We start from the raw sequence: 231,540 nt of genomic DNA, 5'->3' as shown, positions 1-231,540 counted from the left end.
GCAGGTGCGCCTCAGGGTGTGTCTGAACCCTGTGAGAGTGGCACCAACGCTGTGGAATGCTCTGCCTGCAAGGTTTTCTGATTCAATAGTGTCATTTGTATCTGATTTGCTGTCATGCTGTTATATTTATACGTTACCAGGATATGAAGAAATGAGTAAATTCAGGTTTCATTTTGTTTTACGGCCTCTTCTGGGAGAGTTTATCCATAATTTTGACTTTCTCCTCTATACTTTTATTAGTTATTGAGCCATTATTGATCATTTATTTGTTATTTATTTGTTTTATTGTGTTTTTTTAACTGTACCATCTTCTACTGTGTATTGTACTTTGCTCTTTTAAGCTTTGAAATGTTTTTGACCCTGTTATTGTCAAAAATTAAAAATGGTATTACAGTACTGCACTTTGTGACCCTTTGTCTGTGATACGTACAATATAAATACACTGTACTTACTTACTTACTTATACTTACAACTAGAAATAAGTTGTTTTCTTGAGTGCGGCATGGATACATCTCCTGTTGCGTCAGGAGGAGTCACGCACCAGCTTTGTGTGTCTGTCAAGTTCTGCACCTCCTTTACAGGACTCTGAAAGGGGAGGGGCTTGTCTGTCACGCAGCACCAACACTGAACACACACACACACAAACACGCACACACACATTTATTTATTCATGCAATTGTTCTTCCGCACTAGTTGTCTCTTCCAATTATATTTAACAAGGCAAACACTACATTTAATAGAGTTACACCCTGTCGAGAGGACACACACACACTTACAGGGGAAGGTGAGTCCGGGACAGAGGACTGGGTAGCGATTAAGTGCACAGTCATAGGAAAATATTGTTATACAACAGATCATTTTTTAAGAAGCAACATGTTCAACCTGTTTTAGGTTAAATACAACATGGATTTGTGTCATAAATGGAAACACAGGAGGTCAAGGGTCAAACTAACAGTGGGAGGGCTCAATAATTAAATAAAGTATAGAGAATAAAGTAAAATTCAGGATAAACTATCCCAGCAGAGGCCGTAAAACAAAAGGGAACCTACACTTTATAATTTCTTCATTTATAACAATTATTTGATCTATAAAGCGTTATTGTGTATTCACATTAAAATAGCAGTGGCAACACTTGGAAGTACATCATATTTTATAGTAATAGCAAACATATGTAATGCTGTACCCGCATGAGTTCCCAGTTAAGTAGATAAAGTAAGAAACAGAACAATAGGATAGGTGTAGTTCTCTATATGTACACTAGGGGGAAGCAGAAGGACAACAATAACCACTTGCCAGGTTTTCATATTTGTTGGAGGGTTGAAACCGTGATGGCAGAGCACACCCAAACAGCTTCCTCCTCCTTCTTATTCTTGTTCTTTTTATTCTAATTCTTGTCCTTCTTATTCTTCTTGTTCTAGTTCTCCTCCTCCTTCTTCTTATCATTCTTGTCCTTCTACTTGTTCTCCTTCTTCGTCTCCCTTTTTTCCTTCTCCTTGTTCTTCTTCCTTTCTTGTTCTCCTTCTCGTCCTTCTTCTTCTTGTTCCAATTCTCCTTCTTCTTATCATTCTTCTTGTCCTACTTGTTTTCCTTCTTCTTCTACCTTTCGACTCCGTCTTCCTTCTTCTCCTCCTCTTCTTCTTCCGTCGCCCTGTCTTTGGTGGCTGTATTCCTGTGACTCGTCTCATGTTGTTGTGTCTAACCTTAATTCTCTCGTGTCAGATGGGTTTTCTACTCCGTCTGGAAGAAGTAAAAACCGCCGCTCCGCTCGAATCCCCGGCGACGGGAACCTGAACGCTGCTGTTGCCTTCAGGGTGTGTTCAGAGGAGGAAAAACAAATTAGAGGCAACACAAAGTTTAGATTCATGTATTGTGTGTGACTTTTTTTGAAATAGTGGATAAAGAATCGATCTGGAGAAATAAAGCAAAACTAAAGTGGCGTTGTCCCACACACTCGTTAGAGCGCGGCGCCCGGCCGCGGCTCACATCTGGACACCGATTGGCTGTTTTTTGGATTTCAAAAAACACTCCAGCGGTCCACGTTACTGTGAATAAATCAAGATGGAAAAATTTACTTTTGCATTCAGTCTGAGCACATCTCAAAGAACATGACGGCAGTTTCCGTTATTAGTTGAACCCCGTTCTACGCCCTACCCTCATCTGACTTCTCGCTCTTCCTGGTTTATTTGGGTGCTGGTTGTATTTTTGCTTTAATTTTGACTTGGATACATTTGCATGTACTCTGAAGAAACTGGATGTGTAAACAGTAATTTGATACACTGGTGAAGTGGTGTAGCTCCTCTTGCAGCAAGGTGTGTGCGCTTTACTTTTCTTTTTCTTTTTTTTCAAGGTTATTCTTGAGTTCTGAGGTTGCGTCGTGCGAGTAGACCGATGGAAAGTCTCGGCGCCGCTGAACTCCGTCGCGGTTTTTTTAAGTTTCCGTTTCTTCCTCTCTGAGGCGATCGCGACCGAACGAGACGGAAGTGTCGAAGTGTTTTAAAAAATAAAGGGAAAAGGAGATTCCACCACCTTATTCCACGTCTGTGCTCGTGCTGTTTTTATGTCGTGTTTTATTTGCGCCCTCTATTCTTTTTCCCCAGTATATTTGAAGTTATGTAAGCGTTGGGTGCATGAGGAGGACGGTGAATGTAGCCGCGGATACAGTCCACAGCACGTTGATGCGTGGGCAGCCCTGTGGGACTCAGTTACATTTATTTATTCTATATAATTTCACCAAATGCTGTTCTGTCCTACTGGAGAAACTTTCTGTGACCTACAATTAAAAGTGTTTTTTTGGGGGGAACATGTCTCGACTCCTGTTTTTGCTTCTCCAAAACATTTAATTGATGTTCTATCAGACGCCCATGGATCATTTTAGGAAACCATGTTAAAATTATATTCTTTGATCAAATGATAATGGAATTCCAAACTAGCAATTTAAATTCCCCAAATGTTTTTTTTGAGAAATTCAAAAAGAGAAAATTCAATAATTGCATTTTCATATTCTCGTATAATATTTCTGAAGTTGTTTTCATTACATGGGTTACCATAAAGGTCAGTGTATGTCACGAACAATGTTTTAGAAATTATATAAATAAAATGCCATAACAATTTTATTAGTTTCTTACCGCTCTAGAGAGCTTGTAGTACATTGTTACCCCTCTAGAGAGCTTGTCGTACCATATTACCCCACTAGAGAGCTTGTAGTACCATATTACCCCACTAGAGAGCTTGTAGTACCATATTACTCCACTAGAGAGTTTGTAGTACCCTACTAGAGAGCCCAGAGGCTCATGCCATAGTGGTTACTACCAACGTGACCCGGTGACATACTGGAGCCAGAGACTACTGTACCAAAAATATATGTTTTATTGACAGTAAACTAAATGTTTTAATACATAAATGAAAAGTGCACAGATGAGAAATAAATCACGTGGAGCTAAAATACACCATCAGGAAGGTCAGTGTAGAGTTAAATAAAAAGTCACAAAATATGCAGGTAATTTAGGAGTATCAAATCTAATGTACCTTTTCAGAGCAACACCACAAGCTAGAATACAACTTCAAAGGACTCATGCATTTGGCTATTTTAAAAAGCACTAACATGTAATCGGCCTCATAGGGAAATGGTGGTTGCTCTTATAATGTTGCTCTAATGGATTGTGCTCAAAGTACAAATAAATGGACAATTAGTTTTGGCTTGTCTATTTGTTGACAATTGATAAATATCTGTATATAGTCTGCAACGTGCTTGAAATATGACTCGTAGATAACATCGCTGTACAAAGAAATAAAGTAAATACAATTACGTGTGCAGAGGAAAGGGCGTAAACATCAAGTTCCATGACTAATGTAGGATTTACATTGTCATAGAATACATGTGACATGCAGATGGATGGGACACACACTATTTTATATGAACATATACAAGTTTTTCAAAATAAGAGCTAATAAATATGAACAATACGTGGGTCGATTTACTTTTTGGGGTCTCAAAAAGGTATTAATTGCAATTGATTAAAAAAGAATAACCCACGGCTCACAATGGGGTTTGAGTAAATTAAAATACATTTATTCTCCATGGCATGGTATGTAAAATGACTAACGCGTCCTATTTATTGTGTTACACTAATCAGTAGACTGAGGCAAGCTGCAAGCCCATTGGTCCAAAGCTAGAAAGACACGCAACGACATGGAGAGGATAAAAAAAGGGAGGGATGGTGAACTGGAAGGAAGTGAAGAAAAGAGGGGAAAGAGTAAATGATTAAAACAATGTGACTTTACGACTATACCCTGGTCCACAATTGTTTCTGTTCATGCCCACATACAATTGAAATAAGCTTAACCTTCAATAACACCCAAATAAATACTGTTTTTGTTATTATGCTATTCTGATATTATTGCTGAGGTGATATTCCAGATGTCTCTGCTCTTAAAGGTGTGCACGCTCCTGCTGATGAAGACCTGCATACAGGTTGCAACGCTTGCCCTTTAAGTAAAAAAATGTGGCCACGAATAATAAAGGCATTTTAATTTCACACAAACCCCACGGTGTGCCTCGGATTGTTTTTATGAAGGAGACTTGCAATGTATTTTCTTTTTTGAGACCGTAACAGAATGAACAGCAGCTGTATGTGTTGTCTCCTCCATCACATGAGCCCGCAGGCCTTCTCCTCCACCGTCTCCCCATCAGACGGTTCTGTCCCGTGTGGGTCAGGCCGCCCGTTGGTTCCTGTACTGGCTGTTGATCTCGTTGAGGACCACGTCCGCACTCTGGTTTTCATCTGCTGTGATCGCTCTGTCATCGATTGGGTTAACTGCAACACAGCGCGACGTCATTATTTCTATAACATAATAGACACCTGTATATATAACAGGAGGGGAATTCAAACTAGTAATAAAGACAACATATGTTAAAAAAATACATTTAACTTCTACTTCTTGGCCCTCGTTATTGCCAAATTGCTTTAATTAACTACTGTGATAAGTCAAATGTGATATTACCCCACTATAGAGCTTGTAGTACCATATATTACCCACTAGAGAGCTTGTAGTACCTTTTTGCCCCACTAGAGAGATTGTCGTACCATATTGCCCCACAAGAGCGCTTGTAGTACCATATTGCCCCACTAGAGAGCTTGTAGTACCATATATTACCCACTAGAGAGCTTGTAGTACCTTTTTGCCCCACTAGAGAGATTGTCGTACCATGTTACCCCACTAGAGAGCTTGTAGTACCATATATTACCCACTAGAGAGCTTGTAGTACCATATTGCCCCACTAGAGAGCTTGTAGTACCATATTACCCCTCTAGAGAGCTTGTAGTACCATATTACCCCACTAGAGAGCTTGTCGTACCATGTTACCCCACTAGAGAGCTTGTCGTACCATATTGCCCCACTAGAGAGCTTGTCGTACCATGTTACCCCACTAGAGAGCTTGTAGTACCATATTACCCCACTAGAGAGCTTGTCGTACCATGTTACCCCACTAGAGAGCTTGTAGTACCATATTACCCCTCTAGAGAGCTTGTAGTACCATATTACCCCACTAGAGAGCTTGTAGTACCATGTTACCCCACTAGAGAGCTTGTAGTACCATGTTACCCCACTAGAGAGCTTGTAGTACCATGTTACCCCTCTAGAGAGCTTGTAGTACCATATTACCCCACTAGAGAGCTTGTAGTACCATATTACCCCACTAGAGAGCTTGTCGTACCATGTTACCCCACTAGAGAGCTTGTAGTACCATATTACCCCACTAGAGAGCTTGTGACCATATTGCCCCACTAGAGAGCTTGTAGTACCATATTTACCCCACTAGAGAGCTTGTACCATGTTACCCCACTAGAGAGCTTGTAGTACCATGTTACCCCACTAGAGAGCTTGTAGTACCATGTTACCCTCTAGAGAGCTTGTCGTACCATATTGCCCCACTATAATACGATAGATAAAACCTGTTTTTAACGTTGTTAGGCAAGTTGAATAAACCCTGCTCCTGAGAATTACCGACAGCTTATGTTTGAGTAAATGAATCACAATCTGAGGTCACCACCGCCCCGTTGACCTGCTCCGTTGAGTCGCTGGCGAGGAAAGACGAGGACGAGTTGTTGGATATCACTCTGGACTCCGGCGACCTCGCCTGGTCCTCTGTTACAAATGCGGCTCCATTCTGTGGGAAGAAATCAAGATGAAAAGAAAAAGAAACGTAACATGATCACTGACATGCAATTGATTAGGAACAAGGAATTAGGAATTAGGAATAAGAAAAGGAACCTGAGTTCTCTGCTAGTCTCATGCGGCCACAGCAAAGGTAAGTCCTCCACTGCTTCCTCACGTTTTCTTTTACCGCACAGTAGAACAAAAAGATGAAGAAACCTACAAGACGGAAACAGAATATTTATGTATGTAAGATCATCACCAACGGGTTCTGGCTCCTCATTGGTGGAAAGAGCTCCCACTGACAGCAGGAAGTCTCGCCTTCACTGGAGGTATTACTTGTGGTATTACTTGTGGTATTACTCGTGGTATTACTGATGGTACTTCTGGTCTTACTTGTAGTATTACTGATGGCATTACTTGTGGTATTACTTGTGGTATAACTCATGGTAATACTGATGGTATTAACTTTGGTATTACTGATGGTACTTGTGGTATTACTGGTGGTATTACTGATGGTTCTTGTGGTATTACGATGTTATTACTTATGGTATTACCGATGGTACTTGTGGTATTACTTGTGGTATTACTGATGGTACTTCTGGTATTACTTGTGGTATTACTGATGGTACTTCTGGTATTACTTGTGGTATTACTTGTGGCATTACTTGTGGTATTACTTGTGGTATTACCATGGTAATACTGATAATTGTGGTATTACTGATGGTACTTCTGGTATTACTTGTGGTATTACTGATGGTACTTGTGGTATTACTTGTGGTATTACTTGTGGTATTACTGATGGTACTTCTGCACTGGTACTTGTGGTATTACTCAGGCATTAATGGTATTACTGATGGTACTTGTGGTATTACTTGTGGTATTACTTGTGGTATTACTGATGGTACTAGTGGTATTACTTGTGGCATTACTACTGGTATTACTTGTGGTATTACTGATGGTACTTGTGGTATTACTTGGCATTACTGATGGTACTTCTGGTATTACTTGTGGTATTACTTGTGGTATTACTGATGGTACTTCTGGTATTACTTGTGGTATTACTGATGGTACTTGTGGTATTACTGGTGGTATTATAATCACTTTTTAGGGGTCTGTGAGATGTCAATTTTCTTTTTATAATCAAAGCACTGAATCTTTTGGTTGTTTTCTATGTTAATAAAATCTCACATAATTTATATGATGATTTATATGATTTATATGAAGTTCACCCAAGACTATAAATAAGCCAACTCACCTTGTAAGGAGTTAAAGATGGCAAAGAGGTACATGAACGGCAGGTTGAGGGGACCCCAGGCGAAGAAGGCGAAGCCCCAGGTGAGGCCCAGGAGGATCATGATGCCCGCCACGCTGCGCACGTCCTGCAGCGTGGTGCGGTGCTGCATGTTGTGAGGGTTCTGCCTCTTCAGCCGACACAGCTGCACCAGCACCACGATGAACATGGCGATGTTGAAAACGAAAATCACGCAGAAATACGCCACCACCGCCACGTAGAACGCAATGTCGTTCTTCAGCCAGCAGCTGAGGAAATAGACGGAAGGGAATTAAAAGTTTTAGTTTTTTTAATCTACCGTTCTAAAGTTTGGGGTCACCCACCCAGGCAATTTCGTGTTTTCCATTCAAACTCACACTTTTAATTCTCAAATTAATTGCAAAATGAATATAAAATATAGTCAAGACATTGACAAGGTTATAAATAATGATTTTTATTTGAATATTATTTTTGTTTTTCAAACTTGTGTCTCAAAGGAAGGCCAGTTTTCTAGTTTTCTCCAGCATAACTGCTGTTTTCATGGTTAATAAAAAATTTTTAATTTTTATGTGTTTTAAAAAAAATGAAATTTAAATGGGGAAGGGTTTCACCCAAGACTTATTTAAAAAAGGAAAAATCATTTAAATTAAAATGGAAAGAGGTACTGAAATTTAAGGGACCCCAGGGAAAAGGCCCAAGCCCCAGGTGACCCCCAAGGAGGGAATCCCCGGAAAAAAACCCCCACGCTTTCCCCAAAACCCCCCGAGGGAGCCCTGGTTTTCCTTTTCGATGGGAGGGTTTGCCCTTTACCGGGGGCCCCCGCCCACCAGCACCCCTTAACATTGGCGAAAGTTGGAAAGAAAATTTTACCGGGGGGAAATTACGGCCCCACCCCAGGGGAAGGTGCCCAGGAAAAGTGGGGGAAAAGGCGGGGGAAAAAAAGGGGGTTTTTGAACCACCGTTTTAAAGGGGGTTTACCCACCCCGGCAATTTCGGTTTTATTAAAACCCTTTTAATTCCCCAAATTAATTGCAAAAGGAATAAAAATTGTTTAAAAATTGAAAAGGGGAAAATAATTTTATTTTTTTTTTAATTTATTTTTGGTTTTTCCCAAACGTTCTCAAAAAGGCCAAGTTTTCCCAGGTTTTCCTTACATTTTTAAAATGTTTTGCGCGCTACAAAAAGGAATTTTTAAGGGGTTTTCTTCCCCCCGGCAAATCCTAGGGGGGGATTAACCCCCAAGCCATTTTAAAAAACCCGGGAATGGGCCCCTCTATAAAAATTGTTTTTTGGGGACTTCCCTTTAAAAAGAGAAAACTCTTTAAAAAAATTTAACTTGTAAAAGGGATTTTTGATTAATTTAAGGTTTATTTCATTTTGGAAAAAAAAACTTTTGAAATAAGCACTTTTTAGGTCCCCAAATTTTGAAATAGTGGAAAGGAAAAAGAAAAATTTAAAAATCCCTTCGGGTGGGGAAAGTAAACAAAAAAGGGGTTGTCCTTTTGGGTCGACTGCTTTTTACCAAAAGACCGGGACCGCCCCCCACCAGGAGCTTCAAAAATGTAACGGATAAATTGGGTATTAAAACTTTAAAAGGGTGGTTTCATTTACGGGCCCATCCCCCCAATAATACCCCCAAAAGGAAGTAGGGGGAGGAAAGGGGTGGAAGGAAGGATGGCCGGGAGACCCAGCCAGTAAGGAAGAAGGTTGAGGAGGGGCCGGGACAGCTGGGTCAATTTTGGGGGTTCCTTTCCCAATCCTGGGAGGGAAAAAAAAAAAGGCAATTTAAAAATGTTTCCAAAAAATTTTAAAAGTATATATCTTTAAAATTTTAAATTTCATTCTTTATAAAGTTTTTTATTAAAATTACAATCATTTAAAAAACATATTATTTACCTATAAAATAAATTTCATTAAAATTTATACATCAAAAGGGAGTAAAAGGAAAAATTAAAGGTTTTTAAGTTCTTTCCCCAAAAAATATAAGGGGGAAATTAAAAATATTAAAACACCTTTCTTTTAAAATGAAAAACAGTCATTTTAAAAAATATTTATTAGTTTTGTGTTTTTAAATTTTTCACCCGAAAATGGCGAAGCTTTTTAAAAAGGGTTCCCAACCTCTCATTTTTCCCGAAGAACAAAATTCGGATTCCAAAGGTTGTTTGCGGGAAAACAACAACCAACACTTTTTTTTAAATTTTTAATTTTGAAGCAAAGGTTTGAAAAATTTCCAAAATGGAAAGAAAAAAAAAAAATACCCCAAAAAAAACCTGAAATTTTGGGGAAAAGACAAAAAGAAAAATTAATGTTTTCAATTTTAATTTCAGGAAATTTTTTTCCAACAGAACACCCAGCTTTTTCTCCCCGCTGTATTTTTTCCCTTTTTATTTTTGTTTCCCCAAAGGTAAAATGTTTACCCTTTTAAGTTGGTGGTTTATTTTTCTTTTTCCTTTTTTCCCCAAAACTACCCAAAGGGCCCAATAAAAGGGAGGGTGGTATGGGCCCAAAATGGCGGAGATTCCAAAAAACCGGGTGTTTGATTGTGAGGTTTTTGGCCTCCACGCTTTTCCTTGGTTTTTTGCCCAAATCCCTGGGGGGAAAAAAAATTAAAGAAGGGGAAAAGGGGGAAAAGGTTTTAAAACAATTTTAAAATATGAAATAATATTCATTTCTGAAAAGTAAAATTAATTAAAAAAATTAAACTTATTTTTTATTTTAATAAATAACTCAAATGGAACCCCCCCCCCCCCGGGCCCGAGGGGGGGGTTTTCCTTCCCCCCGGGGGGGGGGGAAAATTTTTTTTGACGTCGTCCTTTTGCCCCGTTTCCCGTGAGTTTGGGGGAAAAAGGTTTTTGGAAAAAAACACCTTCCGCTCCCGAAAAAAGGAATTTTTTTCCCAAAATTTGTTTGGAAAAGTTTTCCCCTTTCCCCCCTTCCCAGAGACCTTTTTTCCTGCCCCAATTTTTTGGCCATTTTTTAGGGAGAAAAACCCACAAAAAATGGTAAATAATTTAAAAGGTGTTAAAAAAAATTAACGCTAAGAAAATTAAACCTTCGGGCCCCCCTTTTGAAAATTTGGCCGGGGGAAGGGGTTATTTGGTTATGTTTTGATCGCCGTGTATTTATTTATTTATTTATTTATTTGTATGCGTGTTATTCGCAAAACTCAAAAAGTATTGAACCGAATCGCATGAAATTTGGTGGGATGATTGTTTATTAGCCGGGGACCAGTTGATGAGATTTTGGGATCGATCGGGTCAAAGGTCATGAACAGGTCAAAATCTTTCGTAGAACTCAAAAAGTATTGAACCGAATCGCATGAAATTTGGTGGGATGATTGTTTATTATCCGGGGACCAGTTGATTAGATTTTGGGATCGATCGGGTCAAAGGTCAAGGTCAAAGGTCATGAACAGGTCAAAATCTTTCGCAGAACTCAAAAAGTATTGAACCGAATCGCATGAAATTTGGTGGGATGATTGTTTATTATCCGGGGACCAGTTGATTAGATTTTGGGATCGATCGGGTCAAAGGTCAAGGTCAAAGGTCATGAACAGGTCAAAATGTTCTTGAATCGCATGAAATTTGGTGGGATGATTGGTTATTATCCGGGGACCATTTGATTAGATTTTGGGATCAATCGGGTCAAAGGTCAAGGTCAAGGTCATGGAAAGGTCAAACTCTTTTTTACCATAGCACGATACATTTTTGTCCAATTGGCATGCAACTAATGCCAAAATGTTCATAATTCAATGCCCGATCTTGTGAAATGCGAAGGTATGCGCTACAGTGCCCATTCTAGTTTAAAATGTGGTCCTGCAGTTTCCCTCAGAACATTAAATCAGGATTTAGTTAACAGACAATAAATGTAACACATTTCTATTGTATAGTATTTAAAATCCCAGTCTCTCTCACTTTCTGCATATATTGCTTGTGTGTTACTATTACTTACTTTTAATGGGTTTTTTAAACTTACTTTTATTAGTATGTATTACTTACTTTTAATGTGCTGTACTGTAGCTTAGCATTGTGTGTGTTGTGTGTTCTTCTTACAACATATACTGTTGAAGTGTGTCTCTTCCTGTCCTGTTTGTTACTGTTTTCTGTTTGTTATTGTTTTCTGTTTGTTATTGTTTTACGTTTGTTATTGTTTTATGTTTATTATGGTCTGTCCAGGGACTACTGATGCAAATTAGCTGTGTAGCTACAATCTGGTACAGAGCATCACATGGTGACATTTATGTTTTAACTGTACATGGTCCCTTTTAAATAAAATAAAATAATAAAATAAAATAATAAAATAATACATAAATAAAAATATTATTATTAATAATAACTGTGAGGACCTGGTACACGGTGCTCTCCTGGTAGAAGTTGAACTGGACTCTGGTGGCCAGTTGCTGCTGCTCTCCAGTCAGGTCCTGGGTGAGAGATGGAGGCAGCCTGATGGAGCCCTGGGGGGCGGTGGAGTCTGCTCTCAGGCTCCGCCCCCGCCTGGGATCCCCACGCACCTGGACCACACATGGGAAAAGGAAGAAGACACAAGTCTATTCATATTTTGGGTATTTTCTCGGTTATATATCCACTATCCTGATCGGCGGCCATGTAAACAACACCCGTTGTCACGGACTATTGGAGAGGGAGACACACCAACCTACAAAACACTGTTGAGGGGGAAATGCCTTTGAAAAGTAAGAACATGTATCTGGGATATTTACCGAAAACAAATATGTAATAAATGTACTTCTGGTGGCAAACAGACTCTCACCAGGAAATGGTTATCACAAGAAAGTCCTCCTCTGAGTACGTGATGGATGTTTACAACATGGAGGAGATAATCTGTCGACTACAAACTGGAACAGTTTTTGGCATGTTGGAAAAAATGAGTTACACCTCATAGAGCTGATTTTATTTTCATAAATTAATGAATGTACACTAGAGAATAGATCATTCCCTATTTATACATCGTTTTCTTTTTGTTTCATTCCGTCTCTTTTTTGTTGTCTATCCTATGTTTTACACTTCTTGTTCTAAATATGTGTATAACTAAAATGAGCATCATCTAAAAATCTGCACATGCAATGTACATTTTCTGTAAATGTCTAATTGATGCCTACTTTCAATCCCCCCCCAAAAAGAAGAGTAAACAACACTTTATAGATATATAATAAACTATATAATCCATACCTGCACATTACTGGGGTCTGAGATGGAGAAGATGGTTTCCTGAAAGTTGGTGCCATCTGCTGGTTTCACAGACAGAGCCACAGACGGGGACAGGAGGGTCTCGGCCTCTCCCCCGAGGACCAGCTTCAAGCCCACCGTGTCAACAATCCCTATAATACTGATGTAGAAAAACACTAAACATTAGAATATAGATAATTAATTTACACTGGAGGTTCCCCAACCCCTGACTTGTGGACTATATATATTTTTTAAATAGATTGAAAGTGTTGGAGGAAGCTTTATCTAGTTGTAGATGTTTTTTTTGACTGAGGTGTGTGCATCTGAACTGGGATGTGATGACTTGAGTCTTAGTTTTGATTTTAATCATTTTGTGATCTAAAAAAATGTTTTTATATTTTTCGATCGTCTGTCACTGTTTTATGTTGTATCTTTGTTTAATGTGCTACTGTTCGTCTCTTTAAAGGAGATTTTAAATCTCAATTAGGCTTTTCCTGGTTAAATACATTTAAATAAATAAGTAACGAGGCCTCGGTGGAAAAAAAAGCGGAATAATTATCTTCAAAACAGGCTATTGAAGGTTTGTCGTCGTGGTAATTACATGTGTCACATCAATCAACAAAATACATGAAAAAACAACAACATTTAAGCATTAAACAGTACAGGAAATGTAATTACTATTAACTCTGTAACAGTCCAATAGTCTCACTCTAAGTATCAGCTTGTTTCAACTTAATTCCACATGTCACTTCAACACACACTTATAGCACCTTGTCTACAGCACCGTTATCCATTAGTGCACTTTATTTTATACCATTATAAATGTAATGTTTAAATTCTTGCACTATGTTGACTGTTAATTGTTGATGTTTTGTTTGTCTGTCTAATGTACACACCGGCCGCCAAGTCAAATTCTTCGTGTGTCTAACACATTTAGCAAATAAATGTTCCTGACTCTGATTTTAAAGTATAGAAACACACAATACATCACAGGTGTCAAACAAAAGGCCCGCAGGATGAATTGCCCACGCATCATTTTATGTGGCCCTGACGTTGAAAGACACGTGATCCCCTTTTCTTAAAGAAATTGAAGAACATGTTTTCTTGCTTTTATTTTGAAGGGTTCAAATGAAATGGATTCATGTTGTAATATTAGAGACATTTTCTTACGTACAATATTTCTACACTCAAATAAACAATAATCAAATGCAAAAAGAGTTATATAACAATATGTTCGAGGAGTTTATGTGTTTCCGGCCCTTTAAGAGGGCGGCCATGTTGCTGATGTGGCCCACGGTGAACGTGAGTTTGACACCCCTGCAATACATGATGCTCAAGTAAGTGAGGCGTGTCGTGTGTCACCTGTCGGAGGAGTCAGACAGCACCTCGGCGGAGGCGCCCAGCAGATTGCTGACGATGTGCACGGAGGTGTTGCCCAGCCCCATGCTGACGCTGGGGCCCGACAGGAGGCCCTCCAGCTGAGACACCAGCTGGGCCACCTGGCTGGAGTTCAGCTGGGACACGTCCGCCGTCAGCGCCAGCAGCGCGTTGGCTTGGTTCTCGGCAGACGTGGCGTTGTCTGGTCGCGGGTCGACGACACACTGCTCCCCCAGCTGCACGACCACGGGTGTTCCACTTGGACTGGGAAATACATGTGTTTGATCAACTACAATACAAATGGGCTCTGGAAATATTGTGTTAAGTTAATATGGGGTCAGATCAGGATAAATAAGTGCAGATGCACACAGAGAGACTCACAAATACAAACAAAGATTCACACATGCACACAGAGACTCACAAATACAAACAAAGATTCACACATGCACACAGAGACTCACAAATACAAACAAAGATTCACACATGCACACAGAGACTCACAAATACAAACAAAGATTTACACATACGCAGGAAGAGACTCACAAATACAAACAAAGATTTACACATACGCAGGAAGAGACTCACAAATACAAACAAAGATTCACAAATACGCAGGAAGAGACTCACAAATACAAACAAAGATTCACAAATACACAGGAAGAGACTCACAAATACAAACAAAGATTCACAAATACGCACACAGAGACTCACAAATACAAATAAAGATTCACAAATACACAGGAAGAGACTCACAAATACAAATAAAGATTCACAAATACGCAGGAAGAGACTCACAAATACAAACAAAGATTCACACATACGCAGGAAGAGACTCACAAATACAAACAAAGATTCACAAATATGCACACAGAGACTCACAAATACAAACAAAGATCCACAAATACACAGGAAGAGACTCACAAATACAAACAAAGATTCACAAATACGCAGGAATAGACTCACAAATACAAACAAAGATTCACAACACGCAGGAAGAGACTCACAAATACAAACAAAGATTCACATACACGGGAAGAGACTCACAAATACAAACAAAGATTCACAAATACGCACAGAGACTCACAAATACAAACAAAGATTCACAAATCGCTGAGAGACTCACAAATACAAACAAAGATTCACAAATGCACATGGAGAGACTCACAAAGCGCACACACAAAGATTCAAAGATTGTGGGTCGCTACACATGCATTGTGTTTTTGAGACTCCCCTGCCGGGGCTGCGATTAACATAGGCGTACCCAATCAGATGTCGCCTCATTTCAAACCAATCGCATGAGTTGTTCGTGCGCATTTGTGAATCTGTGTTTTCTTTTGTGAATCTGTGTATTTGCATTTGTGAATCTTTGTGTTTGCATTTGTGAATCTTTGTGTTTGCTTTTGTGAATCTGTGTGTTTGCATTTGTGAATCTTTGTGTTTGCATTTGTGAATCTTTGTGATTGCATTGGTGAATCTGTGTGTTTGCATTTGTGAATCTTTGTGTTTGCATTTGTGAATCTTTGTGTTTGCATTTCTGAATCTTTGTGTTTGCATTTGTGCATCTTTGTTTGCATTTGTGAATCTTTATGTTTGCATTTGTGAATCTTTGTGTTTGCATCTGTGAATCTGTGTGTTTGCATTTGTGAATCTGTGTGTTTGCATTTGTGAATCTGTGTTTGATTACAAATGCTAGAGGTTAAACTTTTGTTTAACCTCTAGCAATTACGCTATTCTTATACCATTTCAGGTTTATTCACTTGAACTGCTTATATTCAAATAAAACTGGAAAAATGGGGTGTTCTAAAACTTTTAACCGTTAATATATATACAGTATATATATATATATTTATATATATATATTTATATAATTCATACACACATATATATATATATACATATATCCACACATATATATATATATATACACACATACATATATATATATATATATACAGTATATACACACATACATACACAGACACATATATACACACATACACACACATATATACTGTATATATATGTTCACATATATATCCACATATATATATACAGGACTGTCTCAGAAAATTAGAATATTGTGATAAAGTTCTTTATTTTCTGTAATGCAATTAAAAAGTATTAAATATTAAAAGAATAAAAGGCTTGCAATATTTCAGTTGATTTGTAATGAATCCAGAATGCATGACATTTTGTTTTTGTTTTTAATTGCATTACAGAAAATAAAGAACTTTATCACAATATTCTAATTTTCTGAGATAGTCCTATATATATACATATATATACACATTTATATTAGGGCTGTGAAACGATTAAAATTTTAATCGGGTTAATCACAGGTTTTGTGGATTAATCATGATTAATCACATATTACCGATATTCTCGGTATATTTTGTGAGAACATAGAGATTTATGACAAAAGACGGATATATACATTTATACATTCTTCTATACAATGGTGCTGCAACTCAGCAGTTATTTAGCAGTTTTCTTCCATATGGAACATTAATACATCTTCATCCTAAACAGAATGTTTAACCCTCCTGTTACCTTTCGGGTCAATTTGACCCCATTCAATGTTTAATGTCGGTGTTCTTTGGGGTCAATTTGACCCCAGGCTTTTTCACTGTGTCAAACTTATAAGAAATATCAACTTTTTTATTTATTTAAAGGGCTATTTAGGTAGTCAACAAACAAACATAAAGTACCTCACACTTAAACTTGGGAAGCAATATTAATTCTAATAATTTTCTGGAGGTTTTAATTGCTGGGGTCAAATTGACTCCGAGGGTAAAATATGTTAGTAAATGTAAAGGAGGGTTAACCTCTTCCACTCCACTGAGGATGCCGGCGTCCTTAAGACCCTCCCTTCCCTTTAAACGGCTTGCTCACGCAGACCACGTCAATAAACATGGGCATGTTTGGTATCCCAGCATTCAACATATCCTCATCTTTGCAAAGAACATATACATTTTCTTTTATTTCGTAATAATTTTTCACAAGAGGAGCCCTAACACACAATGTCTAAAGTCGCGATCAATGCAGCAAGTCGGGTCTTGCAACATTTCGACGGAGAAAACGTACAGAATACACTTTCTAAGTAGATGTATTAGCGGAGGTATTAGCGGAAGTACTAGCGGAAGTTAGCAAAGAGCTAGCGGAATCAGAAAAGGTAAAAAGTTTTACAAATTTTTTTTTTTTTGGTGCGCTGTGTCTTCCCTGACAGTAACGTGTTGAAGCCAGGAGACCGCGCTGTCTTTGCCTGGGCCATGAACACGGTGATTTGCTCCGTTTTTGTTTGACTACATTTTATGAGTAACAGTTATGGTGCGTTCACACCGGACGCGTCGAAAAAATTCTCTACGCGTCTGACGCAGCAGTCTTGACGCAAGTCGAAAAAAGGGTGTTCACACCAGACGCGTCGGACGCGTCGGGGGCGGAGTCATAAATGAGTCGAGGAACCACAGGACCGCAGCGTACTTCCACTTTTTAGTGGACTGAGCTGCACTCCCACTGCGCTTCTCGCTGCTCTCTCTCTTCTTTCTTTGATACGTGTCTCTGAGACTTTTCCACCTACGGCGGCAGATCTCCTCTGCCATGAAACACATATGCCGGCGGTTGGTTGATAGTAAAGTACAACAAATAGCGAATAAAAGCAAATACATACATTCAAAACGTACCAGGTAGTCCCACGGCTTCTCCGACCTTGTTCCACGCTTTATCTTTATAGCTCCGGTTCGAAGCATAAAGAGTTGTATCGTAAAGTTCGGGGTGCCCACAGACGGCGACAATAATCTTTTCCTCCATTTTTTTCGACCGGCAGGACGATGACGAGCGGAGCTGCTCAACGCTGATTGGCTGACGCAACTATGACTCACGCGTCTTTGCTGCCGGAGTTGGGAAATTTGAACTCGCGCGTCAACGAGCTGCGTCTGTTCGCGCTGTTCGCTGAGTTCGCCCCGCGACAAACCCTCTGTTCGTGCTGCTTCAAACGCGTCTGACGCGCTGCTCGCTGGAAAATACGCAGCTTCGACGCAGCTTTGCATTGACTTAACATGTAATCTCGACGCGCGTCAAAATTTTGACGCGTCCGGTGTGAACACACCATTAGGGGGGTGCTAGTGACTTTTCATGCGCGAAGACCGGCATCTGAACTCTGCGGCAACCGCGATCGACATATTGAGCACCCCTGCATTAAAACATTGGTGCAAGTGACTTTTTTTCGTCCCGATGTGCGCACACACGCCGGCATCCGGCGAGACAGGGATCGGAGTCGTGTTAACGTGACACGTAGAGACAGAATGACATGCTGCTGGTTCGAGACGACCAACAACAGACGGATTGGAAGCTCATTCTGCGCATGCGTTCAATGCGTTAAAAAAAATAACGAAGTTAAACCTGTAATTTAATTAACTGAGTTAACGCGTTATTTTTCACAGCACTAATTTATATACATATATATATACATACATATATAAATATATATATAAACATATATACATATATATATATAAATTAGGGCTGTCAGCGTTAACGCGTTAATCTATGCGATTAATTTGGCCGCCTTAACACACTAAAAATTTTTTTTTTGTTGAATATACTTTATTAATCCACAAGGGGAAATTAGTTCTCTGCATTTAACCCATCCTTAGTTATTAAGGAGCAGTGGGCTGCAGTGATGCGCCCGGGAAGCAACTGGGGGTTCAGTGCCTTGCTCAAGGACACTTCGACTTGCTTCCGGTGTTCATTGAAGTTGTTACACTCCTCTGAGTGTCAAACCGCGGCAGTACGGTTTGACACTGTTTCCGTTTTTAAAACAATTATTTCTCCACAAAAATAAGGAGCAGAAATCAGTTTAACTCGTGGATGAATCAGTCGGGTTTCCTCCTGCTCCTCCTTCCTTCCGTCTCCCCCTCTGATACACAGAGGAACGGAGGGCGATGTGTCGGGTGACGCGGCGCGGAAAGAACTCGTCACATGAAACCTTCAACGTGATTGGTCAATCCGTTTGTCTGTCAACATTTTGCGAAAAAAACAACCAATGATCACTCAGTAAATCACAAGGACCTCCCACCACACATGTGAGGCTCTATAGCAGCCTGTCAGTCAGAGAAGCAGTTTTGTCTTTGCTTTAAAAAGAAGGAACACACTTTCAATTGCGATTAATCGCGATTAATCACGATTAAAAGTTTGTAATTAATCGCAATTTCACAATGTGCGATTAATTAGTTAATTTTTTTTAATCGATTGACAGCCCTAATATAAATACATACATAAATAGGGAAAACGCTAACATTGTAAATCCCATCTCACCATGATGCTTCAGGTCCTCCAGTAAACGTGCAGCCGTTCAGCTCTTGTATGGCGCTGTCACACTCATTTTCCAGTGTGACTGTTCAATGACACAGAGGGTTTGATTTCCTTATGCACACTTAATAAGCTCAGTGATTATGTATTTCAGAGCGTGCGACACTCACTATTTGCATCTGCTGGTTTCCCCACCGTGCGGATGTCAGAGGACTCTCTGCTGGCTGCACAGAGCCTCCGAAGGATGCAGCAGGAGGAGATCCTCTGGTGCAGCTGCAGCGTCACCAGGCAGCGGGTTTCTCTGAGGCAAGAGGGCGAGTGTCAGCGGAGAGATGCTTAACACTTGGCCATTTAAAAAACTGTTTTATTTCATTCACCTTATTGCCGTCTTCTTGATGCATGTAACGTTAATTCCCTGTAAAATATAAATAAACGTGAGAATCAAGTTGTATTCACACACTGTATGTAACCCCCCAGATATATCTTACTGACTTACTTTAAATAGGCCAAAGATTTGGTTTGTTCTGGAAAGAAAACAAATTGAGATAAGATTGAAGTGTCAAAAAAAGTTTTGAAAGAAGAGAAATCGCAGTTTTCCTCTTATAAATAAATACATTTAATTCATAACCAAAAAACAACAACATTTTCTTGGATCTAATACACCCAGAGGTTCTACAGATGTAGTTGGTCTGGTATGAACGGTAGCTTATTGTGGCTAACGTTAGCACATGTAGAAACTATACATATTGACAAATATCTTCTTTTGCTCCTGCTAGTCTACATTTGATCACATCAAAGATAAACATTGAAATGGATTTATTAAAACAAGCATTGTGAGGTTCAATGTACCCCTGAGACAAAGGAACCGGCTCCTTACAAATAATTAATGTTAAATTAAAGTTATTTTGGAGGTCTATAAACAAAACACTCCTATTCACAGTGTAGAAACATTATAATTTGTGTACTAAATCAATAAAAATGTCAACAAATATTTTTGAGATACCGTGACTGTCTATACTGTCAACATGTTCGGACCCTTTCATTCATTTAAGAAATAGTTCCCCATACCTGACTTGGGTCCCATGGTTACGAATATCCCGACGGAGGCGGCCATTATTATTATTATTACCATTATTGCCCTGTTGAGGTCTTGTCCTGACAATCCTAGTAGTTGGTGTTGTTGTTGCAGGTGTAGGTGTGGTGATTGTTGGTAACACTGTTGTTGCGCTGTTGCTTAACGCCGTTGTTGCAGCTGTTGTTGCAGGTGTAGTTACAGCTGTTGTTGCTTTGATTTCTTTGGATGGTTGGATTCTTGCAGGTGTAGTTGCAGTTGCTGTTGTTGCAGGTGTAGTCGTGATGGCGCTCGGTAACGTTGTTGCTGCAGGTGTAGTCGTGATGGCGCTCGGTAACGTTGTTGCTGCAGGTGTAGTCGTGATGGCGCTCGGTAACGTTGTTGCTGCAGGTGTAGTCGTGATGGCGCTCTGTAACGTTGTAGTTGCTGCAGGTGTAGTCGTGGTGGCGCTCGGTAACGTTGTTGCTGCAGGTGTAGTCGTGATGGCGCTCAGTAACGTTGTAGTTGCTGCAGGTGTAGTCGTGATGGCGCTCTGTAACGTTGTAGTTGCTGCAGGTGTAGTCGTGATGGCGCTCAGTAACGTTGTAGTTGCTGCAGGTGTAGTCGTGATGGCGCTCTGTAACGTTGTAGTTGCTGCAGGTGTAGTCGTGGTGGCGCTCTGTAACATAGTTGCTGCAGGTGTAGTCGTGGTGGCGCTCGGTAACGTTGCTGTTGTTGCAGGTGTAGTCGTGGTGGCGCTCGGTAACGTTGTAGTTGCTGCAGGTGTAGTCGTGATGGCGCTCGGTAACGTTGTAGTTGCTGCAGGTGTAGTCGTGATGGCGCTCGGTAACGTTGTAGTTGCTGCAGGTGTAGTCGTGATGGTGCTCGGTAACGTTGTAGTTGCTGCAGGTGTAGTCGTGTTGGCGCTCGGTAACGTTGTAGTTGCTGCAGGTGTAGTGGTGTTGAAGCTTTGCATTGTTGTTGTGACTGTCGTCATGAGCGTGGTCTCGTATGTCGTCTGTGGAGACGTAGTTGTGGCTCTTAGAGACACGCAGCTCTGCAGCTTGCTTGTGAACACGTCGCTGAGCTGAGAAAATCAACAGAATAACCATTTTATTTAACCACATATATACATTATATATCCATTGTTTCCATTGTTTATATTGTTTCCATTGTTTCTATTGTTTCCCTACATACCCAGTCACTGATTTGTGATTCGTTCTTCGGTTCATTGGCAGTCACAACGAGATCAATAAAGTAGTACACTGTCGTAAGAAGGAAAGACACAACTTAGTTGAGGAGACTATTTAAACGGAGCATGCAGCAGTGAGGCAGATATCTTAATAAATGTCTTGAGTTAATCCAGATTATATTTTGCACATCTCAACATTTATTTTACAGCTGTTTTCACATGTTGGGATAATTATTTCACATTTATTTTTCAAACTTTTACCAGTTACAATGCACTTTTACAGAGATGTATACACGTTGAAAATGGCCAGAAATACAGACGGTTACATACGAGCACGTCAGTACTGTTTATAAATGTTTAAACATGATACTGTTCCACGTTTTCAAACAGTCCGCGACCAGGAGCGAGTGTCAGTGAGTTTGTCGGAGGCTGATCTGACTGATTGGGAGGAAGTACCTTTACTCACATACTTTTCTTACAAGTTACATTTAAGTTACATTTGTACTCTAAAAACCTACATTTTTGGTTATTTTATACTCCTGCTCCACTTTTTCTCACGCATATATTATTTCACTGTTCTACATTCATTCAACAGCTATGCTTAGTTACTTTACATGTTTTAAAGTATGCATCAGCAATATACAATCATGTTTAAATCATCACTATTCTGCTGACAGAGTGTAAAATGATGAGCTTTTGTTTACCTGACGTCTCGCTATCTGGGGAAAGAGTAGCAGGAATGTCATCACTGGACGCATGTGCTGTTGGTGGGAAATAAAGACAAAGATGAAATTAAAATGAATACAACTTCAGTTTATGGTAATTATTGTGGCGTACAGCTATAAGGGAGACACTCACATCAGTATAGTAATGTTTTTGTTATATATACTTGCACTATAAATAAGTAAGTCTATGTTTTTAAATGAATACATAAGAAAGCTATGATAATTAATAAGGGATATTATGAAGAATATTTTGAGGAATTTATTAGGAAAACATAGAAGGTCACTGTATATGATTATTGTATGAGTATTCTTCTTCTAACTGTAATACTGATTGGAAGATGTGTTAGGGTTATCCTAACTATAGGATGACTCAGGTATGAATCAAATTAATTGATTTTGGGACCTAGGTTTCATTTAAGAGATCGCGAAGCAGCTATTTACATGCGGAAGAAGCTTTTATTTTGAAAACCGGAAGTGAGAAACCGCTGTATTCAGGACTCTTCTTTCAAGCTACAACATCTAATGGGGTTGACGTATACGTGTATAGGTTTGCTGGAGATGTTAAACACTGAGACTATTCATTCATATTTGATAGGTAAAGAATAAAGAGAAAATATAAAATACATCAATTTTTTATTTTTATTATATCGCATATTTTTTGGAAAAAAAAGTTCAGGTATATTTTGCAGTTATACTAGAATGTCCTCCATAAAGAAGTTAATACATGTTGAAGTTGTGCGTGATGAGGAATCAGACCGGAACGGGTTCCAGTGTAAATTATTATTATTATATGCACACGCCTGTCATGTTTAATAATAGAGGCGCAGAGTTGTCAGTCCAGATGAGAGCTCCATTGTCTGCAACAACTGCTGATGACGTCATACCTGATGTCATATCTGCCAACAGGAGGAGCATCACAAGTGTCTGCAGCCAGTGGAGATGTCTGACACGGGAGACCGGCGTCTTCGCTCTGTAATAAAACAAAAACAATAATTAAAAATGTTGACATGAACTGAAAACGTATAATCGTCACTCTCTCGATACCAACCGTGGAAGTTCAAAAGGGTGAAAGAGTGAGGCATACAACAAAAACTTCCCACCACGCCTATGTGAATGAACGCCGTGTAGGCTTATCCTGTAATTATGTTGTCAAGGCTTTCTTCTGTTCTTCTTTGCTTCTGATTATTAAGTCAATTACAACTCTCTAAATAAATGGATAATAATGCCAAATCAAACATCGAACACATTCCTGTTCAGAGCCTCCGTCGGCTATAATCAGGAGGAACACATTACCTTTATCGCAGCGGGGGGGAAGTGCATGAAGAGAGAAGTGTTGGACTCTTTTAGACACACACGGGGATGTTTGCTCAGACCGCAGCTTCTCACGGGTGTTTACATTAAAGAAAAGTTCACTTCTCACTTTAAACTCTCGTACCTGCCGAAAAGAATGTACTATATGTATTATTATCAGATGTAGTGACACACACAAGTCAAAGTAAGGTGTGTGTGTGTGTGTGTGTCTGTGTGTGTGTGTGTGTGTACTGCGAGATTACGTGAGTGAGTTAAAGACAAGTTCACTTCCTTTCTCACTTTAAACTCTGGTACCTGCTGAAAAGATTGTAATATATGTAATATTATCAGATGTAGTGACCCAAACAAGTCAACGTTATATATGTGTGTGTGTGTGTGTGTGTTTGTGCGTGTGTGTACTGCGAGATTACATGAGTGAATTAAAAAAAGGTAATTTCCTTTCTAACTTTAAACTCTGGTATCTGCTGAAAAGATTGTAATATATGTAATATTATCAGATGTAGTGACACACACAACCGTCAAACTAAGGTGTGCGTGTGTGTGTGTGTGTACTGCGAGTGAATTTAAAAAAGTTCATTTCATTTCTAATTCTGGTACCTGCTTTTATTATTAACAGCTAAACAACATGTGAAAGAATGTAACGTATATAATCAAATGTAGTGACAGCTGTGTGTGTGTGTGTACTCCTGAGAGACGACATGAGTGAATGCATGTAGCAGGTTTCACACAAATGAAGCAGGAAGCACATGAATACAAAAATTTGAATGTTTTCCAGCCCTGAGGAAGGAAAAAGATGAATACAACTCACTGACCTGTATCTTTCATGGGTTATAATAATATAATCTGAGCATCATTGAACCTCTACAGTGTTGCCTGGTGCGCACCAGGAGCACCGGGTTACACTCTTAAAGAATATTATCAGTATAACTTCACTTCATACTCTAAGGGTTAAAAATTAAATAAACATTAAAAAAATATTCACAAAAATGTAAACATAAAGTACGATGACATTACAGAGAGGAAAATAAACGGTAAAAGTACAAATTAAAAACGATGAGGTTCGGGGTTTAAATAAAGAAATAAAGTGATTGATTGAGTTATATCTGTAAATAGACAACACTCCAGCAGTGTGAGTATTTATGAGATGATTCCTAATCCACCGACACTGTACCTGACAAAGGAGGCGAAGGTGTTCCCAGGTGAAGATCCATCAGAAGCGTCCATGATTTCTTCGTCATTTTCTTCAAACATGGCTCCCTTTAAAAACTTGAAAACGAAGCCGAACCATAAACTTCAGGTGTGCACTTCCCTCTCCGGAATCGCTGTCGTGTGTGAGTCCCCGTGCTGTTTTCCCACACAGGTGATGCGGCACATAGCTGAACACATGTGGCACGCCCTTCAAACGTCAACAGGTGGATGTCGCATACTTCCACTTTACCTTTGTCTCGCAAACACTATTGTCTAGGAACAGGAAAAGGATTTTATGTTTAGATCAGAAAAGCAAACTGAGCTCGTTCTGTCATACGAAACGACGACTTCACACAACCAGTGTCCCCGTAGGACTCGAGGGGAAACAGATTAATTTAGTTTTTTCTATTTCTTCGGCGGTGCAGGTGCGCCTCAGGGTGTGTCTGAACCCTGTGAGAGTGGCACCAACGCTGTGGAATGCTCTGCCTGCAAGGTTTTCTGATTCAATAGTGTCATTTGTATCTGATTTGCTGTCATGCTGTTATATTTATACGTTACCAGGATATGAAGAAATGAGTAAATTCAGGTTTCATTTTGTTTTACGGCCTCTTCTGGGAGAGTTTATCCATAATTTTGACTTTCTCCTCTATACTTTTATTAGTTATTGAGCCATTATTGATCATTTATTTGTTATTTATTTGTTTTATTGTGTTTTTTTAACTGTACCATCTTCTACTGTGTATTGTACTTTGCTCTTTTAAGCTTTGAAATGTTTTTGACCCTGTTATTGTCAAAAATTAAAAATGGTATTACAGTACTGCACTTTGTGACCCTTTGTCTGTGATACGTACAATATAAATACACTGTACTTACTTACTTACTTATACTTACAACTAGAAATAAGTTGTTTTCTTGAGTGCGGCATGGATACATCTCCTGTTGCGTCAGGAGGAGTCACGCACCAGCTTTGTGTGTCTGTCAAGTTCTGCACCTCCTTTACAGGACTCTGAAAGGGGAGGGGCTTGTCTGTCACGCAGCACCAACACTGAACACACACACACACAAACACGCACACACACATTTATTTATTCATGCAATTGTTCTTCCGCACTAGTTGTCTCTTCCAATTATATTTAACAAGGCAAACACTACATTTAATAGAGTTACACCCTGTCGAGAGGACACACACACACACTTACAGGGGAAGGTGAGTCCGGGACAGAGGACTGGGTAGCGATTAAGTGCACAGTCATAGGAAAATATTGTTATACAACAGATCATTTTTTAAGAAGCAACATGTTCAACCTGTTTTAGGTTAAATACAACATGGATTTGTGTCATAAATGGAAACACAGGAGGTCAAGGGTCAAACTAACAGTGGGAGGGCTCAATAATTAAATAAAGTATAGAGAATAAAGTAAAATTCAGGATAAACTATCCCAGCAGAGGCCGTAAAACAAAAGGGAACCTACACTTTATAATTTCTTCATTTATAACAATTATTTGATCTATAAAGCGTTATTGTGTATTCACATTAAAATAGCAGTGGCAACACTTGGAAGTACATCATATTTTATAGTAATAGCAAACATATGTAATGCTGTACCCGCATGAGTTCCCAGTTAAGTAGATAAAGTAAGAAACAGAACAATAGGATAGGTGTAGTTCTCTATATGTACACTAGGGGGAAGCAGAAGGACAACAATAACCACTTGCCAGGTTTTCATATTTGTTGGAGGGTTGAAACCGTGATGGCAGAGCACACCCAAACAGCTTCCTCCTCCTTCTTATTCTTGTTCTTTTTATTCTAATTCTTGTCCTTCTTATTCTTCTTGTTCTAGTTCTCCTCCTCCTTCTTCTTATCATTCTTGTCCTTCTACTTGTTCTCCTTCTTCGTCTCCCTTTTTCCTTCTCCTTGTTCTTCTTCCTTTCTTGTTCTCCTTCTCGTCCTTCTTCTTCTTGTTCCAATTCTCCTTCTTCTTATCATTCTTCTTGTCCTACTTGTTTTCCTTCTTCTTCTACCTTTCGACTCCGTCTTCTCCTTCTTCTCCTCCTCTTTCTTCTTCCGTCGCCCTGTCTTTGGTGGCTGTATTCCTGTGACTCGTCTCATGTTGTTGTGTCTAACCTTAATTCTCTCGTGTCAGATGGGTTTTCTACTCCGTCTGGAAGAAGTAAAAACCGCCGCTCCGCTCGAATCCCCGGCGACGGGAACCTGAACGCTGCTGTTGCCTTCAGGGTGTGTTCAGAGGAGGAAAAACAAATTAGAGGCAACACAAAGTTTAGATTCATGTATTGTGTGTGACTTTTTTTGAAATAGTGGATAAAGAATCGATCTGGAGAAATAAAGCAAAACTAAAGTGGCGTTGTCCCACACACTCGTTAGAGCGCGGCGCCCGGCCGCGGCTCACATCTGGACACCGATTGGCTGTTTTTTGGATTTCAAAAAACACTCCAGCGGTCCACGTTACTGTGAATAAATCAAGATGGAAAAATTTACTTTTGCATTCAGTCTGAGCACATCTCAAAGAACATGACGGCAGTTTCCGTTATTAGTTGAACCCCGTTCTACGCCCTACCCTCATCTGACTTCTCGCTCTTCCTGGTTTATTTGGGTGCTGGTTGTATTTTTGCTTTAATTTTGACTTGGATACATTTGCATGTACTCTGAAGAAACTGGATGTGTAAACAGTAATTTGATACACTGGTGAAGTGGTGTAGCTCCTCTTGCAGCAAGGTGTGTGCGCTTTACTTTTCTTTTTCTTTTTTTTCAAGGTTATTCTTGAGTTCTGAGGTTGCGTCGTGCGAGTAGACCGATGGAAAGTCTCGGCGCCGCTGAACTCCGTCGCGGTTTTTTAAAGTTTCCGTTTCTTCCTCTCTGAGGCGATCGCGACCGAACGAGACGGAAGTGTTGAAGTGTTTTAAAAAATAAAGGGAAAACGAGATTCCACCACCTTATTCCACGTCTGTGCTCGTGCTGTTTTTATGTCGTGTTTTATTTGCGCCCTCTATTCTTTTTCCCCAGTATATTTGAAGTTATTTAAGCGTTGGGTGCATGAGGAGGACGGTGAATGTAGCCGCGGATACAGTCCACAGCACGTTGACGCGTGGGCAGCCCTGTGGGACTCAGTTACATTTATTTATTCTATATAATTTCACCAAATGCTGTTCTGTCCTATTGGAGAAACTTTCTGTGACCTCTACAATTAAAAGTGTTTTTTTGGGGGGAACATGTCTCGACTCCTGTTGTTTTTGCTTCTCCAAAACAAATTTAATTGATGGACTATCAGACGCCCATGGATCATTTTAGGAAACCATGTTAAAATTATATTCTCTGATAAAATGATAATGGAATTCCAAACTAGCAATTTAAATTCCCCAAATGTTTTTTTTGAGAAATTCAAAAAGAAAATTCAATAATTGCATTTTCATATACTTGTATAATATTTCTGAAAAGTTATATGTTTTCATTTCATGGGTTACCATAAAAGTCATAGTGTAGTATGTCACGAACAATGTTTTAGAAATTATATATATAAATAAAATGCCATAACAATTTTATTAAAGTTTCTTACCCCTCTAGAGAGCTTGTAGTACCATGTTACCCCACTAGAGAGCTTGTAGTACATTGTTTCCCCTCTAGAGAGCTTGTAGTACCATATTACCCACTAGAGAGCTTGTAGTACCATATGACCCCTCTAGAGAGCTTGTAGTACCATATTGCCCCACTAGAGAGCTTGTAGTACCATATTACCCCACTAGAGAGCTTGTAGTACCATATTACCCACTAGAGAGCTTGTAGTACCATATTACCCCACTAGAGAGCTTGTAGTACCATTTATTTTTTGGGGTCTCAAAAAGGTATTAATTGCAATTCTGATTCAAAAAGAATAACCCACGGCTCACAATGGGGTTTGAGTAAATTAAAATACATTTATTCTCCATGGCATGGTATGTAAAATGACTAACGCGTCCTATTTATTGTGTTACACTAATCAGTAGACTGAGGCAAGCTGCAAGCCCATTGGTCCAAAGCTAGAAAGACACGCAACGACATGGAGAGGATAAAAAAAGGGAGGGATGGTGAACTGGAAGGAAGTGAAGAAAAGAGAGGAAAGAGTAAATGATTAAAACAATGTGACTTTACGACTATACCCTGGTCCACAATTGTTTCTGTTCATGCCCACATACAATTGCAATGAGCTTAACCTTCAATAACACCCAAATAAATACTGTTTTTGTTATTATGCTATTCTGATATTATTGCTGAGGTGATATTCCAGATGTCTCTGCTCTTAAAGGTGTGCACGCTCCTGCTGATGAAGACCTGCGTACAGGTTGCAACGCGTTGGCCCTTTAAGTTAAAAAAAATGTGGCCACGAATAATAAAGGCATTTAAATTTCACACAAACCCCACGGTGTGCCTCGGATTGTTTTTATGAAGGAGACTTGCAGTGTATTTTCTTTTTTGAGACCGTAACAGAATGAACAGCAGCTGTATGTGTTGTCTCCTCCATCACATGAGCCCGCAGGCCTTCTCCTCCACCGTCTCCCCATCAGACGGTTCTGTCCCGTGTGGGTCAGGCCGCCCGTTGGTTCCTGTACTGGCTGTTGATCTCGTTGAGGACCACGTCCGCACTCTGGTTTTCATCTGCTGTGATCGCTCTGTCATCGATTGGGTTAACTGCAACACAGCGCGACGTCATTATTTCTATAACATAATAGACACCTGTATATATAACGGGAGGGGAATTCAAACTAGTAATAAAGACAAAATATGTTTAAAAAATACATTTAACTTCTACTTTTTGGCCCTCGTTATTGCCAAATTGCTTTAATTAACTACTGTGATAAGTCAAATGTGATATTATCCCACTATAGAGCTTGTAGTACCATATATTACCCACTAGAGAGCTTGTAGTACCTTTTCAAGATTCAAGATTCAAGATGTTTTATTTGTCACATACACACACAGGGTGTGCAGTGAAATGAAAGTGGCATGCTCAGCAGGAATGTGCAAGGGCAACAAGTACACGCTATTTACAAATAAAAAACAACACAATATTTACAGTAAGTGTGTGTGTGTGTGTGTGTGTGTGTGTGCCTAAGAGGGGCAGTTGTGTGGGTCTATGTGGGGGTCCTGGTGAGGTCGGAGTTCACAATCCTGATGGCCTGAGGAAAGAAACTCCGTCTCAGTCTCTCTGTTCTTGCAGCGTGACTACGGAGACGCCTGCCTGACCGCAGCAGCTGAAACAGTCTGTTGTTGGGGTGGTGAGGATCCTTCATGATCCTGCCGGCTCTGGTTCTGCACCTCCTGGTGTACAAGTCCTGCAGGGTGGGGAGTGTAGTTCCAATAGTGCGCTCAGCCGAACGCACTACTCTCTGCAGAGCCTTCCTGTCCTGAGCGGAGCAGTTGCCAAACCAGGCTGTGATGCTTCCTGTCAGGACGCTCTCTACAGCTCCAGAGTAGAAGGACTGAAGGATCCTCTGGGAAACTTTAAATTTCCTCAGCTGCCTGAGGTGGTAGAGGCGCTGCCTTGCCTTTCTCACCAGAGTGTCTGTGTTTGTTGACCATGTCAGATCCTCGGTGATGTGGACTCCCAGGTATTTATACCCGCTCACCCTCTCCACAGTAGTCCCGTTAATCCCCAGTGGTGAGTACGTCCTCTGTTGTTGTACCCTCCTAAAGTCCACAATCAGCTCCTTAGTTTTGGTGACATTCATGATGAGGCTGTTGTCCTGGCACCAGAGTGACAGATCAGCAACTTCCTCCAGGTAGGCCTTCTCGTCGTTGTCGGAGATCAGGCCCACCACCACTGTGTCATCCGCAAACTTGATGATGGTGTTGGAGCTGAACCTGGCCACACAGTCATGTGTGTACAGGGAGTACAGTAGGGGGCTGAGGATGCAACCCTGGGGGGATCCTGTGTTCAGGGTGAGGGATTTGGAGGTGTGTCTGCCCACCCTGACCACCTGTGGCCTGGCGGTCAGGAAGTCCAGGATCCAAGCACACAGGGGTGTTCAGTCCCAGCTCAATCAGCTTGCCGGCCAGTCTGGAGGGGACTATGGTGTTGAAAGCTGAACTATAATCAATGAACAGCAGTCTGACATAGCCCCCCCTCTGGCTGTCCAGATGAGAGAGTGTGGTGTGCAGTACCTGGGAGACAGCATCATCCGTGGATCTGTTTGGGCGATAAGCAAACTGCAGCGGGTCCATGGAGGAAGGGAGGAAGGCGCAGATGTAGTCCTTTATCAGCCTCTCAAAGCATTTCATGACCACCGAGGTGAGGGCCACCGGTCGGTAGTCATTCATACATGCTGGAGAAGCATTCTTGGGCACAGGGACAATAGTGGATCTCTTGAAGCAGGCGGGGACCACGGACTCAGCCAGGAGAGGTTGAATATTGTGGTGAACACTGGAGCTAGCTGGTTAGCACAGGTCTTCAGTACTCGCCCAGATATGCCATCTGGACCTGCAGCTTTCCTGGTGTTCACCCTCAACAGAGCCCTCCTCACACTGTGCTCGGTCACAGAGAGTGTGTGTTCATCCCCAGCGGTAGTACTCACCTCGGCTACGCTAACGGTGTTGTTGTTAGCCGGCGAGCTAGCGCTGTTGTTGCTAGCCTCAAACCGTGCATAAAATGAGTTCAGGTCGTCCGCTAGGGATGCGTCGGCACTCACCATTGCGCGGGGTCTGCTCTGGTAGTTTGTGATAGTCCGTAGCCCCTGCCATAGGCGCCTGGTGTCGCGCTGCTCCATCTGTGATTCCACTCTGTCTCGGTACCTCCTTTTGGCGTCCTTCACCGCCCTCCTCAGTCCATAGACCGCTGCCTTGTACTCGTCCATGTTGCCGGATACAAGACCGGAGTTATAGGCAGCAGTACGGGCGTTCACAGCTTCACGGATGGATCTATCAACCCACGGCTTTTGGTTAGGAAAGACCCTAACTTTTACCGTGGAGACGATGGTGTCCGTTAAGCGTTGCTATGAGGCTCATTGCTACTTCCATAAACTTCGCTGGCGTCACTGGAACTGGATTGGATCATGTCCCAGTCGACGATACGTGAGCGTCCTGTAGCTCAGCCTCTGATTGGTCAGACCACCGCATTCGTTCCTCGTCACTACCGCTTCCGCGCGATCCTTTGTTTATACTCCGGAAGCAGAAAAATGGCGGCATGGTCTGATTTCCTAACGGAGGAGAGAGACAGCCTTGTAGCCTCTCTTGAATGGCGTATAGCAGTGGTCCAACGTTCTTTCCTCTGGTAGCACACGTAATGTGCTGGTGAAAGTTCGGCATGACTTTTTAGGTTTGCCTTGTTAAAGTCCCCAGCCACCACCACAGCCGCGTGGGATACTTGTTCTGATGCCGACATAACACATCATGTAGGTCCGATAGTGCTACGTCGGTGTCCGCTTGTGGTGGAATGTAGACGGCTGTGGTGATGACCGAGCTGAACTCCCGGGAAGGTAGAATGGACGGCATGAGATCGTCAGATGTTCCAGGTTCGTGAGCAGGAACGAAAGAGTCTTAATGTTCTTGGGGTCACACCACATGTTGTTTGTCATGAAGCAAACCCCTCCACCCTTAGATTTACCAGACTCTTCCGTTCTGTCTGCACGGAAAACAGAGAAGGACTCGGTTGGGCATATGACTCGATCCGGCACCAGCGGGGTCAGCCAAGTTTCCGTCAGACAAAAGATGTTACAATCCCGCATGTCCCGTTGGAATCTGATCCTTGCCCTAAAATCATCCATCTTATTTTCCAGAGACTGGACGTTAGCAAGAAGGATGCTGGGCAAAGGTGGACGGTGGGCTTGAACTCTCAGTCTGTTCCGAATTCCGCTCCGTTTCCCTCGATGTTTTCGTCGTCTCCCCGTAGTAGCGGCTCCACTGTTGTTGTGGTTCGCTCGTACAATCTCTGCCGGCCACGCTGGATCGATGGAAAAAGTGGACAAAAACCCTTGTTTTGCGCAAAAGTTTATGTCCAAAAGTGTGCTGCGGTCGTATGTTGTTAGTGCCGATGTGTTTGTGGCAAAGAAAATATTAAAAATAAACACAAAAACTAAAAGAGCGCACAATCTCCGCGGAGCTGCCGCGACGGCGACTGGACACAGCCGCGCCATCTTCAGCCCCACTAGAGAAATTGTCGTACCATATTGCTCCATTAGAGCGCTTGTAGTACCTTTTTGCCCCACTAGAGAGCTTGTAGTACCATATATTACCCACTAAAGAGCTTGTAGTACCATATTTCCCCAACAAGAGCGCTTGTATTACCCCACTCGAGCTTGTAGTACCATATTGCCCCACTAAAGAGCTTGTAGTACCATATTGCCCCACTAGAGAGCTTGTAGTACCATATTACCCCACTAGAGAGCTTGTAGTACCATGTTACCCCTCTAGAGAGCTTGTAGTACCATATTGCCCCACTAGAGCGCTTGTAGTACCATATTGCCCCACTAGAGAGCTTGTAGTACCATATTACCCCACTAGAGAGCTTGTAGTACCATATTACCCCACTAGAGCGCTTGTAGTACCATATTGCCCCACTAGAGAGCTTGTAGTACCATATTACCCCACTAGAGAGCTTGTAGTAACATATTGCCCCACTAGACTAAATAAACGTAACTTTAATATATTTTGAGAGCTGTAATATCCACAACGCAGTTCAAAGTCTTACTTGTTTACAATTTGAATCCCGTAAAGACTCGGAGCAAACACGTCATATCAAGAAACACGATAGATAAAACCTGTTTTTAACGTTGTTAGGCAAGTTGAATAAGCCCTGCTCCTGAGACTTACTCCTACATCTTATGTTTGAGTAAATGAATCACAATCTGAGGTCACTCACCGACGCCGTTGACCTGCTCCGTTGAGTCGCTGGCGAGGAAAGACGAGGACGAGTTGTTGGATATCACTCTGGACTCCGGCGACCTCGTCGTGGTCCTCTGTGTCGCGGTGCGGCTCCATTCTGTGGGAAGAAATCAAGATGAAAAGAAAAAGAAACGTAACATGATCACTGACATGCAATTGATTAGGAACAAGGAATTAGGAATTAGGAATAAGAAAAGGGAACCTGAGTTCTCTGCTAGTCTCATGCGGCCACAGCAAAGGTAAGTCCTCCACTGCTTCCTCACGTTTTCTTTTACCGCACAGTAGAACAAAAAGATGAAGAAACCTACAAGACGGAAACAGAATATTTATGTATGTAAGATCATCACTCAACGGCGGTTCTGGCTCCTCATTGGTGGAAAGAGCTCCCCACTGACAGCAGGAAGTCTCTACGTCTTCACTGGAGGTATTACTTGTGGTATTATTTGTGGTATTACTCGTGGTATTACTGATGGTACTTCTGGTCTTACTTGTAGTATTACTGATGGCATTACTTGTGGTATTACTTGTGGTATAACTCATGGTAATACTGATGGTATTAACTTTGGTATTACTGATGGTACTTGTGGTATTACTGGTGGTATTACTGATGGTTCTTGTGGTATTACTTGTGGTATTACGTATGTTATTACTTATGGTATTACCGATGGTACTTGTGGTATTACTTGTGGTATTACTGATGGTACTTCTGGTATTACTTGTGGTATTACTGATGGTACTTCTGGTATTACTTGTGGTATTACTTGTAGTATTACTGATGGTACTTCTGGTATTACTTGTGGTATTACTTGTGGTATTACTGATGGTACGAGTGGTATTACTTGTGGTATTACTTGTGGTATTACTGATGGTACTTCTGGTATTACTTGAGGTATTACTTGTGGTATTACTGATGGTACTAGTGGTATTACTTGTGGTATTACTTGTGGTATTACTGATGGTACTTGAGGTATTACTTGTGGTATTACTTGTGGTATTACTGATGGTACTTCTGGTATTACTTGTGGTATTACTGATGGTACTTCTGGTATTACTTGTGGCATTACTGATGGTACTTGTGGTATTACTTGTGGTATTACTGATGGTACTTGTGGTATTACTGATGGTACTTGTGATATTACTTGTGGTATTACTGATGGTACTTCTGGTATTACTTGTGGTATTACTGATGGTACTTGTGGTATTACTGGTGGTATTATAATCACTTTTTAGGGGTCTGTGGGATGTCAATTTTCTTTTTATAATCAAAGCGCTGAATCTTTTGGTTGTTTTCTATGTTAATAAAATCTCACATAATTTATATGATGATTTATATGATTTATATGAAGTTCACCCAAGACTAAAAATAAGCCAACTCACCTTGGAAGGAGTTAAAGATGGCAAAGAGGTACATGAACGGCAGGTTGAGGGGGCCCCAGGCGAAGAAGGCGAAGCCCCAGGTGAGGCCCAGGAGGATCATGATGCCCGCCACGCTGCGCACGTCCTGCAGCGTGGTGCGGTGCTGCATGTTGTGAGGGTTCTGCCTCTTCAGCCGACACAGCTGCACCAGCACCACGATGAACATGGCGATGTTGAAAACGAAAATCACGCAGAAATACGCCACCACCGCCACGTAGAACGCGATGTCGTTCTTCAGCCAGCAGCTGAGGAAATAGACGGAAGGGAATTAAAAGTTTTAGTTTTTTTAATCTACCGTTCTAAAGTTTGGGGTCACCCACCCAGGCAATTTCGTGTTTTCCATTAAAACTCACACTTTTAATTCTCAAATTAATTGCAAAATGAATATAAAATATAGTCAAGACATTGACGAGGTTATAAATAAAGATTTTTATTTGAATATTATTTTTGTTTTTCAAACTTGTGGCTCAAAGGAAGGCCAGTTTTCTAGTTTTCCTCTCCAGCATAACTGTTTTCAGCTGCGCTCACATAAAAAGGATTTTAAAGGGTTTTCTACCCCTCCGCTAGTCTTCTAAGGCGATAACACAATGTACCATTTGAACACTGGAGATGGGCCTCTATACACCTCTGTAGAGACTTCATTAAACACCAGAGAATAGTCATTTACACATTAACTATGTAGAGAGGGTATTTCTGATTAATTTTATGTTATCTTCATTGGGAAAAAAAATGCTTTTCGTTAAAAAATAAGCACATTTCTAGGTGACTCCAAACTTTTGAAGGGTAGTGGAACCGTCCGACAGAGAAAGACTCACAATCCATCGCTAGTGCCGTCGGAGAACCCCCCGTAGGAGACGAGACCGTAGTTGTCCTTGTCGATGGCGATGACGATGATGACCACGATCATCGGGACGCCCCAGCCCACCAGCGACAGCTTCAGCATGTAGCACGATATGTGGCTGTTGAAGACTTTCACCAGGGCCTGGTACATGTGCACGGCCTCCAGTCCCATCCAGGTGAAGGTGACCAGCAGGAAGTAGTGGAGGAACCAGGCGGTGGAGATGCAGAGGCCCACTGCGTCCGGGTAGAGCGCCAGCCACGCGTCCACCAGGAAGACCAGGTTCAGCAGCAGCAGGGCCAGGCACAGCTGGATCAAGATTTTGGATGGGATGTCCTTGCGCAACTTCCTGCAGCGATCGAATAGACAAACAGCGCAATAAACAATGTGTTCACTGTGAAAAGTGAAATATATCTTGCATTTCATTACATGTCATTTAGCTGACGCTTTTATCCAAAGCGACTTACAATCATGTTACCACCAAGGCATTTGGTTCTCGCCTTAAACGCCATCTCACTTCATTTTGAAAGTTATTAATATTGATATACAGCCTGGCGGCACAGTACAATAGAGGAAAGATATTTAAAATAAAATGTATATACATAATTTGATGTTCGTGATATTATTATTTTTTCCTAAGTTATCAGTAGTTCACATTTGCCTTTTTTTATTATTTTTACTATGTCTCTTTCTTTTTCGTTTTCCTGTTCTTGTTGTTGTTGTTGTTGCTTGTACGACATTTTGTGTTTTGATCCATATGTGTGTGTACTGTCTGTGTGCCTGTAGTAGTTGGGAGGGGGGGGGGGGTTAAAGGGTTAGGGGAGGGGCCGTCCAACTCCTCATCTCAGAGGAGCCTACAGACCTCGGTCTTTGGACGGTCCTCCATTCGTACATGTTTTTCTGTTGTTAATGTCTGTCAGTATGTACACACTATGTATGTACCTATGGAAAATAAATTACTTACTTACATTTATACATCGTAGACACAGCTACAGGAAGCAATTCAAGGTTAAGTGTCTTGCTCAAGGACAACATCGGCTAGGGCGGGGATTGAACCACCAACCCCCTGATTGAAAGACGGAGCTGCTGCCCACTGACCCACAGTCGATATAACGATATTTAGTTAGTTTTGTGTGCAGCTTTTCACATTTGAAAATGTTACGATGACTCTTTAACTAAAATGTTCAACTCTGCATCACAACAGAAGATTCAAGATTCAGGATTCAAGGTTGTATTTGACATTTGTGCCGCTAGACCAGGGGTGTCAAACTTATTTTCACCGTGGGCCACATCAGCATCATGGCCGCCCTCAAAGGGCTGTAACTGAAAACATATAAATGTATAAACTACTCCCAAACATATTGTTAAATAACTCTCTTCGCATTTTATTATTGTTTATTTGAGTGTTGACATATTGTACATGAGATCATTTCGCTAATATAATAACATAAATCCATTTCATTTGAAAACTTCAAAATAAAAGCACAGGATATTTTTCTGAAATTTCTTGAAGAAAAGGTGATCTTGTGTTTGACACCTGTGCTGTAGAACAACAGTCCAGACACATTTGAAATCTATAGCAGGGCTCTGAGAGTCAACGGTTTAGAAATAATACGAAAATAGGAAGGAAAGAAAAAAGAAAATATCAAAGAAATCACTCAATAGAAGGTGGTGGTAATATGTACAACAAGAAAGGTGCTAATGTACAGTTTTGGATACAGAACTGTCTTTAATACCAACAGAGCCGAGACCAGCTCCCTTCATCACGCGTGTATGGCTGTCAATTGTGATTTTTTTTTAAACTAAAGGATCAAAATGCTACTATTAAATAGTTCATTTAAAAATGTTGGATGAGTTGTCATTTATCTTTTGCCTTATCTCAATACTCACCCAAAGGCCAAGTAGGTGAGGATGGTGATGGACAGGAAGATGGCGGAGATTCCACAGCCGATGTATGTGATGAAGGTGAGGATGGTGGCCTGCACACGACTGATCACATTGTCTCTGCCCAGGTCCTGGGAGGAAAAAGAATTAATGAAGGCAATTTGTGGGAAAATGTTTACCAAACAAAAAAAATGTAAGTATATATACTGAATATAATTTATATTACATATATATAACGTATATAATACATATATATAATAAATATTACATATCTATATATATATCTATATATAATATATATTACATATATATATTACATACATATATATATAAGTTTCAGTAACATTTATATATATATATATACATACAAGTTGCAGTAACGTACAAAATAAATGTTTTTTTTATGTTACTGCAACTTATATATATATATAAGTTGAATTATATATATAAATAAATATATATATATATACACATTGCATTATATACAGGACTGTCTCAGAAAATTAGAATATTGTGATAAAGTTCTTTATTTTCTGTAATGCAATTAAAAAAACAAAAATGTCATGCATTCTGGATTCATTACAAATCAACTGAAATATTGCAAGCCTTTTATTCTTTTAATATTGCTGATTATGGCTTACAGCTTAAGAAAACTCTAAAATCCTATCTCATAAAATTAGAATATTTCCTCAGACCAAGTTAAAAAAAAGATTTATAACAGCAAAACAAAATCAAACATTTGAAAATGTCCATTAATGCACTCAGTACTTGGTTGGGAATCCTTTTGCACGGATTACTGCATCAATGCGGCGTGGCATGGAGGCAATCAGCCTGTGGCATTGCTGAGGGTTTATGGATGCCCAGGATGCTTCAATAGCGGCCTTTAGCTCATTTGCATTGTTGGGTCTGGTGTCTTTCAGCTTCTTCTTCATAATACCCCACAAATTCTCTATGGGGTTCAGGTCAGGGGAATTGGCAGGCCAATCGAGGACAGTAATGCCATGGTCAGTACACCAGTTACTGGTGGTTTTGGCACTGTGGGCAGGTGCCAGATCATGCTGGAAAATGAAATCCTCATCTCCATAGAGCTTTTCAGCAGACGGAAGCATGTAGTGCTCTAAAATCTCTTGGTACACAGCTGCATTTACTCTGGACTTGATGAAACACAGTGGACCAACACCAGCAGCTGACATGGCTCCCCAAACCATCACTGACTGTGGGAACTTCACACTGGATTTCAAGCAACTTGGATTTTGCGCCTCTCTTTTTGTGTCTTACCCTCCTGATGGAGGGTGTCAATGATGGTCCTCTGGACAGCAGTCAGATCAGCAGTCTTCCCATACTTGTGATTTAGTTTACTGAACCAAGCTGAGTGTTTTTCAAGGCTCAGGAAACCCTTGCAGGTGTTTCGAGTTAATTAGACGATTCAAGTGATTTGTTTAATACCCTACTAGTATACTTTTTCATGATATTCTAATATTTAGAGATAGGATATTTGAGTTTTCTTAAGCTGTAAGCCATAATCAGCAATATTAAAAGAATAAAAGGCTTGCAATATTTCAGTTGATTTGTAATGAATCCAGAATGCATGACATTTTTGTTTTTTTAATTGCATTACAGAAAATAAAGAACTTTATCACAATATTCTAATTTTCTGAGACAGTCCTGTATACTGTATATAAAATGCAGTAACATAAAATAATTTTTTAATATATATATATATATATGTATAAATATAGTGTCTGTATAATTTTCTCACCAGCAGTATGGCGAAGCTGGTTAAATGGTTGCAGCCGCAGACCGTCTCAGTGTCTGTGCTGTTTCGGACAGAACAGCCTCTCGGATTCCAGCCGCCTGTGTGGTCTGCCGGAAAGAAAACACGGACGAACCATATTTTCACTTTTGTTTTACATTCATTCTTAATTCTGAGAGACAAAGTTGAACAACTTACTATTTAATGTAAAGTCCCAGTAAACACATATAGCCACAAAATTAGCCTGTAGTTTGGGGAAAAGACACAAGAGATTACATCAGTTTACAATCTTTAATGTACATTGTGACTTATTTTTCTAACTATTTTGTAACTACTCTTGCAGCATGTTTTTACTCCAGCTGTATTTAGAAATATCCAGTTTATATTTTTTGTTTCCTGCATTTTTAGGTAGGAAGGATGTTTGACAACAGGTTTTAAGTTGTGCGTTAATATTACATTTGCATTTTAACACTCATACTACCACACATTTAGCACAGTATACACCAGGGAAAAAAGATGTAGTATGATCCAATATATAGTGTCAAATGCAGCATGCCAACAAATACCAGGATGTCCTCCTGCATCCTGTCGCATGTTGTACTCGGCAAGCTCGCACGCTTTTCTGGTTCTTATGACCCACAATCCTCTCTGAGTTGCAGGTATATGAGCGAGAGGGTCAAAGGTCAAAGATGCAATGTTCTGACAACATAGTGAAATGAATAGTCCATGCAACAGTACAACACTGTGAGGGCAGCTGCCTGAAAGCAAAATTAAAGGCATGTATTTTGGTGTATTTTAATAAATGAACTCACTGGAACGGGCTCCGAGTTCCTCAGGTGAATTATGACGTCGTCCTGCAGTTCCGTGAGTGACAGGTTGGACACACTCGCTCCGAGGATCCCACTGTTGAGTTTTCTTTCCCCCTTCAGAGACCTGTCCTGCATGGCCATTTTAGAGACAACACAAAAAATGTGTTATAAGTGTTATAATAACGTGTGATTTAAAATGTGGTCCAGCAGTTTCCCTCAGAACATTAAATCAGGGATTTAGTTAACAGACAATAAATGTAACACATTTCTCTTGTATAGTATTTAAAATCCCAGTCTCTCTCACTTTCTGCATATATTGCTTGTGTGTTACTCACTTTTATTAGTATGTATTACTTACTTTTAATGTGCTGTACTGTAGCTTAGCATTGTGTGTATTGTGTGTTCTTCTTACAACATATACTGTTGAAGTGTGTCTCTTCCTGACCTGTTTGTTATTGTTTTATGTTTGTTACTGTTTTATGTTTGTTATTGTTTTCTGTTTGTTATTGTTTTACGTTTGTTATTGTTTTATGTTTATTATGGTCTGTCCAGGGACTACTGATGCAAATTAGCTGTGTAGCTACAATCTGGTACAGAGCATCACATGGTGACATTTATGTTTTAACTGTACATGGTCCCTTTTAAATAAAATAAAAAAATAAAATACATAAATAAAAATATTATTATTAATAATAACTGTGAGGACCTGGTACACGGTGCTCTCCTGGTAGAAGTTGAACTGGACTCTGGTGGCCAGCTGCTGCTGCTCTCCAGTCAGGTCCTGGGTGAGAGATGGAGGCAGCCTGATGGAGCCCTGAGGGGCGGTGGAGTCTGCTCTCAGGCTCCGCCCCCGCCTGGGATCCCCACGGACCTGGACCACACATGGGAAAAGGAAGAAGACACAAGTCTATTCATATTTTGGGTATTTTCTCGGTTATATATCCACTATCCTAATCCCGAGCGGCCATGTAAACAACACCCCGTTGTCACGGACTATTGTAGAGGGAGACACACCAACCTACGAAACACTGTTGAGGGGGAAATACCTTTGAAAAGTAAGAACATGTATCTGGGATATTTACCGAAAACAAATATGTAATAAATGTACTTCTGGTGGCAAACAGACTCTCACCAGGAAATGGTTTTCACAAGAAAGTCCTCCTCTGAGTACGTGATGGATGTTTACAACATGGAGGAGATAATCTGTCGACTACAAACTGGAACAGTTTTTGGCATGTTGGAAAAAATGAGTTACACCTCATAGAGCTGATTATGTTTTCAAAAATTTATGAATGTACAATAGAGAATAGATCACTCCCTATTTATACATCGTTTTCTTTTTGTTTCATTCTATCTCTTTTTTGTTGTCTATCTTATGTTTTACACTTCTTGTTCTAAATATGTGTATAACTAAAATGAGCATCATCTAAAAATCTGCACATGCAATGTAAATTTTCTGTAAATGTCTAATTGATGCCTACTTTCAATCCCCCCCCCCCCCCAAAAGAAGAGTAAACAACACTTTATAGATATATAATAAAACTATATAATCCATACCTGCACATTACTGGGGTCTGAGATGGAGAAGATGGTTTCCTGAAAGTTGGTGCCATCTGCTGGTTTCACAGACAGAGCCACAGACGGGGACAGGAGGGTCTCGGCCTCTCCCCCGAGGACCAGCTTCAAGCCCACCGTGTCAACAATCCCTATAATACTGATGTAGAAAAACACTAAACATTAGAATATAGATAATTAATTTACACTGGAGGTTCCCCAACCCCTGACTTGTGGACTATATATTTTTTTTAAATAGATTTAAAGTGTTGGAGGAAGCTTTATCTAGTTGTAGATGTTTTTTTTGACTGAGGTGTGTGCATCTTAACTGGGATGTGATGACGTGAGTCTTAGTTTTTATTTTAATCATTTTGTGATCTAAAAAAAGTTTTTATATTTTTCGATCGTCTGTCACTGTTTTATGTTGTATCTTTGTTTAATGTGCTACTGTTCGTCTCTTTAAAGGAGATTTTAAATCTCAATTAGGCTTTTCCTGGTCAAAATCTTCTTTTTACCATAGCACGGTCAATTTTTATCCAATTGGCATGCAACTAATGCCAAAATGTTCATAATTCAATGCCCAATCTTGTGATATGCGAAGGTATGCGCTCTACTGAGTGCCCATTCTAGTTGTTGTTGTTTTGTTTGTCTGTCTAATGTACACACCGGCCGCCAAGTCAAATTCTTCGTGTGTCTAACACATTTAGCAAATTAATTTTCCTGACTGATTTTGAAGTATAGAAACACACAATTTCCCCTTGGGGATTAATAAAGTATATATCTATCTATCTATCTATCAATACATCACAGGTGTCAAACAAAAGGCCCGCGGGCCGAAATCGGCCCGCCGCATCATTTTATGTGGCCCCTGACGGCTTGAAAGACACGTGATCCCCTTTTCTTAAAGAAATTGAAGAAAATTTTTTCTTGCTTTTATATTGAAGGGTTCAAATGAAATGGATTCATGTTGTAATATTAGAGACATTTTCTTACGTACAATATTTCTACACTCAAATAAACAAGAATCAAATGCAAAAAGAGTTATATCACAATATGTTCGAGGAGTTTATAAAGTGTTTCCGGCCCTTTAAGAGGGCGGCCATGTTGCTGATGTGGCCCACGGTGAACGTGAGTTTGACACCCCTGCAATACATGATGCTCAAGTAAGTGAGGCGTGTCGTGTGTCACCTGTCGGAGGAGTCAGACAGCACCTCGGCGGAGGCGCCCAGCAGATTGCTGACGATGTGCACGGAGGTGTTGCCCAGCCCCATGCTGACGCTGGGGCCCGACAGGAGGCCCTCCAGCTGAGACACCAGCTGGGCCACCTGGCTGGAGTTCAGCTGGGACACGTCCGCCGTCAGCGCCAGCAGCGCGTTGGCTTGGCTCTCGGCGTTGTCTGGTCGCGGGTCGACGACACACTGCTCCCCCAGCTGCACGACCACGGGTGTTCCACTTGGACTGGGAAATACATGTGTTTGATCAACTACAATACAAATGGGCTCTGGAAATATTGTGTTAAGTTAATATGGGGTCAGATCAGGATAAATAAGTGCAGATGCACACAGAGAGACTCACAAATACAAACACAGATTTACACATACGCAGGAAGAGACTCACAAATACAAACAAAGATTCACAAATACGCACACAGAGACTCACAAATACAAATAAAGATTCACAAATACGCAGGAAGAGACTCACAAATACAAACAAAGATTCACACATACGCAGGAAGAGACTCACAAATACAAACAAAGATTCACAAATATGCACACAGAGACTCACAAATACAAACAAAGATCCACAAATACACAGGAAGAGACTCACAAATACAAACAAAGATTCACAAATACGCAGGAATAGACTCACAAATACAAACAAAGATTCACAAATACGCAGGAAGAGACTCACAAATACAAACAAAGATTCATACATACGCAGGAAGAGACTCACAAATACAAACAAAGATTCACAAATACGCACAGAGAGACTCACAAATACAAACAAAGATTCACAAATATGCACAGAGAGACTCACAAATACAAACAAAGATTCACAAATACGCACACAGAGACTCACAAATACAAACAAAGATTCACAAATGCACATGGAGAGACTCACAAAAGCGCACACAAAGATTCAAAGATTGTGGGTCGCTACACATGCATTTGTGTTTTTTGAGACTCCCCTGCCGGGGCTCGATTCGCAAATGCGGTTTTTTTTACCAACATAGACGTACCTGTAGCCAATCAGATGTCGCCCTCATTTCAAACCAATCGCATGAGTTGTTCGGTGCGCATTTGTGAATCTGTGTTTTCTTTTGTGAATCTGTGTGTTTGCATTTGTGAATCTTTGTGTTTGCATTTGTGAATCTTTGTGATTGCATTGGTGAATCTGTGTGTTTGCATTTGTGAATCTTTGTGTTTGCATTTGTGAATCTTTGTGTTTGCATTTCTGAATCTTTGTGTTTGCTTTTGTGAATCTGTGTGTTTGCATTTGTGAATCTTTGTGTTTGCATTTGTGAATCTGTGTGTTTTCTTTTGTGAATCTGTGTGTTTGCATTTGTGAATCTGTGTGATTGCATTTGTGAATCTGTGCGTTTGCTTTTGTGAATCTGTGTGTTTGCGAGTCTCTGTGTGCTTTTGCAAGTATTGCCACTGATCTGACCCCGTAAGTTGATGAAGAAGTTGAGGCGGGTAAAGAAGATCATACACACCAGGTGAGGTTGTAAGATTCTTTCAATGCCGGACAGAAGGAAATGGGCTTTATGTCAAAATCAATCAGCAAGAAGCTGGTCGGTCCTGGACCTGCGTTAAAAATTGAATCTCCACAAATGGCTGTGTGACAAAGAAAAAACACAAATGTTATATTATAGTTTCTTCGACTGTATTAAATTATGAATCGACTTGTTTCCCCATACTTAACACACACGCACACACACACAGTCACACACACACCTGCTCGAGTCACTTGACCATTGAAACTGATTTCCTTCTGAGACCGAAACACGTCGCCCACGGCTGACGACACGTTGCAGATGGGAACCTCGCGGGAGAAGCTTAAAATCACCAAGCATCTTAAAAAGATGAGAATACAACAACAAAATTAGGTGTACACAGATTTCAGTCGCTGTTAAAATATATTTTGGGTATCTTTGAAGGAAAATGTTACTGTATTAATAACACAAGTAGACTCACTTTTTTGTGGATTCACATTTCAATGTGGCATTCTGAGAAGAAACGGTAATTTAATCACACGTTCGCATTTAATTACGTTCAAGTAACATATTCAAATAAGTTATGTATGCTTAGAATACAAACATGTACTTCTGTGCATTGAAAAAATAAAGAATAATATCTAAAATATTCATAGCTTCGCATTTTAATGAAGAAACAGTCACAAAAAAAGAAAAGTGACAAAATTGTAATTGAAAATTTCCTCAATGAAATTCACAACTCAGTAAATAAATATTACACTACATTTTTCAATTGGATTTCTTTTTTAATTAGCTGGTTTGCTCTTAATGAAACTGGTATTAAATAATGTCATTGCATTGCAAATTACAGAAAAAAAAATACATTACATTCAAAGCAGTTCCAAAATTCATGTTAATGAATCCTTTGTTTATATCTAATATAGCAAAATCACATTGTTATTAACTTTGCCAAAAGTGTCACGTAGGCAATATGAAAACAGCTGATTACCTTGAATTCTGATGCAATGATGGACGGCGGACATGAACCACTGTGAAGGAACACAACACGTATTGAGATTTACTTTTCTATTTAATTAAAGGGTATTTTCTCCATGTCAAATTTAATTTTCACACGCAAGGGCAGGGCAAAACTCACTCTACTCTTGAAGAACAGTTTGTGTGTTTTTTCAGCTTAGAACTCTGCAAAGATCCAAGAGATCAGAGTTACACAAATTAATAGATGCAAAATGGTCTATTAAAGACAATAAAATACACAAACACACGCGTACACACACGTATGCACCACTTACCAAGGAAACTGAGACGTCGGTCACGTTTATCTGGGAACCGTTTGTTGACAATGTAAAGGTGTAGAAAGCATCTGAAAGCAGAGAAACAATATTAAAATGTAATCTCATTTAGGTGAAAAAATCGAAAGGGTTCGGATTGTGTGGTAAATTAAAAACACTCACCGGTTCCATTGCAATAAGCGGAGCAGCGGCACATTTTGTTCGGTTTACCTGAAAAATCATGTATTTTAAAATGTCAGCGTTGAACCCTAAATATGACTATACTGACTGACTGTAATGTAAATGTGTGAGTTGCATGAAAATTTGATTTCACTTCAAAAAAAGGTTTAAAAAAACTAATATACAACATGTTAATAAGTCAACTTCACTGGCAGTGGAGCTATAGGCTAATATTTACCATCAGAGTGGGTGTTGATATTCTCATTAAACTCTCAGCAAGAAAGAAAGACAAATGATGTTTCTTAAAATCTTGAACTATATTCCTTTGTCATAATATATCCTTGTCCAAGTTCAAGTGATAATGTGTTTGGACTTCATGTGACGTCATCTAAATGTCCCCAATGTCCACTTTTGAGCACGCGCTTTACTCACCGCAGTGAGTCGAGTTGGGCTTGGACACAAATGCATCTCCTTCACTGTTGAAAGATAGACACAATTAAAACAAGATCACACTGTGTACAACAAATCACCAGATTTAATTAATAAATACTGCTCTTGAAAAAATTGCTTTAAAAAAATATAATGATACATATATATATATATATACATAGCTCAATTTCTCTAAAATAAAGATATACACTTTTAAGGGTTATAATGATCTGTCTGTCTTCCTTTGTTAATTTTCTTTTTCTTGCCATTATAAGAGCAATAAGCTACTTCCTGCAGTAAAATCCTGTCCACATAATGCCTCAGAGGGTGTAGTAACAGTCTGTCACCACACGGCTTTATACACACAGTAATCAACACAAGTTGAGACACCTGGGGGAATTATTACCATCAACTTTCAAAGCTTGATTTACTTCCAGAACTTGCAGACTTGCAGAACAGCTGGGAGTCGTTAACCCTTGATTACAAATTGCTAGAGGTTAAACTTTTGTTTAACCTCTAGCAATTTGCCGCTGACCTTTATACCATTTCAGGTTTATTCACTTGAACTGCTTATATTCAAATAAAAACTGGAAAAATGGGGGTGTCCTAAAACTTTTAACCGTTAATATATATATACAGTATATATATATATATATATTTATATGTATATTTATATAATACATACACATATATATATATATATATATACATATACACATATATATATACACACACATACATATATACAGTACATACACATATATACACACATATACACATATATACTGTATATATATGTTCACATATATATACACATTTATATACATATATATATACATACATATATAAATATATATATATATAAACATATATACATATATATATATAAATACATACATAAATAGGGAAACGCTAACATTGTAAATCCCATCTCACCATGATGCTTCAGGTCCTCCAGTAAACGTGCAGCCGTTCAGCTCTTGTATGGCGCTGTCACACTCGTTTTCCAGTGGGACTGTTCAATGACACAGAGGGTTTGATTTCCTTATGCACACTTAATAAGCTCGGTGATTATGTATTTCAGAGCGTGCGACACTCACTATGTGCATCTGCTGATTTCCCCACCGTGCGGATGTCAGAGGACTCTCTGCTGGCTGCACAGAGCGTCCGAAGGATGCAGCAGGAGGAGATCCTCTGGTGCAGCTGCAGCGTCACCAGGCAGCGGGTTTCTCTGAGGCAAGAGGGCGAGTGTCAGCGGAGAGATGCTTAACACTTGGCCATTTAAAAAACTGTTTTATTTCATTCACCTTTTTGCCGTCTTCTTGATGCATGTAATGTCAATTCCCTGTAAAATATAAATAAACGTGAGAATCAAGTTGTATTCACACACTGTATGTAACCCCCCAGATATATCTTACTAACTTACTTTAAATAGGCCAAAGATTTGGTTTGTTCTGGAAAGAAAACAAATTGAGATAAGATTGAAGTGTCAAAAAAAGTTTTGAAAGAAGAGAAATCGCAGTTTTCCTCTTACAAATAAATACATTTAATTCATAACCAAAAAACAACAACATTTACTTGGATCTAATACACCCAGAGGTTCTACAGATGTAGTTGGTCTGGTATGAACGGTAGCTTATTGTGGCTAACGTTAGCACAAGTAGAAACTATACATATTGACAAATATCTTCTTTTGCTCCTGCTAGTCTACATTTGATCACATCAAAGATAAACATTGAAATGGATTTATTAAAACAAGCATTGTGAGGTTCAATGTACCCCTGAGACAAAGGAACCGGCTCCTTACAAATAATGAATGTTAAGTTCAAGTTATTTTGGAGGTCTATAAACAAAACACTCCTATTCACAGTGTAGAAACATTAATGTACTAAATCAATAAAAATGTCAACAAATATTTTTGAGATACCGTGACTGTCTATACTGTCAACATGTTCGGACCTTTTCATTCATTTAAGAAATAGTTCCCCATACCTGACTTGGGTCCCATGGTTACGAATATCCCGACGGGGGCGGCCATTATTATTATTATTACCATTATTGCCCTGTTGAGGTCTTGTCCTGACAATCCTAGTAGTTGGTGTTGTTGTTGCAGGTGTAGGTGTGATGGCGCTCGGTAACGTTGTAGTTGCTGCAGGTGTAGTCGTGATGCCGCTCGGTAACGTTGTAGTTGCTGCAGGTGTAGTCGTGTTGGCGCTCGGTAACGTTGTAGTTGCTACAGGTGTAGTGGTGTTGGCGCTCGGTAACGTTGTTGCTGCAGGTGTAGTGGTGTTGGCGCTCGGTAACTTTGTAGTTGCTGCAGGTGTAGTGGTGTTGAAGCTCGGTAACGTTGTAGTTGCTGCAGGTGTAGTGGTGTTGAAGCTCGGTAACGTTGTAGTTGCTGCAGGTGTAGTGGTGTTGAAGCTCGGTAACGTTGTAGTTGCTGCAGGTGTAGTGGTGTTGAAGCTCGGTAACGTTGTAGTTGCTGCAGGTGTAGTGGTGTTGAAGCTCGGTAACGTTGTAGTTGCTGCAGGTGTAGTCGTGTTGGCGCTCGGTAACATTGTAGTTGCTGCAGGTGTAGTGGTGTTGAAGCTCGGTAACGTTGTAGTTGCTGCAGGTGTAGTCGTGTTGGCGCTCGGTAACATTGTAGTTGCTGCAGGTGTAGTGGTGTTGAAGCTTTGCATTGTTGTTGTGACTGTCATCATGAGCGTGGTCTCGTATGTCGTCTGTGGAGACGTAGTTGTGGCTCTTAGAGACACGCAGCTCTGCAGCTTGCTTGTGAACACGTCGCTGAGCTGAGAAAATCAACAGAATAACCATTTTATTTAACCACATATATACATTATATATCCATTGTTTCCATTGTTTATATTGTTTCCATTGTTTCTATTGTTTCCCTACATACCCAGTAACTGATTTGTGATTCGTTCTTCGGTTCATTGGCAGTCACAACGAGATCAATAAAGTAGTACACTGTCGGAAGAAGGAAAGACACAACTTAGTTGAGGAGACTATTTAAACGGAGCATGCAGCAGTGAGGCAGATATCTTAATAAATGTCTTGAGTTAATCCAGATTATATTTTGCACATCTCAACATTTATTTTACAGCTGTTTTCACATGTTGGGATAATTATTTCACATTTATTTTTCAAACTTTTACCAGTTACAATGCACTTTTACAGAGATGTATACACGTTGAAAATGGCCAGAAATACAGACGGTTACATACGAGCACGTCAGTACTGTTTATAAATGTTTAAACATGATACTGTTCCACGTTATCAAACAGTCCGCGACCAGGAGCGAGTGTCAGAGAGTTTGTCGGAGGCTGATCTGACTGATTGGGAGGAAGTACCTTTACTCACATACTTTTCTTACAAGTTACATTTAAGTTACATTTTTACTCTAAAAACCTACATTTTTGGTTATTTTATACTCCTGCTCCACTTTTTCTCACGCATATATTATTTCACTGTTCTACATTCATTCAACAGCTATGCTTAGTTACTTTACATGTTTTAAAGTATGCATCAGCAATATACAATCATGTTTAAATCATCACTATTCTGCTGACAGAGTGTAAAATGATGAGCTTTTGTTTACCTGACGTCTCGCTATCTGGGGAAAGAGTAGCAGGAATGTCATCACTGGACGCCTGTGCTGTTGGTGGGAAATAAAGACAAAGATGAAATTAAAATGAATACAACTTCAGTTTATGGTAATTATTGTGGCGTACAGCTATAAGGGAGACACTCACATCAGTATAGTAATGTTTTTGTTATATATACTTGCACTATAAATAAGTAAGTCTATGTTTTTAAATGAATACATAAGAAAGCTATGATAATTAATAAGGGATATTATGAAGAATATTTTGAGGAATTTATTAGGAAAACATAGAAGGTCACTGTATATGATTATTGTATGAGTATTCTTCTTCTAACTGTAATACTGATTGGAAGATGTGTTAGGGTTATCCTAACTATAGGATGACTCAGGTATGAATCAAATTTATTGATTTTGGGACCTAGGTTTCATTTAAGAGATCGCGAAGCAGCTATTTGCAGGCGGAAGAAGCTTTTATTTTGAAAACCGGAAGTGAGAAACCGCTGTATTCAGGACTCTTCTTTCAAGCTACAACATCTAATGGGGTTGACGTATACGTGTATAGGTTTGATGGAGATGTTAAACACTGAGACTATTCATTCATATTTGATAGGTAAAGAATAAAGAGAAAATATAAAATACATCCATAAAAAAAAAAGTGCATTAATTATATCGCATATAAAAATAAAAATAAATGCAGGTATATTTTGCAGTTATACTAGAATGTCCTCTATAAAGAAGTTAATACATGTTGAAGTTGTGCGTGATGAGGAATCAGACCGGAGCGGGTTCCAGTGTAAATTATTATTATTATATGCACACGCCTGTCATGTTTAATAATAGAGGCGCAGAGTTGTCAGTCCAGATGAGAGCTCCATTGTCTGCAACAACTGCTGATGACGTCATACCTGCCAACAGGAGGAGCATCACAAGTGTCTGCAGCCAGTGGAGATGTCTGACACGGGAGCCCTGCGTCTTCGCTCTGTAATAAAACAAAAACAAGAATTAAAAATGTTGACATGAACTGAAAACGTATAAGCGTCACTCTCTCGATACCAACCGTGGAAGTTCAAAAGGGTGAAAGAGTGAGGCATACAATAACAACTTCCCACCACGCCTATGTGAATGAACGCCGTGTTGTTAGGATCTCTGTCTCCCCTGCAGTTTCCCTCCTCCGAACTCCGCCCACTGTCACGCCTTCCTCCAGAAGAGCCAGCTGGGGCTCATCTCACCTGATCATCTCCAGCTGGCTTAAATACCCCGGCCCTGCTCTTGCTCACTGTCAGGTCGTTGGTTTACCAACCTGAGGCCAGTCCGTACGTCCACTCGCCCTGTGAGTTCATCTTCTCGTCGTTACTCTGTAGACCGGTACTTTGTTTTGTTTTTCGCTCAGTGTAGAGACACGGTCGTCACCTGAGTGAGGAGCCCACTTTGACTATTCTTTCCTTTTTGTTGAGTGTTCGGTCGAGCTTCCCTCCCGACCTCGGAGCAAGAGACTTTGGTCTGAGACCCCTGCCTTTTTGTTATATCTGTTTTGCCTTGTTTTTGGAATAAAGAGCACTGATTCTATTCAAGCTGGTGTCCGTCTGCGTTTGGGTTCAATCTCCACACCAACACATAACAGAACGACCTGACCAACAATGGACCCAGCAGCGGCAGCAGCTTCCTCTGCAGAACATCTGCAGAGGGCGGTTTTCAACCAAGGTAACCTCCTGGGAGATCACCATAATCAGCTGCAGGACTTAAGGGAGTCTCAGCAAGCGATCGGGACACAAGTGACAGACATTGGGGACAGAATGCAGGAGCTAGCGCAGCGTCCCTCGCCTCCCCAGCAACCTGTTCATGAGGATACAGCTCGCAACCGTGAGTGTTTTGTTCCCTCACCAGACCCCTATAACGGAGCATCGGGGGGCTGTCGTGGGTTCCTGCTCCAGTGCAGATTTGTTTTTAATCAGCAGCCCCGTACTTATGCTTCGGACTACGCTAAGGTGGCTTACCAGCCTCATGTGGGAGTGGACGACGCCATCATCTACCTGCTGCAATGAGCTCAGTCGCACCTGGATGGAACCGGTGTCTCTGTGAGAGTCACTTTCTTTGACTTCTCCAGTGCATTTAACACCATCCAGCCACTGCTGCTGAGTGAGAAGCTGCGGGTGGCCGGTGTGGACGCGTCCACCATCTCCTGGATCACTGACTACCTCACAGGCAGACCACAGTTTGTCAGAATGGGGCGTGTGCTGTCTGGAACGGTGGTCAGTGATGTTAGGAGCCCACAGGAACTGTTCTGTCTCCCTTCCTCTTCACCCTGTACACCAGTGACTTCCAGTACAACACGGAGTCATGCCATCTGCAGAAGTACTCTGATGATTCTGCAGTGGTCGGGTGTATTAGGGATGGACGGGAGGAGTACAGGGCAGTGGTGAGTGACTTTGTAAAGTGGGCGATGAGAACCACCTGCGGCTGAACGTGGCCAAGACCAGAGAGATGGTGGTGGACTTCAGGAGGAAGGCGACAGCTCCTACACCTCTGAGTGTCCTGGGAGTGGACGTGGACATGGTGGAGGAGTACAAGTACCTGGGCGTCTCCATCGACAGCCGACTGAACTGGAAGGCCAACATCAACGCTGTGTACAAGAAGGGGATGAGTCGACTCTTTTTCCTGAGAAAGCTTGATCCTTCAACGTGTGCAGCAAGATGCTGGAGTTATTCTACCAGTCGGTTGTGGCCAGTGTGCTGCACTTTGCCATTGTCTGCTGGGGAGCAGCATCGAGCCGGTGACACCAGCCGTCTTAACAAACTGGTTGGGAAGGCTGGCTCCATCATCGGCTGCCAGCTGGAGCTCCTGGAACAGGTGGTGGAGAGGAGGACGTTGAAGAAACTGGTGTCCATATTGGACAACCCGGACCACCCTCTCCACCACCTCCTACAGGGACAGAGGAGTACTTTCTCCAGACGTCTCCTCACGCTCCGCTGCCACAAGGACAGATACAGGAGAACATTCCTGCCGACGGCTATGAGGCTCTACAACAGTTCACCTCTTGCCAGATCACCCTAACCCTTCTTATATTTTGTGTTTTTTTTTTTATTCTTGTGTGTTGCTGCTACTGGCTCGACAAATTTCCCCTTGGGGATTAATAAAGTATATATCTATCTATCTATCTATCTTATACGGTGGGATTGCTGCGCGGAAGAGCTCTAGTCTGGGCCGAGGCATGGCTCGACCGTCGTTGTTCAGAGCAGATCATCTACGAGTGGTTTATTGGAGAGTTTAAGAAGGTTTTTGACCACCCGGTTCACGCTCAAGATGCAGTTCAACGTTTGCTCCAGGTCCGCCAGGGAACTACCAGCGCCGCTGATTTCGCTGTGGACTTCCGGATTCTGGCCGCCGAGTCCGGTTGGGACGAGTTGCCACTACGAGGGATTTTTCGGAACAGTCTTTCAGACCGCCTGAAGGACGAACTCGCGGTACGCGATGAACCCGAGTCTCTGGATGAACTCATTTCGCTTTCTGTACGCCTGACACCCGACCGAGCGCCATCGGGAGAGGTCCTACAGGTATCACAATCCTGTGCGCCCGACGGTCTCCACTCCCAGTTTCCGGTTCCCAGACTCACCTCACCGCAACAGCACCGGTTACCCCCGCCCACCACAGCCGGTGGCGCCACCTATGGATCTGGAGGAGCCGATGCAGCTAGGGCGGACTCGCCTCTCCCAGGAGGAGAGAGATCGACCCCTCCGCGCAGGAGTCTGCCTTTATTGTGGTGAACTGGGACACGCGTTCCAGAGTGCCCGTCCGCCCAAAAGAGAGGGCTCGCCAATAAGACTGGGGATATTGGCGAGCGACTCTAAGCGAGTTCCCCACCCCAAGTCTCAGTCCCTGTTCCCAGCTACTCTGCACCTACCGTCCGGCCCTATGCACCTGTCTGTGCTCATCGATTCGGGGGCGGAACAGAACCTTTTGGACTCCACTCTTGTTGAGAGAGAAGGGATTCCAGTGGAGACCCTGGACCGTGCCCTGCTGGTGAACGCGTTAGATGGCAGCCCGCTGGCCAGGATTACACACCAGACCCGGCCCTTATCGCTCCTCGTGTCAGGTAATCACCGCCAGGACATCCGATTCTACGTGTTTCCTACGCCACAAGCGCCTCTGATTTTGGGACACCCGTGGCTCAGAGACCACAACCCCCAAATCAACTGGGTTGAGAGCAAGATTACTGGTTGGAGTCCCACCTGTCTCTCCCGCTGTCTCAGATCAGCAGTTCCCGTCGGACCCTCAGCTCAACCCACGGACACCGAGCCTACGCCTCCTCCGTCCCCTGTGAGTATCTGGACCTAAAGGAAGTTTTCAACAAGAAGCGGGCCCTTTCACTACCTTCCCATCGTCCCTACGACTGCGCAATTGACCTGCTCCCCGGCGCACCACTCCCTACTAGCCGTCTGTATAACCTTTCTAGACCTGAACGCGAGTCGATGGAGACATACATTACCGACTCTCTCGCTGCAGGGATTATACGGCCCTCTTCCTCCCCTCTGGGGGCGGGCTTCTTCTTCGTCACCAAGAAGGATCGGAGCCTTCGTCCCTGCATCGACTTCAGAGGTTTGAACCAAATAACCATTAAGAACAAGTACCCATTACCACTTATCACCTCTGTCTTTGAATCCCTAGCCAGCGCCAAGATCTTCACTAAACTGGACCTCCGCAACGCCTATCAACTTGTGCGGATACGGGAGGGGGACGAATGGAAGACCGCATTCAACACACCCTTGGGCCACTTTGTATCTGGTAATGCCTTTTGGGTTACCCAATGCCCCCGCCGTGTTCCAAGCCTTGGTTAATGATGTCCTCCGTGACTTCCTAAACCGTTTTGTGTTCGTATACCTGGATGACATCCTCATTTTCTCCTCAGACCCACAAGAGCACAGCTGCCATGTCCGTCAGGTTTTACAACGCCTGCTGGAGAACCAACTCTTTGTAAAGGCCGAGAAGTGCGAGTTTCACGTGTCCTCTGTGCAGTTCCTGGGCTTTATCATCGAGGAGGGCCAGCTCAGAAAGGACCCCGAGAAGGTAAAAGCAGTAACGGAGTGGCCGGTACCCTCGTCGCGACGACAGCTCCAGCAGTTCCTGGGGTTCGCCAACTTCTACCGGCGCTTCATTCGGGACTACAGCCGCATAGCCAACCCCCTGACTCAACTCACCTCCCCTAAGGTGGAGTATACCTGGACTCCTGAGGCCGACAGGGCTTTCCAAACCCTTAAGGAGCGGTTTGCCTCAGCCCCTATCCTGGTCCACCCCGACGAGACCCGTCAGTTTGTCGTCGAGGTGGATGCCTCTGACACCGGAGTCGGAGCCATCCTATCCCAACGGTCCGGGTCCGACTCTAAGCTCCACCCCTGTGCGTTCTTCTCGCGTAAACTCTCCTATGCGCAGAAGAACTACGATGTTGGCAACCGGGAGTTGCTGGCTATTAAACTGGCTTTGGAGGAGTGGAGGCATTGGTTGGAGGGCGGTACACCCCTTCATCATTTGGACTGACCATAGAAACTTGGAATATATCCACTCAGCCAGACGCCTCAACTCTCGCCAGGCTCGCTGGGCCTTATTCTTCGCCAGATTCAATTTTGTAATCACTTACCGCCCAGGCCACAAGAACACTAAGCCAGACGCTCTCTCCCGTCAGTTTACCCATGCCAATGGAACCCCCACTCCGGATACGATCCTGCCAGCTTCATCCGTGCTCGGAGCCGTCACCTGGGAGATCGAGACGGCAGTTCGTGAAGCCCAGCTCACCGAACCTGGTCCCGGAGGGGGACCTCCAGACCGCCTGTTTGTCCCCCCGCCTGTCCGTTCCCGGGTTCTGCGATGGGCTCACGACTCCCGACTCTCCGGCCACCCCGGTATACGGCGTACAATAAATTGGCTGCGCCGTGCCTTCTGGTGGCCTTCCCTCGAAAGGGACACCCGGGCGTATGTCCAGGCCTGTACCACGTGCGCTCGCAGCAAGACCTCACACCGGCCTCCCTCAGGCTTGCTAAGACCACTCCCCGTTCCCCAACGGCCGTGGTCCCACATTGCAGTGGATTTTGTCACTGGCCTTCCCCCCTCTAATGGTCACACTGTGATTTTAACCGTGGTGGACCGGTTTTCCAAGGCTGCACACTTCATCCCACTGCCCAAGCTCCCGTCTGCCCGAGAGACCACGGATCTCCTCACCCTGCACGTCTTCCGGCTCCATGGCATCCCTGCGGACATCGTCTCAGACCGTGGTCCGCAGTTCTCCTCCCAGGTCTGGAAGGCGTTCTTCCGGACCCTCGACACCACGGTCAGCCTCTCCTCCGGGTTCCACCCACAAACTAATGGCCAAACGGAGAGGCTGAACCAGGAACTAGAGGCCATGCTCAGGTGCGTGACTGCTGCCAACCCCTCCTCCTGGAGCCAGCACCTATCATGGGTGGAATATGCCCACAATGCCCACACCTCTACGGCCACCGGACTGTCCCCATTTGAGGCCTCATTAGGCTACCAACCATTGGAGGAGGCCCGGCCTATACGGTGAGCCGCCTCCTGGAGGTTCGTCGACGTGGCAGAGGGTTTCAATACCTTGTCGATTGGGAGGGGTATGGTCCCGAGGAGCGCTGCTGGGTGCCTCGGTCTCGGATCCTGGATCCGGCATTGATCCGTGATTATCATCACCAGAACCCCGGCAGACCGGGCGGTTCGCCAAGAGGCTCCCATTGAGGGGGGGGTACTGTTAGGATCTCTGTCTCCCCTGCAGTTTCCCTCCTCCGAACTCCGCCCACTGTCACGCCTTCCTCCAGAAGAGCCAGCTGGGGCTCATCTCACCTGATCATCTCCAGCTGGCTTAAATACCCCAGGCCTGCTCTTGCTCACTGTCAGGTCGTTGGTTTACCAACCTGAGGCCAGTCCGTACGTCCACTCGCCCTGTGAGTTCATCTTCTCGTCGTTACTCTGTAGACCGGTACTTTGTTTTGTTTTTCGCTCAGTGTAGAGACACGGTCGTCACCTGAGTGAGGAGCCCACTTTGACTATTCTTTCCTTTTTGTTGAGTGTTCGGTCGAGCTTCCCTCCCGACCTCGGAGCAAGAGACTTTGGTCTGAGACCCCTGCCTTTTTGTTATTTCTGTTTTGCCTTGTTTTTGGAATAAAGAGCACTGATTCTATTCAAGCTGGTGTCCGTCTGCGTTTGGGTTCAATCTCCACACCAACACATAACACGTGTAGGCTTATCCTGTAATTATGTTGTCAAGGCTTTCTTCTGTTCTTCTTTGGTTCTGATTATTAAGTCAATTACAACTCTCTAAATAAATGGATAATAATGCCAAATCAAACATCGAACACATTCCTGTTCAGAGCCTCCGTCGGCTATAATCAGGACGAACACATTACCTTTATCGCAGCAGGGGAAAAGTGCATGAAGAGAGAAGTGTTGCACTCTTTTAGACACACACGGGGATGTTTGCTCAGACCGCAGCTTCTCACCGGTGTTTACATTCAAGAAAAGTTCACTTCTCACTTTAAACTCTCGTACCTGCCGAAAATATTGTACTATATGTAGTATTATCAGATGTAGTGACACACACAAGTCAAAGTAAGGTGTGTGTGTACTGCGAGATTACGTGAGTGAGTTAAAGACAAGTTCACTTCCTTTCTCACTTTAAACTCTGGTACCTGCTGAAAAGATTGTAATATATGTAATATTATCAGATGTAGTGACCCAAACAAGTCAACGTAATATGTGTGTTTGTGCGTGTGTGTACTGCGAGATTACATGAGTGAATTAAAAAAAGGTAATTTCCTTTCTAACTTTAAACTCTGGTATCTGCTGAAAAGATTGTAATATATGTAATATTATCAGATGTAGTGACACACACAACCGTCAAACTAAGGCGTGTGTGCGTGTGTGTGTGTGTTTGTGTGCGTGTGTGTGTACTGCGAGATTACATGAGTGAATTAAAAAAGTTTCTTTCATTACTAACTTTTATTTCTGGTACCTGGTGAAAAGAATGTTATATATGGAATATAATCAGATGTAGTGACACACACAACAGTCATACTAAGGTGTGTGTGTGTGTACTGCGAGTGAATTAAAAAAAAGTTCATTTCATTTCTAACTTTAAACTCTGGTACCTGCTTTTATTATTTACAGCTAAACAACATGTGAAAGAATGTAACGTATATTATCAGATGTAGTGACACACACAGTGTGAGAGAGAGGTGTGTGTGTGTGTGTGTACTCCTGAGAGACGACATGAGTGAATGCATGTAGCAGGTTTCACACAAATGAAGCAGGAAACACATAAATACAAAAATGTGAACGTTTTCCAGCCCTGAGGAAGGAAAAAGATGAATAAAACTCACTGACCTGTATCTTTCATGGGTTATAATAATATAATCTGAGCATCATTGAACCTCTACAGTGTTGCCTGGTGCGCACCAGGAGCACCGGGTTACACTCTTAAAGAATATTATCAGTATAACTTCACTTCATACTCTAAGGGTTAAAAATTAAATAAACATTACAAAAATATTCACAAAAACGTAAACATAAAGTACGATGACATTACAGAGAGGAAAATAAACGGTAAAAGTACAAATTAAAAACGATGAGGTTCGGGGTTTAAATAAAGAAATAAAGTGATTGATTGAGTTATATCTGAAAATAGACAACACTCCAGCAGTGTGAGTATTTATGAGATGATTCCTAATCCACCGACACTGTACCTGACAAAGGAGGCGAAGGTGTTCCCAGGTGAAGATCCATCAGAAGCGTCCATGATTTCTTCGTCATTTTCTTCAAACATGGCTCCCTTTAAAAACTTGAAAACGAAGCCGAACCATAAACTTCAGGTGTGCACTTCCCTCTCCGGAAACGCTGCCGTGTGTGAGTCCCCGTGCTGTTTTCCCACACAGGTGATGCGGCACATAGCTGAACACATGTGGCACGCCCTTCAAACGTCAACAGGTGGATGTCGCATACTTCCACTTTACCTTTGTCTCGCAAACACTATTGTCTAGGAACAGGAACAGGATTTTATGTTAAGATCAGAAAAGCAAACTGAGCTCGTTCTGTCATACGAAACGACGACTTCACACAACCAGTGTCCCCGTAGGACTCGAGGGGAAACAGATTTATTTTGTTTTTTCTATTTCTTCGGCGGTGCAGGTGCGCCTCAGGGTGTGTCTGAACCCTGTGAGAGTGGCACCAACGCTGTGGAATGCTCTGCCTGCAAGGTTTTCTGATTCAATAGTGTCATTTGTATCTGATTTGCTGTCATGCTGTTATATTTTATACGTTACCAGGATATGAAGAAATGAGTAAATTCAGGTTTCATTTTGTTTTACGGCCTCTTCTGGGATAGTTTATCCATAATTTTGACTTTCTCCTCTATACTTTTATTAGTTATTGAGCCATTATTTATCATTTATTTGTTATTTATTTGTTTTATTGTGTTTTTTTAACTGCACCATCTTCTACTGTGTATTGTACTTTGCTCTTTTAAGCTTTGAAATGTTTTTGACCCTGTTATTGTCAACAAATTTGTTTAAATGGTATTACAGTACTGCACTTTGTGACCCTTTGTCTGTGATACGTACAATATAAATACACTGTACTTACTGACTTATACTTACAACTAGAAAGAAGTTGTTTCCTTGAGTGCGGCATGGATACATCTCCTGTTGCGTCAGGAGGAGTCACGCACCAGCTTTGTGTGTCTGTCAAGTTCTGCACCTGCTTTACAGGACTCTGAAAGGGGAGGGGCTTGTCTGTCACGCAGCACCAACACTGAACGCACACACACATTTATTTATTCATGCAATTGTTCTTCCGCACTAGTTGTCTCTTCCAATTATATTTAACAAGGCAAACACTACATTTAATATAGTTACACCCTGTCGAGAGGACACACACACACTTATAGGGGAAGTTGAGTCCGGGACAGAGGACTGGGTAGCGATTAAGTGTTACGATCTCAGACACTTAGGAAGTAGGACCCAATTGCACGACCCGGGAGACAGAGATAAAGTATTTGTAAGTACTTTATTTTTCGGTTCTGCCGTGAACAAAATGAAAGCGCTCACGTAGTGAGGGATCAAAAACTTTTCAAGAGCACAACATAACCCGACCTGATCATGGCAAAAGACCAGACGAACTGACAAGGAACACTGGGAGACAGGGGAATTTAAGCACATGGTAACAAGACACAGGTGGGACCAATCAGGGCGGGGCTGACACTGATGAGCATAGGAGACAGGTGTGATGACAGGTGAAAACAATCAGGAAGCCTGGAATGAGAGAAAGCGAACATAAATGTCATGAACCTCTCTAGCATATCTGTCGGTGCACAACAGTACCCCTCTAGGGCCAACTCCTGATGGCCCAGGCTGATTGTAAAAGTCGTGGATAAGAGTCTTGTCTACGATAAATGAAGCAGCTATCCAGCTTCTAGCCTCAGGACCGTAACCCTTCCAGTCTACCAGGAATTGCTTGCCCTCCCCTATTACGGACCTCCAGTAGCTTACGGACCTTGTAAACGTCACCCCTTCAAAGAACTGGGGCGGTGGAGGGGCTTGAGGCGGGAACAAGTGTGCTCACACACCGCTTGATTTTACTAACGTGAAACGTTGGGTGCACTCTCAAGGTCCTGGGAGTTGCAAGCGCATCGACGCCGGGTTGATGACTCTGGACACTGGAAACGGACCCACAAATCTCGGAGCCAGTTTCTTTGAGGCGACATGGAGTGGTAAGTCTTTGGTAGAGAGCCAAACCTTTGGCCTGGACTGTAGGAGGGAGCGACCCTGCGATGAACGTCCGCAACAGCCTTCATCCGAGCTGAACTGGAGAAGAGACTGGCGAGCACCAGCCCAAACTCTGCGACAACGTCTGATCATGGCATGTGCCGATGGAACCATCACCTCTTCCTCGTTGTTAGGGAAAAGTGGAGGCTGGAAACCATTGACACAATGGAATGGAGAGAGACCTGTGGCCGCCGTAGGAAGGGTATTGTGGGCAACCTCGACCCATGTGAGGTGGTCACCCAGGTGGTCTGGTTCGGGAGACGAGACAACGAGCGTAGTCTCTAGTTCTTGGTTCGACTGTCCATTTGACTGAGGGTGATATCCTGATGACAGGCTGACGGTGGCACCTATGAGTCGACAAAACTCTTTCCAGAAGGCGGAAATGAATTGTGGACCCCTGTCGGAAACAATGTCATTAGGGAATCCATGGATCCTGAATACGTGATTCATCATGACCTCTGCGGTGACTTTGGCAGAGGGAAGCTTGGTCAATGGGATGAAGTGAGCCATTTTTGAAAATCGATCAACCACTGTTAGAACCGTAGTCTTGCCTCTGGATGAGGGAAATCCTGTCACAAAATCCATCGAAATGTGTGACCAAGGACGATGGGGAATCGGCAGCGGCTGGAGCAAGCCCATCTTAACTTGAGATGAGGTCTTATTACACGCACACACCGGACAAGCCGCTACATACTCGGCCACATTTTTCTTCATGGATGGCCACCAGAAACGTTGTTGAATCCTGAACATTGTTCTTGCTACTCCCGGATGGCACGAAAGCACAGATGAGTGAGCCCAGTGGATGACCTTGGAGTGAAGAGCCTCAGGAACAAACAGCAGATTGTTGGGACACTCGCTAGGCGCTGGATTCATGACATTTGCCTCTTTAACGCCTGACTCCACTTGCCAGGAAAAGGCTCCGATCACCCGGTTAAGTGGAAGGATGGTCTTGGGCTCTACCGCAAGTGGTTCGGGATCGTAAAGACGAGACAAAGCATCGGGTTTTTGATTCTGAGACCCGGGACGAAAAGAGAGTGTGAAGTTGAATCTACTAAAGAAAAGTGTCCACCTGGCCTGACGGGAGTTGAGACGCTTAGCCTTTCTTATATATTCTAGATTCTTGTGATCTGTCCAGACTAAACACGGTTGCTCTGCACCCTCCAGCCAGTGTCTCCATTCCTCGAGGGCAGCTTTTACAGCTAACAATTCCTTGTTTCCCACGTCATAATTCCGCTCTGCCGTTGTCAACTTCCGCGACAGGTAAGCACATGGATGCATCTTGTTGTCTTCTGCAGAACGTTGAGACAGTACTCCTCCAATTCCCTCATTGGAAGCATCCACCTCGACCATAAACTGGCGCTGGGGATCTGGAATGGTGAGTATGGGAGCTGATGTGAATCTATCTCTGAGAAGTTTGAAAGCAAGATCCGCCTGGGGTCCACTTGAAGGAACCTTAGGAGAAGTCAGAACATGCAGAGGAGCAGCAACAGAACTGAAATTCCTAATAAACTTCCTATAGAAGTTAGCAAATCCTAGGAACTGCTGAACCTTTTTCCTGGAGTCTGGTGTGGGCCACTGGGATACTGCACTGACTTTCGCAGGATCCATTTGGATATGATTAGGTGAGACTATGTATCCTAAGAAAGACACCTCTTCTGTGTGGAACTCGCACTTCTCTGCCTTGACATATAGCTGATTATCCAGTAGTTTCTGCAAAACTTGGCGGACATGGTTAACATGAGATTTAGCGTCTGGGGAGAAAATCAGTATGTCATCCAGATACACAAACACTGAAATATTCAAGAATTCCGCAAAACCTCATTCACAAAAGCTTGAAAACAGCCGGTGCATTGCACAGTCCAAAAGGCATTACCAAGTACTCATAGTGACCATTCTGAGTGTTGAATCCAGTCTTCCACTCATCCCTTGTTTTATTCTAACCAAGTGATATGCATTTCTTAAATCCAACTTGGTGAATATCTTGGCCGCTTGAAGCAGTTCAAAAGCAGATGACATGAGTGGCAGAGGATAGCGGTTCTTCACCGTAATGTCATTTAGTGGACTGTAGTCTATGCAAGGTCTCAGAGACCCGTCTTTCTTTCCCACAAAGAATCCCGCTCCGGCTGGAGACGATGAAGGACGGATAATCCCTGATTTGAGTGAAGAGGAGATGTATTCATCCATTGCTGTTCTCTCAGGTCTCGAAATCGAGTAAAGTCTCCCTTGGGAATGGGGGCTCCGGTAAGAGATCAATGGGACAGTCAAAATCTCGGTGAGGAGGTAGCGACAAGGCTTTAGACTTGTTAAACGCTTCTTTAAATCATGGTAACAGGAAGGTACCTTGTGTAGATCAGGATAGTCAGGGTGATCTATAATGATCCTACTAGAGTCTGTTGGTGCATTAACAGGTTGCGAAAGTTTACACCTGCCCTTACAATCCTCTCCCCATTCCTTAACTTTCCTGAAGGCCAGTCTATGTGAGGATTGTGGATCTTCAGCCAAGGAAACCCCAAAATAATCGGGTGCTGAGTCGACTCAAAAATATGAAATTGCATGCTCTCGGTATGGTCCTTATTTATAGTAATCCGTATGGGCTCAGTGCAATGGGTAACTGTGAACAACAAGCGGCCGTCTAAGGCACTGGCACTAACAGGATGAGATAGCGGACAGTTTTTATTTTTAGCTGTTTGACTAGGCCCCAGTCTATAAGGCTTTCGTCAGCCCCTGAGTCTATTAACACACCCTGGTCAATGGTCTGATTGTTAATACAAATGTCTACCTGAGTAACAGGTCGAGGAGGGAAGTCTGCGGAAAACTTGCTCACCAGCGCCTCCTTTGACTGGTGAGCACGATCTTTCCCGGCACGGCGAGTTGATGACCCGGCTGGCCGCAGTAGAAACAGCAACCTCCCAGACGGCGCTGCCTCTCCTCCAGAGAAAGCCTGGTTCTTCCAAGCTGCATGGGTTCACCGGAGTCATTCGGAAGTGTAGTCCTCTGATGGTCCGGTAACATGAGCTGGAAATCCTCCGCTGGCGGCGCGACCCTCCGAGGCGAATTCTGGAAGCTGGGAATAACATCTCGGTTGCGTCGACGCTCCTCTCTTTCGAAGACGGTTATCGATCCGGATGGCCACAGCGATGAGGGATTCCAGATCCCGGGTGTCTCCAGTGGAGCCAGCTGGTCCTTTATCGGTTCCGAAAGTCCTGTCATGAAGGCGTCACGAAGAGCCGGAACATTCCATCCGCTGTCCGCTGCTGCTGTACGAAACTCGATGGCATAATCAACCACCTGACGGTTGAGCTGACGATTTGAAACAGTCTTCTGCTGGCCTCCGTAGCAGGCGATGAGTGGTCAAAATGCGCCTCATAGTCTCTATGAAATCGGCCAATGAGTAACATAGTTCGGTGTCTCTAGACCATTCTGCAGTAGCCCAGGCTGCAGCTCTTCCCGTTAAATGAGACACAATAAACGCCACTTTACCATGCTCAGATGAAAAGCTGCTGGGTTGTGTTGAAAATGCAGATCACACTGTACCAGAAAGGCTCTGCAATTGAAGAGTCTCCGGAAAATCTCTCCGGAAGAGCCAGCCGTAACGGGAGGAAACAGCCTGACCTGGGTCGTCAGCTGGAGTATTGACAGGCAAATTCTCAGCTGTGGATGACGTCACCGGAGGAGCAGTCTGTTGATGAGTGAAAAATTATTCATTTGGGCAACCAGTTGTTGCATCTGTGTAGATAATTCTTCCTGAACCCCGCCTGGCGTCCTCTCAGCGCTTGTATTTCCCGGCTGACTTTGTCCAGTTTTTCCTCGTGATGAAAAATCGTCACGCCTGTACCGACAGAGCGGCGTGAAGCGTTCTTGGGTCGGCTGGGTCCATAATGTGGTCAGTTCGTTCTGTTACGATCTCAGACACTTAGGAAGTAGGACCCAATTGCACGACCGGGAGACAGAGATAAAGTATTTGTAAGTACTTTATTTTTCGGTTCTGCCGTGAACAAATGAAAGCGCCACGTAGTGAGGATCAAAACTTTCAAGAGCACAACATAACCCGACCTGATCATGGCAAAAGACCAGACGAACTGACAAGGAACACTGGGAGACAGGGGAATTTAAGCACATGGTAACAAGACACAGGTGGGACCAATCAGGGGCGGGGCTGACACTGATGAGCATAGGAGACAGGTGTGATGACAGGTGAACACAATCAGGAAGCCTGGAATGAGAGAAAGCGAACATAAATGTCATGAACCTCTCTAGCATATCTGTCGGTGCACAACATTAAGTGCACAGTCATAGGAAAATATTGTTACACAACAGATCATTTTTTAAGAAGCAACATGTTCAACCTGTTTTAGGTTAAATACAACATGGATTTGTGTCATAAATGGAAACACAGGAGGTCAAGGGTCAAACTAACAGTGGGAGGGCTCAATAATTAAATAAAGTATAGAGAATAAAGTAACATTCAGGATAAACTATCCCAGCAGAGGTCAGAAACAAAAGGGAACCTACACTTTATAATTTCTTCATTTATAACAATTATTTGATCTATAAAGCGTGATTGTGTATTCACATTAAAATAGTAGTGGCAACACTTGGAAGTACATCATATTTTATAGTAATAGCAAACATATGTAATGCTGTAACCGCATGAGTTCCCAGTTAAGTAGATAAAGAAACAGAACAATAGGATAGGTGTAGTTCTCTATATGTACACTAGGGGGAAGCAGAAGGACAACAATAACCACTTGCCAGGTTTTCATATCTGTTGGAGGGTTGAAACCGTGATGGCAGAGCACACCCAAACAGCTTCCCGAACAGCCTTTGACCAGCTTCATGATAAAAATGTATATGAAATTTAAAAATAGTTTAATAGCTTTTTTCCACTTCGGCTGCCTATCATTGTGCAGGATGTGAGGGCCCATCACTTTACATTACATTAAAGAAACTACTTTTTTTTCCTCCACATGACACCATGAACGAATATGTACTTTTAATCAAAAAGGAATCAAACCAAATGCAATCTACATTTAAATGTGTAATGAAAATGTAAATACACTACCACTAAAAATCTTAAAGCTACTGTAACTACAATGGGCACTCGGTAGAGCGCATACCTTCGCATATCACAAGATTGGGCATCGAATTTTGAAAATGTTGGCATTAGTTGCATGCCAATTGGATATAAATTGACCGCGCTATGGTAAAAAGAAGATGTTGACCTTTTCGTGACCTTGACCTTTGACCCGATCGATCCCAAAATCTAATCAAATGGGCCCCGGATAATAACCAATCATCCCACCAAATTTCATGCGATTCGGTTTAATACTTTTTGACTTATGCAAGTAACACGCATACAAATAAATAAATAAATACACAGCGATCAAAACATTACCTTCCGCATTTTCAATGCAAAGGTAATAAGAGTATCAAAATATGCCCACCATATTCTTACAGTACACTCACCCGTTAGTGAGCCAGGCATTTCCCATCATGCCCTGGGGTCATGCAGGCGGGTCAAGTGGGAAACGAATATAAACGGCGTGCATTGTGGACTCCGTGGAGCCTATCGTCAAATCGTTGAGCGTTTGACGGCTTTCTGGCAGACATTTTGACTCCTTTAATAATCCGTTTCCCCTAAATCAGCATTAGATGCAAACTTTGCCCAAGAGAATTACCCACAACCCACGGGGGTTACCAGTGGATGAAAAAAAAAAGGTAAACAAAGATGACGGCACACAGGTGTTCAGCCTGGCAGATTACATTTACTCAGAAACATTAAGGATTAAAGTTGGAACATAAAAACACATACAAATATTATACTACACAGATTTATTCATCCCGTCACAATTTAGTCGACGACGACAAACGAGAATAAAAGTATAATTTTAATCGACCTCTCGTCTCCTGAGGGAAATCAGGGAGTAAAAAATACAACGTGAATTGTACATTATATTTGTTGACGTTGTCATGCCAACGTGACCTGGCTGGTGCTGCCCCATTTGTATTTACACCGTTTCAAGCCCTCGCCGTCGCTCACACTCAACTGTTTACCAGGTGACTTCAGTAAGTCCCTGAGGATTCAGGGTTTAAAGCCTTGGGGGGGGGGGGGGGGCATTGGGATTGGGCCTTTGATCTTTTTATAAACCCTTTCCACATTAGATGCAGACTTTGCCCAAGGGAATTACCCACACTTCATTGCAATGTGACGTTAACCACGGGGTGACGACTGTAAGTATGGAGACGTAAAAAACTAAAAGAAGGTAAACATAAGACTGAGATGGTGACACGTTAAATATGAATGCTCACTTATTAGGGTTCGGACTATTCGGGGTGCAGCCTGTCGGGGCCTTTAAAAGATGGGTACCCAAACAACACGCCCCTTCAACAGGCCAAGCTCACACCTCAAACAGAACTGAGGCCTCAGAAATCTTCAGAAGTTTAACGTTAATGTCGCCGCTGAAGTACAACAGGCTAACATTGACAAGCTAGCGTGTGCGCTAGCGTTAGCTGTAATGGAAACTAGCTGCTAGCTTCTTCAGCTGACCGTACAACTGATTCACTCGACTAAATTTAAGTCAAACGCTCCTTTCTGCATGATCCAAAGCCAACTAAATTATAATTACAATACTATTACTTACCCAGTTCAAACGGTCTGAGACACAGACGTCTTGTTTGCTTTTGCTTGCTAGCCCACTAGCGCTACTTCTCCTCCAGTCACCTGACAGACCTTAATACGTACCGCTGCATGCAGCATGCACTCAATTGCTTTGCTCACTGCTTACTCAGAACCTTCCACCTTGAACTTGAACCCTCTTGCACATGAAACCACTGGGCAGAGGATTGTGGGCCATTAATAGCTAAAAAAAAGCATGCTAGTTTGCACAGGCCCAATCCCCAATTTTCAGGCTGAACACCTATTTATTCCACCGCTAACCGTGTGTTTATTGTCGTAACGCTATGAGATGTGGGTCATTCCCTTAAGCAAAGTCTGCAGAAATGCAGACTTACGGGAAGTGTTCATAAAGGGCTCAACATGTCTGCGGGAGAGCCAACAAACACTCAAAAAAAGTGTTAAATCCTAAATCCTCAGATTTTGAGGCACGCTTAAAAATACAAATAATTTTAATAAGCGTGGGACATATTGAAGAGCATCCATTTATTTTGCAAGACAATTTAAGTAATTATACAATTTTATGTTTTGTGTCTAATCAAGAAATTAAATATATTTGTGAGAATAAAACGTTTTCTCTTTATAAAACAGGCATGTCGAAAAACACACAAACATCTGCAAAAACAACAGCCGTTCAATGTAACAGCCGATCTTGCGTTTTTATCCAAGTTACAACTGAACGCCCCTTGAGTAAAAGATACCGTGCAGATAGAGATCTATACGCCCATCGGCAGACACTGTGGTTGTATCCCATAACAGATTAACAGATTATTATGAATCAGCTCATTGCAGCCTGTTGGTGTTACAATGTATAACCAAATGGTGAAAATAGTCAAAGATTAATACTGTTTGTATTCTGCTGCATGGGTTATGTACTATGCATACAAACTCCAGTAAATGATGTTGAAGAGCAGGTAAACCAGGGGGAATATGACTCTGGAGTAGGAGTCGATCATGTAGCTGTTGCTCATGATGAAGCTGAGGTGTTGCTTCACGGGGTGCTCGCGGCGTAGCCCGGTGCCTTCTGTTGGTCCGGAGACGGTAGAGTTTCGAGACTGGGTGTTCCTCTCTGTGTTCGGGGTGCTGGAGACATCTGGGAAAGGGGTCAGGTCCATGTCATTGTCGTGGAAACAGCCGTCGAACGCCATAGCCTGGCTGGCATCGAAGGAGTTGGGGTTCTGCAGAGGAGGCAGAAGAGAAGAGAGTTAGCCTGGAAGTTATTATCCCATTCAAGATTATTTTCTTGGCAAAACAAAAACAAAAAAATGGAATGAGAGTGACCTTTGCCCTCTTGAGCTTCTTCATCTCCTCCACCGTGGTGAAATAGTTGACGGCGGCATACTCGATGACAGACAGGAAGACAAACAAGAAGCTTGCCCACAGGTAGATGTCTACAGCTTTGACGTAAGACACCTGTGGCATAGAGGCTGAGACACCAGTGATGATGGTGGACATGGTCAGAACCGTGGTGATGCCTGGATACACAACACATCGTGAGTATTAAAATGTTACCTCACAAATAACCGCAATTGTGTTGGATTGATAAAGCTTTTATACGCTGAATGCAACAGGCATAATAAAACACCCAAAATGGATGGTAGAAATTCTCATATATTTGGTGTATCAGCAGTTTTTAAATACTTCAATCACCAAGAAATATTAAGGATTAATTTAACATTTTGGAGGAAAAAAAGAAGCTTTTTCCCTTTCGTGCTGAGAATTATGAAAATAGTTTAAATAATAAGCTTTCACGAAATGTCAAAGTAATCCTCTAAATAAAACAGAAAACTAGGCTAAGTGATGCTTTTGTACAGTTTCTGGCTAAAAATATCTGCCACATAGTATTTTTTTTAAATAAATCTGTCAACATGTGTTCAAGACAACACGGTCACGTGGTCTCAGTACCCAGAGAGACACGGGCAGGTACGGCCCTCCTGTCTATCCAAAAAGACACCCAGGACAGCATCACCATCAGCATGGTGGGGAAGTACGTCTGAAGCATGAAGAAGAAGATGTGCCTCCTGAGAATGAAGTTAATGTAGAGCCGATTGTACCAACCTGAAACAGAGATACATGCACAGGAAGTGGAGACGGCGAGCAAGACTATCACTCCAGAACATGCAAAAGAACCTGCATAGTGTTGTGTAAATTGGGACTCTAAGAAGATGGACCAACAGGAAGAACCTCAAACTCGGATGAGACGGCGATTATTATCTGGGGCAGATCTCCCCGCTCACACAACTCCAAAATGCTTAAATATTAAAGCTTATATACCACGGGAGAAATTCAAAATGATATTTGAATACTGTAAATAAAAAGGCTTGTGCTGTCTTACATTGTGATATTTAAATAAATGTAGCCATGCAATCTTTAATACAGGGCTTGAAATGCTGAGGTTATTTTGGTAATGTCTATTATGCTAAGCTAGGCTAACCATCTGCCAGCGGGAGCTTTATATTGAGACATGCATACAGTACATATATACTGGGGGGGGGGGGGGGGGGGTCTGAAAGTCAGGGAAGGATCCTTCAATGGTTGAATTTCAAGGTTGCTATTGAATCCTTGAAGACTGTTTCAATGTTAAAGACATTATTGTTCTCCCTGTTTGCTGGAGCTACCATGGGAATCAAATATAAAGCATCTTAAACTTTCCCTTTTTATAAAAGCAGACATTCTCTGTGTTAAGCTCAAAGAAGGAGCTCTCTGGTCGTTCCCAAACCGGGGAACGACTCAGAGGGGCCCTAACCTCACATACCAGTGCTGCTGTAGAAGGCAAGCCCAAAGGAAGGCCGGAAGTCTTCAATAAAAAACTGAGAGAGCACGATCTCGTCAGTCCTCAATGAATCGTTCCCGTTCTTCCAGTAGAGCATTAGATCGTTCTCATTGTACGCGTCTTCGAGAGAGAGAGAGAGAGAGAGAGAGAAAACATTTCCCACAGATAATCTAATCCCAACTATCGCCAGTTATGACCACATTTAAATTCAGAGCAGAATGAAAAACACAATCCCCAGTAAATCATTTATTATGGTCAGAGATTTTAGTTGATTAGGGATTATGATTTATTTAATCTTTGCAAAAAAAGAATATGGCAAGGAAGGGTTCTTCACCTTTTTCCCTGTGAAAGCTTTTTTTTTCTATTTCTTGGGAGTTTTTCCTGATCCGATGTGAGGTCAAAGGTCAGGGATGTCGTATGTGTACAGACTGTAAAGCCCTTTGAGGCAAACTCATAATTTGTGCAATTGGGCTATATATAAAAGCAATTGAATTGAATTGAAGATGGCGATGGTTACTGTGTTTTTGAAGTATTGGTAATGCACTTAATGTGCGGTGTGTGCTCCTACAGGATAACTATCAAAGATATCCAATGGTGTGTTTTTTTTAAGCAACAAAATAATCCTACTTTAAAAAAAGAAAGAAACATCCCGACTGTGGTACTCACAGCTCTCCAGCTCCAGAGAGCAACTCTGTGTGTCCAGAGGGAAACTACTGAAGTCCATGGAGCACAGTGCCGTCACAGTGATCCTACAACACGGATTACAGTGAAAGAAACAGCCACAAACATCAAGCAATTCAAGAAATATGTCAAAAAGGCTACAAAAATAAGTGCTGGACTTTTTATAAACAGTTATGACGCTGATGCATAATAATAATAATACTTTTGATTTATATGGCGCTTTTCACAAGACTCGAAAAACTTTTACAAACGTTTTTAAAACTGCACAACAGAGCTATACCACAGCCAAAGAGCTATACCACAGCCAAAGACATACCACAGCCAAAGACACTGAAGCGAAGAGAAAGATTGTCGACCCCCCCCCCCCCTGACACTCCCTGTTCGAGTCCGACCTCCCGCCACACCTTTTTTTTTTCCGGGACGGTCGTCTCATCACGGACCCGGGACTGACTGACCCTCTCCTTCCTCCTTTCCGCCTTCCTCCCTCCTCTCCCTCCCTCCTCTCCTCCTCCCTCCTTGCGTTGATTGTTGTTTGTCATGTCATACAAACACAGAGCACGTAAGCACACGTTAAAAGCCGCTCTGAAGAGGCGGGTTTTGATTAGAGGTCTGAAAATGGAAAGGTCAGAGGTCATTTGGTCGTGCGCTGACCGTGGCCGTGCCGATCAGGCCGCAGCAAGCTGTCGGGGATACGACGCCATATTGTCGACATCTGCTGCTGAAATAAAAACGATGAATGCAGTCCGATGGCGTCTCATACGCCGTTCAGGCTGTGCGTGCTAAACCTTGCATTAATAGTAGATACATCTTGCATTAATGGTGGATAAACCTTACATTAATAGGGGATTAATAGTATCTTGGTTGACATTCTTTTCAAATCATCCAGACTCACTTAACCCTTGTGTTGCCTTCGGGTCATTTTGACCCGAATCAATATTACACCCTCCCCCCGCCTTTGGGTCATTTTGACCCGATTCAATGTTTCACCCTCCTGTTACCTTTATATTTACTAACATATTTTACCCTTTGGGTTCAATTTGACGCCAGCAATTAAAACCTCCAGAAAATTATTAGAATTAATATTGTTTTTTAAGTTTAAGTGTGAGGTACTTTATGTTTGTTTGTTGACTACCGAAAGAACACCGACATTAAACATTGAATGGGGTCAAATTAATCCAAAGGCGGGGGGAGGGTGTAATATTGATTCGGGTCAAAATGACCCGAAGGCAACACAAGGGTTAAGTATATTTACATACAATGGTAAGGTTAAAGATATGCACCTTTTTAAAGAGGAAAAGACTACTTATAGGGATTTTCAAGCATGGAAATTAAAACTGTCAACAGCAGCAACATTTCTGGTTGTTGCATATTCGGTTGTCAAAAAAAAGAAAGATATTTCAACGGAGGACTCGGCAGGATTACGACCATTTCATGAATGATCCAAATAACATGGTGCCTTTTAGAAGAATGCATCCAAAAAAAGATTGAAGTAGAAAATGAGTATGTATTTAAAATAGTGCTGTGAAAAATAACGCGTTAACTCAGTTAATCCAATTACAGGTTTAACTAGTTTTTTTTTATAAACGCATTTAACGCATGCGCAGAATGAGCTTCCAATCCGTCTGTTGTTGGTCGTTGGGACGAAAAAAAAGTCACTTGCAAAATGAGCTTCCAATACACCACTTCAATCTGAACTCTGTCCGCTCTCATGCAGACGGTCTGTTCATCGGTAATGATCCTTCCGCAGGTTCACCTACGGAAACCTTGTTACGACTTTTACTTCCTGTAGATCAGGGTCTCAACACGTCGATCGCGACCTGCCAGTCGATCGCGGCGTAGTGTCGGTAGATCGCATGACATTAAAAAGATTGGCCCGCCCCCTGGGTTCTCTATAGCACGTCTTTGTTCTTTTATTAAACTAAACGTCTGTTGTTGATCGTATCTCCACAGCAGCATGTCATCTCTGTCTCTACGCGTTGCGTTAACACTTATCGATCTCCGTCTGGCGCGCCACAGAGCTCCGTGCGCGCGCATCGGGACCGAGCAAAAAAAAAAGTCACTTGTCAATCTGTCCACCTTTAGATTGTGTCATGGTGGAGTTAATGGTTGACAAACAAGAGAAAATGCTCTGTTTAACCCTCCTGTTACCTTTACATTTACTAACATATTTTACCCTCGGGGTCAATTTGACCCCAGCAATTAAAACCTCCAGAAAATTATTAGAATTAATATTGTTTCCCAAGTTTAAGTGTGAGGTACTTTATGTTTGTTTGTTGACTACCTAAATAGCCCTTTAAATAAATAAAAAGTTGATATTTCTGATATGTTTGACACAGTGAAAAACAGCCTGGGGTCAAATTGACCCCAAAGAACACCGACATTAAACATTGAATGGGGTCAAATTGACCCGAAAGGTAACAGGAGGGTTAAACATTCTGTTTAGGATGAAGATGTATTAATGTTCCATATGGAAGAAAACTGCTAAATAACTGCTGAGTTGCAGCACCATTGTATAGAAGAATGTATAAATGTATATATCCGTCTTTTGTCATAAATCTCTATGTTCTCACAAAATATACCGAGAATATCGGTAATATGTGATTAATCATGATTAATCCACAAAAACCTGTGATTAACCCGATTAAAAATTGTAATCGTTTCACAGCCCTAATTTAAAATTGATTGAAGGCGACATATTCTGTTTTTTAAATGTTGCTACTTCTGTTAAAGGCTCTAAATTAACAATGGGTTTGCTACTTGTACTTCGTCTGGATTGACCAGTAACTTGTGGTTGGGGTCATTGAACTTCAATGAACATGAATAATTACATTTTGCTTAATTTCTTGCTCTTTTCTACCTATTTTCTAACATTTAAACATAATTTTACCTTCAACATGACATAAATAAATGAAGAAATACGTGTGGACACATATATAGAGACATAAATAAATACAGAAATGTAGAAATATAATTATTTAACGATGTCCTGTTTCGGTATAACTTATATTTATTTATTCCTGTATTTATTTATACATTTATTTAAGCATTTATTTATTTATTCCTATATTTATTCATGCATTTATTTATTTATACGTAAGACATTTTAAGTTCTCCATAGTTCTAGGCACAAATGGCAAATACAAACTTGAATCTTGAATCTTTAAATTCAATGTGCCATGAACCTGCAATTACCATTTATCACCACAGAGGGCACTGTTCAGCAGAAACGAGGCTAAAGCCGTTTAGTCTCGTTTTCAAATCATTCTCTTTTTTTACCGGACGCTGTAGAGGATATTGCCGTCGGGAAAAACCCTCAGCATGATGTTCTCCATGGTCGTGTCGTGTATGAAGGAACGCTTCGAGTGGACGAAGAACACGTCGGGAACCCAAATCTTTTTCACCAGACGCGCATCGAAGGTACGACTCTTGTTGTTGCTGGAGGGGAAGGCCAGCCGGTCGTCCTGCCAGTAATGCCTCAGGTACAAAGTCATGGTGAAGTCCTGAGAAACAAAAGCAACCACAGCAGCTCAAGACCTAGCAGAGAAAAGGGGGACCCCGTATAATGGTCTAGACCACAGACAACAATAATCAAATGCAAAGACAGTTATTTAACAATTTGCTCGGGAGTATTACAATTTTAAATTATATATATATATATATAATAATAATAATAATAAATGAATATATAAATATATATATACATATATATAATAATAAAAAATATATACAGTATATAATATATATATATATAATATAATGATAATATATCAATACAAAATAATATATATAGAGAAATATATATATATATTTATATATATATAATAATAATAATAATAATAAATGAATATATAAATATAAATATATATATACATATATATTATAATAATGAATATATATATATAAAATATATATATATAATATAATGATAATAAATATATATATAAATACAAAATTATATATATATTATACAGTGTTAAAGTAACAACCGCCCTTTTTACGGGCAGCCATGATGCTGATGTGGCTCCTGGTCTAGACTATAGCTGCAGAAGCTCCCAGAGGCACACACCATGTTCACTTCAGATATGCTGTCGATGCTCTCCACCTGGACGTCGATGCCCACAGGAATAGCCGAACCTGCAAAAAAGGTCACACGTTGTAATGAATCCGCTTCGAGCAGCAGTCGGATTACATTCATCATATATGACATAAACGACATCGTAGGGATGAAAGCTAAGCCCCTGACATCGTGCTGCTTCTTAAGCGTGACTCATTTGGAGTTTCCTGTCATCTTCTAATACAAACTGCCCAGCTTCAGCATCACTCTGCCAGCTACACACAGCTGGCGGTTCACGCGTAACGACTTTGGTGAGGCAATAATCCTCTTCGTCGTGGTGCTGCTCACATTGAGGAAGCACAGATATGAAAACACTCGATGGGTTTATAGATATCCTTAAACGTGTTATCAGCTTTTCATTTATTCTGGATAAGCTTTAAGTAATTAACCAAACAGTATTATGATGTATTTGATTCTTTCAAATAACTACACATATAGTATTTATTGAGAAGATAGCTAACTTCATCATATTATGGCCAAGCATTGTGAAATGTGTGTGTTTGGTATTGTATTGTTGTTATTGCTCGTTTAAAAAAAAGTGCTTTGTCGATAACCTTCATCAACCTCGACTAGCTTGCAATCCATTTTTTAAGGTTCTTTGAGACACCTTAATAGGTTCTATTGAGAACTATTTAAGGAAATGGTTCTTTGAAGAACCCTGGTTTAAAAAGGTTCTTCGTGGAACCAGAAATCGTGCATTAAAGAACCATGTTTTAAAGGTTCTTTGAGACACCTTTCGAGGCTATTCGAAGAACTAATTTAGAAAAGTGTTCTTTGAAGAACCCTGGTTTGAAAGGTTCTTTAAAGAACCCTGGTTTGAAAGGTTCATCGTGGAACCAAAAATGGTGCCTTAAAGAACCATGTTTTGAAGGTTCTTTGAGACACCTTTAGAGGTTATTTGAATAACTATTTAAGGAAATGGTTCTTTAAAGAACCTTGGTTTGAAAGGTTCATCGTGGAACCAAAAATGGTGCCTTAAAGAACCATGTTTTGAAGGTTCTTTGAGACACCTTTAGAGGTTATTTGAATAACTATTTAAGGAAATGGTTCTTTAAAGAACCCTGGTATAAAAAGGTTCTTCGTGGAACCAGAAATCGTGCATTGAACCATGTTTTGAAGGTTCTTTGAGACACCTTCATAGGTTATTTGAATAACTATTTAAGGAAATGGTTCTTTAAAGAACCTTGGTTTGAAAGGTTCATCGTGGAACCAAAAATGGTTCTTCTATGGCGTCACTCTGAAGAACCCTTGTTGGTTCTATACGGCACCTTCATTCCTCTGTGTGTATGTTGTGTATCTGGTTGTTTAATCACAAAGCGTCAGAATACTGTAAACCGCGTGACGCGTACTAAACATCCCGTTCTCTCGGCGCCATTATCTAATGAAGGGAAGCGCTCGGAAGCCTCCAAATTACAGTCGAGTCGTGAAACGGGAGGATTATAACAGGCAGGCCCGCTCGTTGTTTTTACAAGCGCGACACGCTCCGTAACCGACAGAGTAACGGCAGCGAAAGGTCAAAAGATTATAAACGTAAACTTGGCATCTCCCAAACAACCATTTTGATTCTGTGACAGGAAGTCGACTCTTCCGCTCCAATAACGGTCGTTTTAAACAAAACGTCACGTCTGATGAGCGGATTTTAAAAAGGATTTTTAACAGGGCAAATTATTGGCAGCAGGTGTATTTACTGATGTCCATCTGAGAGGAGCTCATGGAGTTCATACACCTGCAATAAGAAAACCATACGGGACACCCACTGCATGCATTAAAGCAGGTTGTGTGAAGACATTGATGGTTCTACAAAGGAAACATGTTGACGGACAGGAAGTCTGGAGATGGTTTATGTCATGTGCTTTTTGTACAACAATGCAGATTTGATTTTTTAGGTTCAACTGCTTCTACAGTAACTCAACGGCAGGTGGGGAGGAGTCCTTGAGGTTTAACCTCTGAGGAGGATATTATATTATTACCTTCGCATTGAAAATGCGGAAGGTTATGTTTTGATCGCCGTGTATTTATTTATTTATTTGTATGCGTGTTATTAGCATAACACAAAAAGTATTAAACCGAATCGCATGAAATTCGGTGGGATGATTGGTTATTATCCGGGGACCATTTGATTAGATTTTGGGATCAATCGGGTCAAAGGTCAAGGTCATGAAAAGGTCAAAATCTTCTTTTTACCATAGCACGGTCAATTTGTATCCAATTGGCATGCAACTAATGCCAACATGTTCATAATTCAATGCCCAATCTTGTGATATGCGAAGGTATGCGCTCTACCGAGTGCCCGTTCTACTTTATTTATTTATTTATTTGTATGCGTGTTATTCGCAAAACTCAAAAAGTATTTAACCGAATCGCATGAAATTTGGTGGGATGATTGGTTATTATCGGGGGACCAGTTGATTAGATTTTGGGATCGATCGGGTCAAAGTTCAAGGTCAAAGATCATGAACAGGTCAAAATCTTCTTGAATCGCATGAAATTTGGTGGGATGATTGGTTATTATCCGGGGACCATTTGATTTGATTTTGGGATCAATCGGGTCAAAGGTCAAGGTCAAGGTCATGGAAAGGTCAACATCTTTTTTTTTACCATAGCACGATACATTTTTGTCCAATTGGCATGCAACTAATGCCAAAATGTTCATAATTCAATGCCCAATCTTGTGATATGCAAAGGTATGCACTCTACCGAGTGCCCATTCTAGTTACCTTCGCATTGAAAATGCGGAAGGTTATGTTTTGATCGCCGTGTAATTATTTATTTGTATGCGTGTTACTCGCATAACTCAAAAAATATTAAACCGACTCGCATGACATTTGGTGGGATGATTGGTCATTATCCGGGGACCATTTGATTAGATTTTTGGATTGATCGGGTCAAAGGTCAAGGTCATGACAAGGTCAACATCTTATTTTTACCAGAGCGCGATAAATTGTTATCCAATTGGCATGCAACTAATGCCAAAATGTTCATAATTCAATGCCCAATCTTGTGATATGCGAAGGTATGCGCTCTACCGAGTGCCCGTTCTAGTTGTTAATATGTTATTCAGAGCGACTGCTGCCTTCACGTGTTTCAAGAATGACGTAACCTCTGACGAGAGAAAAGCAACCGTTGCATTTAAATCATAGTAAAATTGTTAAAAAAAGGGAAGTACTGGTAAATATGATTGGAATTCAGGTTATTTAAATATTTCTGTTACACCATTTACTTGAATTAATAGCAAAAATAAAATAGAGATATGTGCTTTGAAGCTATGTATTTAAATATATACATATTGTACAGTCTAAGATAACAAGTAATCATTCTAGTTTTAGTGTTTATTGGAATGAAGGTTATTTAAATATCTCTGTTATATAAGATAAAATAAGATATTCCTTTATTAGTCCCACAGTGGCGAAATTTCAGGATCACAGCAGCGGGTGCACATCAGAGCATTTATAGAAAATAATAATAAAACACAAAACACAATAACAATACTAAATACTAATACTAAAACACTAAATATACAGCGGAAAAATAAAGTGCTGAGTTTGCCAAGATCTCCAGCGATCTACTGCAGTTACACCATTTACTTGAATTAATAGCAATAATAAAATAGAGATATGTGCTTTGAGGCTATGTATGTAACTATATACATATTGTACAATTAATCATTCTATTTTTAGTGTTTTGAATTCCCAGAATTAAATACGCAGTTCAGATTATTTCATCTGTACTCCTGTCTGCAGCTCGCACGCCAGACGATCTGGGTCACTGAGGTTTTTATTTTGGGAGGCATCGCACCAAATGACAGTAACCCACTTCACTTTACTACATTACCAGGACATCACATTTGAATTGAATAGATGTACTCGATACAGAGGGATTATATTTGTGTTTTTACCTCCAAATCCAGGCCGCATTGCAAAGTCATGGTCTTCAATCCGAAGCAGCTGCTCGGATTTAATTAGCAGAGACTTGGTGCTGTCCAGCTTTTTCATCTTGAGATCCACCCGCCTGAGAACCACAGAGAACAAATGAAAGCTTAACGTGGAAACTCTCTCTCTCTCTCTCTTTCTCTCTCCTTCTCTGTGTTTTCATGCTTCTCTTCTAGGAACACAGACGCACTTGAAGCAGAACTGACGGTCCGGGGAGTTAGCGATGCTTAATTGGACTTGAGGCACTATGATTACGAGCTAAGGCCAACGACCCCTTTGGAAGGTTATTCCACTGATAAAACATGTAACTGGGTCACGGATATTGATCCTGGCTCTAAAAGTCCCATCGGTATTCACCGAATTCCTAGAAAACCTAAAAAATAAAATGTCTCTGATGTACATTTTTCACCGTCCAATTAAAAACCACTGTCTATTTTAATGATAGGACACGGTAAATCATTATATATATATATATATATATATATAATATAATTAACATCGTTCATCCTCACATGTTACATCACCTGCTCTTACTTTTTTCATTTCCAATTGTCATTTCCATATTCATAATAACCATATTTTATGACATTGTAAAGTAGACATAGAGATTCCTGGGGTTGAAAAGCAACGTATGAATCATTATGAATATAATTGGGACTTTAACAGAATCAAACGAACATTGTTCATCCTCACATGTTACATCACCTGCTCTTATTTTTTCCATGTTCACAACTATATATTTGATGAAATTGTAAAGAAGCATCTGGACATAAGCCATACACACACACAGAGATCCCTGGGCTTAAAAATCAACAGCAGAAGCAGCTCCACAATCACAAAACCAACGTGTCATATACGAAAAAAGAGATTCATCATAAAGAGAGAGAAAAGTGAATCCTGAATTCCTAGAAAACCTAAAAAATTTATATCTTTAATGTACATTTGTCAGTGTCCAATTAAAAAGCACTGTGCATTCTAAAGGACACGATGAATCATTATGAATATAATGTGACTGTAACAGAATCCGCAGAACATCGTTCATCCTCATATGTTACATCACCTGCTTTTATTTTTCCCATATTCATAACCATATATTTGATGACGTTGTAAAGTAGCATCTGGAGATAAGCCATACACACACACAGAGATTCCCGGGGTTAAAAAGCAACAGATGAATCGTTATGAATATAATTTGACAGAATCACCAGCACGTCGTTCATCCTCACATGTTACATCACCTGCTCTTACTTTTTCCATTTCCAATTTTCCATATATTTGATGGCATCTGGAGATAAGCCATACACACACATAGAGATTCCTGGGGTTGAAAATCAACAGCAGAAGCAGCTCCACAATCACAAAACCAACGTGTCATACGAAAAAGAGATTTCAATGGGATTCACCTGGTTGAATAAAAAAATTTAATTATATTTTTAAAATTAAATCCCACATCGACTCACCCTCCGTGCTTTTGTTGCGCGTTGTCTCCGCGCTGCTCCTTGTGTCTCCTGCTGGTCGGGAAGTGGCTGCCGACGGGCCACAGCCAGGCCAGGCACACCAGTCTGAAGGCCAGGAGGGCCCTCGCTCTCATGGTTGAGCTGGGGGGGGTCTCTGGAAGGACCCAGAGGAACCAGAACGTTCCTCCCACTGCGTCGGGGATATTGCCACAGCTGTCCCCGTCCTCTACCGGCACGTCCATGTCCCAGCAGCACTCATTGTGCAGCGCCGCGCACGCAGCCAGCTACTTGTGCATCGTCCTGCTGCTTCATGCCGGTGCTCAGCTCCAGTGTACATGCATCCTCTCCCGGTTGAAGTTTTTTTTCTCTGTGTCACATCCCTCCTTGCTTGTTGCTCCCCACCCTCTGATTTACGTATTTAAAAAAAACCAAATATCAATTTATTCCTATAATGACAAAGGAATACCGTTAATTCCTCTCTAATCTTCTTATCTTTGGTTGGTGGAAATCTTTCAGTAACCTACAAACTGGAGGCAACAGAGGGGCGGGGAGAGGGATAATACGACCGGCAGTTTCATCATCGTGCTGACCAGATAAAAAAAAGAAAAGAAAAGCCTATAGCCTACTTTATTACATTGCAGGATTTTCCCCCTCGAATTGCACACAGTTGTGGTGGGAGGGCTGGAGGCCGTCAGACAGACGCAAACATCTGTCTGGGGGAACATCTGCAAATGTTGCACTTGTGATCATTCACGACAGATGATATCTAAAAAAAAAACTGAAGCTTTGAACTGTTTCCCCCCTTTGTCTAAATATTAGGGGGGACATGATTAGGAGTTGTGGGTGTTGGTGCAGATGATACTTTGATCCAATGCAAAACAACGTAAATCACAATGTGTCGTCAGCCCATCTGACTCAGACATGAAAGGTTTTGAAAAAATGTGTATTGACATGGAAATATTCACAAAGCTCAACCACAGGCTGCACCCTCGGCAGTGTGGTTGAGCTCTGGTTTAAACACCAGGACCATCAAGCCAACAAAATAATATAATATGAAAAATATATGCAGTGGAAACAATTCCCTTCGGAAACAAAATGTGAGCATTGTGACGTCTAAAAAGAAGCATATAGATCTATTTGAATGGATAATATAGTTGTTATTTTTCTTAAATCCATCATGTCGGATCGGTCTGTGCCAAATATAGTCATTCCATTTATTTTTATTTTTTTATTAACAACATTTGTTTACAGGATATTTGTAGTGAAATAGCCATTATTTACAGTTTGTTATGCTGAAAATATTATTTTACAAAAATAAAATAACCTTGTGGAAAACACCACACAAGGATGATGTTGTTTTTTAACATAAGATGAAAACAAGGAGAAAAAAAGAAGAAGAAAAAAAGACGAAACAAAACAAAAACATTACACAAACTTTCATTAGTCATTCCATTTATAGAGATATTTATTTTAATGGACTCATGAGTCCAGGGCTCTCAAGTTTTGAAGACAGGCAAGCGTGAGATTTCCATCAGCACCCGATACAGCTGACCGTTGCGCGCGCCGGCATCGAGCCGAAAAGAGTTAGTGACTATTTTTTTGCTCCATCCCAATGCGCGCAGACCGGCGTCGGAGCTCTGCAGCGGAACAATCGATCGGCGTATTGAGCACCCCTGCATTCAAGCATTAAATAGCCGAGAGGTTTTTTCAGCGTGAGGAATTCGATGTGTGGCGGGAGTGCGTGAGATAAGACCGAAATGCGTGAGTCTCACGCTCAATGCGTGAGACTTGAGAGCCCTGTGAGTCCATAAAGGAACAAATACAACATAAATATATACAAGACAATTCGAGGACACGGGTACAATCACTGCAGTTAAAAAGTCACTCGTGGTTAAAAAACATAGACACGTTTTCCAATGTATATCCCTCTGTGTTGGCTCAGTTAATAAGGCTTTTATTATTTAAAAAAGTCCAATGTCCAAGGAAAGAAACTCCAGAAACAACGATGACGTCAACACACAGACTGCATGACGCGTCCGTGGTGCCGCGGTTCCTTTGATCTAGGGATTACAGTCGATTGAGGGCAGACATGAGCGATGCCATTTTAAGGAATGCTGCACGTGGACCCGGGCTCTCTTGTGCACGTGACGCTGCAGCTGCTGGAACAGCTGGTCGGTTCACATGCGGAAGTGAAACATCTCATCTGTGCCCACTAGAGGGCGCCCTCTGTCAACATGTGTAAACAACCCGTGAGGCGCGTTCATGAACAGCCACATGTTGTTTATGCCCACAACAAAAAATAACAACATTATCATAGAATAAACAAGTAATGAAGGAAGTAAGGAAGTATGTAAATAAATAGGTAAGTAAGTAAATAAGTAAGTAAACAAGTAAATAAATAAGTAAATAAGTAAGTAAATAAGAAAGTAAGTAAGTAAATAAATAAGTAAATAAGTAAGTAAGTCAGTAAAGTAAGTAAATAAATAAGTAAGTAAGTAAATAAGAAAGTAAGTAAGTAAATAAGTAAGTAAATAAGTAAGTAAGTAAGTAAATAAGTAAATACGTAAGTAAAGTAAGTAAGTAAATAAATAAGTAAGTAAGTAAGTAAATAAGTAAATAAGTAAGTAAATAAATAAGTAAGTAAAAATAAGTAAGTAAATAAATAAGTAAGTAAGTAATTAAAAAGTAAATAAGTAAGTAAATAAGTAACTAAGTAAGTAAATAAATAAGTAAATAATTAAGGCAGTAAATCAATAAATAAGTAAGTAAGTGAGTAAATAAATAAGTAAACAAACACATCGTAATTTATTTATATGTGCATTGGAATATATTTGTGAATCGTTCTTCGTGCATTTGTGAGTCTAATTTATTTGTAAATCCTTCTGTGTGCATTTGTAATTCGAATATATTTGTGAATTGTTCTGTGTGCATTTGTGAATCTTTGCGTTTGCATTTGTGAGTCTCTCTGTGTGCATTTGCAATTATTGGGACTGATCTGACCCCACATTACACTGTGTGTACCTGTGTGTGTACATGTGTGTGTGTGTTTTGGAATCATTTGAGTCGAGGCGTTGTGTAACGAAGCGATTTCCATGCAGCAGGCTGGTTAAACTTTTACCCGCCTGGTTAATTAGTCATTCTTTCATTGGTGTTAGGAACACACCATGATGCAGCTTTCTTTCCCACACATGTACACACAGTCACCGGACCAACAACATCAGGCCGGCAGACATGGCAGAGACGCAAACACTCCTCGTCCTGTTGCTCGTGCTCCTGGAGAAACGGCTGCTGACGCATTCAAAAGGTATCGTAATACTTCACCTGGCTCATCTTATTCTGCAATTCCTGGAAATGAAAAGAGGCTTTGAAGAAGCTATTGCTGCTGTCTAATAATGTTTTGAAGAATGTTAGAAATTGCACCAAAAAAAGTGTTGGCCTGAGTTTTGATTTATGTTGATTTTGTTCCCATCGGTCAGACTTTAGATGGCAAAAGATAAGAATAAGATGATAAAGGAGACATTCCTTCACAGACAAGCTGATGGTGGAATGAGGTTTTGTAACATTGAAAATGTAGTTTCTAGTAAATAAGATCCTTATTTTTGTCATACCTTATAAGAGTTCAAATTAAACTATCATACCTCTCATGCACTGATGTTTTTAATGTATATACTTATTAATGTAAGGTCAAGACAGAGCAAAGAGCACTTTGTGGATGCAGAGTCAATTTAACCAATATGTCAACAAAGATTTTACAGCTCAGAAATGTATGTAATGACAGTTATGTGCTGAAGAATGACAACATTACAGATAACATGAGTGTGCGTTGATGTTTCCACAGCAGCTGCACTGTGTCCTCACAGCGAGTTCTCCAGCTGTGACAACTGCAAACATCTGGAGGACTGAGAATTGTGACTGATATATAGATAAATAAATCTCTATTTTGAATAAAATAAGCTCAGCTGCTCATTAGATATTAAAACACAGAGGGGCCGAGGCTCCTTTGAGGGAATTTTGCGTTTCTCTTTCTAAAAAGTCGAGGATTGCAGCGGCAGATGAGATCAAATTTTAAAAAATTACTGACAGCATGAAGCAGTGCAGCAGCAGTGACCTCATCACACAGACAAAATAAAGTATTTTATTGCTCTTAATCTGGATGTTATATATCGAATATATGTCGGAACAGTTTGTGAACATTGCAAACCCAAAACACCACAGATGTGTCTGGAAATGGTCTGAAAAGAATGTGTAATTATGCAGGAAAACGAGAAAAGTTAGGGTTACTTTTCTTGTTTTGTCAGAGAGAATATAACTTAAGTGTTACAGGAAAACAACTATAACACCGGACAGGTGGTCAGACATACCAATACTTTCAATTCTGATAATTTTTGAAGTCCTATTACCAGATGCCAACGTCACCTGCATCATCCCCGACGACTGCATCCTGCCCTGCAGCTTCAGGCCCACGGGCACCGTGGTGATCCACTGGTACAAGCAGCAGATCCCCGTTCACAGCTACTACTACAACAAGGATCAATTTGGACTGCAGAACAAACACTTCAGTGGAAGGACCTGCTTGTTCAACCTGCACATCCCCCACGGCAACGCCTCGCTGCTCCTCAGGAGGGTCAAGGTTCAAGATAAGGGCCGCTACAAGTGTTACACCAGCACGCGGAAGGGCAGCCAGGAGATCTTTATCAACCTGGAGGTCAAAGGTCAGTGCTGTTTGAAGTGTCCTACATTTTACCGTGCACAAAAAAAGGTGCCATGTGGAACCTGCACTGGTTCTTCAGAGTGATGCAGTAGAAGAACCATTTCTGGTTCCACACAGAACCTTTCAAACCAGGGTTCTCTAAAGAACCATTTCCTTAAAGTGTTCTTCAAAAACCTCTGAAGGGGTCTTGAAGAACCTTCAAAAGTGGTTCTTTAACGCACCATTTCTGGTTCCACAAAGAACCTTTCAAACCAGGGTTCTTTAAAAAAATCCTAAAATAGTTCATAAATAATCCTTAAAGGTGTCTCGAAGAACCTTCAAAAATGGTTCCTTAAGACACCATTTTTGGTTCCACGATGAACCTTTCAAACCAGGGTTCTTTAACCCTCCTGTTACCTTTAGGGTCAATTTGACCCGATTCAATGTTTAATGTCGGTGTTCTTTGGGGTCAATTTGACCCCAGGCTGTTTTTCACTGTGTCAAACATATAAGAAATATCAACTTTTTTATATATTTAAAGGTCTATTTAGGTAGTCAACAAACAAACATAAAGTACCTCACACTTAAACTTGGGAAACAATATTAATTCTAATAATTTTCTGGAGGTTTTAATTGCTGGGGTCAAATTGACCCCACGGGTAAAATATGTCAGTAAATATAAAGGTAACAGGAGGGTTAAACATTGAATGGGGTCAAATTGACCCTAAGGTAACAGGAGGGTTAAAGAACCATTTCCTACTAATGTTTAAAAAAAACATCCACAAAAAATATTTAAGTGTGGAGCAGCTGCAAAAAACAACATCTGAAGATGTTTTTGAAAGAACAGCACTGTAAATAAACTGAGTGTCAACCCTGTCTTCTTTCCCTCCAGCTCTCATCCAGTCGGTCGTCATGGAGATGACTGACGAGCTGGTCACCTGCTCCTCTCACAGCATCTACCCCGCCCCTCAGGTGACGTGGGCCACGGACCCCCCCTCGGCCCGGGAAGCTCTCGACAACGCAACCCTCAAAACCACGGACCACAAGGGTCTGCTCGCCTTGGAAAGCACGCTGAGGATTCTGGGTAATCTCTCCAGCTACACCTACTTCTGCTCTTTCACGGCGGCCGACAAGACCCAGGTGTGGACCGCGTCGCGGAAAAACCAAGGTGGGTGGTTACAATCACGTGGTGTAGCTGTTTCTGACCAATCAAAAGCAAAAAACGATGAATGTGTGATATCTCCTCAGAGGTCATGACCCAGGAGGAGGGTCACGCCCTGTCCATCCCCTGCATCGCTCCGCACAGCCTCCAGAACTTCTCCCTCACCTGGACCTTCGCCGTGTCCTCTGAGCCCGCAGTCATCTTGAGATATGAAACCAAAACCAGACTCACCTTTAACCTGTGGGAGGGCCTGGCGGAACTGGACCAGGACTCGCTTCTTCTGGGCAACGGGTCTCTCCTGCTTCACAAGCCGGGCATCGAGGAGCAGTCCGGGACGTACACGTGCACCCTGTCGGGCCTACAGAGCAGACACGTGGTTCAGACCAGAGTCAACATCACCGTTGCGTCAATGAGTGAGTTTTAAAAGGGTTCTGTTCACGTCAATAAAATAGAAAAAGAAACGAGAAACTCTAAAAGAAATGCGGTGCGTTTGCTGCACAGGTGTGGGCGAGCAGAGCGTGCAGAGGTCGTGGTGGAGCACGGCGGCTTCTGCAGCTTTCTTCTTGTTCACCGTCACCGTCGCTCTCCCTCGATGTGTCCGGATGAGAGGTATGTGAGATATTCACGCCCTATTCCAGACGGTGGGATGGACGGGTGAATGAATGCATGAAGCAATTGTAGCTTAGGCATCATTTAGGGTTCAAAGCTCTGAAAAACTTGAGTAATTTCTGCTTTCATGTATAAAAAGTCCAGGGAGAAATACATTGTTCTAAATACTCCCCAATGCACTACAGTAATAGTTTCTGCGGAGCATGCATTGCAACACATTCACTCAGGCAGTGCAATGATGGGCAAACATCTTTTTTTAACTGAATAAAAGCTACAATATAGTATGGCCCTAGTGCCCTGCCGAGGAAAAAATACTTTTCATATAGGCGACAGATTAACACACATGCATCCCAGAAAATACACACAAGTGAAAAGCTTTCATACCGTTATGCAACAAGTTAACCCGTTAAAAAAGAAAGCCATTTGAACTCAGGGATAATAATAACATTATGAAATAGAAGAAAAAAAACATTCACACAAAACCACCGCCGCTGATACAGACTGAAAAGGTATAGGTAGAAGCAAAAATGCTTATATATTCCTATCCTAAATTATTATTATTAAATAAATCAGAAAACTAATATAAAATAAAGAAAAATAATAAAGAAAATACAAAATATATATATAATTTTGTATTTTCTTAATCATTTTTCTTGACTCATTTTTGGTTTTCAAAAGTATTATTTATAAAACTATTTTTTAGGGTTATAATTGTGATTGAAACGTATGTATATGGAAGATATATATATATATATATACCAAAGTTCAAAGTTTTGGGGTTGTAGAAATGTGTCTAGAAAAAAAAAAGAAAAAAGAAATTTTCATAAAAGATAACATTAATCAAAAATATATTCTTATATGTACATGTGGTAAATGATAAATTGTGGTCGCGTCTGAAACTTCTGAAAAATCTCCCATAGAGGTATAGAGCCCATTTTCATCAACTATCACTCAGTCCAGTGTTCTATCATTGTGTTTGCTAATCGCCTTAGAGACTAATATCTGATTAGAAAACCCTTATTGCATTATGTTATGTTAGCACAAACACAAACAACTATGTATAAATAACAACTATACCTTCCTTTGAGCTTGAAGTTTGAAGAACAAGAACAAAATAAAAACAATTATTATTTCTATTTCTAACCTTGTCTCTCTGACTATATTTTCTATTCAATTTCAATATTCATTTGAAATAAAAGTTGAGTTTCATGGAAGACAATTGAATGGATGACTGAAACTTTTTTTTGAGTGGTGTATATATATATATATATATATATATATAATTTCTTTATTTTATATAGATTTTCTGATTTATTTGATTATAATAATCTATCCTAAATTATTATAATCAAATAAATCAGAAAATTAATATAAAATAAAGAAAAATAATAAAGAAAATACAAAATATATATATATATATATATATATACAGAATATATCCACATACATCTTCCATAGACATATGTTTCAATCACACTTATGACCCTCACAAATAGTTTTATAAATAATGAGTTGACCATTCTTATATCCATTTTAACATTGTTCCATAATTGGACTCCTACAATATAAATACTTCTTTGAATCCCTTTTTTAGCCTTTTGTACAGTAAACTTACAAAATCTCTCAAATCATATTTAAATGCAACTTGTGTTCAAACTGGACAAATGTGATTAAAGTAAAGCGTCCCATGCCACATCTCAGAGCCGTGTTGCTGTTTTCATTTCCTCTCGCAGCGATGGAGGCCAGAAGCGCCTCTCACAGATTGAACGCAGCCGGTTTCGCTGTAGTCGGCCTTCACAAACATCTAAACGCCACGGCGTCGTACGTGATCGGACGCCGTGGGGTCGAGTGCAGCGGGCCGCAGCTCCGGTGGGAAGTGGCGGCGGGCGGCTCGCCGGACGACTCCACCGAGGCTTCCACGATAGAGCGAGGAGGAAATCCAGGAGGACCACCCGGGGAGAGAAACGATGGGCTGCTCTCCAGTAGTTCGGAGAGGGATGGGCTCGGAAACATGGACCCCGGGGATCATATGTCATGAAACTTCAACACAATAAAAGCATCTGGCCATAAATGAACAACAGGCTCTGTAACACACAGACCCATCCAGATCAAAGCAATTCTCAAAACGTATACAGAGTATGTGCATCTCTTCCCCATCTCCTGGTACACTGGGAAAAACTGTTCCACGGAAGTGTGTTTTTTTTCCTGCATATAAAATAAAAATAAAACTTATTGCACGTTTCAGCTAAATTTGCACACATAATTAGTTTGTTGCATTAGTTTGTTTCACTCTGACATCCAATCATTCATGGAAAACATAAGTTCTCTGCACCAATGTGTCTCTTGAGAGTTCCCTCCCACTCACTAAAGTCAGCTGTTATCGTCTGAGTAACAGCTGAACACTGACTCATGTTTTTTACGGTTTCAAGTGAACCTGCGAGCCAATTTCCTAATTAAAGTGAATCACGGAGATAAAGCCTGCAGCAGCTGATAGCTGCGACGTAGCTCGTGTTCCCTAAAGGCCGACGACCTTTCTTCGTGGATATGAACTGTGGATATAGCAAAAAACAAAGCATGTGACTGCATTAAATGTCAGGATGTCGTAGCCAGAGAGAGATCGGACCCAAATGCCAACCATGTTTCCACAGATGATTTATTCCTTTACAGGAAACAAGTCAGACAAGAACTGAACAATAACACCGACACAAAGCAAACTGAGTGGGTCTAAATACACGGGGAAGGTGCAGGTGATTGGACAGCGGGGAACGAGACACAGGTGGACACAATGAGGGCGGAGCTAGCAATCACACAGGAGGAAACAATCAGCAACAGGGCAGCCAATCACAGGGACAGGAAGTGCAAGGAAACAGAGGACACGAGAGACAGGGCCTTCAAAACAAAACACAAAAAGTCCGGATCGTGACATTTAAGGGCTTTTATGCTGGCTCATGTTGCCATATGCTGGTCACAGAAACTCCATCTTCCAATTGAAGCACTTCAGGTGTGCGGAGTTTAAGATGGAGATTCAAAAGTGCAGATTGAAGACATCCAAGATCACAATTTAACCCCAAAACGTGTCTGTTGACTTTAACCGTCTGTGACTCTGACCTTCCGACAATCATCAAAGTTGATGGTCCACACCCACTCTCTCAATCTGACGCTGTTCCCCCTCCTCCCTTCTTTTTCCTCTGTCTTCACTCAACATCACCAGATTCACCCGACACATGGTTTCAGTATCGTTGCATAAACATGCAACAGCAGTTTGAAGTCAGAAGTGGTGTGGTTGCCTTTAATATATATATATATATATATGAAACCTTGTTTGGAGACAGGAAGTGTGGAGTAACATTTCAGATAATTAAATCTTTGTGTTGGCATTACTTTTAAAAAAGGGGTCCCAAGTTTTTGAAATGGACCCTCACAGGATTTATATATTTTCCTGGAGAGAGAGAGAGAGAGAGAGAGAGAGAGAGAGAGGCAGTATGTATGTGTGTTTTTATGACAAAGACCCCGGCACCGCGTCTGGAAGTAATCATCGGGTGGAGGCCGCACGCCGCAGCCCCCTCCCGATGATGTAATTGGACTTTTAGATATTCAGCGGGATTCAGGGGGATTTTTTTTTCTTCCAAAGAAACTTTTTCATTCATTCTAAGTCTCTGAACTCGCTCTCTCATTTTGTAAACCCACTTATGAAACATAAAATGACCGGAGTATTAGTTATGCTCCCTGTGTCTGTGTGGGTCTCTGCCCGGGAGGGGGGGGGGGGGTTGGCTCTGACTCAAACACGGCGGTGGGGCCTCCTGCTGAAACAACAATCTGAGGGTCAACATTGTTTTACACATTTGAGCCTTTTTTCTTTTCTTCTTTCTTTTCTTCTATAGAAGAACACACATTGTTAGAATTACTCCTCTCTGCAGGGAGAACTGAGAGTCAGTGAACAAAGAACATCCAGTAATCCACCTTCTTTATAGTGTACATTGTATTTATTAATTCATGTTTGTCGTACTGTATTGCATCTGTGCTGTTTGCATCACTTGAGAATTGGTTCATAATTATTTTTACCTGGTTAAATAAATAAAGGTCACATATGAATGTTTAAAGAAGGAGGTGAGAGACAATGGAGACGGGTCACGTGACCAGTACACAGAGCAACTCACTCAAACCTGTCGTGTTTCGTGCTGGAATATAATCTATAAAGATAACACGACGCTGTGAGGTCAGAGATGTGCAGAAATGAAAACAATATGCGCTAAAGGGAATTAAACGTACTCAAACATGTGAAGTCGCTTATAATTAAAGTTATGATGGTGATTATGCTTATACACTTCTCCCCTGTTGCCTTTCTACATAAAAGCAATTCTCTATCCGACCAGAGAGGGGCAGCAACAGGGCCTTTTCTCTCCCTCTCTCTCTCTCTCTCTCTCTCTCTCTCTCCCTCCTCTGATCTCAAAGTTGAGGTGGGAGGAGAGGAGGCTCTCCTGTTGTCTGATCCTTTGTCAGGAGGAAGACGTTTTACTCTTTCTTCATACGGGAGGAGAGAGAGAAAAAGAAGAGAGAGAGAGAGAGAGAGAGAAGACTTCAGCAGCAACAGACACGCAAAAAACCCCAATAACAACTCACGCGCAACTATGTGAATTGGACCGAGAGCAAAAGGTCAGTCGCTTTTTCTTTTCTTGTCACCCAGCAGTGGAGGCAGTCTTCTTCTTGCTCCTGGAGGTCCGTGTGATGCAGGCAGTGATGCTGCGGGAGAGTCCCGCCGTGGAGCCAGACTGTAAGGCTCTGCACAGCCGGCTGCACGCGCATGCACGAAATGTGCATCAAATGACGCAAACTAGTGTTAAAAGAAATGTGCACGAACAAAAAAACGGATTTGAGGTGTCACAGTTATCATGGCTGTTGGTGTTTATTACTTCACATTGCAGGGAGGTGACATTTACTGTATACATCCCCTAAGTGTGTGTGTTCGTGTGTGTGATGCCTGATGTTGAGCCGGTTGATTGTGCATTGAGTTTAAGACTAAAAATAATGAGTTGATTAATCGATTAGTCTTCGAAAAAGTTGCATTTACTCCTTTTTTCCCTTTTTTTGTAAACTGAATACTGAGTTGCAGATTAAATCAGATTTTAAAATGTCACTTTGGCTTGTGGGTATTTGGGAAAAAAGGTATTAATCACTATTTCCTTTAGGTCATTATGGATATGATTAAATAAAACAATAATCTAAAAAAAACCACAAATACTTGCCGGCCTAATTTGATTTTCACGCAAACTTCTTTTTGCAAACACAGAGCTGAATGCTTCATCCCTTTATTGTTTAATTTTTTTAATACATCGTATTTGTCTATAAATTAGACTTCGAGCAAAATATCATATTTCTCCATCTGTGTGTCTGTATGATGGCTGTAATCTGGGAGAAGCAGAACAAAAAACTCTTGCTCCATGATGCGAGGAAAGGGGTTTTCTTTTTCCCCCTCTTTTTTCTTCTTCAGGAGGTCTGGAGAATGAACTCATACCGATTGATTGTGTGACTGTGTAAAAGGACACCCTACTTCCTGTAGGCCTCCAGACAGCAGGAGCAGAAAACCTGGGATCAGCCATCTCTGTCTGTGTGTGTGTTCGTGTGTGTGTGTGTGTGTGTGTGTGTGTGTGTGTGTGTGTGTGTGTGTGTGTGTGTGTGTGTGTGTGTGTGTGTGTGTGTGTGTGTGTGTGTGTGTGTGTGTGTGTGTGTGTGTGTGTGTGTGTGTGTGTGTGTGTGTGTGTGTGTGTGTGTGTGGATTCAGGAAACAGCATCTGACTTTTAAAACCCCTCTGTTGTATCCATGGAACTCAACACATAATAGTATTTTCTCTGGGTTATGGCCTGCAGCGTGGGGACCTGAATATGTATTTCTTTTTTTTGGGATTTATATATTGTTGCGCTCCTTTTCTGAGAGAGAGAACAACTTTCTCTTCGTAATGTCGGGCGCTCAATATCCATCTGTTGTCTGTCGGAGGCTGAATTAGTGCTGTTTTCTGTTAATAATGACCAAAATTAATCATATACTCAATACAATGTCATTTATAATGCTATAAAATGGTGAGATTAAGCCAAATCTGAAGCTGTTCAGATATGACGTGCACATGTTTTGGTTTTGTTGTCTGTATTTGGCTGCTGGGTCACGAGCTTCAGGCTGAAAACGTAGATTAACCACTAAATAATGAGCTGCAGAGCACTTTCAGACTTGGCTTTTATTGGTGACACTGAGCCAGGCATTTAAAAAAATCTTTCCTCTGGATCTGTTTTCCTACTTATCGTCTTTCGGAAAGTTATTTTCTCTCTCCTGTTTAAATATGCACATCTGAAATATCTGCTTGAATTGAGGTATTGTTGTAGAGTTGTAAGAGGTTTTGTCGAGGGAACCGAGGCACGCGTCCAACTCCCCGGGATGTTCCTTCAATTCTTTTGTTTTATATTAAAGGCATACTTATATATATATACTACAGAATATTTGTATTTCAATGGGTGAATCAGGTTCCTCACAAGCTCCGCCTCTTTTTGACGATATTAAGAGCAATGAGAAGTTGCTAATTCTTTCACGCGGTGCGGGTCGCATGATGATCCTCTTCCCTCCTCTTCTTGTCAGGTAAACAAAGCACGCAGGGCACCAGCTGACTCCTGCATCCTCAGAGGTCAGAGGTCAACGTGATGAACAGCATGTTTCCTCAAAGGAGCGCCGTGGCCACGCTGGGCTACAGCTCAGGTGAGACAACTTTCTCAAGATACTTTTAATCGGTAATTCGGCAGTTTTGAATCTCACTGTGATGTATACCGCTTTTAGATGAGACAATAAAAGTAACACAAAGTGAATAAGTCAGGGTTAAACTCAGCATCCAGCCGCCCCGAGATGACTCACCCACACACTGTCCACACACTGCATGCTCAGATGTTTGGGCCCTGGGCTGGAAGTGATCTCTCTCTCTCTCTCTCTCTGTCTCTGTTTCTCTCTCGCCGTCGAGACTACGATGCATTCTTGCTTCTCTTGGTCCACCAGCATTTTTCCATTTTTAGAAGAAGCTGAACCACTGATTGAGCCCATGTTTGTGTTGGGCTCAGAACTGTCTGAGCGTACATTCTTCACTGGTCCCCCCCCCCCCCCAATCCCCCCCTTACTCAGCACATGAGTGATAGCCGAGCTGGTGCTTATTAAACGGGCTCCATTAGACTGAAACATAGTCCAAAAAGAGGGTCCGGTTTCATGGTCTGCCGACTCTCTTCTTTTTTTTCTTCTTACAGATTGTGTAAAGAGCGGCGGCGGCGGCGGCTCGGTGGGCGAGTCGTTGCTCAGGGGCTCTCGCTCCAAGGCCGAGCTTCAGGACCTCATGGAGACGCTGCAGCGCAGGAAGAGCGCCCTGGAGGCCAGCTTGAGGGCGGCCGAGTGCAGCCGCAAATACCTCAGCGTGCCGCCGTCACCTGCCGGATCCCAGTCCGCCAGGCCGCTGTCGATCCTCGGCAACGCGGATCGCCCCCCGTCGGCCTCCAGGTCGCTGTCCTACGTGTCCGGCGGCAGCGTGCCTCCGTCGCCCCGCCAAGGGGAACGCCAGCCGAGCTCCAACGGCTTCCTCCGTCACTCCCACGCTCGCCACCTGTCGCAAGACAGCCTGGTCCTCTCCCACGCGGCCGACGGCGGCCCCGTGCTCTCCTACGGGCAGCAGCCCCCGCCTCGCTCTCCCCGGGTCAAAAGCGGCGCGGCCAGCGTGCCGTCCAGCCCTCGCATGAGCCGCAGGCTCTACTCCCAGAGCAAAGCGGGAGGAGACGCCCGGCAGAGGAAGTACTCCACCGGCTCCCTCACCAGCCTGGGGATGCACAGTCGTTCTCTGCCGCGGCTCCACAACGCCGCCGAGCCCCCGGCTCTGTCGCTGCCGTCGCAACGACACTCGGCGGGGTCCCACAGAGGCTCGGCGGGGCAGCGGCGTAGTCTCTCCTCCCTGGAGCAGCCGCCAGATGTGACGGTGCCGGCCAGCATGCCCATCACGCCCAGGAGGTCCAGCCTGATCTCCCTGAGCTCTCTGGGTGTCGAGATGGATGGGACGGGCTTGGATCTGGGCTTCGGAGAGGGGAGGTTGTCCTTCGGGAAGGGAGGTCTGAGTCCAGGTCAGAGAGTGGGCAGCATCAGCTCTCTGAATGGCAAAGAGGAGCTGAGGGATTACCACCTGCACCAGAGAGACGAGCGACTCAGGGAGCAGAAAGTGCAGCGATTGGTGAGTTTATGTTCCGACCCCCGATTCTTCGGAGCAAACAGTAAAAAAAACACGTTGTGAGATGATGACACGCGTGTCACCCGTTGTCTCCAGGAGTGCCAGCGTCTGGAGACCATCTTGAACCTCTGCACCGAGAGAGAGCCGGCGGGCTCGGCGGCGTCCGACCTGCAGAAGATCAACAAGGAGCTGGAGAAGCTGCAGGTGTCGGACGACGAGTCGGTGTTCTCCGACTCGCCCGGCGGCGGCGCCCCGGAGAGCAAAGCCAGAGACTTCCACCGCGCCGAGGAGCAGCAGGCCGGCCAGCGGCCGCAGAGCGTCTACCGGGAGGCCAGGTCCAACTCGCCGGCCGTGAGCCTCAGCAGCAGCGCCGCCTCGCCCTCCAGCCGCCACAGAGCCAAGGTGAGGTCATCCACAGTCACGAACATCAGGTCAGGGTGAGGACATTGGCAAATTATAAGGAGACAGGAATTCATTTTAAATCCCAGTTTTACTGGAAATGTACGAAATGCAGTGACATGTTCCTCAATAAGCATTTAAAGGAATAAAACGGCAACTTTTCCTGCATTTTTATGAACTTAATTGTACATTTAAGCATCGTAACTACTAGATGGGATGATTTTTGTTTTCAAATACTCCATAAGATGATTTAATTGATTAGTATTTCAACTTTGAATACATTTAATGAGTCAAATCAAAAATACAAAGACATGTTATACCACGTATAGCTACAGTAGTACTATATAACAGGCACGTGCACAGACATGTCGGGGGCCAGGTGCTCAAACCCCCCAAAAAAGGGCACCATCACCAAAATGATTTATCTATTGATCACTGTGACTTGAAGTTAGCAACAACTGATACACATTGTGTCGTGAGACACATGAGAGCTGAACAAAATGACATGTTTTCTATTACAATTTATTTTAATGTACAAAATGATAGGCGTGAAAAATGCCATATAATATACGAGCGAGGAGGAGGAGGAGGAGGAGGAGGAGGAGGAGGAGGAGGGAGGAGCGAAATTCTCACAATAACTCAAATAACCGCCCCGTCAGATACCAAAACACATTTGGGGGGAATTGATGACAGAGAGAGTCATTTTTATTCTTAAATACTTATTAATGAAGAAAAAAATGTGTCTCCAGCAGAAAGGGCACTTTTCTCATCCAGGGCAAAAGGGGAGGAGCTTGAGCACCACTAGGGGTCGATCTGTGCACGTGCCTGCTATATAGTGTATATAATACGACATATTGTTCTGCATTTTGTGACAGAATGGCAGATAGAGCTGCATGAATAAAGCTTTACGGTCGGTTCTGCTCATCTCGGTGCAGTTTGTGGAGCTGAAAACAGACGCAGCTAGAAATCGGGTTGACTGACACCGAGCTGAGAATAAACCAGTGAATTCTTGCACCAAAATAACGAGGTGTAAAAACCACCCAGAGGTGTTTGATTCTCAGCAGGTAATTATCACGCGTACGAGATGAAAAGGATAACATCTGATTCCTTCAGCTGCTTCGGGTTGAGGATCCTGGTGTTGGCTTTAGGTTCACACCGTCAAGGCTGACTGGGAACCTGGAACTCAACACACGGGCTCCTCCTACTATGGAAAGTCAACATGTCTGCTTTGAAAAAAACACATTTTAAACCTCCATAAAGTCATGTGACTGTGGAATGCAGTGTATCAGACTGTTTACAGTGTGTTTACCTTTTTAAATGTCAGGCTAAATGCTTTCCATCCCCCCTTTTCCACTGGACACGGCTTCAAAATGTGATGCAGATTGCACAGTTTCCAAATAGACCAAATGAGTGTGTCTGTCTGTGTGTGTGTGTGTGTGTGTGTGTGTGTGTGTGTGTGTGAACACCATTTTATTCAAAACATCCATAATTCTATCGAGAAATATTTTGTTTCTGACTTTGAAGAAACAACCGGCGAGGCTGAAGGAGGCGATGCTGCTTTAAGTTCTTGTGTGGAGGTTTCAGGGCGTCTCTTCCCCGATAATATTCAGCACAATCTCTTTGGGTCGGCACGGACTCCTCAGAAATCATTTGGGCTCGTAGTCTGAAGTGTTCTTCGCTTTACGATGTGCAGTTTGGACATTTCCTGTTTACGTTCGGACACAAACAGGAAAATCAAAGTTGCACAAGACCTCCTGTCGACTATTCGGGACTGCATGGAGGCGAGCTGTGGCGACTGCGGCTCAGTGGGTCGATCAGAGGGTCGGCGGTTCAATCCCCAGCTCTGCTCGTCCATGTCGATGTATCCTCGGGTAAAAAACAACAAATAGCCCAGTGGGTATAGATGGTGAGTTAGAGTCCTGATGGGGAGGTGTGATCTTGCACGGTACCACCCTGCCATCCCTGTATGAATGGGTGTGAATGATGACATGTAGTGTCAACGCGTGTGTAGTTAGAAGACAACACAAATACAGTCCTTTAAAGCTGATTACCAGGTGCTGTGATCATTTTAAATTAACGTAAGTTACTCAAACATAAATGCAGTACCAACTGTTGCCAGCAGAGCCCAGGGTGGGTGGGTGGGTGCTGCTGCAGGTCACGCCAGGGGGGGCTGAAATCAATAGCTATCGGATGTATCAGGCTCCTCCCCCTTCCTGCCCCCCCTCCACTGTACCAGCTCTCGTGCCGCTGAGTTACTGTCTCTGTAAAAGTGGCGTCTCTTCTCCCACTCTGGAGCCCAGTAACGACCTAATGGTTCGGTCTGGTTTTAATGAAGAGGTCCTCGCTTTGTCTTCTGCACTCAGCCTCGAGTGAACAGGAAATGACTTTATCCCCTAGGAGAATTCGTGTGTGCGCACTGGCGTGTGTGTGTGCGTGGGAGTGGAAGAATGCTCGCGTGTGTATGTGCATGGTACAGACGTGCGTTTCTCCAGATGTTTTGAACTTTTTTTTAGCGCCGAGGCTTAAATGGATGCGAGGATCAGAACGCAGTGAACACATCAACACACACGTCACCAACAGATGCTTTGAAAAAAACTATTATATGAAAGATACAACTTTGAAACACACCCTGAGTTTGAGACCATCCCTTCTGCCAAGAGGTTTTACAGACTCCAGATACCCCTTTTCTTCCAGCGCCTGCATTCCTCAGAGCAGGAGGAAAAGAGCGGAGCGTTCACGGGCCGCTGGGGAAACTGTAAATCCCAGAGCTGTAACTATGAACCACAATCGTCTGGAAAAGAAAGATATACCTGATGAGACCGGATCTCTTAAAAGTACGACTGCGAGTATGAATGGATGTTTGTAGGATGTTGGTAGACGGGGAGATACGTGGGGGTGGAGTTCACTGATAGAGATTTCCATTACACCGAGTAGAAAGGAATCCTGAACCCTGGGGTCAGCGATCCGGAGTTGAAAGAGCAGCTGCTGTTGCCTAATTCCCAAAAAAATAACTGATTCTACAGGCTGGCGTATTATTTTACGACCTATTGTACAGGACGGATAAAAATAAAAATAAAGAGTTTCCAAGGTTTTAATCAAAAACTTACGATGGGGATTTTTTTTAAATCACAAAATATGAATTGATTTTGTTGCCTTCCGGATCATCGCTGCAGGCCTTGGAGAGCGTGCAGCTGAAACAGGAAGTAACGCACATCGAGGAGGAGAGGATTCAAGTGGTCAACAACATAGAGGAGCTGGAGCAGAAGATCAAAGACCTGGACAACCAGACGGAGGAGTCAGTCCGAGAGGTGATACACGTCGACGCTTGAAACCGCTTGTTGGCTCTCATAGCGCAAGATCAACTGCTTTCACTCTTTTGTTTGTCTGATTATCTAATTTTATAGTTTAAAAAAATATATTTTTAAGCATCCAATACATTTCTATATGCTGCTGTCTGCAGATGGAGGTGGAGTGTGCTCTGCTGGAGGGGGAGGAGGAGTCGGAGAGGACCCTGATGGAGAGGGAGAAGGAGCTTCTGGACCAACTGAAGAAAAAGATTCATCGCGTCGAGAAGCCGAGGAACTCTGAGAAACCCCAGGTAAAAAAATAAATACACATACATACTACAGCAACAGCTCAAACTCTAAGGGATCAGCTGAGTTCAACCACAGCTTCCTCCAACGGGGGTTCAGTTACAGTTCCTTCTAAAACCAAACAAACGCATCGTGTTTCCAAGAGGAAATGCTTAAAACACCAGATCAAGGTGGTTCATCGCAAGTTGTTTTAAGACTCTCAAAAAACAAGAGTGAACAAAGAGTTTTCTTTTGCATGTAGACCTGTTAGATGACTTCCTAATGCAGCAGTAGTTAGTTTTCTCAACTGGACAAAACATTTCTCTGCATTCCCCAGAATGAGCTCATGTCAGCGGTCAAGACTCACAGAAAAACCCAAATACCTCACATCTCATTTATTGTGGTTTAAGTGTGTTTTTTTTCTTGTTCTTTTATTGTTGTTGTGTAGTTGTGAATTTGTATTCAGTCAATCACTGCAATACAATACAACATTATTATATATAATATACAAAACAGAAAGACTGAAAAGGTAGAGGTAGAAGCAAAACATGTTTATATATTACGATTCTAAATTATTATAATCAAATAAATCAGAACATTAATATAAAATAAAGAAAAATAACAAAGAAAATAAAAAATAATATATGTGTATATATATATATATACACACATATATATATATATGTATTTGCACCTTTTATCATCTGTCTTGTCGTTTGTGAGACCTTTACCTTTACTTCCTATCTCACATTCAAACTTTAGTTTTTTCCCCCTTGGTTTTCTTTACACCCGCAATTGGGAAGGGCCCCTAAATAGTTTCCATGTGTAAAAAAAAAAGATCTGTCGGCGCATCTGACTCCAATTTGGTGTAGAAATAAATCACCTTGAATCCTTAAATGGAAGAAGTGAAATGCTTACATTTTAATTTGCATTAAAAAAAGAGCTAAATACCACCAGAAGTGGTTCCATTTCCACACAGGCATGCACAATGTATCCAGAAGTTATATTGGGCTTCTATGTGTGCGTCTGTGTTGTTTTTCAGGACTCTGGAGAGCAGACCCAAAGTATGGAGCATTTGGAGTTTCAGAAGCTGGAAAGGGAAATTAATCAGGGCGAAGAAAAAGACGATCAGAGCCGAGAGATTCTGAGAGAGATCGCCGAGTGTCAGCGCGTCGCAGTCGCACGCAAGGTACGGGATCGAGAGGACGTCTGTTAGGGGCGCACGTGATGCATGTCCAACGTCCGAGGTAATGCTTTTAAATGTCTAACTTCCAGTAAGGCATATTTATGGTCTAAGAAACGACTGTATTTTGGGGAAATTATGACAGAAAGTAAGTCTTGCTCTCATATTTCAGGCTCAAAGAAATAGCCCTGTTCTCATATAAGAGGTTAATACTCATGGAAAAAAACAAAGTTTCTTATATTATCAGATAAAATGCATTTAATCTGATCTCAATCTGACCAATCATATAAAATAAAAGATCCGTTAAAGCACATTTCAACTCTGGAGAAAAAGTTTTTGTGGTGATCATTTTAAATATTGGCTTTTTTCCACTTTCTTTTTTACTACATTGTGGTTTGTTGTCGTTCATCTTACTCCAGGTTTGTGCATGAAAATAAAGCTCAATGCAGCACAAAGCATGAACTAATTACGAGAAACAGCAACACTGGTAAGCATGAAATACTTTTTGCGTACTAATAAACAAAGAATTTAATTTGTTTAATCAATTCCAAAGAGAGGGGACACAAACAGGGTGAGGGTGTGAAATTAATGTCAAGAAGATGTAGAAATGTTGTATATCCCAAAATTAGAATGCACTCTTGTTCTTTCTGCTGCTGCTTTATAATAAAACGCATGTGCTGCATCTGGTAATGTGAAAACATGACTTGATTTATAACATCGCAGGATATTTATTTATTTTTAAAAATGTATTTAACCTCCTTTCCAAGAGTGTCCTGGTCAAGACAAGCACTAGCACATTAAACAAAGTGTCAGACATACAACAAAAAACATAAAACAAATTAAATATAAATAAATAAATAAATACAAATATATTTTAAAAATATATATGTATATTTTAAAAAGATATATACATATATATATAAATAAATAAATATATAAATATATATATTTTTTAATATGTATATTAAAAAAGATATATATATATTCTAAAAAGCTATATATATATATATAAATATATATATTTCAAAGAAATAAATACATATATATATATACATATATATAAAATGTTTATATATATATATATATATATAAATAAAATACAAATATTGTGTGTTGATATTTTGTATTGACATTGTGTTGTTTTTCTTTGCAGGAAAGACTCGTGACGCTGAAGAAGCAGTCGTCACAGATCAACGTACAGGCTCAACAAGAAAGGGAGAACTTCCAGAGGGAGAAAAACAATTTGCTTATCATGCTCCAGAAGGTAAAAAGAAAAACCCTCTTTGATATATAAACGTTAAAATAACGGAATAAATTTACTTATTGAAGATCTTATCCCTGATGTCTGCAGGAGAGAGAGAAACTGGCGTCTTTGGAAGGAAAGTATGCGGAGCTGTCCGAGGGGACGAGCTTCACCAACAACCCCGTAGCCATGATCGAGGTCAGCTACAGCTATAATGGCACTTTATATTACTATTATTTACATATCTATGAAGGATCAAAGTGTCAATGTCTCTGATTTGTGTCCTCACTGCAGCGCTCTCTGAAGGAAAGGAGAAGAAGCAACAAGGAAAACTCCTGCCACCCGAGCGACAGCCTACCTCACAAGAGGAGCCAGCAGCTCCTCGCCTCTTACGGCCGATCCCTGGGGCGCACGCTTCCTCCCAAGGTGATCGTTGGATGCTTGAAATAACTCCGTATTCATCTTATTTAACGCACCCTGTGATTCTCTGGTCGAGAGGCCCTCGCAGCGACACCCAGAAAGGTGCCTTCAGGCGAGTGCAGATCTTTTCCAGGTGTCCAAACAACCACCGCTGTACTCTGTACGATTGAATGAACACATCCCATAATTGTCTAACCCCCCTCCTTCCCGATTCTTATGGGGTTGTAAGACGTCATAAAACACACGTCAGTCAAACCCCAAAAACAAGAACCAATGCACCCAAAGCAATCGGCTCATCCAATCAAATTGCAGCAAACTTGTCTGCACGAGTAGCAGCGGCCGAGTGTGTATGCGTGTGTGTGTACGTGTGTGTGTGTGTGCTAGTTATGTTAGCTGTTAGCCAAACACAACGTCAGGAAAAAAACATCAAACGTGACCTATTTCGCCCCCAAACTGCGTCTCTTGGCACTGAGCAGCAGCTGCACTCAGCTGTGTTGTCATTAGTGGCCCCTGGGGGGCCGGCTGGGGGCCCGTGAGGAGCAGCGTGGGAGGAGTCAGCAGGCGGTAAATGACAAGTGTGTGAGTCACTGCCACCGCTGGAGGTCCCGGAGCATGTCGCCGTCACTGTTCACTCAACTCATCGTGGAGTTCATCACAATGTGAGATTATCCGTGGACAGACACAGAGATATGACTATATAGATATAAGGGAAAGATAAGATATCATAACTAGTCCTCGTTGTTATTACTTTGCATTGAATGTCCTTTAGCAGACGCTTCGATCCAAAGTGATTTACAATAAGTGAATTAAACCACCAAACTCAGAACAACAAGAATCAAGAAAGTAAAGTTTCTCAAAGAAAGCCAAACTTTAAAAATACCATAAGTACCGTAAGTAATACTATAAGTAATACTATAAGTAATATCATAAGTAATATCATAAGTAATACTATAAGTAATACTGTAAGTAAAACTATAAGTAATACTATGAGTAATATCATAAGTAATATAAGTAATATCATAAGTAATATCATAAGTAATACTATAAGTAATACTATAAGTACTATAAGTAATACTATGAGTAATACCATAAGTAATATAAGTACTATAAGTAGTACCATAAGTAATACTTTAGGTAAAGTAGTACCATAATGATAATCTGTTTTTATTTACGAAACAGTCCGATCTGTGTTTTATTTCCCGGTGGAAGACGTGAGAGACTTCCTGTTGTGTTTCTGCAGTTAAAAGGTTTTTCCACCGCTCCTCATTACTTGTATCCAGAATCATTTCTGTCTCTGGAGAACGATCCACCCAGACCGAACTCTCCATTTCATTCTGGCGTCCGGCTCGCCGGGCGTGAAGGTCGCGGAGGTCGACCCTGACCGTCTCTCTCCTCCTCCAGGCCCACCTGCCTCTGTCCCAGAGCTCCAGCTGTGGCAGCGTCGTCCCACAAGGCTTCAGCTTCTCGCCCCGGGACCTGAGCGCCCGCCGCCCGCCCAAGAGTGAGTCGCTGTGTCCGCCGCGCCGCGTGTCTGCATCACGCCCACGTGGCCGGCTTTAACCCTCCTATGACCTTTGGGGTCAATTTGACCCCATTCAATGTTTGACGTCTCTAAAAAAATTATTGACATAATTTCATTTGCTTCATATTTCATGAATTTCCCTAATTTATTGGGGACAACTGGGAAAACATAAACTTCACATGATATGTTTTCAATGTCCTGAACACAACTTGTACGCATCGGTGTTCTTTGGGGTCAATTTGACCCCAGGCTGTTTTTCACTGTGTAAAACATATAAGAATTAGAACGGGCACTCGGTAGAGCGCATACCTTCGCATATCACAAGATTGGGCATTGAATTATGAACATTTTGGCATTAGTTGCATGCCAATTGGATAGAAATTTGACCGCGCTATGGTAAAAAGAAGATGTTGACCTTTTCATGACCTTGACCTTGACCTTTGACCCGGTCGATCCCAAAATCTAATCAAATGGTCCCCGGATAATAACCAATCATCCCACCAAATTTCATGCGATTCGGTTTAATGCATTTTGAGTTCTGCGAAGGTAAATATCAACTTTTTTATTGATTTAAAAGGCTGTTTAGGTAGTCAACAAACAAACATAACGTACCTGACACTTAAACTTGGGAAACGATATTGTGTAGGTTGTGTACAGGACATTGAAAACATATCATCATGTGAATTTTATGTTTTCTCAGTTGTCCCCAATAAATTAGGGAAATTCATGAAATATGAAGCAAAAAAAATTATGTCAATCCTTTTTTTAGAGACGTCAAACATTGAATGGGGTCAAATTGACCCCAAAGGTAATAGGAGGGTTAAGACCTGGTACTATTGGTAATAAGTTAGACAAAACAGTAAACAGATAAAATGAACATAAAATAACGCGGAGATATAAACATAAACTATCTGGGGTTGCTATAGTGCACATATTCAGCATATGGTGCACGCCGTGTTTATTTCTAACGTTCTTACTGTCATATTCTCATCTCCTGTGAGCAGTCATCAGCCACATGACCGAGGACCGACAGAGAAGAGGGGATTACTGCAGCCGGGTGGTGTCGGAGCCCGGCGTGTTCCTGGACTCCTTCAGCTACCCGGACCACAGCCAGACCTCCGACACCGTCAGCGTGGACAGCTCCGACAGCCTGGAGACCAGCTTCTCCGCCTGCTCCCCCGACAACATCTCCAGGTCAGAACGCGTGAAAGGGTTACATGTGTGTGAGGAAGAAGGAGAAGGAGGAGAAGAAGGAGGAGGAGGAGATGAAGAAGAAGAAGATGAAGAAGAAGAAGACATCTCCAAGTCAGAACGCGTGAAAGGGTTACATGTGTGTGAGGAAGAAGGAGAAGGAGGAGAAGAAGGAGAAGATGAAGAAGGAGGAGGAGGAGAAGAAGATGAAGAAGAAGTCATCTCCAGGTCAGAACGCGTGAAAGGGTTACATGTGTGTGAGGAAGAAGGAGAAGGAGGAGAAGAAGGAGGAGAAGAAGATGAAGAAGAAGAAGAAGAAGAAGAAGAAGAAGACATCTCCAGGTCAGAACGCGTGAAAGGGTTACATGTGTGTGAGGAAGAAGGAGAAGGAGGAGAAGAAGGAGAAGATGAAGGAGGAGGAGGAGAAGAAGAAGAAGAAGAAGGAGAAGATGAAGAAGGAGGAGGAGGAGAAGAAGATGAAGAAGAAGTCATCTCCAGGTCAGAGGACAAAGAGTTACATGTGTGTGAGGAAGAAAGGAGGAGAATGGGAGAAGGAAGAGGAGAGAAGAACAAGAAGGAGAAGAAGAAGGACAATAAGAAGGAGAAGCAGTAGAAGAAGAAGAAGAAGAACAAGAACAAGAAGAAAAGGAGAATGGGAAAGGGAGAAGAAGAAGGACAAGAAGAAGGACAAGAAGGAGAAGATGAAGAAGATGAAGAAGAAGTACAATAAGAAGGAGAAGGAGCATAATAATACTAAGAAGAAGAAGAAGAAAAGGAGAAGATGAAGGAGGAGGAGGAGGAGGAGGGAAGAAGAAGAAGCAGAAGAAGGAGAAGAAGAAGGACAATAAGAAGAGGAGAAGGAAGAAGAAGAATGAGGAGAAGGAGGGAAGAAGAAGAAGAAGGAGAAGATGAAGAAGACAGAAAAGAATGAAAAAGAAGAAACATATGATTATTGTTGTTGTTGTTGTTATTGTTATTGTTGGTTGTCAAGCTGTATGTTATGATGTTTCAGCTCATGACAGTCAGGCGGGATCTCCTCCCCGTGTCTGCGTCTCCTCACCTGAGACCTCGTGTGTTCTCCTTCTCCATCAGCGCCAGCACCTCCAACATGGCGAAGATCGAGGAGATGGAGCGCCTCCTCCGAGAGGCCCAGGTGGAGAAGCAGCGCCTCCTGGAGCATCGGGTAACCCCCACACACCACCTCCTGTCTGAACACACACACACACACATGGGCGTTTACACCGTGTGGCCGTGTGCAGGAGCGCGAGATGGAGATGCGCCGGCACGCTCTGGAGGAGGAGCGGCGGAGGAGGGAGGAGCTGGAGAAACGGCTGCAGGAGGAGACGAGCAGGAGGCAGAAGATGGTGGAGAGAGAAGTGAAGCTGCGGGAGAAGCAGCGGTCGCAGGTATTACATCTGACCCTCAGGAGCATCGCGTGAAGACTCCCTCCATCCCTCCATCCCTCCATCCCTCCATCCCTCCCTCCTCTCTCTCTCTCTCCGTAGTCGCGGCTGACTCGCTACCTCCCCGTGAGGAAGGACGACTTCGATCTCCACGGCCACATCGAGGCGGCCGGACACAGCCCGGACGCCTGCTTCCAGCTGGCCGTCACCGATAAGACGTGCCGGGGCTTCCTGGTCAAGATGGGAGGAAAGATCAAGACCTGGAAGAAGCGCTGGTTCGTCTTCGACCAGAACCGCAGGACGCTCACGTACTACGCAGGTGAGCGGTTGTGTTCGTGGGACTCTGGTCACATGACATCTGGGGATCCTCCTCTGTTGCTCTCCTGAAGGGTTCTTCACTGTGAAAGAGGTTGTTTTTTCTCGATTTCTTGGGAGTTTCCCCTGTGAGGTCAAAGGTCAAGGATGTCGTATGTGAGGCAAATTCGTAATTTGTGGGGGGGGGGGGGGGGTGCAAGTGACTTGTTTTCGTCCTGATGTGCGCGCACATGCCGGCATCCGAGCTCTGCGGCGCGCGAGACGGAGATCGGAGTCGTGTTAACGCGACACGTAGAGACAGAATGACACGCTGCTGGAGAGACGACCAACAACAGACGGATTGGAAGCTCATTCTGCGCATGCGTTAAATGCGTAAAAAAAAAAAAACTAGTTAAACCTGTAATTGAATTAACTGAGTTAACGCGTTATTTTTCACAGCACTAATATATATATGTGTATATATATAGATATATATATAAATATGTATATATATATATATGTATTTATATACATAAATGTAAATATATATGTTTTTATATGTATATATATATGTATATGTACATATACGTATATATATATATGTTTTTATATGTATATATATATATATATATGTACTGTATATACAGTTGCATCAGCATTAGATAATGTTCCTCCCTGTGAAAGAGTTCTTTTCTTTTTTTCTTGGGAGTTTCTCCAGATCCGATGTGAGGTCAAAGGTCAGGGATGTCGTATATGAGGCAAATTCGTAATTTGTGGTATTGGGCTATATATAAAATAAAGTCAATTGAATTGAATTTAAGATGTGAGACGACAGTGATATTATATATATATATATATATGTATATATATGTATATACAGTATATGTATATATATATAATGGGCTATATATAAAATAAAGTCAATTTAATTTAGGATTTGAGACGACAGTGATATTATGTATATATATATGTATATATATAGATATATATATATATAAATATGTATATATATCTGTATTTATATACATATATGTATATATATATATGTTTTTATATGTATATATATACGTATATATATGTTTTTATATGTATATATATATATATATGTACTGTATATACAGTTGCATCAGCATTAGATAATGTTCCTCCCTGTGAAAGAGTTTTATTTTTTATTTCTTGGGAGTTTCTCCAGATCCGATGTGAGGTCAAAGGTCAGGGATGTCGTATGTGAGGCAAATTCGTAATTTGTGGTATTGGGCTATATATAAAATAGTCAATTGAATTGAATTTAAGATGTGAGACGACAGTGATATTATATATATGTATATATATATTTATATATATATATATATTTATATGTATATATATATATATATTTATATATATATATATATTTATATGTATATATATATATTTATATAAATTTAATTTAAGATGTGAGACGACAGTGATATTATATATATATATATGTATATATAAATATGTATATATATGTATATATATATAATGGGCTATATATAAAATAAAGTCAATTTAATTTAGGATTTGAGACGACAGTGATATTATGTATATATATATGTATATATATAGATATAGATATATATATATATAAATATGTATATATATATATGTATTTATATACATATATGTATATGTTTTTATATGTATATATATATATATATATGTACTGTATATACAGTTGCATCAGCATTAGATAATGTTCCTCCCTGTGAAAGAGGGTTTTTTTTCGATTTCTTGGGAGTTTTTCCAGATCCGATGTGAGGTCAAAGGTCAGGGATGTCGTATGTGAGGCAAATTCGTAATTTGTGATCCTGGGCTATATATAAAATAAAGGCAATTTAATTGAATTTAAGATGTGAGACGACAGTGATGTCACTTCTGAAGCTGAGAGCGAGCTGTGATCACCCTGGTGGGGGCGGGGTCTGTTTATTATTCTCCGCCGCAGACAAACACGAGACCAAGGTGAAGGGAGTCATCTACTTCCAGGCCATCGAGGAGGTGTACTACGACCATCTGAAGAACGCACACAAAGTGAGTCTCTTCATGCGTCTGTCATCTTCAGCCCACGCGCCTCATTTTCTTTTCTTTTCCACACGTAAATCGTCTCACCGCTCTTGTTTTTTTTTTTTTTACTTTAAATGTTTCCCTTTCTGCTTTCCCAAGAGCCCGAACCCGTCGCTGACGTTCAGCGTGAAGACCCACGACCGGGTGTACTACATGGTGGCTCCGTCTCCCGAGGCCATGCGGATCTGGATGGACGTGATGGTGATGGGGGCTGAAGGACACATGCACTTCATGGTGTGACACATCGGGGGGCCACGCACCCTAAAATGAACTTCTGTTTACACTTCTTTTATATTTTTTCAGCCTACAACTCGTACTCAAAAGCACACTTTTCAAAAACAAGTGCAACGCAGGTTTCATAATTAAGCTATTTAGTTGTTTTTGTACCAAGAGAACGCCAGAAAATAAAATCTGAATTTATTTAGGAGTTTTTTTTTCATACTCTCCTTTTTATGTTGTGTTTTTTTTCAGTTAAAACTTGATGCCGCTTGTTTATGACAGATGCTGATCAGCTTTTCTATAACCTCGCCTTATGTAATGTACATATATCCGACATGTTCTCTTCCCTTCTTCCCAATCTTTTCCATTTGACAAGATCACGCAATCTGTCTGTTTCAAATATGATTTCTATATTGTAATTAGAGTATTATTTTGCATATTATTTGTCTGCTTTTTCTTTTTTTTTAAAGCATGGATGAATGTCCACCATCTTTATTCCCTTAAAACCACACACATGTCTTTTTGTGTCACTTTTATTGCAGTAAAAGTCCTAATTTGGGCTTTTCTTCACATGTGCATACTTCAGTCATGCAAGACAAACAATTACAGTCACTTTAAAGGTTTTATTGTTATGAATTATTAGTAGTTGTTATGAATAATCTGCCCAAATCCCACTTGTACTGAGCTTCAAGCCTCCCACTGTGCAGTAGACTATAGACGCCGTGCTGTGTTTTCACCACCAGAGGTCCTCAGTGCAGAGTCATTGCACTGAAATGACGTCATGCCCTGGGCACGACAGGCCCATATTCATCAATGATCCATATCATGCTTATATATCTATCAAATATGTACATTTATAAACACATGCGTATCAATGTAATATTTACTTTTAAACAGAAATTCCCTTTCAGAGCACCTTTGAATGTTTTTGTCAAATCCATAATGTTTGATCTTCATGTTCTTCGACTCTTTTCGAGACTGTACTTGAGAATGAAAGGTCACGTGACCGGCTGTTTGTTGATGGCGTTGCAGAGGAGTTGATTCTTATATCCTGGAGGGGAGGAGGTATCTGTCGTGTTGACGTCTCAGCTGCCTTAAAACCAAACACATTACTGCATTTATATATATATATATATATATATAGACATATTAGTATTTGTTATGCATTTCATATAGAATATTTTTGTATATAAACACTTTTAATCGACTCTTTGCTACAGTTATTTTGTTATAATTGACATTTTCTCATGTTTCAATATGAATAAAGAAAAAAATATTGATTATGAATCTTAGTGATTTCTTGACTTTACTTGATGAATTTTCTCTTTTTAGTTCGACTTTGTATATTGAGTACCATAGCTTTATTGTTATACTGTTGCAATGTATCATTGTAATCAAAGGCCTTATTAATGTCTCAGATCTTCTGGGAATGCAATATTACGCCTTTTTTCAATACTTATACATACTTCTCTTTTAGCCTATTTGCATAGGTGAGCAGGATGTGTGTATTCGCTATCACTACATCACAGAATTCAGAATGTGTTATGATTTTATTTCTATAAAACCTGGTTCAGCTCAGGTCATTGCAAAAAAAAAGAAGTTCAGAAACAAATGAGATTATCTTTAAATAATCTCAACATGACAGTGAATCATTGTTATGATGATCTAACGGGCTGCGATTCAATAACTCCACATTAAATGGCGCATGAATAATAATCGTTCCGATATATATTAACATGTGTACTCTCCTCGTGTTTGTTAACCCCTCCTCCTCTCGACACTCGCAGCCTCTCATTGGTTGACCTAGTGGGGTTGGCATGGAAACGCAGAATGAAGCGAGCTAAATTTGGCTCTAAAGAGGCGCATCTATGGTCTCCAGAGGCAGAAGCAGACAAACACATGCAGACCATAGAGAGCCAGGGTGGTCTGAGTGCTCTACGTGTTCTTTATAGAACATCTTTAGGAGGAGGAGGAAGAGGAGGAGGAGGAGGAGGGTGGACTTCAAGACACACAAACCACCTTGCACTCTGAAAACAGCTTCTACAATATTATTCCAACGTGTTCCTTTGTTGTACTTTCCACTCAGGGCTGTTGTCCCTCATACCAGAGTAATGGAAGCATCATGTGGATGGATGTCGACAAAGGGGAGCATTCACTGATTATGTCCGCTTCGGATTTGTTCTCTTTGGAAAAAAAAAAAATACAAGATTCAAACCAGCAGTTTCCTGTAAAATATGGAGAATGATTCCAAGTCGCCGCGCCGCGTCACGATGCGTGAGGCCTCGTCGCCAAACTTCAGGCGTCTCTTTTTTCTCTTGTTTCAGATTTTTTTTTTTTTTTTTTTACCTTTTCATCCCAAATCGCAGGTGTTACCCAGAGAGGAAATGATCCGTGTTGTGTTTGAGCCTGGGGGGGGAAGTGTTCCCTCCCCTGTATGTTCTGGTACCTGATGGGGGGTTAGGGAGGGGGGGGGTCAAATCCTCGTGTTTTTCTCCTTCGAGACGCTCTTTTTGTGTCACCTCTCTAGAAATCCCCCCTTCGTCCTTTTTACGCCTTATAACAGCAGCGCATGACTCCGATCACTCTGTAACCTGAGGTATCACTCCCACCACTCGCATCTGGGAACGTTGTATGTATGCCTTTGTGCAAAAATTATACATATAGTCCTTTTTTCTTTCTTTCTATATAGCCTTTTTTTCTGTTCGAGCAAATATCTGCATGTTGTTCTTGCCTTGCAATGACCTCAAACTGATATTAAACGTCCACATGAGTCACAACGCAGCGCATGCATCACACATTTCACACTAAGAATAGCAGTGGCACACATTCCCTCACCCCCGATAATAAGGCGCATGCATCGGAGCGTGCTTTGCTTGACATTCATGTGCTCGCCTTCCAGGTCAGTGAGCTTTGAGTGTGGATGAGGTTGAAACAATATTTTCTATGAGGACACTCTGAGCGAAGCCGTATACATTTAATGAGCCACGAGCAAAGACATCACATGTTGGTCACATCTCTTTTCGCCGCTCTCCCTCCTCTGTTTAACGATTTAAAGAGACAATGTAAATCCTGTGATGTGTTCTCACATCTACAAACTGCCACAACATGTAAAAATGCAGAATATAATTCACACTATACACAGATCTCATCTTTATTGATTAAATAGGAAACAGAACAACACCGATGAGACTATATATATATATACACAGAGATATTGTTCTCATCTGAGTACAAGTGGGGATGAGGGCGCGCCAGTGTACGAGAGATCTCATCTCAGCATCCTCTCCGTCTCGCTCATCTCGAAGCCCAGCCTCTCCCAGAGTTCACAGTGAGATCTAATCGCGTTACATACGAGCAGGCGGACACGCGGCTCGGAGCCGCACAGTTCAACATCTTGTGCAACAAAAAAATGGATGAACTTCTTTTGTTGTTGTTGCTACATACATCCAAAGATAAGATGTGGAATGTAAATTTGGTTTAAAAAGCTCCTGCTGTCCTTCTCCAGAGATAAATAAAAGGGGGGGGGGGGGGGGAGAGAAGGGACTGGTTGTTTATCAAAGAGACTTTGCTGGAAAAGAAAGACCCGGAACAAAAATAGATTTTGACGGTTCCCGCAAAAAAAAGCGGGATTAACAAAAGTTAAAAGTACCGTAGAAAAAGATTCGGTCCGAGAGAGAGAGAGAGAAAAAAAGCACCGTAAATCAAAAAGGCACTCGGCCATGTTTTTTCTTGCTTATCCTTTCGTCCCCGTGTTCTGGCGTGACCCCGGGACCTTTTCCTGAGTGCATGTCCCGTCTCCTCAGCACCACAGAGCCCCGGCTCGTTGCCTCGGCTCCTCGCGGAGATGTCTTTTGTGCTTGAGTGGTATTCAGCCTCTTTGACTCTTATGGGGGCCGTGAGAACCGAGAAAACCTCGTCACTAAGTTTGAGAGAGAGAAAAAAAAAGTTCCAAAGTCCTAATCAGTCTTGAATGATTGAAGTCCATGTTTTCATTTCCTCATCTGAGCGCTCCCGCCTGCAGCGGCAGGTTTGTTCGCGGCCCTGCGGACGGGGACCTTGGACACGGGGACCTTGGTGCGACAGGGCAGAGGGATGTGGGAGGCGGCCTGAGGCGGGTTCTTCACGGGGATCTTTGAGTCACGCGGGACGCCGCTGAGGACTTTTGGAAGCTGCTGACTCTCCTCCCGGCTGTGTTTCGAGGCCTCGACGCCACAGACTTTATCTTTGCTCCCCGAGTCATGTGACGGGAAGCGGGGGGGCCTCTCTTCTTCTTCGAGCACGGGGGTGGTCGGCGGGGCCCGGCACGCCTCGTCGTCGACGTGGTGACCGTCCCGCGCCGGCGGCTTGACTGCCCTCCCCTCCGACGACAGGTATTTTGCTCAGGCCCGATGCCTTTGCTTGTGGTAACCTTCTCTCTCGCGATTGGCCCTGGAGACTTGTGCGTGACTCTTCCGACAGCGCGGCCCGGCCCCCCGGGGGAAAACACGTGCCGCTCGGACTGATCGGTTGCTCGTCCACCGATGCCTGTCTCGTTTTAGCAGAGGCCGGGGCCTCGCTCCACCAGGGAGGGGAAAGAGGAGAGGTGACGGGGCTAGGGGAAGGGGAAGGGGGCGGGGCTTTAGATTGAGAGAGTGTGATCGAATGTGGAGGGTCTTTAGATGCAGACACTGGGATGGGAACTAGGGCAGGAAGGCCAGTAGAGATACACACTGGGATCTGAGCCGGAGGAGGAGGGGCTTTAGACTGAGGAACTTGCATTTGAGCAAATGGATCTTTAGATACAGAAATTGGAATCTGAGCCGGAGGAGGAGGGGCTTTAGATTGAGGAACTTGCATTTGAGCAAATGGATCTTTAGATACGGAAATTGGGATCTGAGCCGGAGGAGGAGGGGCTTTAGACTGAGGAACTTGCATTTGAGCAAATGGATCTTTAGATACAGAAATTGGGATCTGAGCCGGAGGAGGAGGGGCTTTAGACTGAGGAACTTGCATTTGAGCAAATGGATCTTTAGATACAGAAATTTGGATCTGAGCCGGAGGAGGAGGGGCTTTAGATTGAGGAACTTGCATTTGAGCAAATGGATCTTTAGATACGGAAATTGGGATCTGAGCCGGAGGAGGAGGGGCTTTAGACTGAGGAACTTGCATTTGAGCAAATGGATCTTTAGATACAGAAATTGGGATCTGAGCCAGAGGAGGAGGGGCTTTAGACTGAGGAACTTGCATTTGAGCAAATGGATCTTTAGATACAGAAATTGAGATCTGAGCCGGAGGAGGAGGGGCTTTAGACTGAGGAACTTGCATTTGAGCAAATGGATCTTTAGATACAGAAATTGGAATCTGAGCCGGAGGAGGAGGGGCTTTAGATTGAGGAACTTGCATTTTAACAGGAGCTGGCAGATCATTAGACTCATACATTGGGATTTGAGGGGTGACAGGAGGGGCTTTAGTTTGAGATACTTGCATCTGAGCAGGTGGATCTTTAGATACAGAACTTGTGATATGAGCCGGTGCAGGAGGGGCTTTAGATTGAGAGACTGGGATGTGAGCCGGAGGTGTTGGGCACGCTGTCATAACAGTGGTGGGGGGCGGGGCCGGTGTGGGAACAGGGGCCGTCTTATCTAATGAGGCCGGTGCGGGAATAAGTTTCGTCACGGCAGGAATCCTATCGAATGAAAAGGAAGATGGAGTCGGGACGGACGCAGAGCAGGGCTGGGAGGAGGAAGGGTACTTATCGGGAGCGCTCACGGGGGGGGGCGGGGTCTTGTAGGAGTCCATCGGGCTCGAGGTGAGCGTAGGTTTGGAGAGGGCCGCGGGTCCCGAGCCCGAGGGCGTAGCTGACGCCTTCGAGGGGGGAACCGGTCCGGAAGAGGAAGGTGGCGATGCCGTCACCGGGGGTTGAGAGTCTCCTGCGGCTAAACTCAAGGAAGGTTTGTCGGAAGTGGAAGGTCGCAGGTTCAAATAGTTCGGCGAATCCAATTTAGCAGACGGAGGTTGAGTAAAAGCAACCGGGGCGGGGCCGCTCCGGGTCACCGGTGGAGGTTGAGCCGGTGCCGGGGTTGGAGCGGCGACAGAGACGGTTTTACTCACCGAGGTCAACGCTCGAGGAGGCGCCGCGACCTCTGAAGACGGTTTTCTCGCCGCACAGGTGAGAGTCGAGCTCACGGGGGGAGCCTTGACGGCGGCGGCCGGCGTGTTGGGTGGAGCCGCGGTGGCAGGAGAGATGGAGCTCAGCGAAGGGAGAGATATCACCGGGGCCGAAAGGTCCGCCGAAGTCGAAGGGGCGGTCGAGGGGTTCGTCGCGCCTGCGGTCGATTTGATCGTAACTCCAGACGGAGGCGTGGAGTCTGCGAGCGGAGGAGAGTCCCGGCTCGGGGCAGCGAACGATTGGGTCGAGGCCGTCGCGGGGACGGCGACGGGACGCGGTTTCGTCGCCGTGCCGACGGAGAAAGAGGTCATTGGAGTTGAGATGAAGGGTTTGGAGACGTAAGATGTGGGCAGCGCCGCGAAGTCGCCGTCGCCGCCGCCGCCGCGGACGGGACTGCTGGCTTTCCCCCACTCCGCCTCCACGTCGGCCATGATGTCTCCGCCGCCCGTGATCGAGTCGAAGGTCAGCAGAGAGGAGATGTCGGCCAGCAAGCAGCTCAGGCTGTTCTCCCCGGGCTCCAGCGGCGGCGGACGCTCGTCGCCTCGACGCTCGTCGCCCGCCGCCGCGCCGCTCTCGTCGGGCACCCAGCTCTCGATCTCGAGGCTGTCCAGAGAGCGGGGGCGTGACTTGGGGGTGAGCGGCAGGTCCTCTTTGATGATCTCCACGCTGTTGGCGCGCGAGGACATGAGCAGCGGGCTCGGAGGCGGGGCTTCTTCTTCGCCTTCCTCTTTATCTTTCGATCGGAACTTGACGCTGCCGAAGAGACCCTTCAGGCCGCGGCGGTGGCGGTGGCGCCCCGCGGGCCGGGACGCCGTGCGGACCCGGCGGTCCTCGGCCCCCCTCCGGCCTCCCCTCAGCAACAACAGGAAGCCGAGGGACTTGGCCGAGCCGGCCGAAGAGACGGAGGCGCGAGCGGCGGCGTTGGCGGCCGGCGCGCCGTCTTCCCCCAGCAGCTCGTCCTCGGCCTGCTCCCTCTCTCCCCGACTCACCTCCCGCCCGTTTTCCTTCTCTCGCCGCTGCTCCGAGTCCGGCGGTAATCCATCGGCGCCGTTGCTCCTGATGGCGGGCGACGACGACGACGTGCCGTTGTCGTCCTTTTTGCTTCGCAGGGAAAATATGTTGCCCGGCTTGCGTTTTCCAAACAGCTTGAATCCTTTCCGGATTTTCCCCCTCGACTGGGATTCACAGGGCGGCGGGGGGTCCATGTTATCCGTTTGTACATCCATCTTCTCTCTGGTTCAGCCTCTGTGTCCTCCAGTTTCCCGCTGCAGATCTTCGTCCCCGGCCAGAGGAGAGAGCGTTTAACATCCGGCTCTTATCTCCGCTGCCGCCGTCGTCGTCGTCGTCCGTGAAAACCTTTCGCTTTACCTCCGGTGTTTTTCTTTATCAGCCGTCTGTATCCCTCCCTCTGTCTATCTTTTCCCATCCAGCCCTTTCTCCTCTCCTTCTTCTCCTTTGAAAAGCCCCTCCCCTTCGCCTCGTTTTTTCTTGTTTTTTTGCCTGGCTGCTCTCACCGGTTGCCGTAGCAACTGAGGGGCTAAGCAGCTTTCGTCAGCAATGCGGAGCCAGAGGCCGAAACACAGAGCTTCCCCTTCCTCGCTCTCCTCATCCTCCGTCTGATGACTCTGTTTACATAACGGCGGAGACAAATGCTCCATTAATCGGAGCCGAATTATGAATATGAATGATCTGGCTTTACATAAACATGTCATCCAGATTTATGCGATGTACATCCTATAATAATAATCTGTTCGCGGATCGAGTGAAAACATTTTCAAATGCGGAAAATATTGGAATATTGCAATTTTATAAATAGTTATTACGGTAAACTGCAAGAGATAAAAGTGAGAGATAAACAGCATATTGATCTCTGAACAATACCCAATCACTTAATTAATTACTACTAAATACAAAAAACAGATTTTAACAGATAGTCGAGAACATATAAAAATAAAAAACAAAATGAAGCTCAGCTGTTTCTATTATATAATCAGATACAAGTGATAAATCCTGCTTGACCTTTTAACAACCTTAACAGAGACAACAGCAGAAGACAACCAAGCCTTTGAGAATGATTAGATAATCATGGATAGATTCAAGAAAAACAAATCTATCAATCAGAGGAAAATATGTCATTGATCTGAGTATGACTGTTAATATGTCTGGTTTGCCAATAATATATTTGAGAATTGTTTAGACTACAGCATTCAGTAAAAGCTGCAATCCTCTAGTAGATGCAGTGCTTAATACATTATTTTGTATTTATTTTTTACTTTTTATTTCTTTCTTTATTTTTAGATTCACTGAACAAAAAAGAACGCAACAAAACATTGTAAATGACGAAAAGAAAAATGTTAAATAATATGTTAATAAAAATATGTAAATACAAATAAAGACATTATTTATTTTCACCTTTTGCAGATGTTTGATGTGACAAAACATCAGTAAGAATCTTATTTCTGTCATAAACACCAAATACAGATACAAATAAATTACTTGAGGATTCTAAATTGTTTAATGTTGGTGTAATGTTGGCACACATTACTTTTTCATTACTTTTAAAATAAGAAACTGTAAAACACAAATGTTTTTTTAAGTGGAACTGAAGACAAATAATCAATATGAATCACGAGTTAAGTCATGTGACTTGAGGTGGAACAAGCGCGCCCTCTTGTGGTCGCAAGAGAAACCACGTGGTACAGTTCGGCTGCAGATGAAACGAACACTGAAAATAAAGCTGCTGTCTCATCTGCGTGTGTTTCCGGTCCCAAAGAAGTCTGAGTAAGTGGGTCAGCAGTCTTGGAACACATCTGGTTCAGTCATAGAGAACAAAGAAAGAGGATTAAGTTCAATCAATTTTAGTCAACGTCTGTATTAAAAAACAAAACAACTGAATATATTGCGTCAGTATTTACTGCCCACTTGAGTTCAAAATAATACATCAGATGACAATAGGCTTCACTTCAACATCCACACACACACACACACACACACACACACATAAACAGGTGTTCTTATTTATTGTTCTCGAGGTTAAAGTGTTAAAAATGTTGTTCTTCTGTGCACAAATAAGTTTTGTTCCAGAATGAAATGCATATATATATATATATATATATTTATTTATTTATATATATATATATTAATAATAATTAATATTATTATATATGTGTATATGTATGTGATACATATATTAGTATATATATTATATATATATATATATTATATATATATATATATATATATATATATATATATATATATATATATATATATATATATAAGTATACATTTATTGGTAAGTCTCTGCTCTTCTTCTCCAGTTCCAAAGTCTGTAGTTAATGAAATGTAATTTTTTGAACCAAATCAATACAGATATTGTGCTGCGTGAAAGGTATAAATAACAAAAGGGTTCAAAGTGCTGCTCTCTCCTCTCGAGGTAACAGGCTTCACTCCTCCGTCACTTCTGTCTCAGACGTCGTGCTCCACCAGCGTCGTCTTCAGGGCGACTTCGGCGTCATTCTTGTCGTTGTCCTGAACCTCGGGCGAAAGGTCGTCGTAGGTTCGACGGTACAAATGCTGATTGACCACGGTGATGATGAACATCTCCACGATGAGTATCTGCTGATTCAGCACTGAGGCACAGAGAGAGAGAGGGAGAGAGAGAGAGAGAGAGGGTTGCAGATTATTTCACCTCACACTCGGCCGGCGGACATTTTTCATGGATGTTTTCTTACTGGAGCCTCGGGCCACAGAAGAGAAGGGGGGGGCACAGGCGATGGTCCCATCCATTGCCAGGATGTTAATGATTGACGTCTGCAGCTGACTCAGGACAAGTATGAGCTGAGGAGAAAAAAATAAAAATACTTGATCATGCATGCTGAACATACTACACGCAGTTTCAAGAGGCAAACAACTAATACAACTGCAGCCAATGGGATTGGTCAGAGCTCAGGCCCTGTTGCTCTCTCAGTGGAACACCAGAAGACACTTTGTCCTGATACATGTGTCATCAAAGTTTTCGTAAAGGAAAAATAGTCAATTTTCCATTTGTGGAACACACAGAAGATCGAAAGTATGTTTGTCTCTTGTCCGACATAAAGTGAGTAATAATAATCGTAATAAAGTGATAAAGTAATAAAGTGCAAACAGTTAACAACAACAACAAAGAACATTTAGACAACATATCAGTTGTAAATTAAGAAATATTTTTTTAAAGCTTCACGTCTGTATCGCAGCAGTCAGACATGGAGTTTTAGCAGCATTTGTATTACTATTATTAGCATTATTAAACCTTTATTTAACCAGTTGAAACCCATTGAGATTAAAAATCTTTTTTTCAAGGGTGACCATATACTTTATAAATTAAGAACTATGAAAAAAAAAGCTTTACGTCTGTATAGCAGCAGTCAGACATGGAGTTTCAGAAGCATATTTATTACTATTATTATTATTATTAAACCTTTATTTAACCATATTCAACCCAATGAGATTTTAAAAAATCTGTTTTTCGAGAGTGACCTGGACAAGATATTTTGACATATGAGCCTAATAGCAGAGGAGTGGGTGTCAGGATCCACCCTGGGGGAATGAGACAAACAGGGATTAAATACACAGGAAGGTGCAGGTGATTGGACACAGGGGAACGAGTCACAGGTGGACACAATGAGGGCGGAGCTAGCAATCACACAGGAGGAAACAATCAGGAACAGGGCAGCCAATCACAGCGACAGGAAGTGCAAGGAAACAGAGGACACGAGAGACAGAGGACACGAGAGACAGGGCCTTCAAAATAAGACACAAAACTCTGGATCATGACAGTGGGAGAGAGGGGAGCTGAGTCGTGACGTGTGAGGGGAGCCGAGTCATGACATGTGAGGGGAGCTGAGTCATGATGTGTGAGGGGAGCCGAGTCATGACGTGTGAGGGGAGCTGAGTCATGACTTGATGTCGTAGTGTCCACTCACCTGGTAGAGGGCGTATTTGGGCATGATGTTGAGGTCGCGCAGGAAGCCGTTGGTGTTTATGAAGACGATGGCAACGGGCCAAAGGGAGATGATGGTTAGGACGCCGATGAACGGGTTAATCCAAATGGCCGTGCCCGTGATCTCTAGCTGGAAAACAAACACACACAAAGAAGCAAAGAGACGTCATTTCAATCGTCACGTTAATTCATAGTTTCCAATGCAGTCGGAGAAGCGTTGTTCGTTTTTTAAACTCTTTACGTCGGCGAGATCAAAGTTGCCGTTTGTCCACAACACGATGGAGAGGATGGAGAGGATCGTCTTCAGGATGGCGTACTGGAGAACGCCCAACTTCAGGAAGAACAACCACCGCCTGAAGGAGGAGGAGTGTAATCATAAAACGACGTGCATTCAACGTAGAAAGAGTATATCATGCATGTAAATAAGGATTAAATAGATGTAGAAATGTGCAGTGAATCAGAATCAGAACTTTAACCAGTGTAAGTCAGTTTAAAAGTGACAAGTGTATTTAAAATGAAGAGTTACGTGTATTTAGATGAAGAATTACATGTATTTAAGTGTGTTTAAGTGAATAATTAAATGTATTTCAATGCATTTAAGTGTATTTAAGTGAAGAATGAAATGTATTTAACTGTATTTGAGTCTATTCAAATGAAGAATTAAATGTATTTAAGTGTATTTAAGTGATGAATTAAGTGGTTTGCAGGGGAGTGACTGTAAGGAAATTGGAAAACATGGGCGTCAGGTATTAGAAGCAGAGCGGTGTATTGAAATAAGCAGGTAAAGTACCGTGACATGGGCACTTGGGGTAGACAGAGGCAGCAGCAGCAGCACGGTCCGGTGCGGATGATGAACGGTTTACCTGAAAACCGCCGGAGGAAACCAGCGCTGCCCCCGAACTCTTCGATGAGCAGAACCAAGACCTTATACACCACGACTGCAAAATAACTAGAGGGAGGAGGAGGAGGAGGAGGAGGAGGCCAACACACAGAAACACACTGTTAACCATACTGCACGGTGCACAAATCATAGAGCTCATCAAATGTGGAAAACCCTGATTAAGGGTTAAGAGCTGGTCGGAGATGAATTAATGATTCAATGAGGGGGGGTGGGGTGGGGGGGTTGGCTACCGGTCAGAGCTATTAGATAACAGACTTGAAAGAAAGACCTTGACGGTGAGAAAAGAAAACAAGATAGAAGATTTACTGATAAGAGTGAACATAAAAAATTTACAGATTTATATCGTCACATTTCAGCTTTTCAATCTATATATATGAAAGGAAGACTCTATATACTTTCCCCCTATATATAGTTTTAATGTGTGATTGTGTGCTCTATATTCTTATTGTTTTCATTCACTGTTTTAATTGTAATTTAAAGTTATTTTTATTGTATAGGATGTTTTAACTATGTGACGTAAAGTGTAAAATTAAATGCATTATTATTATTATTATTATGAATGTACATAAAACGTACCAGTTTGACGTCATGTCCGTGAACATCACGGCCCTCGGGATCCACATCCCAAAACAAGACATGGTGGCAATGACCTGCAGCAGAGCACGCACGCACACACACACACACACACACACACACACACACACCATGGGCATGAGTATAGATCTCATATCTGGAGACACTTGTTTCACAAATAAAGCGGTTTGATATCAGATTAATTGTTTAGAATTCGTCCCGAACGCTTACTGGTGCGGCGCCACTGATCCAGATGAGGGTGGTCTTCTTGGGGTAGGACATGTTTTTATAAATATAGACGCACTGGTCCAGGTACAGCAGCAGGGAGACGCAGGACATGAAGGTGAGCACCGAGTACAGGCACCACCCAAACACATCCAGCTCTGGTTGGAACGGAGAGAGGGGACATTATTGCATCCATCTCAGTAGAACTTAAAAAGAAGTATATATATATATATATATATATATATACAAATATATCTATATATATATTAGAAATATATATCTATATATATCTCTCTATATATAGATATATTATATATATATTATATACATATATAATATATATAATATATATATATTATATACATATATAATATATATATATATATATATATATTATATATATATTATATACATATATACCAATATATATATATATTATATACATATATAATATATGTATATATATATTATATACATATATTATACTCGTATTCAGAGACTGAACGAATGCCAATAAGTCCATATAACCATATATATAACCATATATATATTATGATTTTGCTTGGTTTAAATATGATATTGTTATATTTTGAACAATATAATGAAAGAAGAATAACTCAATCCCACACGCTTCGTTATCAAGACCCACAGCTGCACACATGACCCCGTCAGAGCGAGCGGTGAATGCCATGAGCTCCGCCGGGTTAATAAGGAACCATAACGGGGGTCACTTACGCCTTATCACGTCCAGGGCCAGCGGGGGCTCCTGCAAACAGGCCGGATCGATGGTGCCATTGAGGAGCTCCTCCATCGTAAGCTGACGTATATTCCTCGAGATGAATTTCTTGTTTGAAATACAAATGTCTCTGAGCTGAACTCCGTTTACTCTCCTATACTTTACCCAAAGAGCTGAGGAGCGGAGGTGGGACGACTCCTTCCAGGTTTATGAGAACAGCGTGTAATTTACAGCCGCTCATTCATTCACAGACTTAAGTCACATCGTAGTTAAAATGAAAACAAAGGTCAACCTTTTTGTGTAAATGGTGACACATTGAGAGAGTGTGTGTGTGTGTGTGTGTGTGTGTGTGTGTGTGTGTGTGTGTGTGTGTGTGTGTGTGTGTGTGTGTGTGTGTGTGTGTGTGTGGGTACGTGAACTTTGACAGGGTGTGTTGTTTCCTTCCTATAATATGGGACATATAAAGAAAATCAAGGAATTTCCTTCAAACTGTGTGAAACATGTCAATTATAATTATGTTTCAGGTCAAATATACTTCACATTACATTCTTTACATTAGTGTGTTGTTATTTTGTCCTCTCAACAATTATACTACTTACTAAAGCTATAATAAACTATGTAGAATGATGATTATAAATAATGATTATAAATAATGTATGAGAATTATTCAAATTAGTATTACTTTTTTTTTTAAATAGTTGCCTTTTCCATACGAATAATCATTAAATGTTAGTTAGATAGGCGAATAATAATAAATGGTCCTTTAAAAATGTGTGTTTAGTGTCTATTCAAAATCAAAGTGGGACACGAGACTGGACACATTTTTAAAATAGAAGGATTTAGAATTATAATTAGATAAAAAAACATTTGTATAAGGAAGCTACTCCAGGTTGAGACGGTTTACTTATAAAGTGAAACACGAGTGAGAGGTGAACGGCCCTGAGGGCATTCACCCCTCACAGGCGTGAGGTCATCCAGAGCCAGAGGCATGAAGTTATTGAGCTGCAACTATCTCTGGAAAACCACTTTTATAATTCTCCCATGTTTGTTTTCTTATTGATTTATTTTACAAATGTTTGAGGCGATATCCACCAATGACTTCTTTTCCAAAGAAAATGTCACATCCTGAACCAAGCAGTGCTTAATAAACCAGCAGCAGGATTTTAAAGTAAAAAAGAACACAGAAATTATCAAAATACAGATTATAGACAGCAGATCAGGAAACTCATCAAAGAATGTTGCACAGCATTTTTTTTTTTTTACTAGAAATAAAATCATTGATTACAAATATTCATCCTGACAGAGACCTGTGATTTAATAAAGCTCAGTTTAATGCGTTTGATTAAAGCTCTATTTGCCCAATTTATTTGGACAGGCTGACAAGGAAATTTTATAAAAATTTATATTTATAATTTTTTTTCTCGCAGCCTCATCTTCCCTTTTTTTTATAAATCAGGACAGGAATGGAGAAGGCTCGCTTCATGATCCTGGAGAGAAGCAGTGGTGTCAATAGCCTTGTAGACTGGACCCAGCATATATAAATTAAAGCCTCTATCCCGTATATAAAAAGGGTATAAGAATGGATAAAAGGGGCGGGGTCTATCAACACTGGCTCCACAGCTGGAAAGGTCTCGCAGCGTGTTCAATTGAATTAACACACGTGAAGAATGAATTGTTAACTTTAAAATAACTAACGGAGGACGGTTGTGGAGCCGTTATGGTCAGTGAACTCCAGATGTGGGGCGGACGGTGAGGAGGGGGACCTGGGTGGTGGGAAGTAAAAACTCCTTAACCCTGAATGATGAGGATGGAAACTCCTCCTCTTGGCTCTCTTTGGGCATCCAGTGAGGTCCCTGGAAGAGAAATAAGTTAGAGGTAAACAATTTTACACATTAAACTCCATTTGCCTTCAAAAGATGTCTGGGCGTTGATAAAACACTTATATTATGTGCATGACTGAGTATAAATAAAGTTGCAATGCAACCAGCATTCAATCACAAATACTCCCAGCATCATATTTGCATCCCTGATATGATTTCCCATCAGATATATAATCCCAATTTGATGATTAATGTTCAATATTTGGAGGAGTCCACATTTCACAGGAGAAATCAAGTCATATAAAACGCATTTGAACATATTTTCACTACAATAAAAACTGTAAGTCAGTCCTCTGCAGCTGTTTCACTGTAAAGACATTGAAACTCCTGTCATGTTACAAATCCCAGTGTTTAAAATGAAGAATCACATATTTATAGTTTCTTAAATATTTATTGTTATATAGAACAATGACGGTTTTGTCTCAATGAAAAAGAAATGCTCTTTACGGGCCTACAGCTGCGTGAGTTCAGTTAGTAATTAAACTTCATGTGTAACTTCTACACATTATTATTGTTGTCTACAGGTCACTGAACTTAACCCAATAAAGCATGAGCCGTCTATAGAGCACCGTATCTGTGCTTTACAGGCTCAAGGACTCAGGATCAAACATCCTTGAGTTTTATTGGGGTGTCATTTTAAACTTTTCAACCTTCAAATTAATCTATTTAGTTTAGTCAGAATTAATTATTTGCATTAAAACACAAGATTGATTAAGTTAGAATCCAATCTGTGGAAGAGCACAATACACATTAAAACAACTAACTAAATATATGTTTTTAAATAACTCATTACAATAAAAACAACACACTCTAAGACATTTAATTTATAAAAGCTTGAAAAATAAATAAATTACAAATTGTATAGTGCAATGAAAACAGCATTGACTCATGTGTTTTAAATAAGTTTGAAATGCAATAAAAAACATTTTTAATGAAGGTTAACAGAACGTTACATTTTATTATTTAACCACAGTAAAAATATTGAAATGTAAAAAATAATGATAATAAAAATAATAATCTCTTTAAATTGTTAACACAAAGCTTTTAAATATATGTAAACTAACTATATTATACCATTTGATAACTGACTGTTGCTCTTAATAATGGCACGGTGCTTGGAGGTTAAAACTAATACTGTAATACACATCTCACTTTAGTGGTTCCCGCCGCTCTCATTTAGTTATTAATGCTGCATTAATACTGACAACCGGCTGTTTGTCTAGTGGGAATGTATAATGTGATTAATCATGTTTATAAAACACACACAATGCATTGACATGCTCATGATATGAGGAAAGAAAAAGCAGCGCCAGAGTATTTTTCAGATGCAATAATGACAAAACATTATTCGAATGTCTGTGGCAGAAAACTGTGAATCCCCCTCAGACCTGGCGCGGTCTGCGAGGCCGCCGTGCAGCTTGTTGCCGGGACAACAATCGCGTTGTGGCGCCGTTTTTTTAAAGCCGAATGAAGGACGGGTCCGTTTGAAGTACACAGGAAAACGACGTGTCTCTGGGCCGCACTCGTCAGACTCAAAGCGAGGGTGGAGGGACGTCTCCTGTGGAGGTGGCGAAGCTCCCGGGTTTAAGGCGTCGTGGTCTACCGGTGTCCCCGTGCGACCTGCAGCGACAGCCGGAAGGACAAATAAACAACGGGAGGACCGAGCGGCACAACTCTACACATGGCGGTCACATGGCGGTCACATGGCGGTCACATGCCTGCTACGGCTCACGCTCCATCGTCACCGACACGGTCCGGCCTCCGTCTGGAAGTAGAGAGCGAGGACACACGAGATGTTTCAGGAAAGCGACAACAAAACATTTGAAGTAAATACAAAGAACTTTAATGTGTTGATTTTTATGTCTTTGTCTGAAGAAAACCTGTCTGTGGGAATCTGACCAGTTGTCAAGCATTCAGAACTATATACAGGACTGTCTCAGAAAATTAGAATATTGTGATAAAGTTCTTTATTTTCTGTAATGCAATTAATAAAACAAAAATGTCATGCATTCTGGATTCATTACAAATCAACTGAAATATTGCAAGCCTTTTATTCTTTTAATATTGCTGATTATGGCTTACAGCTTAAGAAAACTCTAAAATCCTATCTCATAAAATTTGAATATTTCCTCAGACCAAGTTAAAAAAAGATTTATAACAGCAAAACAAAATCAAACATTTGAAAATGTGTTTCCAGGTGTTTCGAGTTAATTAGACGATTCAAGTGATTTGTTTAATACCCTACTAGTATACTTTTTCATGATATTCTAATATTTAGAAATAGGATATTTGAGTTTTCTTAAGCTGTAAGCCATAATCAGCAATATTAAAAGAATAAAAGGCTTGCAATATTTCAGTTGATTTGTAATGAATCCAGAATGCATGACTTTTTTTTATTTTTTTATTGCATTACAGAAAATAAAGAACTTTATCACAATATTCTAATTTTCTGAGACAGTCCTGTATATATATATATATATGGCACATTCCTTGTATATGTAAATATACATGGCATTAAAAAGGTTCTGATTCTGATAAATAGTATATAAATGTAGCTCATATTGAGGCATCAGCATTACATTGAGACTATTTCATAATCAGTTAAAAGTCCCTTGTATTAACATAAACATATATATAAGAAAACCTCTCTGTGGGGAATCTGACCAGATGTCAAGCATTAAGAATAACTTATATGAGTATATACATTTTGCTCATATCGAGGCACCAGGAATAAATTGAGACTATTTCATAACCAGTTAAAAGTTCCTTGTATTAATGTAAATATTTATATACATATATTATATATGTATATAATATATATTATATATTTATATACATATAATATATATATTGATATATAAATATACATATATGTATATTTATATACATATAATATATATATTGATATATTAATATACATATATATATATATTTCTAATATATATATATTTTTTTATATAAATACTGTATATAGATAGATATATTTTGGCACAGAAAACCTCTCTGTGGGGAATCTGACCAGATGTCAAGCATTTAGAATAACTTTATATATATAGTATATAAATCTAGCTCATATTGAGACGCTAGTATAACATTTAGACTATTTCATACCCAGTTAAAAGTTCCTTGTATTAATGTAAACATATATTTAGGCCATAGTGCAACGAACGAAAACAAAGAACATCAGCCACTAACCGGTGTTCTCTCGGCTGTCGTCTGCCGCGTATTGAGTGTTGTTCCCGAGCGCACAGGCGCCGGCCTTCCCATCGGCAGCGCTGGAATAAAGTTGCGTTACACGGTTAAAACCCAAGAAACAGATTCAGTATTTGAAGACATTTTTTATTTTAAAACTATACTCGCCTTTTGCCATTTTGCTGGAGGATACTGTTTGCTTGTTTCAGATCCATGTGCACCAATCTGGTGCCAAAGGATTGTCCATCTCCTTGACTAATACAGAAATAAAAATGTAAAAAGAGAGAAAAATTGAATTAGTAAACATGGCATTGGAATTGGACTTTTGGGTATTTATACATCACGACTACGCGTCGACATGCATCATTTTACCTGCTGAAGGGATTGAAAGCTGCAGGCCAGTTCAAGACACACTCACCTCGAGTACACAGGAACCATCCAGTACTTCGCCTGGTCTCCAAACACCTCGGCTGCATTCCGGCTGAAGCCCAGAGAAAAGCCGTTCTTGTCTTGACCGCTTGTGAAGAAGGGAGCCCGGAAAGCTTCTACAAAAAAAAATTGGATGTAAAAAATAAATAAAGTCAAGTCGGTGGTGACTTTTAAAATCATGTAATCAAAACAAATGTTACTTAAATGCGCGTCTGCATTCATAGCTCACCTATAGTGGTCCTGTTATTTGCCACGAGCCACATGTGGTAGCTGAGGAGTGACAGGATGCTGATGAAGAACAGGGCGGCCACGAAAAACAGGAACAAGATGTGGAATTTGGACGGCGTGTCGGGCAGCTGTTTCTTTAAAGGGGAGAAAAATAAAAAAAATAAAAAAAATGTTTGTTTTTTCAGTCTGTAAGAATACTTCCTGTTCCCATGTCAAGTCATCTTAGTAAAATACAACATCTAAACTGCATTCTTAGCATCAGCTACGACACAACATACTCCTTCGCCGCTGGACTACATGACATCAGCCATTGTCTCATGACACGCGGGACGCCGAGGAGGATCTCCTGATAAGTGGTCACGTGACACACTTGTGCACCACAATGACAAACAGAGAACAGATCAATATCTCAGGATGCATTCATCCCCATGCCTCAGCACCGCCCGACTGTGCTGGATGTTTTAATTGTGTTTGATAATTACCTTCGCATTGAAAATGCGGAAGGTTATGTTTTGATCGCCGTGTATTTAATTATTTATTTGTATGCGTGTTACTCGCATAACACAAAAAGCATTAAACCGAATCGCATGAAATTTGGTGGGATGATTGGTTATTATCCGGGGACCATTTGATTATATTTTGGGATCAATCGGGTCAAAGGTCAAGGTCATGAAAAGGTCAACATCTTCTTTTTTACCATAGCACGGTCAATTTTTATCCAATTAGCATGCAACTAATGCCAACATGTTCATATTCAATGCCCAATCTTGTGATATGCGAAGGTATGCGCTCTACCGAGTGCCCATTCTAGTTAACAAATGTTGTCATTAAGAAGAATGTAAGTTATTAAAATCATGTAGATGATGCATTATCTATAGGTTATACCAGAAGAGTGTTTCTTCATTGGAAGAAGAGCACAGAGTGACACTGAAGGCCGATCCCCAGGGGAAAGATGTGTTTGCTCTTCCTCTGACTCGCTTCAGAAAAAGTATATATTTTTTTTGTGCCTGCCCTCTTTTCTTTTTTTTATGAACATTTTCCAATGCTGACTAAAAACAAATGGGCTCCAAAAGATCTGACAACCACATTTAATAAAACAGCGACCGCAGCGAGCCAAAGTTTCTGCACTCACTGTCCAGAATTTGATGAAATACTGGATGATTGTGGAACAAATGACGACGCAGTAGAGCGAGGCGTAGGTCAAGAACAGCACAAAGTACTTGTAGTTTGAGAATCCGACACAGTTATTCACCCTGAAAGAAAAAAACATGACGCATAAAGTTAAATATGCTGATTGCTCTACATTTTGCAGACGGATAATGATGGAATAAAAACAGCTTAAATGAGAAGCCTACCAGGGGCAGTGATGGTCCATTTTCAGCACACACCTTAATGAAAGCGGAAAAGGAAAACAGAGATTATATAAATACTACCTGTAAAGAGATGCATAGCGGCCACTATTATGAAAAAATATAGATTTGAATCTGTGTTTATGTTGTATTTTAAAAACAACACATGTGATGTCTCTTTGTAACCAGACGCTTGAATGTTAGCAGCGGACAGAAGTCATATTTTAATGTTTGGGAATATGAAAATCAAAGTGTGAATCAGTTTAAATCTGCCTCTTAGTAGTAGTAGTAGTAGTAGTAGCTTTATTGTCAATTTCTTCACATGTTAAGACATACAAAGGAATCGATAGGACGTTTCCCACTCTCCCACGGTGAAATATATAAAAGTGCACAGGCACAACAGATAAGACAAGACATTTCCTAATACTAAGTAAACATAAAGATTCACGTACAGTTGTTATAAATACTATATATATATATATATATAAATACTATAAATACGTAATACAATTTTAAACGAGTGAATACAAGTGATTAAAGTGCAGAGTTTTGAGTGATTTTTTTTTAGGGGGGGGGGGGATTTTCAGCTTCCTGTCAGCCTGGAGGATATGGCTGGGGGGAGTGAGGGGAGAGAATTTAGCTTCCTGACAGCTTGGTGTATGAAGCCATGACTGAGTCTGGTGGTGCGGCAACGGAGGCTCCTATACCTTCTTCCAGAGGGTAGGAGGCTGAACAGACTGTGTGCAGGGGGGCTGGTGTCATTCACAATCGAGGTCGCTCTCCGGGTGAGGCGGGTGGTGTAAATGTCTTGCAAGGAAGGGAGTGGGGCACCAATGATCTTACCAGCTGTGTTCACTTCAGGGGGAAAAAAAAGCTTGTTTCTAAATTATAAAGTGTGTTTACACTTATAAAACACTCACTTCTCACAGGTGGAGCAGTGGTGGCAGCGGTCAGGTTTGATAATCTGGCAGTGGTCGCAGTATCGGACAGCTGTGCGGAGAGGAGAGAAATCAGAAAAATAATAGTACTGCTGTAACACTATTACTGATATGTGAAAGGCAGTACCATCATGGTGAGGCAGCCGATATTTAAACTCAATATTAGGTGTATTTTCCTACATTCTCTTGTCCCGGCCCTTATAAACTACAAGTTCACTATCTACATCTCCTTAATCCTCTAAGTTGACTAAAGGTTGGTACAGTGCCTTTTCAAATGCAACTGTGAAACGGAGGCGGTGACATCACGGTTGTTGTTAGGAAAGTGGGTGTGGCCTGTAGCGATAACGATCTGCATCGGAGTCACATTAACCCTCCTGATACATGCGGCTCCATAAACACACGACAGACCAGCCTCATCTGCGTCAGCAGGGGAATATCAGAGATTACTTCGGAAGAAAAAAAAAGGGGAAGCGACAATGTGGAAACACCTTTATGCAATTGAATTCAAGGCGATGGTGACATCAGTAAAATGGTTGCAGAACAGAAGTTTTCCCTGGGGGTCTGCTTTGAAGCATCTGATGGGAGTTCAAACAGGAAGCGAACCACTACTCAGGGTTTGCAGCCGAAGTGAAAGCCTCACCTTTTCCTGCCTTGAACGTATAGACGGGTAAATTCTTCGCCACTTTCTGAAGAATCTCTTGTTGCGTCTCGGCTCGCTCCTCTTGCTCGTACAGTTCCTTCTCTGCTCTGGGGAGACTGAACTATCAGGAGAAGACTGGAGTCAGAGAGGGCTCGACAAATAACATGATGACAGTTTTCTGTACAAATCTGAAACATAACAAGAAGTCATGTTGATGGGATTAAAAAATATATGTGTTTTTTTTCTTGGCTTACTACTTTTGAGGGTCCGGCTGGTTTTGACCCGATCGTTTTCCAGTAGGACCATATAAACATGGCGAAGGAAATGTGAAAGAGGATCAAATAGCAGACTGTTGAGAGAAGGAGAAGAGTTATATTTCCATTTACAACAACACCTCTGATACATGATGCTGGGAATGATTGAATGATGATCACGCACCTCGTTCTGCATTATTTGTTATTGTATCTGCATAAAGCAAACAAAAAGTATATATTAGTGAGCAGTAATGAAAGTCCTAAGAGAGTGCATGACTGCACATCCCCCAACTCTCTCTCTCACACACACACACACACACACCACCCCTTTCTCAGCAGCCTGGCACGGCCAGCAGTGACCCACCCGTAACAGAGTGCTTTGTTTAAGCAGCAGGGATGTCCCTGTCCTGACCACAGCCGCTGAGTTACAGACATAACTACAGTACCGCGGATGATGCTGATGATAATGGTATCCTCAGTTCCAGGCCGAGAAAAAGAACTCACAGTAGGGGTCACATCACACCACGCACAACTTATAAACATAAAAGCTTGAATGGTCACATGTGTTCATGAGATCAAATATAATATCCCCTGTTGAATGATGAGTTTTTACAGTTGAATGCATGTCCGATCTCTTCGTCTGAAACAATACATTGTTTTTTGGCTGCATCTACTACTTATTACAAATGTTTAGTTGTCTATTCACTGTCTATCATCCTCGCATAGACAGTGAATAACTTATGATGCATCATTTGGTTAAATTATAGCCAACGCTTTTACAGCGGGCTTCCCAGGTTTACCCATAATCACGAAAACAACCATTTAAAATAATACATTTACCATAATTGTCATTCGTAAAATGTCAATTTCTTGTCAATTGGTATAAATATATATATATTTAAAAAAAATAGACAAATACAAAAGAGTTGCATGCAAATAAGGTTTTATATATATATATATATACACACAAATACAAAATAGATGCATGCAATTAAGGTTTATATTTATATATATAAATAAATATATTATATATATAAATATATATATATATATATATAAACACAAATACTAAATAGATGGATGCAATTAAAGTTTATATAATATTTATATATATATAAAAAACACAAATACAAAATAGATGCATGCTATTAAGGTTTATATTTATATATATAAATATATATATATAAAAAACACAAATACATAATAGATGCATGCAATTAAGGTTTATATTTATATATAAATATATATATAAAAAACACAAATACATAATAGATGCATGCAATTAAGGTTTATATTTATATATATAAATATATATATAAAAACACAAATACAAACTAGATGGATGCAATTAAGGTGGCATGTATAATGAAATATAGGATGAATGCATCGTTTAAATTGGCTTTTCCAACAGAGAGCTAGTCTTTCCATTCATTTACAACACATACATGTATATTTAACCAGCAAGATAAATAAAACATCTAAGAAAGTTATATTGATCTCGTTCCAGTCAACTGACTTTAATATCGAATATCGTTACAGTTATCGTGAGGAAGTTATTTACGATTCATTGGCTTATGACCGTCTTTTTTTATTTTTAACATAACGGAAAAAGTTACGGTCCAGTGACCGTTACGCCGTCAAGAAGAATAGGATGCACGTCAATGGTGGAGCACAGCGACGCGACGTGACATCGCCCCGAGGTTTTAACGCATGGAGACAGTCAGCAGCCCGGTGGGGACTTTAAATCTCACTTTAACTGACGGAGCTTATCAAAGTTGGCGACCCTGAAACCGTCAAGACGAAGCAGGTATCCGCCTCGCAAACGTGACTATACTTTAAAAAAAAAAAAAAGTGATTGTACTTACAGACGCATAGCTCCACAACATACGCGTAGTACGACCAGCCGACGACCAGGTTTATAAACACGACAGGTATCCAGTTCACAGTCCGCTTGCAGCACCTCAGCGCATGAGAGGGCGCCATCTTTAATCCGTGTGTGTTACATTAGCTGGCGGTGACGTCACGGCCATGGATTTTTATACGATCCGAGTCAAAGACGCTGCGAGCGCGAGACACTTGACTTTTAAACCGAAGAGACCGAGGCGCTGCGGAGCATGCGCAGATGCGTTTGTTTTACTCGAGCCTCACGTAGTTTGAATATACTTGTAAAGGTGTGGTGACGCGCTGCGCTCACCTGTACGCTAAGGACACACCTGAGGGATGTTATGAATACTTTAAAACGTACCAACCAATGATGACACACACGCTACACCTCTTGTGTGTATACTAGTAATAATGATTAATTATACTATTAGTATACAATAAAATAGCCTATTTTACACAGTGTTGTGACTTTGTTACTAAGCCGGTACTTCCGCCGGAAACTAAAAACACTTATTTTCCGACTTTACCTTAAATAAGAACAGATCAACACTTCAATGGCACTTATTTATGGTATTTTTGTAGTATTGCTTTCTTGAAGAAACTTTTATACTTTCTTTATTCTTGTTGTTCTGAGTTTGTACTCATGGTTAAATATACTTATTGTACGTAGCTTTTGGATAAAAGCGTCAGCTAAATGACATGTAATCTAATGTAATGGTACTGCGGCATCAAAGGAGGGATTGCAACCACTACTTTACAAACCTGTGGCTCTTGAACTACTGAAGTGCTCTAGTTTGACACTAGATGGAGACATTAGATGTGTATAGTTGTACGTGCTGCATGCATATACTTCAATGTATCTTTATTTAAATTAAAGGCTATGCATATTCTATTATAGAGACAGTATTGGGTCTGATATACGCACACACAACGGGGCTGTGTTATCTCGTGTTACAAAAGAGTTTTAGTAAATTGGTTGTATAGCGGCTGTGAAGGTCTTTGAGGGTTTTTCAAAGAGTCCTTTGTTCATTCCCACAGACAAGACACACAAGGGACCATGAAGCGTAAATAAATACATCAAACATTAAATTATGACAAGTTCCATTCAGTTGCAAGATTAATTTATTATGCTGTGAATACCATGAATACTGTGAATAGTCTCGTGTTATTGTATTTTCTACAGTCAACATTCCAAAACAAATTAATGTAGAGCAACAAAATGCATCTTCAATATAAATGTCTCAATACAATAATTAAATAAATTAAATATTTCAAAATATTTATGGATATTGCCATTAAACGTAAAATGTGTGCTGACATTTTTTTGGGGGGAATTTGAACATGTAAAATACGTTAACACAGTATTTTAAATGACTTTAACATTGTTTGGGTATGTTGCGATTTTATTATTAATTTGGTTTGAACAACATTTGCCCCTTAAATTATCATTAAATAAAGTAATTATTTTTTACAGACGTTATCTGTTGGATTAAACAACTAAATTAACCCTTTAACAGAAAAAATAGGCTACTTGTTAAATTATGTGACTTAAAGTAGATCAACTTAAAGCTTCACTAATTTCATGTTTTGGCCACATGGGGGGGGGGGGGGGGGTCCATAACAAGCTGAAAACTCAACATTTGTTACATTACCACCAGAGTAATGGGCTAACGTCAGCAAATTGAATCACACTGAAATAAAATACAACCCATGGGACAAAGATCCAGGAGAAGAGATCTCCTGATTTTCAGAATCCCTCAGCCTTGTGAGCTGAAAGTCGAGCTCCCATTCATCCTCTTCCAGTCCATCGTCTGGACGAGACATAGTTCTCTTCTTCCTTATCACTCTCTCCATGTGTCGGTCAACCCAACCCCCGTCCACATAAACAACAATCCTCAGGCATACACATTCCTCAGCGCGCCCTCTCATCCTGCCGGTCCTTGATTTACTCACTCTAACTTATTCGGCTCTGTGTTTTCTGGATTCCTTCGTCAATCACCTCCTACATCCCATTTTTGAAACATTTGCATAATACACACAGTGTCAGTCATTTGATATTGCATAATCCATACAGAGTTATTTATTTGTCTTGACCCTCCAACATGTAAACTCATTATAATTAAACATATATATTAAACATTGTTTTCTCACACATTATAATTCATAAGGAATCATACGAACACAACATCGCCACATTGTTCTTTTCCTTTCATTTTAATATGGTGAATATGTCCAGCAGTTATTGAGCAACTTTTCTTTTTTTCTTTCAGTAAATTTGCTGATCAGACGGCAAAAAAATGAGCTGTACAATTTTGTAAAACCAAGAGTTGCTGCTGAGTCAAGTTTATGCCTTTCATAATGTATTCACATTGTAATAAATACAAATAAATGATTCAAAGGATCCCAAAAAGAAGCATTTTTAACTATATAAATTATCTTGAGCCACCTCCCAAACTTGCAAGAAGCGTGTAACCATGAAATACATTAAGTTACAGGGATATTTGTGTTGATTATCACTGTCTGAAATAAATATCACGTATTCTATTACAGACTCCTATGTCATACATATGTATTATCTATTAATGTACGTACTCGACATTTCAAAGAGTAACACATGACAGAAGATTAAGCAAGCAACATTTGAATGTTATTTATTGTGCATTATGATATATTGCACAATAAACCAGAGTATGACTTTTTTATTTGTTGGTTTCGATTAACAGCCTCCTGAGACACAATATCCAGATTAATGAGCGTCAGGCTGTTTGAAGACCAACGAAGAAGAACTGAGCTCACTGCTCATTGTACGCGGAGGCCGCTTTGTGAGAGGCTGGCGTGGCCTTTTTCTTTGAGGAGGGGGAGGAAGGAGGGGAGAGAGAGGAGGGGGATGAAGAGGAAGGCGAGGAGCCGGGAGAAACCGAGCGTCTCCTGGTGGGACTGCTGCTCGGGGAGCCTCGGGGCGACGAGTACGGGGACAGGGCCTGGATCATGCGCCCGCTGCGCTCCTGAATGGTATGCTGGAGAAACAAGGACAGGAGGAAGGGTTGTGAGACTGTTTGGTTTGTGTGCTCACTTTTAATTAAACTTCACAATATATATACAGTATATATATATGTGTATCAATATATATGTATATATGTATAAATATTAGGGCTGTCAGCGTTGCAATTAACGCAAGTTTTTTTTTTTTTTTTTTTTTAAAGCGCGGGTACGACACTGTTTGTTTTTTTAAAAACAATCATTTCTGCGAAAATAAGGAGCAGAAATCAGTTTAAACTCGTGGATGAATCAGTCGGGTTTCCTCCTGCTCCTCCTCCCGTCTCCCCCTCTGATACACAGAGGAACGGAGGGGCGACGTGTCGGGGGACGCGGCGCGGAAAGAACGCGACACACGAAACCTTCAACGTGATTGGTCAATCCGTTTGTCTGTCAACATTTCGGGGGGAAAAAAAACCCAATGAACACTCAGTAAATCACAAAGGACCTCCCACCTCACAGGTTAGGCTCATTTAGCAGCCTGTCAGTCAGAGAACCAGAGGACACGGCGCGAGGACAATGAGCCTTATTTCAGAGCTGAGATTGTTCTGGAATGTTTGATGTATAACACATGGGGGTGTGTCACATGCAATAGACTTTAAACGGTGAATTTAATTTATTTTGTAAAATGTATAAAATGCCCCCAGCCTCCAGAGGGTTAACGTGACATATGTGAATGTCAGTCAGTTACCAAGGCCACTGGTTCTGCTGCTGTTCAGTGTTAAAGATGACAGGACCAATGGGGTCTCAATATACTTTTTTACTGATCTGGCTGTTTCACTGAAGAAACAATTTATCATCAACAATATTAAATACCACTGTATATGTAGGAGCCTCTTTGAAAACACAGCTCTGTGTGAAGTTTTGTCTTTAAAAGAAGAAACACTTTGGTCATTTTTTGGGTCATTTTGAACCGATTCAATGTTTCACCCTCCTGTTACCTTTATATTTACTAACATATTTTACCCTTTGGGTTCAATTTGATGCCAGCAATTAAAACCTCCAGAAAATTATTAGAATTAATATTGTTTTCCAAGTTTAAGTGTGAGGCACTTTATGTTTGTTTGTTGACTACCGAAAGAACACCGACATTAAACATTGAATGGGGTCAAATTAAAATTTAATTTTTTTTGTCAAATGTATAAAATGAGCCCAGCCTCCAGAGGGTTAACGTGACATATTTGAATGTCAGTCAGTTACCAAGGCCACTGGTTCTGCTGTGTTCAATGTTAAAGATGACAGGACCAATGGGGTCTCAATATATATATATTTTTTTACTAATCTGATGTTTCACTGAAGAAACAATTTATCATCCACGATATTAAATACCTCGCTGGCACTGTATATGTAGGAGCCTCTTTGAAAACACAGCTCTGTGTGAAGTTTTGTCTTTAAAAAGAATGAACTTTTAACTTTTAACTTTCAAAATGTGCGATTAATTAGTTACTTTTTTTTAATCGATTGACAGCCCTAATAAATATATATATATATATATATATATATATATACAGGACTGTCTCAGAAAATTAGAATATTGTGATAAAGTTCTTTATTTTCTGTAATGCAATTAAAAAAACAAAAATGTCATGCATTCTGGATTCATTACAAATCAACTGAAATATTGCAAGCCTTTTATTTTTTTAAATATTGCTGATTATGGCTTACAGCTTAAGAAAACTCTAAAATCCTATCTCATAAAATTTTAATATTTCCTCAGACCAAGTAAAAAAAGATTTATAACAGCTGAGTGTTTGTCAAGGCTCAGGAAACCCTTGCAGGTGTTTCGAGTTAATTAGACAATTCAAGTGATTTGTTTAATACCCTACTAGTATACTTTTTCATGATATTCTAATATTTAGAGATAGGATATTTGAGTTTTCTTAAGCTGTAAGCCATAATCAGCAATATTAAAAGAATAAAAGGCTTGCAATATTTCAGTTGATTTGTAATGAATCCAGAATGCATGACATTTTTGTTTTTTTAATTGCATTACAGAAAATAAAGAACTTCATCACAATATTCTAATTTTCTGAGACAGTCCTGTATAATATAATATAATATGTGACATATTATTACTCTGTAATTTAAAACTCTATCCAAAACTGTACATATTAGCAACTTTCTTGTTCTTGTCGACATTAGTGTTTTCTTTTATATTTTGTATTTTTCTTTCTTATTATAGTGTTATTTCTAAACTGTTGACTCGGAGAGCCCTGCACTAGATTTCCAATGAGTCTGGACTGTTGGTCTGGAGACACACGTGGCAAATAAAAAACCGTGAATCCTCCTTAAATCCTTGAATTTAGGGATTTGCAATGGTGATGGAGACACCCATCAGAAATACCACCTCTGTTGCCTGTATTAAAGGACACTGTGTGGCTTCATGGAGGTTAAGTGCAGGACAATGTGTTCTCCAATGGGTGCCTTAAGCACATTATATCACTCTTATTCAAGTATCGATCAAAATACAATAAATGTCTCCAGAAACTACGAACTTAATGTAACGTTAACAAGGATTAATGTAAAAGTGAACGTGCCCAGGCGCCATCCGGTCCGAAAAGCTCCAGGAAGTTTCTGATGAATTCTCTCGACTTTTCCTCCCACTTGTGGATGAGGTCTTGGCTCTTCTCCTCCACCTTGTAGACGAAGTGTTTGGACTTTTCCTCCACCGTACGGACCGTCTCTTTCATCTTGTCCACCTGTTCCTGGAGCAGGTATTTCTTCTCCTGTGAGTAAAAGACAATGCCATGAGGGATCGTCAGTAAACGTGTGAGGTTGTTCTGTATTTGTTTAAAAAATTAAAAAAGTATATTCAGCTTTTTATTCAATTAAATATACACTACCGTTCAAAAGTTTGGGGTCACTTAGAAATAAAAATTAACTACGAAATTTCCATATTTTTCAAAGAAAAGTAAGTTTTTTTCAATGAAGATAACATTAAATTAATCATAAACAACCTCTATACATTGTTAAAGTGGTAAATTACCATTCTCTTGTTTTTAATGAAGTCTCTACAGAGGTGTGTAGAGGCCCATCTCCAGTGTTCTAATGGTACATTGTGTTATCGCCTTAGAAGACTAGCGGAAGGGTAGAAAACCCTTTGTATGTGCTTTTATGTGAGTGCAGCTGAAAACAGTTATGCTGGTCAGAGAAACTATAAAACTGGCCTTCCTTTGAGCCACAAGTTAGAAGAACAACATTAATATTTCAAATAAAAATCATTATTTCTAACCTCGTCAATGTCTTGACTATATTTTATATTCATTTTGCAAATAATTTGATGAATAAAAGTGTGAAAAACACGAAATTGTCTGGGTGACCCCAAACTTTTGAACGGTAGTGTATGTTCACTCGCATTAATGTATCCGACGTTGAGTTCTCGCGCCGTGTAGCCTCTCTGCAGGTTGCGTCGAACGTAGATGTCGTAGTCTCGGACGATACGGGTGATCAGATCGGAGGTGGAGATGCCTTCTGTCCTCTCGGTGGCCACGAACATCCCTCACATGGAAACATACATAATTCCCATTAATTCAAGCGATAAAAGAAACAACGAAACTAAATGAAACATGACATAAATACGTGCGTCTTCACCTGCTTCCTTGATGTGCTTATACACGTCCTGCGATCCAGCCGTGGTATACGGGATGTCATCGTGGGCCACGAAGTCGATCTGTGAGTGTGACATGTGTTCAGATTGATTGAACTCCGGACACCAGGTGTGAGAGGCCGAGTTGCCTCTGTGACTGCGCGTGACCTTTGACCTTGTGCTTCCCGAGGAACTCTGTGGAAAGGGACCAGGGGGCGTCGCGCACCACCTCGTCCACGTAGCGGCAGTGCCTCAGGGCGTCGTAGCGCTCGTCCTCGGTCATCACCGTGTCGCCCTTGAACTTGTGGGTGAGTTCGTCACTGCAGACTAGAGACACACAGACACGGTCTGAGACTATAAGTCTAAAGCTGGGGTGTGAGGATTCATCTTGAATCGACCAGCTGGAGGATTTAACCAAACGGAGCCGTGGGATTTAGATTCTTCTGACGGGCCATCTTGTATTAAGGTTAATCTTCAGCTAATAGACCCAATAGAGCCTTTACTTTACCTCCTACTATCAGGTAGGTGTTTGGGAAAACGTTTTTTGCCTGCATCAGGGCTCGAGCATGCCCAGAATGGAAAAGATCAAAGATACCATCGGCGTAGACTCTCACCGGACGATGAGCTGCAAGTTAAGAAACATGAAAACATAACGTACCGGAGTATTATTGAGGATTACTGATATGGCTCAGGGATCAATCAATCAATCAATCAATCAAACTTGTATTACAGACTCAAGGTCCAGATAGTAGAACACATTAAAATATAATAAAATACATACAAAATCAGTAAAGAACTAGAACGGGCACTCGGTAGAGCGCATACCTTCGCATATCACAAGATTGGGCATTGAATTATGAACATTTTGGCATTAGTTGCATGCCAATTGGAAACAAATTGACCGTGCTATGGTAAAAAGAAGATTTTGACCTTTTCATGACCTTGACCTTTGACCCGATCAATCCCAAAATCGAATCAAATGGTCCCCGGATAATAACCAATCATCCCACCAAATTTCATGCGATTCGGAATAATACTTTTTTAGTTATGCGAGTAACACGCATACAAATAAATAAATAAATACACGGCGATCAAAACATAACCTTCCACATTTTCAATGCGAAGGTAACTACACATGCTTTATAAATAGACAGCTGTTCCAGTGTCTCCACAGCTGGGCCGTGCCATTAAAGATCATAACACTTTTAAATCTATTTAGTGGAACAACAAAATGAAACCAAAGCTAATCAAACGCATAACTAGCAGTAAAAACATAATGCACTGAAGCTTGAATCACTTCTTACAGCTGATGACAACATGTCGAAGCATCTGCAGTCAGTAATTTTCCTGCCAGACTTCCCATTTGAATCGCTGACTGACAGTCCCATGACATTAATTAGCGAAAGGAAGCAGCGACCATTGAGAAGTGTTACCTGGTGTGCCTCTTCGCGCTTGGGCGATGGTCAACTTGTCATGAGGGATCTCTGATTCAAAACCGGTAGACTTGGCAAAAGCGGCCGGCTCCCGCAGAGCCTGAATACAGCAAAAAAAACATGTGAAATTTGATTTATGCTGTATTTTTTTCTGATTCATCCATCAGTTCTACATCAATTATCCGGTTCTACATACCTCATCATGTATTAAAGTGACAGAAAAGGTGCAATCGATACAAGCTGGGATCAAAAGTACACAGCAACAGCCTCAATGCTGCATTAAAAATACAAGAACTTCACTATTAGCTGTGCTGTTGAGGTTTAATTCTCAAGAAAACAATCTATTGATATCATCATTGTCAGATAAGCTTTGATAATGTCTTCCAGAAAGATGTTAATAATCACTCTTTAGTGGCTCCATATGTCGTGGACTTTGTGTTGTGTGTGGATGTATTCGGTATCCTCAGCTTTCTTTATCTGCCGTGTTGTAAGGAACTTTGAACTCTGATTCAAAAGCTGGCGCTTCCCTGTGTTTACCTATACTATTGTTTACTGTACCTGCTTATATTTACCTTTTAAATGATCCTCTGTCATGGTTTGTCATCGTAATAGTTTTAACCCTCCATTATTTGTGTATATTTGTCCCTCAGTCCTTAAATTTAGCCATTTTACTCCATAAAAGTAACATGAACATGCAGGTTGCCACAAACACAACGATATATTAATGTACACCACATGCATTTATATTCTGAGTCATGATATTTGATACATTTTCAGCAATGATTATATTATATGAAATCTGTTTATCATGATATATGACTTTAAGTTAAAGAATTAAAATTATTTCGATTCTTTAAAAAACGAAAAGTGCTTACTTATTATAATTTGAAAATAATCACGTATTGCGGCACCATATTAACGACATAAACATGAGTCATGGGGACATTTCTTATCTATGTATAAAAATAATAATATATATATATATATATTTAAAAACATATATATATATATCTTAAAATATATATATATATATATATATTAATATATATATATATTAATAAAAAACAAAAAAACAACAACAAAAAACAAAAAACTAAATATATATATACTTGTTATTATAATTTGAGAATAATCACGTAAAACCACAAAAAACAACAACAAATGAAATATATATACTTGTTATAATTTGAGAATAATCACGTAAAACTAAAAAAAAAAACAAATGAAATATATATACTTGTTATAATTTGAGAATAATCACGTAAAACTAAAAAACAACAACAAAAAACTAAATATATATATACTTATATATATACTATTTTATATATACTATTTGAGAATAATCACGTGTTGTTGCACTATATTAACGACATAAACATGAGTCATGGGGATATTGTCCCACCCAGCTAATCAGTTAACTCTCCACTCCCAGAACCAAGTCAAATAAGCACACAGGGGAAAGTACGAGTACTTACTACTGTAATATTTAAAGACTGTCACACACAATACAAATCTGACTGATACGTACACTTTGTTCTAATTGTGTCCAAACATTCAACACACACAGAATCTCCTTTACAGGACTTAAACATTGTCATTTGATTATTAAATGAATACTATTGGACTTACCTGGGGAGGCCCTCGTCTCTGCCTCTGCGGGGCCTGTTGATGCTGCACGCCGCCGCCTCGGCCTCGTCTCTTTCCCGCCATCCCGGATGTTCTGCCTTCCTTCCCTCGGCTCCTGACAACAGCACCAGAGCACCCACCTGCCGCTCCTCTCCGCTGGGCCCAACTAGAGTGCACACGGGAGACTTCCAAGCATGCGTCTGTGTGTGTGTGTGTGTGTGTGTGTGTGTAACTTCCTATCGGACTCCCTGATGACGGGAGAATGAGAGGAGCAAAGTTCAAGCCACTCTGGTAAAGTGTGTATCCAGAGAGGCAGATTGCTCTTATAGCGATAGGACTTCAGCATGATAGAGGAAGCAATGTTATTTACACTATTGGTAAAATGTATAAACATTAAATAATATACTGTTCTTCCAGGTTGTGCGACACGTAGAGAATAGAGGCTACAGGTAATGTAACGTTTCCTGCAGATGAAGATATAAGATCAACTATAAGTGTGACTATAGCCCAGAGCTTTAACATCGGCATGTAGGTACATCTTGAACTCAATGACGTGCTACCCTGCCTACTTGTTATTATCCCGTTATTACATAACCACACTAGATGTGAATGAAAACACTTAAAAGTCAGTCGGTTCACTTCTTTAGTTCAGATTCCGCTGGCTTCATTACCTTAATCTCACCTCACAAGAATATTCATATTTATTATATACATTTGACGAACCCTTAACGAGTGCATCATCATCACCGTGTCGAAAATTAAAATGTGTCCAATACTTTATGGGTTTTTATGAGCCTTTGTTCAATTTTAATGCTAATTAACTAAAGTATATTTGACAAAAATGATAAATAAACATCATGCTGACAACATATCAGCATGCTAACATTTTAGTTGTGAACATGTTGAAATTGATAGTTATTTAGTCAGATTTAGTCAACATCAGAGGACAAAGTGACACCATGAATCCCATGAAACTTTCTCTCTATCAATTTGTTTGTTAAGTAAAAAAAAAATACAATATTATAAAACATATGACACACATACAGACACACTTTACCGATACATAATATGCATAGACATATAAATGGACGTGCAACCATTTAAAAAGAAAAGATTGAGCAGGAGAGGCTGGAAGCTAAAATAAAATATTAAAATATTAATATTCTTATAAATAACATATATTATAATAATAATTATTAAGATGTCTAAACCTCTGAAATGTCCACGACACGTTGTGCACAATACATTGTGTACAGTATATTGTGTACAATACTGTGTGCAGTGTATTGTGGGAACATCTGGAGATCGAATTACGGAGCAGGATTTGTTGCGCAACTTCTTTCAACTGTCAGTTGCCAGAGAGTCTGACCGGTAATTTTGGGAGTGAAATATTAAGAACAATTCACACAATATGTTTCACTCTGCCTCAAAATGCCTTGCTCATGAATAAAGACACAATAAACTGGGACTAGATTGTTTTTTTATACAGATTAAAATGATTAAGAGAGACAGAAACCGTCTCATAACCGGTTTTATTTTGGAGCACGCATGCAGAAACCAGGAGTGACTTCCCAGGAATGTTTCACCTGTAAACACAATGACCTCGAGCGAGGGGTGTGGCTATCCTCGTGAGATCATGCGGGGAGGGAGCACTGCTCTACTCACTTCCTGAGGTTCCAACACTGCCCAAATAAGTGGAGGGAGGCACACACACACACACACACACACACAGAGGATGACCTGTAGTGTCCTGGACCTTTAACCAGAACAGGAAATATTATTATCATACGGCAAAAAAAAGGTAAGACGCTGATAAGAATGACAAGTTACGCTTTCTGTTTGTTTAATCTGACACTGAACACTCGTCTGCTGTGATTTCAGCTGATTTCAGTTTAGCTTGCAATCACGATATCATTGGTTGAGATTAATCACTGTAGGTGGGGATAGAAAATCTGATTTTTTTGTTATTTTATGAAACTAACAATATGAAATTACTTGTTTTTTCTTCACACAATCACAGCATTGGGTGTGTGGATGATTAAATAACCTCTTTTCTTCGCTCGGGTCGCATTCAAAGCAAAAATACATCAAACTACAAGTGTGTGGTGAAAGGTAGAAGTTGTCAGAGAGCCCCGTGAAGGGGTTGGACTGCATTCCCCCTGAAGCTGAGCTGCCTGTTGTGTATCGACTGTTCTTCATACTGCGGGCTGTATGGTGTTTGACAAGGTGTTTTATGGTCTGGCTGACAACTGTGTCTACAGATCATTTACACGTGTTGGTGCAAAGCATGTTCCTGTGGCGATACCTGACACTGCTGCTGCCGGTAACTGTTCAAATATGCAAAGGTAATAAGCCCCAGAGGTAACACTTTACAATGTAAATGCATGTGCACAAACACACAAACACACACACACGCACACAGCCGCCTTTGTCAACTTGTGTGTAGAAACTGTACTGCATGAGTAACGCTTGAGGAACTGACATTTCTTAGGTGACCCAACACGTCGGCCTCTCTTGTGGTTTGCAGAGACCAAATATGCAGAAACGTAAACAATGTCTCTCAGCTGAAACACATGCCGACGTGCAGCAGTGATCTGTTGAGTAACAGCGGCTGAGAACAGCTGATTTCCTACATTTCCTAAACATGAAGATTCTTCCATCTCAGTAGAACTTAAAAAGAAAATATATATATATATATATATATATTAATATATATATATGAATATATTAAATATATATATATGAATATATTAAATATATATCTATATATATCTCTATATATAGATATATATTAATATTAAAATATATATATATATATATTAAAAATATATATATATATAAATATATTTATAAATATATATATATACTTGTTCATTTTGGGTGCTGTTTTTTAAATTAAATATTCAAATGTTTAAGAAAAGAAACAAACCTATTGTAAACAGATAACATCCTGTTGTAAACACACTTCATTATTTCATCTACTTATGTTTCTTTTTTTAAATATATTGGCCGTTTTCTTTCTGATTGAAGCAACGCAGTCTTTCCAGCTTTTCGCTATATTTCAGTTTGTTATGAACGTCATTGAGATGCATTTGAGCGCAGTTGATTCTCATCTACAAACCAGCACGCCATCATGTGATTGGTTGTGTGTCGTGACCACATACTGGGTGATCCACTTGATGGGTGGGATGGTCACGGGTCTGTTCCATGCATAACTCCCAGCATTGCCTCCCAGTTGAACTCGTCCATGACGCGTCCGTCTGGGGGGGGGCGAAGCTTCCTCAGAATTCAGTTGCAACCTTAAACACTCCAACACTGAGTCATATACTGGACAATGTCAGGGATACTTTGATTGAAAAGTACCTACAAGCATAAAAGATTCTGGATAAAAGGTCAAAAAGGTCATTTCTCATGTATTCTCTTGTTGTCATCCTCCCCTAATAACAAACTCTCCCTCTTCCTCTGCTCACTTCCAGCTCAAATATGTGAAGAATTTACAGATCTAGATCTCAGACACGCCATCGTGGGAACCAGCCTCCAGGTCAGGTTGCTGCTCTACACCAGGGACAATGGCACCTGCGGCACGCTGCTGTCCCACAGCGACCCGTCCCACGCGCACCCCCACGTGAACTGGTCCAGGCCGACCGCCTTCGTCATCCACGGGTACCGGCCCACCGGATCTCCGCCGGCGTGGCTGCAGAAGATCACGGAGCTGCTGCTGACCAGGGCCGACGGCAACGTCGTCGTGGTGGACTGGAACCGCGGAGCTGCGAATATCAACTACATGAAGGTGGTGGAGAACACGCGCAGGGCGGCCGACAACCTCACGGCCTTCGTGAAAAAGATGCAGGTATTTGACCCCCCCACACACACACATGAGACCGTCTGGTGTGTCGCGTGGTCACGTGACTGATGGGTCTGCGTTGCAGGAGCACGGCGCCCCTCTGAGCTCCATCCACATGATCGGAGTCAGCCTCGGGGCTCATATGTCGGGCTTAGTGGGCGCCAAGCTGAACGGGTCGCTGGGAAGAATCACAGGTGAGGCCGCACTCTGGAAACGGAGATGTTTCTCTCTCACAACAATCCTCAGAGGGAAGAAGGAAAGGGTCAGAGTTCAACATCAAAGGAACTACAGGGATTATAAGAGATCTGGAATTATCTGTGAAATGTCATAATGAGCTGTAAGTAAGTAAGTTAGTAAGTAGGTAGGTAAGTAAGTATGTAAGTAACTAAGTAAGTATAAGTAAATAAGGAAGTAAGTAGATGAATAAGTAAGTAGGTAAGTAAGTAAGTAACTAATTAATTAAGTAAGTAAGTAGGTAAATAAGTAAGTAAGGAAGTAGGTAAATAAGTAAGTAGGTAAATAAGTAAGTAACTAAGTAAGTATAAGTAAATAAGTTAGTAAATAGGTAAATAAGTAAGTAAGTAAATAATTAAGTAGGTAAGTAAGTAACTAATTAATTAAGTAAGTAAGTAGGTAAATAAGTAAGTCAGTAAGTAAGTAAAGTTTATTATTTTTTCACTTATGACAGACAAAGTGTCACAAAGTTCAGTTCAGTAGTAAATTAAAACAAGTTGACAAAAACAGGGACCAAAACATGTCAACAGTTCAAGAGATTTAAAAGATTGGATCTGAAAACCTTATATGTCGCTATTAGGAAGTGATTTGTGTCACAATTAGCCTGTCATGCTTAAAAGTATATAAACAGTATATTTAAGATGCATTGTCTATAAAGAAAGGTCTCTATATCCCATTGAAAAGACTGATTGTGTCTTACATCCATATTTTGACTACTAATTAGACAAATACACTTTCTAAGTGGACGTCTACATCAGTAGAATAAATGCTGCACGTATTTATTTAGTTACATAACTTATTTAAATTATCTCCTGCTACAGGTAATACACATTGTAGTTGTGGGCACCTGGCTGAGGAGCTCGGGTCCATCAGAGATTATCCTCTGCACAGACATCCACGTCAGCACGTCTGGAGTTCACTCATATAACCGTAAACCAGATATGATAACCTCACGTCTGGGATTGAGATTAAACTACAAGTGTGGTGTGATGTTTGCAGCTCTGGATCCAGCTGGGCCTCAGTTCACCGGCACGCCTCCAGGGGACCGCCTGGACCCCACGGACGCCCAGTTCGTAGACGTGCTGCACACGGACATCGACGGTCAGTGAAACTGAAACACTCAATCTGTTCTTTGCAATCGTTTTTTAAATCACAGTCAGACGGTCAGCACTGAGATTACCCTCACAACAATCCTCAAAGCCTCCGATAGAGGGAAGAAGGAAAGGTCATAGGTCATCGTCAAAGGAACAACAGGGATTATAAGAGATCTGGAATTATCTGTGAAATGTCAATATGAGCTGTAAGTAAGTAAGTTAGTAAGTGGGTAAGTTAGTAAGTAAGTAGGTAAGTTAGTAAGTAGGTAAATTAGTAAATTAGTAGGTAGGTAATTAAGTAAGTAGATAATTAAGTAAGTAACTAAGTAGGTAAGTTAGTAAGTAAGTAAGTAGTTAAGTAAGTAAGTAGGTAGGTAAGTAAGTAAGTAACTAAGTAGGTAAATTAGTAAGTAAGTAAGTAGGTAAGTTAGTAAGTAAGTAGTTAAGTAAGCAGGTAGGTAGGTAAGTACGTAAGTAAGTAGGTAAGTTAGTAAGTAGTTAAGTAAGTAAGTAAGTAGGTAAGGTAGTAAGTAAGTAGTTAAGTAAGTAGGTAGGTAGGTAGGTAGGTAAGCAAGTGGGTAAGGTAAGTAGGTAGGTAGGTAGGTAAGTATGTAAGTAAGTAGGTAAGTAATTAAGTAACTAATTAGGTAAGTTATTAACTAAGTAGGTAAGTAAGTAACTACAACTGAAATACTCAGTCATTTCTTTGCATCATGTTTTAAGTTATGACTCTTAATATTGAGGTGACTCACGCAGGCCTGGGCTTCAGAGAACCTCTGGGTCACATCGACTTCTACGCTAACGGAGGAGCGGACCAGCCCGGCTGCCCCACGACCATCTTTTCTGGTAAGGTCTGTAAAGAAAGAAAAAAAGGTTTCATCTGGATTGGTCGCTCAATCAATGGAACAATGCTGTGTGTACCGAACAACTCGGACCCCTCTGCAGGAGGAGCCTATTTTAAATGTGACCACCAGAGGTCAGTGTTGCTCTTCCTGGACTCGTTGAGTCGGACGTGTGCCAGCACGGCCTACCCCTGCTCCTCCTACAAGGCCTTTCTGGATGGAGACTGCTTGAGCTGCGACCTCTTTGGTGCTGCCGGATGTCCTGTGTTTGGTTAGGGAGCTTCCCTTGTCTCTGAAAATAAACACACACTGTTATTTTAATAAATAAAAGAGACATACATGAATGCATCTTCAAGCATAGATGTTTATGGTGCAGGTAGAAAGTGATGTGATGGTCTTTTTAAATGGACGTGCCTCACATCCAGGTTATGATGTCACACAGTGGAGAGATGTCCTGGTGCGCATCGGCCAAACCAAAAGCTTCTTCTCCACCAACACAGCCTCTCCATTTTGCAGTAAGTAACAACACGAATAATCAACATCGCAATGCTGCAACTTTAAAAACTTCCCTTTAGAATATCCACGTATATTATTCATGTTCAAGGGATTCACATTAAGCTGCATAATAAATATGAAAGGGAGCGTCCAGATTTTTTAAAAACAAAGTCAATGAAGAGCAATACAAAAAAATAGTGAATCGATTAACACCTCTTTTTGTTTTCCTGGTGTGGGAATTTTAGTAAATAAAATGTTATAGCTCATACTGGAAAAGCCTCAAATTAGCTTCAGATGATCTCATTAGAAAGGGATCTATTCTTTAAGAGAGTATTACTGTTTCAAATGTGCACGTGGGCCCCTGACACACACACACACACACACACCTCGGTTTTCATCACCTCTGGAAATGCAGCATCAGTTCAGGCATAATCAATATGAAATTTAAACTTTTTTTTTTTTTAAAGGGGCAGGTGGGGCAATTTTTTTAAATTTTTATTTAATGAATCGAAATATGTCTCAATAATAATGGCATTCAACTCTATTTGAAAAGCTGCACCTGCAATAATGAGTATTACAAAATTATTTCTATTTCATCCGACAGTATATTTATGAGCCAAAAAAGGTCATAAATTGTCTGCTATCAAGTATATATATATATATATATATATATATATATATATATATATATATATATATATATATATATATATATATACATTCCACTTTTTGTTTGTACTTTTAATTTATTCATGTGGTTGATAAACAAGTTTATTTATTTTTTGCTCCAGTGTTGGAAGTTTAATCATATATATATAAATATATATTTTGAATCTCTCAGGGACAAACTACCGGGTGGAGGTGATGATTTGGAACGAGGACGTACGTTTCGGGTTCATCACGGTTAAACTTCACGGTGACGGTGAAGAAGCCGTGGCGACCATCAACCAGTAAGTCTTCACTTCATTCAGGAACATAATCCTGCATGACCTCTCTCGGCCATCCTGGTACTGCTTCCTCTTCAGTAACATCCCTCTTTTGTTCCCCTTCTTTCCATCAGTAAAGCGTCAGAGTTCAAGAAGTTCACGGAGACCACGCTGCTGGCCCAGTTTGACAAAGACATTCAGTCAGTGAGAAAAGTGTCTCTCAAATTCTCCACCGGGAACGCGCTGAAGGCCAAATATAAGCTCCGTGTCCTCCGAATCCGTCTCAGACATCTGGAACGCTCGGAGAGGTACGCAACCCAAAGGCGTATTTAAAAAGAATGTGTTATATCTTTCAGAAAATGTCATCTGAAATATGATTTGAAGCATGTTCACTAGTTTCTCTCCGTCCCTCGTAGGCCTCTCTGTCGATACGACATCCTCCTGCGGCAGGACAAGGAGGTCACCTTCAAGCCACTTCTCTGTGAGGAGTCCAACTTCTGACACTGAGTTTCAAAACATGTCAAACTTTGAGACTAAATGTCAAAACACGCCAAACTTTTGCTCGTGCCGGAGGCGACTGGGCCGCCGGTTCGATCCCTCCAGGAATCGGGATGAACTCACCTGGCTGCACTGGGATCTTTTGGGATCCAATGAAATGTGATATACTATATTATGTACATTTGTTTTTAAAGAGAAAATACATGTGTTGTTTGTTTTTTTAAAGAAATATTTTGCCCAAAGAAGTTTATTTATGTGGGGCGAGTTGGATTTATGACTTATGATTTATGATGAGACGTTATACAGTGGGTACGGAAAGTATTTAGACCCCTTTAAAATGTTCACTCTTTGCTTCATTGCAGCCATTTGCTCAAATCAAAAAAGTTCATTTTATTTCTCATTAATGTTCACGCAGCACCCCATCTTGAGAGAAAAATACAGAAATGTAGAAATTGTTGCTAATTTATTAAAAAAAGAAAAACTGAAATATCACATGGTCAAAATAATTCTTATTAAACTTGTTGCATCATTCCCAAGAAGACTCATGGCTGGACTAGATCAAAAGGGTGCTTCTACTCAATACTCAGCGAAGGGTTTTTCTTTTTTAATAAATTGTCATAAATTTCTACATTTCTGTTTTTTTCTGTCAAGACGGGGTGCTGCGTGAACATTAATGAGAAATAAAATTAACTTTTTTGATTTTAGCAAATGGCTGCAATGAAACAAAGAGTGAACATTTAAACTGGTTTGAATACTTTCCGGACCCGCTGTATCTCAGTGACGGACGCTGTGACTGCTAAAGCGACGCTGGTTTTAAAAGAATACATTGCTTAAATAATACTTATTAATGTATGTTATTTTTCTTCTCGACTGCTCCGAGTTTCCAGTAATGCCTTGTTATGATCGCGGTGTAATTTAGTCAAACTGAGAGAAGACAGACATAATTATTGCAGATTATTTTTTGTAGAATCACACATTTCTTTTTCAAGAGTGAAAACTTTAAAGTATGAACATTTATCGCCATAAAACAAAAACGTTGATCCCCGACTTTCTGTCCATAGACTGAACTGCACTAATGTTATAGAGGACGTTTCCTCAATCTCAATAACGCCACTTGTGTAAATGGATGAATTATTGATCATTAATAAAATCGATAACGGGACATTTTTAATGGATTCATAGCAGCTCTGTCAATACATTTGTTTTGTATGATCAAAAAGGCAACTTTATATATATTTAATGAGATGCACCTGAAATAAGAAATAAGCTTCATCTTATTAATATTATTATTATTATTATAAACTGATGGCAGCTGATCGACTGCTGGCTCTCATTTGATTTCCTCCTCTCCGCTTCACTGCCAAATTTTTTCCACACAGATAACGGAAGAATTATGGAAAAACTATTTGACATATATTAATAAATATTAAAGAATAATAAAGGATTATCTTATTTTATTAATCCTAACCGGAAAACCAACAAAAACATATGTTTCTCTTCATGAAAAGACATTTCCCCACTCCAGGATGTTTCAGATGCTGGTTTCGAGATATAGAAAACCAATTGATTGTAAAAAAATAAAAATAAAAATAAAGTCTCTCCTCTGCACTGTCGTTTTAATGTCCTCATTAAAACATTCAGCCCTCCAGACTCATTCACAAAGGTCAAGAAAAATACAATCAAAAAGGAGCAAACGATGATTTTTCTAAAATTTAGAAAAATATAATCTCATCAGATAAGTGTACAATGGGACCTTTAAATAACGTAGAAGTTCTCCACTCCGCTCATTTATACATGTGCTTCTTCATACGTTGAATCTCCATCTACAACAAAACAAAAAGTATCCAACAATGAGTGCAATGACAACAAAAATCACTATTATCAGGGTTCATACACATGTTGATGGAATCTCGGTGTATACTCGAGTATAAGTGACACAAATAGAGAAAATAGTTTGATTAAAAGACTGAATATATACACTACAGTTCAAAGGTTTGGGGTCACTTAGAAATAGAAGAAAAACCTTAGAAATGTCCTTATTTTTCAAAGTAAAGCACTATTTTTTTTCAATGAAGATAGATTAAATTAATCATAAATACACTCTCTACATAGTTAATATGTAAATGACTATTCTCTGGTGTTTAATGAAGTCTCTACAGAGGTGTATAGACGCCCATCTCCAGTGTTCTAATGGTACATTGTGTTATCGCCTTAGAAGACTAACGGAGGGGTAGAAAACCCTTGAAAACCCTTTCTATGTGAGCGCAGCTGAAAACAGTTATGCTGGTGAGAGAAGCTATACAACTGGCCTTCCTTTGAGCCACAAGTTTGAAGAACAAAATAAAAATCATTATTTCTAACCTTGTCAATGTCTTGACTATATTTTATATTCATTTTGTAATTCATTTGATAAATAAAAGTGAGAGTTTTCATGGAAAACACAACATTATCTGGGTGACCCCAAACTTTTGAACGGTAGTGCATCCAAATGTTTATTCTTTTGATCAAATTGCGTAAATGAAAATATGAATATAACAAACTTCCATGACTTTTCCAAAAACTTTTGATAATTAAAAAAAATGTCACGGTCTTTTGAAATAACCATTTTAAGATTCCATGACTTTTCCAGGTTTTCCATGACCGTACGAACCGTGATTATTTAAAATAACGAAAGGAAGAAGAACAACATGAATTCTCTCTCATCCTTTTGTTTCTTTTTGCCGTATATACCTGTAAAGTCAAGCGGATCCTTTTCTCCTCGTCCAGCTCGTTCATCAGCAGATGGATTTCTTTGCTGGAGCACAATATTTTTTTTATCAGATTAGTGCATAAGGGGGGGGGGGGGTAGGGACTGGGAGATTATACTTCTTCTTTTTTTACGCACTTGTGCTGACTCTTCATCAGCTCAAACTGGTCCCTCAGGTCCCTCAGCTCCGCCTGCAGCTGTCCCAGGCCGGGGGGGGTTCTGCCGGGCTGGGGGTCGGCGGCGAGGCCCGGAGGAGCCGCCAGGTGGAGCACGGCCGAGAGAGCCCTCGGGAGCAGGGAGGTGAAGGACTGCGTGGGCGTGGGGGGGGAGGCGGCTGCTGCTGCTGCCTGTGGAGAGAATAATAATCCGAACGTCACGCAAACAAAAAGACCAAAATATGAAGATTGAAAAGTCTGAAGTTATTTCTTTTCTTTCGCACTAACAGGCGGGGAGGCCTCATCTCGCCGTGTTTCCTGAGGCGTGAAAGAATCCGGCTCTTCACTCTGATTCGCTCTTCTCTCCTCCGCCATCATGAGCGTCACCTGTAAGTTAAATCTAGTTTGAGACATCTGATGAGTAATAAAAAAAAGACATTTAAAGGGTACTTTTACCCAATGTGAGAATGTAAAGAAATAAAAAAACTAGTTTTTTCCCCAGCAAATATAGCTGATACGTACTTTTTAACCTTGTTTTGAGTAAGGAGTTACAGTAGACTTCTTCTACTGCTGTGTCGGAGGCTCAGAACAAGTTAAATTTATCCCAAGGACACCAAGACAACACACACTTCCCTAAGTCTAACACTTCTATTATTACAAGTGTATACTTCCCAGAGTGTGACGCCGCGGCTGTAACCTCGGGTCCGCAGCCACCTGCTCATCGAGCTCCTCGAGCTCCTCGAGCTCCTCCGCCACCGACACGACGGAATGAAACTCTTCGGTGTCTTCGAGAGAGAAAAGAAAATGGAGAACGAGCGTCAAAGCGCAAGACAAGAATATCTGCAGCGACCCACATGTGTGTGTCGCTTCTTACCGGGAACGAGGGCCGAGCTGAAGCTGCCCATGGGGACAGAGGGCGACGCGAGGGGAGAGAGTGAGAGTCTTTAAGGTCTACATCTACGCAAATAGAAAGAGTGCATCAAGGTCAGTGGAGCGGAAATCAACCAACATTATCAAATTAATTAGAATAAACAACTATAGACCTGCTCGTCGACCTGAGAGTTATCAAAGTGTTTGCTTCTCAGAGGGAAACAAAGGAGCTCACATTGTTCAACCTTGAGTTCAGATTGTTGTTATAGTTTAAGTTTCAGCGCACTCTCACCTCGTGTGACCGGCGGCGGCGGCGAGATCCGGCAGCATGTGTGGTAACACGACACCGTCCATTGTGACCGGCTCCGTGTTGTGATGGCGAGGGGACGCCGGCCCGAGGGCTAAGTTTAGCCATGTGGACAGAGGTCACCAGGGGGGGGGCTGAAGGGCGAGGGCCACGTTTAAAGGGACAGGGCAGTCACACAACAGGAGTGTGTTGTTAGAGGGACTTTTAGTTTTTTTTAAAGCATAAAGTAGTGATGATTTGGATTTATTTTGAAATTTCAGAGGAAAAAATAAGTGAACTAGAATGGGCACTCGGTAGAGCGCATACCTTCGCATATCACAAGATTGGGCATTGCATTATGAACATTTTGGCATTAGTTGCATGCCAATTGGATAAAAATTTACCGCGCTATGGTAAAAAGAAGATTTTGAACTTTCCATGACCTTGACCTTTGAGCCGATTGATCCCAAAATCTAATCAAATGGTCCCCGGATAATAACCAATCATCCCACCAAATTTCATGCGATTCGGTTTAAAACTTTTGTTATGAGAATAAATAAATAGCGATCAAAACATAACCTTGCGCATTTTCAATGCGAAGGTAAATATGATTGTCGTCAATTATTAAACACAAGCATGTTGAGTCGATTAAACGTTTTGAGTATTATTTTTGATACAATGCAAGTAAACATTCTTATTCCAGCTTCCTTAATATAAATATGTTGCTTCTTTATTCCTCCATGACAGTTAAGTGAATCTTCTTTTTAAACTTTCAACTTAAACTACTCAAGCATATAATCTTTATATTACTCTGTATATTTAATATTCTATTTTAATCTTTTACTACTGCTCTAATGTGCAACCGCTGCTATGATCCTGCAATTCCCCCAATGTGGGACTAATAATATCTAATCGTTATATCGTGTTTTCGGTTAATCTGGAGGGAGATTGCTATGTTGTTTTTAAATGACCCGCATGTCAGCAGCTTTATCTTCGATTAAATAACTGCTTCAGATCAGTTCAGATTCTCTTGAATAAAGATGACTAATCTATTTCCAAGAAACTACAATTATAGGTTAAGGTTCAGAAACCTGTCGAATAGCCTCAATTCTTAAAAACTGCATTATTTATTCAGTACATAAAACAATCTCAAAACGAGCATGTTAAATTTGGTTTATTTTCAGTTCAAACAATAAACTGAACATGTGATTATACAAGTTGTACAAGTTGTAGTGTAATTGGACGAGCCGCTGAGTCTCATCACGACACGACACGTGATTATTCTTTACAGGAAACGTTTCTTCTGGGTACTTCAAAACCTCAAATCCATCCCAGCTGGTAAACAAAAGAGCGAGCTACAAACTAACTCAGTAAAGAGAAGCCGGCCATGATCGCAGGCGGCACTCCTAAATAATTATACACAAGAAGAAAGAAGGCCGAACAATACACACGCGATGGCAAACGTTACAAATAGCCCAAAACTAAAATACAGCGGTACCTCGAAAGATGCAATTTAAACAATTGCATCAGAGAAAAAATTTAAGCGACAATACTTCCACAGTATAGGAGGAGGGGGGCGAGGGGGGGGGGGTAGTGAGACATCGATGAGCTTCAGAGCTTCCTCCAGTAATCATGTCTGTGGGAAGACAAAAAAAAGAGGATTTGAAGACAGCATTACTAGACAATCGTGTACATTATAGATGGTTGTAAATAAACGACGTGTCCACCGTCCCAGAGGTCGTACCAGAGGTCGTCCCAGAGGTCGTCACCAGCGCTGGTTGGGCCCCCGGTCATTGTACGGCGCCCGCTGCTGACGCATGCTGCGGTATTTGGACATGATGTTGTAACTTTTTCTGAACACCGGCCTCTGGTCTTGGAAGGGACGCGTCACTAAGCTCTCCTTGTAGGAAGAAAGACATTTAAACATTTAGGATATTCACATAATCAATTTCACAAAAAAGAACAGAGTGGTCGCCGAGGAGGAGGGTATGCGTACCATGAGCGGTCTTCTAATATTTCCGGACATTTCGGGGCCCATCTTCCTCGGACCACCAGGGAACCGAGGTCTCTGATAAAAACCAAACGATGCCGTATGTAATTACCCTCACCGTCTCCTTTTAAATGTTAAATGAATAGAAAACCGTGTAGAATGTGTATTCACACGTCGGTATCTAGTGGCCACGATACTAAACTAGAATATTTTAGTGGTCAGCTGACACTTGTGTTTTAGTTGGTTCGCAGTAATTATACAACTTTAATTATCGAGGTCCAGGAAGATGAAATAAAAAGCTGACTACATGTAAAAACTGTATATTTCACAATTTAGTCACTTGAATACAATGAAATATTTCAAGAGTGCGATATAGACTAAAACTATATGTAAATAAATAAATATATAAAAATATATATAAAGAAATACACAAATATATATACAGGACTGTCTCAGAAAATTAGAATATTGTGATGAAGTTCTTTATTTTCTGTAATGCAATTAAAAAAACATTCTGGATTCATTACAAATCAACTGAAATATTGCAAGCCTTTTATTCTTTTAATATTGCTGATTATGCAGAAAACTCAAATATCCTATCTCTAAATATTAGAATATCATGAAAAAGTATACTAGTAGGGTATTAAACAAATCACTTGAATTGTCTAATTAACTCGAAACACCTGCAAGGGTTTCCTGAGCCTTGACAACACTCAGCTGTTATAAATCTTTTTTTTTTACTTGGTCTGAGGAAATATTAAAATTTTATGAGATAGGATTTCTGAGACAGTCCTGTATATATAATTAAATATATAAAAAAAGGTTTTCCCTGCTACCGCTGTTATTCTTCATGAATTATCAGATCGAGAAGCACAGTTTATGCAATACTAATCTCACCTGCATGGGTCCCTGTCCCGGTCTCCTGAAGGGCCTCCCGGGTCTGTAGCTGTCCTGCATCATATTATTAAATGGCCTGCGAAGATGTGAAGGAGCATCAGAAACGGGACACGCGCCGCATAAAGCTTTTGCATTTCACCCAGTGGAAACATCGCACGTCTTAATGAATAAAGATGGTATGACGTGTACCTGAACACCCTCTGGTCCATGAAACTCTGTCTTCGGTCTTCAGGCCACGACCTGGAGTCATCCGCCTTCGAGAGTCGGCTGTTCGGTGCGTCTTGATCTGCAAGAACAAAGAAATGACATCAAAATAAATACACTTATATCAACAGACGTATATTCTATTGTAGGTTTTCATTATGTCTGTAGTGCATCGCAGTACATATTACAATTACATAAATATATAGTAACAACTCAATTTCTCCAGTTTTTATTGAAATGCACACAGTTTAATTTCTCAATCTACTCTGAAATTAAAGCATAGAACAAATAAACAATTGGAGATAAAAATTAGCATGGAATCATTTCGTTTAACAAGATGTAATCTACATGTGTGACACTTTAGCAGATACGATAGCTGAACTCACTCGTGTTGCTTTCCTTCTACAATGGAAATCAGATATAGTTCAGAAAGGTCCTCCAGCTGCGAGTCGTTAACCCTTAATTACTTGTTGCCTGAAAATGGCCTTTTTGTAGAACTCTGAAATGTACTTTATTTTTTGGTAACCTAAACTTGTTTAACCTCTGGCAATTTGCCGCTGACCTTTGTACCATTTCAGGTTATTCACTCGAACTGCTTATATGTCAATAAAAACTGGAAAAATGTGGGCGTTCTAAAACTTTTCACCGGGAGAGTAAAAATCACCAATTCCCTTCTGAGTGCAAACAAAATACGGCAATAATCAGTTTAATTCTTTTTTTCCCCCCCGATACTGAATATAAAACGTGCACCTGAAGCTTTAAAAAATAAATAAAACCTACACAATAAAGTAATGCATATGGAAACGAAAACGACTGGAATCATGATTTCAAAACAATATCTACCACAACCACTAGTCTCTGGGTCGTGAGAACAGAAGAAGAAAAAAAAACACTTGCCGTTCTTCGGGCTGCGGCCCTTCGTCGGGCTCGGCCCGGGCGGCCAGTGGGACAAAACAACGAGGTCACGTTTCTCTATGGGAGAAGACAACCTGAGGAGAGATGAGCGAAGGCCGTGTTAAACGGCGTCGGCGTGACCACGGCGGCGTCGTGCGATCCTAAATGTGGCCTGGATAAATCACCGTCATCACAGTGGTTAAAATGTAAAATCAGCTCAATACTTTAGAAGTGATGCAATGTTAAACCAGTAATGAACAGCAGTTGTGCAGGCAGATAAATGATCATAAAGCCACGCATCACATGGGTACTTACAAAAACCATGGATTGTCCATGCTTCTTTACTGTACCCTGAATCAATCTGAGCTCTCTTCAGTTACTCGGTGATCGTTAGAGGCGGCAAATCTTGGGAGACAACTTTTTAGAGAGCGGGTCTAGATCGCGTCGCCGTATCTTCTATCGTCCCTCTCTCAGAAGCACAGGAGGCTTCGTTTGTCCGGTCCGATCGGACTTTGTTTTCCTGAACTTTGTCGTCGGGGTCATTCGGAGTTCGCTCAGTCGTCGTCCGAAAAGGGATTTCACGAGATTTGAAGCTCCGGGGTGAAGGCTGAGCGTGTCCGGGAGGGCGGATCAAGAGCGTCCTCGTCGTCGTGGTGCGGTGGTTTTTCAGAGACGATCCGGTGTTTGTCTGCTTCTCAAACCAGTCCAGGTTTCAAGGCATCCACAAGAGGCCTGTGAGACTTCTGGTCCTTTACACATCCTAGTAATCTTACGTTTGGGGGCATGATTTAGGGAAAGTCAGGGGGGGGGGTTTAATAAAAGGTGATCGTCTGATTCGGTTCCATCCTCTCCAGTAGTTTTAGGTTCAGAGGGGTTAAGAGCAGAGACCCGACTGAACATCTGTTGCCCATCATCAATGTCTTCGCGGGTTGGCGTGGAGGTTTTGGGCGGGAGACCGTCGGCGCTGTGGACTTTGGCGGCACCGGTCAGGTAAAGTGCCGATCTGAATTCTATCTAGGCCGTCAGATTAGACTTTAGGAACAGACGGCGGCACACGCCGACCCGCGGGTCCAGGCCGAGCGCGTTCCCGTTAAGGGCAACGCCGTACCGACGGGTCTTCCTTCCGTGCCGAATCAAGTCGGGATTCTCCTTCAACGTTGACTCCGTTCAGTCGGGTCTTTTTTTAAGCGCCCGATGTTTTTTTTGCTCTTAGCCGCCGCTTCATCGTATCTTTTTTTCAGCCAATTCGAAATATCACGTCACGGGCTCGTTTCAACGCAGGCGTCGTTGGTGACATCACGACGATAGAGGCGGTCAAATAAACCGCTTTACGGTCACAGGTTTGACTTCTGCCCATTCCGTCGCCTTGACGCGGCCGTCTGAAGGCGTCCGTGACGATCTCATGGAGGCAGAGACACGCAAAGGACTCCGGGACTCGGGGTGCACAGCGTGAAGTCGTGCAAGCAGCAGTTACGGCTCCTTATTGTTCTGCTGAAGGTTGGAGGTAGACGGGGATTCAAACGTCACGAGTCTTGGACGCACGTGTACACATTTGATGAACGTGATAACAATTCCTAAATATGGCCATTAATGTACTGCATTAATAAATAGAAAAATATCAATTGTTGTGCCTACTTTAGAGTGGGGCTTTTTAAAAAGTTGCTGCCTCTTAAAGTTTTTCATTTTTTGGGAACTTGACGTGCATATTGAGTTATGTATCACTTAACTTATCAGTAAAAAAAAATTTAAAAATCATCTAACTGACGGTGGCTAGTTTTGAAATCCGTCTTCATTGGCATTCATCGTCTTCGTTCTGTCAAGTCATCCATCTTGATATAAGTAAAACAAAGTGTCGCAGCTTTGTTTTGGGGAATCTCAAACAGGCCATTTGACCTGTAACTTTGTCGTCTCGTTTTTTTTGTTTTTGTTTTGGGTGAGTCTCTTTTACCGTCGTCCACGATTGGCCGATATGCTGCCAACGGCTTCAAAGGGGGGCAGCTTTAAGCGGTTTTAAGGGGCGTCCTTTTCCTGTCCTCGTTTTCCACACAGGTAGTTTTACACTACGCGATGAAACTTCAGCTTCAATGTGCGTTTGTTCTCCGACGGGCATGAAGGAGTCTTCACAGCTTACTGAAGCTTCTTTTCAGGCTTAATCCTGACAAACTGAGGAATCCTTCAACACTTTCTCCACACTCTTCATCGAGGGTATTAAAAATGCGTCGGGGTTTTAAACGCGTTGCGTTAACTTAGCCCTTTCTCTTCGGCCCACTTCATAGGAAGACCGTGTGAAACACGAGGCGGCGCGCGGAGGGAGGGGAGGGGGCATTTGAAAACCTTCGCAGTTTTTCATCAACTGCGTGGCACATAAAGCTCATCCCGACATCTCCATTCTCCACAGCTGGCACCCCCTTCACATAGAGACATTCTTCCTTCACCTCCTAATCATCATCAAGCCCCTGCGAACAGTGCGAGAAGGAAGATACCGTACCTGTGCGTGTTCGCGGACCGGCGAGACTCCACCTGTTCTTTGCCTGTATCAGAGTCTCTTGAGGACTTGCTGGTATTGCTTTCCTCTCTGGGGGGTGTCTGCTGTGGTTTGACTTTCCTCGGCTCCGGCTTTTTCAGGGGAACTGGAGTCGATTGGAAACGTTTCTTTCTGATGGCCATAACGGAGCTGTTGTTTTCCTGCGAGGCCGGAGCGTCCAGGCGAGGCCTGGGTCTCACAGACGTCGGCACTGCGATCCCAACGAGAGGCTCCGCTCGGACTTGTTTGTTCTTGACCAGGAAACTTCGATCCCTAAGAGACAAAGGTTTACCGCCCAGCGGCCTGGGAATACTGAGCAGCTGAGGCCTCTCCCTCCTGGGTTGTTTTTGATTGCCGTGCTCCAGTGCAGGGTCCGATGAGGGCATGCTGATGTCCGATATCCTCCTCTTGCGGGGTCCTGTCTCTGGCCTCTCCTGAGGGTTCCTGTGGAAGGAGGAGGATGGCGATGGGCCCCCTTTCCACGAGGGGGCTCTGAACGGGGGCAGGTGAGGGCCATCCTGTGCCCTCTCCCTACTGTGGGATCTGCTGCCCTGCCTCTCCACCGGACCACGCTGTCGCCTGGAGTCTTGCTCAGATGACCACCTGCACATCCATCAAACAATAGAGAAATCATTACAACGACAGATCCATTGCCATGTTTAGTGGGAGGCGGAATTTTTTAGCTTTTATCTTAATGCAGCCCCTTCATAACGCCATGACAGAATGAAACATGGTGAGGTAAGTGTAACACTCCTCAATGGCAGGTGAAACCAAATTTACATCAGACCCCAATTAATCCCCTCTAATAATTATGAGTTGGGGTCGAGTAGAGGTAATCAATACAACCCCAGTGACTGGGGGGGGGGGGGGGACTGGGGCAGCTTCAGGCCTCCTCTTTAATCATGTTACCCAGCCGGGGCTGTTGCTTCACTCCTGTACCTCTCTGGACATGAGCCTCTCCCATGCATCTCTCTGGGGTTCCTCTGTGAACCAGAGGGCCCGTGTTCTCCATTGTGCGGATGAGAGAAGGCTCCGGCCTCGTTCCAGCGCTTCATGCCATGACCCGAGTGCTCAAAGGGCCTTTCTCTGGGGTTGTAATACCCACGAGGGTCTCGACCCCGCTGCTCCTGAAAACCTGACTGCCTTTTGCCCCTGAAAGACCCCTGGAACGGGGGCGCAGAGCCCGGCCTCCTATCAGCCGGGTGGTTGCGAAAATGTCTCGGCGAGGGTGACCTGTGACCTGAGGGGTGACCGTGGAAAGGCGGGCCCCTTTGATTCTGGGATCCTCGTGCAGGACTGCGAGAGGATGAGCGATTCTGCCTGGATGGAGAATGCCTCCTCTGGCTGTGGTGTGGTTCCATTTTGGGCGGGTACGATTGAAAGGAATCCTGATTTTGGGACCTCCAGTGATTGAAGCGTGGCTCCCTTTGCTCTCCCATCAGGGGGACTCTTTTGACGACCGGGGGTCGTCCTCTGCCCCTGGAATCTCTCCAGTGAAAAGGCGTCTTGTCCTGGACATCTCTTCGGCTTTTGGAGTGGGGGTTGTAATTCCCTTCGTTGGGTCGAATGCCGTGACCATCTTCGTAGGGTCTGATAGGACACACGAAATGTTTTGTTTTTACAACGCATAACTTTGTATAGAGATTTAGCAATCATGAACATAAAACCAAAGCGGCGTGCAACTTGAAAGTCAAAAAGACATTACCTGGGCTTTAAACGGGGCGGTCCAAAATGCGGCCGAACCATCTTTAGAAGCGAGTGAGTAATCTATGAACAACAAAAGAAAACATTTAGTCTCAGCAGCCTTCAGCCAAAAAAAAATATTTGAACCACTGACTTCATAAACTTGTCTAGTCAGTCAGGCGTTAGTTAATTAGTATCCCTGTTTCTTTTATTCCCATTCAAGTTCTATTTAATTAATATTTTAGACAAGCTGAGTCATCAGTCAAAGTTAGTGAAACATTAAAACAGCAATCTAATACATGATTAATATCTTAAAGTACAAAGTAATAAAATAAGCTAAGACACCATTTAAATTTCTACAGACAAGTTTTTCAAGTTTTAAAATTGCTTATTTGAACTATGATTCAGAGATCAAAGTTAACTTCGTGGACAAACACACCTAATCAGGACCGATACACAGATACGACTCACTGCACTTTCTACTGTTTATATGTAAACGCCACGATGCAACGACAGTGGAGCTGAAATCCAAAGTAGAGAACTAACTAAAGACATATTCTACTTGCTCGTATTTGTGAATCCCAGATAAACCAAACGTGAAGCAGGCTGAGCCGCACAGTTCAGTCCCGACGCGGATTATCAGTCGCGACCAGACGAGCGATCTCAGTGGAAAATAAGCACAATAATAATGTGAACAACCAAGAATAAATTGAAAAACAGTCGAAACGGGAGCTCAGAGTTGAGATTGACTCGTCGCAGAGGGGTTCGGTTTCAGTCCTGGTCCTGTAAACCCCGGTCGAGGAGTCTGGGGCTTCCATTTTTAGCACTAACGCGAGCTAACGAGCTAAGACGACTGACATCTGGCTCAACGCGAACAACACGACGCAGGCGACGCGTTCGTCCGTTTTCAGAGCAAAGGCCTCGATGACAGCGCGTGTCTCTTGTGACGCGAGTGCAGCAACGTGGCCGCAATGTGTCGGCTCTCGTTTAGCTTTTAAAACAAATAGCTTCACGTGTCGCGCTAGCCGCCAGCTAGCCGCCAGCTAGCTCGACCTGTGAGTTTCGCTGACGTTTATGTTTTTCTCCCGAGCTCCGGAGTCACGTCGCGAGGCATTTGAACGTCTCGGCGACACGTTGGTGAACGGTTTTAACTTAAAACAATACGTTCACCGCCGTCACCACGACGTGTCATTAAATAATTTCGCTTGCTAACTTACCAAAAGAAGAAATCGTCGACTGCGACACAGTTGGAGCTGCTCTTCGCTGTCGCAGCTACCTCGCCCTTCATCAACACGGCGCCGACGGGTGTCTTTCGACCCCAAGCGCCACCTAGCGCCTCGGAGTGGGAACTGCATGGTCGACACGCTTATTTGGGAAGTGGAGGATGTATCTTTTATAATGTATCTACCCTAGTAGTAACTTTTTTTTTTCTTTTTTTTTAAAGATATATTTTTTATTAACAAACATTTGTTTACAGGATATTTGTAGTGAAATAGCATTTACAGTTTGTTATGCTGAAAATATTATTTTACAAAAAGAAAATACACAAATGTATAACCTTGTAGAAAACACCACACAAGGGTGATGTTTTTTTGTTTTTTTAACATAAGATGAAAACAAGGAGAGAAAAACAAAAAAAACAAGACAAAACAAAACAAAAGCATTACACAAACTTTTCCCCATCCCACCCCTCCCCTTGTATGGCTCTCAGTTTCCTTTCATTTATACATCTACACAGTCTCTACACAGTTTACCTACACCCATCCGTACACATTTATATCTACATAAACCAATACAACACTCACAACATATACATCACTGTGGACCCCCCAAAACAAAAACAAAAAAATAAATAAAAAATAAATAACCTGCAGCGGGCTTAATTTGACGCCGGAAGTAGTAACTTCTTATAAATCACTTCTTAAAACCCATTTTTATAGAACAGCTTTTAAGTGATCTTGTCTTTTTATGCAGAACTTTGGTTCCCCTAATTTAGTTGTCTGTTTTTAATTTAATTTTAATTAATTAATTTTGGATTTTCCATTTTATTTTGTATTTTAATATATACTTTTAAATGTAATATTGGTTTCTTGCTATTCCACTTGTTTTGCTTTGACTCTCTGTGGAGCACTTTGTAAACATTGTTATTTAAGGTGCTATATAAATAAAGTTATTATTATTATTATTATTATGTTTATATCAGCAAGGGTAGAATCAAGTTTAGGTACAATTGTTTTTGTGACTCATTAGGATTCAACAGCTTCAGTCCAAAATAGGAATATACAGTTAAAACAACCCTTACAGCTTCATGAGGCTTTTACTGCCGGCTGTTGTATGATATGATATTCCTTTATTCGTCCCACAGTGGGGAAATTTCAAAAATCACAGCAGCAGTGCACATCAAAGCATCAATGAAAATAAATATAAAACACAAAACTAAATACTAAAAACTAAATACTAATACTAATCGTAAATATACAGGGGGGAAATAAAGTGCTGAGTAAAGTAAAGTGCAGAGTTTGCCAGTTGTATCAGGCAGTTTGGGTTTTAGCTGGTTGTGTTTAAGGACAACAACAATATATATGTTGATTTTATTTCTTATATGTCACTCTCTGTCATTGAACTCAATTTAAATTGTTTAAACTGTATCAAAAATGTACATATTAGCACCTTTCTTGTTCCTGTACATATTGCCACCTTCTGTATGGTGTATATTTTTTTATATATATTTTGTTTTCCTCTTTCTTATTATAGTGTTATTTCTAAACCGTTGACTCTGAGAGGTCTGCACTAGATGGGTCCAATGGGTCTGGACTGTTGGTCTAGGCAGAAATAAATAAAAACTTGAATCTTGAATCTTGAAGTCGTCTATATGTTTGTATTCATCTCACTTCATGTGTGTGTTCCCGATGCCATTAACCCTCCCCTCTTAATTACTTAATCATAAACATACACATTACCACACAATTGAAAACACAGAGTTCCCAATTTTACATTTTATTGTTTCGGATAACATTGTTATGACCATGCTAACCATGCACAAAGTACAGTAATTACACAATTTAAAGTTAAGCTCCCCGTGAAAGACTATTTAATACTTGAGTACATCATTTCTTTATATTCTTTCAAATCAGTCCCATTTAAAAGAAGAAGAAAAAGCATAACTTAAGTCAATGTGAAACAGCAGGGTTTGAATATGCAAATACAAATTTTTAGTATGCAACATACACATAACGCTATACTTCATTTAAGAATATTAAAAAGCCTCTGTTTTTTAAATGATGTATTGTTTAAGGAACACAAATCTAAATGCCACTTTATAATGACATAATAATGTGTACATACTCTTTTCGTATAATAATTTTTTTGCAGCATGGTACAGGAGAAGCGTTTCAAACTCAGGGTTCACGTATCAAAGGTCACACAACAATCCCTGTATCTTAAACAGAAAAAAATACAGACTGTAAAATGGTTTGCACCAAAAAACAGTAACTAATCGGTCGCTCATATAAGGCATCTCTCCTGTAATCACATTTACACACGCAGCAAATGAAAAATGATTCTCGTTTTATGAATCTCTCAAGAAGTTAAAGCTACCCGCTGGATTAAAAAGAGCATTCTTATAGCTACAGGGACCACTTACAAGTTGATTGTTAGACAAACATTCCTGCCACAGTCTTACACATCAACAGTCAGATATCTTCTGATTGCAATCTATACTCTACTGTATATGTAATAGATTAATGCATCCGTATACCCTGTGCCTTGGAAACCCTTTACACAGCAATGCTACAGAAAAAACACTTTAAATGACATGAAACTGCTCTATTTTCATCACTGGAAATTCATGAAATCACTGAAGTTAAGATTATATGAATGCAATTACTGTAAATTCACAATAGAGCCCGAGTGTTCATTCTTTAGTCTGCAGCAAACTTGGAGTATAGGTATGTGCCATCATTTGTGTAGATGCCAGATTTTCCTCAATGCTTGAATATTTAAGTTGACAGCTTTGGAATCGTGCTCCTCGCTCACGTGCAGTTCGATAAGTCCCTGTTGAAGATTTTTTTAAAGGGTAAATCCTCTCATAAATACCACAATCAGACCTCGCTGTGTGAGGAAGAGGAAAGGATTCTAGTTAGAGTCTAGTTTGCCAGATAAATCCTTTAAATTCCAGCCAAATAAATCATCAGCAAATTGCACAAACAACATAAACATGAAGAAAAAAACCGAGTTTAAGTATTTAAAACAAGGCTTACCGGAAAATGAAGTAGTCATGCCTTTCCCAGTAACACTGAATTAAATTTAAAGGCTAAGGCCGAGGTACAAACGCTGTCATCGATGCTCTGAGCTATGTTTCTCCTGCACTGATCTGAGACCCAGTGAGGAATCTGTGCAGAGAACATGAGAGATTCTAAATAAACATCAGCTATATTGTGTTTTTCTAAATGTGGACACTATTTAAAACCCTGTCTTTTGTTGTCATTATATCACGAGTCCATACACACATTCTCTCCCTGACCCAAATGTGCATTAACAAATCAACAAATGTGCAACATCTCTGACACATTCTTTCAACTTGTCGGCTGCTGTGCGATTAGAATATAGAATATTTGTTTTCCTAAGATTGCAAGTCATTGTTTACAGTTTATTTTTAAGTCAATCTCTATGGCTCCATATTCCCGTAAATGTATAGTGACACGGGGCACTCGCTCAAAATGTGACGTCCGTGAGCGTAATTGTGTGACGGTGAGAAGAGGAAGAGAGAGAGGGAGGGAGAGAGAGAGAGAGAGAGAGAGAGAGAGAGAGAGATTATTAGCGGACTACTGGATGATCATTTTATTTGAGGACGGAGACGACATCCCGATGAGCTTCGAGTCCACCATGGGACTAACGACGCCCTCGATGAGGTTCTTGTTGCAGTCGCCGGCGTTGCCTTCAGAGGCCCTTTTGGCGTAGGAGACACCGCCGCCGGTCAGGTCCATCAGGTCTTGGAGAGCGCGGGTGTCGCTCACGCCGCCGTGCTGCATCTCGATGAGTGGCGAGAACTCCGGGATCGAAATCAGTTCCTCCCTTGCAGCCGGGCTGGAATATCACAAATGATGAAATCACATGTAACACGCGTGTCCTCGAAGACCACGCGTGTAAAGCGGGGAGTAGAATGTTCCAACGGGGTTACCCGATGACCCACCTGACCTCCATGGGCTCATCACAGGACGCCGTACCCTTCACATCGAGCGGCTTCAGCGTGATGCTTGGCGGCGACAGGTGACCCAGGGACAGGGGCGCCACAGACGGTCTGAGGACCCCCGACCTGGACTCCCCCGGAGCAGCCGACGACGCACGCGGGCCCCGCTGTCTGCTTACCTCGGCGGTTATCGGATGGCTTCTCTTCGAGGCGCTCCCTTCACCCTCCACCGCTCCGTTCATCACGCCGCCCTCGACTTCTGCCGTCGGCTTTTTACGGGTTTGTTCCGCGGCGTTGACGTGAGCTCTGTGCGGCCGGCTGACATCCACTTCCTGCTGCTCTTCGTTAAGTTGTCCGTTGTTTTTAACGTGCAAACTCTTCTGATTGTCCATCCGCGCTGCTTCTTCTCTCTCCACCGGGGCCTTTTCCTTCACGTTGACCTGACCTTTGACCTGAAACTCAACCTTTTTCAACACTTGCTCATTCACCTGAGCATTAGTCTGAACAGTCTTTACTTCACCTGCGGAGGATGAGAAACATCACGGTGGGCTTCACTCTATTTGGACTGTCCATTTAAAATCAACTGGGTTTTATTTGAGAAGAGAGCCAAGTATACTCCGAACAGTATTACTGGACAAGTTCAAGCTAGCTATCCACTCAAAAGCCCAAATTAATTGAGATTTTAGACACTCCAAATAAAGCGTGGCGCTCACACGGTCCCTGAATGCATCTTCCAAGGGCGTTTGTATTATTAAGAGCGGCTAATTTTACAGTCAGCTCCCAGGACGTTGCTCTACTGTAAAATATGCCCTATCAGCATCGAGAGGAAAGTCCTTGGCCCAAATATTGCTTAACCTCCACCAAATGATTTTAAATGAATGTCTCAAGGAACAAAGAAGTTGCTTGGTCGATGTGGACGAGGATCGTATCGCTGTTCATCTTTTTGCCGATGCATTAGAAAAGAAAATAACAAGAATGCTGGAAAAACATATTGGCGTATGTCCTCAAACCAACTCATAAGAATGGAGATTACTGCTGCGCATGCTCTCAAATAAGCCATTTAATAAATCACATCAGAACCTATACATGCCCTGTTTTGCATTTTTACAGCTGCAAGGCATAGAGAGAGAGAGAGAGAGAGAGAGAGAGAGAGAGGGCGGAGGAAGCAGGGGCAGCAAGCAGGACCACACTAACCTGCTGGCTTCGTCTCCACCTGCTCCTCCTTCTGATTCAATGCAGAACAGAGACGATGGAAGTCAATGTTTGTGGCAATCAGGACACGCCAAACCAAAGTGTCACCAGTCAAAATAATTTAATAAAGATGATTACAACAGAAAGACTTAATGAAATAAAAGTTGGAAAAATCACACGGTCAGCAGGTGCCTCAAAGGCAGCGGGAGGGCGTCTCTTACAGTACCTTCAAGTCGGCTTCACCCTTCCTAGTTCTCTTCATGATCTCCTCAATTCTCTGCAAACGTATATTGACATTCAATCACCGCGGGGATTTTTTTTTTTTTTTACAGAATTCAGAGTTTAAAACATTCAGCGGGCAATGACCGTCCTTTGGATGTTCCTTTTTTTTTTATTACCTTTTTTCTTCGTTGCCTCTCCTCCTCTTCTTGCTGCGCCTGCAGTTCTCGGTCTTGCCGCAGACGGTCTGCGTCCTCCTGAGCTTGGACTTGGGCTTTTTCTTTCTGTTGAGGCGGAGCACAATTTACCCAAAAACTGCACAAAAAAACCTCTGTAAGAGCCATTTTGTTTGTTTTTGTTTAGTTGGACCTCCCACCACTAGAGGGCGTCAAGCCACTGTCAAATAAGACAAAGGCCGATATAATCAGGAGGTTTTTTGACCGGACAGGTGACATGTGTTTTGATTTCTTAAGTTGTTTGGGGAATAGACATGCGTTTGGACAAGGAACATATATTTTGGTTTGTGTTGGAAGCCGTACAACTCTAGAAATAAATAACCTTTGACATTACAAACTGGACATTGCATCGAAACTAAAATCTAAAACTAAAAACCTCCAAGCAACCATAGTGAACTTTTTTGATAGGCAACAAGGTCACTGCGTAAGTCAAAAAACGGTGTCCTCCTGCCAATCTAGCAACACCTGGCCCTAGAGCTCTTCTTCTCTTCTTCTTCTTCTTGGTGTTTAACAGCGGTTGACATCCATATATTTGGTGCCTTACCGCCACCCTCTGCTCTGGAGTGTGAATCAGAAATTATGCTCTCTTCCCCCCTCCCCCCCCCGCCACCCAAAAAAAGAAGAAGAAAAAAAGGCATATACCCTAGATGTCTTTCTGATTACATTGGCCTTTGTCTTAACTGACTGTAGTCCTGCGCCCCCTAGTGGTGGGAGGTCCAAACAAGCAAAAACAAACAAAATACTCTCAACACTCTCAATCCAATGCATACATGCAACACCGTGCCTCGTCAAATGACCTCTGACCTCTTTGTCCATCTGTCTCTGCAGCAGCTTCTCCTGCTCCTCCTTCCTCCGTGTGTCCTCCTCTTGTTTCATCCTGTTCAGATCTTCCTGCTTCTTCCCCTCCTCCTTCAGCTGTTGAGCCTTCGCCTCCTGCTGTCGCCGCTCCTGCGCCAGTTGCTTCTTCAGCTGCTCCTCCCGGTATCTTAACGGGTCGTCGAACACATTGAACGATTGAACTCCTCCACCCCCCCCTCGACCGACCAATCGCCTCTCGCTCGTCATTTCTTTTTTTCTCAAACCGACTCACCGGTCCTCTTCCTCTCGCTCGCGCCTTTTCTCCTCCAGTACTTTCTGAGCTCGAGCCTGACGCCTGCGCTCCGCCAGCACCCTGGTGGCCTCCTCCGCGTTGGTGATGCCGGCCGCCGCCGCTTTCCCCGCGGACGCACACGGTGCCGATTCTGTGGGAAAACAAAGAAAGGTTAAGATCATCCGAGGTACGGTGAAGGTTACAAACACTCATCGGGATGAAGTCCACCTTTCTTCTTGTCTCCATCCTGAGCGTTGCTCGGCATCTTCTTCTCTTGGAAGTCCACGTTGGGAGGCGTGTGCTCCTTCCTGTCGGGGGACGGGGTGTCTCTTCTGAGATGCTTCTCCAAGGTTTCTCCCTGAGGTGGTCTGGATTTAGCGACGTCGGCGTCGGCCGCACCTTTTGCCTCCCGCGAAGATGGATTTGTGGCGTTGATGTCGGTGTTCTTTCTCACCGCTTTGGATGGTTCACCGTGCCTCTCCGGCGTCTTGGCGTCCGGCGACGGGTTTGATCGTTGTCTCGTGGGAGAGTGATGGTACTGACGAGCGTCGCTCGGGGAGTGGGAACGCATTTTGGATGCCAGCCTGCACACAGATAGATGTTTGTCTTAAAGAAGGAAGTTGTTTCATTACTTTAGGTTAAAAATAGATTGAAAGAGTTGGAGGAAGGTTCATCTGGTTGTAGATGTTTATGAGGTATGTGCACCTGTGTGAACTGGGATGTGATGACTTGAGTCTTAGTTTTTGTTTTACTTATGCTGTGATCTAAAAAAATAAAAATAAAAAATTAAAATAAATAAAATAAATAAGATTTTAAATTTAATTTTTTTATAAATTATAAAAGAAATGTAAAAAAGAATTATATATATATAAATAAATAAGATAAATGAAATAAATAAAATATATAAATAAGATTTTAAATGTAATTTTTTAAATAAATTATAAAAGAAATGTAAAAAAGAATTATTCGTTAAAAAAAATCAAAAATAAAATATATTTATTAAATAAATAATAATAATAAAATTCAAAAGTTTAAAATAAATACAATTATAAAAAATTACAAAAAGATCAAATAAAATAAATAATTAAGTGGAATTAAATTACAGAAGAGATTTGTTAAAATAATACTGTGTGAACACGGCAGTGCTCCCTACCCTACCAAACAAATAATCTTACTTTGAGGTTGCAGGGGAAGCCAAGTGCCTGGGGACACTGGCAGGGGATTCGGATCTTCTCAAAGGGGATCCACAGCCTGGAGATGCAGTTCTTCTCTCTCTGCGCAGCCGCTGCTTCTGCAAGTGCAAGTGGATTTAATGCATAAGATCTCGCAGCTTGTATCCATTACTGTTTGAATCCTATGTATGTTGAGGTAGAGCACATGGAGGAGGTCTGACCTTGGGGGTATTGGGAGTGGACTGAGAGCCGCCCTGAAGTCCAGCTCTGTTGTGATCCGCAGGGTTCAGGGAGCCGCGGAAAGGTGACCTGTGAGGGCTGCAGGGCGCTACGTGACGACAGACACCATTCTTATCGCATCTCAAAGTGACAGAGGGGTAAATACAGAAGCTGGGCTTGACTGGACCGTGTGTGCTGCACCCAGCCCAAGCTCACAGACTCATGTCTTACAGCCACAGTCAGTTGGCAGGTCTGTTGAAATTCAATCCAGAAGGTATAATACATGTATAATGGATACCGGCATCCATGTTTCAGTTAGAGTTCGATGCGTTATCTTAGGGTGCTAATCAACTTTTTGTGTATAACACCTGGAGGTTGTCCAGGTCCACGCCGAGTCAGCATCTCTGTCCTATCAGACGGACATGGAGGGACAGTTTTGATCTGATTCTTGCCAAAAAAGAGGCCATTGATCTCCCCAGAATTGTATTCGACGTGACTGTGGATCGGCCTTTGAACACATCTTTGTCTTTTAACTGCCAGTACGTTTTAAACAATGCAACAATCGGACCTAATGGGGTGTATTTAATCTTTTTTTGGAATTAATCCTGAGTCTGTGAGACCATGCAGAGTGATGCAAGCACACACGTAATAATCCCAAACCCATTTGCCATAATGGTTTTTCCTAGCCACACCTAAAACAACGACAGCGAATGAAGAAACACACACACACACACGCACACGCACACACATACACACACAGACCTTTTTCAAACAATCACAAAAGCCCGACACACACAGAACACATCGTACGGCACCAGAAGCATCTCTCAACTTCTCATCTGTAACGAGTAATCTCCAAAGACTGCAGACTGCATGTGTGAGTCTATTATTTTATCTGCTTGAGATTACTGAGCGGGTCCTAATCTGAGGAAACTAATCCACAGTTTGACTTCTAGGGGCATTTGAAAGAGAGTCGTGTATATATACTGAACATGTGTTCTTACTTAAGCAACCCGACAGGAAGACTAGGCTGAAAGGGACAAACTAGGAACACATGAACAGACTCAGCTCATGCTGTTGTGTATTTGCATTGTTCTTTTTCTTCTTCTTCTCCTGCATGGTGGACCGTTTGCAGACATTACGCAGAAGTCCAGAACACGAAGAAGATGGAAATGTTTCTGCTTGTTTCTGCCTGAAAATGAGTGTTGGAGCAATTTATTTGATATTAGTATTTAGTTATTTTATTGACAAGTAGTGTTGTTTAATCATTCAGGCTGTTTGCTTATTTAGGTCAGATGTTTATTAGATGTATATATAATTTATTAGAATAGCTTTTTCATGTGATAGTTACCTTCGCATTGAAAATGCCGGAAGGTTATGTTTTGATCGCCGTGTATTTATTTATTTATTTATTTGTATGCGTGTTATTCGCAAAACTCAAAAAGTATTGAACCGAATCGCATGTAATTTGGTGGGATGATTGTTTATTATCCGGGGACCAGTTGATTAGATTTTGGGATCGATCGGGTCAAAGGTCAAAGGTCATGAACAGGTCAAAATCTTTCGCAGAACTCAAAAAGTATTGAACCGAATCGCATGAAATTTGGTGGGATGATTGTTTATTATCCGGGGACCAGTTGATTAGATTTTGGGATCGATCGGGTCAAAGGTCAAAGGTCATGAACAGGTCAAAATATTTCGCAGAACTCAAAAAGTATTGAACGAATCGCATGAAATTTGGTGGGATGATTGTTTATTATCCGGGGACCAGTTGATTAGATTTTGGGATCGATCGGGTCAAAGGTCAAGGGTCATGAACAGGTCAAAATGTTCTTGAATCGCATGAAATTTAGTGGGATGATTGGTTATTATCCGGGGACCATTTGATTAGATTTTGGGATCAATCGGGTCAAAGGTCAAGGTCAAGGTCATGGAAAGGTCAAACTCTTTTTTTACCATAGCACGATACATTTTTGTCCAATTGGCATGCAACTAATGCCAAAATGTTCATAATTCAATGCCCAATCTTGTGATATGCGAAGGTATGCGCTCTACCGAGTGCCCATTCTAGTTTTAGTTTAGTTTAATTACCTTCGCATTGAAAATGCGGAAGGTAATGTTTTGATCGCCGTGTATTTATTTATTTATTTATTTGTATGCGTGTTATTCGAATAACACAAAAAGTATTGAACCGAATCGCATGAAATTCGGTGGGATGATTGGTTATTATCCGGGGACCATTTGATTAGATTTTGGGATCGATCGGGTCAAAGGTCAAGGTCATGAAAAGGTCAAAATCTTCATTTTACCATAGCACGGTCAATTTGTATCCAATTGGCATGCAACTAATGCCAAAATGTTCAAAATTCAATGCCCAATCTTGTGATATGCGAAGGTATGCGCTCTACCCAGTGCCCGTTCTAGTTCCTTGCTGCTGTTGTTTAGATATATTTAGTCTTATGATTGTTCACTCATTGGGTAACACTGTGGGCACCTGTGGTTACATGTATAGGAGTAGGCAGGTACAGGACCAGCATGCACCTGGGTAGGCCGATGGAGAGGCAGCGTTAGGAGTTCCTTTGCTCTTTTGTTTGTTTGTTTGCTTGTTTTGTTTAGTTAAATAAATCATCAGAATAACAGAATTCTGAATGGATAATACTTTCTTTTGTCTGCGTGAACCACGAACTCATGGAGCGTCAGTGGCAGTTTGATTTATGTTTGTTTTTTGATTTATTGGATACATGGCCACTTCGACGAGGTAACATCATATTAAGATCAGTTTGGGATCTGTGCCAGTAAATGCTCCGGCACCGACGGCATGGAGCTCGTCAAACTGCATCACTGAAGTCTCCACGGCGTCGCTCGGTTTGCCACAAGGACTCCGAAAATACAGCCGGCGGAGCAAAACACAGCAAACACAGCAGCAGCAGGAGCACAGAGAGCGCTCTGCAGAGGTACGGTGGGCCTCGCTCACAGAGCGGCTCTGTGACATGCATCACGGGGACAACACACACATGCTAGAACTGAGGGGTGATGTATATTTGGGAAGGCAAAGGAGGGGGAGGGCGGGGAGGGGAGGGGGGGCTTTAACTTTACCAGATTCGCTGACAGCAGGAAGGGGGGAGGCAATGCCATGGGGAAAGGCGGAGGCGGCAGAGAAAGGGAGTGGGGCATTGTCACTGTCACCTATAGGCAGCGGGCGGAGCAGAGCAGAGCAGACAGAGCGTTATGAACAGTTCACCTCGTCCAGCTGTCAACATCTGGATGGCAGCTAACATACCAGCAGGGATGTTGCGATGCTATGTTTTTGTTTTTTTAGGGTCTAATTTTTAAAGCTTTGAAAATCTCAAACGGTGGTGACACCCCAGAGATCATTTCTGTGTCATTTATACCCACTTCCATGATTTGAAAGCATCCACCTACAGGTGTGATTTGGTACTGCGTGGACACCGGTGCAGATATATGTAACGCCATCCCGTCTCTGTGGGAAACCAGGAACACATTTCTGCTCATGCGTACTTCAGCAGCCAGGCTATCAGCAAATATCAGGACGGGAAGAAAAGGAAAAAAAAGTTCTCCTTTTACACATACACACCTACATTCACACACACATTTGTCATGGCGTCTCACAGAAAGCTTGACTTCCATATCCTGCTGCTTCTGCACTTTCAGATCATTCACGTCTTGCATCCATGCCTCTTTCCTCCTAAGACCACAGCAGTCGTATATGAGCTCTCTCTCTCTCTCTCTCTCTCTCTCTCTCTCTCTCTCCGTATACCTGCTCCTGCAGGGCAGCCTCGGCTCCATCGCTTGGTCCTCTGCTCCAGCTGGAGGCTGCGCTCCAGGGAGCGCTTCATCAGGGCCTCCAGTCGCTCCTGAACGCAACACAGCAGAGCACCATCTTAATTTGAACACTGTCACTGTCACCTTTGCTTTTTTGGGGGGGAGGGTCATTTTTCGATATTTCATACCTGTGTGCAATATGATGAATGGGAAATGTCTGGATATTTTCTCTTGTTTCTTTTATATATATATATATATATATATTATTTGTGTGTATATATATATATATATATGTATACATGTATAAATGTAAATATATATATGTGTATATATATAGATATATATATCTATATATATATACTCAGACAATGGAAATCAGCCTCGCGGCTGTAATTGGGTGCATTTACATTTTAATTTAAAGTATTCATCAATTGTCCCGACTCAAACAAATAAAAATCTTGAAACTTGAAACACACAATCACAAATGAGATAAGCAATAGTGTAAGCGTAGTTGAGACGGATTGGTTCTGATGTTTGTGGTTAACTCGGCTGACCCTGTCCTCCTCGAGCTGCTGCCTCCTCTTCCCCTCCACCGCTGCCCTGCGGAGCTCCTCTTTCTGCCTCTGCTCGTCCAGCCGCCTCCAGCGCTCCTCCACCGTGCGCTCGTACTGCAGCCGAGCTCGGCGCTCCTTCTCCCTGATCAGCTGCTCCCGGGCCACTGGAGGAAGACACGGGACCCACGGACAAGGAATCAGAGTTAATGGCTCCAGCGTTTGTCGCCGGTGGATTTTTTACTATTCGGTTGGTCGTGGAGAGTTTAGAATATAAAGCCACAGAATAAACACGAGCATAAGATGTTTTTACTGTTTTGCAACAACAATTTGATACATTTGTATCTCTCTATGTGTATTTTTAATGCACAAACAATCACAAAAAATTGGTTGTACTATTGTAGTTTGTCTTATCCTGGTATTGTTTGTTATTGTTTTATGTTTATTATGGTCTGTCAAGGGACAACAGATGTAAATGAGCTGTACATGGTGCCTTTTAAATAAAATAATAATAATAATAGTATTAATAATGATAATAATAATAATAATAAAAATAATAATAATAATAGTATTAATAATGATAATAATAATCGTATTAATAATGATAATAATAATAATAATAATAATAGTTTTATCAGACCTTCTATGTGTTAAATAGACTATCGAGTCTTGTCATCATGAGGCAACTGCCGGGGCTGCATGATGTGACATGACCTACTTTTGTGGACTTTTCTATATTACTGTCTCTTTGTTTCAAGTGGCATACCTCATCATATAAAAAAAAAGCCAGTGAACTCAACGTCCATAACCAATTAAACTGCGGAGAGAAAAAGTGTTTTGGAGAAAAAAAACGTTGCAGGAAAACTGCACAGAAAAAATAATCCCAGCAGGAAGTTAAAGGCATTTCTGAGCTTCACACCACATCAACCTCTTTATTTGCACAAGAAAAAAAGATCAGAACCTACCCAGGCTCCTCTCCCTCTCCTCACGCCTCTCTTTGGCTAATCGCATCCGGTCGTCTGTCTTCATATAACCCTCCACAACTGAAAGATAAATAATGATGTCAGAGAACAAAACATTGAAACGAGAGAGAGAGAGAGAGAGAGAGAGAGAGAGAATTGTATCGAGACTTACTTTGTTTACCTGCATGGTTGTTGTTGATGTGTGAAGGCGACACATGTCCATTTATTTGTGGCTTCTTCTCTGTGTTAGATGGAGCTGAGGGAGCGAGAGAGAGAGAGAGAGAGAGCACAGTCAGCTCGGTCCAATGATATCAGCGCCAGAGGACTGGCATGCAGTACTGCGTTGACACCAGCGGAGGGAGACATTGAGTCAGATCTGCATGGGGCCGTGTTAAGAAGCCCTGTGCCAAGGGCAAACTGCAGCAATATGCAGGAGGAAGCTGGATGTGATAGTCACTCCACGTATGCTGAATGCCTCTTTTGGTTATTGTAGAGCTGACAATAGAGCTGATGGCAGAGCAGCCCGGATATATGAATAGACCTGAGTCATATAATGTGGTCTGTGATGTTTCTGATTGTGCAATAACCCGCATCATTGTGTAGTCAGTGATTTTCCTGCAGATGAGACAAACCCTGGAGAGGATTACTCACTGGTTCTCCCAGTTCGGGCTGGAGAGCCGTGGCCGTTTGTTGGAGATTTCTTGTCAAGAAGTAGAGTGATGGACGGCGGTGACATCTTTTCACCTATAACGCACAGAACAAATACAAAAATACAAAAAGCATTGATCAAAACAGAGAGCTGCTATTCTCACATCAACATCACAATGGTTGTAAATAGTTGAATATAGAAAATGAACGGTGAAGGTGTGAGATCGCAGGGCGTCGAAATTGGATTACATATTGGGAATCTGATACGTTTTATTATCTACTAATATGAAGCAGATGTTGAACAACTGATTATAAATGAAATAAATTAACTAAATAAATGATTACATACACTACCGTTCAAAAGTTTGGGGTCATCCAGACAATTTCGTGTCTTCCATGAAAACTCACTTTTATTTATCAAATGAATTGAACATTTCATAGAAAATATAGTCAAGACATTGACTAGGTTAGAAATAATGATTAATATTTGAAGTATTAATTTTGTTCTTCAAACTTCAAGCTCAAAGGAAGGCAGTTGTATATCTTATATCACCAGCATAACTGTTTTCAGCTGTGCTAACATAATTGCACAAGGGTTTTCTAATCAGACATTAGTCTTCTAAGGCGATTATCAAACACAATGTACCATTAGAACACTGGAGTGATAGTTGATGGAAATGGGCCTCTATACACCTCTGGAGATATTTCATTAGAAACCAGACACTTCCACCTAGAATAGTCATTTACCACATTATTAATAAAGTATATATCTATCTATCTATCTATCTATTAACAATGTATAGAGGGTATTTTTGATTAATGTTATCTTTTTTGAAAAAACATTGCTTTCCTTTGAAAAATAAAGACATTTCTAAGTGACCCCAAACTTTTGAACGGTATGTATATCTATTATGTATTATGGATATTGAGAGTTGATAACAGTCTCCAAATAATGACATTTAAATCTAAATTGGCACATTAAAAATTAAGTTTAAAATGTACTGAATGTTATAATCAGTATAATACTTCTAAACCCTACACACTGGACTTTTAAATTTAGCTGATGTCAGACAGGAGAAGTGTTTTTTACTTGACCTAAACTTTTATACTCGACTGATTTTACTTGTAACATTTAGAATTTTCCAAGATTGCCTTTTATTGATTCAGCAATAACTGGGGCTCTGCAGCTTATGGGAATATCCTTCATACTCTTTGTGTCTTTATCTTATAAACCAGTCCAGATATTATTCTTGAACATTAACTTTGTTATTGTGAGAAATACTTTAGCTGCAGAAACAAAATATTGTGCACAAGATGCTTCCAGACATAAAAGTGAAATGAACACTGACGACTCTCTTCTAACATAATATCCATCTCTCTCTCTCTCTCTCTCTCTCTCTCTCTCTCTCTCTCTCTCTCTCTTCCTCAAGGAAGCAGCTAATGTGACGAAGGAAGAGCTTTTCTCCTGTCTGCAACCGTATAGAGTTACTCATAATTATGCCATATTCCATTATCATTCTGCAGGAGAGATTTCTCCTTCTTTCAGGGCGCAGAGGGTAAAATACATTTTGAGACATGTGACTCTACAAAGTCATCCCCGATGGTTTAATGCTCAAACAAAAATACACAGTTTAATCTGTCTGTGTCTGCAGGCAGCCCACCAGCCGTCCTCTCTCCTCCCATCTAAACCCTTTTATCCGATTGAGTTACGTCATCACCACACAAACAACAACGGTTATACACACTTCGCCTGATTTTGCTTTAAAGTTACTTAAATCTGTAATGCTGACTGAGTGAGAAAATGTGAAACTGTGACAGAAAGACACACAATCACACAAACGATGTTCCCCAGTTCTGTTTTGCTCTGCTCACTTTCACTCGTGATAAATAAATAAATAAAAAACCTTCAGGTCTGGTGTTTTATGTTAATTTTGAATGATTTTTTTTAAAACCGTGCCCCTTTTAAACCTACCTGCATTGAAACATGCACAGTGAGACCTCAGCGAATAAACATGCACATGATGCCGGATGATGAAGCCGCGCAGCCCGCATCATGCACACAGAACCAGTGGATTTGTCAATTGCGTCATTCATGCGTCTGCTTTAAATCGCGTATAGCAAACAACAACAACAACAACAACAACACATCCCGATGGCATGATGATGATACCAAACCTATAACCGACGTCACATCGAGCTTACCTGTTATTTCGCTGCACGATGTGGCGGTTTTCGCCATAGCGAGCTGTGACGGGAACAATGCACGCGAATGAACCGGGCGCGCGCTCAACCAAAAACAGTCCGCAGTGAAGCCGACGCAGCGGCGGAGGTAGACACACGTTTCCCTCCGCGGCAGAAAACAATCACACGTGCATTCAGCTAGAAAGGTCTGAAGGTCATTGTGAAGGCTGGAGATGACGGCCAGCGCACGAGCGTCTTGTGTGCGTTGAATGGAGGAGACGGATGCTGGAGCCGGAGGTGATGATGAGGATGATGATGCGCACACGATCGACCGACTGCACCGCGCGTCGCATTGTGAGCCCGCCCTGACACACAGGCTCTACTTCACCGGTGGATGGAGGGGGGAGAGACTTCCTCTGTGCACGCAGCTCCAACTAAATGCTGTGATGCAATAACGGGAAGGGGGACAACACGCAGAATCAGTGCGTGCTCGCCTATAGGTCAAGTTCGCGTCTCTAATGCAACAATTAACTGTTTCCTAACTTGATTGTATCATAATACACAGGAAACGAACCATAACCTTGAAAATAGATTCAAATATATCATACAAATAAATACTGTGTAAATAATAACTGATTATCATTATTGTTATTATTAGTAGGCTACAGTTGCATTTTCTGTATTTTTTTTTTTTTTAAAGATCAATCTGGAGGAGCCATAAATAGAAAAAAACATTGATTGCATATTGACAGGTAGGTTATTGTTCCACACACATGGTCTGTCCATTGTGAACCATCCATAGCGCGTGTATTCACCTTTTTGAAAAGTAGCTGTTTTGACCATATCTGGCCATGATAAGAGCCTTTGCATATGAAGTGAGGCATCTAAAAGGACAATAAAGCAGCTTTGCCCTGAAAGACCGAGAGTACTGGATACATTATTATTTTTTGTGTCAAAAATTAGTGTGGTAGTATAATTAGAGATCCACAATGACATAGAACCTGAGGAGGAGGAGGAGGAGGAAACGGAAACGGAAACGGACAGGCAGTATTTGTTTCCCTTCAAACTAGGGTCAATAGGTTAGCCAAGTTAGATAGGGAAGATAATATCAAGTCAAGGGCTCTGTGGATGAAACCTAAATTATTTAAAACTCTACGAGGGGAAAGTAAATAAAGAAGCTAAATGCTTTAAAAATATATATAATTCATGTGTTTTCATAGCTCCCCTGTATCCAATTAAGGATATGTGCTATCAGGAGATGTAGTGACTATTCCGTCCACAGGGGGAAGCAGTGCGCTGTAGGTGCCGAGTCTAAACCCCACGAAGAAGAAGCAGAAGAAGAACCGGAAGGACGCAGCCTGACAGAAGGACGTTGCCGTGTAGGGTTTGTTTTGAGCGAGCTCAGGACAAGATGCTGACCAATATCTCTCACGTGCTGAGGGTTTGTGCTCAGAGGAATGTGAGTATATATATAATGTAAACAGCGCCGGCCTCTCGGAGCTCCGGCTTTCCCCCCAAAACAAGCCCGTCCTCGCGCTGCTGACCTTGTCAGGCCGAGCGGGAGCTCGTGTGGCTAACGCCGCTAAAGTCTGCACATAAATACACACTCTAAAGATCGTGTCACGTATCATTATTCCCAAAATGTACATTTACGTAACGATAGTTTACCTCTTATGCTCCACGGGTTCATGCGGTTTTATGTCAACTGACGGCGAGCTAACTAACTAAATGTGTTACTTTGATTTGTATTGTCATTAAATACCTCTAATACCTTTTACATTTCTTTATCAATAATTTTCTGAAACATGTAATACGGTTTAACCATTCATTAAAGTCCATACATCCCACCTAAATCAATATGTGTTAGTTTAAAGCACTTTTATTACACATTTTCCTTAATTAGTTAATTAATTTCCTTAAATAACTCGTATTTTGAGAAGATTAGCAGAGAGGTGATGATTATGATGTATTATGATAGAGGAATGATGAATGCCAGCTGGAAAGGGTTGACCGGCATCTATCTTTTTTATTATAATCTTTTTAGTATTTACTTTGTATACTTTGCACAGCCATTGTATTATATTTGTTTGTGTGTGTGTGTGTATATATATATATATGTTTCATTTTATATTTTACTTGTATACATCTATATCTTTCCTCCCTGTTTTTTATATATTATTCTCGTGTGTTTAGTTTATTGGTGCTGCTACTGTGACGACAAATTTCCCCTTGGGGATTAATAAAGTATATATCTATCTATCTGTCAAGCTCGGATATTGTCTAACACACAATTTAAATATGTATTATATTTTATGGAACTTTTGTTTTTACGTGTAGCCGTGATATTTATGCTCTGCTGGTTACCCCAAAACATAACATTTCACAATCTGGTAGAATGTTTTTCATCTGGGTGTCAAACCTCAGCTCTCTTCTGGTAGCAACTGAACTCAAATGTGTTATTTGGCTCATAATTTGACTTTTGGTCATAAAGGTCTTGATTTAAAATCCATATGTTGCCAAAATCTATTTAGACAAAGTTCTACTACAGCTGCTTGTGTTCAGTACACGTATTACTATATATGTATATTAACTTAAGGGTTCGTACGGTCATGGAAAACCTGGAAAAGTCATGGAATTTTAAAATGCTCATTTCCAGGCCTGGAAAAGTCATGGAAAAAACTTAAATCTTAAAAGTTTTGGAAAAGTCATGGAAATGTGTTATAATCACATGTTCATTTACACAGTTTAAAATAATTAATGTGTTTTTTAAAGAAAGACACTCAAAATATAAGTCGGCGTACGCTCTCAATACACAAAATGTTCTAAATTGTTCACGTGTATACCGAGATTTCAGTTTGGTCATGGAAATTTGGTTTTAAGTCATGAAAATGCATTGGTCAACATGTGTAAGAACCCTGTAACTTATTTTGTGAAATGGACACAAAAAGAAAATCGTGGTTATATATTCTAAAGTAAGAAATAAAGTATTGTTTTGTGTTTATACTGTAACTCGGGTTTCTTATCGGCTCTAGTATTGAAAAGGTCAAACCTTTTTGTTTAAACGCATAATAAAACCTCCTTTTTCCCACGGCAGGGAGCAGCAGCGGTCGTGTCGGCACGCTCGTATGCCGACTTCGCGACCGAGGCCAGCTTTGAAATAAAGGTAACGTTGTTTTCTTCCGGTATTCTGATCGATACACGTGGCAGCTTGTGGTTTTTATGGGTATTTTCTTCTTCTTCCCTCTAGAAATGTGACGTCCACAAGCTGGACGAGGCTCCGGCCACTCGGGTGGTGATGACTCGGGATGAGGGTCTGGAGTACTACCGCATCATGCAGACCATCAGGCGCATGGAGCTGAAGGCGGATCAGCTGTATAAACAGAAGATCATCCGAGGATTCTGCCACTTGTACGACGGCCAGGTTGAGTGCATCTTAATTGTTCCTACACTACATGCAGTGAGAATATAAAGTCTCTAGTATCTATGCGTTTGCTTCTCTGGGAAGAATACAAAATGGCATTAAAATATCTATCTGGATTAAAACACAGATTAGCACTTCCGTGGCACTCAAATAGCTCTTATTATGGTACTTTTGTAGTTCGACTATCTTGAAGAAATGTTACCTTCTCTATTCTTGTTGTTCTTAGTTTGTACGCTAGGTTGATGCACTTATTGTAAGTCGCTTTGGATAAAAGCGTCTGCTAAATGACATGTAATGTAAAAAATAAAAGTCTGTTTTGTAATGCAATTATATATTTTTTAATTGGACGTTTAGTATTCTGTAAATCCTGATTTCGAAATATCAAATGTAATAACACTGCTATAACATTTCTGTGTTTTTTGTTTTGTTCCGCTTGCAGGAAGCCTGTGCAGTTGGTATCGAAGCAGGAATTAATTTGACGGACCACCTGATCACCGCGTACCGCGCCCACGGCTACACGTACACCAGAGGAGGGACCGTGAAGGAGATCATGTCCGAGCTCACCGGTCGGTCTGCAACGCCGAGGCGTCGACGTTCGTCGAGGATTTCGATCTCTCCGATCGCTGTTGATTTTGAGATATTTTTTATTTTTCATTTACAGGAAGAAGAGGCGGAATTGCCAAGGGCAAAGGAGGCTCGATGCACATGTACACCAAGAACTTCTACGGAGGGAATGGAATTGTCGGAGCTCAGGTATATCACAGGAACGGGTTCCTAACATTAGCAAACGTCACGAGGACTAAAAGCACGAGTCACTCGTGGATCTGCTTTTATCGTTTTCTGATATTCGATCACAAACCTGCAAGAATCAAATACATCTATCAGGGTTCGTACGGTCATGGAAAACCTAAGAAAAGTCATGGAATTTTAAAATGGTCATTTCCAGGCCTGGAAAAGTCATGGAAAAAACGTAAATCATTAAAGTTTTGGAAAAGTCATGGAAATGTGTTATAATCACATCATTTAGATGGATATAGATCGATAGATATGTACTTTATTAATCCCCAAGGGGAAATTTGTCGTAACAGTAGCAGCACCAATAAACTAAACACACAAGAATAAAAAATAAAATATAAAAAACAGGGATGAAAGATAAAGATGTATACAAGAAGTATACAAAGTAAAATATAAAATAAAATGTATATGTATATATACAACATATATGCATACACAAAACACAATACAATACTAATGACAAATTAAATTAAATATAAAATATTTTTACACCGAGTTTGAAATAATTTATATGTTTTTTTTAAAGAAAGACGCTCAAAATATAAGCCGGCCTACGCTCTCAAAACGCACAATGTTCTAAATTGTTCATGTTTATACCGGGATTTCAGTTTGGTCATGGAAATTTGGTTTAAAGTCCTGGAAAAGTCCTGGAAATCCATCGGTCCAAATGTGTAAGAACCCTGATCTGTTATCCGTTCCATCAGGCATAAGCTGCCACTGAACCCGAGACGATCGGCATGTCTGTTTCCTATGTTGACACAGGCTCTTCCACATTAAGATGCATGTCATGTAACCTCGGACATCTCTGGATTCTGCTCAGGTTCCCCTGGGTGCCGGTGTGGCTCTGGCCTGCAAGTATCTGGGCAACAATGAGCTGTCGGTCAGTCTCTACGGCGACGGCGCTGCCAACCAGGTAAGCCACAAAGAGTTTTACTCTCGCCGTGTTCAGTTACCGACGTGCTCCATCGCAGCTTCGTTCACCTGCAGAAGACGGCCTTTCTTCAACAGGGAACGTTTTAAATCACTACTGTTCCGCTCCTCTGTGCTCGAACCTGCTCATCATGTTCAGGGTTCAAGGGGACCATGAAAAAATTGGATTAGCAAGTTGATTGATAATTACATTGAAATTTTAAAAAAAGATAAAAAAATAAAAAAATTATAAACAGACTTGTAGAAGATCTACTTTGCTATATACTTCTAATCTAAGCTCCATAGTGTTTTTAAAAGACACTCTTTGTGTATTTCACAGGGTCAGATTTTTGAAACCTATAATATGGCGGCGCTTTGGAAGCTGCCCGCCATCTTCGTCTGTGAGAACAACCGGTACGGCATGGGCACGCCGGTGGAGAGGTCTGCGGCCAGCACGGACTACTACAAGAGGGGAGACTACATTCCTGGCCTCCGGGTAAGGCTTTTCCCTCTTAATTTTTCTGGACGACATAATTAGCTTTGTTTGTTTGAAATGTTTTTGCTCTAATGTATTTCAGTGACATTTTGAGGCGATTGTTTTTGTATTTAGGTGGATGGGATGGATGTTCTGTGCGTTCGGGAAGCGACCAAGTTTGCAGCCGATCACTGCCGAGCTGGGAAGGTGAGTTAAAAAAATTAAAAAAATTATTATATTGAGCAGGAAACTAGATCATCGGTTAATTTGTGTCCTCCCGTTCTGTCATCAGGGTCCCATTCTCATGGAGCTTCAGACCTACCGCTACCATGGACACAGTATGAGTGACCCTGGTGTCAGGTACAGGATCACCTTTTTATTTGCTGCAACTAATCACTATACATATAATATATTATAGAACATATTTTATATTTAAAATATTTTATATTCATATATTATTAATATTACCGTAATTAATTTAAAATATTTATATATTTTACATATCATATAACAGATTTTTTTTATACGTTTAAAAATAAATAATGTTTTACTTATTATTAATGCTCTGATGTGCACCGCTGCTGTGATTTTTGAAATGTCCCCACAGTGGGACGAATAAAGGAATATATCATATATCTTTTACAGAACTTTTCGAATTGATTAACAATTGTATTTCTGTATTATCAGTGATCTCACCTCTCAATCTTCTCCTCACGTTGGTGCTGCCCCTTGCGGTAGTCTTCATGTACCCTCCTTCCCGCTGTAGTGGACTTGCAATACCCAGATGGTCAAATAATCCCCACAACACCCCCGCACCCATCTCTCTCCCCTCTCAGCTACCGCACGCGTGAGGAGATCCAGGAGGTCCGTGGTAAGAGTGACCCCATCTCCCTGCTGAAGGACCGCATACTCAGCAACAACATGGCCAGCGTGGAGGAGCTCAAGGTAACGAACAGCTGCCCGTTCAAACACCGAGAAGGAAAATGCTGCTCCAGCAAGTTGTCCACTAAAGAGTTGACGCGTATGCATCATCGTTAGGGGTTTTAAAGTGTGTTACGATGTGTTTTCAACAAGATTTGTTAGTTGGGAAAGACGAGCAGGAAGAGAGGAAGCATATTTATTGTGTTTCTGTTCATAAATGGTTTGAATGAGGCTCTAATTCATAGTCGGTCTGTATATGACCGCCGGCGGTTTGATGAGACGATGTACAGGAGCAAAATGTCTTTACGCTTCCTAAAATAATGATCAGTTTAAGGGTTCTCCGTGTTTACAATACTTTCACCACGTCACCTTGCTGTCAGACAGGAAACTGAAGCCATCATGACGTCATTTATCCTGTCTTCAAAACCACTCAGACAAACGCAGTAATTTGACCTCAGAACATTGGAGTTTTAGTTTTTTGACAAAATAACAGGCCTGCATTGTAGATGACAGGCCGGTCTCAGGGGAACACCTGGGGGTTACTTCCTGTGTCCTTATTACGCAATCAAACGGGAAAGCTTCGAGAGCAAAACTTTCCACTTTGCGATCAGAAATTGGATTTGGAAAAACGATCGACACCGCAAATCTATTTTATTTTGAATTTTTATTTATTTTTTGCATGTAAAATAAATGTGTGATTGAAAATGTATTCATGCAAATCCCCAATTTTTTGGTTTGCAAATTATTCTTGCTGTTGAGCTGAATCACGTGGGTGGGACTTGCGCTCAAAGACGTAAGACGCGTCTCTATTGGCCCGTTTCGATCGGATTGGTAGCATGTGTGGGATAATGTATTGATCCCCCTCTCAATCTCCCTGATAGGGTGAATTTTTTTTAACGATAATCACTCGCTAGGGGTCAAGTCGACAAAGTCGTGTCATCACAGCGGCCATTTCAATGCTGCCACTGTGACCGAGGCTGGCCAATAGAGATGTCTTATTCAGCGTAGGCCCCGCCTACAAACATGGAGCTCAACAGCAAGAATAAAATTTGGATTTGGAAAGAAAACACTTAGATTCACATTAATACATTTTTTATCACAAATTAATTTTACGAGCAATAAAAACATGCTTTGTGTGGTGATATATAACACAAACAACATGGAGGACCTGTCTGTAGCAAAGTATTTTTAGTAGGGCTGGGCACGTTAACGCGTTAATCTTGCGTTAACGCAGCACTTAATTAACGCCGACAATTATTTTATCGCGCATTAACGCATGTTTTTTTTTTTTATACGTTTTTTTTTAAAATAATTTTTTTAGACAAAAGACAATACATAGACATAATACCTAGAGGACTATAAACAATGCAGACGACAAAACAATGGACATAACATCATAATGTCAGAGTATTTGTGGGGGAAAAAGAATCTCAACAAATGACGGCAGGTATGAGACGCCCTCAAGACACACATCACACGGAGAATACACGAGCTGTATGAAAGGAGAGGACTGCAAAGCGACAGCTTCACAACGTGCACCCTGTTGCTCTCACTGGGGACGACTGGACATCGGGTGACCAGACGTCCAGTTTTCCCCGGACATGTCCTGCTTTTGAGCCCTAAAAAATGCGTCCGGCAGGGATTCCAAAAACGTCCGGGATTTTGCTTCGTCGGATATTTGTTTTTCTCTGGGTTTTCATAAACTCGTATTTACCCCTGGCAAGTTTTGGAAATGGTATCTCCCTTCTTACGTGAGGTCTGACGGTTTAGAGGACAGTCATTGGTCGACCGATCTCAGGGTTGCCAGATACACGATAATTATCCTCCAAATACAACCATTTTGAGCCTTTGGTACGATACTTCACCATCTCCAATCTGGCAACACGGAGCACCTCGCCGCCTCCACTAGTTCATTGTTGTTTGTGCGGCATGCTATACACTACAACCAGCGTCGCCGCTCCCATAATGCACTACGCGCTGTGCGGAGGGCACCACGTCCTGAGGGGGCTCCACAAAATAGGCAACTAAAAAATCCTCATAGTTATAATAATTATAATGCTGATGTTATTTCAGTCTAGAAATATTAGGCACCTTTTAGGCATGTATATCACAAAACAGGCAGAACAAGAGAGATGTTTAATCTCAGCCCCCCCCCCCCCCAGACGAAGTGTCCTCTTTTTCACAAACTCAAATCTGGTCACCCTACTGGACATCACTCTGTAACCACAATGACCTCGGAGTGACTGTGCATTATATTGATGAGAAGTGGGCGCTGCATTCACATGCCCTGACTGATGAAAACAGAGGAGACACATGATGCTGAAACGTGCGCGGGAAACTTTACTGAAGTTGCACAGCAGTGGAATGTGTCAGATAAAGTCACCACACTGAGCAGATAGAGCACCAGAGATGATCGCTGCTGCGAGACGACTGCCTTTGATCATGTCCCTGCTTCAGTCTCCAGCGTTCTGTCACAGTGTCTCTGCATAACAGTGCATTTGACAATGTCCTGACAGATTTTATGGCACTTTAGTTCATATGGCAGAACATTTAAAATAAGTGTCAAGTTCTAGGAATTGACAAACTGCACTGAAAGTGTTTTCTGGTGTCTCACTCTAACAGGGACAACACATGTTATGGCACTTTCATTCATATGGCAGAACATTTCAAATAGAAGTGCGCTATACACTACTTTTGAATGAATTATTGGATTTTGCGTATACAAATGCGATTAATCAGGGAAATCATGCGATTAATCGCGATTAAAAAATTTAATCGTTGCCCAGCCCTAATTTTTAGTTTTCAGTTAAATAAGAAAATGGCAAAATTATCAGATTTTAAGACGCAAAGATGTGTCTCTCATAGACGGTATGTTGTAAACTTATATTTAGGATTTAGTATAGTTACTTAACGGCTCACATGGACACTAAAAAAAGTCAGACGGCAATTAACTCTAAACTTTTTAATGTGTCGCAGGAGATCGACGTGTCGGTGAGGAAGGAAATCGAAGACGCCGCTCAGTTCGCCACCACGGACCCTGAACCCCCCCTGGAGGAGCTGTGCAACCACCTCTTTAAAAACGACCCGCCCATGGATGTGCGCAGCACGAACCCGTGGATCAAGCTCAAGTCCACGAGCTAAAGTTTCATCCCGTCGTTCACCCAGTAACATATTTAGCCCTTTCCCCTCACACACACACACACACACACACTGTACCTTAAACCAGTGGCTCGGACCCAGAGCGGGAACCATCAACAAGTACATTTATTTCAAAACTGTACAGTTTAACATTCACCAAAATCTTCTGAGGATAAAACAAAGACAACGAAACTGGATAATTAACTGAAAGTTGTTTTTTTTTGTCACAGTGTTCCAAAGTCTCATGTCCACTATTTATTTATACTATTAGTAAAACATATTAAAGTATTCTCCAACTCACACTTTCGTTTTTTATGTCGAGTAATTACAATCACCATCCCTGACGTTGGTGGATTATTTAAAGTCTTCACTCATGTCTGATGTACGAGCACGAAAATATATAAATTAAATACCTGTGAATAATTATTTTTAATTTTAGAGGAAAGCTCAATAAATCACTTAAAGATATTTTAAGGAATATCGAGGTCTCTTAACAATAAGCATCACGTCGGAGGGTTTTTGTAAATCCGGCCCCAAGTGAATATATATATGATATATTATATATATATATATTTAGGAGATTCTAAATGTGCTTGTTTGATGGTTTTTCTCTGGTCACTTTTGAGGTGAAATGAAGCGAATATCCATCCCATAATTGTTCATCTCATAAAGAGACTGACCTGTACGATCGGCTGTTCTCTTTATACTGAAGTGTACATGATAAATCATTCATTTTAAGTTTACTAGTTCTTGTCTTGTCTTATTATTTCAAGCTTACAAAAACGCCGTACAAGACGGCAGCAACTTTCCCCATATGTTAAAAATAAAAATACAGTATGTAATGTCGTGAATACAGAGGGAAAGGCTTTAAATATTTTAATTTGTCTCGCCAAACCAAACGTGCCTGGCAGATCTCGTCTTGTGTAGCCGTGTCGTTTTCCGTGATTCACATTGTGTTTATGACGCAAACATAAACCGCTCATTTTCATACTACGACTCCTTTTAAGCTCCTTTTTTTTTTATGATGTACATGTGTGTAAATAGTTGGTCACACTCGCGTTACCACGGGAACAAAAGATGGTGACCTGTAAACACGATGGCTTCTAGTCAGACTGCGTTCATGGGAGGAGTTTCACGTCAAGTTACGAAATCAAAGAGATTAAACACATTATTTTATCTTCTTTTTTTTTAAGAAGAAGAAAAATGACTGTGCCGACAGCTCGGGAAGCCAAATAAAAAACCTTCATATCAACACTACTGATCATTTTCAGTCGTTAATATTCTGAAACCATTTAAAGCAGCAGGGAAGGGTCTTATTTGAAATGTGAAAAGTATTTAGTCAAATAAGTTAAAGTAGATAGACTACAATTTTAAATGTCAGTACAAATACCCGCAGTGGGAGTATTTGTTGAAGGAAACTGTTACGTCGACGTAGGAAACACTGGTTTTATGTGTGTAATAAAAAGACTAAGATACTGGATTGTTGTATTATTCTTTGTCTGTATGCTTGGGTTGGGTAAATTGTCCCTAACTTTGACCGTTTATTTTAATGAACGGTAATTACTGGTTAATAAATCCCATCAACTTAATACCTTTTAATTTTGGAGAACAATACCAGTAAAGGTAGCACCCTTGCTGTAATAATTCTTTTTTAGGGGTGAACACTAAGTCCTGTGTAAGGTGGCTTCAAAACAATGAACAGAGTTACTAGTCATGACTACACCGTCAAAGTTGTTAAGACAAAGTAAAGTAGCAATATTGTGAAAACAAAACGGCATTTCAAGATAGGGTCAAAATGTAAATATTTTTAAAGTCCATATTGTGAGGAGAAAGAAATTGTGATTGGAAAAGGTCCTTTCGAGATAAAGTTGATATTATAATTATAAAGTTGAATACTTTATAAATTCCCAATTCGTCTCAATATTAGTTATAACACTTGTGTGTGGCCAGGAAGTTGTATTTCCTTTTTTTAACATGTATTTTCTCCCTATGTATTAAGGACCTGGGCTGTGAGGGATATACTGTCATCGGAAGTAGTACTAATTACCACCAGTAGGTGGCGGTAATGCAACAAGCAGGAGGCGAGCTGCTGCAAAACCTGGACCAAAAAGAAGAAGAAGAAGAAGAAGAAGAGGAGGAAGAAGGCTCCTTAACTCCAGCAAAAAGGCTGAAACAACAACATTCCCCATTCAGTGGTCAACTCGTGGCTGCAGCGACGCAATGGACTCCCTTTTGCATACGAAGAAGCAGCTTTTCCGCGCGCTGTGCGCCGCTCTCCTCCTCCTCGCCGCCACATGCGCAGAGGAAGGCGCAAATGGGAAAAACTGTCACAACTACGCGGGGGGACACGTCTATCCCGGGGAGGCTTTCCGCGTGCCCGTGTCCGACCATTCCCTGCACCTCAGCAAAGCCAAGAGTGAGTTTTAATTTAAGTCTCTTGAGTTCACCCAGGAGGTGGAAAGTTCGTGAAAGTGCGCAGTGATATATATCCGTCCTGATGTCAGGGACAATGCAGCTCACAGACGGGGTCTGCAGCTCGCGCTCGTATTGGATTGTCTGTGTCTTATTGTTTGAATCCTAATAGTTGTAAGACTCGGACCACATGCCATGACTTAAGGACACGTCATTCTCTAACTTGCGTCTGCTTCCGCCGATGTGACGCATGACCAGCACTGCTGATAACGTGGGAAAACCATCAGACGTCCATAAAAGTCGCGTGCACGTGTATGAGTCTATGTGAAATGCGGTGTTGTAAGCAAAGTCATTCTCTTTATGCCAACACATGCACTCCTGTTCAATATGCAACACACTTCCGGTTGTATTGCATATTTATAACCTTGCACATGCAATACAACTGAACTGTTATGCACTAAGGAGTAGAGAAGGAGTAGAGACAACAGAAATATTTCAAATGGCATATAGACATAATAAATAAATAGAGCAAAAGTGCGTTACACTGAGCCATATGGGGCATAACATGTGAATACAAACATTAGATCAACATGTTTTAAAGTGTCTTAATGTGCCATTTAAAGGCTTAACCACGACTGTGCATTTCTGCATAAGAAAAAGCATCGCGGCATCAAAACACATGCACACATTTACAGTTGCAGTAATAACTCCTGGTTTTATCAACCCATGTATTTTATTTTCTTCTTCTTCTTCTACCGAAGTTTCAAAGCCGGCGCCGCACTGGGAGGGAACGGCCGTCATCAACGGTGAATTCAAGGAGGCGAAGCTGTCGGACTACAAGGGCAAATATCTCGTCTTCTTCTTCTATCCTCTGGACTTGTGAGTGACGTCGGAGAAGCGCGTGACATGAACACTTTAATTGTGTTGATGCCCATCCTCATGTGTGTTGTCTTCTTTCTTTTTGCAGCACATTTGTCTGCCCCACTGAGATCATCGCTTTCAGTGATCGCATGCACGAGTTCCAAGCCATCAATACAGAGGTGGTCGCCTGCTCCGTCGACTCCCAGTTCACCCACCTGGCCTGGTGAGAACGTGCCCCCGTTACACCCTCAGACGTCCTGGAGGAGACCGACTTGAGTCGAATAATTATATAAATACTTATTATTTATACTTGTTTCAATAAATTAATTGTAGGCGTTCCCGCTGATGTTACGGATGTGACTCATTGATCTAAACTGTACACTCAGCACAGCTTTATTTCTCTTATTAACAGGATCAATACGCCCAGAAAGCAGGGTGGACTTGGACAAATGAGAATACCGATGTTATCGGACCTCACTCACCAGATTTCAAAAGATTACGGAGTCTACCTGGAGGACCAGGGACACACACTGAGGTACGGGTCCGATCGCCGTGATCGCCGACAGCTACGTCTTTATAGTCGACTTTAACTTAATGAAACAAAGTTGCGCAACTCTGAGATTTGAAATCCTTTAAAAATGCGTTCAGATGACATGTAATGCTTCTCCAATGTGCTCCATAACATAGTCATAACACAGCTTGAGTCTCACCTCTCTCTCTCTCTCAGAGGACTCTTCATCATTGATGACAAAGGCACCCTGAGGCAGATCACCATGAACGATCTCCCGGTGGGAAGATCCGTGGATGAGACTCTGCGGCTCGTGCAGGCCTTCCAGTACACGGACAAACACGGAGAAGGTACCAGGAGCTCATTCATCTCAGTAATTCTGTTAATTATTATTATTTATTGTCCTCGTGCTGACTGCAACCGTGTCGTGTTCCCCCAGTGTGTCCAGCCGGATGGAAGCCAGGCAGCGACACAGTGAGTATCACCGGCGGATTTGGATCCTCGGTCTCTAACTAGTGTTGTGTGCAGGGAAAAATGGAAGATTACAGTCGTGTTTTAGCCTTTAAATGGCACATTAAGTCTGATAATCTTCAGTATATTTGCACTTTTAAAAATGTTGATCTAAGTCTAATACAAGTATTCAAGCCATAAGTATTTTAAGTGTACATATCTATTATTATTATCATTGTATTACTTTAAATGTTTAATTTTACCTCTATATCTATGTGTTTGTATTCTTTATAATGTTTGTATTCACATGTTATGCCCCATATGGTTCAGTGTAACGCACTTTTGCTCTATTTATTTATTATGTCTATATGCCATTTGAAATATTTCCGTTTTCTCTACGAGGCTCGACTCTTTCTCTACTCTGTTGTGCATAACAGTCCAGCTGTGTTGCATATGCAAGGTTATGAATATGCAATAGAACTGGAAGTGCGTCTCTATGGACCGTGTATTTGAAAATGAGTCTCTTTGTGTCCAGTTTACAAATAGTGTCTTATTTTGTGCAAAAAAGCCTCCACTTCAGGATAAGAGAAGCCACTGTGAGCGTAGCCTGAATGTTTATTTGTGCAGAACAAACTGATATTTGGGAAGCACCAAAAAGGGGGCTAGTTTGTTGTCGGGGATCTTTAATTAGTCAGCCTGATTCAAAGCGTACACATCGTGTTTTCTCACTGTCATTTAATTTAACTCTCTCCCACAGATCATTCCCGACCCTTCAGGCAAGATGAAGTATTTTAATAAACTGAACTGATCTGCGTTCCTGTCGTCCCAAAGTCTGTGGACTCCATCACTTACTGAAAAGTAAAAATAAAAAATGTGTTTTCATAAAATGTCGTCCGTCTACTCTAATTTGACCGGACGACCTGCAGCTTGAATATCAGTTCATGCTTTTAGATTTTTATTTTGTAAAATCAACTCGATGGAATAAAAAAAATAGATAAAGCAACCGTCACTTTTCTGCATTATGCCAAACAATCAGGGAACGGGAGACTACAAATTTAGAAAAAGAAGTGAGAAACATATCAAACAGTATGGGGAACATCAACTAATGACTGGGAGAAAATAGCATAATTTGGTATTTTGATAAATAAAATAAAAAAGTAATGGAGTTTATATACTTTCTGAACATTCACTCAGTTTACAACACTAATTTAAGAAGAGACCTCAGAATTACAAATAACCAACTGATTGCCTGATGAGACAACTGCAACTGAAAACATGTTTGTGAGAATTATTATTTAACATTTGCATAAAGCCTGATATTGAAAGCGAGACACAAAATGTATTCATTGTCCCTAATAACACATGCTGTCATTTGATCACACCAAACAGTCACCAGAATATCGTCTTATGGGAAGCTACCACATTTTAAATTCTGATTCATGTCTCCATCCAACAGTCACTGGGCCACCTGGAGTATCAACGCAACGCCTCAAAAGATTTGATTTTCAGATGCTTTCCTCATTAATCATCACAACAAAGATGTTGCCACATCACATACGGAGTTAATCTGTCACATACTTATACCCGTCTGGTGATAGCCTAAGATCTTCAAACTCTACGTTTTATTGGAGGTCTAATCTGTAATCAAATAATTGCACCATCAATAGATCAATAGTGTGTATATTTCACTGATTTGCAACTGAAGCAGATGTTACCTATAATTATTGATATTATTAAATGCATAGGTTTCCCTCTTACTTTTCCATAATGGATTATTTGTTATTGATCTCTAGAGATATTTGGTGCACTGGCCTTGGTTTAAAAAAAAAAATTATATATTATTTGTTATATATTTACCGATTTGAACAACATCCAAATTTAGCTGAGTGATGAACAGAAAGACAAGCACACGAAAAGAAAAATAAACAGTTTGTTCAAATCTTGGTTGTTGAATGTTTCCTCCTCCAAGGATGTATAAAGTAGTCACTGAAGCTGCTGATTGTAGTTTTTTAGACGATTTTAAACTCCTGAGGAGCGAATGACGAAACGAGGACAAGTCAGCGAAGGTAAAAGGAGAACATGGCGAGTTCTATAAGACCAGAAACCAACGATGTCTCCCAATATCAAGCGACTCTTACAGTCAGTCAAATGTTAAAGCCCAATATTTTAACAAGAAAATATGTTTTTCAAAATAAGATAAACTGTGCAGTTTTTTAGAATGGCCGTGCACATGAATGAATACTGCGCAGTCTGACAGCACGAGGAAGGAAGGAGCTTCCATCTGTCCTTCACACACGGCCGGTGAAGGACATCTTCGGGACACAGCTGGCCTTGTTCACCCGCCCGTTGAGTCTCCTCCTCAAGTAGACCTCTCCAGAGAAGACGGCTGAGGCCACTTGAGCCGAGAATTCCAGAGTCTCTCCCGCAGATAGAGATCTTGGTGAAGTGGATATGTGTTGTCCGTTCAGTCCGGTTTATTGTTCACATGAATACCGTCTTTATCTTTTTTTTACGATTTATTTTTCTTATTTGTTTTATCGTGTTTTTTATTGCAACATATTTTACAGTGTATTGTCGTCTGCTCTTTTAACCCTCCTGTTACCTTTACATTTACTAACATATTTTACCCTCGGGGTCCATTTGACCCCAGCAATTAAAACCTCCAGAAAATTATTAGAATTAATATTGTTTCCCAAGTTTAAGTGTGAGGTACTTTATGTTTGTTTGTTGACTACCTAAATAGCCCTTTAAATTTATAAAAAAGTTGATATTTCTTATATGTTTGACACAGTGAAACACCGACATGTTTGACCCCAAGGAACACCGACATTAAACATTGAATGGGGTCAAATTGACCCGAAAGGTAACAGGAGGGTTAACGCTGGAAGTGTTTTGGCCTCTGTTATTGGCTAATTGTTTTAGCACTTTGGCTGTGATAAGTGCAAAATAAATAAACTTTACTTACTTTCTTACCCAACAATAGGATAATTAGGTCATTTGATGAGAAAACTGTCCAGTTGAATGCATAATATACTTTTATTTCTTGTTTTTTTGCCTTTTAGGATTTTTCTAAATGTATATGAAGATTGAGGACAAAGTGACGCTGGACGAGAACTTTTTTTAACCCACTTGATGTTGAACCTTAAGTGTTTTGTACATATGTTTATGTGGATTTAAAAAATAATAATTCTTGGCTTTGGAGATCATCCATTATACTGTTTAATTGCTGAAGTCCCAAAAAGGGCAGAGCTCAGAAGGTTAAAACATTTCTCTGAACACAAAACTTTACAATTTAGGAGTCATATTCTTTAACAAATAGGTCAATGCTTAAAATTCAACCTCTTACTTATAGTTTTCTTCTAGGGGCACACTGTGATTGTCTTTGTCATTTATGAATTCACACATGACGTTTGGAAAGGAATGGTGCTCTACTTGGAAGCCATATATACATCCTGCAGGAGTTTCATGGTAAGATGTTCATCAAGTGCTGTTATATAATGAGGGTTAAGGTTAATGAGCGACAGAGAACACACACACTCTCATGAACTTAAGTGTTAATTGTAATTTTCACATTTAATATTTCACCAGGTTTGAGCATTGGTTCACACATCACGATGGTATACTTCACATGTCCTATTTCTTTCTTCCACCTGTAGACAGTAGTAAAGACTCGCTGTTGGGCGGGCATCTTTTTGGAAAAGAAGCCTCTCCTTAACTGCCAGATATAGTTTACTGGTTATTGACTTGTGCTGACTGTTGTTATTGGCAATAAGCATGTTTTGTTTGGTCAGTAAATTGGCATTTAATCATTAAACTGTTGTCTTGGTTTCTGCTCATTTGAGTTAATCATAACCTTTACCGATCAGTGAATGATACACAAGAGGTTTGGGAATAACTCGGCTTACTATACACTCAGAGGCCTGTAATGGTCAAATTATATAAATATTAGAGAAAAGCCACACAGTTTTTCTTTAGCAATCATATTTTGTATTGATATTGTAATAAATCCATACTTATAATATAAGTAATAACTTCTGAATTAAAATGAACCTTTGGTTGTAGTATTACCAATACCAAATCCTCATGTGGTGGATGGTCTGAGATCCTTTATTACGTCAAATTGGCATGATTAAAACATAAAAACACCATTACAAGCAAAATCCTGTATTGAATATGTTACTTTATAAAGAAAATGTATTTAAAGTATCACATTTTAAACTATTCATTATGTAGCAGAACGGTCCCTGTCAGTGCCATGTAGTATATACTGTGATACTTGATTATTACTACTTTTAACTGAATTCTAACTATTAAACATGCTCTTTGTTATGTTTAATTGTAGGCTAATAAACACTTTGTATGCACTAGCCTATATTAATCTGTCAATAAACTATCAGATAAATGTAGTTAAGTAAAAATGTTGAAACTCTATTTCTTTAGTCATGAACTTGTAATTAAATGGCTCTTTTTTTTCACAAAATAATAATAATTCCAAATCCATTTCTTATTTTAAAGCAGGAGGCTGAAGTTGCTGTGAAGCAACAATTGGGTTTAAACAACTAAAACTGATAGTGTGACATGGTGGTTAGTTTAAATGTTGGATGCTCTCCGTCTGCAGGTCATAGTTTAATCACTTTGTTATTATCCACCTCTCTGCTGTTAAACAGTCCTCAACCATCACTAGCGAAACCAAACCTCGGGGCATAAACTAATTAAAATGAACGCTGCGGTGCACGTTTTGACAAAGCCCGCTCGAACAGCCGTCCTCAGATTATGGCCTGTTTGGTGCCTGCCGTTGTGATTTCCACCACAACCCTTCCGCATTTTCCTGCTGCTATCGGGCGGTGACGTGTGCTGACGGCGGCCTCGGAGCTGGAGGAGCGGGGGGCTGTAGCATGACAAGATCTGGCTCCAGACGCCCTGCTTTGCTTTCATCGGAGCTCCAGAAACCACCCATAACCCCTCCTTCTCTGCTCCTTCGCGGCCCGCCCAAATAACACAAAATTCCCGACTGAATCCAGCCCGAGTCTGGGGGAACCAGGCGGCCCGGGAAGCCGAGGTGCGGACGGAGGCCATCCCTGCAGCATACATCTGGTACGCGGGTCGTTTTTGTTGTTGTTGCTCCCGTGGCTTCCGTGTGCAGAGTTATGTTTGCGTGTTCGCGTCTCTTTTGTTTTTGCATGCATGTGGTATTTTTAATTTATTTCTTCATTGTCACCGAGAGGCCGCAAAGGGTTGGGCCTTTTCTTTCTCAGGCCCGGGCCTCAACAGAGGCCCGTAATTGGTAATTCGGGCCTATCCGGTGAGCTAGCCCGCCTGATTTTAAACGAGCGCAGCTTTGTAGCCGCTAGACCTCTTTGAATAACGTCATGTTTGTATTTGTATTTAACCGTTAATGTGCGTTGCGACCTGCGGAAGAAGAGCAATTATCACTCATCATCGCCGAGGTGTGTTTTCAATGTGTTCAAATTAGCATTTATCCAGACATAAAGCTAACAAAATGGCGGACGCTAACGGCCGTCTCATGAAAATCTGTTGTGGAAAACGAGTGTGTGTGTTGAGCGATCCTCCCGCTAGCTGGCTACGACATAGCCTCTTCAGCATATAACTAACGTAACATCCCTTCTTATTCTGTAGTTTAATGCGACTAAATACAGTTTACGGTTCTTAAAAAAAAGTGTGTTTTGTCCGCGCCTATCGGGACCGTGCGTGTGTATTCAGTGATGCTCCAGTGGTCAGTTGAAGACATTGCCGTGAGCGGTGACGGTTGGTGTCGTCTGACACGAACGAGAAGCTCAGTTCGTCTGGTCACAACGGTCGGTTTTAAATGTGTCGGCGGCATCTTTCACCGAGTCGTGAGCCACAACGCGTCCCGACCGGCTCATCGTGTCCCACCTGGAGGTGGGGGATGGGACGTTCAGCGTGAATTAAATGGCACCCCGGCTGCTGAGTCCACGCCACTGTTTACATCTCTGCGTCCCGGTGTGTGTGTGTGTGTGTGTGTGTGTGTGAGAGATATTTTGGTCACACATTATGTCACCTTTTTGTATTTTTATTTAATATTGCACCCAAATCATTTGGGTGAAATATTCGTTTAGTTTTGAGAGCCACTGTAGTGAGAATTATGCCAGTGTCCTTTTGCTGCAGACACAAGCTAACACTGAACTACTATCCTCTTTAATAGTCATTTATTCGAGTGTTTTCCCTCCAGAAATGAACTATTTTAGCCCCTGTGAGGCCAGATTTCTCTCCAGGGCATTAACAAAATATATCAAGTGACTATCTGGTTTTCTATCTTTGTTTGTGTGGGATAACATACCAAAACAATACAGAGGAACTTGTTCGTTGCAGCAGCAGGATACAACAAGGCGCAGTGGGATATCAAACAGAGCAGTTACTATGGCTTCAACTGACAATTACCTAATATTAATACAATATGTATTATATAAACGCGTGCTTATTCAAAGAATGAGTACTGGGACGTGCAAATAACAAAATCAATCCGTCTACCACAGTTTTCAAGACATACTATGCCAAATAAGCATTTGTTTGAAATCATAGCCATATTCCTTTTATAAATTTGAAGTAGTTATAAAGCCCACAGAAACCAATACATGCCGTGAACTTCAAAATGACTCAATAAGCTGTAAAATGTTGTACTTTTTCAGCTAATTTCCAATGTTAGAATGACGTTCGATCAGCTGCACTTGTTTTTATATTCAAATAGTTTAAAACCACATGAAGAGTTTAACTTGGTTTTGGATGCAGATTAAATTGCTTGAGATTCACAGTTGTAACATACACAGAACAAGGGGGAAATACCTTTATAAGATAGTTGTCAGCATATATTCTATATTATACAGTTAATTGACGTTGGTGACCTGTTGCAGTGCATTGGTTCAGCCTGCTTTTAAATTACTATCCATGTACTATCGATATATGAGAATTTAGTGACTGACTTATGTTAGTCTGTTGAGTAAATAGCATGATAATGAATAATATATCTATAGAGGCTTTTGAGATTGATGGAGTTAGCATGCTTCTGCTGTTAAACTTTGTTTCCAACAGTTTTTGGTCACCAATGATCTAAACTTTTCTGTCATCTGCTTTCAGCTGTTCAGTAACAAATGCAGTGCGAGGACAATGGATGAGGATGTCATCAGACTTTCAATACATTCTGAAGAGCCTAAAATAATATTACACGGATCGGGTAATTAGCCACCCTTCTATTCAATGTGTTGTTTATTCACACAAAGTATGTTTTTGGGGAGTGAGTTTACGGTAACACTGCATAGTCGTGTTTCAGAAGGAGAATTATCGAAGCTAGATATTGGGAGGAAAGTGTTGTTTGGTATGTTGCATTGAGTCAGTATGAAAGATAGATAGATAGATAGATATATACTTTATTAATCCCCAAGGGGAAATTTGTCGTAACAGTAGCAGCACCAATAAACTAAACACACAAGAATAAAAAATTAAATATAAAACAAAATATAAAAAACAGGGATGAAAGATATAGATGTATACAAGAAGTATACAAAGTAAAATATAAAATAAAATATATATGTATATATACAACATGTATGCATACACAATACTAATGACAAATTAAATTAAATATAAAAATATTAAATATATACAAAATCAGTAACGTACAACTTTCCATTCAAAACATCCACACACGCAATCATCTGATCGACTCGTGTAATCCTGCTTCTTCCAGATGACGGTGGTGCCGGCGGACAGGAGTTTGTTGTGGAGCTTCAAGAGACCGTGTTGGTGTCCGAAGGCGAGGGAGAAGACATGGCCGTTCACAGGTTTGCCCCAGACGAGCTAGTCATCCAGGACGCGGTCGAGGACGTGGTTTCCGAGTACGTGCACTGCGACGACGACGACGACGACGGCGGCGAAACCTGCATGATGGCTCTCGACGGGGACGAGGAAGGTGTCGCTATGAGCGACATCCCCGAAGATGGGCTGGACACAGAGCAGCAGGACGACGACCAAGATGGGTGTGGAGATTATCTCATGATATCCTGTAAGTGTATCTCAGTTGTGGTGGGATTGAATCTAAATGTGCCGTTGGAAATGATCCGCGTGACATGTATTCACTTCATGTGTTCTGGCAGAGCTCTCTGATCTCAAAGAAGCTAAACGGGTCCGAGGAGCATTCAAAGTGGATTGAGATGCGATTGCTCGAACACACTTTGAATGTTTCAGAAGTGGCATATGTAATCTTTACTTCTCCCGTAGTGTAACTTAAAAAAAAAAAAAGTTCAGCTCTCATACATAAGCCGTTTCATAAAGTTTTATTTTTAACGGCAGGACTCATTAATTAACATCATTACAAGGTGAATGTGCCAAGTGTAGGGAAAATGCTTAATTGCGGATCCTGGGGAGATTGAGCTCAAGTATCTAATCGCATATTTTTTTATTGAATGAATGCTGTTTATTTTTGTTGTGACTTGGTGTCCAACATATTGAATCTTTTAGACGTTTACAGATTGTAACACATGCTAATCTTAAACATCCCTGATGAATGGACTTTTACTTTTCTAGTCTTCTGACCTCTCAAAGTACTTTAAACGTTACATGTCATTATTCACATCCTTCATACCCTCATGGCAGGTGCTACCATGCAATGTGCCCCCTTGCCCTAGCTCATCACTAGCTTTTACTGAGCCACACATTGCTGCCAGTTTCCATATATTCTGCATTAATTTAAAAAGTGGGATCTGTCATTTCCATTTAGTTTTAGAGTTTGATCTGAACTGTGTGTTGGTGGACATGCAGAGAGATGAGATGACAGATGGTGAACTTTAAGCTCCCATTGTGACTTTCTGTAGTATAAATAAATCACATATCCTTCTAAACTAACACTTTAAAAAATATAATTCATGGTACCTGATCTCAGACTTGACTGGGTAATATTTATTAAGTATTCAGACAAGCCAATAAAAAAGAAAATTTAATTGCGATACATTTTATATTGTTCATTGATGGACTGAAATGGTGAACCTATATCCAATCTTTATTAAACATAAATAGTGCTACGCATTCATGTTGTCGTGCGTACACATACGTGCACGTCTTTAATGTCATGTGATGTGTGTTCCCCCTCTCTAGTGGACGAAGTGGGAAAAATGGTATCGGAGGATGGAACGGAGGTCACGGTGGAGGGCGCTGTGGAGGACCAGGAAGTGGAGAAGGACGAAGATGGGCAGGAAGTGATAAAGGTGTACATCTTCAAGGCTGATTCTGGAGAGGATGACATGGGTGAGTAGCTGTGCAGCTTAAACCTCTTATTAGGAATAAAAGAAGGGCCTGATTTTAAACCTAATACTATTAATTCCCTCAGGATGCAATATTAGATTTAGATAATCTCCAAATACAATAAAATACAGGAGAGTCTGCTCCACTAGTCCACTGCTTACATTTACTGTTGCATCCACCACTAAGCACAAATAATTAAATATAACATATTTCCTCATTTTCTAAAGTTATCTTGTTGATTTAGAATAACTTTCTCTATTTATGAAGGAATAATTGATTGATACGATTTGTGAAACGAGTATTACATCCTAGCGTTGAAGAGGACTTTAAAAGTCTTTAAATGTAACTTTGTGAAACACTGAAAGCCTCAGTTTCTTTTAACAGGTTGACAAATAATCTGTGACGGATTTGCACAAAATGTGAGCATTAAGGAGATGTTTTAAATTCTACAGGAGAATCGGTCGACGTCAGCGACGGAGACACGGAGAGCGTGGCGTTGACGGAGTCTTCGGTGCTCCGAGAGAAGATGGTCTACATGTCGGTCGGGGATTCTCATCACAATCAAGGAAACCACGGTGAGTCCTTCGCTCTAACGAGGCGGCGTGACTGTCATGAGAGTAAACATTGGCTGGTTTTTGGGGGGGTTTTGTACATGTTGGGCTCATCTACAGGTGGGTCCAAGGTCACTGATGAGGTTTATACAGGGTTCGTACGGTCATGGAAAACCTGGAAAAGTCAAGGAATTTTAAAATGGTCATTTCCAGGCCTGGAGAAGTCATGGAAAAAAACGTAAATCATAAAAGTTTTGGAAAAGTCATGGAAATTTGTTAAAATCACATGTTCATTTACGCCGAGTTTGAAATAATTAATATATTTTTTAAAGAAAGACGCTCAAAATATAAGCCAGCGATGACTCTCAATGCGCAACATTTTCTACAGTTTTCATATTTATGCTGAGATTTTAGTTTGGTCATGGAAATTTGGTTTAAAGTCATGGAAATCCACTGGTCAAAATGTGTAAGAACCCTGTTTATATGGAGGTGGCGGTAGGAGGCGAAGAGCCAGTAACTCAAGACCGCTTGTATGAGAGCGTCTCTCTCAGCAAGGACCTCATGCCTGTCTATTAAATTGCTTTAAAAACAACAACACCTGTGTGCATCCAACACGTCTCTCCTTGAGTTTCTTGCCGTGAGCTTTACAGATGCTGGTGTTGTTTTGTTTTTGTGTTGAAGGCGTTCTGTTGGACTCAACAGGTGCGGAGGACAGCGAGAGTTGCGAGAACCGAAACGGCGCCGCCAGCGCGCTGCTGCACATCGACGAATCTGACGGGGTCGAAGACATCGGTCGACAACGCAACAAGACCAAGAGGCGGTCGGAGCCTCGCCAGGTACAGACAGGTAAGAGCAACACTAATGGTGGCAAGCGGGGGATCTGTCTTAATTTCACAATTCAGGAAAGGATTCTTTTCACATTTAATTTTCAGCAATTTACTTTAGCCAGACTTTAAATTTGCCGTCTTATTTTTTTAAGCGTAACAAGAAGATCATATTTTGTATTAAACATAACAACAAATTCATCCAAAAAGAATATAGTAAAATTCTATTAATTACGTAAATTAATTCAGTAAAGTATTCTTTTCGCATTTTTTATTTCCAGCAATGATTCTCTGGCATTACAAACAAATTACTTTACCCAGACTTTTATATGGGCTGTCTTATTTTTAAAATCTTAACAAGAAGATAATATTTTCAACCAATTTACCCCCAAAAAATTTAGTAAAATTCTATGAATTAGTCAAATTGATTCATTTTAATTGCTGTACGTCATAGCGACCCCTTCCCTGAACCGGAGAATCAGTTTGTTTACTTCACTTTAATTGATAACGTCATAATTGACATCTGTTTTTTTTTTTTTTTTTTACTCCTACTTTAAAAACAACAACATTTGCTCTACTTCTAATACTGAGATCCTCTAAATTTGGTGCATGATATGGGCTGCTGCACTAAATCTTCCTCTGTTTTTTTTGTTTACATCTGTATGTATTTCCTGATTCCAGATGGGATCAAATTTAAATATCTGCAAACCCAAAACTGTCTTTGAACAAAGCTTACGTGTGGACCGATAATGTCTGGCTGCTTATTTCATTTAGTTTATATTTGTGTTCTTTTTCTGTACATTTAACAAAACGTTCGTGATGATCAGTTGTTTTTATGAGGAATATATGGTTATTACCCTTTTTAAATAGATGGTTGTTTGTTATAGTTTAACAACGAACGGTAACCAACAGTTTACTTGACATGTCGTCATTCCCGTCTCCCTCTTCATCTCTCTCTCCAGCCATCATCATCGGCCCATACGGCCAGCCTCTGACCGTCTACCCCTGCATGCTCTGTGGTAAAAAGTTCAAGTCACGAGGCTTTCTGAAGCGCCACACCAAGAACCACCACCAGGACGTCCTGACGAGGAAAAAGTACCAATGCACGGACTGCGACTTCACCACCAACAAGAAGGCCAGCCTCCACAACCACATGGAGGCGCACGCTCTGAGCAGCAAGGCGCCCTTCGAGTGCGAAATGTGCGGCAAGGAGTTCCACCAGCAGGCGGCGATGTTCTCCCACAAGCTGCAGCACCACCACCGGGAGCCCAAGAGCCAGTCGCCCACGACGCCCAACAAGATGCACAAGTGCAAGTTCTGCGACTACGAAACGGCGGAGCAGGGGCTGCTCAACCGGCACCTGCTGGCGGTCCACAGCAAGAGCTTCCCCCACATCTGCGTGGAGTGCGGCAAGGGCTTCCGGCATCCCTCGGAACTGAAGAAGCACATGCGCACGCACACGGGCGAGAAGCCGTACTCCTGCCTTTACTGCGACTACAAGTCGGCGGACTCCTCCAACCTGAAGACGCACATCAAGACGAAGCACAGCAAGGAGATGCCGTACAAGTGCGAGCGCTGTTTCCAGACCTTCTCCGAGGAGGAGGAGCTGATCCAGCACGGGCTGACGCACGAGGAGAACAAGACCCACCACTGTGCCCACTGCGACCACAAGAGCTCCAACTCCAGCGACCTGAAGCGCCACATCATCTCCGTTCACACCAAGGACTACCCGCACAAATGCGCCATCTGCGGCAAAGGCTTCCACCGGCCGTCCGAGCTGAAGAAGCACTCGGTGGCCCACCGCACCAAGAAGCTCCACCAGTGCCGGCACTGCAACTTCAAGATCGCGGACCCGTTCATCCTCAGCCGCCACATCTTGTCCGTGCACACGAAGGAGCCGCAGCAGCAGGCCTCTCCGGAACGGAGCGAGCCAAAGAGGACAGAGGCGCACGGCAGCCCCGCCGCGGCGCCCAAAAAGTCGGCCGCGCCGCCGCCGAGCGTCCGGCGCGTGACGCGCCGCCGGCCCGCCGGGCCGAGTCAGCGCGGCCAGCTTAGCCAGCAGCGTGACCGTCGTTATCGGCAAAGGACAAAAAGAGCGGCGGATCTACCAGTGCCAGTACTGCGACTACAGCACCGGGGACGCGTCGGGCTTCAAGCGGCACGTGATCTCCATCCACACGAAGGACTACCCGCACCGCTGCGACATCTGCTCCAAGGGCTTCCGGCGGCCCTCGGAGAAGAACCAGCACATCATACGCCACCACAAGGACGTGGCGCAGGCGGATTGACCCCCGACCCCCGAGCCAAACCCCCCGTGCCACGACGACGAAGAACAATGCCGGAAGTAACCGTCGCCCCCCCCCCCCCCCCCACAATCTAGTCTCCGCCCCCTCGGCACGCCGCCGGTCAATTGGAGCCAACGTGGCGCGTGCTGCACTTAGTCCGCTCGGTTGTTTTTGCTCTTCTTATTTTTTTAATCCTCAGCCTAATGTTTGTTCATAAATGTATACACATGTGTGTGTGTGTGTAACATTAACGCTCTGTGCGAGATGGCGACACACCCCCTCTGTAGACTTGCACTTTGACCTGCATGTGTCTCGTTGCCGGTGACTGCGTGGCAGATTGTGCAGACGTCTCTTTTTCTTTTTTTGTAGATATACATTTTTTTTAATTTGTCAACATTCTCGCAGGCAGCGATCGGCCGCCGGTCACAGCGATCCTCGTGACCCGTCTCCCAAGCCGAAGTCTGCGTTTGCAAAAAAACAAACAAAAAATTGCATCATTTTGTTCCCACGTACTTAAAATTGAATTCGCAAACCTCCGTTCCCAGTAGCACTTGGTACGGATCACGATGAATGCAGTAATCGAGTTGTGTGTGTGGAAGAGAGAGAATGACAAACAAGCATCACACACACACACACACACACACACCACCCATGTGACATAGTGCTTTTGGTTGTGTTGTAAAAACACAAGGAAACAATCACTCTCACGTCCTTCATCCAACACTCAGAACCCTCGGTGACATCGTGAGAACAAGTTCACGTCTGCACCTGAACGCCACGATGACCCCGTCACCCGGGTATCGTATTCCTATGATACGTCGGTGCACGCCATCGGCGGAGACGAAGCCCTCACGCAAAGTGTTTCTGACCCGCGATGCAACCTGCAGAGGGACATCCCATAATTTGAAAGAAGTTCTGTTCTCACCATTTATTACTGATGACAAGCGGCTTGTTTTTCTCACATGAATTGACATGTCTTTTAAATCATCTAAAAAAAATACTTCTACAAATGTCTGTATGATACGGATATTAGGCTGGGTTAAAAAAAGGAGCTTCATCAACACCAGTGTCCCGATGTAACTGTCTGGCCGTAGTTCTGGAGCTCTGGATGAACACTTTCTGCCCTCAGATGTACTTCCTGCCAGTCCAAAGGGGAAATGTACGTCTTCCTAGATGCAACCTCAGAAGACCGGTGCTGCTGGTGTCCTTGTTCGATGGCTTTTTACATCTTTTATTTTTATTTTGTTATCACCTGTGATTATTCCTGTTTTTATATTTATTTCATTTACAAGTTGTTGTATAGTTAAGTGTAACTAGACTTCTATGGGACGTAAATTATTGTTTTGTATACAAAAATCTGTACAAAGCGTGTAGATGTAAACACTTGATAAAACGGAAATCTGAACTGTGTTGTTATGGATGTACTTCATCGTATTTGTTAAAGATAATAAAAAGCAAAGTATTTTAGCCTTTTTGTCATCTACTTGCTTTTATTGTTTTAATGCGCAGAGTTTGACACATGTTGTTTTCCCCTTGTAAATAAAAACACGTTGTTTTCAGTCAGTTTTACTCATCAAAACACATCGTATGTGTGCTGAAGGTTTTACTTTTAAGACATTTGCAAAACTGATAATTCCTAAATGTTAAATGTCTTCCCTGCCTTTGTTGGCGCATCACCGCCCTCTACACATGAGTAGAGGTGTGTGTTACTATTGTGTAATGTTTGAAAACCAACAGGACCCACATCTTGTGTTACACTTATAAAATATACACGACCGTTCAAATGTTTGGGATCCCCTAGACAATTTTGTGTTTTCCATGAAAACTCATTTTTATTTATCAAATAAATTGTAAAATTAATAGAAAATATAGTCACGACATTGACAAGGTTAGAAATAATGATTTTTATTTTGGTCTTCAAACTTGTGGCTCTAAGGAAGGCCAGTTTTATAGCTTCTCTCAGCAGCATTACTGTTTTCAGCTGCGCTCACATGAAGATTTTTCTACCCCTCCGCTAGTCTTCTAAGGCGATAACACGATGTACCATGAGAACACTGGAGATGGGCCTCTACACACCTCTGTAGAGACTTCATTAAACACCAGAGAATAGTCATTTACCACATTAACTATGTAGAGTGTATTTATTATGATTAATTTAATGTTATCTTCATTAAAAAAAAATGGTGTTTTACTTTGAAAAATAAGAAAATGTCACGAAAACAACTTCTAAGTGACTCCAAACTTTTGAACGGTAGTGTATATAATTAGTATAGTGTATAATACTACATTAACAATGTAGAGTGTATTTATGATTAATTTAATGTTATCTTCATTGAAAAAAACAGTGTTTTACTTTGAAAAATATGAAAATGTCACAAGAAAACAACTTCTAAGTGACCCCAAACTTTTGAACAGTAGTGTATATAATTAGTATAGTGTATAATACTACATTAACAATGTAGAGAGTGTATTTATGATTAATTTAATGTTATCTTCATTGAAAAAAACAGTGTTTTACTTTGAAAAATAAGAAAATGTCACAAAAAAACAACTTCTAAGTGACCCCAAACTTTTGAACGGTAGTCTATATAATTAGTATAGTGTATAATACTACATTAACAATGTAGAGAGTGTATTTATGATTAATTTAATGTTATCTTCATTGAAAAAAACTTTTACTTTGAAAAATAAGAAAATGTCACAAAAAAACAACTTCTAAGTGACCCCAAACTTTTGAACGGTAGTGTATATTATTAGTATAGTGTATAATACTACATTAACAATGTAGAGAGTGTATTTATGATTAATTTAATGTTATCTTCATTGAAAAAAACTGCTTTGAAAAATAAGGAACTTTTGAACGGTCGTGTATAATATGTGTGAATATGTATTCATTTGTGGAAGAAACAGCGGACACATTATTTCTCACTGCATCGCGTTGTAACGTCTCAAATCACGTCCGAAAATAGATTCTTCAAAGGAAAAAATGTTGCGTCATGAAACTTTACGTCACGTTTTTATTGCCTTGGAGACTTTTATTCATACAACATCTTGAGAGAGAAGATAAACGGAGCTGATGATCTTGATTGATGTCGAATATTCCTCAGAACGCTAAGCAGCTGGACACTCGGCTAAAGAGGGAGGAGGGACAGGACAAAGTAAGAGCAGTGCAACACATCACACTTAATCAGAGGTTATTGATCCTCTCTTGATATGAAACTCACCACTCTTAGGAAGGAAGGCAATATTCTCGGGCAGGATGCCGGCCTTCAAGGAGAACTGCTTGAACTTCTCCAGCAGATCCGCTCTGAGGTCCACGGCACGGCCTGAGGGGACCACACCGTATTAACACTGCCGCTGTATTTGCAGGATTAGATTCATATGACGAGTATCATCGTGGCTCATGAGCCTCGTACCGTAGAGATTGATGACCGCGGTGGAATTGCCGTCCTTCCTCATCACGGTGTGAGTCAGGGTGTACTCGTCGTACTTGACCTCCACCATGTACAGGTCGTTCACTCTCCCCCAGCCTGACGGAGGGAGAGGAAGTTAAGTTTGTGTTTGTTCGAGATGGACAATGCACATTGATGAACACTTTAAATTACAATTTAAATGCACCCAATTAAACATGCAAGGCTGATTCCCGTTTGCTGAGTGTCCGGGAGGAAGAGGTCATGCCAAAGTGCAGCAGTAATAAACTACAACCAATATAGTGTATCGCTGATAATACACAACAATTCGGTAATTAAAAGTTAACAATGAATAATATAAATTGCATGTATATATATCCAGATATGATGCACATACGGGCATTAATGTGTGCATGCTCACCTGTGTAGGTGAACTTTCCAGGCACCTCGGCCTTCTTCGCCAGGTGGTTCAGTCTCCAACAAGAGCCGTCAGCGCTGCAATGAATACATTGAAACAAGGTAGTTGTAGTTTATTTGACCTCTTTTCTTTCTCTCTCCGTCCTCTCACACTCACCTGAGACTAGAGTAGGATATTTCCAGGTCCCCGTCGGCAGTCGGGGTCAAAATGGCGACGCCCACATTCATGCTGGCTCTGCGGTTCACAAACCACTGGGCGTTGGTGGCAAACCCAATCAGGTACCAGTTCCCCGCAACCTGTGGACACGCACACACACACGAGGTCAACGCCATCTAAACACACGCTCACTGTGGCCGGCACTCGAGCCGCTGGCACATTCAACTTCTAATGTATTTTTGAACGTCGTCCTCCATCACGTCGACCATCTTCCTTTTTTTACACCCAATTGTCAAGTTTGTGAACAAGAATGTGATGGCAGGTTTTGGAAAAAGCTGCTTCCTCGTTATTCCCCCTAAATGTCACCTTACATATGCTCTGTTTGGTCCGCTGCCATCGGGAAGAAGATTCAGGACTATTAAAACAAAGACTAACCTCCATCACCACCCACCCAGCTGGCTATTTATTTATTTATTTTATTTATTTTATTTTATTTATTTTATTTATTTTATTTATTTTATTTATTTTATTTATTTTATTTATTTTATTTATTTTATTTATTTTTTATTTTATTTTATTCATTTTATTTATTTCATTTTTCATAATTTTTATTTATTTTTGTAGTTTTAGTTTCATTAATTTTATTATATTTATTCATTATTTATTTTAAATTAGAAATGTCCTGTCTTAATGTTTTCATACATGTTTTTACCTGTTGCTGCTCTACTGACTGATGAGTCGCCAACTTATGACAATAAACTTCCTCACCTAACTTTATTGCAAACGTGTGACAAACGCACAACAAAGTGTGCACAGCTGTTAAATGCTTTATACAAACTTTCCACGAAGTATATACAAGTTTACATTATCAGGGAAAGTGAAATACTTCTTTTCTTCCTTATTTCAGCTCATCTTGTGCGCGCCATCATAATAACTTTCTTTTGACCGTTACATAACCACGTGAACCGGTTGTGAGCAGGAATCTAACAAAAATGCATCGATAGTAACAGTGAAGGACATAACGCCGGTGACGCGTCTCACCGCCTGCACGTTGAAGTCGGCCTGGGGTACGACCTCAGAGGACACCGCCGGGCAGCAGAGCAGAGCTCCCAGCAGCGGCAGCAGGACACGCATCACTTCTGAGGAGCGGCAATGACGATGATGATGATGATGGAGGAGGAGAGAGGGGACGAAGATCTGTGGTTGAAAGTCCTGCTGACATCCCTTTATATAGCGGAGAGAGAGAGAGAGAGAGAGAGACTACCCTCTTTTCACTCCCAGCCAGCATGCACGCCCACACACACACACACACACACACACTTACAGAAGTTGCGATAGTGAACGGAGACGACACAGATGCCCTGACGGCGTCGTTTCCTCATCACGCGTCACCGCGCGGTGGATGGAGACGTTTCCCGGGGAACGTCGGTGTCTCCTTGATGGGTTTAAGGGCCGTAAATTCTGCTGGAGGAGAATCGGATTCATAAGTCAATCAACTTGAAGAACGGTTGCAAGATGGAGTTGAAAGAGAGGATAAGTTACTCCACTGTGAACGGAAGAAGAAACTGAAGAGGCCCCTGGGGTGAAGTGTCACGAGAAGTCCTTCAGAGGACCTCCTGTGGAGAGGGAGGCCGCGAGGAGGGCCACAGCACCACTCAAGAAGCCCCTTCTCCTTCTCCTTCTCTTGCTCCTTCTCCTTCTCTTTCTCCTTCCCTTTCTCCTTCTCCTTCTCTTTCTCCTTCTCCTTATCCTTCTCTTTCTCCTTCTCCTTCTCTTGCTCCTTCTCTTGCTCCTTCTCTTTCTCCTTCTCTTTCTCCTTCTCTTGCTCCTTCTCTTGCTCCTTCTCCTTCTCCTTCTCTTTCTCCTTCCCTTTCTCCTTCTCCTTCCCTTTCTCCTTCTCCTTCTCCTTCTCTTGCTCCTTCTCCTTCTCTTTCTCCTTCCCTTTCTCCTTCTCTTTCTCCTTCTCCTTCTCTTTCTCCTTCTCTTTCTCCTTATCTTTCTCTTTCTCCTTCTTCTTCTCTTTCTCCTTCTCCTTCTCTTTCTCCTTCTCCTTCTCCTTCTCCTTCCCCTTCTCCTTCTCTTTCTCTTTCTCCTTCTCTTTCTCCTCTTTTTCTTTTCTTCCTTCTCTTTTATTATTCTTCCTCCTCTTCTTCTTCTCCTCCTTCTCCTTTCTTCTTCTCTTTCTTCTTCTTCTCCTCCTCTTCCTCCTCTTTTCTTCTTCTTCTTCCTCCTCTTCTTCTTCTCCTCCTTCTCTTTTCTTCTTCTCCTTCTTCTCATAATCTTCTCATCCAGTACATTCACAACTCTTTCATGAAGCCACGCCCCTTCATACCTCTTTGCCATTCTTTATTCATCATGCCCTGATTCTTATCTTCCCACAAACTCACTGTCTGATCATTTCATTTATCCTTCTCTCTCTCTCTCTGAATGAACGTGCAGTTCTCACTGCGGCGGCGTGATGTGAGCGAGCACGCCTGCCTCGCATGACGGATGTGTGACAGCTGGAGATGAGCTCGCTCTGGGCGACGAGCTGTTAACAAAATATGCAGTCATATTTCTTCTGTGATGATTCGCTCTTAATAGTCAAGACAGTTAAAAGGAAGTTATTTATTGAACGTGAGATGAGGAATGGGGTGCTGAGCCAAAGAATTTAAAGATCAACCCAATGGGAGCGCTTGTTTCTGACAGCTTGGTGAACAGAACCACAGTAGCATCTAAAACGACTAACAAGCAACCAGTTAGTGACATGCATCCCATAATATCTCTAATACAACTCATATCACCCGATGCTTCTAGGCTCGATGTAAATGACGAGCAGGTATAGGGAGCAATTTAGAAATAATGTGGGAATGCTCCCACGTTGGAATAATTGGAGGAATATAAAAAAATGTAATCCCATTTTTATAAAACTGCTTTGAAGTGATGTCATTACCTTTGCATTGAAAATGCGGAAGGTTATGTTTTGATCGCCGTGTATTTATTTATTTATTTGTATGCGTGTTACTCGCATAACTCAAAAAGTATTAAACCGAATCGCATGAAATTTGGTGGGATGATTGGTTATTATCCGGGGACCATTTGATTAGATTTTGGGATCGATCGGGTCAAAGGTCAAGGTCAAGGTCATGAAAAGATCAAAATCTTCTACCATAGCGCGGTCAATTTCTATCCAATTGGCATGCAACTAATGCCAAAATGTTCAAAATTCAATGCCCAATCTTGTGATATGCGAAGGTATGCGCTCTACCGAGTGCCCGTTCTAGTTCTTTTATGCAGTTCTTTGGTTCCCCTAATTTAGTTTGTCTACTGTTCTTTATTTTGTATTTTGTATTTTACCGTTACATTTTTGCCTTGATTCTCTGTAGAGCACTTTGTAAACCCTGTTTTTAAAGCTGCCATATTAATAAATTTATTTTTTCCCATTTTGCCGCACATCACATTATCACTAAATATTGCAGATTGCAACCAACTGACTACCCCTCTGCTCACTTTTTCTGCTATTAAATAACCCTAAATATTACACGCCGTGCCTTTAATTTGAGCTTTTGTAAGTCTGCATGATGTTTAAATAATAAACCAATATATTGTCTCATTTTAAATTAAGAATATGCATACGTTTGTGACAATTTACACATTACTGAGCTCCATGCAGCTGCCCTGTGTTTGTGTGAGCTTCTACTTTATGAAATGTGCAAATATATAAACTTTAAATATTAGTTTTCTCGGGGCGAAAAGCATATCTGTTGAAACACGCGCGGTATGTTAGTCAGAGGACTCGTTGTACTGTGGCGTGTGTCGACCTGCCCGACTAACACGACTCAGCGCACACTGCGTCTCCTCCCCCTCCTCATCATCATCATCATCATCATCATCATCATCACGAGGTCATATCTGAATCCGTGTAGCGAAATAATATCCAGCAGGAAGTCGAGAGCTCAAATGTCACAAGAAATATGTTGGAGAGATCTTCAATAAAAAGGAAAGTATCAGAATAAAAGTAGTTGTTATGCAGAATAATATACACGAGCGTTCAAAAGTTTGGGGTCACCCAGACAATTTTGTGTTTTCCATGAAAACTCACACCTTTATTTATCAAATGAATTTAAAAATTAATAGAAAATATAGTCGAGACATTGACAATGTTAGAAATAATGATTTTTTATTGTAAATATGAATGTTGTTCTTCTTGTGGCTCAAAGGAAGGCCAGTTTTATAGATTCTCTCAGTAGCATAACTGTTTTCAGCTGCGCTCACATAAAAAGATTTTTTAAAGGGTTTTCTACACCTCCGCTAGTCTTCTAAGGCGATAACACAATGTACCATTAGAACACTGGAGATGGACCTCTACACACCTCTGTAGAGACTTCATTAAATACCAGAGAATAGTCATCTACACATTAACTATGTAGAGAGTGTATTTATGATTCATTTAATGTTATCTTTTTTTTAAACAGTGTTTTACTTTGAAAAATGTCACAAAAAAACAACTTCTAAGTGACCAAACACTTTTGAACGGTAGTGTATATTATTATTATAGTGTATAATACATGTTTTAGTATGTAGTACAAGGTAGGACGTAATAACTGTATGTTCAGGTAGGATTGACCTTGGCCGAGAGGAAACTAAAGCAGCGTCTGTACCCGAATTATAAAGTTATGTTTCTGTTTAAAAAGCACAAATAGTTTCTTTGAGTTTTTGTCGCTCTTGCGAGCGAACGACCGTCAGAGCGTCGGACCGAGAAGGACACGGCGGCTCACTCAGCATGTTTTAATACTTTGTGTCGTCCTCTGATATGAAGAGTTATTGTGTTTGATGAATAAGACAGATACTTATTAACAGCCTGCAGAGGTCAAGGTCAACACGGCATTCACAGTTTAATAATATAAAATAAATAAATGAGGAGGTGATAATACACGTGATTATATCTTTATTTCACTTTGGTTTATTTGATACGGTGACGGTGCACATTGATACAAACATGTCTGTCAATAAGAGGCTGGAGGCAGAGAGTCACAGACCTAAAAACACGAGACTACAAACACAAGGTTTATACAATATTTATGTTTTTCAATGAGTGCACAAACTATAAAAAGTAGTGAGAATAGTGATAATAGTGAGAATAGTGAGAATAATGATAATAGTGATAATAGTGAGAATAGTGATAATAGTGAGAATAGTGAGTATAGTGAGAATAGTGATAATAGTGAGTGTGACAGGTTCGTGGCCGTCACCGGTAGGTTTGCCCCCTAAGCCCCAAGGAATGCGCAACCAGAGGGAACGTTGGTAACGTGTTTTTATTTGAGCGCTCTGACCGCCGACTGTGTCTCTGCTCATGGCTCCCCTCTTCCTCCTGTCCAGCTCCTTTATGGGGACAGAGCCTCGCAGATACACAACCCCAGATTGTCATCAGCTGGTCTGATGACAATCAGACCAGCTGATGACAATCAGACACCGTTCCCTGAACCACACCCCCGCTCCACCCACTCTGCAGCCGAGCTTAAACACCCCCCGCTGCCACATACCTCCACCGCCCGACTTAGGCCGGGCCAACATCCGGCCTAACCTACTCCCCCTCCCCCCCATGAGAGCGGGAGAGGAAGTCGGCCACGACCATCTGTGCCCCCGGCCTATGGATCACTTTGAAATTAAAAGGCTGTAAAGCCAGATACCACCGAGTGATTCGGGCGTTGGTATCTTTCATGCGGTGGAGCCATTGGAGCGGGGCGTGGTCCGACCAGAGGGTGAATGAGCGTCCCAGGAGGTAGTAGCGCAGGGAGTCGACCGCCCACCGGATGGCGAGGCACTCCTTCTCCACCGTGCTGTACCTGCCCTCCCTCTCCGACAGTTTGCGGCTGATGTACAGCACGGGGCGGTCAAACCCTCTACCTGCTGGGACAAACGGCCCCAGCCCTCTGTTCGACACATCAGTCTGCAGAGTAAAGGAGAGAGAAGTTAGGTGTGTGGAGGAGTGGTTCCCCACAGAGAGCTTGCTTTACCTCCTCAAACGCCAACTGGCACCGCTCCGTCCACTGGACCGGATCTGAGGCACCTTTCCGGGTCAGGTCAGTCATGGGGCTGGTCAGCTCCAAAGTTCGGGATGAACCGCCTGTAATAGCCCGCCAGCCCCAAAACTGCCTCACCTCTTTTTTCGTCTTGGGCGCGGGCAGGCTGCGATGGCGGCGGTCTTGTCCACCTGAGGGCGCACCTGCCCGGCGCCCAAGTGGTACCCCAGATACCGTACCTCCCTCCGTCCAACTGCACACTTCCCCGGGTTGGCCGTAAGCCCGCCTGCCTCAGGGACTCCAGCACCGTGCCCATCCGCTGCACATGCTCCGCCCAGGTGGTGCTGTGTATGATCACATCATCCAGGTAGGCGGCAGCATAGGCAGCGTGCAGCCGCAGCACCCGGTCTATGAGGCGTTGAAAGGTGGCTGGGGCTCCGAACAACCCAAAAGGAAGCGTGGTGAATTGGTATAACCCAAACAGAGTGGAGAAGGCCGTTTTTTCCTTAGACTCTGGCGACAGAGGAATCTGCCAGTAGCCCTTGGTTAAATCCAGTGTCGTAAAGAAACGCGCAGTGCCCAGTCGGTCCAGGAGCTCGTCGACCCGGGGCATTGGGTAAGCATCGAACCGTGACACCTCGTTCACCCTGCGATAGTCCACGCAGAACCGAATAGACCCATCCTTCTTGACCACAAGAACAATGGGACTACACCAGGCACTGTGGGACTCTTCTATTACCCCCATCTCCAGCATTGCAGCCAATTCCCGCTGAACCACCTTTCTCTTGTGTTCAGGTAACCTGTAGGGTCGTAAACGCACCGTCACGCCCGGAGGAGTCTCAATCTGGTGCTCTATGAGGTTTGTGCGTCCTGGAAGGAGAGAGAACACATCAGCAAACTGCTTTTGCAACCGGGCAATGTCTGTTTTCTGGGTCCCGGAGACGGTCTTCACAAAGGAGCGAGGCCGGATTGGTGGATTTTGGGACCTCAGGCCCCAGCTCCTCTCTCTCAGATACCGAGGACACCAGAGAAACAGACTCCGCCTCCCTCCATGCTTTTAGGAGGTTGAGGTGGTAAGTCTGTGTAGCTCCGCCCCTATCAGAACGCACCACCTCATAGTCGACATCCCCCACTCGCCGTGTGACCACAAAGGGCCCTTGCCACTTGGCGAGGAGTTTAGAGCTGGAAGAAGGAAGCAATACAAGTACCTTCTCTCCCGGTGTGAATTGTCTCAGCCTGGCACCTCTGTTGTACAGCCGCTGCTGACGCTCCTGGGCCTGGAGCAAATTCTCACGTGACAGCTGACCCAGTGTGTGGAGTTTTGCTCGCAGGTCCAGGACGTGTTGGATCTCGTTCTTACTGGTGCTCGGCCCCTCCTCCCAGTTTTCTTTAATGAGGTCGAGCACCCCCCGTGGAGTCCTGCCGAACAAAAGTTCAAAGGGCGAAAATCCCGTGGAGGCCTGGGGAACCTCCCGTACTGCAAACAACAGAGCGTCAAGCCATTTATCCCAATTACGTTCATCGTCATTAATAAATTTACGGATCATGGACTTCAAAGTCTTATTCAGACGCTCCACCAGACCGTCGGTCTGTGGGTGGTACACACTGGTCCGAATAGACTTGATGCCCAGTAACCCGTAAAGTTCTCAGTGTTCTTGACATGAACTGGGTGCCCTGGTCAGTCAGAATCTCTTTCGGGATTCCGACTCGGGAGATGACCTGAAACAGCGCCTGCGCGACACTCTTTGCAGAAATGTTGCGCAAGGGCACCGCCTCCGGGTATCGTGTTGCGTAATCCACGAAGACTAACACAAAGCGATATCCGCGTGCACTCCGGTGAAATGGCCCGATGAGGTCCATAGCGATTCGCTCAAATGGAACCTCCATTAATGGCAGAGGGCGCAACGGTGCCCTCGGAATGGCCGGAGGGTTTACCAATTGACACTCCGTGCAGGACGACACCAACGGCGCACATCCGCCCGGATGCCCGGCCAATAAAATCGGGTCATTATCCGGTCCAGAGTTTTATCATATCCCATGTGACCAGCCATCGGGTTATAGTGAGCCGCCTGGAAAACCATTTCCCGGCGGCTCTTCGGCACCAGCAACTGGGTGCTTTCCTGCCCTGTGTGAGTGTCACGGCTCACTCTGTACAGTCTGTCCCTGATCAATGTGAAGTGCGGATAGGTCTGCGCTGCGTCAGGGCGCACCAGCTGACCATCAATTCGTATCACTTGGTCAAAGGCTGAGCGTAGAGTATCGTCCCGAGACTGCTCGAGTGGAAAATCTTCCATGGAGTGAAACTCGGGAGCCGGAGGAGTCGCCATAGGAGGCTCCACCGGTTCCCCCTCCCCGTCTGCAGTGTCGGACGACCTCGCGTCACCGCTGAGCACGGCGCACACACCGCATGACCCTGTCTGCCGTGAACGCACCCCCGCAGTCTTCCCCATTAACTTATCAAAGCCCGGCCAATCGGTTCCCAAGATTAAGGGGTGCGTAAGGCGGGAGCTAACCGCAACCTTCACGTTATGCTTTTTACCCCCATGTCTAATTTCCACTGACACTATGGGATACTCGTGAATGTCCCCATGCACACACCTTATCTTCACCCACAATGCCTCCACCAATGCCCCTGGTCGAACCAGGCTCTGGTGGATCATAGACTGTGTACAGCCGGAATCCACCATTGCCTGATGTATACCCCCCTGGATTCTTACCGGTACACGGTATGTCGCTCCCGGACCTGGGGAGGGTGTTGGAGAGCCGGCAACCCGGATCACCTGGCCCACCTCCATCCGCGGACACTCCCGCCGGATGTGTCCGGGCTGCCTGCACCTCCAACACTCCTGCCCTGGCGTTTGAGGACTACCTGTGGGTTGGGAAGGGTGCCGTGTTTTACTGGGGCCGGTATGGGTCGCGTCAGGGTCTGCATCGGCCTGGCCGGAGCCAGTGCGCCGTCGCTGTCTGCCTGGCCGCCGGGGTGCACCGCCAGGTGGTCCTCCGCCAGCGTGACGGCGGCCTCCAGCGATGTTGGGCGGTGGCAGCAGACCCATGTCGACGTTTCCGCCGGCAACCCTCCAACAAACTGCTCCAGGATCGCCCGTTCTGCCACCGCCTGCGCCTCTCTTGTGCTTCCGGGCTGCAGCCACCTCGTCGCGGCGTCCCTCAGCCGTTGCGCGTATGCGAATGGCCGGTCATCGGGCCCCATCGTCGTCTCGCGGAAGCGCCGCCGGTGATCCTCAGGAGTCAGCCCCAGCCGATCAATCACCGCCTTCCGCACGTCCGTGTAACTGTGGCGTGAAGCTGGGGGAAGGCCCAGGGCCGCAGTCTGCGCCTCCCCGGTGAGCAGGGGCAGGAGGCGCACCGCCCACTCCCCCGTTGGCCAGCCGCATGTCTCCGCCACCGTCTCGAACGTCTCCAAAAATGACTGTGCGTCGTCCTCCGCCGTCATTTTCTTCAGCTCCACCCCCGCCCAGGGGGAAGGGATAGGTGTAGCCGCCGCGGCCTGGGCGGCGAGCAGTTCCAGGGCCCGAGTCTGCTCCTCTGCCTGGCCCAGGAGCCTCCACAGTATCTGCCGGTCTGCCTCCGCCTGGTCCTTCATCGTTGCTGCCATCTGACACAGCATCTGCCCCAGCAACATCACATGCTGGGTTGGCAGATCTGGGTTTTGTTCGACGCTCTCCATTTGAGGCGAGAAAAAAAAAATCTATTTTGTAAAAAAATTTTTTTTTTTTTTTAAAGGGGTCCCACGTTTGGCTCCAGTGTGACACGTTCGTGGCCGTCACCGGTAGGTTTGCCCCCTAAGCCCCAAGGAATGCGCAACCAGAGGGAACGTTGGTAACGTGTTTTATTTGAGCGCTCTGACCGCCGACTGTGTCTCTGCTCATGGCTCCCCTCTTCCTCCTGTCCAGCTCCTTTATGGGGACAGAGCCTCGCAGATACACAACCCCAGATTGTCATCAGCTGGTCTGATGACAATCAGACCAGCTGATGACAATCAGACACCGTTCCCTGAACCACACCCCCGCTCCACCCACTCTGCAGCCGAGCTTAAACACCCCCCCGCTGCCACAGTAAGTATAGTGAGAACAATGATAATAGTGAGAATAGTGAGTATAGTGAGAACAATGATAATAGTGAGAATAGTGAGAATAGTGAGAATAGTGAGAATAGTGATAATTGTGAGTATTGTGAGAACAATGATAATAGTGAGAATAGTGAGAATAGTGAGTATAGTGAGAACAATGATAATAGTGAGAATAGTGAGAATAGTAATTTCCTCCTTCAGTAGACTCGTAGACAGTCGAGTACGAACAAGATGTGATGCAACACTCACATCACAGTGAGGGAGAACTACATGTTACAATGGGCAACAGACAGACAACAACAGACATTTAATTCAATTCAATTCAGTTTATTTTATGTATAGCCCAATATCATAAATTACGAATTTCCCTCAGAGGGCTTTACAACCTGAACACATACGACCTCCCTGACCTTTGACCTCACATGGGATCACGAAAAACTTCCAAAGAATAGAAGAAGAAAAAACTTTCATGGGGAAAAAAAGGGGAAGAAATCTTCAGGAAAAGTTAATATTGACACGATTGTTGAACTTTTAAACTCAATGTGAAAGTTGAAAGCTCTTTGTTTTTCTGTGAGGTCAACATACAGAATAAGTGATGCATGATTATTAAAGAGCATTTGTGTCGTCTCTGTGTTTCACGATCGCAACTGCTGACAGGTGAATTTGATTCTGTGGCCACAGAAAGCTCCGGAAGGCCTCCGCTGCTTTGTTTTGACTGTTGCTCTGTTATTACAGTTTACACTCATCAACAGGAGGCTGCACCATTAAATGACGTCATCACGTCCAGACATGTGACACGCGGGGATGTAATCTCCATCCGATTCTTATATTATTCTAGATTATTCTTTATTTTTCTAGATTATTCTTTATTTTTTATTCTGATTCTTATTCCATAGCTTCTGCTGCTGTCGTCTCTCACACTTGATTGAGTTCTGCTTTGAGTTGGAGGAGCTCACCTCATGGCTGGATGTGTGCTTTTCATAAGCTTCACTTGTTTGAACCCATCCCGACTCGAGGCTTTCTGTAGGTGTGTGTGTGTGTGTGTGTGTGTGGGTGTGCATGCTGGCTGGGAGTGAAAAGAGGGTCGTCTCTCTCTCTCTCTCTCTCTCCGCTATATAAAGGGATGTCAGCAGGACTTTCAACCACAGATCTTCGTCCCCTCTCTCCTCCATCATCATCATCATCGTCGTTGCCGCTCCTCAGAAGTGATGCGTGTCCTGCTGCCGCTGCTGGGAGCTCTGCTCTGCTGCCCGGCGGTGTCCTCTGAGGTCGTACCCCAGGCCGACTTCAACGTGCAGGCGGTGAGACGCGTCACCGGCGTTATGTCCTTCACTGTTACTATCGATGCATTTTGTTAGATTCCTGCTCACAACCAGCTCACGTGGTTATGTAACGGTCAAAAGAAAGTTATTATGATGGCGCGCACAAGATGAGCTGAAATAAGGAAGAAAAGGAGTATTTCACTTTTCCTCATGTTGTAAACTTGTATATAAGTTTGTGGACAATTTGTATGAAGAATTTAACAGCTGTGCACACTTTGTTGTGCGTTTGTCACATGTTTGCAATAAAGTTAGGTGAGGAAGTTTATTGTCATAAGTTGGCGACTCATCAGTCAGTACAGCAGCAACAGGTAAAAACATGTATGAAAACATTAAGACAGGACATTTCTAATTTAATTTTTTAAAAAAGAAAAGATTTTTTTTTAAAAATAAATAAAATAAATGAAATAAATAAAATAAATTAAATAAATAAAATGAATAAAATAAATCAAATAAAGAAAATAAAGAAAATAAAGAAAATAAAATAAAAATTAAGAATGAATAAAACATAAAAAGTAGGCATCAATGGCTTAAACGTGAACAAGCATAGTGTAATTGTGTATTTTGCCCCCCCCCCCCCGCAGTGCTAGCTGGGTGGGTGGTGATGGAGGTTAGTCTGTGTTTTTAATAGTCCTGAATCTTCTTCCCGATGGCAGTGGAACAAACTGAGTATATGTAAGGTGACATTTAGGGGGAATAACGAGGAAGCAACTTTTTCCAAAACCTGCCATCACATTCTTGTTCACAAACTTGACAATTGGGTGTAAAAAAAAAGGAAGATGGTCGTCGTGATGGAGGACGACGTTAAAAAATACATAGATAGATAGATAGATATATACTTTATTAATCCCCAAGGGGAAATTTGTCGAGACAGTAGCAGCAACACACAAGAATAAAAAACAAAACACAAAATATAAGAAACAGGGATGAAAGATATAGAAGTGTACAAGTAAGATAAAGTAAAATACAAAACAAAATATATATGTAAATATACAACACACATGCATACACAACACACAACAACACTGACAAATCAAATACAAAAATATTAAATATAGACAGAGTGCAAAAAGCAAAGTGTGTATATGAGTGCAGAGCAAATGAAATGAAGGGTTAGGGTGATCTGGCAAGAGGTGAACTGTTGTAGAGCCTCATAGCCGTCGGCAGGAATGTTCTCCTGTATCTGTCCTTGTGGCAGCGGAGCGTGAGGAGACGTCTGGAGAAAGTACTCCTCTGTCCCTGTAGGAGGTGGTGGAGAGGGTGGTCCGGGTGGAGAGGGTGGTCCGGGTTGTCCAATATGGACACAAGTTTCTTCAACGTCCTCCTCTCCACCACCTGTTCCAGGTGCTCCAGCTGGCAGCCGATGATGAAGTTGAATGTGCCAGCGGCTCGAGTGCCGGCCACAGTGAGCGTGTGTTTGGATGGCGTTGACCTCGTGTGTGTGTGCGTGTCCACAGGTTGCGGGGAACTGGTACCTGATTGGGTTTGCCACCAACGCCCAGTGGTTTGTGAACCGCAGAGCCAGCATGAATGTGGGCGTTGCCATTTTGACACCGACTGCCGATGGGGACCTGGAAATATCCTACTCTAGTCTCAGGTGAGTGTGAGAGGACGGAGAGAGAAAGAAAGGAGGTCAAATAAACTACAACTACCTTGTTTCAATGTGTTCTTTGCAGCGCTGACGGCTCTTGTTGGAGACTGAACCACCTGGCGAAGAAGGCCGAGGTGCCTGGAAAGTTCACGTACACAAGTGAGCACGCACACACACACACACACACACACACACACACACACACACACACTGAACAGAGTCATGCATGCAACATTAATTTCCACTGTCACGTCATCTCCTCCGTCAGGCTGGGGGAAAGTGAACGACCTGTACATGGTGGAGGTCAAGTACGACGAGTACACCCTGACTCACACCGTGAAGAGCAAGGACAGCAATCCCACCGCGGTCATCAAACTCTACAGTAACTCTCACGATGACACACTCTCGTCATATGAATCTGATGCATACATACAGCGGCAGTGTTAATACGGTGTGGTCCCCTCAGGCCGTGCCGTGGACCTCAGAGCGGATCTGCTGGAGAAGTTCAAGCAGTTCTCCTTGAAGGCCGGCATCCTGCCCGAGAATATTGCCTTCCTTCCCAAGAGTGGTGAGTTTCATATCAATAGAGGATCAATAACCTCTGATTAAGCGTGATGTGTTGCACTGCTCTTACTTTGTCCCGTCCCTCCTCCCTCTTTAGCCGAGTGTCCAGCTGCTTAGCGTTCAGGGGAATATTCGACATCAATCAAGATCATCAGCTCCGTTTATCTTCTCTCTCAAGATGTTGTGTGAATAAAAGTCTCCAAGGCAATAAAAACATGACGTAAAGTTTCATTGCGCAAAACTTTTTCCTTTGAAGAATCTCTTTTCGGACGCGATTTGAGACGTTAGTCTGTAGTGTAACCCTCTATTCATCTGTGGGGGAAGACGGAGAAGCAATGAAGGTTTCAAACATTTAGGAATTATCAGCTTTGCAAATGTCTTAAAAGTAAAAGGAAAACCTTGAGGACACATACGATGCCATGCAGTCACCGGCAAAGGGACACAAGCAGGTCAAAGTGCAAGTCTACAGAGGGGTGGGGGTGTAATGCGCAGACTGGCCTGAGGGTGGCGCCAGACTCCAGAGCCCCGATCACGATCACCTGAGTGATTCTAATGGAGGAAATGTATCGATGGCTCCACCCAAGATGTGCATTATTGATCATGGAGAAATAACGGAAGTGCATGGAGTGAAAACACAGGAGCTCATACACTGTTCAGTTTGCTGTTTATTATGCTATATAACAGCGAATGGATTTACTTATACATCTTAAATATTATACATTGTGGCTTTCGGCTTAATATAAATAAATAATATGTGTAATTGTTTACAGGAACAAACCCTGCGCGTCTTAAAGTGTGTAGGTCGGGACAGTCTGAGAGGAGCGCCATGGGCAAAAACCATTACATCAGGAACAAAAAAATCAATAACAGAGTAATACAGAGGAAACTATTCCATTAATACAAGTTGCATCAGTCATAGCAGTGAAGATGAGTGAAGCGGCTCCAGGTATAGTTATGACTGACTCACGGGGGTCACGTGCAGTGCTCCATCGGCCTGTGCCAGATTTTCATGCCGTGTTTTGTTTGATGTAATGCTGAATGAACAGGTTTTTATTAAAGTGCTGAGGGGAATTGCATGGCATCTGTCCCAGTTTGACTCAGAAGATCTCCACAGGGAAGAATCCAAAGATACCTGAGACGCTACTGTTCTTCTTTTGCTTGAACTTGATTGTTTTTTCATTGTTTAATTGGCATGCAGACAACATTTTTTTACTCAGACAGCTTAAATGATGATGACATTTTGCAGATGGAGAACATACATAATACCATCGAAGAAAGAGCCTGCAGCCTTAATGGCTGCACGTGTAGTTATACAAAGTATTATATAATTATATTATTATAATATATATATATATAAAATAAAAAAGCATGTATATAAATAAATAATAATAGATAATATATATATTATTAAATGAATAAATAATAAGATAGAATATAATAATATATATTATATATTACTATTTATTACTATTATTTATATATATATATAATTTTTCTTTTATAAATATAATATTTATTATAATATAATTATATATATATATTTATTATATGATATTATTATTATATTATTATATAATACAAAATAAATATATACAAATAAATCAAATATATAAGCATACTACTGAAGAACCCTTATGAACCATATGACATGTATGTAGAACCTTCCGATAGTTAAAACGGTTTTTCAGCCTTTTACAGAAACATTTAAGAACCATTCTTCTGAGTGAATGTGTAGTTTTTAAGCAGTCTACATTAACAGCTTGTGGTTAAAATCTTTTTTTAAAGCTCGAATGCAACAAGCATTGGAAGACATCAGCCGAGATGTCATTATCAAGTCATGCTGTAGTAAAAAAAACTCTGTTATCGTGAAGTATAACAGAGAAACTAGACCAAGTCAGTGAGGCTGCAGCGAGGAGGAACCGAGGCCTCCGCCATGGTGAGGAAGTCCACCCAGTTCTGATAGAAGCCGCGCGAATACTCCCCCGTGTCGACGACGAGGCCCCAGAGGCGCCGCCGGCCCGTATGGTTCCTCAGGGCCAGCTGGGCCTCCCGCTCCGTCACGTTGAAGCTGATGTTCACGACCTGGACCACCAGCAGGTAAAGGAGTCCGCCTGTGACCATGCTGCTGTACCAGGCGCAGGTGAAGCAGAGGGCCATGCTGCCGAGATAAAGAATGTAACTTTACAGTATTATATCATTTAGGGCCTTAATGTTTGAAATGCATTTTAAAGAATACCACATTCTGAATTTAAAATAAACCGGCTGCACTCTGTCTTAATACTTCCTTTCTTTTTTTTCATAATAATCAGTGTTCACAATCTTCATTTTGGTTAAATATGATGCAATTTAAGGCAAAAAAGAGGGAAAATCATAACGCGTAAAATGTGTATACGCATGCACGCCTTGCCAAATATATGTCTATTGTTCATCCTTGTTTCTTAAGACATGATTCATAATAATACTTATATGAATTCACCATCTTAATTCAGACATCTGACACAAAACACAAAAAGAAATCCATTAACTTTGAAATGAAGGAACGAGAAACTCATTTCCTAGGTACAAGGACTCATTCCTCCATCACAATATATATATATATATATATATATAAAGTTTATTTTTCACTCACTTATGTGATAGTTTAGTTTGTCTTTTTTAAGAAATTTGCAAAAATGTCTACATTTTGGGTTTTTTCTGTCAAGATGCGGTGCTGAGTGAACATTAAGGAGAAATAAAATGTTTTATTTTTATTTTAGCAACTGGCTGCAATAAAACAAAGAGTGAACATATAGTGGTTATATACATTTCACTTTATGAGGCCATTAGATTGCAATGCCAACAAATTGAAGCACAATATGTTGTTCAATAAAAAAAACATAAGAAGGAATTTTGAAAGTGTTTTTTTGTGAGTGCGCTTGAGAAATTGAGATACACACTGGTAGTGAAGTCAATCCTGTATGATAGAAGATAACCTGGAGGTTGTCGGTGTGAATCCCGTATGATTGACAGGTGCTTCCGAGCGCTGTACCTGGACTGACTGTAGACGCCGGGGCAGTAGAGGAGCGCCGTCACCACGTACTGCTGAGGGCAGAGGCTGCGCAGCACCACGCCGATGGCGTGCACAGAGGTCAACAGGAACACGGACAGGGTCAGCACGAAGCTGCGATGGTTTGCCTGTCCAACGCAGCTGTTTATCCTTCTCGACACAACAGACACACGTCGTGGATATTTACACCTACGCAACATTACGGTCGAAATAGAATACATTATGGTCTAAACCTGGTCATTTAATTGTTTCCGTAGATGTTCCTATTCTAAATGTGAATGTTTCTTCATATAAATGTCTTCAGGCCTTGACTGGCATTATTTTCTGGAAGGATTGGATCAGTTTAAGCAACAGTCTAGTTTTGGTTGGAAAGAATATGTAAGACACAGCGCTGTGGCATCAGTTTCTGATTTAATACAGAATATAGACCATTCCCTTTATGAACTCACACTTATATTTATTTGAATATTTGTTAAATAACTATTTTTAAAGGCTTTTTTAAAAATGGATGCTCATTTAAATTACATTTCAAACCAATCTCACGTACCCCCAGAGGTCCACCTACCCCCATTTGAGAACCACTAATAAACGTTAAATAATAAATTTTCTTGAATTAGTTGTGAATGCACGATAAATAAACGTATTTAATGACTTAGAATGTATTCACTGGCTACACAATAAACATAAACACAAAAGTTTGCGGTCACTTACAAATGTCCTTATTTTTCAATGAAGATAACTAAATTAATCATAAATACTCTCTCTCCATAGTTAATGTGTAAATGACTATTCTCTGGTGTTTAATGAAGTCTCTACAGAGGTGTGTAGAGGCCCATCTCCAGTGTTCTAATGGTACATTGTATTATTGCCTTAGAAGATTAACGGAGGGGTAGAAAACCCTTGAAAACCCTTTTTATGTGAGCGCAGCTGAAAACAGTTATGCTGGTGAGAGAAGCTATAAAACTGGCCTTCCTTTGAGCCACAAGAAGAACTACATTAATATTTACAATAAAAATCATTATTTATAACCTTGTCAATGTCTTGACTATATTTTCCAATAATTTTGCAATTCATTTGATAAATAAAAGTGAGAGTTTTCATGGAAAACACCACATTTTCTAACTTTTGAACACTAGTGTATGTTACATCCGACCCACCAGATGCAGTGGTGGTCCAGGCGGTGGACGCATGAGCCGCATGTCCGGCAGTGCCCGGCCCTCGGGGGTCGCATTATTTTGCACGCGGGACATGTGCTCCATTTCCCCGACACGCCCTCTTCTTTCATCATCTGCAACTCCGCCGCGATCCCCGAGGACGCCGCCGACCGGACGGATCCACGGCGTCTCTCGGAGTCCTCGCCGTCGGGAGCGGTCTCCACGGACCCCGGGCCCCTCTTGGTGCGGACGAGACACACCACGGTGAGAATGACCCCCGAGGTCACGGCGCACTGCTGCGGCCGGCCGACGTCCCCGCGGGGTAAGATCTCCGAGACGAAGAGGTAATACGTGTAGAACAGGGAGAAGAGGGCGAGGGCGAGGAAGAAGAGGGTGCGCCGCCTCTTCCTGTGCGTGGCGTAGTAGTACCACAGCACCAGGACGGGCAGCGCCGTCAGGACCACGATACCCAGCAGGAGGTGCAGCGAGGCGACCCGCAGCAGGACGGGCAGCAGCAGCAGGACCGGGATCGGAGAGATCTCTAGTCGCTCGACGATGGACCCGCATACGGAAGACTGGCATCCACCTGGAGGGGCGCGGTCCTTCAGCCACCTACAAGAGGTCAGAGGTCAACAAGTCATCATCACAAACGTTCAGAATCATGAACGAGGCCTTTACGGTGGCGCTTTTCTTTGGTGGAAAGTAATAAAATATTTCAATACACTCTAAAATCACATTTTAAGATTTACAGTGTCGCTGTAATGGCTTAATATGATTGCATTTATATATATATATATATATATATTGAAAGGAAATCTTGAGTATTGTATGTATATATACGTATACATATATATATATATATATTGCGAGGAAATCCTGAGTATTGTATGTATATATATATATACGTATATATATATATATACGTATATATATGTATATATACGAATACATACATACAATACTCAAGATTTCCTCGCACTATATATATATATTTATATACGTTTATACACATACAATACTCAAAATGTCCTCGCAATATATATATATATATATATATAAATATATAGTATTTTATATATACATACAATACTCAAGATTTCCTCGATATATATATATATATATATATATAATTTGGAGTATTTAGGGGCACCAGAAAGCCCCTAGCTTAGAGGCCCTCCCAGTGCTGTCTGTGTGTTATGGATGCAATATTTAGCAATACAGAATTTCTTTGGAGTAACTTTAAAAAGCTTATTTAGGAATATGCATCATATAGTGCAACAAAAACTAAAAATGTTATTATCTTGACATCTAGATTTTAACTCAGCGCCCCGCTCTGAGACGGCACCTCAGGGTGCCATATTAAAGGAACAGTTGGTCCCTTTGGGACGTTCACCTGTTCAGTTCTCGTAGCTCCGCCCCTCCGTACCTGTTGAAGGACTCGTCCAGGTCCTCACAGTCGCAGCAGCAGCCGTACTGGTCCACGTCGCACTGGCAGCAGCACATGTGGTCGTCGGGCTCCGGAGGCTTCAGCTTCTCCCACTTCATCACGGCTGAAGACGAGTGAGGAGGGAAGACGAGTGAGGAGAGAAGACGAGTGAGGAGGGAAGACGAGTGAGGAGGGAAGACGAGTGAGGAGAGAAGACGAGTGAGGAGGGAAGACGAGTGAGGAGGGAAGACGAGTGAGGAGAGAAGACGAGTGAGGAGAGAAGACGAGTGAGGAGGGAAGACGAGTGAGGAGGGAAGACGAGTGAGGAGGGAAGACGAGTGAGGAGAGAAGAAGAGTGAGGAGGGAAGATGAGTGAGGAGAGAAGACGAGTGAGGAGGGAAGACGAGTGAGGAGAGAAGACGAGTGAGGAGAGAAGAAGAGTGAGGAGGGAAGACGAGTGAGGAGAGAAGACGAGTGAGGAGAGAAGACGAGTGAGGAGGGAAGATGAGTGAGGAGGGAAGACGAGTGAGGAGAGAAGACGAGTGAGGAGGGAAGACGAGTGAGGAGGGAAGACGAGTGAGGAGGGAAGACGAGTGAGGAGAGAAGACGAGTGAGGAGAGAAGACGATGAGGAGGGAAGACGAGTGAGGAGAGAAGATGTGGGATAAACACACAACGCAGCTTTGTCAACTCTGTGATCTGATATATTATTATAATATATATATTTATATATATATATATATATATAATATTAGAGTAATGCACAATGACAGAACACAGGTTACAGATACAGGTGAAGGGAACATGTTGAACATGTGTAACACACTCACTCACAAATGCAAACATGCACACACACACACACAAATACACACCTACACCCACACACTTACACACTTACACACGCATACTTACACACTCACTCACTCACACAAACACCTACGCACACACACACACCCCTACACATCTACACGCACACACATTCCTACACACACTCACTCACACACGCAACGCACATTCACACCGACACGCACACACTCAGTCACACACACACACACACCTACACACCTACACGCACACACATGCACACACTCACACAAACACTCACACACACCTACGCGCACAAACACCTATGCG

The 231,540-nt window shown here is 41.6% G+C and overlaps 19 protein-coding genes and 1 long non-coding RNA gene across 39 annotated transcripts in view; 7 read left to right on the top strand and 13 right to left on the bottom strand.

Annotated features, from left to right (window-relative positions):
• Nucleotides 1–4,710: 4,710 nt before the first annotated feature.
• Nucleotides 4,711–24,829, bottom strand: LOC130191591 (mucin-19-like). The gene is made up of 17 exons (XM_056411238.1): nt 24,747–24,829; nt 23,149–23,234; nt 22,244–22,300; nt 21,545–21,612; nt 20,365–21,434; nt 19,793–19,820; nt 19,674–19,711; nt 19,467–19,597; nt 19,303–19,381; nt 13,975–14,253; nt 12,616–12,772; nt 11,721–11,939; nt 10,012–10,019; nt 7,415–7,698; nt 6,274–6,375; nt 6,065–6,169; nt 4,711–4,814 (listed from the first exon to the last, which is right to left on the bottom strand). The coding sequence occupies exons 1-17, from the start codon at nt 24,824–24,826 to the stop codon at nt 4,711–4,713; spliced, it is 2,895 nt and encodes a 964-aa protein (XP_056267213.1). The 5' UTR covers nt 24,827–24,829.
• Nucleotides 24,830–24,974: 145 nt separating this feature from the next.
• Nucleotides 24,975–59,753, bottom strand: LOC130188415 (adhesion G-protein coupled receptor G2-like). Of its 6 annotated transcripts, none has more exons than XR_008830619.1 (30): nt 58,822–59,337; nt 50,992–51,065; nt 50,081–50,137; nt 49,382–49,449; nt 48,472–49,271; nt 47,906–47,933; nt 47,787–47,824; nt 47,580–47,710; nt 47,416–47,494; nt 46,483–46,526; nt 46,054–46,101; nt 45,892–45,962; nt 45,738–45,781; nt 45,591–45,630; nt 45,084–45,115; nt 44,844–44,962; nt 44,603–44,723; nt 43,075–43,344; nt 41,890–42,046; nt 41,039–41,203; nt 40,336–40,461; nt 39,722–39,767; nt 39,530–39,633; nt 37,777–37,901; nt 35,864–36,235; nt 35,010–35,293; nt 33,835–33,936; nt 33,610–33,729; nt 25,645–25,808; nt 24,975–25,036 (listed from the first exon to the last, which is right to left on the bottom strand). XR_008830619.1 is itself a non-coding variant. In XM_056406789.1 (29 exons), exons 1-29 carry the CDS (start codon nt 58,899–58,901, stop codon nt 26,904–26,906), a joined length of 3,834 nt encoding a protein of 1,277 aa, XP_056262764.1. In that variant the 5' UTR covers nt 58,902–59,337; the 3' UTR covers nt 25,834–26,903. The 6 variants fall into 6 exon arrangements, 4 of the variants coding, with proteins under 4 accessions (XP_056262764.1, XP_056262773.1, XP_056262749.1 ...); XR_008830618.1 differs by having other exon boundaries at nt 25,004–25,036; nt 25,655–25,808; XM_056406789.1 differs by lacking the exons at nt 24,975–25,036; nt 25,645–25,808 and adding an exon at nt 25,834–26,992.
• An 8,288-nt stretch (nt 59,754–68,041) lies between these two features.
• gabrr3a (gamma-aminobutyric acid type A receptor subunit rho3a) lies at nt 68,042–86,682 on the bottom strand. The gene is made up of 10 exons (XM_056410145.1): nt 86,608–86,682; nt 80,528–80,929; nt 79,034–79,146; nt 75,091–75,158; nt 74,301–74,524; nt 71,010–71,092; nt 70,326–70,463; nt 69,476–69,628; nt 68,852–69,045; nt 68,042–68,748 (listed from the first exon to the last, which is right to left on the bottom strand). The coding sequence occupies exons 2-10, from the start codon at nt 80,764–80,766 to the stop codon at nt 68,446–68,448; spliced, it is 1,515 nt and encodes a 504-aa protein (XP_056266120.1). The 5' UTR covers nt 80,767–80,929; nt 86,608–86,682; the 3' UTR covers nt 68,042–68,445.
• hhla2a.1 (HERV-H LTR-associating 2a, tandem duplicate 1) lies at nt 83,211–89,216 on the top strand. 2 transcript variants are annotated; one of them, XM_056410168.1, is made up of 6 exons: nt 83,211–83,828; nt 84,928–85,236; nt 86,107–86,382; nt 86,463–86,789; nt 86,878–86,985; nt 88,719–89,216. In XM_056410168.1, the coding sequence occupies exons 1-6, from the start codon at nt 83,756–83,758 to the stop codon at nt 89,021–89,023; spliced, it is 1,398 nt and encodes a 465-aa protein (XP_056266143.1). In that variant the 5' UTR covers nt 83,211–83,755; the 3' UTR covers nt 89,024–89,216. The 2 variants fall into 2 exon arrangements, with proteins under 2 accessions (XP_056266143.1, XP_056266133.1); XM_056410158.1 differs by having other exon boundaries at nt 84,916–85,236.
• A 2,263-nt stretch (nt 89,217–91,479) lies between these two features.
• phldb2a (pleckstrin homology-like domain, family B, member 2a) lies at nt 91,480–110,030 on the top strand. The gene is made up of 17 exons (XM_056411625.1): nt 91,480–91,638; nt 93,608–93,724; nt 94,258–95,222; nt 95,316–95,621; nt 98,792–98,926; nt 99,079–99,216; nt 100,233–100,379; nt 101,527–101,637; nt 101,725–101,814; nt 101,911–102,042; nt 103,438–103,537; nt 104,563–104,752; nt 105,842–105,932; nt 106,009–106,155; nt 106,255–106,471; nt 108,413–108,498; nt 108,631–110,030. The coding sequence occupies exons 2-17, from the start codon at nt 93,670–93,672 to the stop codon at nt 108,769–108,771; spliced, it is 3,051 nt and encodes a 1,016-aa protein (XP_056267600.1). The 5' UTR covers nt 91,480–91,638; nt 93,608–93,669; the 3' UTR covers nt 108,772–110,030.
• Nucleotides 110,031–111,887: 1,857 nt separating this feature from the next.
• si:ch211-244c8.4 (proline-rich protein 36) lies at nt 111,888–116,103 on the bottom strand. Its single transcript, XM_056411226.1, has one exon. The coding sequence runs from the start codon at nt 116,101–116,103 to the stop codon at nt 112,987–112,989; it is 3,117 nt and encodes a 1,038-aa protein (XP_056267201.1). The 3' UTR covers nt 111,888–112,986.
• Nucleotides 116,104–118,366: 2,263 nt separating this feature from the next.
• Nucleotides 118,367–122,389, bottom strand: LOC130191996 (organic solute transporter subunit alpha-like). Its single transcript, XM_056411809.1, has 8 exons — nt 122,314–122,389; nt 121,585–121,736; nt 121,357–121,430; nt 120,670–120,828; nt 120,121–120,232; nt 119,863–120,009; nt 118,633–118,738; nt 118,367–118,530 (listed from the first exon to the last, which is right to left on the bottom strand). Exons 1-8 carry the CDS (start codon nt 122,387–122,389, stop codon nt 118,367–118,369), a joined length of 990 nt encoding a protein of 329 aa, XP_056267784.1.
• Nucleotides 122,390–124,565: 2,176 nt separating this feature from the next.
• zdhhc20a (zinc finger DHHC-type palmitoyltransferase 20a) lies at nt 124,566–133,294 on the bottom strand. Of its 2 annotated transcripts, XM_056410574.1 has the most exons (13): nt 133,090–133,294; nt 131,409–131,435; nt 131,225–131,319; nt 130,971–131,091; nt 130,313–130,382; nt 129,399–129,431; nt 129,176–129,296; nt 128,045–128,177; nt 127,805–127,931; nt 127,555–127,641; nt 127,390–127,469; nt 125,913–125,959; nt 124,566–125,814 (listed from the first exon to the last, which is right to left on the bottom strand). In XM_056410574.1, exons 1-12 carry the CDS (start codon nt 133,205–133,207, stop codon nt 125,916–125,918), a joined length of 1,056 nt encoding a protein of 351 aa, XP_056266549.1. In that variant the 5' UTR covers nt 133,208–133,294; the 3' UTR covers nt 124,566–125,814; nt 125,913–125,915. The 2 variants fall into 2 exon arrangements, with proteins under 2 accessions (XP_056266549.1, XP_056266540.1); XM_056410565.1 differs by having other exon boundaries at nt 124,566–125,959.
• A 1,864-nt stretch (nt 133,295–135,158) lies between these two features.
• LOC130190918 (choline-phosphate cytidylyltransferase B-like) lies at nt 135,159–143,006 on the bottom strand. 2 transcript variants are annotated; one of them, XM_056410542.1, is made up of 8 exons: nt 142,793–143,006; nt 141,164–141,263; nt 140,239–140,355; nt 139,906–140,057; nt 139,736–139,814; nt 139,500–139,642; nt 138,682–138,870; nt 135,159–136,125 (listed from the first exon to the last, which is right to left on the bottom strand). In XM_056410542.1, exons 1-8 carry the CDS (start codon nt 142,871–142,873, stop codon nt 135,901–135,903), a joined length of 1,086 nt encoding a protein of 361 aa, XP_056266517.1. In that variant the 5' UTR covers nt 142,874–143,006; the 3' UTR covers nt 135,159–135,900. The 2 variants fall into 2 exon arrangements, with proteins under 2 accessions (XP_056266517.1, XP_056266527.1); XM_056410552.1 differs by lacking the exon at nt 140,239–140,355.
• A 43-nt stretch (nt 143,007–143,049) lies between these two features.
• lipia (lipase, member Ia) lies at nt 143,050–151,209 on the top strand. 4 transcript variants are annotated; one of them, XM_056411569.1, is made up of 10 exons: nt 143,050–143,085; nt 145,051–145,134; nt 146,266–146,639; nt 146,719–146,827; nt 147,867–147,968; nt 148,718–149,074; nt 149,229–149,318; nt 150,140–150,248; nt 150,359–150,532; nt 150,641–151,209. In XM_056411569.1, exons 2-10 carry the CDS (start codon nt 145,077–145,079, stop codon nt 150,723–150,725), a joined length of 1,458 nt encoding a protein of 485 aa, XP_056267544.1. In that variant the 5' UTR covers nt 143,050–143,085; nt 145,051–145,076; the 3' UTR covers nt 150,726–151,209. The 4 variants fall into 4 exon arrangements, with proteins under 4 accessions (XP_056267544.1, XP_056267543.1, XP_056267545.1 ...); XM_056411568.1 differs by lacking the exon at nt 143,050–143,085 and adding an exon at nt 143,585–144,590; XM_056411570.1 differs by lacking the exon at nt 143,050–143,085 and having other exon boundaries at nt 143,585–145,134; nt 148,718–148,807; nt 148,907–149,074.
• Nucleotides 146,817–148,804, bottom strand: LOC130191849 (uncharacterized). Of its 2 annotated transcripts, XR_008831267.1 has the most exons (3): nt 148,714–148,804; nt 147,715–147,949; nt 146,817–146,874 (listed from the first exon to the last, which is right to left on the bottom strand). It is a non-coding gene; the product is annotated as an uncharacterized LOC130191849 (long non-coding RNA). The 2 variants fall into 2 exon arrangements; XR_008831266.1 differs by lacking the exon at nt 146,817–146,874 and having other exon boundaries at nt 147,284–147,949.
• Nucleotides 151,210–152,321: 1,112 nt separating the features above from the next.
• si:dkey-71d15.2 (SH3 domain-containing kinase-binding protein 1) lies at nt 152,322–154,894 on the bottom strand. Of its 2 annotated transcripts, none has more exons than XM_056411572.1 (7): nt 154,786–154,894; nt 154,498–154,580; nt 154,297–154,408; nt 153,912–154,011; nt 153,607–153,815; nt 153,453–153,516; nt 152,322–152,545 (listed from the first exon to the last, which is right to left on the bottom strand). In XM_056411572.1, the coding sequence occupies exons 2-7, from the start codon at nt 154,526–154,528 to the stop codon at nt 152,507–152,509; spliced, it is 555 nt and encodes a 184-aa protein (XP_056267547.1). In that variant the 5' UTR covers nt 154,529–154,580; nt 154,786–154,894; the 3' UTR covers nt 152,322–152,506. The 2 variants fall into 2 exon arrangements, with proteins under 2 accessions (XP_056267547.1, XP_056267548.1); XM_056411573.1 differs by lacking the exon at nt 154,786–154,894 and adding an exon at nt 154,667–154,756.
• Nucleotides 154,895–155,938: 1,044 nt separating this feature from the next.
• si:ch211-114c12.2 (uncharacterized protein LOC336578 homolog) lies at nt 155,939–164,273 on the bottom strand. Its single transcript, XM_056411455.1, has 10 exons — nt 164,189–164,273; nt 162,994–163,055; nt 162,228–162,878; nt 161,253–161,891; nt 158,768–158,859; nt 157,856–157,952; nt 157,667–157,742; nt 156,776–156,847; nt 156,524–156,679; nt 155,939–156,415 (listed from the first exon to the last, which is right to left on the bottom strand). The coding sequence occupies exons 2-9, from the start codon at nt 163,032–163,034 to the stop codon at nt 156,545–156,547; spliced, it is 1,803 nt and encodes a 600-aa protein (XP_056267430.1). The 5' UTR covers nt 163,035–163,055; nt 164,189–164,273; the 3' UTR covers nt 155,939–156,415; nt 156,524–156,544.
• A 1,685-nt stretch (nt 164,274–165,958) lies between these two features.
• Nucleotides 165,959–180,820, bottom strand: map7d2a (MAP7 domain containing 2a). Of its 4 annotated transcripts, none has more exons than XM_056411662.1 (17): nt 180,433–180,820; nt 178,234–178,326; nt 177,764–177,838; nt 177,586–177,663; nt 176,624–176,787; nt 176,065–176,161; nt 175,383–175,472; nt 172,289–172,395; nt 172,071–172,186; nt 171,124–171,479; nt 170,896–171,046; nt 170,610–170,790; nt 169,749–169,853; nt 169,577–169,627; nt 169,354–169,384; nt 168,163–168,679; nt 165,959–168,056 (listed from the first exon to the last, which is right to left on the bottom strand). In XM_056411662.1, the coding sequence occupies exons 1-17, from the start codon at nt 180,467–180,469 to the stop codon at nt 167,795–167,797; spliced, it is 2,511 nt and encodes an 836-aa protein (XP_056267637.1). In that variant the 5' UTR covers nt 180,470–180,820; the 3' UTR covers nt 165,959–167,794. The 4 variants fall into 4 exon arrangements, with proteins under 4 accessions (XP_056267637.1, XP_056267635.1, XP_056267636.1 ...); XM_056411660.1 differs by having other exon boundaries at nt 177,755–177,838; nt 180,433–180,819; XM_056411661.1 differs by having other exon boundaries at nt 169,354–169,381; nt 177,755–177,838; nt 180,433–180,819.
• Nucleotides 180,821–181,763: 943 nt separating this feature from the next.
• On the top strand, nt 181,764–191,548 carry pdha1a (pyruvate dehydrogenase E1 subunit alpha 1a). The gene is made up of 11 exons (XM_056411549.1): nt 181,764–181,870; nt 183,506–183,574; nt 183,659–183,832; nt 184,272–184,398; nt 184,494–184,585; nt 185,448–185,540; nt 185,877–186,032; nt 186,147–186,218; nt 186,304–186,371; nt 186,848–186,956; nt 189,909–191,548. Exons 1-11 carry the CDS (start codon nt 181,823–181,825, stop codon nt 190,071–190,073), a joined length of 1,173 nt encoding a protein of 390 aa, XP_056267524.1. The 5' UTR covers nt 181,764–181,822; the 3' UTR covers nt 190,074–191,548.
• Nucleotides 191,549–192,185: 637 nt separating this feature from the next.
• prdx4 (peroxiredoxin 4) lies at nt 192,186–195,191 on the top strand. Its single transcript, XM_056444950.1, has 7 exons — nt 192,186–192,486; nt 193,244–193,361; nt 193,450–193,566; nt 193,756–193,878; nt 194,071–194,201; nt 194,291–194,325; nt 195,059–195,191. The coding sequence occupies exons 1-7, from the start codon at nt 192,291–192,293 to the stop codon at nt 195,107–195,109; spliced, it is 771 nt and encodes a 256-aa protein (XP_056300925.1). The 5' UTR covers nt 192,186–192,290; the 3' UTR covers nt 195,110–195,191.
• A 3,776-nt stretch (nt 195,192–198,967) lies between these two features.
• On the top strand, nt 198,968–208,793 carry LOC130191794 (zinc finger X-chromosomal protein-like). The gene is given in 8 exon segments (XM_056411490.1): nt 198,968–199,395; nt 201,415–201,511; nt 202,025–202,339; nt 203,428–203,577; nt 204,027–204,149; nt 204,807–204,971; nt 205,912–206,954; nt 206,956–208,793. Coding segments are annotated over 7 exon segments (2,145 nt in total). The 5' UTR covers nt 198,968–199,395; nt 201,415–201,444; the 3' UTR covers nt 207,238–208,793.
• Nucleotides 208,794–210,233: 1,440 nt separating this feature from the next.
• Nucleotides 210,234–212,352, bottom strand: zgc:153704 (Lipocalin-like). The gene is made up of 6 exons (XM_056411511.1): nt 212,260–212,352; nt 211,219–211,358; nt 211,066–211,139; nt 210,651–210,764; nt 210,459–210,560; nt 210,234–210,365 (listed from the first exon to the last, which is right to left on the bottom strand). Exons 1-6 carry the CDS (start codon nt 212,350–212,352, stop codon nt 210,346–210,348), a joined length of 543 nt encoding a protein of 180 aa, XP_056267486.1. The 3' UTR covers nt 210,234–210,345.
• A 10,821-nt stretch (nt 212,353–223,173) lies between these two features.
• Nucleotides 223,174–225,859, top strand: LOC130191987 (lipocalin-like). 2 transcript variants are annotated; one of them, XM_056411796.1, is made up of 5 exons: nt 223,174–224,223; nt 224,303–224,376; nt 224,486–224,599; nt 224,684–224,785; nt 224,879–225,859. In XM_056411796.1, the coding sequence occupies exons 1-5, from the start codon at nt 224,048–224,050 to the stop codon at nt 224,896–224,898; spliced, it is 486 nt and encodes a 161-aa protein (XP_056267771.1). In that variant the 5' UTR covers nt 223,174–224,047; the 3' UTR covers nt 224,899–225,859. The 2 variants fall into 2 exon arrangements, with proteins under 2 accessions (XP_056267771.1, XP_056267770.1); XM_056411795.1 differs by having other exon boundaries at nt 224,684–225,859.
• Nucleotides 225,429–231,540, bottom strand: part of LOC130191986 (palmitoyltransferase ZDHHC23-A-like) — a 9,632-nt gene continuing 3,520 nt past the window's right edge. Inside the window, exons 2-5 of one of the 3 annotated variants that reach the window (XM_056411792.1) lie at nt 230,408–230,531; nt 228,985–229,593; nt 227,810–227,977; nt 225,429–226,939 (exon numbers count right to left, since the gene is read on the bottom strand). In XM_056411792.1, coding sequence (XP_056267767.1) covers nt 226,666–226,939; nt 227,810–227,977; nt 228,985–229,593; nt 230,408–230,526 — 1,170 coding nt within the window. In that variant the 5' untranslated portion in view covers nt 230,527–230,531 and the 3' untranslated portion in view covers nt 225,429–226,665. The remainder of the gene's footprint in view (nt 226,940–227,809; nt 227,978–228,984; nt 229,594–230,407; nt 230,532–231,540) is intronic. The other 2 variants (XM_056411793.1, XM_056411794.1) reach the window with 2 other exon arrangements.

This window comes from Pseudoliparis swirei, chromosome 3 (genome assembly GCF_029220125.1).
Source record: "Pseudoliparis swirei isolate HS2019 ecotype Mariana Trench chromosome 3, NWPU_hadal_v1, whole genome shotgun sequence".
Lineage (NCBI taxonomy): Eukaryota > Metazoa > Chordata > Actinopteri > Perciformes > Liparidae > Pseudoliparis > Pseudoliparis swirei.
This window is presented reverse-complemented; position numbering and strand designations above follow the sequence as displayed.

What these genes read in the sequence shown, in the direction of transcription:
- LOC130191591 (XM_056411238.1), bottom strand. Translation starts at nt 24,826, where the DNA reads ATGTTTGAAGAAAATGACGAAGAAATCATGGACGCTTCTGATGGATCT. An exon ending in ATCAAGAAGACGGCAATAAG is followed by an intron (nt 19,598 to 19,673) that starts GTGAATGAAATA and finishes CTCTTGCCTCAG; the next exon opens with AGAAACCCGCTGCCTGGTGA. An exon ending in GAAACCAGCAGATGCAAATA is followed by an intron (nt 19,382 to 19,466) that starts GTGAGTGTCGCA and finishes GTCATTGAACAG; the next exon opens with TCACACTGGAAAATGAGTGT.
- LOC130188415 (XM_056406774.1), bottom strand. Translation starts at nt 58,901, where the DNA reads ATGTTTGAAGAAAATGACGAAGAAATCATGGACGCTTCTGATGGATCT. An exon ending in GAATCTTACAACCTCACCTG is followed by an intron (nt 43,345 to 44,602) that starts GTGTGTATGATC and finishes TGTATTTCCCAG; the next exon opens with TCCAAGTGGAACACCCGTGG. An exon ending in AGGAGAGCACCGTGTACCAG is followed by an intron (nt 40,462 to 41,038) that starts GTCCTCACAGTT and finishes ATGGCCATGCAG; the next exon opens with GACAGGTCTCTGAAGGGGGA.
- gabrr3a (XM_056410145.1), bottom strand. Translation starts at nt 80,766, where the DNA reads ATGGACGTGCCGGTAGAGGACGGGGACAGCTGTGGCAATATCCCCGAC. An exon ending in AATGCGGCCTGGATTTGGAG is followed by an intron (nt 75,159 to 79,033) that starts GTAAAAACACAA and finishes CCTTTTTTGCAG; the next exon opens with GTTCGGCTATTCCTGTGGGC. An exon ending in AGAAGCTCAAGAGGGCAAAG is followed by an intron (nt 68,749 to 68,851) that starts GTCACTCTCATT and finishes CCTCCTCTGCAG; the next exon opens with AACCCCAACTCCTTCGATGC.
- hhla2a.1 (XM_056410158.1), top strand. Translation starts at nt 83,756, where the DNA reads ATGGCAGAGACGCAAACACTCCTCGTCCTGTTGCTCGTGCTCCTGGAG. An exon ending in TATCAACCTGGAGGTCAAAG is followed by an intron (nt 85,237 to 86,106) that starts GTCAGTGCTGTT and finishes CTTTCCCTCCAG; the next exon opens with CTCTCATCCAGTCGGTCGTC. An exon ending in TCGATGTGTCCGGATGAGAG is followed by an intron (nt 86,986 to 88,718) that starts GTATGTGAGATA and finishes TTCCTCTCGCAG; the next exon opens with CGATGGAGGCCAGAAGCGCC.
- phldb2a (XM_056411625.1), top strand. Translation starts at nt 93,670, where the DNA reads ATGAACAGCATGTTTCCTCAAAGGAGCGCCGTGGCCACGCTGGGCTAC. An exon ending in GGAACTCTGAGAAACCCCAG is followed by an intron (nt 99,217 to 100,232) that starts GTAAAAAAATAA and finishes GTTGTTTTTCAG; the next exon opens with GACTCTGGAGAGCAGACCCA. An exon ending in ATCTGAAGAACGCACACAAA is followed by an intron (nt 108,499 to 108,630) that starts GTGAGTCTCTTC and finishes TGCTTTCCCAAG; the next exon opens with AGCCCGAACCCGTCGCTGAC.
- si:ch211-244c8.4 (XM_056411226.1), bottom strand. Translation starts at nt 116,103, where the DNA reads ATGGACCCCCCGCCGCCCTGTGAATCCCAGTCGAGGGGGAAAATCCGG.
- LOC130191996 (XM_056411809.1), bottom strand. Translation starts at nt 122,389, where the DNA reads ATGGAGGAGCTCCTCAATGGCACCATCGATCCGGCCTGTTTGCAGGAG. An exon ending in GCAACTTTGATCTCGCCGAC is followed by an intron (nt 120,010 to 120,120) that starts GTAAAGAGTTTA and finishes TTTGTTTTCCAG; the next exon opens with CTAGAGATCACGGGCACGGC. An exon ending in CCAAATACGCCCTCTACCAG is followed by an intron (nt 118,739 to 119,862) that starts GTGAGTGGACAC and finishes TTTTCTCCTCAG; the next exon opens with CTCATACTTGTCCTGAGTCA.
- zdhhc20a (XM_056410565.1), bottom strand. Translation starts at nt 133,207, where the DNA reads ATGGCGCCCTCTCATGCGCTGAGGTGCTGCAAGCGGACTGTGAACTGG. An exon ending in TACGTTCAAGGCAGGAAAAG is followed by an intron (nt 130,383 to 130,970) that starts GTGAGGCTTTCA and finishes CTCTCCGCACAG; the next exon opens with CTGTCCGATACTGCGACCAC. An exon ending in CGACAGCCGAGAGAACACCG is followed by an intron (nt 125,960 to 127,389) that starts GTTAGTGGCTGA and finishes CTCTACTTCCAG; the next exon opens with ACGGAGGCCGGACCGTGTCG.
- LOC130190918 (XM_056410542.1), bottom strand. Translation starts at nt 142,873, where the DNA reads ATGGCGGGAAAGAGACGAGGCCGAGGCGGCGGCGTGCAGCATCAACAG. An exon ending in CACCTACCTGATAGTAGGAG is followed by an intron (nt 140,058 to 140,238) that starts GTAAAGTAAAGG and finishes GTGTGTCTCTAG; the next exon opens with TCTGCAGTGACGAACTCACC. An exon ending in TCAACGTCGGATACATTAAT is followed by an intron (nt 138,871 to 139,499) that starts GCGAGTGAACAT and finishes TTTTACTCACAG; the next exon opens with GAGAAGAAATACCTGCTCCA.
- lipia (XM_056411567.1), top strand. Translation starts at nt 145,023, where the DNA reads ATGGTCTGGCTGACAACTGTGTCTACAGATCATTTACACGTGTTGGTG. An exon ending in AACTGTTCAAATATGCAAAG is followed by an intron (nt 145,135 to 146,265) that starts GTAATAAGCCCC and finishes GCTCACTTCCAG; the next exon opens with CTCAAATATGTGAAGAATTT. An exon ending in GTCGCTGGGAAGAATCACAG is followed by an intron (nt 146,828 to 147,866) that starts GTGAGGCCGCAC and finishes TGATGTTTGCAG; the next exon opens with CTCTGGATCCAGCTGGGCCT.
- si:dkey-71d15.2 (XM_056411572.1), bottom strand. Translation starts at nt 154,528, where the DNA reads ATGGGCAGCTTCAGCTCGGCCCTCGTTCCCG. An exon ending in CAGCCGCGGCGTCACACTCT is followed by an intron (nt 154,012 to 154,296) that starts GGGAAGTATACA and finishes ATTTAACTTACA; the next exon opens with GGTGACGCTCATGATGGCGG. An exon ending in GAGATGAGGCCTCCCCGCCT is followed by an intron (nt 153,816 to 153,911) that starts GTTAGTGCGAAA and finishes TTCTCTCCACAG; the next exon opens with GCAGCAGCAGCAGCCGCCTC.
- si:ch211-114c12.2 (XM_056411455.1), bottom strand. Translation starts at nt 163,034, where the DNA reads ATGGTTCGGCCGCATTTTGGACCGCCCCGTTTAAAGCCCAG. An exon ending in GGGCCGCAGCCCGAAGAACG is followed by an intron (nt 157,953 to 158,767) that starts GCAAGTGTTTTT and finishes TTGTTCTTGCAG; the next exon opens with ATCAAGACGCACCGAACAGC. An exon ending in CGGGACAGGGACCCATGCAG is followed by an intron (nt 156,848 to 157,666) that starts GTGAGATTAGTA and finishes GGTTTTTATCAG; the next exon opens with AGACCTCGGTTCCCTGGTGG.
- map7d2a (XM_056411660.1), bottom strand. Translation starts at nt 180,469, where the DNA reads ATGGCGAAAACCGCCACATCGTGCAGCGAAATAACAG. An exon ending in AGAGACAGATGGACAAAGAG is followed by an intron (nt 169,854 to 170,609) that starts GTCAGAGGTCAT and finishes CCGCCTCAACAG; the next exon opens with AAAGAAAAAGCCCAAGTCCA. An exon ending in GATGAGCCCATGGAGGTCAG is followed by an intron (nt 168,057 to 168,162) that starts GTGGGTCATCGG and finishes GTGATATTCCAG; the next exon opens with CCCGGCTGCAAGGGAGGAAC.
- pdha1a (XM_056411549.1), top strand. Translation starts at nt 181,823, where the DNA reads ATGCTGACCAATATCTCTCACGTGCTGAGGGTTTGTGCTCAGAGGAAT. An exon ending in GCGACGGCGCTGCCAACCAG is followed by an intron (nt 185,541 to 185,876) that starts GTAAGCCACAAA and finishes TGTATTTCACAG; the next exon opens with GGTCAGATTTTTGAAACCTA. An exon ending in CCAGCGTGGAGGAGCTCAAG is followed by an intron (nt 186,957 to 189,908) that starts GTAACGAACAGC and finishes AATGTGTCGCAG; the next exon opens with GAGATCGACGTGTCGGTGAG.
- prdx4 (XM_056444950.1), top strand. Translation starts at nt 192,291, where the DNA reads ATGGACTCCCTTTTGCATACGAAGAAGCAGCTTTTCCGCGCGCTGTGC. An exon ending in GCACCTCAGCAAAGCCAAGA is followed by an intron (nt 192,487 to 193,243) that starts GTGAGTTTTAAT and finishes CTTCTACCGAAG; the next exon opens with TTTCAAAGCCGGCGCCGCAC. An exon ending in CAGTTCACCCACCTGGCCTG is followed by an intron (nt 193,567 to 193,755) that starts GTGAGAACGTGC and finishes TCTTATTAACAG; the next exon opens with GATCAATACGCCCAGAAAGC.
- zgc:153704 (XM_056411511.1), bottom strand. Translation starts at nt 212,352, where the DNA reads ATGCGTGTCCTGCTGCCGCTGCTGGGAGCTCTGCTCTGCTGCCCGGCG. An exon ending in CCGACTTCAACGTGCAGGCG is followed by an intron (nt 211,359 to 212,259) that starts GTGAGACGCGTC and finishes GCGTGTCCACAG; the next exon opens with GTTGCGGGGAACTGGTACCT. An exon ending in CGCGGTCATCAATCTCTACG is followed by an intron (nt 210,561 to 210,650) that starts GTACGAGGCTCA and finishes TGGTCCCCTCAG; the next exon opens with GCCGTGCCGTGGACCTCAGA.
- LOC130191987 (XM_056411795.1), top strand. Translation starts at nt 224,048, where the DNA reads ATGGCGTTGACCTCGTGTGTGTGTGCGTGTCCACAGGTTGCGGGGAAC. An exon ending in ATATCCTACTCTAGTCTCAG is followed by an intron (nt 224,224 to 224,302) that starts GTGAGTGTGAGA and finishes TGTTCTTTGCAG; the next exon opens with CGCTGACGGCTCTTGTTGGA. An exon ending in CGCGGTCATCAAACTCTACA is followed by an intron (nt 224,600 to 224,683) that starts GTAACTCTCACG and finishes TGGTCCCCTCAG; the next exon opens with GCCGTGCCGTGGACCTCAGA.